Source organism: Leptonotus elevatus, chromosome 11, assembly GCF_054856555.1.
Source record: "Leptonotus elevatus isolate MCC_2025b chromosome 11, RoL_Lele_1.0, whole genome shotgun sequence".
In the NCBI taxonomy this organism is placed as follows: Eukaryota; Metazoa; Chordata; class Actinopteri; order Syngnathiformes; family Syngnathidae; genus Leptonotus; species Leptonotus elevatus.
Genome location: NC_141249.1, coordinates 13045184 through 13333541, shown reverse-complemented (window position 1 = coordinate 13333541; position 288358 = coordinate 13045184). Strand labels below are relative to the sequence as shown.

The 288358-nt window shown below is 39.7% G+C and overlaps 12 protein-coding genes, 2 long non-coding RNA genes and 7 other non-coding genes across 54 annotated transcripts; 2 read left to right on the top strand and 19 right to left on the bottom strand.

Annotated features, from left to right (window-relative positions):
• Nucleotides 1–36254: 36254 nt before the first annotated feature.
• Nucleotides 36255–40106, bottom strand: dmrta2 (DMRT-like family A2). Its single transcript, XM_086088999.1, has 2 exons — nt 39433–40106; nt 36255–38162 (listed from the first exon to the last, which is right to left on the bottom strand). Exons 1-2 carry the CDS (start codon nt 39905–39907, stop codon nt 37249–37251), a joined length of 1389 nt encoding a protein of 462 aa, XP_085945125.1. The 5' UTR covers nt 39908–40106; the 3' UTR covers nt 36255–37248.
• Nucleotides 40107–49637: 9531 nt separating this feature from the next.
• Nucleotides 49638–108618, bottom strand: faf1 (Fas (TNFRSF6) associated factor 1). 2 transcript variants are annotated; one of them, XM_086090044.1, is made up of 21 exons: nt 108518–108588; nt 108130–108181; nt 107403–107531; nt 106649–106717; nt 105442–105488; nt 102434–102699; nt 102256–102347; nt 101120–101211; nt 94015–94120; nt 87785–87871; nt 78867–78962; nt 78585–78708; nt 78414–78477; nt 78243–78324; nt 73697–73851; nt 69268–69404; nt 69022–69110; nt 64834–64914; nt 64594–64671; nt 59831–60046; nt 49638–51626 (listed from the first exon to the last, which is right to left on the bottom strand). In XM_086090044.1, exons 3-21 carry the CDS (start codon nt 107460–107462, stop codon nt 51543–51545), a joined length of 2025 nt encoding a protein of 674 aa, XP_085946170.1. In that variant the 5' UTR covers nt 107463–107531; nt 108130–108181; nt 108518–108588; the 3' UTR covers nt 49638–51542. The 2 variants fall into 2 exon arrangements, with proteins under 2 accessions (XP_085946170.1, XP_085946171.1); XM_086090045.1 differs by lacking the exon at nt 108130–108181 and having other exon boundaries at nt 108518–108618.
• Nucleotides 108619–109255: 637 nt separating this feature from the next.
• On the top strand, nt 109256–118085 carry cdkn2c (cyclin-dependent kinase inhibitor 2C (p18, inhibits CDK4)). Of its 3 annotated transcripts, none has more exons than XM_086089414.1 (4): nt 109256–109335; nt 110298–110641; nt 110941–111298; nt 116910–118085. In XM_086089414.1, the coding sequence occupies exons 2-4, from the start codon at nt 110507–110509 to the stop codon at nt 116921–116923; spliced, it is 507 nt and encodes a 168-aa protein (XP_085945540.1). In that variant the 5' UTR covers nt 109256–109335; nt 110298–110506; the 3' UTR covers nt 116924–118085. The 3 variants fall into 3 exon arrangements, with proteins under 3 accessions (XP_085945540.1, XP_085945542.1, XP_085945541.1); XM_086089415.1 differs by having other exon boundaries at nt 109259–109335; nt 110477–110641; XM_086089416.1 differs by lacking the exon at nt 116910–118085 and having other exon boundaries at nt 110941–111306.
• A 2491-nt stretch (nt 118086–120576) lies between these two features.
• rnf11b (ring finger protein 11b) lies at nt 120577–133737 on the bottom strand. 4 transcript variants are annotated; one of them, XR_015096494.1, is made up of 5 exons: nt 133144–133737; nt 126027–126196; nt 124007–124837; nt 123804–123931; nt 120577–121651 (listed from the first exon to the last, which is right to left on the bottom strand). XR_015096494.1 is itself a non-coding variant. In XM_086089417.1 (3 exons), the coding sequence occupies exons 1-3, from the start codon at nt 133264–133266 to the stop codon at nt 124666–124668; spliced, it is 465 nt and encodes a 154-aa protein (XP_085945543.1). In that variant the 5' UTR covers nt 133267–133737; the 3' UTR covers nt 120577–124665. The 4 variants fall into 4 exon arrangements, 1 of the variants encoding a protein (XP_085945543.1); XR_015096492.1 differs by having other exon boundaries at nt 123804–124837; XR_015096493.1 differs by having other exon boundaries at nt 120577–123931.
• Nucleotides 133738–134493: 756 nt separating this feature from the next.
• On the bottom strand, nt 134494–158016 carry ttc39a (tetratricopeptide repeat domain 39A). Of its 3 annotated transcripts, XM_086088208.1 has the most exons (21): nt 157836–158016; nt 156021–156074; nt 155854–155904; nt 155059–155112; nt 149207–149311; nt 144113–144244; nt 142192–142232; nt 142040–142107; nt 141902–141966; nt 141720–141819; nt 141485–141550; nt 141111–141219; nt 140950–141017; nt 140823–140882; nt 140211–140372; nt 139967–140058; nt 138749–138869; nt 138296–138407; nt 138066–138180; nt 137850–137966; nt 134494–136337 (listed from the first exon to the last, which is right to left on the bottom strand). In XM_086088208.1, exons 1-21 carry the CDS (start codon nt 157883–157885, stop codon nt 136223–136225), a joined length of 1857 nt encoding a protein of 618 aa, XP_085944334.1. In that variant the 5' UTR covers nt 157886–158016; the 3' UTR covers nt 134494–136222. The 3 variants fall into 3 exon arrangements, with proteins under 3 accessions (XP_085944334.1, XP_085944331.1, XP_085944332.1); XM_086088205.1 differs by having other exon boundaries at nt 142040–142232; XM_086088206.1 differs by lacking the exons at nt 155059–155112; nt 155854–155904; nt 156021–156074; nt 157836–158016 and adding an exon at nt 153358–155042.
• LOC147165918 (uncharacterized) lies at nt 157821–160440 on the top strand. The gene is made up of 2 exons (XR_015096402.1): nt 157821–158046; nt 160055–160440. It is a non-coding gene; the product is annotated as an uncharacterized LOC147165918 (long non-coding RNA).
• Nucleotides 159402–182139, bottom strand: eps15 (epidermal growth factor receptor pathway substrate 15). Of its 9 annotated transcripts, none has more exons than XM_086088197.1 (25): nt 182037–182139; nt 178228–178269; nt 177452–177541; nt 177323–177370; nt 177119–177214; nt 176938–177000; nt 176633–176758; nt 176321–176380; nt 175110–175340; nt 174738–174883; nt 174017–174173; nt 172791–172873; nt 171032–171104; nt 169093–169299; nt 168729–168926; nt 168253–168657; nt 168093–168173; nt 167687–167852; nt 167564–167608; nt 167006–167412; nt 166869–166935; nt 166720–166784; nt 165318–165453; nt 164201–164406; nt 159402–161074 (listed from the first exon to the last, which is right to left on the bottom strand). In XM_086088197.1, the coding sequence occupies exons 1-25, from the start codon at nt 182061–182063 to the stop codon at nt 160934–160936; spliced, it is 3366 nt and encodes a 1121-aa protein (XP_085944323.1). In that variant the 5' UTR covers nt 182064–182139; the 3' UTR covers nt 159402–160933. The 9 variants fall into 9 exon arrangements, with proteins under 9 accessions (XP_085944323.1, XP_085944324.1, XP_085944327.1 ...); XM_086088198.1 differs by having other exon boundaries at nt 166869–166938; nt 168259–168657; XM_086088201.1 differs by having other exon boundaries at nt 166869–166938; nt 168355–168657.
• A 1101-nt stretch (nt 182140–183240) lies between these two features.
• calr (calreticulin) lies at nt 183241–187236 on the bottom strand. The gene is made up of 9 exons (XM_086089379.1): nt 186975–187236; nt 186237–186338; nt 185800–186003; nt 185631–185725; nt 185311–185520; nt 185127–185240; nt 184692–184835; nt 183876–183968; nt 183241–183800 (listed from the first exon to the last, which is right to left on the bottom strand). The coding sequence occupies exons 1-9, from the start codon at nt 187066–187068 to the stop codon at nt 183570–183572; spliced, it is 1287 nt and encodes a 428-aa protein (XP_085945505.1). The 5' UTR covers nt 187069–187236; the 3' UTR covers nt 183241–183569.
• A 340-nt stretch (nt 187237–187576) lies between these two features.
• Nucleotides 187577–193315, bottom strand: tor3a (torsin family 3, member A). Its single transcript, XM_086090123.1, has 6 exons — nt 193031–193315; nt 192836–192958; nt 192230–192495; nt 191591–191766; nt 190244–190368; nt 187577–189468 (listed from the first exon to the last, which is right to left on the bottom strand). The coding sequence occupies exons 1-6, from the start codon at nt 193206–193208 to the stop codon at nt 189221–189223; spliced, it is 1116 nt and encodes a 371-aa protein (XP_085946249.1). The 5' UTR covers nt 193209–193315; the 3' UTR covers nt 187577–189220.
• Nucleotides 193316–193730: 415 nt separating this feature from the next.
• On the bottom strand, nt 193731–197708 carry LOC147165907 (uncharacterized). The gene is made up of 12 exons (XR_015096408.1): nt 197602–197708; nt 197107–197139; nt 196861–196940; nt 196651–196691; nt 196010–196051; nt 195810–195831; nt 195602–195627; nt 195380–195423; nt 194632–194683; nt 194412–194465; nt 194216–194236; nt 193731–194020 (listed from the first exon to the last, which is right to left on the bottom strand). It is a non-coding gene; the product is annotated as an uncharacterized LOC147165907 (long non-coding RNA).
• On the bottom strand, nt 195489–195565 carry LOC147165914 (small nucleolar RNA snR60/Z15/Z230/Z193/J17). Its single transcript, XR_015096604.1, has one exon. It is a non-coding gene; the product is annotated as a small nucleolar RNA snR60/Z15/Z230/Z193/J17 (small nucleolar RNA).
• LOC147165913 (small nucleolar RNA snR60/Z15/Z230/Z193/J17) lies at nt 195691–195766 on the bottom strand. Its single transcript, XR_015096605.1, has one exon. It is a non-coding gene; the product is annotated as a small nucleolar RNA snR60/Z15/Z230/Z193/J17 (small nucleolar RNA).
• On the bottom strand, nt 195898–195976 carry LOC147165912 (small nucleolar RNA SNORD79). Its single transcript, XR_015096574.1, has one exon. It is a non-coding gene; the product is annotated as a small nucleolar RNA SNORD79 (small nucleolar RNA).
• Nucleotides 196122–196200, bottom strand: LOC147165911 (small nucleolar RNA SNORD24). The gene has a single exon (XR_015096598.1). It is a non-coding gene; the product is annotated as a small nucleolar RNA SNORD24 (small nucleolar RNA).
• Nucleotides 196757–196826, bottom strand: LOC147165910 (small nucleolar RNA SNORD75). Its single transcript, XR_015096576.1, has one exon. It is a non-coding gene; the product is annotated as a small nucleolar RNA SNORD75 (small nucleolar RNA).
• LOC147165909 (small nucleolar RNA SNORD75) lies at nt 197006–197074 on the bottom strand. Its single transcript, XR_015096575.1, has one exon. It is a non-coding gene; the product is annotated as a small nucleolar RNA SNORD75 (small nucleolar RNA).
• LOC147165908 (small nucleolar RNA SNORD74) lies at nt 197260–197340 on the bottom strand. The gene has a single exon (XR_015096603.1). It is a non-coding gene; the product is annotated as a small nucleolar RNA SNORD74 (small nucleolar RNA).
• A 1303-nt stretch (nt 197709–199011) lies between the features above and the next one.
• On the bottom strand, nt 199012–228781 carry osbpl9 (oxysterol binding protein-like 9). Of its 7 annotated transcripts, none has more exons than XM_086089193.1 (24): nt 228661–228781; nt 227682–227732; nt 224506–224584; nt 219322–219398; nt 212376–212471; nt 211868–211915; nt 211408–211437; nt 211274–211324; nt 210894–210932; nt 207802–207895; nt 206485–206589; nt 206045–206204; nt 205834–205946; nt 205643–205761; nt 205435–205520; nt 204145–204325; nt 203965–204073; nt 203374–203484; nt 203238–203301; nt 202927–203067; nt 202765–202843; nt 201363–201454; nt 201127–201262; nt 199012–200206 (listed from the first exon to the last, which is right to left on the bottom strand). In XM_086089193.1, the coding sequence occupies exons 1-24, from the start codon at nt 228769–228771 to the stop codon at nt 200132–200134; spliced, it is 2247 nt and encodes a 748-aa protein (XP_085945319.1). In that variant the 5' UTR covers nt 228772–228781; the 3' UTR covers nt 199012–200131. The 7 variants fall into 7 exon arrangements, with proteins under 7 accessions (XP_085945319.1, XP_085945324.1, XP_085945320.1 ...); XM_086089198.1 differs by lacking the exons at nt 227682–227732; nt 228661–228781 and adding exons at nt 220241–220302; nt 224676–224799; XM_086089194.1 differs by lacking the exon at nt 210894–210932.
• A 388-nt stretch (nt 228782–229169) lies between these two features.
• On the bottom strand, nt 229170–259450 carry abl2 (c-abl oncogene 2, non-receptor tyrosine kinase). Of its 4 annotated transcripts, none has more exons than XM_086089070.1 (11): nt 258718–259450; nt 245317–245481; nt 241417–241712; nt 240160–240432; nt 239864–239948; nt 239611–239788; nt 239351–239535; nt 239112–239264; nt 238917–239006; nt 237747–237923; nt 229170–235743 (listed from the first exon to the last, which is right to left on the bottom strand). In XM_086089070.1, the coding sequence occupies exons 1-11, from the start codon at nt 258932–258934 to the stop codon at nt 233951–233953; spliced, it is 3612 nt and encodes a 1203-aa protein (XP_085945196.1). In that variant the 5' UTR covers nt 258935–259450; the 3' UTR covers nt 229170–233950. The 4 variants fall into 4 exon arrangements, with proteins under 4 accessions (XP_085945196.1, XP_085945197.1, XP_085945198.1 ...); XM_086089071.1 differs by having other exon boundaries at nt 245317–245478; XM_086089072.1 differs by lacking the exon at nt 258718–259450 and adding an exon at nt 245634–245771.
• An 841-nt stretch (nt 259451–260291) lies between these two features.
• Nucleotides 260292–267012, bottom strand: soat1 (sterol O-acyltransferase 1). Of its 2 annotated transcripts, none has more exons than XM_086089216.1 (16): nt 266871–267012; nt 266339–266508; nt 265524–265582; nt 265070–265218; nt 264924–264983; nt 264730–264837; nt 264348–264633; nt 264174–264252; nt 263222–263306; nt 263093–263138; nt 262890–263019; nt 262687–262784; nt 262506–262604; nt 261451–261586; nt 261203–261348; nt 260292–261101 (listed from the first exon to the last, which is right to left on the bottom strand). In XM_086089216.1, exons 2-16 carry the CDS (start codon nt 266505–266507, stop codon nt 261036–261038), a joined length of 1716 nt encoding a protein of 571 aa, XP_085945342.1. In that variant the 5' UTR covers nt 266508; nt 266871–267012; the 3' UTR covers nt 260292–261035. The 2 variants fall into 2 exon arrangements, with proteins under 2 accessions (XP_085945342.1, XP_085945343.1); XM_086089217.1 differs by having other exon boundaries at nt 266879–267000.
• Nucleotides 267013–268065: 1053 nt separating this feature from the next.
• LOC147165903 (uncharacterized) lies at nt 268066–283924 on the bottom strand. 8 transcript variants are annotated; one of them, XM_086089839.1, is made up of 60 exons: nt 283814–283924; nt 283673–283711; nt 283514–283567; nt 282724–282781; nt 282134–282241; nt 281972–282017; nt 281743–281796; nt 281627–281671; nt 281486–281539; nt 281358–281402; nt 281118–281171; nt 280989–281033; nt 280841–280894; nt 279566–279610; nt 279440–279493; nt 279314–279358; nt 279109–279162; nt 278906–279013; nt 278777–278830; nt 278640–278693; nt 278394–278438; nt 278245–278298; nt 277549–277593; nt 277412–277465; nt 277248–277301; nt 277093–277146; nt 276965–277018; nt 276824–276877; nt 276675–276719; nt 276549–276593; nt 275628–275735; nt 275260–275313; nt 275128–275181; nt 274886–274939; nt 274711–274818; nt 274438–274491; nt 274267–274374; nt 273995–274045; nt 272876–272929; nt 272754–272807; nt 272570–272623; nt 272364–272471; nt 272220–272273; nt 271844–271897; nt 271681–271734; nt 271554–271607; nt 271392–271445; nt 271167–271220; nt 271028–271081; nt 270829–270882; nt 270693–270746; nt 270577–270630; nt 270468–270485; nt 269644–269706; nt 269417–269554; nt 269176–269320; nt 268983–269089; nt 268835–268918; nt 268559–268756; nt 268066–268471 (listed from the first exon to the last, which is right to left on the bottom strand). In XM_086089839.1, the coding sequence occupies exons 2-60, from the start codon at nt 283677–283679 to the stop codon at nt 268319–268321; spliced, it is 3849 nt and encodes a 1282-aa protein (XP_085945965.1). In that variant the 5' UTR covers nt 283680–283711; nt 283814–283924; the 3' UTR covers nt 268066–268318. The 8 variants fall into 8 exon arrangements, 4 of the variants coding, with proteins under 4 accessions (XP_085945965.1, XP_085945966.1, XP_085945967.1 ...); XM_086089840.1 differs by having other exon boundaries at nt 277412–277446; nt 278253–278298; XR_015096525.1 differs by lacking the exons at nt 268066–268471; nt 268559–268756; nt 268835–268918 and having other exon boundaries at nt 269413–269554.
• Between the last annotated feature and the right edge of the window lie 4434 nt (nt 283925–288358).

The following is a 288358-nucleotide window of genomic DNA, read 5'->3' as shown; positions in this document are numbered from 1 at the left end:
ATTAAGTTATGTGATTTTTCAAAGATGCACCCTTTCTATGGAATGATCAAGACTTAAAAAAACATTTTTAAAAGATTCTATGTAGGGATGGGCGAGTACTGATGCCACGTATTGGTATTGGTGCCAATAACAGCCTTATTTTAAGGTGTCGGTACCCGTGACGCCCTCTTGTGGCTGTTTTTTGAACAGGAACTAGAAATTTGAAATTAGAGGAATAGAAAATTTCAATTATTTTTTTATGAAAAATACTATATTGAATATAAAGGTCTTTATTTAAAACTATCTGTCATTTTTGGGGGTAACTTTATATAATAGTGGTACCGGTATTTAGTATCGGTGTCGGTGACTACTCAATAGTTGGGTATCGGTATCTTTCTGAAAAAAATGGTATCGAACATCCCTAATTCTATTTATCCAACACTGTTTGTAAAATTTATTTAGTACAGATTGAAAAAAAGTTGAACTTGAACACCTTAAATGGGAAATAAAAGGAATTTATAAATATATTTTAAAATTAAAGACACTTCATGTAGCTAACAAATATTTCAAATATCAATAATCACTTTGCATAGGAATGAATAAGAATTGCATTGTTTAAAAATAAAACTTTTTTAAATTGGAAAATTATGAAAATATCAATGGTAATTAATCAGATTTAAATAAATAATACATTTCATCTAGCAAAGAAATATTTGGACTATTCAAACTACATGAACTTTTTTTTCATGAATGGAACAAAACAACATCAGTGCTGAACAAAATAAATGTACCCTTTCGTGCCCTGGAGTTTTTGTAAATTCCAAGTTTATTCCTGTAAATTCCTATATATTTTCCTACAACTACATAGAAATACTACCTTGCACCTTTTGAGAATTCTATTAATTTTGCAACCTGCAGCACTGCTCCATGTTGATCGCACCCTTTGTTGAGCTTCTGTCGCATCAGAAATCTTGATCTTTGAACAGAAGTCGTTTAAAATGAAGCTCACAAGCTCACTTTGTCGTCATTGTGTGTCGCATCCACATAATATCAGCACGTTTCAGTTTGAAAGAAAGAAACTGTGAGCTGTTGGGGTGAAATGAAACCGGATGACTCACCCGACAGCTTTTGTATACAAGCTCCCAGCACCTTCACAAACCCAATTTGCCTGCTAATTAATCCGTTTACACACTCCCACTTAAGGACGGCTGCCATGTCGATGACATGTTCCTGGCTTGGCTACCATAACATGTTTACAGTCACAAATGACACGTGGACAGTTAACGTCTATATTACGTTACTAGCAGGGCATTAGCGTATATCTGCAGCTTTTGCTTACAATGTCTGCGGCGTCATGTGTCCCACTGGCCACCAGGGGCAGTGTCACGTCTGCTAGGGGAGATCTCCGCACTCATCGCATGAGCTCAAATTCCTGAATGTCTGTACAGTATGTGTACGCTGCAGGGACTGCGGGGTTGTTAGTCCACTGATGGGGCCATGTAGTCACAAAACAAACATAAACTCCCCCCCCCTTATTGCTCATAATGAGGTCATGAAGACGGCGGTGTCATTCAGGCCGAGCAAGGGGCTGTAGGGAACGTGCCCGAGGTTGTGGGCTGACTCGCCATGACAGAAGGTCAATAACCTGCAGCCTCGTCTCGACCGCATATGAGAAACGATAACGATGCGCCTCCTCAGACATTATCATACCGTTGCCGTACAGAGAATCTTCAATGCAAAGTGAATACGATATGACTATAATGAGTTTTACGAATTCATAGCACCCTCAAACGAGATGAATTATTGATGAATTTCATTGCTTTTGTTGTGCTTGCTCGTATTTATTTTTATGGTCATTTTAGATGGCAGAAAACACTAAATATATAACATATTCCCGCAATTGTGTAAGCAACTATGTATGAACAATAAACAGAAATGCCTGAGGCTTGGAGCTAAATCTCTTTGTATTCAAACTGAGACTGTCAGTATTGAAATCACGATTAACGGAGCCTCAAGAGTAAACGTTCAATAAAGTTTGGGTGAAAAATTATTTTAAAATTACACTCAAAGATGGGTCAAAACTATGGCTTTTGTCATCCAACTGTTAGTAGCCTACAGAACACTCGCCTCAAGGATGTTTAGCAAGTTCTATTTGTGGGTTAAACGTGACACAATCTCACCTATTTCTGCTGGGAGAGCCGTGTTGGTGCCCAGTGGCAAATCTGTGATATCACACGCAGTCAAAAGCCTATTTTAGGCACCCTCGCATCACATTCAACATTACCACTCACAAGGCTGCAAGGCGGCCCTTCACGTGCAATCACGTTTGCCGACTGCAAGAATTGAACGTATGCGTCTCGTTTTCATTGAATGAACGTGACCTCGTATGCTTCACCTCAACGCTTTGGAGGTAGCGAGTTGACCAGCTGGTTTGCCTTTTTGATGCTCCTCTCCTCTTTCATACTTTCTCACTTTTTTCTCTTTCTCCATCAAACCCTTCTGGGTACCAATTAGAGCTCAAAGCTGCTACAGCAGCAGTGTGTGTGTGCGTGCGTGTGCTGTGTGTGTGCGCCGCGCGCGCCTGACTTCATGTGTGATACCGCCAACTCAGACAACAAGCTATAGGCTACCTGTCAACAAGCACTTCAATGCTCACCATCTGCTCATGCTGCAAAATCGTCCTAAAAAGGCTCGAATTTACAAGAATACAACACAAGAACCGAGGAAAATAGATAGATAAATAGATGGATCGATATATTTGGGCTGTGCATGATTCCGTGATGACTTGAATTGAGTTGCAAATTGGTTGCATTTTAACTACATAGTTACTACACAGTACCAATAATCATCTTTAATTAAACCAAGTTGTGGAGTCATGTTGTCATTCTGTCCAAGACTTTCAAAAGTTATGGGTTTTTTTTTTGTTTTTTTGTTTTTTTAGATGCACACTATTACCTGCTCGCAGCACTTTCTTTCATACAGTTCAAGCACTCAAGGGACACGACGTCCCCCCGCAAGAAGTGAAGCATTTTGGATGCGATGCTTTTATTCCTCCGATCACTTCCCCTTTTTTCCCCTCATGGCTCCATTTCCTGCCATTAACATGATGCGCTTTTGGATGGCGCAAAAGTAAGTGTCGTCTTACCCACTTTGGAGTAAACACCTCCGACAAAGAACATTGAGAGTACACGTTTTTATTTATTATTATTTTTTTTTTGCAATGAACTTTCTTTTATGTCTTTCTTCTGAGACTTAATGGACACTTCATAATGTAAAATGTAAAAAATTGACTTGGATTGTTTCTAGAAAAGTAATTTGTTCACTGGAGGTGCCTAGCCACTCATCAAGTCTGAAATTAAATAATTAAATAAATCTAATTTATTTGCTGGCTGGACCCAGAGGGATCCTCCAGAAGTCTCCAATAACACTATAAAAAGTTGCTCGAGTTGTTGTTCATCATTTTATGAAAAACAGAATCGGTAGAAGGTTTGGACAAGTTGCGCAATAAAACAACACAATTCTTTATATTTTTGTGCATTTTGACTGAAGAATGTCAGCTTCAATCAATCAAATCAATTTAGAAACAATGTTTGGTATTATGTACCGCTGCAAACTGCAACCGCAACAATAAACACATTGTTAAATTAATATAACTTCAAAATAGATTACTCCCATATTTTGGATACAGCTCTGGTATTGGAATCCGATATTGTGCATGTGTACCTAATGTAGTGGGCATTGAGTGTATACTAACCAGCAACTCTTCTCAAACGAATCTGTCAGCATTCCAACACTTGATTCACTCCAACGACTTTGGCTCTGTATCTTACTTTTTAGCTGCGCAGGCAAATTCACAGCAAATAGGCGACACTTCCTGTTGTCTTCCACGTCCCACTGCGGCCTCTCGTATTTGGTACGCGGCGCTCAAAGAATGCCCCTCCGTGCCCTTGTTATTGGAAACCCTCTCAGGATGAATAATGAGCGGCGTCGGGGTGCCAAATGTCCTGTGCAGGAGACCGTCGGCATTTCTCTGCTAACGGGAGGCGGACAACATCTGTTTGGCAGCGAAACACCATGCTGATTCATCAATCTGGATAAAACACCTTGGCTTAAAGTTGCAGTTGGCTATTTTTTGAGAATACAGGTGAACCTTGATTTAACAGACCACCGGGAGCAACTGACTCCGGACACAAAATGAAGTCCAATCCACTCAACGCGCCATTCTGTAATGTCGCTGTTAAAGTCAGTTCCTTCAGTTTCTGGACTTTGTGGCGGCCATTTTGGTGGTGAATACAAATCATTGTCAAATTATTTCACTATTAATACTTTTGTAATTTTCACTTAATTTTTCTTCCAATTTCCTTCATAAGAATTAGGCTTAGCATTTAGCTATTAGCATTCAGCTATTAGCATTCAGCTATTAGCATTCAGCTATTAGCATTCAGCTTTCAGCATTCCCACGCAATTTCTCCTGAAATTGCACTTAATCTAGTTTACAATTGTATTGTACAGTGCTGGTCATATTTAGGCCAATGAAAATGTACAAAACAATTTTGCACTGTATTGTGTTGGATGTTTTTAGGCCATGAAAAAAAGTACTTCAATGGCTGACCCATCCCCTATTTAGTCATTAATCAAAGTTCCACTGTATACAGTAGTTTTTATTTTGACTGGAAGGAAAATGGAGGGAAAATATTCAAATTTCTTGTTAGCAAAAGTGGAAAAAAATATTAAACTAATGGAAATAGTTCAAATGGATTTTCTGACGTCTATAGCCGTCAATGGCAGTGAATGAGTTAAGTGGAGTCATTCACTACTGAATATGTGGTCGGCGACTCAAAAATGGACGGCAGGTCATAAACGGCCCCCATTTGAGGGAAGAAAAATTGTAGTGCTTTCATTTGAGAGCCTCAACCCTCATCAAAAAGTTTGCAGTGGCACTAAGAGTCGAAGGGTAGAATGGAAGGCCTGCACGTGACCCAGTGTGGAAAAACTGTGACACGAAAGAGAAGCTGTCACCGTCTTAATGGCTTCACTGCCAGCCTCGTTTAGTCATTCTGTGGATTAATATGAGCCTCTTTGCTCCATCACTTTGTTTATCCGCATGTGTGACGGGTCAGGTCCAGTCGTGTGTGCAAAAGGCGGATGAAGTGTTTTTGCGTGCGGACAGACGTCTTCTCCTGACACCTCACACAGATGAAGCCTTACTTCCCACCAACACATTTAATGCAAATCTAAAGCGCAAGGGGATCATTATATGCTTTTGACTCAGTCTTCAGGGGCAGGATTTTGCGACTTGAATGGAGAGGAGAATGTGTAACAGTGTACGTTTGGAGGAAAGAATGTGAAGAGAAGTCGATGGGGGCTCGTGAAGGAATCAAATGCAAATGCGTCATTTGGAGTATTTTTTTCTAAAGAGCAATCTGTTCTATATTGCTAGCAGTGATGCGTTTAAGTGCCTTCTCATCAGACATGTACACGCACTCCGGTCGAGCTTTAGCATGAGCGTACTACCTGTTAATAATGTCGAAATGAGTGTAAACGCACTCCTTACTATAATAACTCACAGGCTTGCAAGGAAGAGGCGGAGTACGTGTAGCACATGGACGTGCGGGAGCCTTGATTTGCAAAAAGTGAGACTCAAATCAGCTTCTCGGCTGTCAGAATTGCTTTAGCTGGTAAATGTGCAAGAATCTGTTGAGCTGTAGAACGATTGTAGGGCAAGATGTGAACAGGAGTGCTTTGATATCATTCCATTCATCTTAGATCTGCCTTAATGACAATGCACATGTTGCTAGCCTCTATTCTAGGAAAGGACAATTTCTTCAAAAAAAGAAATTACATGCTTCTGCTATTTTTCTAACGTGAAGAGTACATCCTTCTTGTTTGTTTAGATTATTAAAAAAAAATACTATATATATATATATATATATATATATATATATATATATATATATATATATATAATAAGCTGTGGCTGTGTTCACGCCTAAAATGTTGAAAAAAAAAGGCTTGCTTTAAACTGCGCCAAGCTGTGTGCATATGTGAAAATACCTGTTTACATTTTTTTGACTCGATATAGGCATATCCATAGCTAACGCTAGCATTATTTTTGACAAATGCTGTGTATTCATATTCTAGCTTTGAATTGCGTTTTTGGCCACATAACAGAGACAGTTGTTTGTTGTCATTGCTATCAATAGCATTTTCGTGAACCGATTATCCTCACTAGGGTCGTAGGCGTGCCACTGGGCCGACCCAGTTGCCAACATAAGGCACAAATATACAAGCAAGATCTCATACTCACATTCTTCAGACATATAGACAATTTAGCATAGTCAAAGCTAAATATAGTGATTTTGTAGCAAAATGCAATGTATTCCCAAACTCATAATAGCAGTTGTTTGTAACCAAATGTTGCGTATTCAAAGCTAACTATAGCATTTGATGGGACTTAAGACCATATTTAGAGCTAACTACTTTATATTGTTTTGGAACGACAGCATAAAGGCTACTAGCTATATACACTGTAGTGGGGACCAAAGAATGCAGTCCAAGCTAAATACGGTGGTTTTGTAATAAAAACCCAGTGTATGCATAGCTTCTGAAGGCACATAGCATATTGCTAGCATTAGCATTTTTGTGACTAAATACGATATACTTGCTGCTAATGTTGGATTATTAACATTGTTTTTCTGTTTCAATTTATATTTTTCAAAGTGTTCCCCATATGTTAATTAATCTATAGTCTTTGTTCTCTTCCCTGTCATAGTAAGGTTTCTGATTTAATCTAAATGAAGGGATGTCTGTAGATGCAATCACAGGTCGGTCCATAAAAAAACCCTGGTGCCAGGAGGCGGTGGGGGCCAGGTGTTTGCCCACATCCTTGGGTTGATCAAGACAGGAACTGAGGAAAGATAAGACTGGGGGGGGTGTAGACTTGAAGACTCTTGTCTTGACAAAGAGTGCCACATGGGTTGCTCTATGTCTGTAGGGGGCAAAAAGGTACCTCTTTGTCAATGAAGGGGGAGGGAACTGTTTTATGTATAAATGAGTGAGTGTATTTTGAGAATGTTACATTTGTGGGACCAGGGCTATTTGAGCCGGGTTCTAGAGATGTCTTTCAGACTCTGAAATAAAGCTAGCAAAACTTCTCCACGAGACTTCAACTTTGAATTTTATTTGAACACGCAGAAATCAAAGAAATGATTTCCAACACTAAATACAAGTATGTTTTTGGACCAAAATGTAGCATAACATAGCTAAAGGCTGCTATGTTTTTGTATTCATAGTTAGCTATTATATAGCAGTTTGTGGGTATAGATATAATTTAGTCAGCTGACTATTGTGTTTTAGGACTAGTGTAGTCTTAGCTAAACATAGCATATTAGCCTAATAACCAAATATAGTATTTTTGGAACAAAATGTGGTATATTCATACCTAACTGTAGCATTTTTTGAACTCGACTATAAAAACATAGTAAATAAGCATTGCTGTGTGCCACTTTGCACCGGTTCAAGTCACTATAATGAAAAAAAATCCATGTATGTATGTATGTATGTAGTAGCAATATGTCCTTGTTGAGTGGTTAAGATTATGGTGGGTTTTTGTTTGTTTGTTTGTTTGTTTGTTTGTTTTTAGCAAAATAATACATTGCTCAGGTAATTAACGCTGGTTAGAGTTCCTCGTATTTTGGAGGAAAACACAGGTATCGTTCATGTCATGTAATCATTTTTCAGTGTCTGTTTGATAAACAACATGGCTTTTCTTTTGATTTGCTCAAATTAAGCTCTCTTGAGGATTGCCGAGTATCTTGTTTACCGTGCCCTTGCTCTTTTCATCACTGTAAACACTGACGGTGGACACATGATCTGCACTAAATTGAAACTCTTGTTTTCCTCCAATTTTCTGTTTGCCTTGATCATCCTCCGTGTCTTTCTCCATGACTGTTTACGTCTGCACCCATGCACCCAGCCATCCATCCACCCCCCCTTAGGCCAAGATGTCTAGGGAGCCGGCTGTTTATGAGCATCCCCGCTGGAAAGCCACTGATAAATGTCACTGTCTGCTGCGGAATGAAACATTTAGTGGTAATCCTTGGAAAGGGCTTGGAGATACCGGCACGACATTGCGCCGCTTGCTTTTATTTTTACTTGTAAATGATAGAGAGACAACGGATGTCCATCCTGTGCTGTTCATGTGTAAATGTGTTGATCATCGCTCAGGCTTTGGATTGTGAAGAATACAAGCCATACTGTCATGGCTGTGTTTCTTGGCTCCGGGCTGCAGATGCATCCCGGCACCCAGAGGAGTCGTTTAATGGCTCAGTCAGCGCCAAGCTTTTATGGGCTCACATTTTTAAAAGAGGGCTTTTTTTCTCCAGAATTACAGCACATCGAGGTGTGGCGGAGAGGCAGGTTGAGAGCTCTCCGGCGTTTTGGAGGGGGACAGGTGTTTTATGGTCGGATCCACCGAGGCGTGCATGTGTGTGTGTGTCCTGTGAATGCCTGACAGGGGTAATCGCTCAGCGCAATGGAGGGACGAAGCAGCTTTAAACGCCAACTCTGCGTTCGACTTCACTGCATATCCAAATAACACTTTTTGTGTGTGGAAGCGAAGCTAATAAGCCATATTCTTTCTCTGAACAATTTACGAGGGAAAATAGCCTTGAACTTTTGCTATGTACAGACTTTATTTGCCCCCCCAAGCTGACAAATAGTTTTCTTCTTTTTTTTGTGTGCATTCGAGAGTACTCGAGAGTAGAAATGTCACATTTCACTGCCCTCACAATGTCTTCATAGATGGCGATTTGTCAGCCGCGCTGACTTAATAATCCCACAGCGCTGATGTAATGCCTGCTTTATCCCAGGTCTCCTCCCTTTCTAGCCTTAAATCCACAGATTACTACACGAAATACATTATCTCCTATACTTGTTCTGCCAAATGAGCTCATTTAGTATCAAGGCCTGTTGGAGGAATTACAGATTTTCTTCATTTTGTACAGAATTCTGCTTCAGCATATGTTGTTCTCGACTTTCAGTTTTATATCAATCGGTTTCCTCTTCTTGCATAATGTTCCTGCTCTCGCTCACTGAACTTGAAGATGGAGATGAAACTGCTAATTTTATGATAAACGTTAATGCCAACCTTCAGGTTGATGCATGAAAGTGACCTACCGCTATCATTTTAGAAGATAGAGGCAGCAAAACTGTGAGATTGTAGGTATTACTCAAACACTGATGAAGTTAGAGCGGATGCTAATTCGAGATTACTAATAAAATATTTGGTACCATTGCTCTTAAATGGAGAGCAGACCAATTCTCTTTTGATGTTTTTATCATTTTTTGCGTGTACTTTGGCATACTCCTACATTCCAAAATCATTGTGTATACTGTAATTCATTCATGAATACATTATTTATTTATTTGCTTACTTTTAAATTTATTTATTCATTTAAATGAAAAATTGGCAATTTTCCCCAAAAAATATGTTTTGACATGTTTGTTAAAACTGTCCGTCTGTATTAGATCTGTAAAAATAAATAAATAAACAGCCATCTCTAGGCCCATCTTGTACCTCAAATGTTTTAAAGAGGAAGTCAAGCCAAAATGTTTATGCGCGCCCCCACAAGCCTAAACATGGCGTTCTGATTAATATTGTTTAATATTATGTTTGTTGAACATGAATGAAGCAGCACAATTGTTCTCATCTCAGGGAGCAGCCATTTTGCCATTTTCTGTCGACTGAAAACGGCATCAGTTTCTAAGGGCTCAGGTAACGAGCAGTCACGGCTCACCTGTTTTCTGAGTTTGGTCATGGAATGTTTGCAAGCTGAGCCATGATTGGTAAAAAACAAGTGTATTTTGCATCTTAATTCATATTCCACAAACGCAATATTAATCATAATACCGTGTCTAAATTAGAAACGTACCCTTTAATTGCATCGCTCATTTAGTATTGAACATTACGAACTCTGCCTGGCAACAAGCCGCTTCAACCAGAAAAAAAGTGATGTTCTACATTGTTGTTTGTTGTCGTTTTATCATGATCAATAAGTAGATGTTAATGACATTTTCTTCAACCTTCTAAACATTAACATGTTTTCCAACTAAAAACTCATGCCATTGTTCTAATGATCCATCGGTCGGGCTCGTCTGCCAGTATGCGTTTTGCATCGCATCCACATACGCTTGTTTGTTCGAGCATTTCTCCCCTATCAGTCTGGGAATGCATTTATCTGCCTTTTGGATGACTTGCATGCAGCAGCAAAACGCAACGGCTCGTTCCAGCAGGCCTTGTGGATGCATGATGGAGTGCTCCGTTCAGCAACCTGGCACCAATGTGAACACATTGATTTTTGTGACAGATTAAAAAACATCAAATGGACCATCAAAACAAGAAGGGAAGTGCTAAATGGACCATATGTGCTCAAGAACCTTTATATGAATTCTTTCCCCGCCATCTGTCTTATTCATACCTCGAGATCAAAGGCCGCAACCTTCACTTGGTTTTGTAAAAGACCACCAGACCATTCATAATTTGTCTTAATATTGTGTATGGCCTCCACATGTCTGTATGCTCTCTCGAGGACCTTCCAACATCCTGACAAGAAATAATGTGTATAGTCATAAATATCATTCGCTACAATTAGGAATGAGTGATCCCGTTAATGTACTGTATGTCATCACATAAACAGATTTCCTGACAACTTGTTTTAAATTGGGAACAGTTCATGAGGGTTTTAGTGACTTTGTAAAAGTTCAACAGATGTTTTACAATATGACAAGCGGATATCATTTCACTTTCTCACCCTGTATGCAATCCCAACAATGTCTGGGATGAAGTGGCTAAAGTCTTAACGGCTAGCGTTTGCCGTCCGTCAGCTCGGTCTTACACTATGACCTTTGTCGAAAGATGTAATTAGCCCAGGCTAGGATTTAAATTCCTTGATGACGCGCAGAGAGTTTAGCTTGACGAAGGGTTTCTGGAGTTCATTAGATGACAAAGAATCTGTGTACTTTTCAAAGCCATTACTTGTAAGTCCCCACTTTATCCATCCGTCAGACTCAAAAAACAGCACATGAAAGCACCTTCTGTCTCTCAGTTGGAGATTTATGCGGCTCGTTCTCTGATCTTTTCAACCTCTTGTCTGCCGTTGGGTTAAGAACGAACGAATGCAAATAGATGCAACTTCTTCACAATTGTGGTGTCAGTATTTTATCGGAGGATTTAGTGAAGGAACACACTGGACAAACAGCTATCTTGGCTATTTGCTGTAATTGGACCATCAAACATCAGAACCGCAGCCACACACACACACAACAGACTTTCTCAACAAGGCAAACTGAGAGCACAATGTGTGACTGGCTGCCTTGAAGCTTTACGGGCAATTTGCGAGAAAATTTCTGCTCCCAAAGTCGTTGAGTAGTTCTTACAAGCAGAACTTTAAAAAAAAAAAGTCTGAGAAGTGCATGCTGACAAAGTGGAGGAGGGCGTGTCCAGGTTATTGAATGTATGTTTTGGTGAACAGATGGTATGGGAAGCAGCATCAGACATTTTAATAGATAGAGTTGGAGGTGAGAATTTTGGTAGTGGGGTTCTGGACATACTAGAACCTTGCTAGCCCTTGTGCGGTAGTAAAAACGTACCCCTCTCGTGGTATTTTAGCCAAGAATTGGCTTACTCTTTGAAGTCTAATAACTAAGTCATTTATGAATATTTTAAGTCGAGCAGTGTGCGCTTCCACCACCCTGATTTTAATGGGAATGAGGGGAGCCACTTCGATTGGCCGCAAGTTAGCCGCATTCCACCTCACAATGGCGCACAAGACAAAATGTCCAACTCCACCCATGTGCAACCTTGCCAATCTTCCTGGACCACGATGACGAGCGACGATTCCAGCAGATTTTGTCAACCAGATTTTTACATCAATATTTCTCACATTGGAAACAATTTTTTTGGAGTTGAAATTTGCATATGATGTAAAAGACATGCAGAACAGGTCGCGGATTACATCCCATTCTCCATACATCCTGTAATATGTTGCACAAAAGAGAGAAGCAAAGAAGATTAGAACGCTTGAATGTGATCAACCGTCTGGCCAACGACCGGGCCAGCAGCCACATGACCATCGCAGAAAATGTGCATTTCAAACGCTCTGTAGCTTTTCATCGTTCTCTCGAGCCGGTGGATTCGCCCGACTCACTTGGCCATTCAGCGGCATCTCAACAGATGCCCTGGAAAGTACCACACAGCTACTGCGCGGAAGCCGGGTGACTTATGGGCAAAAACTCCCAACAGCAAACTGCCAAAGAATAAAACAAAGCGGGACACATTGTGTATTTTAGGCACTGACAGCGGCAGAATGTCACCATTTAATCCTTCCCAAGCTCCCATTTTCCCCTTTTATTTCTTTCTCTTCCACTTTTCAGTTTGATCAATCCTCCCATGCAAGCTTTCCGTTCCCTTTCAAGAGACGAAGCCGCCTGGCTTCCCAACAGACACCGAATCTGTGTTTGTTGCTTCAGCTTCTGTGTTTCTCCGCATCTCCCTCCAATTTGCCATCAGCTCTGGGCAAACACAACAAAGTGTGGCAGGGACCAAAATATTAGCGGCGAGGCAAGCGCATTGTGACAAGCGCAAGAGGCCGTTAGTGAAAATGCCTAAAAAAATTGCAGTCACCTCGGCTGCTAAGTGCTTGTTTTGTGCGCGGGTACAAAGAGTCCCGCTGTGTCACTGAGCATCTCGAGCAGGACGAGAGTGTCATCGCAGTGTGCGAGCGCCACACTCTGCCTCCTTGGCAAGCCGCCTATCAAAATGCAGCAGCCCACGCTTCCTGGTGTGATGGAATCCTGCCGGATTCTCCCTTTTTTTTTCTTTTTTTTTTTACAGTTTATTTTCATATTTCGGTAAAAAAAAAAATAACAGCAGCATCGTGGTCAAAATAAGTGGCGTTGTCTTTTTCTGACAGAAGACGCTAACGCTTCTAAACACCTTGGTGGCTATTGGCTCCGATGGATTAAGAGTCATTAGAACGTGGGCTTTTGTGCGTTGAGCTCATTTCTGGCGCACACATATCAAAACCTAATGGGATTTACAGACAAACAAATGCAAATCATAAATTGTTTTGCCTGTGAAGTGTTGATTAACACAAGTAAATAGAATTTACTATCAATGAATTTGTAAGAGTCCTAAACATGAGGACGAGTGTCCATTTGTCATGGAAAGCTGCTCCAAGTTATGAATTAAACAAATTAAATATTTTCCAAATATATGATCAGCCTAATGTGTAAAATGGCCGCGTTGGGCGGAATACTTGTACCTCCAAAATCAAAAGTTTTTTTGTTTGCCAGTTTCCGTAGAAAAGGCGGGTCAACAAGATGAATTATTATATTGACCATTTGCTAAGAGCTGCAACACTGTTTGCTAGCTAACTCTCTGTTTAGTACTAGAATCAATAAAAAATTAAAAAATAAAGTGATGGGCCTTTAAAGCATCCAGCACAGGTGGCAAATCGAGATCCATTAAGTAAAAACCCTGCTACAGTTTGGCTTTAGCTCCAGGTGCTATCTTGCTAGCTCCCTAGCTAGCTTCCCGCGTTCTTGTTTACCTGTGATGAGTTATTAACATTGTTTTTTAGTTTTAATTTATATTTTAGCCGTTTTGGATTTAGTTGACTCAGTGTAGGCTCAATGAATTGTATTCTTGTCTGTGTTACTTTCATGAGGAAGGGCAACGGGTTTGTCTATTCATTCGTTATCTAATGGGAGGGCCGGTCTCTGCTGTGTCGGAAGGGAGTCAGGCTTATTATTATTGTATTTTTTCTAATCTGATTTATACCCATGGGAACAGATTCTCTTGTATTCACTGTGTTGTAACCAAGTGTATTGTGGGCTGATGGGTGGAGACTTCGAGTCTCCCACTTTTCTGAATAAGTATTGATGCCCCACGTTGGACGAGACAGACAACCTGATAGAACACGGCTTCAGTGTCATCAGCCTTTTGTCCTCAGAAGCTTCTGATAATTATTTACCTTTGCAAAGGGACTTCTTCACCAGAATCTCACCATTCAGTTAATTGAACACGCAAAGAGTACAATACTTAATATTGTCTACTCTAACACCTGCTAGGGAGCTAGCTAGCTAGCATGAGGGGCTAAAGCCAAACTGTAGCAGAGTTTTTGCTTTCTGGACTTGGATTTGCCATCTCCGACATCCAGGAACACATGGTGTCGCTTAGCTAAGATAGCTGACTGTCACATTAGTAGCATCCTGGGCTAACAACAGCATAGGTTCATTCTTTAACTTTGACCATACATAACTATGTGTGCCTGTTTATTTGTGAAAATTTTCTGGACACTTCATATTGTATCCCTAACCGGGACCGTTAATTTGCATATTGATATATCAAACGTAACCACAAATTAGGTAGAACATAAACCTATGTAAGCCCTTTTCTAATTTGCTGTTTGGTGTTTTGGAGGATGACTTATACGTCTGTGATGGTTTGTTTGGACATGTTCCGTAAACACAGCGTGTAGAATAACACCATTTTTCAAAACTGGAAATATCCAACCCTTATTTCCATGCAAGGAGCTCTTTGTAAAGAATAAACATGACATATTGTTTTCAGTATTTAGTGGTACTTAGTTGCTAAATGATTGTCTTTCAGTTTTGTTACTTGTTATGGCGTTTGTTGATAAACTAACTTTATCTGAAACATGGATCTGAGGACAGTGGATGTAATGCACTGTTCATAGTGTTAAAGCTTTAAAGTAAATTGACGTGAAGTCAGCCATTGTCCAACGTCTAAACAAGTCTCCTTGAACATGGCCTTTACTCGGCCACTCCAGATAATAGCATCAGCTGCAATGCCTAAAATATAAAAGACAATTTGTCTCTGATGATTCCATTAATTTCTAAGTGCATGGGATTAAATTGAATCACGTTCCTGGACTTCAAGACAGGTGCTGGTTTTACTGTAAATGGACCCTGAAGGCAATAATGCCATTACTGGCTGATTCTGCTGGGACAAAATAGTGTTTGCCTTCACCCTGACTCGGCCCACAGGACCTCAAAAAAGGACACGCTCGTGTTGCTGTCCTTGACCCATCATATGTTTTATTCCTGGGTGCTCCATCAAAGACAATAAACAGGCACATTGAGGACACCCAGGGATCCATTTCCTGTCAGTGCACCAGTGACACTTACTGGAATACTATCTCTCTTTATAGTGAATCTATAACTTATTTTCGTCTCTGCTATTTTCAGTTTGTGCGGCATGTTGAGGATCTAGATACTGCTAATGGTGTTAGAACTATATATATATATATATATATATATATATATATATATATATATATATATATATATGCATTACTTCTTTATTTTATACTGGTAGGTAGATAGGTGTCCACTCCTAATTGACACTCCAGTATTCGTATTTCATTCACCAGACCTGTGCAGGACTCAAATTCATTTGCAGTTGTAAATTAGGGGATGTGCAACCAATTAAAAAATAAATTTAAAAAACTTTAATAAGCTTGGTGGTCATACTCCATCAGATGCATTTTAACGTGCTCCCGCGTGTGATTGGTAGATTATTTTACTCTTTGCATTTTCACAACCTTGGACTTTTTGTTTATGCTGAAGTGTATTCCAAGAAAACTACAATGCTTCCGCAATCCTCTTCCATGGCAACACTCACCTGAAGGCAGCCCCGGGCACTGCTTGCATAATTAGCTGTTGCCTCAAGGACAGAACCATCTTACAACTGGTAACATTTGGCTCGCGTTTGAAGTATTCTGCGCCACATGCTGTTTGCAGTTCATATTTGGGAGATAAATTCAAATATTATATAAAACCAGAAGACTGGTATTTTTGTAAACAGGATACATATACTGATAATCAGGCCAAATTGTATTATTTCCCTAACATCAAAAGGCCAAATTTTCAGATGTGTCGAAAATATAATCCTGGCTAATTATGATTTGACGCGTGGTGTGATGTTAACGACTTTTCCAACCCAATCTGCTCATAAAACGGTCCGGGTGGGGTGACAATCATAAATGTTAACTTGTTCAATATAGGACTAAGGATGGGAATTGATAAGATTTTGACGATTCCGATTCCGTTTTCGATTCTGTTTAACGATTCGATTCTTTATCAGTTCTCTTATCGATTCTTTTTGGGGGAAAAAGATGAATAAACATAGCCATTTAGTAAAGCGCCGTTTAGTGAGATACGGGTTTAACATTAACAGTTACAAACAGCACGTTTGACATAAAAGCAAACTGGAGAGAACGTGTGATGTAGCCGAGCAAAGACAGAGGAAGAACTGGTTGTCTTTCGTGTTTGTATACAGTAACAACGTGTCACTATTTAAAAGTTCATTGAAAATGACAAGAAGAGTTTGAAACTGCATAGTAGCTAGTTAGCAAATAAGCTAACAGTTAGCATGGCTTCTTCTATTTCTTCTTCTATCAATACTTATTTTTCTCATTATTTTTCAACAGTGTTGGTGCCCTATGGCATTATGCTGCCTCTCACAGGTCAGTTTTGGTACTGTATGACAGACATCTGGTTTGGAAGAGGACATCTTGAGTACTCCACACTTTGAGAGCAGTAAGCACACAATATTTCCTCGTCATGTGTGAGGGAAAAAAATCAGCTAAGGTGTTTAACATTAATATATGTGTAGCCCGCTTTATTGAATTTGATCTAGAAAAGAGGCTTGCGAATCGCAAGCGGCTGTTTGACTGCTGCAGTGTGCCAATTACTCATTTTTAACTCAGTCCTCAGGGATTCTGTGCTTTCAATATGCATCTCCATATTTAAAGCAAAAATACATTGCTGATAATTTGATTGACTCTGAAACTTTCAGGACGTATTGCGATCCTGTCAAAATGCAAACACGGATTGTTTGTCAGCCAGCTAGCACTACTGTAGAAATGTAGAAATCATAATGATAGATGGATGGATAGATGGACAAAAATACATTAATTGAAGGTAAATAAATAACATTTTAATGTCCAATGCCGTGAAATTGGATAATTTGTTATGGCAAACCTGATGATCTCATCGTCCTCATCGCTCTCTGACATCTTCAAGCTTATACAGTGGAACAAACTTAATTCCTTAACTGAAAGCAAAATGTTTGCAAAGCAAATGAATTGTTCCCATTCAAATTAATGGACATTGAATTAATCCATATTTGTTGGGAAATCTTGAACCGATTTTGTAACAGTTGATGTCTACCTGTAATTTTGTGTTTCACCAGTAGAAGGAGCTATTGTTCTCACTTATTCTAATTGATAGTTTAAAGTTGCAATATGGAACTTTTTTCCCCAAAATAACTTTACAATAAGCTTTTTATTTGACCGTTAATGACTGAAATGCCTTTTAGTTAGTAAATTAACACCTTAACTGTTCACACTGGGTACTCTGCAAGCCTCTGGCCAATATAGTTTTCAGACTGGATTCGGGTTCGAATTTCCCGCGCCCTCTCTGCGGCTGTGACGTAATGTGTGTGGTGTGTATGTGAAGAACGGTATGTGCAGTTTCATTTTTCGTCAGCAGGTGGCAGTAGCGATTGGAAATGGAATATTCTACATTCAGTAGCTTCAATATTATGTGCAACTAATTTTTTATGTGCATTGTTTTTATTTTCCTATTATCTTTGTGTCATTTGTAGGACTATATTGTTAGTAATAATTAGTTGCAAGTTAATTTAAAAGGGTAACATTTTACAATTTACACTTTTAGAGCACAATTTCCTGTTTTCCGCTAGTATAGCAAAACAGTATAAGTTGCAGACACTAAAGTAAAGCTAATTAAGTCAAGTAAGTACTCCTGTTTGTTCATAGCAGGCCAAAGTGGTATGTATATGTTTTATTCATATTTTATGTTTATGAATATTTTCTAACGCTGTTTATTTCATTGTACGCCATTTTGTTTGTCTACGGTGTGTCTGTGGTGTAAAAAGCTAAGTAAGCCCACAGCAAACATCAGTGCAGAGAACTCTTGTCTCCGGCATAGATTTATTCATGAACCGAGGTCCTGCCGTCTGGTCTTGGAAGGCCTTTTTTTTGCCCTCAGTTGTGCCTTGTCCCAACCTGCCAGTAATTTTGACACTTCCTAACCTTCGTTCCTGATGGCCCACTATGCATTGATCGTTATTGATGAATCAGGTCTTCCTATTTTGCTATACAAGGCTATTTTTCTTGAGGTGTGTCGCTTAAACAGAAATCCTTATGGCTTCCTGAGGGATCGCTACGCCGTTAGAAAGGACTGCCTGTTATCCTACCATCTGGCAAGCCAACTTCATACACACTGTAGGTATGAATTTATTTACACATTCACACACTGGCAGACATTCCGACACAAACGGAGCCACAAAAAATGCCCATAGAGAGTCAAGCACACATCCGCGCGCTCTCACGCCTCGCCTTCAGCAGTCACGCCTTTCTGTAGGAATCTCCTCTGGGTTCTGCGTCCAAGGTGAGCGCGCTGGCTGGCAGCTCCTGAGGAGTTGCTAGGAACAGATAGCTGAGCGAAGCTATTAAAATACGGGCAGGAATTTCCCTTATCTCGCCCACGGAGGCAGCTTGCGCCGCTTTGTGCCATTATGGAGATAAAATGCGCAGGGCTCGGAATAAGGGGGAGGCGGCGGGGAGGGCGAGGTTGGGTAGGGAAGGCGTTAGAACGTCAGATTTATGAAGCTAGGGAAGCTTAAGGTTATTAAATTGGAAGATTACTGGACTGCGAAATTGTTGAAGTTTTTACGAGAAGTTGGGGGATTTAACCCGTATTAAACAGCATAGCATGAGGAAACCCGTGATATACGTTATTCCTAATTCAGTTTTACCCCTTTGAAATGCTCTTTATTCCTTTTCTAAAGCTTCTCTGAAATCTTCGTTTCGAGGCCCAACCCCCCCACTCGTCCCCTTCTTAGCCGCATCCAAGCTAGCAGGCGTGCTAACATTCTCTGTAGCAATTAATGCTAATTTAACAACATGCTCAGAGGACTGATTCTATCATTTAGACATGCTCTGAATCAATGCAATGGTTTAATACAAGCACAAAATACTAAACAAAGCAGTAAATGCTCAGGTTAACAGATTATTTTAACAATTTATTTAGTTCTCGCTTCATTAAATTTGGCCACGGTGGATGGGCAGAAAAAGCTGACTTGGCCTAATTTTCATGTTAAGCTGTTCCACACGTTTGCATTTTACTAGCTTGACATATTAAGTTCATCGCACAACTTGCTTTTTTTGTGTGTGCTGAACAAACAAGTGAGTTGTCAGTTATACTTTGCACTTTTGTTAATTTATTACAAACAATCCTAACTCAGAGTGAGTTGTTTGCGTTTTGCTTTTATCTTAAATTCTGTCTTGCTTAGTGACTCTTCTGCCTTTTGTCAGAAAAAAACCCAAAACCTCTTTATTTAAATGTATATGGTTTCATAGAAAAGTTAGTGTTAAAGGTATAGCTATCGGCTACTTGGTGTCGGCATCAGTGAGTAAGTAAGAAAGCTTTATTTCGATAGCGCTTTTCACAGACAGAAATCACAAAGCGCTTCACAATGCCAAATAAATAAATGACAAAAAAAAAGAAAATGACGATAATCATTATAGACCTACTTTGATTTGAGTTTACATTACTGCATGACAGCAGAAAAAAAAAAAATCTGAGCTCTGACAAAAATGAAGTCAGACAACACAAGTTTACAAAAGTCATCAACAGATCAAGTTGCCACATAATCGTGTTTTGTTCCTACAAATGGATGCACAGATAACCTGAAGATATCAATGAAATTGACATTTGTGTTCCTGTGAGTTCTTTCCCTTCCCTTTTCCTATCACCGTACACATCAAACAAGTGCGAATTTGTCTCTCCCGTACACACAAACACACACAACACAGCGTACACTTTTCATCCCTCTGCAAAGGATTTAAAAGGGATGCATCACTTTCAGATCCACAACAACGCTTGTATGTACACATCTTCATTGTGATATATTTGAACGCTTTCTATTTCAGATGTTTACCCTTTTTCTTCCACTATTCGCAACACTAGACAGCACTTGACGCACGGTATCTCCTTTTTTCACAATACATTACAAGTGTTGCATAAGTCCAAGTTCCTTACAATGCTGCTTTTGATATTCCCCGACACGGGAGGCTCCAACCTCACTGCACTTCAATTCCCGCACTACAAACTAACGCGGCTCGGGATCTGCATTCTTAAAAAATTAATCAATTGGAGTTTCCTCGACTTCCAGTAATCATTTTTAAAACGCATAGTAGATCTTAAAAATAAATCTTTGTCACTAGTGACATTTTGATTTGAATTGGCTTTTATTGGCCCCTTCATGAAATACTAGTTTCACATCAGCAAAGTGTAGAATAGCAGCACACAAAACTGATCAAAGAATTAAAAATCAAACAAACAGGGACTAGGACTGAGCAGAATCCGTGTTACGTACATATCAACTTGTGTGTATTTTAAAGGGGGAAAAGTACGGATTGGAATACGGTGATACATAACAAAATATGGAAAAAGTACAGTATTGTGACTACTTTCTACTGTATGTGTGCTTTGACTGACGAGTGACCAGACCACGGTATAGTCTGCCTTTTGCCCAAAGTGGACCCTCAACAGGATTCGGCCGTAAAGAAAATGGATAGCTGGCTTGAGCCCGCATCACCCACTCGCAGTGGATGATAAATTTGATGGATGCGGCTTTAAAAAAGCTCTTTTAAAAAGTCTTCAATCTGGCTTCCTTGAAGCTGTAGATACCTTGCAAAAAGTTGTGGCAATTTATGAATGGCTACCTTCCTTTGCGTCGCAAAAGGAATTAAGACACTTCGTTCGTATGTCCTTTTAACAGTGACCTCTGATTAGAAACCTCCACAGAATAGTTTGTGCTTGAACTCTAGATTCTAAGAAATGCTGACTGTAGCACGCACAGGCTTGACTACCCTTTTTAAGTTTAAATATCAAATAACCATACAAAGTCAGAGAGACTTCTCAAGGAAATTGTCCCTGTGATCAAATGTCTTCACCGCATTTGTTTAGGGATTCCTGTTTCCATGTCGATAGGAAGTACATACTCATGCATGAACAGACTCGGAAAAGCTCACTTTTTCTTGTATTTCCTCCCCGCATCCAGTAAACAACGTAGAAATATCCTATTTATACATTAATGTATGTTGTTATAGCATTTATGGCACTTTAAACACACCTTTTAAAAAAGTATCCAAATATATTAAGAGAAAGGAAAAGTACTGGATAAGACCGGTGTAACAGTGTACCAAACCCTTTATTATTACAGTAAACAAATGTCGTTTTTCCAAAATAACAAATTTATCATCTCACAATATACAACAATCATCATGGCCAAAGATGTACATTATAAAATGAAACTACACCCACCACATTCTGTAGGATTAAAAAGCAGGATTACAGTGAATAACATAAAAATAAAAATAATAATAATAATGTTAAAAAAAATAATAATAATAGTAATAATAATAGTAATAATAATAGTAATAATAATAATACAAACAGCAAAAAATTGGCTTTGCTGAAATACAGTACTTCCGGTTTTGTTCTTCTTCTTTAAAATTTACACCGTCTCAAGCTACCGGTAAGTAATTGCCCCGCCATCTAATGGTTGAAAGTGGAACTGCATTGCACCCTGGCCCATTATATTCTGGTGGAGAGTTGCACCAAAATCGCTATTTTCTGTAAAATAAATAAATAAATAAATATGCAAACCTGGAATCTATAATGGTTCCCATCCCATTTAAACAGAAGACGTCTGCAACAATATCCGAAGTGTGTGTTTGCGCGCGTGCGCGTAAGCCAAGTCGATGCACAGCTGGCCGCCCTCTTTGAAAGATCAGGAGACCTTGAGCGTGTTTCACGCGTACTTTGTACTTGTATTCTGCTCACCCTCTTCTTCTCTTCACCTAATTTGCACAATTTCCCTCCATCCATCTTGGAGTGCGGTGAGAAGCAACACATACCCCCAGCTGTGATCTGAGGCTTGCGCAACTTTTTCCTCCGCCAGCCAGCAAACTTATTTGTCTGCATATATTTGTGTGTTTATGCATCTTCATTGATGTGGCCGCGCCGGTGAAAATATTTCACAAATGTTAATGTGTGGTTGTGTTTTACAGAGTGGCAATAATAAATTAGTTCACTGTGGTCATCGACTATTCAGTTTGTCGTGCTGCTCATGGAAGCACTTGAATGGAATCCTTTTAATGGCTGTAAAGAGTCAAGAGCTGCTTGACCAACGAGTTGAATGAGGCATGTACATTGGATAGTTATATCATCTCATACTTAGTGTGTTTTTGTGTGTATTAGTGGTGCTTTACAACTTAGTGACCCAACTTAGGTTTTTGTTTTTTAAGATACAATTGGCTTTTTTTTTTCACTGACTTGCGATCTAAAGCTTGATTCTTGCACTCTATGATGTCAGTAAACGTAAATGAACTCGTTTCACAATAAGCAGCATTTTGAGTGAACATTTCATCAAAAAAGAGGCTTCAAACAGCTCCATGCCACTCCTACTTATGTTCTCAAACTAAACATTAAAATTACACGTTGTGTTTTTTTAACCTACTAAACTCTTTTGCCATAAGATCAGCCCGCTAGCTAAATGCTAACATATAATAATTGTATTATTTATTCTGTTTGTCTCTTTTATGTTATTTTATGGACCTTCTTTGAGTCTGAAATAAAGATTGATTGATTAATACAAAATACCATTAGCATTGACAGTTGCTGTTTTAAAACTCTTTAAGCAATGGGCATATTTGAACATAAACATTACAGAACAATACTCACATGCATTTCTTTTATCCCTATGAAAAATGACTAATATTATCAAAAGTTGTTGAGGTAAAAGAAAAAAAGAAACTATTCTTCTTCATTTGTGTCTGCGTGACAGTACTGCCTCCCGGTGGCCAAGATGAGAACACCAATAGGAGGTTGAAGCATAAACTTTTAAAATCCTTTACCTTCTACTTAATGATATTAATATTCTATGTTGATATAAAGTATATTGTTGTAGTTATTTTTGTCCTTATTACTGTAAATTATTTGGGGGAAAGTGTGGCTGAAATGGATTAACGGGGGTGGGGGGGCTGGGCTGGGGGGTCCGTATACTGTATATCTGAAAACATATGGAAGCATCCCAAGAGGCGACTTGAAATGAACTCAAGGCGTCTTCATAACAAATTGTTGATGATAATTAACTGAAAGGCAGAATACAATCATTATGGCTAACTAATGACTTTGGTAGGACACCCAGGCAGGGATGGCGCCCGGCGTACGCTCTGTGCTGGGGAAGCTGCCTGCATGTCATTTATTTCCTGCAGTATCTGCTTCCAGCACACTCATGCGTGGCAGCCAACGGGCTCCTTCTGTTCCTTTATCATGCGCGCTGATATTCACGCAGTGGAGTGCAAAGGGAGTAAACATACACACACAATTTCACACAAAGAAGATGAGAGGTAAAAAAAATAAAAATAAATAAATAAAAACAAAAGAGGAGTGGGCTCGAAAATAAGTAGTGTGGAGATTGCAGTTTAACCTCTCGGCTCTCGTGTAGAGCAGCAGTGACTCTCCGGAGCTTCCCTGATATTGCTGAACGGTGGCCACCTTCATGTGTCTGGCGGCAGCTTCATTCAACGCATCAGCCAACTTCTACCTCACAAACACACTCATACTAATAAAAGCACTTTTTAGAGTGTGAGGACTGCTAACATCTCCGCTACTACTATTGAATGCATGTTAGCAGAAGGAATCTGTCCATTGATTACATCATAAAAATATTCCTAATTAGGGAACGTGCTATACATATCTCCGTCTGTCACTCTTTACATATGTGACAAATTCAGATTTGTTGAACATGGCCTGAAATCCTCTTTTCACAAAGCAGGAAACTCGTTGGCAGTTAGGTCAATAGCTCCCTCTTGAGGTGGCAGTTTAGCGGCGCCCACCTTCTGTCGCCACAGTGTCATCATTCAAGCCCACTTTTACAACATCAATTCCTTGAAATCCTCTCACTTCTGCACCTCTGCCTCCACCCACAGCCCTCTCCAGCCCTCAATCCATCACTGTCCCGCTGATCAATAATCAATCTGCAGGGGCCGAGGCCAGTGGCCCGGTGCCATCCGTCTCCATCGGCCAGCACGGGGGCGAGAGGCGGCGGGTGCGGCAGAAAGAGATGGGAGAGGAGGAGACAGAGTTCAATCCATCCCCAATCCGCGGTCAAGTCTGCTCTGCTGGTATGGATCATCATTTGGAGAGGTGTAATTGCTGGTCAAAAGGGTGAGGGGGGGGGGGGTGGATTCTACAGGGGGTACGAGGGGCTGCATCAATAATGTTTCCACAGGCAGCGCCGTCCCTTCATCCTAACCTCCACTCATACTCCTGCCTTGACCCACTTTACCTCCTTTTCTTCCTTGCCGCCGTATTGGCGTTTTCCGCATTCAATTTCATTTAAAGATCCACCCAGAAAAAGAGCAAAATTGATCACTCCTCCTGTAAAGTTGGATTTGTGTTTCAATTATGCACCAGAAAAATGATCACCATTAAGCTCGAATGCCCATGACGTCCATCCGTCTAAGCATTTTATATTATTGCTTGTCTTTAACTCATTCACTCCCAGCCATTTTCGCTGAAGCAACCCCCTTTGCTCCCGGCTGTTTTTTAGCAAGGTCCACAGAATGTTGTGTTCTATTGCTATAAAAACATGGAACCTACCAAAAGAAAGATTAGTCTCTTCTTTCATCAGGAAAAAAAATATTTGCATCTGTTTCTGTTAGCATTAGAATATAGCAAAATGTCATCATTGTTCACAAACCTGTTGAAAACAACAATTTGTTGCAACATGGCCCTGGTTGATCTCTTATACTTTGCTGCCACCTGCTAGCCATTTTTGTGATAGCTACTATTGCTTATAAATACGTTTTGGGAGTGCATGACAAAATATTTTTTTAATTATTTGAACAAGTTAAGACTGGAATTTATTTTATTAACTGTTTCACAATGTTAATTTATTTTATTTTTTTGCAGAGAGTTTCATTGAAAATTGATGATGCGTACTGTACATAAGCACAAGGAAGAAAAAAAATCACATTGTATAGGGATTGTTAAAAAGGTGTACCTACTTTAATTCCAGCATTGTAATCAGCAGTTTTATCTGCTGTATTCTGCCTACTTTCCATCACAACATGATCTCCAATTGGCTACCTTTAAATATTTCGCTCTGAAAACGTCTTGCATCGCTATTCCGAGTGGCAACGGAAACTAGCTACTGCCGCTAGCTCACTCACATGCTAGCTTCTCCCGATTTTGGGCCAATTTGGGTGTTTTACTGTATATTCCAGTGCTTGTTATACTCAATAAATGACGGTATATTGTTATAATGGGATGTACGGTATGCCAAAGATCGATTCAAATGAACAAATGCCAAAGCAACGAAGACGGTGGAACGTAGCCTAACGTTTGAATGACCGCCATAACTTTTGGCTGAATCTCTACTTAAACTCTTACACGCTGCCGTTAAGAAGACACACGGAGTTGGTGTTGCAGGTGAAAAGTAACGCTAACGTTAAAGTGTTGCTCCCCTCGGAGCTGAGCAACATTCACCGTTTGACCTGCCGCGGGGTGAACGTTCTCTCCCTCTTCCCGCTCCGTCAGGCTGTGCTAACTACGCTGTTAACCTATCCCATGCAACATCTTCAATTAAAACAGCCCTTGGAAAGGAGCTGCTAATTTTAGACTCTGACTCATTCCGCGCCATGTAAGCGTGTGTGTGTGTGTGTGTGTGTGTGGATGCAGCACACACACACACGTTCAGTATCTTTCCATCGCGCTGATAAGCCCAACAATAAATACAAGCCTAAAGATGAGGCATTATATCTTTTTTTTTTATCATCCCTCGGCGATCCCACGAGATCTACCGCTACTTGTGCAGGCATACAACATTGTGCAAGAGTTTGAAGGAAAGCGAGTGTCAGGAGCGGAGTTATTACGTACATACATTTCTGAAAGTAGCGGGAGCGTCTATGAATCTCCTCGGGGCGAGACTTTCATCACACGCGAGACGTTTGCGGAGCTGCTTATTGGAGTTTTCATGTTTTACGGCCAGTCATCAAACGTCGGCGCCGTGATGAAAGCTCACATTTTTCACCTTTAATGTTGCCCGTCAGGCTTGTATAAATGCTTCAAATTTGGGAGCAATCGGACAAAATCTCGAGCAGGACGGATGGAAATGCGATGAACAGTCGCTTATCTATCGCGGAGGATGCGTTCCAGACCAACCCACAATAGGTGATGTTAAAAAAAAAAAAAAATTATATGGACTCCTCCCGCACACGCTCAACTCATTCACTCCCAGCCATTTTCACAGAAGCAACCCCCTTCGCTCCCGGCTGTTTTATTGGATTTTGACTGATTTTGCAAGGTCCACAGAATATTGTGTTCTGTTGCTATAAAAACATGGAACCTACCAAAAGAAAAATTAGAGTAAAGTATATTTGTATCTGTTTCCATTTTGCAGCAATTAGTATTAGAATACAGCTTCAGTTTCATCAATATTCAAATTCCTTGTTGCAACATGGCCCTGGCTCTTATACTCTGCTGCCACTGCTTTAAGCCACCTCTTCATGTCAGAAGCTTCATAAAAGCCTTCTGTATGCTCTTGCATAATTAAAAAAAAAAAACACACCAAAAAATGTATACATATGTTTTTGGGAGTGAAGAACAAAGTATTAAAAAAAACATATTTACACGTCTTTGGGTTTGAATGAGTTAAAGAGGAAATTACCCCCCCCCCCTCCCAACAAAAAATAATAATAATACTAAATACAGTATTTTGGTTAATATAACAGTTCAGCAGGAAAATTGAGCAGTTTTTTTTTATCAATATCAGAAGGCGGCCATTTTGCCACTTGCTGTTGAGTGAAAATGACATTATAGTTGCTCAGTGGCTCAGGTAACAACCAATCACAGCTCAGCTTCAGAAAACAGGTGAGCTGTGATTGGTCATTGCCTGAGCTCTGAGCAACTGTGATGTCATCTTCAGTTGACAACAAGTGGCAAAATGGCCGCCCCCTGAGATGGATAAAAATGACTGGATTTTGCTTCATAACTCATATGCCACAAATGTAATATTAATCAGAATGTCATGTTTAGCCTAGAGAGGTCACATATAACGTTTTATTGTAAAGAAATGTTTACGGTTGACTTCCTTTTTAAGTTACACAAAACAATCGCATCACGCATACCTATTTCACTTGAGCACAGTGCTTAACAATAATTTTTTTGTTAAGCACCCCACACCCCAATTTTTTTTACATGACCCCTCCCCCAACTCTCACGACTATAAATAAAATGTAATAGTATCATTTCACATTGCCTCTGCAGATGTGCTAATTTGCTTTGCACACTCTCTGACAATGAGTGCACCACTGCCACCTACTGTAGTGGATGTGCAATTACACTTTATTCTGGTATGGCTAATAAAAAAATAAAAAATAAAACCGCACTCTACCCCTGACTTTGAGATGTAGTGGGGGGAACACTGTACACACAAAATGGCAGCCATCTTTCATCATTCAGACTTGGGTTTTTGAGACTTTTAATTTTTGTGGGTCTGTTCAGGATAGACGTGTCAAACAAATTTCATGTTGTTGAGTTTGGAACATCCCTAAAAATGACCATTAGAATTGTGTGTTCAAACTATCAACTCAAAACATTACTGGATTTTTTTTGTTTTCATTCAGTGTTCCATATACTGCATATGCCTTCTCAATGGGGCTTGTGAAAACAAGATATCTCACCTTGACACTAAATTGATAGATGAGGTTGTCACTCAAAAGTGAACTTTATTATGTTTGTCGAAATATACTAAAATCAGTGTGCACATCCAGTATGGTAATGCCAAAAAATTACCCAATTTGACATAGTACCGCATGTTGCCACCGACTGCATAAAACATATCATGCGTGTCTCTATCATGATTATTTTTTGCAGCAATACCGAGTGCAAATAAAAAAAAGCGACCTGTAATTTTGACCTTTAGTTACTGTATGGTAATATGCCCCCTTAATCCCCCTCCCCAATTCCAAGTACACTGAATATACATACATGATATATGAAATGCAAATGAGGTGTTCGCACGCATTAGACTCACTCCCCCGAAGCTCGCCGCTCCCAGTGTTCCTCATCAATGCTTTCTGCTGAAACATACAATTTGCAATATGCAGTTAATGAGTTGTTGAAGGCTGAGAAGGAATCCCATTCCAGACATAATTGTGCGAAGGTTTCCTGAGGGAGCGCGGCTGTGTGCACGTGCGCGTACGTGCACGCGCGCTCGTGAGTGAATGAGTGAGTGAGTGAGTGAAGGCTCTTTAATCTTCATTTGATGACTCTTGAGGAGGAGGGAGGAGGCTAAAAGCGCTGAGAGATGAGGAAAAATGGCAGCAGGAAAAGATGAAGGAAGAGATGGCGGTGGCGGGAAAAGGGGTGAGAACAACAGAAAAACGGCGTGGGAGGAGGTACCGAAGAGAGAGCGAAGGACGAGGTGAAGGGTGCGAGGTGGCTTGTGGCCAGGAACATTTTCATGTTGGCACCGTGTCACTGTTTAAGAGCACTTTACTGTTCCTCTACAAATAAACCAAAACATGTTTCAGCATGGGCAATGCAGCAGTGAGCACGGCTCAGGGTTAGAATAGTTTTGGACTTCCCATTATAGTTAGTTTTTATTTCATTTTGGCTTTTGTTTGTTAAATTCGGTTTGTTTCTTTAATTGTTTTATTTTTAGAGCGGGTTTGTTAGTCTTTATTTGGTCATAAAAGCTTTATTTTTGTTTCGTTTTTATTAGTTTTATTGTTTGAGTTTTTTAAATATGTGGAGTACTGGAAGTCAAGATTTAAAAAAGAAAATAATAAGGTCACTATAGTGTACTGTACATGTTTTGTTGAAAAAAGTCATTTAAAATAAACAAGCTACTGTTCGACCTTTTTACTGTTCGAAAAAGTAACCTCAAAAGCTAACGTATGAAATCAAACTGTAGTTTGTGTTCTTTTTATTAATGTAACATTTTTTTTTTTTATTTAAATTTTTTAATGTTATTTAAATTTGTATTTAACATTTTACTTAGCATTTCTTTAATTATATTTTACTTACGAAAAATTTGGCACGTCTACCAAATAGTATGGGGGGGCATGTGCCCCCAGTGCCCCACTGGTTTCGCCGCCTCTGGTAGTATCAATCCCATCATTGACAGACATCTTAGTCATTGTCGATACATCGCACGTTGTATTGCAAGTTACTAAACATCTGGTGATCATGGCATAATGTTGAGAAATGCGTTATCCTGCACTCCATGCGTTTGCTATTCCTCTTCCCTTGCAAGAAATAAACCAGATAACTTTTGAGTTTCACCCGATGATGATTACATAAATACAGAAAAGTCATTACCGACATGCGGCGGCATGATTCGGAGCAGGAGAAGTAGCACATGGCCTGGCAAGCTAATGTTTATTCACTGCTGTTTTTCTTATTTTTAGTTTGAGTGCAAACGGTTGAATAGAAAGGAAATAAGATGATTGGGCAACAAAGGATATTCTGGAAGTGCATATGAAGAGAATGGCAAATGAAAGGCTTTCAATAGTAACTTATCTCTTATTGTTTGACTTTGTTCAAGTTGACTGATGATTATTAGCGTTTATAATGTGTTGTTTTGGCATTGTTGTCTTCTTCAAGGCCAATGGCATACTTTACAATTCTGCAGTTTGTTTTGGTGCATCTCAAAAGTGACGCCGAAGTCATGGAACACATTTGAATTGATGGTTATATTGCCATCAAATTAATTCTAATTCAAATGCACAAAATGGACGGACGGACGGCTACATCTTTACATTTCTAAGTATTATTATTATTTTGTCATTTAAGTAATTCAAGTAATTTGTATGTTTTGTGCCAAAATAGGCAGCAGTTGTTTGAAGGTTTAGAATTGCTGTAGCATGTATGGTCATTTCTGTTAGCAGCCAGTTAGCCCATCTGCGGCGTTTTGCATTGTATGTTAGCATTAAGCTAGCAGACTTTTGTACAATTAAATTACACACTTTGGTTGAACATTTTGGTGTTTAAACATGCAGTGTGTCGTTAGTTCCCTTTTGTTTTATGTATCATTTTGACAGTAGTAAATTCTGTTGGCCCATTTACGGCGTTTTGCATTGTATGCTAGCGTTAAGCTAGCAGACCATTTAATACGAGGAAATGATATGCTTTAGGTTGAACATTTTGGTGTTTAAACATGCAGTGCGTAGTTCCCTTTTTGACAGACTTCAACTGCATGGGAGTTTGCCTCTTATTTGACAAATACAATTCAAAAAATAAAAATAGTACATTATTGAAAATAATGGGACAAATGTCCACCAATATCCAACATCTCGAAAGTCTTCGCAGAACAGCGAAGATGTTGTGACATTGCTGCACATTTACGTGCAGTGCCGACTTGTGCTTGAGGAGATGAAGCGTGCTCACGCTTCGTGTAGTATTCCATAAGACTCATGTGAAGCATATATTGTCACAGATTTCATTTTTATTTATTTATTTATTTTAAGTCAAATGTGGATGGATGAGAAAATGAAAGTCCCTTTTCATTGACCTTGGCCAACTTTTCCTGACCTAAACAGAACTCCGCAATCGCTGCGGCGATGATTCACATCGATGACAAGGGGCTGCATTAACATATGATGGCGAGGGGCTGACAGCGAGGGGGGGGCGATGATGGGTGGCGGTTAAAGAGAGGCTTGCTGGGGGAGGAAGCGCTTGGGTGAAGGGCGCTCCTGGACCAGAATGATGAAGGGAGCCTTCCAAGGACAGATGGGAATGAGATTGGCCAATCAATACCATCCAAGGGTGTTTTGTTATTAACGCATACAGCGAGGAGCCCCCATTTAACACTCCTCACCTGACTGCTCATGAACACACACTCACACAGTATTAATCAAAGACACACTAAAGTAACTCGGATGCATGTCTAAGTGACCTTTATAACGCGTGTGACTTGACCTTACTCTAACCTTTGATCTTCACCCTCAAACGTATTTATTTCCTGGGAGCCATTCAGATGACTTAAGCAAGAAAACACTTCACATAAAAATCATTGGGCCAAATTTCTCCCCCTTGTGTCCAAATTCATTATTGGATGTTTCTAAAAGATGATCCTTTATGCTTATCTTGCGTTGCAGGGTTTGTTTAGAGGGATTTGATCATCCCGGTTTGCTCAGAAAACAGTCACGCTGTCATCTTGTCTACTTCGCTCTCTTTTATATTTCCCGCCTGTATGGATGCCCTGTGGTAGCATGCCGCCTCTTACAGGTTAGTCTTGGTACTACAACTTTGTCTAATTTGAAGGAGCAAAATGGGGCCCCATGCGAGACCCCTCAATGGTGTCTCACCCGTACCCGCCACCCCCATTGATTAGCTTTTTTTCTCAACTTAACACATTGTATCATAATACAAAGTTAGTGGCATTTCTTGCCCCAAAAAATCTTAAAAATTTTGACTTTTTTTTTTTTTAACAATTAGGCAAAGACAAAGTAAAACAAAACAGTGAAATATTCTGCCTGTAATTAATTTCTAAATTGTTGTAAGTGTTAAGAGACCCAAAATGAAGTTATTTCATTCATTCTATTTTTGTATTAATTTAAAAATAAAAATATATATCAATTGATTGGTTATCGGAAATTTATTCTGTTGGCATCTGCCTAAAAAAATAATAATAAATTGTATCTGTAAGGCCCTAGTGCATACATTAATACCAAAAATAAAAGGTCATAAAATAAAAAGGGTTTTCTTTTTTTTTTCTTCGTTGTGTGTTGTTACATTTTAAGAATTAAGATGTTAGAAATCATGTTTACCGCACTTTTGACTTGACTGTTTGTCAGGAGAATTATTTTTTTCTCCCCCGGAGCTAAAGGGGGGCTTGAGAAAATAACTTGTATATTTTATACTTATTTTTTAATCAAGTGATACAATTTTCATCTTATTAATTTAAAATGTACTCTAAAGGAAGTGAGGACAGTTGTTGTTGAATGATGACAAGGATGAAGACGATTGGGGGGGGGTCATGTCATCGAGGGCCCTCGCCCAGGACATGATTCACGCTAGCGCCGCCACTGTCACGAGTCTTCTCCCCCGAATCAGGTTCCTATTGTAGTACCAAGACTGACCTGTGAGAGGCAGCATGTTGCAAAAGACACAAAAGAATGATTCAGTACAAGACTGACGTGTGACTTCCTGCAGTTGAGTACATAAACACCGCAAGTAACTATTTGAGGATAAACAAGACTTGATAAATGGATGTTTTCATTTGTGAAGATTAACGTTCATTTATCAGTGTTATATGTGTGCTAGTGTGCAATTTAGAACGTGAATGAATTAATCTGTTAATTAGTCCGTTGGAGACTTTCAAGCCCCTGAAGCGTTCCTATTCCAACAGGCGGGCTGTCACGTCGTGACGACGGCGACCGGTTCATTTCTATTCACGCGCCGCCGCCGCCGCCGCCTGCCTGCCTTTAAGTGAGACGCCGGAGCCAAGGCTCTAAATTCAGTCATTGTTTTCTTTTCACCCGCTATCTATTTATTATTCCGACCGTAAAGCAAACTGCGGCTGTGAAAATGAAAATGGGTTTTATGTATGGAGTCATAATCCAAATGGATTTCTCTGGCTCGGCCCGCGTTGCTCTGACAGCCTGTGGCTATTTATCTGTCCCCGCTCTAATTCTTCATCAGTGGACGTGTGCTTGTGCATTCACGGCTGCTATGTGTGCCAGCTTTCTGTCTTTTTTCACTCTTACTTTCTGCTCAAGTGGGTCAGCAGAGGTCAGAGGGTATTGTGGCGGCTGCCCAGTGCCTAACTTTGGAAATCATTTACCTTTTGGATGCGATTGGCCAGCAGTGGGCGCTTGTGAGCTTGCTTTCTCAACATATGCACAATTTTTTGTTCCAAACTAACTTTAAAAAGCGCTTTAACTCATTTGTTTGGACAGGAATTCCAGAAAGGCTAGACTGATTTTGAGTTGTTTTTATTTGTACAACTGTAAAATACTGTATCGTAAATTTTATATATCTATCACTGTATTTTTATGTGAAACACTTTGTGAGTCCCTCAATTAGCAATATAAATGAAAATTACACATACTTAAATAATTAATTACTTAATAATAATTCATTAACAGGTATTATATTATGGAGAGTAGTACTTTCATTATTGTTGTTATTATTATTATTTGTATTATTATAATAATCATTATTATTATTATTATTATTATTATTATTATTATTATTATTATTATTATATACTTAAAAAACAAAAAATAGTTGAACTTTTACCTTTTGCTTTCATTTGAATACATTTTAAAATGACTATAATCAGTTTTATTGTTATTAATTATTATTATAATTTATTTACATAATTTATTGGTATTAAAACACTTTGTGAGTCCCTCTGTTAAATTTGCAATATAAATGAAAATTACACTTACTTAAATAATTAATTACATAATATTAATTCATTAACAGTTATTATCTTATGAAAAGTAGTACTTTCTTTATTATTGTTGTTATTATTATCATTATTTTTATTATCATTATTATTAGTAGTAGTATTATTATATACTTAAAAAACAGCTGAACTTTTACCTGTTGCTTTCATTTGAATAAATCTAAAAAAGACTATAAACTGTTTTATTTTTATTAATTAACCGGCAAAGCATTTTTAATGTAATCCAGCTCATTGTATTTCCAGTCACTTAATTTGATTAATTTTGGTCATTTTTACAGAAATATTAAAATAAATAAGGCAATAAAATAATATAGCAATAATTTATATGTAAAAGTGTTTACCAGATTGTTAATTTCATTTATTTTTTTCCCAGCGATGTTCGATAGCACTTTGATAGCAAATGTATCTGTACAAGTATGATAGTGTCATAGCTTAGATTTCTATTCTGTTATGCTTACTCGTCATCGTTCTCTTTTTTATTAAAGTGAGGTAGTAACAATAGTTATTTGAATTCCTGCAGTTATTTGGGGTTTGTACAGCAAGGATGTTATTTGCTAGACAACACTACCCTCTACTGGATATTACATGCAACTTCTTGAAGATGCTGCATGAAAATACTGTCATTCTGGTCACTTTTCGCGTGTAGTGATTGGATGGGACACGACAGTTCAAACACTATACATTTAGTGGGGGTGGGGGGGCAATTTTGAATACGTGTTTGTAATAAAAAATATATATATTTTATGGTTTATATGGTTTATATTTGTGTACTGAGTTTGACCGGTGACCAGTGCACCTGGCCTCTTGTCCCAAAATCAGCTGAACGCTAATGAGATAAAGCGCTGTTTAAAAATAAGTGAATAAATAAATACATACATACATAAATAAATAAATAAATAAATAAATAGATGTACTCAATCTGTCAGTGTCAGTATTTTTGTTGTGCATATGAGCGACCCAATGGCCGAGTTCCGATATGCTGCCACTAGATGGCGACAACATCCACCCAGCTTCCAGTCCAGTCAAATGAAATCACTATGTGGCCAATGCAGTTTTTCCAAATCGCAAAACTGCAATGAAATACTACATAGCATGTTAGAATGAAACAACTGAATCAATACAGCATATATAATACACATAAACCTCTGGATGAGATAATTTGATGTCACGTATTTTGATATACAAGTATACTCAAATGCATCGTTTGGTGAAATAAGCAACGTGTCATTTTTTTCTGTTACGGTTTTGTTTGACCGTAAACTTCAACTGGGAGAGGCAACAAACATCTTGAAGTAAGTACCGAGCTTTTGTTTGAAGGTCACGACGTTAAAAGGAGTCACGTGATTTTCTAAGTGTGGTACACGGGCTCCCTCGATCGGTAAACATTTTGAAAATGTGTCCAGTTGTTTTAAACTTTTAAGTATACCACGGTTGCATTTCATCTTTAGAGCTATGTGTCCTTATACGTTTAGTATATATGCAAATAATTTTCATTTAACCTAATCAAGCCCTTATTGGAAAGTGGCACCATTTTCTTCCCTCTCATTTATTTTCTCACATGACGCCGTAAAGCGTGGAATGCATCTTCACCTTTCAACGTATTTCGCGTATCACGTAATTCATTTCGTTTCTTCCCTTATCCTCCTGCAATTTTGAAGGAGTGCTGACACAAGATGGTCAGCAGGTGGCGCAATTGTTCTTTGTAAAACTTTGACTTCTTGAAGTGATGAAGTTGAGCTGAGTCGTCCTCTTGTTCCTCGTCAACCAATGACAGCTCGTCAGCTTCCACTCGGACGTCTGTCGAATGAAATGTCCTTTAAAATATATACATATATTTTTTTCGTACAGCCTTCTTCGCGCTAAATTCCCTGTACATGTTTTTTTTGGTAAAGAAAAGCATTTTGTTTTGTAAAAGAACTACCGGTAATATGTTGGACGCTACAATGGCGTTTTTCCACACACACAGTACATTCATAGTTCATTTTTATTTCATAGTGTGAATTCAATTCCAATTTTATTCTAATCGAGTTGTAAAAGTAAGATTTTGACTTTAATATAATTTTTTTTTACGCTTTAAAAAGCCTCAAAGGATTCCTATACGTATTTTAATAGTTTTACTGAAAGTCCAGTTGGGCGTATAGAAACCAAGCAAGTCACGAAAAGCAAAACGGCATTACACGTAATAAAGTATATTATTAAACGTTCAAAGTAAGAACATGTTATAATAATGTGAAATGTGTATAAATGACATTCGAAATGAAATATTGTAATATTGAATAAAACCTTGAAAATATATATATCGTTTTGTTTTTTTGTTTTTAGTAAATCTAACGTGTTGTGCTTCTCGTTCGTTCGCATTATTTCAGGTTTATACATTTTTATTTACACAGATATTCATTTATTTATTTATTAAAAATGTAGCCTATAGCCTTTTCTAGTTTTATGGTGGGATTATTGTCTATACTTAATTTAAACATTAATGAAGGAGCCTACACACCTTCATCATCATTCATCATCATCACAATAATTTCTCGTATGCATTTCTTTAAAATAACATTTATTATTTCCAGCATATGCATACAATGTGACAGCACGTTTGAAGAGCAACAGACTTGATTTTTGCACTTTAATGTCACGAGAAAAGAAAAAAAAGAAACAAAGTCAAGTGAGAGCCTAGCATGTCCTCATACTATAAAGGCAATATATATTACAGGCAGGTGAACAGGAAAGAGATACAGAAAACAAAGTTAAACAATAATAATTATATATATAATAAAGACAGGATGTCCGTATTTTTTAACATGATATTAATTAGTTCATTAAGTTGTACAACAGGATTCTTTTTAGAAAGGGTTAATAACCGTCAGTTCGAATAACTTAAACTGCAGTTGAATTTGGAAAACGGTTTGTTGATTTACTCACCACTGTTAAAAAAAAAAATGCTTATTTGATTATGATTGAAAAATGATTCACTGGTTTTCTTTTCATTTGATATCCCGCAGAATTGTTTTGAAAATGAGGGAATAAAAATAAAAACTGTGTGACCTTTCTCTCTTTTTTAAAAGGCCTTTTTCATGCCAAACAGCCATCATAATCCAATAAGGTTTTTTTTTTCACGTTTGATGACTACAAGCCAGATTTTGTGTATTTACAATCGTCCACGGCCAAAACACGACACTTTTTTTTTGCCAACATTCAAACACTTGTGGCCACAAATACAAATGGAATGTGTGTGTATCATGGAAAGTCGTTTGAGCGTTTATTCAATATCTTTTGACATCCAACCTCATGACAACTTTAGCATAGCCTACAAGAAAAAAGAAAGAAAAAAAAAGTGTGACTCTTCTGGGTAATTCCTCACCCCCCACCATCAGTGAAATCGTGAATTGGCGTACATGTGCCTACAAGAATATTAAATGGAGTTTTATTAAGATGCATATCAAGAAATAAATCAGTGAATCCCCACAGGTGGTACGTGAAGTAATTGATCAAAACAATTTAAGTACATCACATTTGCATTTAATCTTTGTTTTAAAACGTTCAGTTTTATGTATAATATACTTGAACGGGGTCGTCAGGATATTTATTTATCTTGTGGCAGAAAATGTACTGAAATAAACGCTCAAACGACTTTCGCGTGCTTGCGTTCAGCCCGCCAGCAGGGGTCACTGTTTGTCCGGCGTGTTGTTGACCAGAGGCCCGTAGAGGCCTGCGGCGTAGCCCTGCTCCTTGTGCAACATGGTCCTGTCCCGAATGAGGTCGCTGAAGGCGTAGTCCATCGGGGGTCTGAAGCCCAGGGTGGGCATGAGGCCGGTGGCGGAGTACGGCGTCATGAAGGCCAGACCGCGGCTGTGCGCCGAGTAGGCCAGCCGCAGCGGGTTGAGTCCCAGGTGGGTCCCCAGCGGGTAGGCGCTCGTCTCGGCTCCGAAGTGGGGGGCGTTGGGCTGCAGGGGCGAGAAGGCCGAGCGGTTGCTGAGCGTCATGGCGCCGGGCAGCATGGGTCGAGTCAGGGCCGGAGCCGACGAAGACGACGAGGAGGAGGAGGAGGTGGAAGGAGGCGGCAGCGAGCTTTGCAGCATCCGATCGCCGCTCCACGTCTCCTCGGAGCCGGTTTTGTGCTGGGCGCCCTGGACCGGGTTGTTGAGGATCTGCTCGATGGCTTGCACCACGTCCTTGCCGCATCCCTGCAGGACCAGCTCCAACACGCTGCGCTTGTGGCTGGGGAACACCCGGGTGAGGATGTCGATGGCGTGCATGTGTCTGGAGGCCGCCGAGGAGGGCGACGGCGATGGCTCGCGCTCGTCCTTGTCGGTTTCGGAACCCGAGTCCGAGCCGAGGGAGCTGACGGACCTGCAGGGAGTCCCGCCGCCGTCTTTCGAAGGCTTGGCCACCGGCGAGTGGATGAACGACTCGCTGTCGCCGTTTTCCGAGCCGGAAGCTCCGCCTCCTCCGTGCCGGGCGTCGGGTGACGACATGCCCGGGCCGGAGTCGCTCTCGGCGGGCGTCAGCTTGCCGCCGGCCTGCTGAGGTGTGGACGCTTGGCCCTTTGGGAACAAGTCGAACTTCTGCACGTTTGAATCTGGCGACCAATCAGATAAATAAATAAAGCGGAAAATGTTGTCAGTGGTCACTTTATTAGGTACACCTGCAATAAAAGAAATGTTTGTAAAAAAGAAAAAAAAATCAACATCACAAAATGTCAACAACAAAATCTTAATTAAAGAACAAAAATCCTTTAATGATCAAGACATATGCTCGTCGCTTCATTATCATTATTATTTTATGCTAATAAAATACTTTAATCAATAATGCACAGTATATGCTCACTCGATATAATTAAATTAAATTAACATTTTAAAGGCTGTATTAAAAGTTAACCATTTACACCGATAGTAGTAGAGACGTGCTTATGGGGACAAAATATAGAAACAGCTATGTCATTTATTAATGTGCTTGTGGCTTGCTTGCATCACAATGAATATTTTGCTCATAAGGTGACCAAAATATTAGAACACGTATTGTTCAAACAATAATTTTCAGTAGGGCCTATAATGACGGTTTAATTTAAAAGTGACAATTGTTATTTCTGTAAAGGCAGATTTTTTTAACATTACAAATACATAATTCCACTATACTTGCCCTTCTGAGATTTTCAATGTTCAACTTGCTCAACGAAATTAAGAGAATCGACTGCATGTTGATTTTTCGTGACATGTAAATGAATGATAAAAGCTTTGCTTAAGAAAATGAAAACAAAGGCATATATAGTAATTTGACTCAAAACGTATACGAAAATATGATGTCATATTATAACCCAGGTTAATGATAAATAACACAGACCGTATACAAAACATTAACTAGTTATGATATAGAAAAATATGTTGCACTTACATGGGGGAAATATGAATGTACAATATATCGTTAATTGCCCATTATTAACTTATTGACATTTTTTTCCATGTATTTTTATAAATAAAAAAAATTTGCAAGTTGAATAAATTCCGTAACGTTAAAATAGGCCTACGACTCAAAGTACATTTATAACAATTAGTTCTGTGTGAATTATGGTACACCCTTAAAAATGATGGGTAAAAAAACCATACCTAAACATTGAGTTATTTTTAGCCCATATTGGGTTATTTTTAACTCGGTCAGTTTTAAGGGTCTATTTATTTCGATTGCACTTCTTAAGTTTAGCCAATGACGACGAGTTAGTTAGTCCTTCTCCTTTTCAGACCATATACTGACATGTTTTTTCACCAAAGTCAACCAATTCATTCACTGGGGTGAAAACGCAACTCGACGCAAACGTGCAATTTATCTTTAAGTCTGACTTGTGTGAGTCTCACCGGAGTTGCCGGCCTCGCCGGCCACCGAGGCGAAGACCTCGTAGCCGGGCCTGGGCGGGATGATGCCGTTGGCGGCGGCCAGGGCGAGCCCCTCAGCGGTGCCGTAGAGCAGCTGCAGCTCGCGGGCTTCATTCTCCTCCTGCGCCTGCTGCCGGCGCAGCGCCACCTGCGCCGCCATGACGCGCTGCCTCTCCGCGATCAGCGTGCACTTGGCGCACATGCAGTCCTTCCAGCGGCAGTAGCGCTTGTGGCCCTTGAGGGCCGACACCACGCCGTGGTTGCGGCAGCGTGCGCACTTGGGCGTGCGCGGGTACTTGTCGGCGGCGCGCAGCAGCAGCGGCGGCCCGCGCAGCAGGTTTCCCGCTATGGACACCGGGATGGAGGCCACCGCCGCCACCGCCGCCGGGTGCATTTGCGAGACGGAAGCGGAGGCCGACGACGACACGGCCGGCTGCATCTCCGCTCTGAGATCCATCGCTGGCTGAAGGAACGAGCGAGCGAGCGAGTCCGAGGAGCGCTTCTACCTCATCCGTCGGGTGCTAATCGTTGAAATCTCCCTGAAAAGAGGAGCTCTGTGCTGTGCTGTGTTGTGCCGTGCGTGCGTGTGCGTGCGTGCGTGCGCGCGCGAGACACTAACTTCCTCCAGAGAGCGTCAGTGGCTACAAGAGCGCTCTCTCCGCTCACTATTGTTGCGCGCACGTTTTCATTAGAGCAATTTGACAACAATGTGGCGCCTGCCATTGGCCAAAAGGGGAGGCGGCCTTCTGATTGGCTGCCTTCCTTTTTCAACTGTGTCCACCTGAGTTCTTCTTCAAATTCTTTTTTTTTTTTTTTATCCACCCCCACCCCACCATCACCAACTCCAAGATATCAAGTGTTAAGAATGTGAAGGGAGTTCCCACAAAGCTCAAGTTTGGATGCAGCCTGTTTCCAAAAAAGACATCATAATATCACTCCAGTTAATTTAAAATATATATATAGATACTATGGTTACCCTAATTAAAGATGATGGCGCTTCTGTCATCCGCCACGAGGTAAGACTTTTTATTTTCTCATCGATTTTCTGATTATGTCAAGGACACAACATTTTACTTTATTAAATTGTCATCTAGTTGAACACATTTCGTCCAATATTCAAAGATTACTTTGTTTTTTCTTTTTTTAAACGTGTTTTAGGGCATTACGCATTGAGACGCTAATAAATGCATTTATAGTACAAAATGGGGGACTTCAATTAATAGCAATTTATTGTTTAAAAGGTTGTTAGTTTTCCTTCGAATTATTATTATTATTGTTATTATTATTATTATTATTACCCTTTATTTGAATTTATTGCTTAGCCCAATATGAATTTATAGTAAATCCTTCCGGTACATTATTATTTGTTGTTGTTGTTGTGTTCTTATTGCAGCATGTCTCTTTTATTGTGTATATGATATTAATTTGAACAGTAGTGAATATTCGGCTTAAAGTTATTTGAGCTAATAAATGATGCCCTAATTGTATACATGCACACAAATGAACAAAAATGCATCTGTAGGCAAAATAAATAAGTTTACAATCGGTTTTTTTAGCAATAAGATAGGTCTGTTTAGGCTATTTTGAGCATTAATAAGATATTGTCATGATTGGTAATCGTTATTGTGTTTATAATAATAATTAAGATTGTTCCTCCTCTTTGTATTATTTTTTTATCATCATTATTATCATTATAATTATAATTATAATTTATAATATATATAATATGTAATAATAATAATAATTATCATCATGATTTGGGGTTAGTATTGCTGTTGTTTGAACTCAAGATATTAGGAAAATTGAAAGTGTATTGGTGATTTTTTTTTTTTTAATAGAGAAACATCCATCCATCATTTAATAAAACAGCGAGTGCATGAGCAGTCATGAAGTGTCTACAAGAACAATTTATAACCAAGTGTGCGCAGTGACAAACCCACGCGCGCGCGTGCACAAAGCGCTGCAAAAGGGTATAGCACAGCAACACCTGCTCCCTCACCTGTTCACTCCCTCATGCATGCACGCAGCTAAAGAAGCAGCCCGTGTCGAAGAGGACTACAAGTGAACAACAGCGAGGAGGTGCAGAAGAAGAAGAAGAAAACGGCGTCCCTCCTCCATCCGTCCCTGCCTCTCGTCTTTGTTTACTCGGTGAATCACTGTAAGCAAATGCCATCTGTTTCCTCATCTGCACCTTAATTACCAGCCAACAGGCTAATGGAGACGATATTAAAACGACATCTTTTTGACATTCAAAGTAATTATGTGCCCGGACCGCCGCTGCTTGACGGGAAGGAGGCGACTTGATGCCAAATCCGTGCAAGAAAAATAACCTGCATGCACTTTCTTTTATTTTATTTTTTATTTTTTTGCCACTGCAGGCTTCATGATGTCTTGCAACTTTACGAGTGACAATTAACGTGGCAGGGAGTCGGCCTATTTGCTCAGTATAAACAGACGCAGACAAGTCACAATATTAGGTACACCTGCACATTTTATTAATGGAGCCAGTAGTAACAACGCTCTTTTTTTTTTTACATTTACTTTAACCACTGTCCAATCAAGTAATTATTTATTAACGATTTCGATGTAGGCTTCTTTGTTCAAATAAAAGTCTAAACACGTGCGTGAATAGCATTAAGAGAGTGACCGTGAAGAGAAATGGTTGATGTATGCATCTTTTTTTTCCCCCATGCATAAAAATGTGACACCAATGACATTTATAAACTAATGAGCGTCAATTATTCATTGGTTTTCGATATAGCGGTCCACTGTATACGCTTCTCAACTCAGTCCAACATATCTTTGGCACATAAGATGTCGGCGAGGTGAAGCAATGCTTTTGATTGCTTTGCCCTGAGGCACAAAAGATGCAAAAGGTGAGTTTTCAGCCAATGACATAATAATTTTGAATGACAAAGTGCGATCGCTGGCGCAGGTGCATACCTAAAGAAGTGACCAGTGAGTGTATCAATCCCCACAATCGGCGAAACTCATCAAACAGTGGTCCAAGACGTGTAATCTTTTGATGAGCACCTTCCCAAAAAAACAAACAAAAAAAAAGGCATTACGATAGGGATTACCTCGTCCATTATTCCACCAGGCCAATTAAAAATGCCCCCCGCGCATTAAAAGTGACCGTGCAGCACCAATCGTCTTTGAAGCGCTTCATTAGGCCCATGCAGCCACCAAAGCGCGCTCGGGCTTTCATTGCATTGAGCGACGCTCCAGATGAGGAGTTTTTAACACCCTTTTAAGGGGGCAACAAAAGGCGCATGCTTGACCCGACATATGTAGCAGCATGTTTCCGCTGCTCCGCACCCCTGATGCGCGGCCGCCAGCCTTCCCGCTGACGCCGGCCCGGCCTGCCTGCACCCCGACCGGGCTGGCTTCCTGCTGCCAAGCCGCGCCGGCCGGTAGGCAGCCGGAGGTTAGAGTAGCACTTGGACAAAAAGAAGCTTACACGTTTTTGTGTTGTTCTACCGCAGGTAGCTCAAGTTTTACATGCGTAGAAGTTCGCCTATACTTGCGTAAAAATAACTGACAGTATGTCTGTACTGATTCGACTCATTCACAAAGGTTTACATTTGCTTTACTAAAAGTAACAATAAATAAGTAGGAACTTTGAAATGTAATATACTTAGGTACAAGTGAAAAGGGCATTTTTTTAACTGCCAACGACAATACTCGGGGTTGTGTCTCAAATTTAGCTTGCTAGCTATAGCTAGCTAACGCTGGCGCAGGTGCTAATACAATACGGTATTTCTCTTTCCAACGATACTGGTTGAGAATGGCCTAAAACATAATACATTTACTCATAAAAATGCCTGTTGTTTTTCTGACAAAAGGTTATTTTAACATTTTTTTTCTTATTATAAATGTATATTTTAATGGCAAATATGTTTTTTGACTGACATTGAGCAATTCTTAAAAAAAAAAGGAGAAAAAAAAGGCAAACATCTCTGATTAGGTTCTAAGGCTCCACTAGTCTAAACACAGTACAGTATTCTAATGAATATTGCGTTAGTAAAATCCTAATTAAGCAGAATAATTAATCCATCTCAGAGTACTACCCTCTGCCGTCAATTTAAATTGTCATTAAAAGTTTTTACTAGAAAGTCTGCAAATCAAGACATTTATGTATGATCTCATTTGGATCTTTGAATCCGTTGAATTATCTTATTGCTCCCTGGTTTACGTTGTGGTTTATTGGCCTACATTTCAGAGTCAATCAAGATCTCAACTCAACAATAATATCTCTCCGTTTATACGCATTTATTCGCAAAAGTAACGAGCGTAAAAAGGCGTATGATCTGTGTTAAAATAAGGAAAACAGGTAAAAAGCATGCAGTCAGAAAAATACAAGTTATTTCCGGGAAAATGCACAGCAATAGAAAATAAAGTCCATCATTATTAGAATATTGAGTTAACACATGCATAAGCATGGTGTATGAAGATTCAAGAAACCTCCCCAAATTGCTGGTCACAAATACACGCACCCGCACCCGCACACTCACACACACAATGGCGTTTTTGTGGCCTGGAGCTCGGTTGGCAGGGATTATCTTTGTTTAATGAATGGGCTACAAGTATTCATCAACACGGCCAGATTATTCGACTCTGCAGCTCTGCCTTCACTGCGGGCGCATAACTGCAGTGTGTGTGTAACCAATTAAAAGACGCGCGCACACACGCGCGCGCGCGCACTCTCTCTCCACATCTGCCTCCTTTTTCTGCGGCCAGGCGGTGAATAGCCGCTCATTGAGATCACAGATGGAGGATGTCTTTCTTTTTGCGGGAAATTTGAGAAACAGCATTGTCCCCAATCCAAACTCAATGTGTCGCCGCACAATGGCGCCGCCTTTGAGCGGGCCCGCTTCAATTGGCCTTGTTTTTGAAACTTCAAGTGTTCCGCACAAAGACTCGCCCTCCGAAATGACCACTGCATGCACGCACCGCGCGCGCGCGTTCCAAATGAATATGAAGCTATATATAACCCTTGCATGCACGCCACTGCACACATTCACAACCCCAAGCGGCCTATTTATTGCCTTATTAGGTTGTGATAAGACTTCTCCACAAGAGGAATTATTGCAAATTGATGGGCGTCTTTTCATTACAGAAGGAATTCATTATACAAAGTGCGATTTAATAAGCACTGCAGTTGATTCCAGCGTTGATATTTTATATAAAAATGTTTCCCCCTGTTTACTGGAGATAATACATTAAAAAATAAATGCAATTGTATTTTGTCAAATGACAAAAAAAGAACATTAATAGTAGCATAGGCCTAATTGTTGCTTCCTTACAATTGTTCAGTTTTAGTCCAGTGGCAAAGTCTAAATAAAAAATGGCAATAATACAGATCAAAATATTTTTGATCTACAATTAAAGTAGTTTGTTAAAAATAATAATCCCGAACTACTAAAAAAAGTGAGACATTTATAAGTGTCCATTTGGTCTCTCGTTTGGAAAATATATGTTGTGCAATTCGCTTTAATCAGCCAACCTCCAAACAAGAAAAAACGTTAAAACATATTTAGTAGTCTATTTCGTTTTGCTGAAAGAATAATAAAGAATAAAAAAAAAAGTAGATTTAAGTATTGTAACTTCTAAACAAGGATTTACATAAATTAATGTTTTTGAATTAGTCTCACTAGGGGGGAGGGGGGGACTATTCCACCTTCCAATAATTAACATGATTAAATATGAAATGTTTTTATAGTCTCTTTCAAGTATTTTTAATCCAGCCTTAAAACAAGCATAACAGCATTTATATGAAAACAATTAAAGATAATTTGAGGATTTTTTTTTCTAGTTGTTGACCTCACATTTCCTGTTAGTTTTGAAGTGATTTGAAAAAGGGGGGGAAAAGACATTCAAAACCACAGGTCTTGTGTGAGAAAGTTGCCCCTCCCGCCTCTTGTTAAATCATGAATTTACGGCGGCTAATCACATTTTCCAGTTCCTTTTCATTGATCACACCCAAGCCTGATTAGCTCCAGACATGTTCAAGACATCACTTAAATAGAACCTCTCTGACTAGGTCTAAAAAAAAAAGAAAAAAAAAAAAAGCTCAAAACAAAATGCCATGATGCAAGAAATTCAGTAATTGACATTTGTTACATCTCAAAATTTCAGAAAAAGAACATCATACCAACAATTAAATGTGTTGATGGTAGTGTGGTCTGGGGCTGCTTCATCACTCCAGGCCCTGGACGACTTGTGATTGATGGACCATGAATTCTGCTCTTTACCAGAAAATCCTGAGGGAAAATGTTCGTAACAGTTCATGACCTTGAGCTGAATCGCTTGAGTTCTGAAGCCATTGATATAGTTAAATAATTTTTAAATAATCAATTAGTACTTTGTATTGTAATTATATACACTTAAGACAAGTGGGCTTCATTGTAACAAACAAAAAACATACAGCGTTTGAGCGAGGTCACCGTAATAGAGTCTGCAATCAAATAAAAAAAGAAATGTTTAAGGTCGACAGTTAAATTCTTGCAAAAGTTGTAATCAGATTGGTTACAGGGCTACTAGTGCCGTGTGTGTGTTTGCGTGCATGTGCATTGTGTCTTTAACAAACAGACAGACAGAGAGAGGGCTGACCCTCCTTTTGTGCCCCCTCCCCAACAGTTTAAGCCTCACAGATTCAGTTTCTTTGGCCTGGCCCGCCATCGCTGAGAAAGTAAACTGAAGGGCTGACCCTCCAGCTTTCGGCCCGTCTGGATTCCAAAAGCCGAGATGCTGTGATTTCGACATCCCCACGCTTCCCACTTCAAAAGGAGGGAGGGGACGTCCGTCGCCTGTGTCAGGAATTTTGTTGCCTCGCCAGCCAGCTACATTCTTGACCCCGGCGGGGGCTGCTTAAACATCAGCGGCGCTTTTCCTCCTTTTCCATCTTCATGTGGCCCTTAAGGTCATCAGAGGGCGCGGACACTCGCGCCCGTTTCAAGAGCTGATGAAGACATCCAACTCAGATTTGACTCGTGTCAAAGAGCGGCTCGTCGTTCTAAGTTGGAGCAGCACCGTATTCATAGACACCCACTTTGTGCATACAGTGGATGTAAAAGTCTACACGCCCCTTCTTCCATGTCGTCAGAGGGTTCTCATCGTTCAAAGTAAAGATGTTTGATACCACTTTTTTCTTATATATATATATATACCAAATATAGCAAATGTCCTTAAAATCACATGAAATGAATGGTAATTATATTTTTGCCGCAGTTGCGCTTTAGGCCAGAGGTGGCAGTAGCGAGTAAAAAAGTGACAAACTGCACAAAGATCCTTTAAGAATTCCTCAAGCTGTTCAGTGTGTGATGTTTGATTATATCTTGTTTTGAAATCCATGCTTTTAATTTGGAAGGCTGCTCTGTATTTCCGTTTCCTGTTTCACGTTCTCCATTCGTCATTCATCTCATAGCAGTGCAGTAGTCAATGACGATATACTATATAATATACAAATATCTGTGTGTGCACTTCAGTGCTAATTAAATTGTTCAGTACAACTGCATATTTATAATACGAATATCCATATTTGCACAAAGTGACATAACAGATACAAGAAAAGTAAATTATCAGGGTGAATGATAGCAACATTGAAACAACTGCAGGAGTTTCTGGCAAGTACTGGCTCTTAGGTACACGTGACAACAATTTCCTGTCTTTCTCCTACACTGAAAAAAAATGGGAAGTGATATTTACTTGAAAAAAGGTATATTTTTTTCCACTCAGAAATTATAACAGATTTTTACGAGGATAGTTTAGTTAAAATTTCTTGAGTGAAAAAAATTAGTTTTTTTCAAGTAAATATCACTCATTTTTTTCAGTGTATGGCCATTGGGTTAGTGTGACAAGACGTACAGGCGTTAATTTTTGTAGTCATAATTTCTCAAGTTTTTTTTTTTTATTGCTACCACAACACCAAAAGATTAGCATACCCAAAGTGATGCATGAGAGTGGCAGCAGCATGCTTTAGAATTTATTATATTATATAATATTAACAATCCAAATATCTTCAGGGTTCCTTGCTATTTTCTCCTTATAAGACTTCAGTTTGTGTTTGAATTGAGTTGCACAGGTGACAGGTCACATCAAAAGAAGAATTTGTTTAGAAATGATTTATCTTGGGTCTTTTTTTTAATCTACATCAGAAAACCTGGCGTTTGAACAGGGTGTGTAGACTTTTTATAGCCACTGTATTTTTAAACGAGGGTTCAATTGAAGCCGGAATCATATCAAAATGAAATTTGCTTTAAAAAAAACACAAAACAGAGGGAGTGATTTTTACAGGATTATTTGGGTGCTTCAAAAATGAACTTGTCCCAATAATGTTGTATGTTTACTACACAAATGATAACCTAATTTACAAGATAGGTGATGTTTAATAGTCAAACATTTTACTTTTCATGTGCATGGTGGAGCATGTCGGCAATGTTGGATACCTCGCCCTCAAATACACTCAGTCACAGAAATCAACAAAAAAAATTATGAAAACATAAAACTTAAAAAATCAGCAAATACTTCACTTTAACTAAACCAAATAAAGCAATGCTTATGTCATCACTTTAAAGTCTATTGAATGGTGGATTCACAGACGTGTACAATTAACTTGAAAAATGTACTACAATCAAACGTGTTGAAAATAAATGCTTAAATAAACGACTCACAAAAAAATTTGCATTCTTCCTGCCTTCCATGAATCAACCTTCACATTTCCAGGGACGTCCACCTCGATACCTTTCTGTGACTCTTCCCGTCTCTATGTTGCAACCTGCTGAAGACACTCAAAAACATTGAAAGAAAAGCAAATTTAAGTTGGCCTGTAAAGGTTATAGTTAAAAAATAGGTTCAACCTCAATTATTACCCAAAAGCGTACATTTGGTGGGTACAACGCACTCCTTGCAGGAGGTAATAAACCTACATGGGAATAACCTTTCCAAGCAGTCGGTGACCTTTCGAACCTAAGGGACACGAACGGCTAACGTTAAAGATTGACGGGGAATATCATTATGTTTCCGAGGCATTTCCGAGTGTCAGCAGAGGAACATGCCCGAGCGCATCGAACGCATCACGCTGCGTGATAGCAACTGTAATCTTACACTTCACAGGAGACGCACTATGCACGCGCCGTCCCCCCGAGGAAGACTGACAGCGCATGCACCTGTCTGACGTTTGCGTAAGCAAACTACACCTTCGCCCTGAGCGCCACGTCCGACACGCACACACTCTATAAGCGTTTTCAATAATGAAATAACCATTTGCCCTCAAAAGGGAATTCCTCCACAGCAGGGGGAGAGAAAAAAACACATTGGACTCAATCTTCACTGACTTTCTATGTCAAATGTGAAAGCATTAGAACACATTTGATTTCAAGTGAAGATTAAATGAAACATCCTGGCCACGAGATTTTTGCCAGGGGAAGATTAATTGGCCACCGCAGTGATTAAAACGCTGATATTACCGTAAATGTGGCAATGAGAATAGAATTCACAGTAAATTACTGGCAAAAAAAAGCTGCCAGCAAATTATTGTAACGTCTCAGTTAATTACTGTAAAAATATATCACAGCATATAAAACAGCTATTTAAAGTAAATTCTACAGTCCATTTTTTACAATGTAAAGTGAAGGTCCATTAAGGGTTTGCGTTCTAGGCCCACACACACACACAATTTACTAAGACACTTAATTAGGACCATTTTTAGACTTCTATGACAAGTTACCCACTGAAGGTTTTATGATGGCCCCCATTCTGACTCTTAAATTTTTTTTTTTCTTTTGGTTGCTTTAGGAAAAGTTTCTAAATTCGAAGTGTTCCCAACTAGGGGTGTCAAAATTAGTGCGTTCATTTTGAGTTAATTTAAAGTTTCTATAACGCACGATTAATGACAGCCCCTTACTTAGAAAGCCTATACTGGGGAAATTCCAGTCGCAACGCAGCAGAAACGTCCACGTCAAAATTGAACTGAAATAAATTTAATAATAATGCATGTATTTGTGGAGACTGGGGTCAAGTTGTATTTTACATTTTTTAAAAGCCGCAGAAATTCACAAGTTACTTTATGCTAAAGATTAGAAAGCTCTTAATATGAAAAGAAAAATGCACTGAGCTCTCACCAATGTCTTACAAATGCAATCATGTAATCTAGTGGCAGAAAAAATGACCTCAACACAAATCAATCACACACTCGTTTTTTTACAGTACAATACATCTTTTTAAATTTGAACTAAATTTTATGAATTAATTACTGTATCAATGACTCAAAGAAGCAGCCATATTTCCAGTTAATCATTTTTTTCCCACCTTTATTTTAAAAGTATGAAAACTTAGGAAAAAATATTTGAATGTACATTTAGACCAGATAAAAATTTTTTTAATCGCCTGCCACCCCAATTCCCAACACAAGAAAAAAATAATAATTCCATTATAGTGCATTACGCAATATCCTACTACATTCTCACACGAACATGCTGCAAAATGTCATTCATATCTAACAAACGCATCATCCATCATCATTGTATCGCTCCTTCGTCACGCATGCTTACTCAGAAATAATGAACCAATCAAGCGTCACATGCGTGCCGATAAGCAGACAGTCAAGATTTGCCCGGCGGCTCTTCCTCCAGCCTCGCCCTGCCTTCAGCCAGACATCATGTTTGGCCCAAGCAGAGGAAGTGAGCACGTTAGCGCCACTCATTCCTCGCGTGAGAAAGCAGACAGGCGCGGATACGAGCCGACAACCCGCGCACGTGGCAGCAAGCAAAACACAGCCGTGACTGCGAATGACTACATGGATGGATGGATTGACCTTCTAAACATTCGGAGACACAACAGGATGTGATGACGGCGCTCAGCGAGATTTATCCGATAATTGTCTATTTCGCCCGCTTGGATTAAATTGAAGCCGCTAGAAATCATGTTTGAGACGCGACTAATTCGAAACAGCTTCCAGAAAAATAACTGCTTGCAAAAATCATCTGGATTAATTGACAGTATTTTTGTATTTTATTGTAATATTATCTCCTTAACTTGACATTGTGGATTTGGATTACATGGAAGGGTTGTTAAAAAGTAAATTATTAGACATTTTTCCATAAGGTACTATCTGCATTCCAATTTCAAGAAATATGAACACTCGCATAAAAGTTTACGTCTTAATACCCAATTCTTGTATTTTACATTTTTCAATTTGACAGTAAATGTAAAATTGTCTGCAATTACATTTACTGTATTTTTTCAATTTTACATTAAATGTCAACTGGGAGTGACCAACCAGCTTTGAGCAAGCACACTTGGACTCTTCATGTAAGCCAGAGTGAGAACAGTTGCTGAGGAAAAGAGTGTGTTTTTAAATGTGTTTAAAGCGTGTGAGATAGATGAAATCACTTTAAAACCTTTGTGGTCTCACTATATTCCAGACTTGCATCTAGAGCATAAATGTTGCCTAATCCAGAACTAGGCAACATTTCCAGGCCCTCGAAACTATTATGTGTGATATGTCAAAAATAAGGTTAATCCTGATTGGAACAGATTTTTGAACACGAGACATCTTGTCTCTTCTCGCTGGCTTTTATTGAATCTTTCAAACGCAAAAACCATGTGGTAACAAAGGAAAAGCAGCCTTGGTTGTGTCGAATGTGTTGAATGAGGAGGTCGGGAGGGGGGGGGGGGGGGGGGGGGTGGACGACAAGTGTTTTTGCTGTTGCAAAGGTCTGTCTAGTCGGACTCTCCATGCCGTCACTGTGATGTGCGTTTTGGGCAAGTGATGACACACACGATGTGAAAGTGTGAGAGAGACTTGGGGAGCAAGAGCAAAAGACAAGATTTCGGTTTGGGGGAGTTGTCGTTTTTTGGAAGGAGGTTGGCTGTGTGCTTGTGGTATCGTCTTTGCTCCTCTGTGCAACACGTGTACACCGGCGCAGTGGCGTACCGTGACCAGGACGAGGGCAGAGAAGCTTACTTGCGCATGTGTGTCACTGCATGTGCATGCCAGTGTGTCCGTGTAGGTGTGTGTAAGTGTGTGTACTGTGGAGACCCGGATGGTTTTGGGCCCATGCTCGTTTTCGGCCAGTTCAGTCAGTCACTTTCTATTCTTTGGCCTCCAGGAAGAGAGTCTCCTGTGGAAACAACTTGGCCTCCAGTAGAGTTGATCCCGGACCCAACTGCGTGATCTGTGGGGAGACGGGACAATGAGACAGGTCGTGGGTATACTGAAAAAGTAGTAGCTTGGCTGTACTTTGGGCGAGAATGAAACTCATTGTTCTGCTCCGAGGTAAACGAGTTTTAGTCACAAGCGGCGCAAGTTTTGGAAATCTGAGGAAGTAAGAGAGCGCTTGTTTTGTTGATGTTAACTCATTCATTGCCATTGACGGCTATAGATGTCAAAAATTCATTTCAATTTCAATTAGTTTACCTTTGTCAGTTAGTTAGTTCAATTAGTTACCACTTTTGTTAAGAGTATGAAAACCTAGAAAACAATATTGTACATTTAGAACAGATATATAAAATTTGTGATCAATTGTGAGGTAACTCATGCGATTAATTACGGGAAAAATTACACCCCTAATTTTTAATAATATTTTCTTTTTTTTTTTTAAAGAAGAGATTATTAAAAATTAGGGGTGTCAGGCGATTCAATTTTTGAATCATAATTAATCGCATGACTTCACTCGTTAACTCTTGATTAATCGCAAATTTTATATCTGTTCTCTAATGTACAATAAAAAAATGTCTAGGTTTTCATACTGTTGTTAACAAAAGTGAGAGAAAAAATGTAAACTAATAGAAATAGTTCAAATGAATTTTTCACGTCCATAGTCGTCAATGGCAGTGAATGAGTTAACGTCTGAAGGAGTCAGTGTGTAGCACAGGACGACGGACGGACTCATTTCAACAATGAAAAAGAGAGAGAAACATTTTTTCCGTTTGTCCTGTGCAGCGCCACCCACCACGGAGCTGATTGATTTAGCCGACGTGAAGGGGGTCCGACCTATGTTTTTTAAAACAATCCCACCCTCCCTGACACCCCGTGGGCCTCTTCGCTTATGTGAGCTAATCACCGGAGGGGTTGTGTTACATCGGGCCAATCTAACACCTGGGCTGAATGGGCTGTGTGGTGGGGAGGTGCTGTGACAATGAGATGTGTCCAGGGCTTATCTGATGACTGCTGCGCCAGCCCCTCTGATTAGGAACCCTATTCTAACCACATAGTAGGATAATTAAGCCGTTCCCTGTACCTGCTCTGGTAAGCCTCGCGCTGTAAAGGTTGACCTTACAACAAAAAAGAGTGACAGGTCGGAGACACTATTGTAGGGAATGAAACGTGAAATCTGACCATGAACGTGTCACCCCTTCGTCTGTCACTTTCCTCTCCATACGGAAGATATGACGAGCAGTGAAGTGGTAATTGTGCGATTCAAATCTGGCCGAACTTTTTGGGAACAATCGTGCTGAACGTCGTGGATGACATGGTGCTCGATTGTATGTTGCAAAAGCAGCCATCGATCCGCTTCAATGGTGCTCGCAGCTATTAACTACATATAATCTGCTTACGCACGCAATACAGATCACTGAGGTTTATTCGCATCAAGTCACTCACAGCATCACTTTTTACCTGAACTACACGGTTGAATTAATATAGGCTAGAAATATCTCTCGCCCTAAATCTCCTGTCAGAGAGGATTTTCAGTGTAGGGGTGACATGATTGTAAACAGGGCATGCCGTAGTCAGGCTTATTTACCTTGCTAAAAAAAAAAATATTATTAAGACTTGCCAACCTGCATGTCATGTAATTTGAGTGCTATATGAAACATGCCTTAATTTATTGGTGTTGAATTGTCGAACATTTAAAATGTGTTAAAGGCTGGCACATTGAATTTTTGTCATGTGCCTTTTCTTTTTATTGAAGGAGAAAAAAACTCTTAATAACACACAAAAGCCATGTTGTCACACAAGTGTGACTTCTTAAAAAAAAATTACGAGATGCCTGAGGCACCATTACAAGGCAACAACTTTTCACTATAAGTTTGATTGTGTTTATGATTGGGGGTTTACTAATTTTTGCAGTAGTATGATTTTGTTTGTTTGTTACTTTGCTTCATACAAGCCCCAAATCCAATGAAGGTGGGATGATGTGTAAAATGTCAACAAAAACAATATAAATAAAATGAATTTTCAAATCCTTTTCAACCTATATTCAACTGAATACAGTACAAAGACAAGACATTTAATGTTCAAATGTTTTTAATCCAACCCCCCCCCCCCCCCCCCCCGAATATTCTCTCATTTTAAATTAGATGCCGGCAAAAAAAATTCTAATAGGGGCAACAGAAGACTGGAAACATTAAGGAATGCTAACAAATCGAAACAAACATGCATGAACATGTTAAATGTAATTGACCTAAAATTAATTACGAGCAGAATTCCTTACCAGATTGGTCACAGCTGGTTGAAAAGGATTTAAAAATCATTGTCTTCTAATTTTATTTAGATTTTACACGTCACAACTTCATTGGATTTGCGTTTGTTTTATTTCTTGTGGGCAAATGTGTTATGAAAAAATTGTTGTATACTGTAGAAGTCCTATAGTACTGTATAGTCTTCGCACACACACATTTAATCTAAACTTCTCAATCTCAAAGCATCGGCTCACATTTGTAATTCTAATTTGGCTGGCTGTGCCAAGAAAAGAAAAAAAAACGTCTATAGATTTGGGCATGTGGTAGAGGGTAAGTAAAAAGAAGTCAAGTAAATTAGGTGAAGGTGAGGAGGACATATCAACATGAGGTAAACCTCCACATTCCCAAAGGTGTTTGGAAATGTCACACCAACGCGCACAGCGCCAGTCTTTACCTCCCCCGTCTTTTCTCTCTCTGCCCTCATTTCAACGTGCCATTTAGACACTTGACTTCTCAGCAGGGTTGCCAGGAAGCCTGGTGCGAGCAGGGATGGGTTGCCATATCACCTCAAGCCCCTCACCTCGTCAACTACCTCGCGGCGCTGCGGCAAGCGAATAGTGTGACGGGTGTGAGCTTACACTCGCTGCAATCATATAGCATCCCAACGGCATGCTGGAGCTGAAGCACCAACTGGGCTGCCGCGTTCCTTTTTCCCCACCTCGGGAGTGGGGCGTCGCAAATGGCTGACATGCTAATAAGAGCGGCAGGCTGTTGTGACAACACAGCATCAGGTAGGAGTAAATGAGGCTTTAGGGTGGGGCAGGTGCATGTGTGCGTGCATCTGTCTTTCAACTTCATACAACTTGTGTGTGTGTGTGTTTGCAGCAAAATTTGGATCAGAGTTTTGCGCCAGGGAACGACGACGAGGGGAAGCGCAGCATCTGACTCTAAAAAGGAAAGTAGGGAAACAAGATGCCACACTGACACAGGAGACGGGCGCCATCGGTGATTGTTTACATTGTTATCCAATTAACAGACCATAAGCATGGAGGCGTCTGTCAACAAACAAAGCTGTTGTTTTTCCGCCGCTCTGCCTAAGCCATACTCTCTCCTCCTGTGCCGCCGCAGCCTCACACGCCAGTTTGCATGCATACCACAGACACGGACAAGCTCCGACTTGCTGTTTGTTTCTCAATCTTGTGTCAATAAAGTTTTCAGGATCTCCAACTGAATCCATGACCTGAATCGGGCTATCTTTGTTTCTCAACCCTGTGTCAATAAAGTTTTCAAGATCGCCAAATGAATCCATGACCTGATACAAGCAATCTTTTTCCTCAACCCTGTATCAATAAAGTTTTCAGAAACTCCAACTGAATCCATGACCTGAAACGAGCGATCTTTGTTTCTCAACCCTGTTTCAATAAAGTTTTCAGGATCGGCAACTGAATCCATGACCTGATACAAGCAATCTTTTTTCCTCAAGCCGGTATCAATAAAGTTTTCAGGATCTCCAACTAAATTCATGACCTGAAACAAGCGATCATCTGAATCGAGCCAAAAAACACTTTTAGTCAGACAAGCAATTTCTTGCTAAATATTTGAAAATATTCCAAGAGAATTTAAGAGTTGTATCAAATATTTAGAGGTAATTTTCACGGGCGGCAAGGTGGACGATTAGTTAGCACATCCGCCACACAGTGCAGACTGAGGATAAGCGGTACAGAAAATGGATGCAGGGTTTCCCCCAGTGTTTTATATACCTGGCGGGCCGCCAGGCTTTCTTTTTCAAAGTCCGGGCCTGACCACCAGGTTTAGCAAGTTTTCTGAGGTAAACCGTGGGATGGATGAAGTACGTTATGAAAACCGTGTCTAATATTTTGGTGCAGCAAAGATTTTGCTCACACAAATATTTTTGTAAATGTTTTTTTTCCTTATATATTAATAATAAAGCTCTTGTATTGGGTGACAGTTTTTGCAAGTTGTCATAATTGTCAGGTTCGTCACGATGTGGAAAAAAAAAAAAAGTAATAAAATGTACACTGATTTCTTTCACTGTTAAAAGTGAAAACATGAATAACAAATACTTGATAATTGGTTTGATTTAATGTAAAACATTGAGGTGAACATGTCCACACGAGATGTCCAATCCCAATATAATTAAACGTGCAGCTGAAATAGCGCTTTTCTAAGAGGCCATTACAGGCCCTCGAACGTTAATTAAAACCAAATAGCTTGTCCGTTTTGAAACCAGTGTTGTGTAGTGTTTATTTGGCCAATTACAAAAGCAGTGGGAGATCATTATCGGCTGCCGGGAGCATTGACAGCATGTAGTGCCGGGGTGGGAACACAAAACAACAGGCGAGTGAGTATATAGAAGTTCAAAGGAAAGAGGAGATCATCGCAGAGACTTAAGGGGGGCCAAGTGGGGAAAGTGGAAATGTGGAAGAAGTGCACTGACTAAAGTTTCGTTTTTTTTTTTTTTAATGCAGTGATTTAATAAACTAAATATAATAAAGAAAAGGGAAGTAAGGGACTGCGTGGCGCAGAGGGGGAAGAGAAGGAGAGAGCAGGGAAGCTGAGACAAAAGGGAGAGAAAGCTGCAGGGATTCGGAGGTGAGGAGGCGGTCGAGGGTAAAACGCAAAGACTGCAGCTTTTAAAACAAAATGGCCAGTGAGATACGAGCCACAGACATGTATAGCTTTTGAGAAGGAACGGAACTCAGCCGTCATAAGCCTCACATTTTATTATTTAGAAAGAATGCGGCCACTTTGGATGAATTCAACTATTCTGAAAATAAACTGCTGTCGATGTTTTACAGAAATGTTCAAATAACGGGGGGGAGAAAAAAAACATCCGTGCGACAGATGTAAAATCGATTCCTAGGCGGTACACGGCTTCTTTTGTGCTGCTGTTTATTGTTTCAGAATCTCAGGTTTTGTCTGAGAAGCGTGCTGGAAGACTGCTTAGTAGAGTGGGAAATGGAGTACAGTATCAAGAACGAGGAAAATAATAGGCTAGTTTGACAGTGTTTGGCTGTCTGAAGACAACGGGATGGCTAGAGTAACAGTCTAAACATGTTCACATCATAATGAGGGACGTTGACCTCGGCGAGGCCTGTCAGCCGGGCATAAGAAAAAGCGGCAAAATTGTTGAATGGCGAGAAGTGAAACATTAAGTCCCCCCCCCCCCCTTCCTCTTCTTCAAACTTGCAGACAGTCGTAGAAAGGGTTAGTTTCCTGAGCACGGCTAAGCCCCGTACAAATGATGCCAGTGTAAGGCCTGCTGTAGTGCTGACGAGATAAGCCACTGGGACCAAATCCTGACGCCGAGTCCAAAAACTGGAGACGGATGGCCACTGATTGGCGCAGTTTTCGAGCGGCAGCTTAAGCGAGGAATTCCACACACTTGACTTGCCTGATGTATTGTAATGTATATATATATTTTTTTTTTTTACAGACAATTTACAATTATATTAAGCTAAAGAACAACAACATGCGTTTGCCGACAACACATTTTGAACACACGTTGCAAAAACACGCGGGCTGGATTATTTGAAATGTGGAAAGAGCAGATAAGGGGAAGAGGAGCACAAGCAAAGAAAAGAAAAGTAGAAAGAAGATGTCAACAGTCGCGTGGCATTATAAAAGCAATAGTGCTCGAGCCTCTGATCCTGGCAGAGCAATAGTGAGAGCGTCTGGACGGGATGGAGGCTTTCGATGCTCTCCCTCATTTAATTACAACACAGAGCTGCAGGATTAGACCAGGGCCTGTGTTCACAGCCTCATACTGGCGCTTGCACTCACCCCCCCCCCCCTGAAAATTTATCACTTTTCGCAATCATCATCTTTTCAATATCTACTCTGTGCGTCTTCTCCAACCAGTTCCCCATCAGGCAGCTCCTCTGATTAATTATTTTCTTTGTCCGCTTCTCTCCTCCCTCAAAATCTTGCCATTGCTTTCCCCCCCCCCCCCGTGATAATCATCTGTGATGCAGACATCTTTATCTCGGTCTATGACACGCTTACTCTTGATTATGATGAGAAAACTGTGAATTATTTTTAAGTTGCGCATGTATTTGCTTGACATGTGAAGTGTGCGATTGTGACAAAACGGGGTGCGAGCTGCGCGTTAATGTGGGTGCTGATTTGTGGTGTTTGTTCCGTACTGGTCTCTAAAGACCGTTGGTGCACATTGCCTGGGCAAGCCTACGCAGAGCATGACACACACGCACGCACGCACGCACGCGCACGCACGCACGCACGCACACCTCAACGCGGCCACCTCATCCACTCTTGATTAATGGAAATCTTTATTTTGTTTCCAGCGGCAGGGCTAATTAAAGCAGCAGTTAAAACAGTGCTCGTTAGATTGTTAGCGTAGAGCATGTGACCGAGCACTGTTAATGATTTGGTTTCAAGAGGATGATGCCTGCAGTCAGCAGAAGAACCACAGAGGCTACAACTATTGGTGCTGACAACTGCATCCTCACAGTCATCGTGTACGGCAGGGGTGTCCAAACTTTTTTCTTCGAGGGCTACAAACAGAAAAATCGGCGGATGCCATGGCCATGTTGACATTTTTAATTTATCAAGCACGCAAAATATCAGTCAATCAAGCAATTGCATATTGTTTAGTTATTACTTGGGCTAGGTTTAAAAAAAAAAAAATCAAATAATTGATATCGAATATATTTTCCTTTGAGCCCAAAATTGATTCAAAAAACATGAATCGATTATTTAAATATACCTCCCCCCCTCTCTTAAATTCTTAAGAAAATAAAAATTTATAGGACAATTTTTTTGTATCTTACTGTTTTCTTAAAATGTACTGTTCACATTAATTTAAAAGTATTTCCTTTAATTTATGACAGACCGGACTTATTACACTTTAAGACAATTCAAAATCTTTTAAGTTTATATTTACAATTATTAAATTTGAATTATGAAAATATTTTAATCTCACCCTTGCTGATGTAAATGTTTGTGTAACACTTAGGTGATTATAATAAGGGTTACTTTCATTAATAAACTAAATCATTTGACCAGTTACTGCTCCTGAAAAATTTACTTTGGAATGTAATATTTGTTTTCATGTCCTTGACATTCCAGAAGAATTGATGTTCCATAATTAATCAATATTGAATTGAACTGAAGTGGATTGAATCGGAGCCTGGGGAAAAACAACAACAACAACGAAACAAACTCGTGTAAATCGAAATTGAATCGATTGAATAAAAAAAATCTATGCCCATCCCTAGATATTAGTGTTTTTTGAAAAACTGATACTTAACACAGGGGTAGGTAAACCTGGTCCTCGAGAGCCGTTGTCCGGCCTGTTTTCCATGTCTCCCTCCTCCAACACAGCTGATTCATATTATCAGCTAATCAGCAAGCTCTGTAGAAGCCTGATAACGACCCTGTTCGTCAAATCAGCTTGTTGGTGGAGGGAAACATGGAAGACAGGCACGACAAAATAGTATATATAGTAAATAAAATAGTTAATAGGCGGAACCAATTTTTGATTGTAAAAATTATCTTTCTTCAGCACAGTTTTATGAAAAGAAATGTTACTTTTAAATCTAAACAGTTAATTTGCATCTTTGCATATTTAAAAATACTATACTAATAAAAAAACAAAAAACATTTATTAGTAGCAGATGTAATTTTTAGGATATGATGCGAGCCACAAATGGCCCCCAGGCCACGATTTTTGTGGAATTATGTAGAATGGAGTGTTTTTTTCTGGAACTACTTGTCTTTTTTTGGGGGAGAAAAAAATGCTACAGAAAATTCAGCTGGGGATTGATGTACTCCAGGAAAGAATGGTCTAATAATCTAAAGTAAAGTAAAAAAAAAAATTTTAAAATTTAAAAAAGGGCACACTAACTTTGCTGTAGAATAATCAACCTTAAACTTCCAATACATCTATTAATAAACTCCATTTAATTCTCACAAGAACCCAAACTACGCCACTCACATTTCTACGCGGGAAGGTGGTGAGGAGCTTGAACTCGTCGAAGGGGTATCCCTTGGAGGCCACAAAGTCGAAGAGGACCTGGAGCTTACAGCTGCCCAGGAAGCGCCTCTCCAGAAACTCGCCACTCGGCGTGCGGATTCGCAGCTTGCTGATCTGCTCCACCGACTCCTCGCCCGGCTCTGGTGGAAGGGTCTGCTCCAGTGACAAACGGATGGCCTGACAGAGAGCAAACAATGAGGTCAGTACAGGATAATTGCTAGTTGAAAAGCGGACTTTTTTTTGTTAGAATAAAACAGTAGGAAAAATCTTCCACGTTTTTGTGCCACAACACAACAATCTTTGTCTCCTCTAACAGCTGCATGTAAAACTAACCTAACTTAACATTTTCCTATATGTTAAATGCATGTTGACTGAAGGCAGGGGGGGGGGGGGGGTTGTTTTCATACAGGTGCTGATGAAATGCAGCTGTTGCACATGTCACCCTGTCAAGCAGTACAGGTTACCAAGTGTTTGTTTGATGGCGGACTATAATCAGCAAAGTAAATTGTGTACCAAAATGAATGTAAAACGAATTAAAAAAATACAAAAAATAAATACAAATGAAAATGAAAAACAACAAAAATATATATCCCTAAATAAATAAATAAAACTACAAATAAATAAATAAATAAAAAACGAGATGGATGTTTTAGAGGTTTCCTACGCTCAACACAGCTGATTCCTATCAGCTCATCAGCAAGCTCTGCAGGAGCCTGATAATTATCCTGATCATTGAATCAGGTGTGTTGGAGTAGAGAACCATCGAAAACATGCAGGAGTCAGGCCTTTGAGGACAGGATCTTGACACGTGCTCTCGGCAGTTTGCAACAGCGTAGCCCAACCCAAGACACGCTTAGGACCGCCCCCTCATTTGAATAACATTTCGGCCTGACAGAGCTTCTGCAGCATGAAATCAATCAATGTGAGAGCAGAGCGGTTTTATTTATTGATTGATATATTTATTTTTGTATTAATTTGGAAATTTCAGTTTATATTTATTTTTTGAATCTCGTTTTTTATTTAATTCATTTAGGGATATATATTTTTGTTTTTAGTATAACATTTTTGAATTCTATTTTTTATAACTTTTTATTTTCACTTCTATTTATTTATTTATTTATTTATTTATATAGTCATGTATTTATTTTTAATTTTGGCAGTTTTGGTCCTCCACAATTATCAAACTCCATAATTTTTAATATGGACTTCAGATCAAATTTTCTCATTTGTATGTGACCATTAACTTATGGATTCTACCTTCACTTTTTACATTAGAACATGAATGTGGCGTTGTTGGAACAAAAGGACACCATCACCTGTCAGATTTTGCAGCAGAGCTAATCAACTCTCGTGTTTGGGAGAAAGCATTTCAGCTGCTCCCAGGAGACTCCCACTTCGTTCTGCTTCTGCCCCTCAACACCCCCCCACCCCCCGCTTGTTGTTCCTGTTTGGCCAGCCGGGGAGCATATGCTGTGACAACACGCCCCGGCTTTATTTACACACCATAATGCAATTATATTTCATAAGAGTGTACAACAGTAGCTCATTAGCAGCTTCTGGTGTTGGGTGGGCAGGGTAGTGCGCGTGCTGCACCGTCGGCGGCTCCCTCAGGTACGAGAGAAGATGCTGACTGAGTTAAAGGGGCCCCCGGGGACAAACTAACACACACACAAATAACAGATTGAGGGTGTGTATGATGGTGGAGGTACAAATGGAGACAGGCAGTCAACCACAGACACAAGCATAAACAGCCACACATGTGAGAGGTAGCGTCCCTAAAGAAACCGCAGAACACGCGTCTGGTCGGATGCGGGGCTTGGGTTGCTCCAGACAAATAACCTGGAGCATCTACCTATTCATTCATCAGGCCAACCACAAAAAGCAAACAGACGACGAGTGGAGGTGCACCTGACAGCTACACGACTACATATGAAGATCCATCCAAAAGTCGTAAATAGTCAATCATGAGAAATGCAAACAGAGTGAACAACCTTCCACCTCCATCTTTTGTTCCAATGTAAAATATCAAAGATTTGGCTGAAGCTTCAAAAGGTTTGCAGAAACTAGGCTTCCCCCTTTAACAAATTTTCTCCCAAAAACGTATAAACACGTTCTATTTTTAAATGTCCCAAAGACATATTTGTATATTTAAAATATGGTTTTTTTTTAATGCCAGAGCATACAGAAGGCTTTGATGCAGCCTCTCAACTGCAAAGAAAGGTTGAAGAAATGGTAGTTATTACATAAACGGCCAGAAGGTGGAAGCAGAGCAAAGGAGAACAACAAGGGCCATGTAGAAACAAACTAATTTACTTACAATTCTAAATAGATTTGTGAATAATGATGAAACTTAGCTATATTCTAACGCTAATCGCTGCAAAACTGATACAAATGTACTTTTTTTCCTGTTGAAAGAAGAGACTTTAATCTTTCTTTTGGTAGGTTCCATGTTTTTATATTATATAATATTCTGTGGGCCTTGCAAAATCAGTCAAAATCCAGTAAAACAGCCGGGAGCAAAGGGAGTTGCTTCAGTGAAAATGGCTGCGAGTGAATGAGTTAAGTTGCTGGGTCAAAGTCAAAAGTCAGAACCTGAATAGACTGTAATGTACGCAAAAGTCAGATGCCACTGCTGATTGGATATACTTATATCGTCGCTGTCCTGTGAAAAACACTTACGTCCTTTTTAAAAAAACAAAAACGTTTTTGGGATATCTGCATTCAGTTTCATCTCATAAACATAAAAATGTAAAAAAATAAAATAAAATAAAAGACAAAAATGGACACAAGTGTTTTTCACAGGACAGCGACGTATACAAATTAGAAGAAATTGGTCATGTTTGTAAATGACAATTAGCTCTCAAACATTTTACATGGTTGAATAAAGGTTAAATAAAATAAAAAATAAAAATAATTTTCAATCATATAATGTAGTTACAAAGTTCCACAAATTATTCCTCCACTGTAAACACAGACACAGGCTTGCTGCAAGGGAGTGGTAATTCCGACAACTATAAGAAAAACATAACTGTTTCTGCTGTTATTTTACAGTAGTGATGCCTTTGGTCCATGCAGTGTTCATTATTTAGTTGAACTCAAGTATAATGCATGCTTTTTTTTTTTTCTTCCAAGTGAGCCAAAACCCACCTCTTCTCTTGCGCTAACCTGGGTTGAAATAGTAACCTTTAGACCCGAAGAAAGAAAGTGCGAGAATTCTGAATTGTCTGAGAATTCATACCAGGGTCCAGTTTAACTAACCAAACCCAATATACGTTCATTCTGTACAGTCAAATGTTTTTCAGAATTTCAATGAAAAAAAACCTAGACAGGTCTACAAAAAAAAAAAGGAGTATCATTTTCTAATTTCCTCAACAGTCATTTGAGACATAAATACTTCTAGAGTTCAAGAGTTGCCATCATCTACAAGCGTAAACCACTGATCATGATTAAGTGCAACACCACTTCATTAGCAGAGGACACAATGGGCGCCGTGAAGCTTGGGCATGGAAATGTGATATAAATTGGGCCATGGTGCCCATTGTTGTAAAAACACACTAGTGTGCACACACACAGGTCTGATAGTGATCTAATCAAGGTGGCCGACCAGAAACTCTTTTGTTGTTCTCTGTTTAACTTAAGTGACAAATCACCTGAGCGAGCTGGGTCACCCAATAGCACCCGGTGCCCTGAGGCGCTGTGCTGCTGAGCAAACAGCAATCAGCCAGCACTACGCTATGCGCATAACGGCATCGGTGCCGTCCTCGCAGAATTATTGTTTTTCCCATATGCGTGACAGTGTCTGCCTGTGTATGTGTGTCTTAGCCCCCACTTGGCATACAATTATTGTTTTCAAGTGAATATATGTGTTTGCGCACACGCCTGCGAGCAAGCCTCAGTCTTTTGTTAACTTTGGCTTCAATATGGGCTTGTGTGCCGTAACGATGCAAAGCAGCTAAACAGAACAATAACTGTATGTAAAGTTGGGTGATATCTGCAGGGAGAGGCCTCACTGTAATTAAACTGTGGTGCTCTTTTCAGTTTGATCACCTCGACTGACAGGCGGGCCACAAAACCACAATTTAATTGAGTCATTGTTAAGAACTGAGAAACACATAGTGCTGTGGAATATTTAAGTTGAATTTACTATTGAATATGTTTAGAATCGATTAATCTATAGATTTTTCAGTCGATTAATCAACTAATCTGATTCATTTTCATTTTGCATTAAAGTGTATTAGAGATAACCATACTGTTAAAAAGTTAGTGGCAGTGCCATTAAAGGTAACGGTCGGTTAAATCTACTTAACCAGTGGTTAAAGATATAACCGAGTTTTGAACCACCGGGCCCAGCATGGCAAGTCATCCTGCATCTATGAAGAATTACAATAAATGTACACAAGTTATCCCATATTTACTCTTATAGTATTGCAAAGCATAACTCATGCTTTGCAACAGCAGGAACTGTGCCCATATCGCAAGATAAGGACTGAAAGATTTTGTTGTTGGAACGCCCTGTAAAAAAATAAAAAGAGAGGGCTCGGGAGAGTGTGCCTCGGAACGGGTAGGAGATTGTAACTGTCCGTTCTCCTTGCGAGCAAAAATAATCAAAGTCTCTTGTCTTCCTTGCTTGTCTGTTGTTTGTTAAATGTTCTAAGTTGTTTGAACCTGAGACAACATGTGATCAAAACTGATAAATCACGCTATATGAATGTGATGCAAATCACCTCTTTCTCTTCCTCCTGCTCCTTTCTCATCTGCTCCAAGCGAACTTGCTCAGCCTCTTCTCGCTCTTGAGCTTCCCTCTGAAAAGGAAACAAAACATTTTATACACACAAAAACTAATTAATTAATCAATTAATCAAGTTCATTTCATGTTGCAATGTTGAGAAAATGAGTCGAATGTTATGGCACGTGGGTGTACATCTATTGCAGCATTCCCACGCCTATTGTCATTATTTTAATACCTTCTTTCGGTCAGCCTCCAGAGAGAGACGGTAGGCCTCGTCCTGTTCCCTCTTCACCATCTCTCTTGCTTCACGCTCGTCCTAGGTGGAGGACACACAAGACAAAACATCTGAGTGACGGTAGTGGGTGTGGAACCAAAAGAACCGAGTCAAAAGAAAGCGTGGTTACGTACAAACAGCAGGTATGAAAGAGTAGCAACAGAGGGCAATTCATTGTGACCAGACTGTCATTTATCAGACTCTGAACCGCTTTTATGTTTCCTCATCTTTTCTCTTTTATTCCCTCGGCTTCTCTTCCTGTTTGTACAGAGGGAAGGGGACAGGCGGCCTTTTTCTATGTACCTGCTGCGGCTGCAGAGTGCTTTAGAAAGAACGGGACTAAATACAAGAGTCTATTGTGTTAACAGCGCACAGCCATTACTTTTCTCTTTTCTGAGGGCCCATGCTGTGTGCCTGCCCGGATATGGCAAAGGAAGTTTATTGTGATGATCGGAGGGGGCCACTATGAAGTTCAGCAGTGGGCAAGCAAAAGGACAGTGTCTATTGTTGCTTAGAGTCAGCACATGCAAAAGATACATGTGTGTTCACATAATGAACTAACAGTGAAAGGAAACTGTAAAAGAGTGGTAGAAGGGCAAGCATCAAAAGACGATAGCGCCAATGCACTGGACATGACTCATGCAAAACAAAGCACACAGCTGTTTTTTCTGTTGATTTTTGTTGTGCGGATTTTCATGCAAGTAGGGTTAGGTTAGAGTTAGGACACATTGGAAACACCAGACCAGACACGTCTTTCTGCTCAAACGGCTCTTGGAGTCCACTAATTAGTCCTATGGGTGCATTAGTGCAGAATTGTGCCTAGCAGGACACAGATCAACTCCTTCTGTACTAAAGTTTTTGGCAGCATAGTTGTGTACAGCATCTGTTTTAATGTAAATTGATGTACCTCCATCATTATCGCCAATTATTATTAGGGATGTAACTATTGTTATTCTATTAAATCGATGGAATAATTGATTAAATAATCACAATACGATATCACGATATGAAGGTCATGATACGATAATTATCACGATATTGTGGGGAGGTTGGCGATATAAAAAAAGGTCACAATAGTGTAAAAAAAAAAAAAAAAGGAGCTCATACTAAAAAAAACTTTGGGCTTTTGTACATAATGCATATAAACAACCTACAATCTCTAATAACACTTAATATTGAGTCACACATGCACGCGAGTTCCTCCACATGTTGACTCGGTTTACAAGTATATTACCGGTATGTAATGTTCCCCTTCATCTGACCATTAGCATGGATTTTAAAACATAGAAGGGCCAAAACATGCCTTGTGAAAATTAAACTGCACTAAAAAAAAATGTCACCAGAGGGTGCTAGAACTGCACAAATGGAAATCAACCTGACTTTTTAAACAGATGTGCTGCCTTGAACATCGCGATATCACGATATTGCCGTTATCGTTACATCCCTTATTACTAAAGCATTATTACAGCTGACATTAGGGCTGTCATTATTGGAATAGTTTTAGAAACGATTATAATATAAATTATTCCATCAATTAATAGAATAATCTGATCAAACTTTATTTTGCATCAAAGTGTATTATTACAAAACAATTCACTGCTTATTAAATAAAATATTGTTGCTTATTTGGTATTGTTGACTGATTAAAACAATTCTCAGTTACACATGAGAGGTATGTTGTACTTACCAACCTTTCTGTAACTGATCCCCTTTTTTCGCTTCACATTTTCTTATCCCGCTTTCTGCCCTCCTGTCCCTCCAATTGAAGCAAACATCCACGCCACCCTGCCAAGTCTCCGTTCTGATCAATATTTCGTACATAGAATAGTTTCCCAACTTTTATTGAACCAAAGCAGCCAGTTTTACAAAAGGAAAAACCTCACATCACAAAACAAAAACAGTCGCAAAAAACATGAATAATGAAATAATGATTTTCTTGTCTCAATTAGCTCACAAATTGACATAGTCGCAGAAAGGTTTGGTGATGTCAATTGCACATCATTTGAAGAAAAATACTTATTTGAAATGTATGTTTTACATCTGTTACTTTTAAACTAAGATCACAATATAATGTTGCTTGTGTTTTTGCTCCTTTACAGTGTGTCAGCATAAATAATCCATCCAGACCGGACCGCAGCACCATCAAAACACCTTTGCCATAAACTAGAACAGAGACTGAGGATCCAGCAGCCCACTCACATTCAACATCGGTGACCTCTTAACTCACACTTGCTCTTCTGGGTGAAAGGATAAAAATTCAACACAAATCTTATAGATGGTTTTCTCAGGCGAGTGGAGGAATGGACAATGACAAATGGAGGCCACAAGACCTACAGTGAGTAGTCAGTTGATGATACTAAGATAAAAACGCAGACAACCACTGGAATGACTTTAAACTTGACTTTGGAACTGCTTTAGACACAAAGTGGCTATCCAGCTGCTCCATTTGTCAACATGGAATGTCTGAGTTGAGTGGACGTCTGTGTTTGTGGTGTGTCACGGGCCTCCGATGAAGTAAGAAAATATTGGAAAAAACAGATACTGCAAATAACCCCAAAAATGACCAAGACCAATGGGATAAAGTGAGGCTTAGAATTCGAGCAATGTCAAGGCTGACTTCACCCATTCGACCCTGGAGATGAGAATAGGTCCTGTCAGGAAGAGGATTGACTCAATTCCTGTGGTTATTGGGCCTAATTGATAAGCACACAGCTGCATTAGGCTTTCAAAACCATTCAAAATCTACGCTGTCTTCATGTGACATTTTTACAAGCAATTTCCTTCAGGCGGACTGCACCTGGGTAATTATCCAACGTAAATACCTCCTCAGTACAACTTAACTGTACATTTATGCCTGTTTCTTTACTGTCCGATGGAGCAAACGCCCGTAGATTCATTCAATATGAAGCAGGTCATAAGAAGCCCTTTATAGAACTGTTTAGTCTAATAATAAATAAGATAGAAAATCATGCGGATGTATTTAGCAATACATGGAAATATTGTTAATGGTGAAATGTTACTGGATAATAAATGTAAGATTATCAGTCCCGATAAACGTAGTAAACTATTCATTAAAATATTAGATTATAGATAAGATAAAGAGTGAAAACTACGTTTTCTTTTCTTGATTTGTACGCATGAGAAAGCTGACGGCCGTTGTTTTTAATACACTACAAGCTCACATATAATAAATGGAGTGCACTTATTTAGCACTTTATCTACACCATATGATGTCCAAAGAGCTTTACAAAGCCTCAGTTTTACTTGTCACTGTTGTGTTATTAATAACATGGAACTTTTCAAATACACAAGTACAGCTCTCAAAAGACAAAAAAAAAAACCTACTGTATGAATGAATACCAGTCGATATAGACACATTTACATACATTACTTGTTGTCACCTTATATTGATCAAGTGAGGTGTGACTAAAGTGGGAAACAAAAAAATGACGCCAATGCACTGTTGCAATTAAGATTACATGAATAGCTGTCACTCAAATAAGGCATTCATTATGAACAACCAAAGTCACTCCTTACCTGCGGTTCCCATAACTGACATGCAACGGCTTTTAAATTAACATTGCTGCTCACTGACTAATGGTTAAACTCCTAATACAGAGTGGCATCTGTCATTTATAGATACAGTAGTCCAAATAGAAGCAAAATGGCAAGTGTGGGAACGTGTTCCTAAATGCGAACAAAACAGGAATGAGCTGAAACAATGTTTGTGTGTTTTATTTCAGGTAACCATGCCTTGCGGTCTGCTCAAGCGTGTCGCTATTTACATACCAGGTACGGCACAGATAAGATAACACGCTTCCATAAAAATCTGATGTCTCTTATTATTAGGTACAAGGTGCCAAACCAGAAGATTTGTATAGAATTTTGTAGCTAGCACAAGCCTGCATAGTCGTGAAAATTACCAGTAATATAAAGTTAATCCATACTTTCCCTCAATAACTTTCTGCAACATTTCGCCTGTATGGTGTGTGTGTGTAAAATTTTGGTCCTTTGCTTTGACATTTTCTTCGACCTTCCAACCATGCCCTTTTATGGACCTGGCTCTGTATCCTGACAAATGTTTAGGGATAGGTATCCAAACAACGTCCAAAGAAGCCATTATGTTTCCAGAGCATGCGCCCTTTTTACCTCATCTTTGATGTCCTCTTGTTGCTGTGCTGTGAAGATTTCCATCGCTCCCATTAACCTCATCATTAGCTCGTCCACTGTCGTATTACCTGAGAGTTCAAATGCAGCCACAATTGAACATGTGATGAATCGCTTAAGAATGATTTGAAAAGATTGTTGTAAAAAAATAAAAATAAAAATAATTGACAGCAAAAAAAGAAAAAGAGAGTCTGTATTGAATTTATAAAAGAGTGCTATGTTATTTACCTTGAATAACATTTAGTACTTCATTGGAGGTGCGTTTTCCCATGACTATAAGAAGTAAAGGGAACTGGTCTGTTTTGTATGTGCGTATGGTCTGTGTCACCACACTGCCAAAATGTTTCGTGCACATGGTGAGTAGCCTGAAAGACAAACAAGAGTCATTATTTGCAATCAACAACACATAACCACATATGTGTTACATAAATATACAAATAAAAGTGAATAGAGAACAAAAATGTGCACGTCGTTCAGCATTCTGACCTCACGTAGTAAGAGAAATGCACACAACTGCCGGCATTAAGGACTTTAAAACCAATTCAGCTTTTTCTTATTCCATCAGAGTGACACGCTACCTCAATTGAGTGAATTAGTATGCCTCGCCAGACTCCCAGATTTGATAGGGTACGAGAGGATTTCTTATTCCATTACAAAGAGGGAAGTTTTTAAATTAACATTTCAAGCAGTGAAAAGGGTAGCAGGCAGCCCGAGTCTGCCGAGCTCCCTCTAAATGTCATAATATTAATGAATTGCTATAGACTGAATGCAAATATAGATTACCCCCCCCCCCCCCGCCTTTTAATAAGATCTACTTTAATAACTGGCTGGTAAAATAGAAGGAAGTAATGGAATGGAAGGCGAGACAATGGGTCAGATGAGGGTGATGAAGTTGAAGGATGCCGTCTGGGAGGGGCTGCAGCTCTTGAAAACAGCAAATCAAAACTGAGAGTTACTTGCAAGATTGTCAAATAGTGCTACACCACAAGCTTACAGTAGTGCAAATTGCACTCACGCATTATGTAAACATGATTATAGACTAATGGATTGGTGGGAAAAGGGGAAACAGTACAAAAGGTGGACTAAAGGAAATTACTTTTTTGTTTTGTTTTTTATAAATAGGGGATGGGATATAATTGCTGAACTCTGCGTGACCTGCATTTGGCAATAAAGAAGTTGGGTACCCTAAATCCTACTGATCCTTTTGCCCTGACACTTATCCCCGTATAGACCACGGACCAGGTAGATCACGACAATAGCCCGTGGAGAAACTCTAAACTGTAATGAAAGACCAGTGAACAATGGACACTAACTTGAAGGGTAACTCAATCCAAAATCTCCCATCAAACACAAGTAAAGCTGCTTTAGTCAGCCATCTCGAAGTCAAGATACTGAAATATCATTCTGAAAACGCAGGAAAATGGAAACGCAGTATTTCTGGAATTCTGTATAGTGTAGTTGATATAGTGTATGACTGATGACAGTAAGTCACGCTATCTCAAAACACTAGCTCAGTTTCCTTGACCCACAATGACATGGCGAACAAGTATGTAGCCTCGACTGCACCAGACCAGACCCTGGCATTTAAAAAGCTTCAGGGCGGAGGACACCTGCACTAAACTAATGGGAGTTTAAGCCTTTGCTCTACTGACAAACATGATTGGCAGCTTCCAATGTGTCACACATCTCCGCCTTTCGCTGAACACGCAGACAACTACAATAGTATAATAATGTAATAATGTTTCCCTGCAATGTCACCTTGCATTTCTTGCCATCAACTTGATGACCGATGATTTGAGTAGACCGGCCATATGCTTCAGTGAGCAAGTTGATGACTCAGGCTAGTACAGTAGTAGGTAGAGAGACCTGCAGGGAACATTTCTGACAGCCACTTGGTGCTGGAATTGGTATGAGAACGGGACGCTCTGACAGCTCACCGTGTCATAAGCACAGTGTTTCTGAAAGCAAACGGACATGTTTTGATTGGAAAGACAGTTTATTTTCTGTCTGTCTAGACAAGTCATGCTTTCAGGTAGAGGGATGTCAAGAGGAGAAGTCAGGCAAGAGGAAGATGTGTTGTGTTTAGGAAGCTCGCAAAAGAACAAGGCAATAAACTGCTAAATAAATCGGAATCTTGTAAGTGACTCACTGTGGTGACCCTTGACAGGACAAGCCGTAAGTCAACGATAGTTAAACCATTGACGTAAGATTCTGTGAATAACACGCACCGTGTATAATACGCCACCCCACAAATTTCTCTGTACTTGTGCATAATACAATCCCCCATTTTTTTATTATCAGAGTGAATAATAGGAATTAATAGTGATTTTTTTTTAAATGCAGAATAAAAATTATGCTATGATTAAGGTCTTTCAAAGTATTTTTAAAATTCTATTTTGGAAAATCCTGTTCTTGTACTCTATGCTTTTGGTAGTAGTTTTAGTAAGCTATTTTTATGTATTTACTTAAAGGGGAAGTCAACCCCCATTTTTTTGGGGACAATAATATGTTCTATGCAATCCCACTAGTCTATGGTATTCTGGTGAATACTGCGTTAGTGAATATGAGTTAAGCAGCAAAATCCTGCCGTTTTATCCATCTCACGGGGCGGCCATTTTGCCACTTGCTGGTGACTGAAGATGACGTCAATGTTGCTCAGGTCTCATGTAACAACCATTCCCAGCGCAGCTTCAGAAAACAAGTGAGCTGTGATTGGTCATTGCCTGAGCAACTGTGATGTCATCTTCAGTTGACAGCAAGTGGCAAAATGGCCGCCCCCTGAGATGGAATAAAAACAGCTGGATTTTGCCTCATAACTCATACTCCACAAATGTACTATTAATAAGAATGTCATATTTAGGACAGTAAGGTCACATAAAACATGTTAATGTCAAGAAATGTTTACGGTTGACTTCCACTTTAGCTTTTTAACTGCTAGCTGCTGAAACAACACAATGAAGTAAGATATTTACGGCAGCACTAATACACTAATAAGAATATTCTTATGTTGATCCACTGGTAATTATCAATATTTGCCAGGTGCCAGGACACCCATTGGCGACAGTTATGCTGGCATCCAAACGGCAAAACTGGCATCTAATTGGCAAAACTGCACTTGTGTATAATTAATCTCATAACTTGACGGCCTGAGAGAATACAGATTGAAGCAAAACGTATTCCAGTATCAGCAGGTTTGTCATACACATACATACACAGTGTTAACTGTGTGATTGACCCCAATCAGCAGTCACTCCGGATCAAGCCGGGAGCGTGAGAATGCGGAGACGTCGTGTTTGTGAGGTAGAGCTAGCGTGCATTTGTGCATGCATGCGTTAGCAGCAAAGCTGTGACTAGCTGTGTGCGATGAAAAGCTCCAGATGTTGTCTGCCTTTAATGTGCAATAAAAAAGCTCAGCTGGGGCAAAAAGCAAAGGAGGCTAACAGAAGAGAAAGGAGAGGGGAATGAAGGAAGGAGGGCATTTCCTTAAAAGAAATAATGGAGGGATGAGGTCAGGGTGTGAGTCTTTCTTAAACGGTTCCAACCAGAGGGCAGGCTTAACTCAGGGGGTTCTTGGGAGTGGGAAAACACTTGTGTAGTGGGATATTCAAAATGAAAATTAGCAAAGAGGGAAACATGAGTAATGAGAAATTAATGCAAGTCCACCTGCATCGCCTTCTGGACCGCTTAATTGCCATAGCAAATAATGTGAATTATGTTTTCCAGATTGAAACTGGCAATGTAATAAAACCTTTTTTAAACTGTTTACCTATTTTTAAGTGATATTTTAACATTCCAAAGGAGGGCTGAATGATATTGGAAAAACATGCAATATATATGTTGAATATCGCGAGATCGATATTATCGAGATATTTACCAAGTACTTAAAGAACTAACACTTTTATTATATGTATTATTTTATTATTATAAATACATAAATATTATTATTATAAAGAATAACTTTTTTTATGTGTTCCCTAGATGATGTTCAACTATTAGAGGATGAGGCACATTTATGTTTGTGTCTAACTGGTCAAATTCAGGTAAAAGCAAAAAAATTCCATATGAAAGTTATTGCATGTCTTTGTGATATGCATTTTTGCATGGCCCATTATCGCGATACCGATATTTTTTCGATATACTGACCAGCCCTATTCCAAACTGTCACACAAGTATACAGATACAAGTAAAACATACAATGCAACAAAAAGTACAATTTGTCACCCTTAAAAGACCACAAGCACATTTTCATCACAGTAATGTCGTTATGCTTTCAGCTAAAAGCTATTTACACAATCATCTATATGGTAAAAAGAAAAAGAAAAAAAGTGCTGTATGTAAATGTGCCTTTTGTGAGCTTTTAGATATGATAATCAAGAAAAAGCTCTCACACAGTCTCGCTTCTCATCTAGATAAACAATTCCCAATTTATTATAACACTTCAGTATTAATTCAAGCAGTGGACTGCACTAGGCTTGTCAGCATATTGATTAAACGCCAGTTACTGGATAAATCCTATTTGGGAAAGGTGGTCCCACGACTAGCTGTGAAATCATTACAGTTTGAAAGCTCATTTGAAAAATAAAAAAAATCAAAGCAGTCACCGAGGGGTAAAAGGCAGACAAAGAGGGGAAGACAATCACACAGGTGACTTTGCTACCTGGCTTTGTTGGCTTCTTTAGTAACGTCCCAAGCCCATGTGATGAAGTTCTGGCTCAGGTAGGAGACAATGGAGTCGGCACACATCATTTGGGAACAGAAGACATTGCTGAGGACACTGTCGTCGTTGTGGAGGTAGATGGCAAGCAGCTTTCTCTGCAAAGGAAAAATTAGTTAATTATTCAGAATGTGTTTCATATGAATTGATCAGTAGTAGAATCTGACTGGCAGAATCATAGATTGGCCAGCAGGTGAAGAGACTGCATAACTTCTATCGGCAAAGGCAAGGCCAGCATTGGCAAATACTACACGCAATCAAGTGGAGAGTGGTGTAAATAAAATCTCTCTCAGAGGCATCAAAGATATGAAGAAAACAAAACAGACAGATCACTCTATTTATTTTACACCAAATGCCAACAGCCTACTCAGGTTAGTAGCGGCAGGGGCAGACAATATTGACGAAGCTCCAAATCCAAAGATATTGACACCATGCTATATAAGTCCAGCATTCTCCCTGCTGACTATCTAATTAAAAAACAAACACACCCAACAAGCATAAAAGGTTCCAAAGGACAATGTTGGAAATAATGCGCTCTAAATTACATGTCACTTCTCTTGCAATGGAAAGAACAAATAGAAAAACTCTTGGTTCTTTTTTTTTTGTGACAGGGAGAGTCAGAAGGTCCCTTTCTCAGGAGTAGTAATCTAGGCTACGTACGACAAAAAGAAAAAAACTCTACACAGGGTGTTAAATGTGAGGGAGAGTGAAAGACCAAGTTGTGCTATACTGTGGCCTCTGTCGAATAGGAATGGGAGAGCACTGCTGTGTTTGCTCAACGATTAGAGCTTTAGAATAATCTCCAGGGCTCCTAGAGAGAAGGAGCCGGGGACTCATTCATCGGCCCGATTCAACGGCCTGAAAAGATTAAACACTCATGCTGAGAAGACAAGCAAATTCAGTCTTGAGTGAGGAATGAGTGAGAGGGGAGGGTGGATTTTTCAAACATGAAGAAAAAAAAAAGAAAAAAAAACCTGATACATGCTCAAACGCTGTCATCCCAACACATGCACAAAACCAAACTCTGTTGCACCCACCGGCGAAGTACTCACATTTGCACACATGCATGCTCAATTAGCGCAAGTGCAAAGACTAATCAACGTAGTCATTTGGGCCAACTGAACTCCTTCATCTTGGTTAAACTGTCCGTACCCCCTCTGTTCTCCCGCCGCTTTCAAGTTGGATCTTTTGTATTGCCTGTCTTAGCAGGGAGGAGCAAATCCCTGTTCAGCTAAATTACTAGGTCCAACCTGAGTTCGACAGTGACCCCATAGCCTTTCTTCACACCTGCTCACCTAAACCTGAGCTTGCTTTGTGTGTCTGCGTGCGCATGTGCGTGCGTGTTATCCACAGGTTCAACATAAGGAATTGATGTCCCACTTTCTCTCGATCTTGATAGTAACTGATGCAATTAGTGCATTTGGTGCAAAGTCCATCATTGTTTTCAAGAAAATGAATTGTGAAATACCTACCGGTACATATGAAAGTATTTATCCATCCATCCATGTTATAATCTAATAGATTGTATATTATATTATGAGCAGGGAGGAGCTAATCCTTCTTCAACTAAATTACTATGTCCAACGTCCTGAGCTCAAATCAAATATTCTAATCTATCTACAATATATTAGATTCCCTATGTTACATTAAGAACCGTTCCGATATTTTTTTGTAGTTGTAGAGTTGTAGTATAAAAGAACAAACCAAAGGTCAGTACAACCAAATTTAAAAGGTAACGACTACCGAATGATGCCAACATAATTAGGTGAACTACAAACGAGAAAGACTAAACCAAATAGAGAGAAAAAAAAACACTTTAATGCAAAGACAACACATATAGAAAGCATAATTAAAATGTCTACATGTCACACCAGATGATTGCACTGACATGGTTTGTCTAAAAGGAAAAGGTGGACAAATACTGCACTTTCTTTTAAGGCACTGATACAGGAATTTTGTGGGATCTCTGTGAGAAAGCCATTTATTTGTATGTGATTCAATAGCGGTATAAAAAAAATAAACTAATCATTGCATTTAAAATTGTCTTTGCCTTGTGACTTGACCACAAAAGTGAAAATGAAATCAGTATTAACAGTCGGAAAAGCTCTGACATGGCCGACAATTAGTGAAAAATAATGTGTGTTAATGATAACAGGTGGCCACTACATATCTAACAGCACGGGCTGGATTGGATTATCCTGCTAATCCCTATTGACACTTGCCAGACACAAAATATATATAGGAACAAATCATGCTCTACCATGTGGCAAGAACAGCAGCTTTTTAAAAATGTGGATGGTGTATAAATGGCAACAGATAAGAATCAGGTGTTTGGCATGTTTTTATGGGTATTTAATAACTTTTTAACCGACTGCCAGAACATGGTGCTGTATTTTTAAAGAACACTAAGGAAGAAGGGGAGTAAAGCAGATAGTGATTGTGATTGTAATACAGATGGCAGCTCAGTCTGGAAAAGCAAACACTTCAAAATGAAGAGCTCAAATGACTGATCTAATGACCTTGCAGACACTGTGGGAAAACACATGAGATCAATGAGCAGCCACACAGGAGGCTGGATGAAAACATCTTACGTCGTACAAACGGAAACATCGTCAACTTTTAATCTCTGCGACTTTACTAATCTTACTGCTTTGGATTTCATGCTTATAAGTGAGACGGCTTCTTTAAAACCTCTTTGTGGCTAATAAATAACAGGTAGTGTGACTCCTTACTCATTATTCAGTGCTGTGTTATTCTTACAGGTTCACTTATTGAACCAAGACAGAGTATCTTGTGATTCAGAGCTCTTCATCTTATGTATATATGCATTCATCAATATGCCAGATGCCATCTCGGTTGTGCTCTTTCCTCTTGACTCTGAAAGCCTATTGCCGGAGTCTAAAGCGGATGCTTGGCTGAGATAAATCTCTGAACTCCCCACTCCAGAGAGCTATGAATTTTGATGTGTCTTTGTGTGTGGCAGACAGCACAGGAGTGGCGAGCAGAGGAGAGAGGGGTTAGAGTGATTAACCGCTGCGTTGATGTGGATTTAGCAAGGATCGTGGTTAGTGATGGGTGGCCTATCTCTCTGTTCGCTCTGACTAACCGCTGATCCCCAAGAGGGCTCAGCTCAGCTCAGCTCAGCTCCGCGGCCCAAAGCATTTTCATTAAGGATGGATTGAGTGCATCTCAACAGTCATGCGCCGCCATCAAACGCACATCTTCAGAAACACTTCATCAAATGTCGTGTTTTGCTTAGTGATTAGCCTCCCGCAGGCTTTGAGAGAGTACCACTGATTCATCTGTGTATTTCCAGTTCAGTTCAATATGCCCTTAATGAAGGAGATCAGGAAGGACCAAAAAAAAATTCAAATGGAGGCAAACATTTGGGACGGACGGAAGGCGGAAGTGGCGATACAATCATGCACATATGGAAGCAAAGTGCCAGACAAGTTTTGTGGCCTGGAGGCTCGGATGGTGGCGACAAAATAGGACAAACAAGGAGCAGCTCAAAAAGCTTCTGTTCTCTTCCAAAATTCTTTGCACATATCCATCTTCTCCAAAGCCACACTAACCACAGCACAGTTGGCAGGCTAAATCAAGCTTCCCCCGGACTAAAACAAAAAACGGTGAAAATGTTTTTGCCCCAGTGTGTGGTGGTGAGTGCAGTACAGGGAGGGTGAACACCAGGGAGAAGGCGGCCATATTGCACTAGCTTAGGAGAAGGGATCGGCTGAGAAGGAGACGAAACGCTAAGATTCTCCTCAGTTGTTTCATCTCTATCCTCCGCTGTCACCATATTTACTTCTGTCCTCTCTGACTGACTCCTCCAACTCCAAGATTCTGTTTCTGCCCATCCCAAGCTTGCTCGCTGTGTACCCGGTGATCTGAACTCCCCTAACATCTTGCCGTGTCCTCGCAGTCTAATGAGAGTGTAATCCACACAAGCTGTCAGTTGATACGTGCTTCCTTAAAAGGACAAAAGCTGAAAAACACGAGGGGGTGACATGGGCCACTATAAATAAACCTCTGCAACCAGGGTGAACAGTTGAAGGCTTATGGTAAAAATTATTATCAATGTTGCTTCAAAGCCTTGGCCTCACAACATAATAATACAGGGTGAAGATGACTAAGAGTGCTTATTTTTTTTCAACTTTAAGTAGGACGGTCCGTCAATACTGACAGAATGCCCACCTTTGTTGGTCGGCCCTAAAATAAAGTGACGACAAAAGCGTGTGGATAACATAAAACGGCGTGCCAACAGGTTGGTTCGTCTTTAAAAAAATAAATGGTGGACTGACAATGACGGAAGGAGGCGCTAGACGCAGGCAAATGACTGGCAATCAAAAATATGTAATATACCCACCGCTGCTCATTAGGGTCGCAGGAGAGCAGGCGGGGTACACATTTTCAGGATTCTGAATATTGTTGTGATGTAAAGCCTTTACAAATGTCAAAATGTTCCTGAAAACACAGTTCACTGACTTACTTCTCTGGCTTTGCCATAGAATGACTCTTGAGACGCTGCCTCCAAAGTTCCAATGAAGAACATCGGGTGGTTTTCTCCATACCTGTAGGAAACACACATATAGTACTTAAACATATTGTTACATTCCAATAGTACATTGGGTTCATATGGCAAACACGTTAGTGAGCTCACCTTGAAGAAAATTCAGCAGTAAAGTGCAGTAAGGCATCACCTTCATTCTCACTATTCTCTGGCACTGCATGGGCAAAATCAATTGCATGGTTATGTGCTAGCAATAGCTCCAACTGTCATTAGGAACAACAGAATTGCGCTGAAACGGTAACATTGGTCCACTGTACTTACTCATTGGCGTTTTCCGACAGCTGGAGGAGCCCGTTCCGAACATCTCTGAATCATCCACACCAAACTCTGACGCGTCCTCAAAATCATCCCCCTCGCTGTCGCTAACCATGTGGACATCTGCGCACTGAGAATGTAAATGACTCATTTTAACAAATGTCAATAACAGACGCATCTCTTTACCATGCTTTTTCAGTTTGTATGTACACACAGCACAAACGAAGGAAGGAGAGTAACGCAAAGCACAGCTCTCATGGCTGCATTTGTGCGTGCCAATCTAAATACCTCTTCTGTGGGCTCCTGGGCATTGGCTGGTGAAGACCTTCGACAAACAGTGAGGTGATGGCAGGGATAGTTGATCCCAGAGGCAGCTAGCGTTATCTAAGATAGGAAATAAAATGCCATTCAGCGACACCTTAGAGTAGACCACATTTGATCTGACCGAAGTCAAAATAAAACACAAATGATGCACTTTTAAGTGAGCATGAGCAACAACTTGTGTCTTCAGTATTGCCAAACAACGCCTCTTGCAGCTATTCTTCACAAAAGTGACTAGCAACAATGCCAACAGTGGTCCTTCATGTAAGAAACTTTTATTTACTGCATAGTGGAAGGAAGAGGGGGATTTGGGCTGACAATTATTCCCACACTAGAAATTTCACGATTAATGCATTTATTTAACATTTTTATGTCCCAATTATAACGTTTATCAAGTAGCAGCTTATTATTATTGAAACCTTACAATTTAATGGATCATATCAGGGTTTCCCCCAGTGCTTAATAAGGCTGTTCATTTTATAAAAAATAAATAAAATTAAATAAAATTAAATAAAATAAAAAGGGGATGGTGGCTCACTCTTTACATTAGAACTTGGTGATGATCAGTTATCTAGTTTTTGTGAAAACTTGACAGATGGATCGAAAGTAGAAGTAGCAAATGTGCAAAAACAACCTCTTTTGATGAGTTAAAAATGGTAAGAAAAACCTAAACCTGTTTTACTGAAACGACTTTCACATTAAAATCTACAGACTAATGAGCTGCTTAATCCACAGTCAGGACTGAAAATGTCAGAATGCAGTAGGGACTCATTACAAATGGTGACTGCAGGCTTAGGCCCAAGGGACATCAACAATATGAGCTGTACAAAGCAGAGTGAAACAAAAGACACCTGCTTTTACAAAACGATGAGATCGGAGATGAATTGCCATCATATAACAATGTGGGACACAACAACAGAAAAAAATCTGAGTCAATATTTCCTCAACAAGATAGCATCTTAATTGCCGTCAACAAAACCCATTAAAGGCATGACTATCTTGCCATCTCTTGCACCCTGAATGACACCATTGTCCGAACGATACAACACTATATTCATTGACGTGCTAATTGTGAAAGAGAAAGTGAATACAGAAAGCCCAGATGCAGACTCTTTTTCTGGGAGAGTGAACTTCTAAAAAACAGGACTGAGTCGGGGCACGCAGGCTGGGCTGGTGAGGGGGAGAAAAGAGGCAGAGGAGTTGTTCGTCCCCTGCAGAGGTGCTGTGATCTGTTCGGATACACAAAGAGCAGCTGGACGTGGTTGAATCAGGACACGATTACATGCAACGGCAATTGAGTCTGAAAAGGCCTGCACAGACCGCAGGGAGCTTGTGTCTCTCTCTTAAGAAGAGAGTGGTTCTTCATGCAGGTCTACACTTCTATGGCACAATAGAACACAATGACCACTCGACCGTGTCAGCAACATTAAACTTTTGGTCTGTTTTGCGGTGTACCAGACAAGATAAGAAACATAGCTGATACAATTCCAACGTACACTACATCATCTTTGGATACCAACTACACAAGAGTTTGTAGTCAACAAAAATGTTCAGAAAAAGTATGATGACAAGAGCAGAGTATGCTTAAAAAACAAAACAAAACAAAAACAGTTACATGACAGGCATGTTAAACTATATAAAACAGGAATTTGATTGTAGCTAACAACACATTTAAACTCCATGACAAAAGTGCATGAAACACATAACCAATCTTTATATTACATTAAAACCATTCTAATGAGGCCATCATTACTTAAAGTGGAAGTCAACCATAAAAATGTCTTGACAATAATATGTTATATGTGACCTCACTAGTCTAAACATGACATTATGATTAACATTACACTTGTAGAATATGAGTTATGAAGTTTTCCATCTCAGGAGGCGGCCATTTGTTGACTAAAGATGACGACAGATGATCGGGGCTCAGGAAACGACCAATCACAGCTCACCTGTTTTCTGAAGCTGAGCTGTGATTGGTTGTTACCTAAGACCTGAGCAACTGTGATGTCATTTTCATTTAGACTAGTGGGGCTGCGTAGAATATATTATTGTCAAGAATTTTGGGGTGGGTTGACTTCCCTTTAAGAGGCTGTTTACTGTAAATAATATTTAACTATTCCTTCGGGTCACTTTTTATTCACAAGGGCATGTTGGGAGAGTAAAACCGCCAAATTTAAAAATAGAGGGAAAAAACCCCATCTATTTTATGATTCCAATTTAAACTCTCAGCAATCACAGATGTGTTTGGCACTCAAGACTGCTCTATTATGACCAATGTATTAAAAAAATACACTTATTATTACCAACAGGACAAATAAGTTGGTTCACTCACTGGATGTGTGGTCAAAAACTTTTGTCCGACAAAAAAACAAAAAACTCCCCATCGACTAACTTGCCGTGTAGTGTGTCAGGTGTAAAAAGAGGCTGATAAAAGACAAAACAGATTATGTTTCTTGTCTATTACCAATTTGTCATGAGCGTAAGCGTCACACCCCAGGAACACCAACGAAGAACACTTAACGGAATTGGCTCATATTTGCTCATGTAACTTAACTCCACCTTGGTTAGCAGTAGCACTCTTGGCCGAGGCCTTAAATAAACGTGTAATCCATATTTCTCAAAGCCTGAAGTGACAGAAAAGGATTTATTATCAGTCTATGAAGGTTTTAATCAACAAGAGGTCTAGCCACGAGTCTGATTTGAGAGGTGAACTAAAAGTGGTGGCAAGAGATGTTGTAGGTGTTGAGAGGGACGAACACATTGGGTCTGAGTCTTAATGATGTGAGGAGAAGGGCCCCGCCCAATTATTCTGCCAAGTTCCCCCATCGAGTGGCAATCAAACGTGAGAATCTTAACAGCGGCTGTCGAGAAGATCTCCATAAACCCTTTCCTCACACTCCTCACAATGAGGGGCTTTGGTCTGAGGGCCTCATAAGTGTATAAATAAAGTTGATCACTTCCCTTGTCAAAAACAGCCTGCAGGCTTCGGGGGCTGACATGGATGCAAGGAGGGAAGGGGGAAAAATTGGGAGTGGAGAGCCTCTCAATCCGCTTCCTTGCTTTGACCCCATGGCTTCTCCCGATGTTGAGGGACACAAGTGCAGCTCGAAGGCTCAGTGGTAAAATGTGGAAACAAGGCTGAAGCGCCGCAGGGCATGAGAGGATGGGGTGACTAGGTTAACCCCCCCATACCCACCCGACAAATTGGCCTCTCCCACATCTCCTCACAAAGGGACCTGGCTCCTCTTTTTTGGATTCTTTTAATTAACACTTGCATTGAGGGTCCAAGCATTCAGTGGCTGATACAGGAAAAAGAATGCCCCCCCCCCTCCCTTCCACTCCGCTGTTACCTCTACATTTGCACTCTTTCCCCCTTTTCTACCTTTTTTTTCCTTTCCATTCTTTCAGTTTTATTTTTTTTCTTGTGTACACAGTGTTTGGATTAGGAAGACTGGCAGTTGTGTGAGATAATGACTTAACAGCTGTGCTGACAGTTCTACCTTTTCCCGCTATTTCTTTGATAGGACAAATGAAGAACAGGGAGAGCATGATGAAATTTCATGTCGTGGTGTTACCTCCAATTCAAGTCGACCTGAAACATTTCTTGACAATAATATTACATGTGACCTCACAAGTCTCAACACAACATTCTGATTAATATTACATTTGTGGAATATGAGTTATGTAGCAAAATCCAGCCGTTTTTATTCCATCTCAGGTGGCGGCCATTTTGCCACTTGCTGTCGACTGAAGATGACATCACAGTTGCTCAGGGCTCAGGCAACGACCAATCACAGCTCACCTGTTTTCTGAATCTGCACTGTGATTGGTTGTTACCTGCCACCTGAGCAACTTTGATGTCATTTTCACTCGGCAGTAAGTGGCAATTTGGCCGTCTTTCTGATATTGATAAAAACTGCTGGATTTTGCTGCTTAACTCGTATTCCACTAACGCAATATTAACCAGAATAATATTTAGACTAGTGGGACTGCATATAACATATTATTGTCTAGACATTTTTGGGAGGTTGAGTTCCTCTTTAAAACTACAACTAACAATTGAAATTCTTTTTGACTACATGAGAAGGCTTTTTAATGAGGGAAGGAAAAAAAAAAGAAGAAGGAAAATGCAACAGACGGAACGTGAAGCTGAATGTCACCTGAAGGCAGACAATCGAACCAGGGAGTGGTCTCCTGAGCTTACAGCTCAGCCGTGTTGTTATGGAAACAGAAGCCCCCTCACCACCCCCAAACAATAAAAGTATGATTTCATAGGCCACTGTCAGGTAGAGAAGAATTCCATTAATGCCAGCTAGGAAAGGCGAGAGAGGGGATGGCCGACAAGGCGAGGCATCTCTCGGGCTCTGCAGCATTAATACATTAGCAAACACCATGAAACACTACATAAATGTCAGCAATTACAGCCCTGCTGGAAGGATGTGTTGTAGAGGGGGCTGAGGGCATGTAATAAAAGGATTCTGCCAATCACTCCTACAGGTATAGAGGAAGCAAACACTGCCAATCATAATGACTCATGAGGCCTGCATGGAAAGTCTCCACAAGGTAACTGGGGCAGAAAAGCGCACACAATAACACAGCAAACTGAATAAAGTGTTGTCCAGTGATACATGAGCATTATCCATCCTGATCTAATTTCAAGGTTCCTTGGGACCTTGAATGACTTGGGAGAACAATAAACAATGAAACACATTGAGTAGACAGTACCCAGGTGACGCAACACTTAACAAGCTTGTTCCTCCAAAATGTGAGAATTTCTCTCGGACAAAGTAATTTCATACACTTAAACAACACATGACACAATTACACACACAATAGCATGACTCCAAAGCCTCGTTATTTCCTCAGAAGAACAACTAAGTGAGAAGAGGGAGTTAAAAATACCAATGACCCAAGCAGGAGCATTGAAATTACTGATTAAACACAGGCGACAACACTGCTGTTTGCTGTGGTTAAAAATCTTTACACTAAATTACAATGAGACCTCCAAATTCTCATTGTAGTCCAATTTTGGTTTAAAAATATATATATATTTTAAAAAATAAAGACTTCAAAACAATATTATACATGATGCCACACAAGCCGTAAGAGCAAGTATTGTGAAATTTCTATTCACACTGTTGATTTTTTTTTATGCCGTCACAAAAAATATCAGTGATGGCAAACAATAAAAAAATAAAAAAAAGATGTGAGCATAGGCTACAGTCAGTACTATGCCAGTGATAACACAGAATTATTTATTTGTTTATCATTTTTGCAGTTCACATCGCATTGATGCTAGCAAAATTGGACGAGTAATAAATAATAATAATAATAAAAAGATTTGAATCTCCGGTGATTCATTTCGATTTCCCCGTTGAATATGATGACAAGTGTTGTTCGGAACGTGTCCTGTACTTAGCTTCTCCTGTGTTTATATCCTGATACAATGCTTGCTAGACAGTTGAGCCAACCCACTAAAGGAAACCCTAACACCAAAACCCCAACACCAGTGTGTTAACAGGTGTCTTTTGAGAATGCTTTTGAACACACCTAGCCTGACACTTAAACACAAGAAAATAACCTGCGCAGTGGGAGCATTTATAGCTCAAGATTTGTAGCCTTGACCCAACGTTACGTTTCAGCGACCTTACAAGTGCAACAACTGTGAGTCAATCTGACCTAAATGCAGAGTGAAATGTAGGCACAATTGACCCAGGTTTAATTAACCTAAGTAGTGCTTTTTTGTTTACATTATTGTATGTTTGTAAATCCTATAATGTGATTTTCAGGATTGTTTTCCCACATTCTGTCTCTCACACCTGAAGTGTACCTATGATGAAAGTTACAGAGCCCGGTCATCATTTCTAGTGGGAGAACTTGCACAATCGGTGGCTGACTAAATACTTTTTGGCCCCATTGTATCTGTTGTACAGATGGATTGGAGTTCAATATTCAACCCTAGACACAGTGTGCAATACGAATAATTGCAAAAACAAACACACACAAATGTAAATTCAAGCAGACAAACAGTAATATAACACAATTAAAGAGGGGAAGTGGACTTAAGTGGTAATCGATTCCAATGAAGGCGAACTGGTGTGTGGAGCGAAACGTAATCTTGGGCCTCTGGGCTGCCATGTTTATTGGCCCAAAACCCGGGAGATGAGACTGGGCTAATGAGCTAGACACTAACACTGGCTCCCTACCCACCTGCTTGGCCGGCCAAGTCCCAGGCTTTCTCTGTTAATACCTTCAGACGTTTCAATAAGGGAGCTGAGGCTGAAGCAGAGGCCATTATTACACTTCAGTCTCTCTGCTTTTTAATATCACCTCATCCAGGTGGTGAACAGGCCTGAGATGATTTGATAGGCCATCATAAAGTACCAATGGTGAACCGCTGATGATCAATATACAGAACTTCAAAAAAGGGGAATTCTAAAATATATGATGTGGGCTAGTGGTTAAAACACATCTGTTATTTATATTAAAAATATGTTCATTATTGTGGTTATCATTTAATAATGACAGCTATGTCAAACGTGTTCATGACTTTAATTGGTTAGTTACACGAGTCCGACTAGGAACAGCTTTCAGTATGCTCAGTGGCATAAGACGTACCGGTAATTGCTGGGAGCAGATTTTATGATTGCCTGCTCTTGGATGAAAACACACACACCAAAAAAATAATAATCGCCATTTAAATAACTTTAAAAGTCTAAGATATTTTTGTTGCTAATGTTTGTAGTAAGATTAGAAAGAGAATTATAGACTAGCATGATAATGGAAAAGGCTTTATATTCATGTAGACTACAGTTATTACTCAATTTTTGGTGAAAGAACTGGGTTTTATCCCGACCCCCAAGCAGCTTGATGTTCCTGTGACTATAGTAGCGTAACGCATATTAGTCAGAAACTGTAGCTGACAGAAATAAAAGAATTTGCTTGCGCGGTCTCATTCTTTAAGGGGTAAAATGTGATTATCTAGTCAAAGTCTGGATCACTGATTTAAATGTTTTTTTGGGGTTATTTATTTATTTATTTATTTTTGTTAAAACAACTTCAATCTAAACTGAAACTGTAGTTAAGTTGCCCGTGTGAATGCAGCTCCGGGTAAAAAAGAAAAAAGATGCCAATAACAATGCTTCGAACTTCAAACAACAATCACATAGATCTAAAAGGAAAACGCTAGCTCAGGGTGAACGTATGTGCACAGTGGCTCCACAGTGTAGCATGATAAACCATTCCTTACAATTAGCATGGGAACACATACGCTGTCAAAGACGGGGTGAGACAAAAGGGGTCAGAGGTTCCACAAGGTTCTACTTCTGATCAGCTTGACTGTGTGGAGGATGAATGGCCGGGATGAGCGACCTCGGGATGAGTAAGGTCAGTGGGACTCAATGATGTGAGCTACAATGTCCACAGAAAGAGGGCACAAGATGGGAGCGGTCTTTGACATCTTAATTAGCTTCTGACAGATGGCTTTGGCACGGCACAGTTCCGATGCATTTATTGCAAGTATTATAAACCATGGACTGCAAGCGTAATAGTACTTCAGACCACACTCTTGGATTCAAGCACTAGAGAGCATGCCCTATAGACAAATACTGTATGTGTTCAAATAAGGGAACAGTTATAGATTAACTTTTTGTAATAGACAGTCCAAACATAAATGGCCCTTCACAAATATACATTAGTTATGCACAAGAGTACTGACAAACTCTACTGAAAACACTCATGTATGCATCAGATTCAACTATGTCAGAGCGCTTTTGCGTACTAAGCATTTTGCACCTCAGTCAGCTTGACATCGGTCCTGTCAAAGTCAGTTGTCAATGACTGCTTCTGAGACAAAAAAATCTAAATAAAAGCCATTTAAAGCATTAATATTTATGCGCTTTTATTTTGACCCTGTTGCATAAAGTATAGTAGCCTATGGCAGATGGCTTGACTAAAGTAGCTCCCCTCAAAGGACTACACTCCGAGAGGATGTGCTGTGGCTTCGATGGTCTGTCAAAAAATGTCTTTACGCGAAAGCGGCCAGTAGTGCAAAAAAGACTGGCCAATGGACTTCTGCCCAAGAGAACTCTGCTAAATTAACCAGCTGATCATAGGGTCGCATACTCCAAGTCAAAGGTGGGCTATTCGTTTTTCAAAGGCCACGCGAGAAACTTAAATGCTAACTCAATTAATTGTGTTAAATATGAATTTAATGTCTTTATATAAAAGAGTATTGTTGCATTGTTTTAATAAACTGCCACTCCCTGATATGTTTTATTGTAATTAGGAGAAAAACAACAACTAAAAAGTGGTGAAAAAAAGTTCAGTTACATGAAAATTATATATTTACTCATATTAATAATAATTCACTATCTAATCAACTTGTCTAATGTCCTTATTTTTTTCTCTTTTTTTAAAGGGTGCTGACATGAGTATAACCCAGTATTAGTTGCTCGTCCCTCCACTATGAAGGAAATAAAATTGTTGGCTTGATGCAATTCTGTTTTTTTTGTTGAAATCTTTTTTGATTTTTTTAAATATTCCGTATTATTATTAGTTCTTTTTTTTCCTTTAAAAAAAAAAAAATATATACATTCATTATAATTATTCATTATTATTATTATTATTATTAGTTCTTTATTTTTTTATTCATCATTAATATTATTATTTTATTAATTGCTATAATAATCACCAAACAAAAACCATTGGTGCTTAATGTGCGCACCCCTGAATATAAAGTCTCTGACCACATGAAGCCATTCACAGCTAAATGCATGTCAAAGCAAACAGGTGGCTCTACTTGAAGCTGTAAGAAGTGCACAGTCCAACTATTACACGAAAGAGACAAATAAAACAATATGAAAAAGTCAACTGCTTCTTACAGAGTCGTCAGTGGCTGATGCTGGCCATCCTTCCCACTGTTGATGCCGTACTGGGATGTTGGTTAGGTCTGAAACGTTCCTCTTCACCTGCAAACACAAGCAATAGGTATCACTGTACATTCAGAGCCGACATATAAAAAGTTAGTAATGATAAAATATGCAATATTACATTTTTAAGAGTATTTAAATAGTAAATACAATGAAGGCCACCCTTTAGGATGCAGGAAAAAAGAATAGAGGCAGATAATAAAGCAGATGAACCAAAGGAGGAAGCCGCACCATGAAAAAAAAAAAAGAAGGGGGGCAGTGTTTTTAGCATTCCTCAGATGCCATAGCTAATGCCCTGTATCAACAGCCCCACGTTCTGAAATGAACAGTATTTCTCTCCCCCCATTCACGCGCGGATGCTGTATCTGCATCAATTAATAACATTCCATGCTTTTAAACAGTTAGCGGCCGGCAGCGCCTGGCCCAAAGGGTGCCGCGCTGCACCGTTCAGCACGGTGTTGGTTTAAAGGCCTAACGCCAGCCTGATGTGCGCCATCCGAAAGGTGATCAAAGTCCGCCAGGCGTCTGAGCGCTGGCAGCCATGGATTCGCCGGCGTTTGTTTAGCGAGAGCCACAGTTTTCGGGCCCGCGGGGCTGGACATTGATGCTGAGAAAACTGCCCATTGTAGGGGAGAGCCCACGGGTCAAATCCTGTCTTTGTAAAAAGTACTGAGGAGAGATAGATCCCTGAGCATATGAAGGGCTGCTGGTCATGCAAGTGGAAACTTAAAGAACACTACTAACACAACATCAATGTCAATGTCGAGCACATGCCTGAAACAGTGGATTGTAAAGACTATGGGGGCAACGCTTCTCCTAGAGGGGAGACACATCAGCCAGCAACATTATGACCACTTGAACGATCTAATGAAATACAATAAAAAAAATATTTTTTTTTATTATTACAACGATAGAAATGCTCAGTTTTTTGCTCAACAACGTTTACTAATGTCACTATAGTGGTGGACAACTACACTGCTTCAATGCTGAGAGCTGTGCAGTTAAGAGTTACACAATAATACATTTGAGAATGTCAGCCAAAAATGAGCATTAATAAAAGACAGCTTTTTTCATACTGCTAATGTTGCGGCTAATTTATTTTTGCAATGGGCCAGGTACCGTAGAGAATCAAAACAGTCCCTAAAAATAAAACTAGAGATAGACCGATATGGTTTTGTTATCGATTATTAGTAGTCAAGGACGCCAATAACCAATATTTGGAGCCGATATTCATTTTTACTAAAGGGAAATTTTGGCATCAAAATTTAAAAAAAATTGAAGCTCTAAATTATTTTGAATTCTTAAGCACATGTTTATTGAGCAACTTCTAGGGTTCATAAAACGTTGGAGTTAAGAAAAAAAAAACTTAGCCAATAGACATTTGTATCTTTGTTCAGGGATCTCCCAGGGGCAGTAGCATGTCTTCAAAAGTTACATAAAAACTTAAATAGCCCCCTATTGTTTTTTACAGTAAATACAATTTTCCAAAATATCTCAAAGTATTAAAATTTTACTTATCTTAGTTTTACTTTCAAACAAAAACAGAAAGTGCAGAGAGTTCCCAGGGTCAGCAGCATCTCTGAAAATTTTAATACCCGCTAACTAGTTCCCCAAGTTAACACTTTTTTTTTAATTGATCTATTATCAGCTGTATGATTCTTCAAAATGGCCGATGCCGATATTCGTCCAAATGCTGAACATACAATAATCGGTCTAAACCTAAATAAAACAAAAACAATAAATGAGTGGCACAATCCACCTTTTGTCTGTGAGTTGTAAAGCCCTCACCATACTGCTCCGAGCTGACCCTCATGATGAGAAGTCATAGCCAGGATGGAGGGCTGGGGGTCAGAGCGGGTGGCCAGTGTTATTACAGAGTGTAATATCTATGTTTGACCAGCCGCACTACAGGGATTTGCCTGACCGCCGAGCCCCTCAATGAGAAGAGGGGTAAAGGGAGGAAAGGAGAGGCATAAACACTAGTAATGAAGAGACTGCAGTCAGAGGTTAAAGCAGGCTGAGAGAAACAACAAACTAATGCCCACCACAGAGAGAGTGAAGGTGAGAGGTGGGGACAGACGAGAGTGGAGACAGAAATTGAAAGTAGAGGAGAAGCCGCTCCCTTTGTGGAAGGGGAACACGGCATCCCACCTGCATAAACTTTGCCAGTCGATGACATTTCAAGAGCAAAAATTACAACCTAATAAAACGCAAGACTACACAGTATGCTGTATACTTAACAACTCAAAGTGTTGAAGGTATGTTGCAGTGCCTTAGCAAGCTTTACTGACAGCATTTAGCCAGTGTCTGTCTAGCAATGTCCAACACAATATAGCAGCAATACTGTCTAATGCTGCCCCCTGTCTTCCATAACAGAAATCAAATTGGTCAAGATTTAAATAATTTTTTTCTTCTTGGTGGCAAGTCAAAATATGACAAAATAGAATAGAAAAAATAAAAATAGAATTTCCTTATATTGCAGGGCAGTTGCAGCCCATGATTCTGAATGACTAACAAACGTAGTCGTGAAAATACAAAAGCTAAACGCGGCATTTAAGGTAACACCATTTCAAATTGTGGAGTTCTGACTGTGGTGTTTGGTTGAGAAAGTCATCGAGAAATCTGGCCTGCCTGGCTCTGGTGCTGAACGACAAGGTGATGCTTCTCACAGCACAATTAATGATCCGATCATTGTAAATGCCAATTGCCTGTAATCCCCGCCTGGAAGCGAATCAAAGAGTTTCCATTAAACAGTCACAAGCTTTCTCCCTCGTGCTCCCTTTCTTCATCTCCCCATGGCACCAGATGTCTTCCATTCCTTTATTTTAGCCACCCTTCCTTTTCTCAGCTCAGTAGCCTTGTCATCTTTGGGTTCCTCAATGACTCCCAGCTGCGAAACACGGATGGGCCCCAGGCCCAACCCTGGAGGGGGCAGCAGAGGAGGGAAATCCCCAGGACAACGGGTCTGGTCACGGACAACTCAGAGCCCGGCAGCCATCTCTATTCTACCCGCTACTTCCCTGGCAAACATTTGCTCTACAGCTTAGCTCGCATGCTAGCCAGCTACTTACCCCCACACTCTTGTCTAGTAATGCCAATCAGAGTGTACCCAGCCCTGTGCTCGGGACACAGAGAAGAAAGAAGTTAGAGACGGGACACTGGGAGACACATGGAGAATGAAGGCGCAGAAAAGGAGGGGCAAGGGCAGATCCCTCAGAGCCACAAGGCAAAGCCAGAGCCTTGTGCAAAGACAAACAAGAAGACAGGACTGTCCCTATTGATATGCACAAGCAGGACCATCAGCTAGTTTTCAGTGGGACAAAAGAGTGTGCAGCGAGAGAAGGGTGCTCTGTAGTGGAGTCCATATGTCTGTGACTAGACACAGTATGAACAGAAAGGGGAGCCAGGCTGGTTGAATATGGTGTTACTTCTTTGTTGCACTCTCAAGTCCTAGTAGGAGCACAAATACACTCCACATGCTGGATGGCGGAGTCACTGATGGTGTAGCGTAGCGGTTCACTCGCCTGACTTCTGTGCAGGCAGAGAGGGTTCAGTTACCACTCACTGATCATGTCAATGTGAATGTAGGGATGGGCCAGCACCAATAGCAGGTCTTATTTCAAGGTATCAGTACTTGTGTCGGCCACCCTCTCGTGGCCATTTTATGATCAGGAACATGAAATTAGAAATTATAATAATAATAGAAAATTGCCATTAAGTTCATGCAATTTTAAGGTGAAATGCTATGTTGGGATATATAGGTCTTGGTTTAAAATTACCCGCAATTATTGTTGGAAATTTTATGTAAAATGTTAAGTATCAGTCGTATTTGTATTTGTATTTGGTATCGGTATTGGTGACAAGTTGTATTGAACATCCCTAGTGGATTTTCTCGATATGTGCCCTATGATTGACTGGCGACCATTAGTAGCAGAAATGTATTCCAATTTTTGCTCATGTCAGCTGGGACAAGTTCCAGTTCCTGGCAACCCTGAACAGTATGAACGGTATGGAAAATGGATGGATGGATCTTGGATGGCCATTTGATCACATTTATTGAAACCAATCAATAAATAAATAGACAATAAATGTGCATACTTTTTTTTTTTGTGTAATGTGATGGAAACATTTCTCTGGATGTTGTGAAATCCTTTTTTTAAAGATGATCGCATGACGTCCCACAGCTACATCCTGTTTCTCTGGCGAGCAAACTAGTAGAGACTTTATCAATTGCACCTGCTAGTTGCTGTCAGGTGGTGAGTTCTATTTTGACTTTGTTGATTTAAGACGCAACCAATCAACAATCTCTTCCACAGTTATTTGATTATTTTTCCCCATCTGTAGTTCTTATGTTAGCATAAATTTACCCCACAACATGATTTCTCTGTTATTGATAATTGCAGATGGATTTTGTCAATAAGTCCCACCGTAGTGTGACAACATTATTCAATTCATCATCAAGCTAACAAATAAATAAATAAATAACCAAGATCCCTTGCTAAAGAGTAAATATATAGAAGGGCATGGTCAACATGGGGTGTGCAGAATCCAGATCCATTCAGGTTAAAGTTCTGGGCCTCATTTTCTGTCCAGGGGGTCTCGAGATGCCTAAAGACAAGCATGCGTAAGGAAAAGCCCACAACATGGAGGCCCGTTAAAGTCCACATTGTCCCTGCGCGGTTCCCTACGGCCTCTTGCAGCACCCCCACCATGCCGCCAGTCCTTAGCCTACTTTCTGGAACTATGGTTTTCCCCCTCCCACACCACGGGGAACCCTCCCCAGTGTTTGTAATCCCAGTAGAAACACTTAAGGTTCACAGTGGGTGCTCATCAAAACCATCTGGCTGCGAAGAAGCGAAGAAGATGGCAGAGCAGGAGGAATAGGACAGCGCAAATAAGGAGGGAGCCAGGAAATCAGGGAGGCAAGAAGCCTCCTTACAGCTCTGATGCTGGTTATACTAATCTGGTCAATTAGCACCATTATAAACCCTGCGCGCAGCCTGATTATTATCAGTATGATCTTCACACTCACGGAGTTAGCAAGGCCCTGTAGTGGCAGCAGTGCAAGCAGTAAGTTCTCATTGCGGCTGGAGAGTTAATAATTGGGCTTTTTTTTCTTTTTCACTTGTCAAATGGGAAAACAGAAAGCTAAAGTCAATCCAATATTAAGACAGTTTAAGTACAATTGTACACCAGCACCAACAACCACAATATTAAACGTCCTGCAGAATAAAAACACATCTGACAATATTAATTAAAGCATTTTAGTGTTGGAGTTTCTTACGTTTTGCAATGGATTATCATTCTGTGGTTATATCTTGTCAAGGGTATAGCGAGAGTAATCAAGTACATACAGATTTCCATGTTCCACAGAAACTTTCTAAATTTGCCATGATGTGATAAATGCTTTCCACAGAGATGGACCATCTTAATACCCCAAAACTCCAATAACAGAAACCATAATTACAACACACGCATAAAACCAACAGTTTGGTCACAGGTTAAAAAACATTATTATTATTACTATTTATCTGTCTTCCTTGGTTATTTAATATTTATTGCTCTCTGGGTACTTGTTTATTATTGAGTCTTAAGGTTTAAGTAGCAGAGTAGCTTGACATTTTAAATAGGAGATGGGGGTGGGATTAAATAAATGTTCTTCTTCCCACTCCCTTTCGGGCAGAATTGGACGTTATCCTTTTGTTGTTTAGTTTTTTTTTTCTTTCGCTCTCTTTTTTTTTTTTTTTTTTTTTTGCTACATGTGGAACCTGGCACTGACCATGTGCTTTGTTGTTGCCTGAAACAAAAAATAAAAATGAAATGATGTCCAAATCAAACAACACTCAATCCTCCTCGAGTGCTACGACTTTTGAGAGTAAAAGTCACTTTACAGGGAGGGTCGGGGAGAAAAGGGGGTTGGACTGGGCCACAGCTGCGAGAGTAATTATGTACTTGGAAATGTGATCATTCGTGATGAATAATGGATCGATGGTTGAGATAGACTAGCAATGTTCAGCAAATGGAACGAAAGCTGCGTGATGGGAAACCAGAGCAGCAGAATATTACGTATGCAAGAGTCCATGCATGCGAGGGTGCATATTTAAAAGGGCCTCCTGATCTCTTGTGCACAAGTGCATGTTGGTGTGGATGTGCCCGAGTGCGTGTGCCTTATTTCCACCTACCTCTTGTATGGTTCTAGAGCCTGGAAAGTTGAGGCTGTAGTCCCTCTGGGCCTCATGGTGACTGATGACCAGCAGGAAGTTCTGGTTTAATGAGTCTGGGAGAGAACTTGACAAAGAGAGAGACAGAAAGAGAAATGGTGACAGGAACATTAACTACACATAAAAGAGTAATGGAGAAAAAAAATAATGATACATATAAAGCAGAAAAGCCAGATATTGACAGTTAAGTAAGTCGGAGGAAATTAAACTCCTCATTTAGCGAATCAGCGGGCAGCAGGATTCAGTCATGTGACTCAGTGGCACGTTGCAAGCAGAACACAACATTATTTCAAATAGACGACTCTCCTGTGTCATTGAATGATCTAATAGCAAGACGTGGGTCCAAGAACAGTAGCTAGCCTGGAAATGTTTCAGTTTTGACACAAAAATCGTCACCATGCAGAGCCAGTGTGCGCTGTAGCGACAAACATGTCTATTTTGATTTCTGTTTAAATTTTTGGGATCCAATTACACAAACCTGATTTGGGCATATTTTCCTGTAATTTATATACAGCCTGGACAACTTCAATGTGTTCATTGATAAAAAAAAATTGCCATAGAACATTGTTGTGCAGAAGATGTATGATGCACTTTAAAAAATAAATAAATAAATAAGAGCTATTGCTGGTCAAATGAGGTGATCAAAGATGAACACAAACAGAGCAACAAGTAAAAGGCAAGCTAAAACATGTTCATAATTGATACTGCTGCCTCTGGGGGCTCATCACCCACTTCACAGGTTATGTCCAAACAAGCCTGGCCAGAGCTTCACTCAGCACAGCAGGTTATTGCACCCACACAGTAACAGCATGGGTAGCAGCATGGGGTCCTTCAATCAGCTTATTTGATAACCATACAGCTATATATAATGAACCGAACCAAGGAAAGCAGTTATCACACCCTCAACCCACAAGTCTAAAAATGGACTTAAAATTGTTTACAAAACATGAACGGGGCACCAATTTGGCGCAATTGTTTCAAGTACAGTGGTGCCTTGACTGAGTTTAATTATTTTCCTGGACCACGCTCGTAACTTAAAAACACTCAAATCATCTTTCACCATTGAAATGAATGGAAATGTCATTAATCCGTTCTATCCTCACAAATCAAATTGTCACGTTTTTAATAATAACAAAACTTTGTGAACGCATGCAGCATTGTCTAAGGAAGAATCTTCTAATTTAAGTGGAGATCCAAATTTCTCTCTTTCTTTCTTTTTTTTTTTTTTAAGATTTCCTTCAACCATTACCAAAGCTCCACAGTAAAAAATAAATTTAAAAAATGCCTGCCTGGGACTAAGACCACATTCAGGACTATGTAAGAAGTGTTTACTACATGACGGAATACAATTTATTCAGCTCGGCCTTGGAGTACAATTTTGCAAGTGATTAACGAGGGCCTGAAGCAGTAGCCACAACGCAAAAGCGGACACTTTGTATGCCTCACGTGAAGGAAGAGGCGGTAAGGAATCAACTTTTGGAAGCTTCATTTACAATAAGCTGTGAGGTTAAGTAGCGTTTTGAGCAAACGCTGGGTCTGTGCGACTGAATATCAATGGGAGGCTTAAGGGCCGAGGCAGACACTTAATCAGGGCTCAGAACCCAAGGAGAGAGGAAGACTTGGGAGAAAGAGAAGGATGGGGAATTAATATGTAGCATACACATTAATTATGCAATCACACTCTTAATCTGAGCAGATCTGGACGAGCTTATGCTAACAGAAGCTCAAATTTACTGTAATGACAGCATATTTACATTGACTAAAACTACGTAATCAATATGTAAATGTAATGTTTGTTGTAGCTAACCAGGGAAGATTGGAAATGTGTGGAGTGGGAAGGATGGATGCATATGTAATTGGGTTGCGCAGAAGGATGAGAGAGAGTTGTGTGCCTAACAGCAAGAGCGGGAGCAAGTGAGTAAGCAGAACTGCTAGGGGTAGGGACACATAAATAAGGATCTCGCTAATATCATGATTATGTTTGGACACAATCCTGAGATACTGCTGGCAGGCAACCCGACTTCTAAATAGACAGAGATCGAGGGTAAACTGACTGGAAGTGTTACTCTGTCCTTCCAGCAAAGAGGGAACATCTTACCAAGCACCGATGGCAGACTGACGAGCCATTTGGTGTTTGCCCGGCTGGAGTTCTGTTCGAGATTTAGCTCGCGCATTGTGTTCTTTGGTACAAATATAGTCACTTCAAATATCAAACACATAAATGGAACACCATTTGCAGTGACTCATTTTTCCCATCTCTCTGCTGGGGCCAGCTGCTTGTCACACCAGGTGGGAACTTAAATATCAACATTGGGATGAATTAATTTTTTTCATCTTTGAGAAATTTGACTATCATGTAAAATTTGATTGAAATGGTATTTGTATTCATGACTTTATATTTCCTAGTTGCCAGGTCTTCAAGCAACGGACGCATTCACTACTCAGCAGCAACAGGCAGAAGGCACACTTAAATCAGGTCCAGCTAGTTCGATGCCCAAACAGATGTCAAAACATGAACAGAGGTCAAGGGTTTGTTGCGGCAACATTCTGAACTGAGTTCCTCAAGAATCAGTAGGTTAAGTTACTTTGTTTCGTAAAAGCTGGCGTGCGTATTTCAGGGACAGGAGGTTAAGGTTTATTGGGCCGATACCCGGCCTCATTTCAAGGTATCAGACTATCAGTACTCGTGACAGCGGCCGATCCCTCTCTTGTGGCCATTTTACGATCAGGAACTAGAAATTAAAGAATAGAACATTGACATTAATTCCACGTAATTTTAAGGAAAAATTTTATATTGGGATATAAAAGTCTTTAAAAGTATGCGGGGGGGTTTTCGGGAAAAGTACTACTGGTACTTGGCATCATATCGGTGACTACTTGTACAGGTGATGGTCTGAGAAAAAAAAGATACTATCCCTAGCACCAAGCCCGAGGCACTTGTTGGAATATATTTTCTTCTTGAATAAAACATTTAATTGTGAGGAACGCTCTGTAAACGTATGACCTTTGAAGTATTAAAAAATTATATATTTTTTTCAAATGCCCATTCCTAATCCCTGCTGCATCCCCCACAAGGTTGTAATATGGACGCCTAAATGTTTGCTTCTGCCTTCAGAGGTTTCATTCTTACTGAGCACATACACTCCCGTGACATTCTAGGTTGACTGGCGGCGTCTGAAGGTACTTGACATGGCATAAGGGTGCTGGGAGGAAAATGTCATTTAACTTTATAGACAGAGAAAATGGAGCAGTTAGCGGGGGGGGGGGGGGGGGGGGCTAAACAGATTGGTTTCATTCTGAGGTAAGCCCATCTCTGAAAGCTGCGAGTCCCCCATGGCACAGAGCAGACTCTAGACCTTATTAAACTTGCACTGCCAAACACATGCACGCACACAATGTGGCATGTGCATATAAAGTACAAATACCCATACACACAATGTGGCAAATGCATCCTTCCCAACCTCCACTGGCACGTGCAAACAATGCATTTGAGTTTTCCGGCAAAAGCAAAGCAAACCAAACTCCACTAATAGAGGAGGTCAGGAAGATTACACAAGATCTCCTTACCGCCTCCAATTTTTGCATCCGCAACACAGAAGCAGGTTGCGAGCCCATTCAGCCTCTGTTGTGTTTTGCTCGGCCATCGTGTCGCGACACAGCATGCTCACTGTTAAATATGTTCCTTCGGGCTTTTACCCGGCCTGCTAGCTGTCCCTCGAAAGCATCTGTGCATCAACTGCATGTGCAATAAAACCCCACAAATCCTAATTAATCACTTTTGCAATTTAAAATTTCTTTGCCAGGTCAAAACGAAAATAACCATTCGTTGGCAAACAGCCTCCAGGTGAGTTTGAGCTCAGAATAAACAGAGAGGAAAGCAAAGAGGCTCCACTTGAAATATTTATCAGGCCTTCATCATTTATGCAAGAGATGAGCTCCTCCTCGACACCCGCTCTTATTCACCGACATCGCCACGGAGAGCAGCCAACAGCTTATCATATCGCTAACTAAATAACTAGCGGAGATGGCTATGTGCTCACAGAATCTCCAAAAAGCCTTCAGATTTATTTCTAATCAAACAAAGAGAACTAAGAGTTTACTCAGCAGGATCGTAATGACACTGCAGCACTGTTTAATCAGCTCGTTTGGTTTCGACGCGTGCAGCGCGTGAGCCAAAGTCATTGCGTTGTGAAACTGAATTTCTAGTCAGCAAAAGACCACAAAAAAGAAAAAATGAAGCTACAATATGGTGGGTACATTATGGACCTAATTCAGAAAGAGAGCAAGATAAATATTTAACCAGATGAAATTAGTTACGATTTTAGAAAACAGCAACCTTTCGTCTAACAGACATCAATATATTAAAGTGGAAGTCACACTGTATTAAAAAGGGGAAGTCGACCCCCATTTTTGGGGGGGACAATATGTTATATGCAGCCCCACTAGTCTAAAAATGCGTTCTGGTTAATATTATTGCATCATTGGGATATGAGTTTAGCAGCAAAATCCAGCCGCTTTTATCCATCTTAGGGGGCGGCCATTTTGCCACTTGATGTCGACTGAAGATGACATCACAGTTGCTCAGGGCTCAGGCAACGGCTAATCACAGCTCACCTGTTTTCTGAAGTTGCGCTGTGATTGGTTGTTACCTGAGACCTGAACAACATTGATGTCATCTTCAGTCGACAGTAAGTGGCAAAATGGCCGCCCAGTGAGATGGATAAAAATGTCTGGTTTTGCTGCTAAACTCATACCCCAAAGACGCGATATTAACCAGAACACATTTTTAGACTAGTGAGGCTGCATATAACATATTGTCAAAAAAAAAAAGGGGGGGACGACTTCCCCTTTAATAACGAGTGTGCCTTAAATACATGTTTTTGCGCTATTTACCTTAATCCTATCGGGCCATCAGTGTGTGTATTTACTTTGACTACCATAGTGAAAAAGTTAATAATCTTAACGTGGTTCATGTATTTGCACAACGTGTGCAATTGAACTATATTATGCTGCCAAGTTGTTCTTGAAGTAATGAGGTGTACCGGTACTTACAAACTTTAGGTTGAGGCGCTCTCCAGTATTCACTATGCACACAAATTGTGTGTACTGGATATATAAATGTGTGAGTAGTTTATTTATTTTTTTATTGCGAGCCAACAGCTTGTCTGGTCCCGCAGCAGGGTAAGACCCCGCCCCTTCGCTGTAATCAGTCACCTATCCTCCTGCTATATGACAGAAGGGTCATTATATCAGTACAAATTTATACACAAACACGTGTGTGCTCAGAGGGGGTGCACCCTCTTATACTCTGCCCTGCACCAAAATAGCTGTCACAGGATAATGAGCTCCCGACACCTAAAATGATATCGATGGCACTTGGAGAAAAGGCAAGGGTGCTGCTAAAAAGACACGGTGGTTAGCAAAGGAGTGAGATGATGACGAGAGGCAGATGCACGCGAGGGTGAGGGACCACTGGGGTGATGACGGCCACTTAGCTTTAACTAGCAGTCAAAGCGTTAACTGTGAAATGGCGCTCTGGTAGCTGTCAATCTAAAGTAAATGTAGAGGTTTAAGAACTTTATTTTTGTTTTATAGCATTTGTGGTCAGTTTTAAAATGCTCAATATATCTTTATTGCACTTTACATTTGTGTTACTCTACATCAGGGGTGGCCAAATTCAGTCCTCGAGGGCCACTATCCAGCCTGTTTTCCATGTTTCTCTCCACTAACACACCTGAATCATGATCAGGATCGTGATCAGGCTTCTGCAAAGCTTGCTGATGAACGGATCATTAGATTCAGCTGTGCTGAAGGAGGGACAAATGGAAAACAGGCTGGAGAGTGGCTCTCGAGGACCAAACTTGGCCACCCCTGCACTACATTAATGAAATTGACATTGGCAGTATGTATTGATTTGTTTTGCTGGGTAAGAACCCCAAAATTGCCAAGACAATAAGACAGTAAGACATCAAAAAGTATAATCCACACAAAAAAAATAAAATAAAAATGAGCAGTACAGTGGAAGCTCCAAAGTCAATCAACCCCAAAATGAAACAATTCAGAATTCAACCAAAATGTTCTGGAAAATGTTGCAAGGGTTCATCAAACAACTTCAAATGAAACCATCAGCTTTTTCATTGGCAACTGTGTGATAAGTCTACTCTACTGCTATAACATTAATAAATAATTTTGATCGATCTAAACAAAACACACAAAGTTATTATCAATGCCAATGATCGGCTTCAAATATTAGACAATAAAAAAAGAACACTTCCAAAGTCATGCTTTCCAGAAATTGTCTTAGAACGTTTTACAATACAATAAAGCTCTTTTTATCCTTTAATTAGTGTGAACTAAAGGGTAGAGATTCTGCACAATATGTTGTTTACCTGACACTGATGAAAGGACAATCATGCGTTCAGCTGCCAACAGTGATTGTATTACTGGCTGTACGTGTATGTGGCTTTACAGCAAGGTGCGTGACATTTTCGAGGGAAAGGTTGGTAATGCTGCCAGGCGTTCAAGTGAGATGAACGGACCAGAGCTGGATTAATGGAGCAATCCCACTAAATCTCAAGCACCACAAGTGCTGTTAAAAAAATGGACTGGACTAATAATGTGAGATATCTTTTATATATATATATATATATATATATATATATATATATATATATATATATATATATATATATACACACTTTATATATATATATATATATATAAAGTGTGTATATATATATATATATATATATATACACACTTTATGAGAAGAAAGCCAGCAACAATGTCAGGTGGGAATATACAAAGAAAGGAAATAAAACTATTATTTACACAAGATATTGCAGCCGGAGACGTTCCTCTCAAAATGTCACAAGGAATGAGAGGAAATGAAAGGAACCGCTGGTCAAATATCTCTTTAATAGACTGGCTTGCTGAATCCCTCTACTGGTAGTCATAGACTGCCACCTGCTGCACGTTCTCTGCTACTACACTGCTCTATGTCATGCCGGATGTGTTCCGCAAGGATGATTGAAGGATTAATGAAAAGTCAATTGAAGTCAAATACCTGTTTTTGCTGGTGCTGGCGGTAGGGGCAATGTCGGGGGTCAGGACATACAGGCTGACGTTCCTTGGCAGGTGTAAACTTCGTAGCACCGTCTGAAGCAGAGAAACCACGTGTGCAGAACAGGGTTATTATAGTTTTGGAATGTTCATGACAGTTTGCATTGCGGTTCTGTTTTTATTAGTTTTAGTTATTTTAAAAATGCTAGTAGTTAGTATTAGGTTTAGTTTTCTGGGTTTTTTGGGGGGTTTTTTAAGTGTATTGTGTGCAAGACTTTTTTTGTTTTTTTAAACACCATGGTAGAATTAAAAGTTACTACTTCTTACCTAGCGTTGTGTTTCGGCTGAGTTAAATGAAAAAGCAGGCGTGGCTGGAGCCAAAAGTCAAACATGCAAAATTGCCACCTAGGAGTGATGTCGTCTGAAAGTGTTTTTCTATTGGCTGCTGCTAGATCGTGTTAATTCTGTGCAATACACTTTCAAACATCCTTATTTTGGTAAATATCGAAATTAAATCACGTTTAAAATCAACCCCAAGGCTCATGTATGAAATTACCAAAGACAAAAACAAAGGACATTTAGTTCGTTTTGTAAAAACAAAAATGTTTTGGGGAATTTTTATTTATTTATTTTGTTAGTTTTCGTTAACTACAATAACCTTGTGTAGCTATGTAAAATGTGGTCTGATTTGTTAAGATTTGAATTTGATCAAGCTTGCTTAGTGAACACAAACTGGCAGGAAGGGGAGCATACTTGGAAATTGTCATTTATGGTTTCAATTTAGTTTTTGAAGTGTATAATCAAGTCTCTTTTTTAAAAAGTAAAACACCTGGAAAAAAAAGCTAAAATAGTTGCCAATGACTTGCCATTTTGTTTAGATGTATTCAGCGCAGGGCAGTTGCAGTACGACCTTAAAATAAAATCTTTTCTCACTGTGTTTTCTCATGTGGAGTTGTACAAGTGGCCGGGAAAATGTGGTGACCAAATCACCAAGATGGCAAACCTGACTTTGCTTTTGCAAACTGGTGCTGTCCATAGCAATGTTCATACAGTGCATACTGTACATGCGTGAGTGAGAACTACATTTTGATTCGTGCCCAGGCCCTTAGTGTGTTTCTTCATTAAAAGGTCTAAACTTACACTATCGGACACATCGCCACTCTTCCATCCTTTCAGCTGTATTTTGGAGACAGGAATTCCAAGCTCAGTCTCAAGGATTTGTTTGATTTCACCTGTGGTTCAGGACAAAAAAAAAATGTCTGTCACATTCTCTCTTGCTCATAGAGCATGCAGTATACTAGTTAGTGCTGCTACTCACCGACTGTGCTACCTTCCTCCAGAACCAGCTCAACGGTGCGTTGCCGGTACTCCACCCGAAAGTTGAGCATCCGAGGCAGGCGCTCTATGATGTGTCGGGAGGAAGGTGCGCTGGGACAAAACGTGGAAGCCAAGGAAGACAACGGAGAAGGGGACGAAGACAAAGAGGACTGCGAAGGAACTGCGCTTTCAGCTACTACATCGGCAGCTTCTGATTGGCTGTGGGGTCCGTACATGCTGGCTGTGCTCGCATCACTTGGAAAGTTACTGTCACAGGGGTTAAGCAGACCATCATGAGATACAGAGGGGCAGGCGAACCTCAATACATATGGGTGACTCCATTAAATACAAAGGCTGAGCATCAATAATAATTATGAGTTTTATTACACTGGGGTTAATGTCCAAAATAGTGATAGACCGATATGGGTTTTCCAGGGCCGATACTGATACAGATTATTAGTGGTCAAGTAGACTGATAACCGATATTTCAAGCAAACATTCATTTGCAGTAAAAGAAAAAATATTGGCGTCAAAATTAAAAATAAATAAATAACCTTTTTCTTTTCATTTTAAACATATAAAGAATAGACCGCTTTGTTTAAAAATTACAACAAAACTTGCAGGGATTCTCCAAGGTCATCAGCATGCGTTAAACTAAATTAAAAACTAAGCAAGTAAATAGTTCTCTAAAGTTTTCTACAGTAAATAATGTTTTCCAAAATGTCTATTATTTCTTAATTGTATCTATTTTTTTTTATTAGATGAAACGAATAGGAAGTTCCCCTTGTCTGCATCAGCTTTTATTAAGTGGAAATTGAAATAAAAGCATGAATGAAAAGTTCCCTGTATCTCACTAAGCAAAAAATGCATGCGAAAGTGCCAACGTAGCTAATTTGGGGGTTTTGGCAGGGTTTGTAAAAGGTTTCAAAAGATCTTCGCAGGCAGTGAAAATTTATTTGAATATGTTCTAAACGACAAGTAAAAACTGTCTGTGAACATCTTACAAAACCTGATGAAAACAATGAATTCGCTACGTTGGCAAGCATTCACCGCTCAGTGAGATAAAAGCTTTATCGGCCTTCAGATTTGTAAAAAGGCCGATGCAAATATTTGTCAAAATGCCAAATAACCGATAATCGGCTATCCCTGATCCAAAAACAATGTTTGACGAATAATGTTTGGCGATAATAGCATGTGAAGCGTGTCTATCGCAGACAAACTCTCACAGCGAGGTTTTGTCAGCTTTTTTCCCAACCATCGTACGGAAGAGAATACATGGGAAAGGAAGTGTATTGTGAAACAGGAGCGCTTGTGTAGCCACCAACTGGCTCCACTTCAAGATACTTTGGAGGTTGTGAACTGGCCAATGGTTGTCGCGCTCCTTCCAGTGCCAGCCACTTAAGTAAATGTGCTGCTTGCTGGTCACGCTGCCAGCCAGCATCCATTCACGGCAGTTGAGTCCCTTTAGAAATAATCCCGTGGCCCGAGGGCCTGAACCACGCTGCAGCGCATGCATACACACTAGAGCTGTGAATGCAACACAATGCAACAGGACAAAGTGGGTTCAGATGGGCTTTGTGCTTTCATGAGTGTCAGCTAACCGTATATGGGAGTGTGAAGGGTACAAAAAAATATTTTTGGTTTGGAAACTGTGCGCAATGCCAATCTTAAGATTAAAGTGTCCTTGAAAAGGGTATTGTGCCTTACACATCAAGTTAATTTCAAAGTCACTGTGACAGGTAAAGGAAAGGGAAATCTATTTGGTAAATTCATACAGGGTTGTCCTAACAACTTTTATATTTTTATATATATATATATATATATATATATATATATATATATATATATATATATATATATATATATATATATATATATATAATTTCTAATTCTAATTTCTGGTTCCGGATCGTAAAACAGACATAAGATGGCTGTTGATAGTGTTATCGGCCACTGCCACGAGTACCGCTATCTTGAAATAAGGCCAGTTATCGGCCTGATACCGAGACCTGGCAATGATACTTGCCCATCCCTACTCAAAATTGAAATTACTATGCAGAAATAAACCTGAAAACCTCTTTGTTTGTTCAAATTTCACATTAATTATCCCACAGGAATTAAGACATTTTATTAGGGTTAATTAATCAATACGATTATTATTAAATAGAAATATATATATATATATATATATATATATATATTTCTATTTAATAATAATCGTATTGATTAATTAACCCTAATAAAATGTCTTAATTCCTGTGGGATAATTAATGTGAAATTTGAACAAACAAAGAGGTTTTCAGGTTTATTTCTGCATAGTAATTTCAATTTTGAGTAGGGATGGGCAAGTATCATTGCCAGGTCTCGGTATCAGGCCGATAACTGGCCTTATTTCAAGATAGCGGTACTCGTGGCAGTGGCCGATAACACTATCAACAGCCATCTTATGTCTGTTTTACGATCCGGAACCAGAAATTAGAAATAGAAAATTAAATGCTGTATTGGGATATAGAGGTCAGTCTTTAACATTATTTGTCTTTTTTTTGGTGGGGGGATTTGATGTATCAAAAGTAGAGTATTAAGAGTTGAGTACTCATACTGGTCTGAAAAAAAAGGGTATCGAACATACCTAAATTTGAGTACCATCTCATCATGGACACAGAAAAATTATACAAATCCATATTGAGGGTTATGATCATTAAAAAAATAAATTAAAAAAAAAGTCACCAAGTTGTACCAGTGAAGATTTACACCAAATTGCATCTACATTTTTTGTTGTTTTGAACCTTATTTCTTGAAAGATGTTTAGTTACTACTGCGTGACAGCGCGATGACGCATATTCACTTCATGTCGCTTATTATTCTTCCGTGCCGCCCACGCCCTGAGCAACTAATCTCTCCGTGACAACGCTGATTTCATGCTCAACTGTATGTGGCCAAGTGTGATGACATTGGACTATCAGATGCCGGTCTCTTTTGACAGTGACTATGTAGAATCTGGCTTCTTACCTTTGCAAGATGCCATTCTCCTGCGGTATCACTCCATTGATGGCTGCCTGTAATAACAAAAAAAAAAAAAGATATGACACTCAGTAAAAGCTGGGGTTTGTCACCACAGCTCTAATTAGTGCAACACTTTGTGCAATGTAATAAGAGAGATCAGAGTAACATAACAGATTTAGCTCGCTTAAATAAGCCTTTGTTTGAGAACAATTGAGCAGAATGGGCCCGAACACTCACTGTACATCACTTTGCAACAAAAGGCAAAATAAAAGCCAGCCCGTTGCTTGTTGGTGTTGCGTAACAAGTAACCAAATCAAGTCTGCTCACTTCATGAGTCATAGGATCATAGTTCAGGTCTACGTTCCAACGCAGTTTTGACAGGGCTTAAGGGGAAACGTTGGATTTAACCTCTAACATTCCTATTCCACAGATGTTTGGCATGGAGACAGTAGAGTGGGAAAATGCTGTTGTTTGGAAAGTAATAAATGAACTGGTTGATTTTTGCTGTGCCGTCTTGTGATTAAAGAAGAGAGACATCAGTGTCTATTGGCTATTGCAATGTCAGCTCTGCTTTTAAACGTCTGAATACAATAACGAAAATACATCCAGCCCTTCCCCCACTACATCTCACAAAAGCACATTTGTTTGGTCAAGTGTTTAAAAAAAAAAAAGTGCAAGTCATCACTTTCACAGGTGCAGCGCATGTGCAAGCTGGACTCAATGCTGCCCACTTTCAACTCCTGCCAGCTTTGGGATAAATACACACAGTGCGCTTCCTAAATGTTTTCCGTACTAATGTTTCTTTTTTTTATGACCTCCACCAAGGAAGTCATGTTTTAGGTCAGGATGACAACAGAGCCTGTGCTGGTGCATCAATAATCATAATAAACATCTTAGGTCCACAAGTATGGCTTTTCGATTTGTGACAAATTATTTAGAAACATCCAGGCTTGACAGTTTACCAATACCACTTTGTGGCATTTTTAGTACAGTCCTGGCATATATTCACTCCATTCTATCTCATACTGAGTTGTCCAAAACCTGGAAAGGCAGATGATTTCAGAACACCTCAAATGTCCGGATCCTTTATCAACTAAAATAATCATGACATAATAATCTTGTATCAAAGGTTATTCTGTAGTCGACTTTTTTTTGTCAAATGGTGATTGGGACCTGTGGGTCACACAGCCAAGCCTACGGATAATGAACTTACCACTAAATCCCAGTTATTAAGCTCTAACAGGGTGATTGCCTCTGCAATGTTGTCGATTCCGGTGCAGGCCTGTGAGTAGGGAAGAAAAAATAGGAGAATGAGTGACATTGTGCATGGGTTAATATATAGCCTACATTTTATAGCCCTGATATTCTATTTTAAGAGAGTAACACACTGTTTATTTGTGGCCCCTTTCTACCAATATTATGCAAATTAAAAGCGTCACATTTATACTTGTAAAACAGAAAGGTGATTTGAACAACCATGCTTTGAACGTTTTACAAAGAGCAGTTTGATGCATTGTTACTGTACTATTGTATTTGACTCGCGACATATGCGGCGACCCCAGTCTCCCTTCAAAGTGAATCATTCTGTAAGAACATATTCATCGTGATGTTCGGTGTGTGACGGGGGGTAAACATGGCAACAGTTAACAGCTATGAGGAGCAAAACAGCTCCACTTTCAGACCAAAGAAAATGACTGGCCAAGCTAACTAGTAAAAAGCCACATCAAAGTCACTTGATCAAAGTGTTTAGGCGAGCACATTTCGCTCGGTTGTTGTTGACGATCCAACGAGAGCTCCATGCTAATAACAGCCTTCAGTTAGCAAGCTGTCAGTTGGTTAGCTCGTTGTGTTAGCCGCAGAGAGAAAAGACCCCCGGCCCGAGAGAGCCGTCCATGAAGCCGCTCGGGTGGACAGCGCCGCACATTGACATAAACACACTCGGGCACGCGTCGTTTGTGTAGACAGACCTGAAAGTCGGCCAGGATCATCTCCCTGTCCAGGTTGCCGTCGCCGCTGTCGGAGGCCATGGCGATGACTGGCTAAAAGCAACGCTTCTTCCACGGGCTCTCGTCGCTTCCCCGCAGCGCAGGAGAATACTGAATGTGAATAAAATACTCGACTTAAACGTGACGACCCGTTTGGAGGCGTGCGACAAGAAAATATTGAGCTAAACTGGGATGGAACGGCTTCAGGCAGTCATTCTACAAAGTAGCGTTACAATTCGACGCTTTACGGCAACTGACGTAAACGAGTAACAAATGCTGCAAATACAGCAGAGAACGTGATACACTGCAGGGCTGTAAAGACACCAAAGTTATTGTTCGATTCTGAATCACTGATCGACACACGATTCACTTTAATAAATAATAATAAAGTACCTTACTGAAAATACTACTTGGCTTATAAACCACCATTATGACCAACGTGAAAATACAAAATAGTAAACAGTAGCATCGAAGTACTATCAAAGAACAAGGCTGAAGTTGTATTCCTTAAAGCATATTTAATATTATTGTGCAGCCATTATTTACCATGCACAAAATGAACATTTACAAAGCAAGAAGGGGAAGTTAAGCTAAAAAATAAATAAATAATCAGTATCTTCTATCTGCCCCCACTAGTCTAAACTGAGCTATTCATGGTATTATGATTAATATTGCGTTGGTACAATAAGAATTAATCAGAAAGATATACCCCTTTTCATCCAGCAAAAGGTGCACCAATTTTGACATTCTGCAGCCGCCTGCTGATGACAGAAATTCACATTAAAGATTGAGCGTCACGTGACCAAAAATCAAATTAGCTATCAGTTTTTCTAGCAACAACAATGTTTTGCGATATTATGAATCAGAGAAGACAATTATCCTAAATATCCCAAATATCCGAGAACATGCTGCACTGAATTTATGTGGTAAGTGGTTGAGAAGAATGAAGCCTGTGACCATATAGCTTGTTTTTCAAACCTAAGCACATAAGACTGGCGAAACCTTGAATCTACCTCCCCAGCAAGCATTTGTTAAATTAATCTTTCAAATTATGGCAAAATTATATTGTATTTTTTGTATTCAAATAGTTGGGTTACCTGTCAATGTTATTCATTTGAAACTGAACCTTCGATGAAGTGAAAGAAATTATAAACATCCCCAAATCATCCATCCCAATCATGTCAGTGCTAGCATAAAACCACATCGCAATTTGAAGGGGGTGGACACATTTGTGCTAGCACATTATTTTAGTTGCTTATGTCTTCCCATCTCGAGAGGGTGATTGGGCTATACAGATTATAGGACAGGAAACGTTTTGAAATGATCTTGGTTTTATTTATTTATAAAAAAAAAAAAAAATTCTTTTATCAAACCTGCTCAAGGTTGTGTCGTCTTTATAGCGACTGAAATTCAGTACCAGCCAAAACCAATAGAGGGAGGCAGACTACAAGGAAAACTAATCGACAGCACCACACTTGACACTTGCACGTTAAAAAGGGGAAAAAAGTTCCTGTATCGTCTTGATCGTGCGCATGTGTGGATGTGTTTTGTCTTGTCGTTTGTCAAGTCGGACAAACGGGGAAGTGTCCAAAGTATTGCGCTTTGTTTCTTTTAGAGGAAGCTACCGCCTACTTTGTCCTTGTAGAACTCATCCAATCATAACTTGTCTTTTTTTTTTGTAGATGTAAATGGAGGAAGCTGGGGAGATGCATAACCGCTGGACACACATGATCCATTGTATAGCTCCAAATTGCCCCCCCCCCCCTCTCTCGCTCTCTCTCTCTCTCTCTCTCTCTCTCAGCCATACTCTCAGTCAGCTCGTACGAGGCTTCAATTGTGCGTTCGTCATCGATTTGAGCGTGATATGTGGTCCGTAGCCGACGCCGCTTGTTTGAAAATGAGCGGGAAATAAACAGTGAGTTGCGTCACTTTTTTTTTTTTGCTTCAGGCCGTTCGCTGCAGCCGTTAGCTACTGTATTTGGCTTCCTTTTTCATTTTGGGTTGTATAAATTCTCATTTTTCTGATCTTTTTTTTTTTGCCGTTGGTGTTGTTATACCGGCACCTGCCTCTGAGAGGTTTGGATTTCGGTTTCTGAGGATGATGAGGATGATGAGGATTAGTATTATTATGATAAAAAAAAAAGGTAATATAAATAATAATCTAATTATTTTGTATTTATTTTTGCTATTGACACTTTTTATCCCCATTTGGAATTATTAATATTATTAGAACTAGTAGTCTCATTATATTATGACTATTATTATTATTATTATTAATTATTACGCATATTTATTACATTTAATTCATATATAATAAATAATACAAGTGAATTTTTACATATTATTGGTTTGTTTAATAAGGTTATATGTGTATTTATTTTGAAGTCAGTCGCAAAAATAGCCTGTTGCATACTGTATTGCCATAATATTGCTCCAATATTGCCAAAACACTACAATGACGTGCTGCTAATCATAGACTGACGCTTTATGCTTCTATGTAAACACATAACACCATGACTTAATGTTTAATACATCTTAAATATACAGTGGCCTAACTTGATGTCTACAAAAATACATAATATAAATATAACATAATACATTTATTTATTTCACATTATATAGTTATCTGGTCAATTATTGTATACATTCATCTGCTCATCCCCACTCGGGTCATGGGCGTGCTGGAGCCTGCAGTTGTCCTAATGGGTGAGAGGATTTATGTAAATGATCTTTTACACACTATATTTATAATAAAGTGACAAATAATAGCAACATGTTGTTTATGCTTATTCAATCCTGTTCATTTGATATGAAATGGCCTATAACTTTACCATTACATAACAAAACATTTGACACGATATCATTCATTCCCTTCAGGTTGGACATCCATTTCCTCATGAATATGAATATGTTAGCCCTGATACAGTAAGCACACCATGTCTGCTGCGACAGGCCGAGGGAAGGAGTCTTTCTCTTGCTCCCGCCCCAGACCCCACCTTTTTTTTTTTGCTTAGATCATTTCCCAGAACACGTGCCTCTGATCTGCTTCATCTTAGGCCTCCAAGCTGCCTTTTTCTCTCCCCCAAATGGCTGACATTTTGCCTCTTGCTGATCGTCTGTGCAGTGCCTCTGCCAACGGAAATCTACCAGAAGTTTTATTGTTACTGCAAAATGGAGCTGCTGTCAATGGATACAATACTTTTCAAAGGACTCCATTACAGGTTGGTCTGGCCTTTTTTTTTTCCCCTCGCATCATCACCTCCAAATAAGTTTGATTTATCAACCTTCCTGACTTATTGTAAAGGTCCACATACGTTAATCATTTTTTCATAATGTAAAAAAAAAAAAGGGAAGTAAAGTGTGTCGTTTTTTGTAGCTTATTTAGATTTTTTTTTTTTTAATCAAAATTTCCAATTCATCTTATTTTATTTTTTGCTCATATGTTATGATTAAATGATAAATGGCTATATTAGAATTAAAAGGCTTTCTATAATGCGAACGACTCTTACCTCTTCACAAGGTTGTCAAACTGGGCAGCGCTCTGCTCGTCGAGGCCCTCCTGGAGGCCGGAGCTGACCCCAACCTCCGCGATCCGGTGCTCGGCCTCACGGTCATCCACGACGCCGCCCGCGAAGGCTTCGCGGACACCGTGCAGACGCTGCTGGCTCACGGGGGAGACGCCAACCTCGCGGACGTGCGTGGGAACCTTCCGCTGCATTTGGCCGCCAAGTGGGGCCGCGTGGGGGTGATTCGGGTTCTACTGGGAGCCACCGCGGATCCCGTGAAGGTGAACAGTGACGGCGACACTGCGGAGCAGTTGGCGCTTCTCCACGAGAGGAATGAAACGGCCGCCTGCATCCACAGTTACCTGAGCTCAGGTGAGTAGGCTACGTTTGTTTGATTTTTCGGTACTTGTTAGGAAATAAAAGGGGGGGGGGGGGAGAAAGCAATGCAAAATATATATATATATATATTATTCTAAGAGTGAGCCCTGACTAAACAAAAAAAAAAAACGTGTTGACAATTATAAAGCTAATTTTGTATTACGTATTCGAACATGTCAACAACATACTATCGACTGTTACGATCAGCTTCAGCTCAACTGTACAATATGCTACAATATGCGTCTAAAACAAAGACAAGGATTAATATTTAAAGCAAAAAAAAACGTGAAAACCCATACTTGAATTTTATCAAACTGATTTTCGTGTTAGTCGTAGTTCTAATATTCACTATCCTTGGCTATAACAATAGCATTGCCTATATAGTTAATTTAATACTCAATAATAATAATAATAATAAATGAACATTTTATTCTGTCGTAAGTCAATTGCATTTTACCATTAGCTTTAGTTATATTACCTGATACTTCCACAATGTTGACACAAAATAACATTTTATTCTTGCTGAATAAAGTTTTGTAGGCCTACAGATATATTTTTTTTACATTTTGTTCTTCTAAATCCTACTTAGAGTCGATTTTATCAAGTTAATTTTGATATTAGCTGTTACTTTTATTCTCTAATGTCAACGGGATAGTGTGCTGGCTACAGTTAGTCAAACCATTGCCTGTTCATAATGTTGTATTTAGTCATGAATAAACTTTTACAATCCAGGCACAATTTTGTTCTTGCAAATCATTTCCTAGAATAAAAAAATATGCAAAAAGTGTTGCACTCTTTTATCAGGCAAATTTTAGCTAATATTCACTAATGTAATACTTTAGTTGATTTATTATACTTAATAAATTGCTGTTAAAACACTACTTTATTTCATTTCTTGAGCAAACAATAAAATAATATACAAATAATGTGCAACTATAACAACATTGTAATACAACATATACACTGTTTTGTCAAGTTCATAGGCTTATACTTCTGGTCCTATATGTAACTTTATTTTGCCCACAGTTCCTTCAGTCTGACTTACCAATAACATCCCAGTAAAGAAGCTTGTAGTAATATCATTATTACAGCATTTGTAGTTATCAAGACAATCAATACTATTCAATCACTCTATTCACTTCAATTGGACTACAAGGTTTGCGGAAAGTCACCCTGTATAACATTATTACTAGCCGTTTACAATTGTCAATATTGATATTAGCGAGCCTAATATCAACATTACAAGGACTGTGACAACCTTTTGTCTCTATAGCCTATATATTTTATATTTCCGCTTAGCTAAAACACAAGATTATTTTTTTACTATTGGCCATACAAGAAAAAGTACTTGAAATGGACTAATGTTATAAAATTAGCAATGACTGTAATGCAATCTTTTGGCAAAGTGCTGTAGCAATTTGAAATAGCAGCTAATTTCATTACAATACAGCTACAACTCAAGACATTTGACTATAGCTAATGTATATAACATTAGTAGTTTGCAAGCATCAACACATGTAACTATGATGAAATGTGTAGAATAATATAAACATTATTAGCTACACTCTAAAAGCAGTTGGGTCAAAAGTAACCCAATTATGGATCAAAAATGCAACGATCCACTTTATGGGTCAATTTGACCCAACTTTCTGGGTTGTTTTATACAAAATGACCCAATGTTTTGACCCAAGTAAATGATCTCACCAATATTTATGAGTTGTTTTACGCTGAAAGACACTTCTTTTTTTTTTTTTTACTCAAAGTTGGGTCAAATCGACCCAAGTAGAGAATCGGTCCATTTTTTACCCATAGTTGGGTTATTTTTTACCCAACTGTTTTTCGAGTGAACTGTATTAACTATAGTTGATAATATCAGCTATCAACAAATGTCACTATAACAATGTAATCTGCTAGCTAATATTAATGTTAGCTTTGACTGGATCCCAACTTTTTTAGCTGTGTTATAGCTACTTTATATTAGTAGCTAATACTCGTTAGGCACAACAGAGATTCTTTTGGTACAAATATGGTTTTATATCAGGCTAACACTAACATTAGTAATGGCTAGATTGTTATCTATATTGAAGTTATATTAGCAAATAGCTCATGTTAGCTAAATGGCAATGTTAAAAGCTGAAATCTAATGTTAACCATCGCTACCTTTTCAACATGACTGGCTGGCATTTCTAAAAAATAATCATAATATGAAGTATACATTGTATGCGTTTGTTTTTGTTTTTTTAAACGAGCCCCATCCTCTGTTTTGGTAAAGAATAAACAAACTCAGTACTTCAGTAAGTGAATTTGCATGTTTCTTAAGGGCACACTATGATTGAAATTAGGCTAAACAGTGTGATTAGATTACAAATTTGAACACAGCACTCAAGTCCCTTTTTTTTTGTGTGCCTAGCGCAATTCTAGCAAAGTGTGCATGGGAGAAGTTTTCTTTCTTTTAGCTATTATGCATGACTAGCGCCGATAGAATCGGGCATTTTGCCCTGTTGTGCGCCGTTGCGGGATGGAACGCAGCCGACTCCCAGCCAATCGAAGCGGCTCCCCTCATTCCCATTAAAATCAAGGTGGTTGAAGTGCACACGGTGCTCGATTTGCACCCGCGATCGAGTGTTGTATTGAGTGTTACATTGTTTCTAATGTAGACTGAAAGTTGACTTAACTGATATTAAGAATTGCTTAGTTTTATGATGGTGAATGGACTCTGTAACAAATGGGATTCTCAAATATATTTTGAATTCTAAATATAAATCGCAGACCGACCTGCGTCACATATTTGATTTTTTTTTCAACTTTGGAGGATCCACTGTATTTGCATGATAATGACAGTTTTTCACTATATTTTCAAAATGTCATAATAGCCATTGCTGTGGGGGTTAGCGGTTTGCCAAGGGACGGAACTGTGAATCCCTGGACTCAATAATTGCCATGCAACTGGGTGGTCTTGTTTCATTTTTTTTTTTTTTTTTTTAACTGTTTTGTTACTTCTACGTGCCAAAACAACATCAAAGGCGATTCATGTTGTTTGTACTCTCTTATTTGGAGCTGAGGGCGCAGTCAGAGCCATTACAGTTGTTCAGTTCTGATGTAGTCCAGAGTATGAGGTGGAACCAACGGCAAAAACAAAACAAAAAAACGTTTGCTATTCAATTAGCCCAAAATAATTAAACCCAAGACTACAGAAAATAGCCATACTTACAGCAGGACATTAAAAGATGCGCGCTTCAAAAAGAAAATCCAGTCGGTGCCCAGTCGACTGGTGAAATCACACTGGTGGAATGTCGAGGACAGCAGACACATGGGACACGCCTAGATTCCTCCGCGAGACATCCAGGAGGTCAGACGCAAGGAGATATTCTGGGCATTGTGCCATGGGAGAGAAGCCCGGGGGGTGGCTGTTGCTCACCTGGGACACGGACGGGCATATAGCGTGGGATTTTAGCACATGCACAAAGTTTAGCAAGCTCAGGCAGGAAGAGCAAAAAAGGTTTAGGCAGAAAATAGGGAAAATCCCAGTGGAGGCGGCAGGAACAAGCAGAGCATTCTAAGAGCTAGTATGCATATATATATATATATATATATATATATATATATATATAATATATATATATATATATATACACACATATATATATATATATATATAAATGAAGAGTATACCAATACCTGGTGAGAGGCCCATTGAAATAATTGAAAGTTAATTTTAAAAATCGTTTGATTAAAGTGATTGCCTAAAAAGGTTGTGCAACTAAATATTAAGGGTATACCATTTTTTTCTGGGATTGTTTCATGAGTTCGTTTTTTTAATAATTCTGTTGAACCACGATTCAAAAGCAATGTCTGATTTTCATTGGTTTATTTTCCATGACATATTTATCTATTATTATTTTTGGCCAGATTCAAGTTATTTGTGGGTCAGACAGACCTGGAATTTTTCTGACATAGGCACTACCTCGTTTTTTTTTCTTAGTACATTTTAACACAATGTCTTACAGTCTTAAGGCACTTTCAAGATATAATATTGTCAGTTTAACTCCAAATTTGGCATTGGGAAAAACATATTTTTAAGTCTGAGGCCTTCTTGTATAGTGTGGTCGGGCACACTTTGCGGCATAGGCAGCAGAGTTGATAAGTCAGAAGTTAAGCATGATTTAAAAAAAAAAGAAAAAAAAGAAGAAGAACAAAGAATAGAAGAAAAAAATACAGTTAGCTCTTGATCGCCGAAGCGAGTTTTGCGTTGATTAAAAGCTTGAAACCGTCCACCTGGTGGCGCTCCACCTACGCGCGTCGGAATCTGGACTGTTGACGTGTGGAAAAAGTTGCGAGGCGTGCGAGGTCAACACTTTCCACACTTGCTGTGTCACGTTAATGCTTTCATAAAATCTGTCTCAGGAAAAGTAACAACTCACAGTTTTCAACGACGACCAAAATGACGAAGGCCGCTCAGTGCGCGTCTGATGGTCTACATTTCGGCCTACCCACATTACGATGCATAAACACAACAGTTTGGACGGGGGATTATTTGTAATCATAAAAACATAATTTGTAAAGGTGGAACTTTAGTATAGAGCATGTTGTTTGTGCAAGTGTGCGAATATAATAGGATGTATAGAATAGGAGTGATTGGGCGTAAAAAAAAAGAAAGAAAGAAGTTTACAGCCAAAACGTGTATTTGCATTAAGTGCCAATTCGAATAAGAATTCACGACGAGGACATAGGCCTATATCTGCTAACAGGAGTTGCACCCAGACAGGCACGATTGGTCCTTCCTTATTATTTATTATACTATAGTTCCAAAGCGCGTTTACACACCGGCCGTTGGTTGTGTGTCAAAATATTTAAATCTACCATTGTCGTTTAAAACTAAATAAATAATAATAATAATGATAATAATTTAAAAAAACAGATGGTTCCAAGTTGCCACGCGTAGGCCTATATGCAATTCTGTTGTATATTAATACATGCGTTTTAGGTTCTCATATGTCACACAACATACGCTATCAAGCGCGTGTGGGTCTTTCAACCTTATTGTCGTCGCACCGCATCTTTTCGTTTATCTTGTTATTTTAGCAATACGATGTTGGCGTATAATATCAGGTGCAATGCTTGTTTTTGACATGTATTTAACACAATGCTTTGATTGCTTTTTAGCGCGGCTCCACAAGAGCTTTGACGTCCAACGAGGTCAATTGAAGAGTTGCTTTAAATGCCCAAAAAAAAAAAACACTCAGAAGTGACTGTCGGGTGTCTTGAAAAGTAGAAATGTTAGTTATGAGTGGATCTGTCTGTGGACAGTGCGGAGTCGAGGCAGCTGAAAGTTCGAGGAGCTGGTTGACAGGATGGCGCAAGAGGCCTAAAAAGGGGGCGGGGCGTGGATGTGACGTACACATCTAACGTTTGGATTGGCTGAAACGTAGCTCACGTGGAACGGGGCCAGCATGCATGACGCGGGCTTGAATGACTTTGCACTCTCGCTTCCATTTGTTTGCCCGGTGTTGTTGTCCACAGGCCACATATTATATAGCTCATTCATTTGCACAGATATGTATCCTTCCCCATGAACTCACCCGTTTCTTCTTCCTCTTTCACACAGCCCAGAAGACTTGATGAGATGTGGAGATCCGCAGCCCTCTTCTTCTGCTCGTTTTTTGCTAAAGTAATTCTATAGAGCATTTGCAATATTGTTAAAAAATGGCATTAATCAAGTAAGAAAAATGACAAGGTCAAAAATGTATTTTATTTGGACAATGTTACAAATATAGGGACGTCCAAAGTCGATTGACTAAATTGTGCGAATGTCAAACTTTTTCCAATCAGACATTATGTTAATAAGCTAGATTGTATAGTACGGTGTAAGAATATGTGAGAAGTCAGACACAAGAAGACAAGCTCAACTGGGCTAACGTACTGTTTTACATTTAGGCCTACATGCACATCACACAAAAAAAAAAAAGTAAAAGAAAAAATATTGAGGCTACGCTGCTTACTGTGAGTACTCTGATCTAAGTGTGGATATTCACCTTGAAGCTTGTTCTTCTGTTTCATGTCCTCCCATGATCAAGATGCTGCAAAAATATTTCAAACCTCTCGTTTGTTGCTGACTGCGGAAGGACAAACCCTATGTTATGCAGATATCACATAAGCATAAAAGCAACCTACACTAAAAACTAACGGGTCAAAAACAAACCACCCAATTTGGGTCAAAAATTGGACTGACCCGCTAACTTGCGTCAATTTGACCCCATTTACTGGATTGTTTTGTACGGAACACTTTTTGTTTTGTACAAAACAACCCAAAGTTGTCCAATTATTGACCCAGCAGTTGTAAAGAGGAAGTTAGCCCAAAGATTTTCTTTACAATAATATGTTGTATGTGCCCCCACTAGTCTAAACACAGCGTTGTGATTCATGTTGCATTCATGGAATATGAGTTAAGCAGCAAAATCCAGCAGTTTTGATCCATCTCAGGATACAAATTTTGCCACTGTTGACTGAAAATGACATCACATTTGCTCAGGAAACAACCAATCATGGCACAGCTTCAGAAAACAGGTGAGCTGTGATTGGTCATTAGCATAGCACTCTTTGGTGGTGTCAATGTGTGCATCATGATTTCATGCTTCACTACCAAACATTGCGCTGCTCCTTCTGTTGTGCACACCTTGGCCGCTAGGGGGCAGTATAACCACAATGCACAAAAAAAGATGTGTCTCTTTTAAGATCAGTAAACTGCAGTAACATTTATAAGTTTTCAGAGGATGAAGATGCCTGTGAGTACATTATATTGTCTGTCAACATGTTGCTGCACCATTTGTGTTCAAATATCTAACGCAAGTGACATTGATGCTAGTTAAGTTAGCCCAGGGGTGCTCAAGTTCGGTCCTCGAGAGCCCTATCCAGCCTGTTTTTCATGTTTCTCTCCACTAGCACACCTGATTCACGGTCGGGATCGTTATCAGGCTTCTGCAATGCTTGGTGATTAGCTGATCATTAGATTCAGCTGTGTTGCAGGAGGGAAACATGGAAAACAGGCCGGATAGGGGCTCTCGAGGACCGAACTTGAGCACCCCTGGGTTCGCCCATCTATGGTGTTTTGCATTGTGTATTAGCATGAAGCTAGCAGACCTTTGTAAGATTCGTTGTAAAGTGTAATTCTGGGAATGATAATAAACAGCTTGAAGCCAGCGATCGGGCTCTTTTTTTGTGTGTGAATAATAATAATAATTGTTCACTGTCTGCCAAGAAAAAAAATTCTGAGCTGAAAGACAGCGCCTATCTCGAGTCAGTAATGAGTCAAATCATATATGTTAGGTATGATTGTACTACCATCACGAGAGGAATTTTAAGCCTGCTGAGATACATTAAGAGAACATTTGGCAACCTGATTAAGGATGATACTTATTACAACTACAGAGTTGTACTCACCTTTAGTGATTAGTGTCTTGGCGTATCACATGGAGTATTTTCAAAGTTCTTCCGTTGGCCACTCTTCAATGAACCAATAGTATCAGACAGGTCGGGTCACACGACAGCGCACCGCAGTAAATGATCTGAACAGCAACTGTTGCACCACTTTTATTCTGCCAGGCGTGAAAAAGGGTCTGCGTTCAAGACGGTACATAATCTGACGTATGTGTGGAACGTGCTTGTTATGATCAGTGTAAGATTGTTCTATTAATTTGGACTGCACTTTGAAAAACATCATGAGTGTAGTTTTAAATCACAAAAAAAACTACACGTGTGGGCTACAGTCCCGTGGATCTTACATTTCTGAATAATATGTGCAACTGTAGTCACTGGAACATCAAGGTTTCACATTTAACATGTTTGTCTATAACTTACTTTCTAAATTACCCTCTGGTCCATGTTTATTGTGGTACACATCATATCACCAAACAGTGCAGTGCCTACCGGTCACTTAAAAAAAAAAAGGCAGACTTACTGATTACAATTTTGACGAACACCTGTGATGTTAATTAGAAATCACATCTTGGTTTTACATGTCACCTTGGTCAAATTATTTTCCATCTTTTGTAAGTGTGCCACCATTACTTTTGTCAATTTAAAGTAATACAAGACTTATGAAAAGCTAACCAGCTATTCTGTAAAAATTGTTAATTTAAACTCTTCCCTGAAGAAATTGTCAATTTATGTTGAGCGATTATGATTTCATAGCACTTTTTATGAATATTTTCGCATTAAGTCAGTATCTGCCATTTTGGACAGTCACGTGATCATCGTGACGTGACGCGTGCGTAAAACACGTATATATGACATGGTCGCTAATGACGACAGACACTCACAAACTCCCATTCAAGTGAACGACGGCAGCTGTCGTTTACGCACGGGTGACGTCATCACGGTCACGTGACCAGGATAATGGCGTTGTATACGGTATGTATTTTATTTTGATACTTAATCGGTTTAAAAGAAAATGCAGGGATTAAGATGCCAGAGATATTTGCACTTTTATTCTTTATACACAATATTATATTAATATTGCCTAATCCAATAAGGGAAATTAGTTATTAGTGGTGTGTTCTTTTAAGTTATTTCTGTGATCACTATGGGTTTTTCTTCCATTTTGTCTAGGTGTTTTTTTTTTTTTAAACTAATAACTCATGGACAATGTCAAGTAAAACTGGCAACTTTCCTTTTGAAAACATTTGAGGACAGATGTGCAAGTTAAAATAAAATAGGTTATTTTAATATCAAACCTAGCCTGAAACTGTATTTTGCCTTCGTGTCGTCCTCATACAATCCATGACATAATTAAATACTAATTTATGCAAATAAGCAAACATTTTGTATGAAAGATGAATACAATTTTAGGGAAAACTCTTAAATAAATGTAACAGATATTACAGGACTTGGGTTAATGTAAATGCTCGGTGGTCCGAATTAAATAAAGAAGCCAGCCAGCCATATGTGAATCCTCATAACACTACATATTGTGCTCACCCCTGGCATGAAGCGCTCTCAATCAAATCTTCAACTTCTCTACACTATGACAAGTGGTGATAGTAATATGACACCATTAGTTCCACTTAGCAGTCATATGGTTCTCCAATAAGAAACAATATCAAGTCACAATGACTCACATTCAGATTCCACATTCAAAATGATGACCACCATTTTGCTTGGTCTTTCTCACCACTTGAATATACTATTTACGGTACCTCTTTGCTTCAACACAGACAGATGGACACCCCCCCCCCCCCCCCCCAGGTGTTGATTAAATAAAAGTGAAAATAAGTAGCTTCTTTTCAGTTGCAGTGTCTATTTATTTGTCGTCTATAGCTCTGCATATTCATGTATATGCTCACATACAAGGAAATATCTAACAAGGATCCTTACACAAACATAAAACACACATCACCCATTCACATGAGCAAACAGAGATGACAGGGAGTTTGAACAGTTTGGGGTTTTTACAAAACTCCACCCACAATCAACACGTTGTGCCAGTGAACTCGGGCTTTTTAAATAAATTAATGTAGTGAGTGAGGCAACCACATGTACAGCTTCATTCATTGTCAGTGAAACATCCGGCCAACACAGTGCGCGCCCATGAGTCATTTTGTGGTCAAATACGAGCAGCACAGCTCAAGTTAGTTTGTCTTTAAATGATCTGCAAGCGTTTAAATTGTTCCACTTTTACCGGGATTGCAGTTTGAGAGCAGTTGTTACATGGCACATTCAGAGACAATACTGTGAAAAAAAGTTGTTTGTGGTTTTCGCAATCCCTTCATGACCGCAAACAGTAGAACTGGAATCTCCCTCAGAAGAGCGCAGATCTCCACATTTTGGAGATTTGTGTGTGTGTGTGTGTGTCTCCTTTTCCACTGCACGGCACGTACTCAGCACAACTCTACTTGCTATTTCTATTGGCAAAAGCAGATAATAGCAGATACAAATAGCAAAAATCCACGAGTAATTGATACTCCTTAAATAGGATTTTAATTGCCTATTATTGCCAAAAGATGGGCACAAAGCACCACTTATGTAAAAAAAAAAAAAAAAAAAAACGAATTTCCCTCCTTGACATCAAGATGCCACCGAATGGCACAGCACATAGGTGAGTTTTTCAGCAAATAGATGAAGTTTAAAAATAAAATCAGCGAACAGGCAAATTTATGAATGCCAAACCGCAAACGTGCCGACATTCATTGTACCTGCATAACATATGAGTAAAATTATACTGGTGGTAACGGATAAAAAATGTCCAACATAAAAAAAATTTTTTTTATGTCCCTTAGCTTTCGATGCCAATCCAGTTTGCTGCAGCGGTTCATTTTCTTGCTGCCCTCAGTCTCCACGTGAATAATCTCTTCGCTTGAAAGTAAACACAGGAGACACTTGTTCAAAATAGTTTTTAATTATTTATTAGTTACTTAGAATTTTAATTTGACTATTTTTTTTCCAGTTAGTTTTAATTAGTTTTTAGAGCAAGTTTGTTAGTTTTTATTAATGTTTATTTTGTTGGAAATGCTTCCTTCAGTTTATTATATTTTTTTTAAATATGGAGTATTTGTTGAGCGCAACAACAAAAAGGTCACTAATTATTGTGTGATAAGGTAAACAACCATTCCTAAACGGATGTTCGATCTTCCTTCTGTATGGACAGACAGCAATACCAAAATACATTCAAAATGAGCCCCAAAAGCTCATGTACAGTATAATGGTGAAAAACTTTCATCTTGAGTTATTGACAAAGATGAAAAACAGACATTTTCACTATACTGTAAATATTGTTACTTCTATACACATAAGATGTGTATAAGAATTTTGTTGTTATTAGCTTGCTCGTCTCATTATGACTGTTGTATTCAATGCAGCGTCGTTTTCAGTTTCCTGTTGCACTACTCAGAAGTGGAAAAGGGACTTCCCCAAAATGAAGCGAGCCAAGCTGGTGCAGTGCATCAGAAAAGTGACAAAGTGGTGTCAAAATTCCTTCGATGGGTTAGGCAGCATGGTGACTGCACCAAAACTGATATTTTTTTTTTCATGGCAATTAATTTAGTGTTTTACGGTCAACAGTATTCGTCCTATCTGCTGATGTCCAAGTGACTCGTGTGAAAACAACAAAGCTAATATTTGTCAACTGTGAGCCTGTGAATCGTCGTAAGACTCTTTTGTGATTGAGGGCTATATAAATAAATTTGACTTGACTAATGTGCACAGTACTGCACTTGTATTTGCACATCCATTACCTTGCCATTTGCAACAGTGCTTGATAAGATCCAGCTCAAGACCTGAACCTCGCATTGGATACCAAATAGTGACCGAAATCCAACCCCAATGCTACAAATGTTTGTTATGTTTGTTGTGTTTTTGCCAATTTAAGCCAACCTACTTCCTTGCTTCTTTCCCCTCAAAGCATTTGAACAACCTAAGGCCATGATACTTACGACGAAGAACATACAACATGACGTCTGTGCAAAAACTCGAAGCGAGGACTTTTGAAAGGATCGGTACATTATCATAAATGTTAAGACAAAAAGAAGTGAAACATTTGTGCTTTCGAAAGCCTCTTTCACGCAGAGATTCTGTCAAATCGGTGGGCCCTATAAAGTAGATTTGGCGTGTAGCCATCCACCCGTGCCTTTCACACAGAACCCTCTATATAAAGTGTTTTTTTGTACTTTTATTCATTTACTTTGACAGCTTTGTCCTCACTAGCAAGACTACTCAGTGCACTAGTAGAATGGCTAAGGCGCATTAGTAGAGAATGAGACTGTTACCAATCCATCCATTATCTGAACCTCTTACCCTCGTGAGGGTCACTGGCATGCTGGACCCTTTCCCAGCTGTCTTCAGGCAGTAGGCGAGGTACACCCTGAACTGGACACCAGCCAATCGCAGGGCACGCACAGACGATGAACCAGTCACAATCACATCTAGGGACACTATATAAGGTTTAATTAACCTACCATGCATGTTTTTGGTATAAGGGAGGAAACCCACGCAGGCACGGGGAGAACATGCAAACTCCACACAGGATGGCCGGAGCCCGGAATGTAACTCGCAACCTTCTGAACTGTGAGGCAGATGTGCTAACCTGTCATTCACCATGCCACTGACTGTTTTCCTACCAGCAAAACTATTTACTTTAATTATTTACTATTTCACTCTAAGTGCCACTTTTGGCCTGCTAATACACAAACGTTACTAGTTCAGCACTACTATGCCCAATTAGTAGAATAGGCACAATTGAAACAAATGTTACTAAAGACACACAGTCATTTGACTAGTATGCCCTAGCTGTTCTACTAGTGCTCTGGATTGTCTTAATAGAAAAGACGAAGCGCGTGCTACATTTCACCCTGCGAATTTGCTGGCTTGCCAGAGTGTAAAGTTTAACCAGCTGCTGACTCACCCTTTGTGTTTAAAGTCCCGTCGCTAACATCCAATTACCCAAATACGTAAAACCGAATGCCCACTTCATTGACATGTCTCCCTTTGGCGAGTTCTGTCTGAAAGATACCTGCAGATGAACGCCGGTTCTACTGTTTTGCCTCCGAAGCTGCCAGAAAGGCGGCATGAACGTGTCCAAGGGGCGGAGTGGGGTGTTATGGAAATGGAGGCCTCGGCTTGACTTACACGTCACATTTCCTTTTGCCATGTGGGAGAATCAAACAAAGCCCTTTACAAAAAAAAAAAAAACACCATCAAGTTGACATTTCTCACCGGCGATCAAGACTGAGACCGTCTGTTGTAATCTAATCACATATCTGCGCGGCTGGCAGCTCGGAGCGGCGGCTGTAAATCTCGAAGACTGCTACTTCTTCTACCTCCTTTTGGCAAGGATCCGAGGCAATCTGAGGAAAAACAGCATGGTGGGCAGATGGGCCATCTTGTGTGCCGTCACAGTCCACATCAAAGATACACTACTCCCAAAAAGTTTGGGATACCGGCCTTTGAAATTTCACGGTGAACCTAAAATGCATTACAACCTTTACAGGTGAACCATATTTGTCCTTCAACTTTTTGTGAGAAGTATAAGTATGCGAGAGTAAGAGTGTCTCCGTGACCTTCCCCCCCCAGATGTCTACTTCTTTCACTTTCCCAAGCACAATCCTGACCAGCAGGCCCACTCGTGTACTCTTGCTTCCATCTTTACTAATCCTGGATATGTCCACGAGTGTGCAGTCTTTGTATGCGTGTTTGTGTCAAAGCGTGGTCCATATGTATGTGTGTGAGTGTGAGTGTGAGTGTGAGTGTGAGTGTGTGTGAGTGTGTGTGTGTGTGTGTGTGTGTGTGTGTGTGTGTGTGTGTGTGTGTGTGTGTGTGTGTGTGTGTGTGTGTGTGTGTGTGTGCGCGCGCAGTCGGACATGTGCGAGTGTGTGTCAGTTGGTCTCGTAGGAGGAAAGCAACGCGGCGTCCACCGGCTCCATGCAGGACGGGCAGGTGAAGGACCTCATGAGCCAGTCATCGATGCAGTCCATGTGGTAGATGTGCATGCAGGGCAGGAACCTGATGGGGTCCCCGTACACAAAGTCCATCATGCAGATGACGCACCTGTGGACCCAAACGCACACATTTGACTATTTCCCTGACAATTGACCCAACTGCTAAAAATGAAAATCCACAACATAGTGAGACTATAAAAAAAAACTTTTTTAAAACAGTTTTACATGCTTTAAACACATGTATAACACTTGGTAAAAGTACTTTAAAACACAGAAAACTGCAAGTATAAAATATATAGAAAATACTATACATATAATTATAGTGTCTGTTTTATATGTGCCTTTAAGAGGTGAGGTAGCGTGTGACTACAGACGTCCAGAGCTGGACTGGCACACAGACACACAGACACACAGACACACAGACACACAGACACACACACACACACACACACACACACACACACACACACACACACACACACACACACACACACACACACACACACACACACACACACACACACACACACACACACACACACACACACACACACACACAAAAATCGGGCCCAGCCCAACATGTAGTTCTGTCACTGATTTTTACTGATGATATTTCAGTTTGCAATCTATATTAATTGATTAACGGACAGGTCCCTCTAAATTGTTGGCCAGTCTCTTGGGGTAAAGTGGAGGAAAATAACAATTAAAAAAGCACTGCATCGGCCCCAAAAGAGGACGGACGGCCCACCGGGCATCTGTTCTGTATGCCAGATGGCCAGTCCAGCCCTGCAGACGCCACAAGACAGAAGCAAAACACTTAAAACGAGAACGCTCAATAAACCCCATGCATCTAGCTAGCATGTACACAATTATGACCTCATGTTACATAAACTTCTGTATTCAGTAGTCAAACTATTTACACAAGCAAACCAACCGCCACATTAGGCTAACCAGTAGTATTAGTCAGCAGCATACTAGCCTGAATAACTGATGTGACATTACACAAAGGCAAACAAATCACCAGCACTTTACAAAAACAGCATTAAGTCAAACTTACCTTTCGGCACGCAGTACACACAGCAATCAATGTTAGGGAAGACCGCCAAATTGTAACAGCAAAGTAAGACTACATCGACTATTATTAGTAGCTGCATCAGGAGCGAAGCAAAAACATGCTTTGACTTTACTGCATTCAAGTGCTGCCAAGATTGCACCAGATGGCTCTGTTGTTTCGTATTACAAATTCCTTAAAAAAAAAAAAAAAAATCTTAAAATCAGACCAGAGTTTCACCACTTACTCTCGAATCTTTTTCTCAGATCCGTCCCGCCCGGGGTCGAAAACGCCCCTCGGAAGGTGCTGGATCAGTCCGATGCGCTGGGCGATGCGGACCTGCTCCTCTTCCGTCAGCTGGGTGGCTAGTCGGGCCTGGCTAGGTGTCGGGTGGTAGATGGGAACGTGAATCTGCTCCTGCACACAGACGAAGAGAAGATGGTTTCAGTCAACAGCAAAAAAGAAAAAAAAACTGCATCTAATGTTTATTTGGGCATAAGAATGCAGCATGTTCCCGGCAGTAGATGGGGATGTTTCCCCACAACAGCTAGCTAGTTTGGTACAACCTGTGTTAGTGAAAGAAAAAACAAGAGCAGCCGGTCACAGAATTTACTTGAATCTGACTGAAGTAACAATAAATGAAAGGTTATGAAAATTAACCAATGAAAATAAGACATTGCTTTTGAGTTGTGGTTCAACAAAATCATTAACAGTCTTGGACAAAAATAACTGTACCCTTAACCTAATATAATGTTGCCCAATTTTTTGAGGCACTGCAATCAAACAATTTTTGTAACTTTCAATGAGACTTGTGCACCTCTCAGGAGATGTTTTGGCCCACTCTTCACAAGCACACTGCTCCAGTTGTCTCAGGTTTGAATCGTGCTTTCTCTCTTAGCTCCTTCTACAGTTGTCCAATAGGAATTAGATCAGGGCTCATAGAAAACCACTTCAGAAAAGTCTAATGTTTTGCTCTTACCCATTTTTGGGTCATGCAAACTACCTCAATAGCCTTTATGTACACTACAACAAAATTAAATATTGAACGAAATTTCCAATTGTAATTATTTGTATGACTCGTTCAAATCAGGGTTAAATAGTAGTTAACACAGCATAGTAGTTAGTGTATCTGTCTCACTTTCTGAATATTTGGGTTTGAGTTGATGCGCCATAATGTCTGTGGCATTTTAGAGACTTTCAAAATAAGCTGCGTGTTTAAAGGATAATAAAAAAAAAATACTTTTCAGGAACCCTTGGAAACCCTGCATTCACTGTAAATTACTACTTTGAGGTGACATGGTGTTAGTGACATGCGTTTCAGTATGGAATTGTATGAGTCAGTCATATTTGAAAGCAACTAAAGGGCACAACTTGAAATAGCGATGACTGCAGATGTGGCAAAAATAAATAACAATCCTCAGTAAAAAAAAAAAAAGTCTTTAATTTACTTGGAGATTCATTTTCTGTGCAGTCTGAATAATACATTTGTATGGGGGCAGTAACACGAGCGAGCACCAAGAGTGGCCATGAGTCAGCAAAACTGGCTGGCAGGCAAGGCCGAACAGCTCCTTCTTTCACCCATGCCAACAAACAGGGATAAAAGCGACATCCACAAATCCTGGGAGGGGGTAGCTAGCTGCCACACTGTTTGTGTGTGTGTGTGTGTGTGTCAACTGTGCCATTGGTCAGCAGTCTAATTGTTATCATAGGCCTCCCTCTCTTCTCTCAAATATGGTGCGTCAGCTGGGTCGCGACACTATTCGTTACGTAACTTGGGCTCAACCGGGAGCACACGGTAGGCGCGGGTACGGACGGATGAGCGGGTTTAGCGAATTGGCCGGGGAGGAAAAGGCGAGTAGCGGCGAGTTGAGCCTGCACGGAGACCTTGAGTCTTCAGCCAGGCTGGGCTGCTGGATGAAGCGCAAAAGCATCAGACGGTGTCAGCTTGCCAGGCCTTGTAGCAGGAAGTAGACAAAAATCAGCTTAAAATGCTGAGAATGACATTTTAGGATGCAGTGACCCCTCCATTCATTTTTTAACCTGACCGTATGTCCAAACATTTTAGGCATGACTGGCAAATGGGAGTCCAGACAGGAAGCTAAATAAAAACGAATATTGCAATTCCTCAGGGGAAATGCAGTCACGCGACCAGCACGCGAACACTGAAGTCATGAATATTTCCGCTGTAACAATTTGGCCTTAGATTGTTTACACAGACAAAACCCGCATATAACGTCATCTAAAAGGCAGCCGGAGCACCTGTGGCAAGTAACGCCACAAACATAAACCACTGAGAGGGTCTTCAATTTTGGGCTACCGAGTAACAAAATCTCTAGACAACACCTGTACATGCGACAGACGTCCCACATCATCACACCACCCAACAACAATGGGAAGATAAGGACACAGGTTTCCATCCCAGGATGTGTTTGCTGATAACAGCAGCGGCTGATGACTCATGCTTTGTGTGTATGCACATTACATTATCAAGCTGGTGAAGCAGGAAGAGGATGACCTAATGGATAAAGCCAGTCGTACGCCCAGCAACACAGCTGAACTGCACAAAATGCTCAAAATTCCGATTTTGGAAATGCTTGGGAGTTTCTCCCAAAATAAATTGAAGCAGTTTATTTCTCAACGAGGATCTGAGGAAAAGATTGCTTAAAATTATTTAAGGTTGGCAGCTGATGCAAAATTTTAGCATTGCTATTTTTTCCTGATTTGAGTGGTCATGTAGCAACCACATACTTGACTAATGAGTTACAAATTTACGCCACAACAGCGCTAAAATGAAATCTGCTCATTTTCCAAGCCTTTCGCCATTTAAAGGCTATTGGATGCAAACAACCGATTGCATCATGTCAAATTTGAACCATGTGGGAACTTAAGGTGTTGGTTGTTTGGAAGCACATTCCTCAGGTCAAAACTAAAAGTTTCTAACATGCCGATGTATTTGGGAATATTCAGCGCAATTTACTGTATTTGTCTTCCACCGGGATCCTGTACTGTTTTATGGGGAAGAATGTGAAAATAATCATGCAGAATTAAAATCACTACTCACTTTTTGGAAAAATACTCACAACAAGGTTCTGAAAAGTCAGTAAATAAATGTCACCAAGTTGGCAACACTGATTGCCCTTTTGTCAACTAGCTCCTCTGTTTGCAGATATGTTTGTTCATGTGAACAGTGCATGGACGTTTGTATAACGGAAGCCACATAAAAACGTTTACACTGATTTATTTATTTATTTCTTTTAATCGCCATGACCCACTCACTGCCTTACTGCAGACCATTTCAACATCAAATGGAAAAAATGTTTCAGTCTATGCATGTAGCACAAAACGATGCCTTTAATTATGAAGCCATTGTGCTGAGTCACTGTTTTTTTTTATGGCTGACGGGTCCTCGTACGTAATCCTTGGCACTTAGCTAACTTAAATGCCCTTGGCAGTTAATGTAGGCCGTGTTAACAAATTAGGTTTAAAGGGCATTATACTGGGATAGTAAAAACACAAGTTCAACTGCATATAGGGAAGGAGCATGCATGCCATGTAAGTGTTGCTTCAGCTATGTTCTTATTCTCATATATAAGAAGATTCTGTTACCAAAATAAATTTAAGTCAAGATTTTTTTTTATTTTTTTTTTTACCTGTCATCCCTGGAGTTTTGTACAAGGTGCATTGCAGTTCACACGAATACAAACAACTTTATCTCCCGTCATCTGCTCTCAGAGAGTCAGCATTTTTCTCACTAGCTGCTTTCCAAATCACAAGAAATGATAGACTTAAGTCAGTCAAACACATAGTCAACATGAAAACTCAGATAAGCGGTGCAGCTATTCTCTGACACGAACCACGCTCTCGACTGAGCACTTGACATCATTATAAAGCAGACGCTAAATATTTCGCTTGCCTAAGTGGTCAGAGCCCATCCTATCCACTTAGCCTGGCTGGTTCCCACAAGAGAGGAAGTTTTAAACGCAGCTGCTCTTTATTCCCAAGAATTGGCAAATTCCAAAGAACTTTCTTGTGTTTGTTCAGGAAACTTAGTGAGAAGCACCAGACGCCCGCCCCCTTTGATGCATTGCTGACTGTGTGGATTTTTGTAAGACAAGGCCTAACAGGTGCAATCATCACAGAAAACCATAACAGAGAAAACAAGAGTACGTTTACAAACGAACGAGTGTGGTTTTACGAGTATAATACCAGTTAGCTGTGGGAGGTAGAACCAGATCCATAACTCGAGTAACACCCACCACCCTCACAAAAAAATAATTTTCTATATTAACAGTTTAAATCGTAACTACACCATTTGATTTTGAAGAGAGAAAAAAAGCGCAGTGGGCCATCATGAAAATTGACACAGGAAGGCCAAAGCCAGATTCAAACAGGCAGACGTGCTAACCACATAATGCTTCCTGATTTCATCTATTTTCCGGATATTAAAAATAAATACATTTTTATGTACTCTGACACACACTATTCACTTCCTGAAATTGCAATTTTTTGAATGTTTGTCATTCTTTTCAACGCCTGACCTGTCCAAAATTGCCTCCTGAGGGAATAAACCAACAATGAAACAGAGCCGCACACTTGAGGCCGGGAATATTTCTGGCACTAAAATGAGTCAATTCCGGATAACACGGGGAAGAGTCATCTGACTCACAGTGCAGGAATCTGTGTATGTTGGGGTTTTGGCCAAATGATACAAGGAATCACAAAAAATAGTTTAACTCATTCACTGCCATTGACGACTATAGATTCATGTGAACTATTTCTATTAGCTAAAATTTTTTTTTTTTTAAATTTTTTATGAAAACCTGGAAAACATTTTTTATTGTACATTTATAACAGACATAAAATTTGTGATTAATCGTGAGTCAACTATTGAAGTCATGCCATTAATTACAAATACAAATTTTAATCGTCTGACGGCCCTTGTTTTTAATTAAAAAAAATTAAGGGCGTCAGGCGATTATTTTTTAATTTTTTTTAAATTAATCACATGACTTCAATAGTTAACTAATGATTAATCACACATTTTATATCTGTTCTGAATGTACAATAAAAAAATCTAGGTTTTCATACTCTTGTTAGCAAAAGTGGAAAAAAATGTTAAACTAATAGAAATAGTTCTAATGAATTTTTGACGTCTATAGCCGTCAATGGCAGTGAATGAGTTAAGAATCTTAGAATTGTTGGCATTATTATTATTATTTTTTTTATTAGTGGACCAGGTCCAGAAATTGCTGTCTATATTACAGCATAAAAATATATTTCTGTCATTCATCACTACATTAGGCAGGGTTAACTAACTTTTCACTTAGACTTAGTAGCAGAATCTCTTTGTATATGAGGTTCTTGACAGCAGCGTGTTATGCTGAAGTGTGCAAGCACGCCAAAAATGTGTGCCGTGTTCTCAGCTTGGGGAAGGTTGTGCTTACTGTGGCCTACTGAGGGCCATTTGGGGGGGTTGGATCAGGCTGCTATGAAAGAGCCCTTTATAAATGTAGCTTTTAACTAGTTAGTTAAGCCTCTTGTGAAATTCTATCAGTGTAAACGAAGTGCACCGACACCACCGGCCTGCAAAAACTTGGTCAGACAGACCCCTTCCAGACAGCTAAATGTCCATATTTCTACGTTACGCACCCACTGGCCATTTCATTAGGTACACCGGTACCTGCATATCTCAGAAGTCTACCTTTACAAAGACTATAATGCTATTCGATCGAGAGGAATTAATCAGCCGATTAATCATTAATCTATATCTAATTTTGCCAAAAATAGGCATCGGCCTCAAAAGATCCATATCGGTTGGGTCCAAGTCTGAATGGCTGTTTGGTTACATAAAACCTGCGATTGACTGGCGACCAGTCCAGGGTGTCAGCTGGGCTAGTTCCAGCTCGATTGTGACCTTAATGAAGACAAGTGATACAGGAAACGGATGGGTTCATTTAATTACTCTTAGAAGTCTTACAAGCTATGCTGAGGTCACGCATGACGACAGTTTAAACTCCAAGTTTAGTTTGACATATAATATTAAAATAATAACAGGCATATGTTAATTAAATTGATCATTTCTCAACATATTTCCTTGACACTATTGTCTTGCATGCTACACAGGGAATCCCTTCTCTGATTGGCTGACTGACAACTTTCAGTTAACAAATATCCACTAAAATAACCACTAATAAGCTTGTACGAGCCTCGACTTAAATGGCTCAAATAGATTTATTTATTTTTACCGTAAGAAGAGCCGTATGGCAAATAAAACAGGCCATGTAATTTAATAATCTTTTTGTGTTTGTTTACTTGTTAGGAAGGATTTTAGAGGCATCTGAACTCTAAAGAGCTTATTCCATCCCCCCCCCCCCCCCCCCTGAAAATTCCATAAAGACGGCAGCCACCTGTCACAGTTACTTACTGAGTCCTTTACAGCAGTAATAGTGGAAGTATAGGGGTGTAAAGAAATCCTATTTAAAACCGAAAATTGGTTTTAATAGTGCATCGCAAACAAAGTAATGAATCCTTACTTCCATTTTCCATCCACTTGTTATGCGCTTCATGCATCAAGATATGTATCGAACCATCCATGCAGAGATGCAGACCCCATGTATTCTAATTTCAAGAGGAAGCCAACCCAAGCATTTCCTATAAAATAATATGTAGTATGTGCCAACGAAATTTCATATATAAACTGCAATGTTTTTATCCGTCTCTGTGGGCAGCCATTTTGCCACTTGCTGGCGACTGAAAATGACATCACGGTTGCTCAGCGCTTCGGTAACAACTAATCACGGCTCATCTGTTTACTAACTCTGGTCATGTGATGTTGGCAAACTGAGCCGTGATCGCTTGTTACCTGAGCCTTGAGAAACGGTGATGTCATTTTGAGTCGACAGCAAGTGGCACAATGGCCCTGAGGTGGATTTTTTAAATGCGTGCATTTTGCTGCTTTATTCGCATTCCACAATAATAGTGAGAATACTGCATTTAGAGTAGTGGGACTGCATAGATCATATTAAAATATATTTTTTTGTTTAACTACCCCTCTTAAAGTAGTGTATTTCATATTAATACATTTGATATGGTCCATTGCATTATAGATGTATGTATTGCTAGTGTTTACAAAAATACATGGCAAGAGGACAGTGGAAACATAATATTAAATCACAATATTAGAATACTTTTCAATATCGTTCAGACCTAAATCTATGGTGGATTACTGTATTCATAAATGGCAGACAGAACGCTGGGTTAATACAAAGCGGATTAACAACAAAGGGACGATGGCGAACCTGTCAACAGCTGAACTCCAGCCCCCTTTTACGACGGTACACCAGGTTGTCTCTTTAGAAAGTTACCTGGTAAGGGGGCGGCGGCTCCAGGTCGGGGTCGGCGCCTTCTCCGTAGCTGGCCCGGTCCGACTGGGATTCGTGGAGCAACGACATGTCGTCCGAAGTTGGCGACTTGAGACAGTTGCCCATTTTCGACCGAACTCCTTCCCTCTGTCTCGTTCGCTTTCTCTCGACGTCTCTTACGTAACACAGCGAATATTTCACAGGCCACCTTTTCCACTGTTTTTCTTTTTTATCTAGCGACGGCGGCGTGATTCCGACAAGCACGAACGGATGACGTCTGTCCTCCTCTCCCAGACGACGGGAGGGCTGCCGTGGGCTCAACAACACAACATCCCTCGAGCTAGCCGCTAGCCACACAAAGAGCTAACTCGCACCGATTAGCTAGCTGGAACAGTCGCTCTTGGGTTAAAAATAGACGCCAAACAGGCTCTTGTAATCCATGGAGGGAAGTCAAGTGAAGAAAGGCCCGACATTACTCATTTCAACTAATAGTAGTTCCTCCCGGAAACCCTCACTCGACTGTGAGGGACTTTCCAGTTTTCAGTCGCTCTCGACATCGACAAAAAGATGGGTGCTGTAGCAACACTAAGCACCGCCTACCGTAATATTTGCCAATCGGCGGCCGAGTACGTCCACGCAGCATTTGTTCGCAGCCAATCGGAGCGATCACAATGTAACTCTCTGTAAACATAAACAAGAGCTAGGAATCGTTACATTCGCTGTACATATGTGCGATTTGGCAGCATTGCCATTTTGTGTTTTAATAAGTTAGTATTCTATTCAATGAGATTTTACAAATGAGTAATAAGGTAAACATGACTAATAGAATGCAGGTAGCAGTTTTTTGGGGAAAACAATGTAATGTAATATATAAACAAAATAAATTGACTGATTTTGGTGTGCTTGATCTTGCATCCTTCAATTTTTTCTGTATGAGGCCCTCAGAGGAAAATGTTTGGACATGGTCTGGTTTAGGCCAATTAAAACCTCTAATATTATTGCATGAATAACGCCTTTTTTTAAACAAAAGAACAGAAATGAACAAAAACCTTACAATAAAACACACACCACAAATATGGAGAAAAACAGTGGTTCTCAAACTAAGGTCCCTAGACCACTGGGCATCCAGCAACTGTAGCATGGGGTGTCTGAAATATAGTTTGCAATAAACTATGTCATAGCGTTCACTCGTAAAAAAAAATGGTTATCATAAAATACTACAACTACTACTATAGTAAATTACCAACTTTTTCTACAAAATAGGCACATTTTTACTTCATTTAGGGGCATTGGTTAGGGGTCCCTGGACACAAAAAGTTTGAGAACCTCTGGCATAAAAGACAACACATTGGATATTTTTTTTTTTTTAAATGAGATCCTTCTCCGAGTTTCATTTTAAATTACAATAAAAACATTCAGTATATACAGGAATGTCATTATGCTCAGTGGTAGTCTTGCCCATTCTCATTTGCTAAATGCAAATATCACAATGCCACAAAGTTTCATGTTAAATTGTCCAGGTGGAAATTGATGGAACATGCAACATAATACAGTATGCATATTAGAAAATAAAATACAAGTTGTTATTGGAATATTAAGACACATGAGGAAAAAAAAAAGTGACCCCTCATCACCATCATGAACACCAAAACATGACAACATTTAACATGAATGAAATGAGAAGTTGAACTTGAAACATCATCTTCATTTTCTCACTTTTCAATCATGTTGCTCGGGCCCGGCCCATCAAGTCATTCAAACACATTTTCTCTCCTTTCACTAGATGCACTGTATTTTGTTCAGATACATCATTATTGTTTGACACTGCTTCTGAATACCATTCAAGCCCTTCTACAGGAGGTTGTCGTGGCTGATAGAGGAAGACAGCGGGTTGAGGTTCACACTGTAGCGCTTGTCGTTTCTTTGCCAAAGATGCAACAGGCGGACAAACACACGGTCCCCTCACTGCTGCGAGTGAATGGCCTGTTTGTTCAAGCTCGAGTGCTGCTGGAGTCGATCCCACTGATGTGGGGGACTGAAGAAAAAGAGGAGGCTGCTTTTCTAAAAGACACACGGTCATCTGTACTTTTACAACAGGCACATTTCAATAAAAGGTGCCATTTACAGTATATATATAAAGTCTACTGTGGATTCTGGAGTAAGGATGACAATAATCATCTACCATGTATTGTAAAGATTGGCTAAATAACTCAGTCTTGCCTGGTCAGGAGTTTTATGAATGACCCCCTTACAGGTAACTAATTAAATTGATGTTGTCGTGGTAGCTTTAGTCCTAAACTACAGGTGCATCTACATCAATTATTTTATTATTATTATTATTATTAAAGGTTCATTTTAGCAGCTCAATTCAGAAGTGAAATTAATTATCTAGATTCATTAAACACATAGCAAAATGCTTTTCAGAAAGTCAATTGCTACCAAAAATCTACATTAAAATCCTTGTGATCGTTTCCACATGGTGCATTTGGAGCTTTTGTTAGCTGTAAGTTATGGTTTAGACGTGTATAGTCGAAGTACCCGTGAGTATATTAAAAGGATTCTGAAAACGAAGCCACATGGTAGGAGTCAAAGCAGAGTACCAGAAATGAGAAGATGGTGATTGGAATGCAATTAGAAGCAGAACTGAACCTTTTTTTTTTTAAGATGCACCTGTTTACATGTATTTTTCTTCCACCTCAACCCTGCATAGACCAACATTTTAGTATCAGCAAGCTTTACACAGTCCCCCCCCCAAAAAAGCTTTGCTACTTTAGTGTGTAGTCATTTGAGGCACATGCCTGGACTTGCCTCAACTTCCACTTGATTGAAGCAGTGAAGGTCAGCCAGTGCACGTGTCCCACGCTTGATGATCGCCATCAGTGCCACGTGGGCACGCCATCAGCGGCGGATGCCAGTAAAGAAGACAAACACGCAAAGGAAAATAAAAAAAGATCACCCATCGCCCCAAAAAAAAAACACTTCCTGACAAAGAGACCGTTCCAACCCTGTGACGGGGCTGCTAAAGACGAGTGGAGGGAGAATGCAGACGTCGAATCTAAGCTCTCGAATGCCATCTTCGCTCTTATGGGCTTGAGGGCACGTAGACTCCATTTTCTCTCGCGCCCTTGGCTTTGTGCAGTGCGGCTTGAATACGGAATTGAGTCCGAGATTCCATGGAGTAGTTTTTGTAATTGTGCCTAGAAAAAAACAAAACAATGTTAAGTTAGTAAATCGCACTGAGGAAAATTGTCACAAAATGGCAGCATAGCACTTTTTCTATGAGACAAAGCTACTAAATATACATGAGAATGCAAATATATGATAAGTAGGAGTAAATAAGAATACGTTTTGATTCTTCCTACTCGTTTTGAAATGTGGACAATTTTACTCTATTTTTATTAGGGATTTTCAATACCACTTTTTTCAGACCAATACTAATAGAAAAGTAAAAACTCTTGAGTAGTCACTGATGCCAAGTACAGATACCACAAATACTTTTTATGCATAAAAAATGAAATAAAAAACATTTTTAAAGAAAGACCTACGTACTGTATCTCATTTCCCTTAAAACTGCATTAAATAATGGCAATTTCTAATTTCTAGTTCTCGATCGCAAAATGGCCACAGTAACAACAACAACTTGCCCAACCCTAATTTGATTCTCTTTTAATGTTGTGTGTTTTGGTGACCTTGTATAATTCTCACATGTTCTAACTAAATTATTCAATCAGCCAACATAGTTGCAAAATTTGTTCAGTAAATATTACTTTGGCCGAGCACATTTTCTCCCCGTTTTTTAAAATTCTTTTTTGTTGCAATTTAAATAAAGTTTTAAATTTAGTTTAAAAAAAAGGTGGGTTTAGTAAATATATGTCTTCGTTCTGGCTGCTCAGCATCAACAAGTTGGCAATAATAATTTAAAAAAGGACATAATGTACTCAATCATAATCATAATCTCTACACAATCATCATCTTGTGACTGAATAAGCAATTTAATTTTTTTTTTTTTTTTAAAGATTTGATAATCTGAAGTTGATGCCTTTTCACACTTTTATGACTATTAACTCATTTGTTCCCCAAAACATATAAATACGTTCTATTTTAAATGTTTTAAGTGTCCCAAAGACGCATTTATATGTTTTTTAATGTTTTATTTTATTTTATGCTAGAGCATACGTTGATGCAGCCTCTCAACTGCAAAGAACGGTTGAAGAAATGGTAGTCATTACACAAACGGCCAGCAGGTGGGAGCAGAGCAAAAGAGATCAACCAGGACCATGTTGAAATAAAGCTTACTCACATTTCTAAATAGATTTGTGAATAATGATGAAACTTAGCTATATTCTAATGTCAATTGCTGCAAAACAGATAGAAAAAAAAAGTATCCTGATTAAAGAAGAAACTCTAATCTTTCTTTTGGTAGGTTCTGTGGGCCTTGCAAAATCAGTCAAAATCCAGTAAAACAGCCGGGAGCGAAGGGGATTGCTTCAGTGAAAATGGCTGGGAGTGAATGAGTTCATAACATTAAGATTAGCAGTTAACACTGTACGTAAGATTTCATGATAGCGAAAGTTCAATCCGAGTTATTCCCCTGAATGGATTTTGTTTGAAGTTAAGAGGTTCCAATCTACAGGAGTAAGTCAAAAAAATCGAGGATTTATTACCCATTGAAGCCGGACTGAAATGTGTAAGAGTTGACTGTCACTTACTTTGCTGCTTCTAGTAGTTTTACAGCTTCATCATTGCGACCTTGTTCCAGACATAACAAGCTGTGCTCGAGCAACGCGTTAGGAACTAGGTAGTGGTCATACTTGATCTGGGTTTCACTGCGGAAGGGATGGGTGTGAATTATATTTAAACAGAGAGAGAGAAAGAGAGAGAGCATCTTCATATGATGCACGCGTCTGCGTCTGTGTGATGCTTACTTGCAGAGAACGAGAGTAAAGTAGTGTTCGGCCTCATCGTGATGTCCCAGGTGCTTGAGACACAGCCCCTTCAGCAAGCTCAGCAGACACTGGTCGTCAAACGAGAACTCGGACCCTGGCGGGGGAAAAAAAATGATTGCGAAACTAAGAAGGAACATCCTAGTTTAATGTAACGGAATCACAAACAATTAAAAGTGCAAATTCATCCTCGTCTCTAGGATTCTTCGTACTTTCCATGCTTTCAAGTTTCTCCTGCGCCTCGTCCAGCGTCTTCAGCATGTTTTCAGTCAGCTCTTTCTGCTTGCCGATGATCGTATAGCCGTTCCAAATGTACATCATCTCCTGGACAAGAAGTGGAGCCAATTTCTGTCAACACTCAATTCTGCAAGTACTCAACACGCCCGGTCAGCAGGTCATTTGATTGGCAGTGGCTATAAAAAGTCTACACATCCCTCTTCAAATGGCAGGTTTTATGTTCCACCAATAACGTAACCTAAAAATTGTACAATGCAATTTTAGGAATAAAGCTTTACAAGAGGGGAAGTAAAGAATAAAAGATACAGTACTGTTATTGTAAAAGTGAAAGAAACCCAAATTCATTTGACTGATAAAGAAATGTGTCTAAATGTATTTACTAAAATTGTCAAATGAAGGCTGCTTTTATGTTCAAGTGCAGCACTGACCAGCGGGGGGACAGGAAGAGGAATGGGTTTTTCTGTGAGGTAGCGACGAGCTTTCCTGATGGCAAACTTCTCCGTGGGTAAAGACTTGCCAGCAATTTTCTGCTTCAGTCCTTGCACCTGCCTGAAATATACATCATACATGAATATATAAAACACCTCATAATCTGCTCATCTTTATTCAATATGATTAAATATTAGTGATAGACCAATCAGTTTTTTTCAAGGCCGATACTGATACTGATACCGATTATTAGAAGGCAATGAGGCTGAAAACTGATATTATTTTGCGGTAAAATAAAAAATATTAGCATCAAAATAAAAATAAAAAATAAGAAAGTTTGTTAATACAACTTTTTTAATTGTCAACATGTTTGATGTTTTTCTTTTAATTTAAACATGCAGCAAATAGACGGCTTTCCCTTAAAATTCTAACAAAACAGTCAATACTTTTCTACAGTAAATGGTTTCCCCAAATTTTAACATAACTGAAATGTTAAACTTTCACTTATAATAGTTTTAATTTGAACAAAAGTAAAAAGCAGCATCTGTTATGAAATAAAGTGAACATTTAAATAAATACATACACAATTAAAAAGTGACACGAAATTGACCTCTTCAGCTGGTATCTCAGCTGGTGTTTGCGAACGTAGCAAATTTTAGGTTCTCGTCAGAGTTCGTCAAAGGTTTCAAAGGATGTTCGCAAACAGTGAAAATTTGTCAGAGCATGTTCAAACTTTCGTTGGGACAAGGAAAGCTTAAGTTTAAGACAAGTAAAAACTGCCTGTGAATATCTTTGCAACATTTTACGAACCCTGAAGAAAACACAAAATTCGCAAACGTTTACCGCTCAGAGAGATATCAGTTTTACCGGCCTTCATATTTGTAAAAATAGCTGATGCTGATATTCGTAAAAATATTAGCTATCGGCACGGATAATCGTCCCGGAAGATAATAATAAGAAGTCTATCCTTATTGAATATCCAACTGAATGATTTTGACAAATAATCTACTTCAACCTACTTCAATTTGAGACGTTCACTTAGCTACTGAACTTGCAGTCTTTTAAGCGTTCCCTTTGACAACTTCGCAAAAATCTACCAAACGTGACGTGGCGTGAACGCGAATGAGTAAGGTATAAGTCAGACGACAACAACTATATCCCAATTAATGATCACCGTTTCACTTGCTATGAGAAAAATGTAAAAACACTTTGATGACCTGAACAGAGCGTGCGCAGTCTCCCCGAAGGTTAGACAATCATCCTCCGTCAGCATGCTGAGGTAGGCTGCTTTCATATACGCATAGGTTGCCTGAGGGAGGAGAAGAATGGTTACTGCTGCAATCTCACATCAAGACGGAAGCAAAAAGAAGAATATACTAGCAGGGGCTTGCTTCCTCAGCAATGATAGAATTCCGTTTTTTGGGTGTGTTTCTGATTTCTATTTAGATTTTGACAGCCCACCTTGGACCAGGAGTTCTCCTTGCTGAGCAGGTCAGCGTAAAAGTAGGCCATCTTCCAGTGCCGCTGATATGTGAAACACCACATCAACTCCCAGTAGCACATGTGATGGAACTGTTTCCACTGCTGCTGAGCCTCGCAGCACTCCTCAAACCGCTTGATAGCCTGAGAGAGACACACGCATGAACATCACTGTGTTTTGTTTGTGTTGCGTTCAGGGTTCAACTTGAACGTTGATAACGATCCCCCGCAAATCCATTTCGTTGTACTTTCATCATTGCAAAATCACCATGGCAATCGAGCTTTGTTACTTTGTGTAAGTAAGTCTTTATCAAATGCAACAGTAGTGGAACGTCCGAAACCAAATGACGTAAAATTGGTACAATTTGGTGTTCAATCAAAAATGAATGGAAACATTTCAAACCAGCATTAATATGAGCTCAGTGAATCCAGTGAATCAAGAATCCTGTAATATTACCTGCAATCATTTAGACATATATTTTCACAATTTTTTTAAACCTGGCCACGCCCATCTACCTGTTTTAAAATGTTTATTTGGTCCTTGAGCAGAAAGTCACAACGGGGTCAATTCTTAACTATTTTCGGTTCACTTACAGCATCAAGATTGCCTTTGATCTCCTCGATTCGACCAGCGAAGAACAAGAAGATCGATCCCTACGGGATAAACAACCCTATTTTTAGGCATGTGACACAAAAGACAACACAACACAGCTTAACACACCTTTGGATATTTCTCGAGATACGGCTGCAGCAGTTTTTCTGCGTCTTCAACGTCTCCTTCTCCAGTGCCTGCAGGTCACACAACATGTGCAATGTCAACAAAATAAAAAAATAAAATAAAAAGATTTGCTGCCAGGTGTATCCACGTGTGTGTTTACTCGCCTAGTATAAAGCTCATGAAGGTGTGATAACAGAGCAGCAGCATGTTACATAAGAATGACCTGAATGTGCTTTCTGCACAGCCCTCCTGAAGCTGCTGGAGACCAAACTCCTGCATACAAATCACACACAATGTGAAGCACAATTACTTTTGCATTGTTTTATGGACAGTAAGCATGGAAAGATGAGTAGGGTCTGCGTATCAGAGCACCCCTTTTACAGTTATTAATAATAAGACAGTTGATTTCAAAATGAGAAAAGAAAACCTACAAAAGTGGGGTTTTTTTTATTCTGGGTAAGAATAAGTTAACTATACCTTCAAAACTCTTCAGACATTTGTCGTCTGAAATCTTTTAAGGCATGTCTAGGGAACTCACTTTATTACCCGAGAAGCCCACAAACTCCAACAGCTTGAGCATCCGTGTGGGCAACATGGAGATCATCTGCAGAAGGAAGAGCAGCAAAGCAAACGAAAAGCTCAGATTGTTACTTTGTCAGCAGTTATAAATGACAATTTTTGCATCAGAGCGCGCACGTGTACTCAGTGTTCAAATTTGCCATAGTGTTTGTCCAGTATGTTTGCATTTAACACTTTTTTTTTAACTCTCTTACAAGATTAAAGGCTCCAACCCCCAACTTGACTCCGCCCTCAAAATGACAATGATTGTTGCCGTGGTTGTACGCCGTGGACTCGAGCACTCTCTGGAGCTCTCTGTGGTTAAGATGAGACAGGAAAGTAAATTAGTGCCGAAAATGACATTTGCCAGAGCGACGAGGACGGTTCAGACACTCACTTGTACGTCTGGTAGCTATTCCTCACTTTGATTCCTCCTTTGATGAAACTGATCATATTTTCATCCTGAGGAAAGGCAGTCGAAAGATGACACAATGCAGTAATATCACCATCAGTTGGAGGAGGGTTCTTTACTGACCTGAAGGAAGGTGAGCGCTGCCCTCTGCAGGAGGCATTCAGCATAGCAGACTTCTGCATGAATCTCAACTGTGGGGAAAATGGGATTTTTGCTATGGTCAGTTACAGCTCTCTCTCTCTCACACACGCGCACGCACGCACACACACACAAACCTTCTGTGTATCCCTTGGAGAAGCTTGACTTCTTGCGGTGCCTGATAAGCAAAACAAAAAAAGTTTCATTTTCGGCCCTACACTTCTGTCCTTATCTGGTTGTATTTCCGCTTCACACTGAGCAACACGGTTGAATGCAAATTACTATTTATCGCGTAGCGTGCAGGGTTCTGCAACTGCCACTTTTTGCTGCAATATGAAATTTGCATCATGTGTACAGCGTCACAACATTGCAGCTGTAACAAAATAAAAAAATGTCATGTTGCATCAACTTGAGCTTTGGAAACGAGCCACATTCACTCGCCCATGTTTTATTAAAACACAGCTAAAGCAGCCAGGGCAATTCGCGTCTTTCCAAGCCATGTTGTTTGTGGTTCAATCAAAAAATAATACAGTAAAAAAAAAAAAAAAGCAGTATTGTTACATGAGAGAAGAAAGAACCGTGTAAATTACAATAATCTCTTATAACTCTTACAGTGTATGGTGTGCACCATGCACTATAATGGATTATGTTGTGGTTAACTCATTCACTGCCATTGACGTCTATAGACGTAAAAAATTCATTTGAACTATTTCTATTAGTGTAAATTTTATTTCCACTTTTGTTAACAAGAGTATGAAAACCTAAAAAAAAAATATATTGCACATTTAGAACAGATATAAAATTTGTGATTAATCGTGAGTTAACTAGTGAAGTCATGCGATTAATTACGAAAAAATTTAATCGCCTGCGCTCCTCATTTTTAATAATCTTTTCTTTTTTCAAAAAAAAAGTATTTATTTTTTATTTCTAATAATCTTTTCTTTTTAAAAAAGAAAAATAAAATATAAAAAATTTGGGGCGTCAGGCGATTAATTATTATTATTATTTTTATAAATTGTAATTTATCCCATGACTTCACTAGTTAACTCACCATTAATCACAAATGTTATATCTGTTCTAAATGTACAATAAAAACAATTCTAGGTTTTCATACTCTTGTTAACAAAAGTGGGAAAAAAATTTAAACTAATAGAAATAGTTCAAATGAATTTTTGACGTCTATAGCCGTCAATGGCAGTGAATGAGTTAATTGTAATCTCTTCTCCTTGACATTTTTATCGTGACGAATGACTTCTGAAACACATTAAACACTTTACCAGTTACTCTTCTATTCATGAATTCATGACTAGCTATTAACTCAAGATTCTGAACTGCAGTTGGATGAAATTGACTTTCCAATGCACAGTAAGAACCTAGTGTGGGGTGGGGGCTTACACCTTTGATGGCAGGTCAGTTTGGAGTGTTGGGTGCAACTTTTTCCAAACAGTGTTTTTGTGAGAGCCAGTTGTGAGACTCTTAAGACATAAAGTTAACGTCTAGATTATGTCAGCATGTTATAATCATATCATTTTAGAAAATGAAGTACTTACTGTCTTCTGTATTTAATGTATCTCAACAGCAATGGAGCAGTGCTACTTACGATCAGCAGATGGTGCCAAGGTAATATTTTTGGTTTCAAATACAGGATGTATTTCATACACATGTGAACAAACCCATAAATGGGTTATTTTCAAGGTTTCACTATACCAGCAACCATTTTGTTTTTTGTTTTTTAAATGTCCTATATTTAAGCGCAGTGCAAATGTTTACATTTTATACTAGTTGACAATAATATTAAATATAGGCTACTTCTGAGAAATAAAATCTCTGCTTCTCATTTGATGACCATTTAGGCCAACTACGCTACAGCATTTTAATGTAGGTCATGATGGTGTTTGTTTTTTAAACATTCTTAATTTACAAGTGACAACTTAGATAACTAAATGATTTTACTTTTGACTACGTCAACGCTGTTTGTAGTTAGCCACTGTGTGTACAGTAAATGCCAAAATGAACTGTTTGGCAACTGGCCTTCATCATGCAAAGGCAACGTCTCACCGCTGGCAAATAGCTTGGGCATCCTTCATGGTGTTTCCTGCCTCCAAAATGTGTTGGGGTTCAAAGGTCATCATGGCCTGCATTTCTAGGAAGGTGGCGTAGGTCAGGGCATGATACATGCTGTCTTTGATTCTGTGGAAGTAAAATGAAAGTGAATGACCAGGCAGGGGGGGAAAGATTAAGTGAATATTAAAGCCATTCGTCTGACGTGTGTGCGCACGTGTGAGACTGGTTAACGCCACACCCCCAACACAAACACACAAAAAAACTTGCCCATCTATTTATAACTGCAGGCTGCTGGTCTGTCAATGTCACACCCGGGAATGAACAACTTTACCCGCACAAGCTTAAGAGTGCTTGACGTCATCGCAGTTCTACTTGTTGTTCCAGTTGTAAACCATTACGGAATGATGATTACGGAGACAAGAATGTACTCAAACAAAAAAAAGGTACAAAAGAAACCTAAGGACAATGTTGTGCTATGTACACAGAAAATGATCTCCAGCCAAACATACCTACTGAGCTACGGAAGTGTGTGCAGTTGTTTATCACCGATACTTGCATAGACATGTTTTTGATAGCCACATCAGGCATCTTCAATTCAAAAGAAAATATCTTTAGGCCTAGGACTACACTATAATTCAGTCCCATATTTTTTGTCCTCACCAACTATCAAAATAAAAACATACAATTATATACTTCAATACTACAGCAATATGGATTGTTGATTTTCGCATTAAACTGGAAAAACTAACAGAGCATGTCTTAAATTTATGTTAATTCTGCATAAAAAGTGCTTTTGAACAAATAATAATTCCTTCCCAAAATAATTGCCCAAAGTCATGTTTTTCAGAAAACAAAAAACTGACCAGACACTGATTATATTAAATTGATAAAAATTGTATTTTCAGGGATAGAATTAAATGATCCGTTTAACTAAGGATGCAGCCAATTTGAGCATAGGTGGCTAGGATCATGAGGCAATGTTTATGTATTTACTTATTTGTCAAAATATGACTTAGGCTATTATTTTAATAGGGTATGACCTAGCCTGGCAAGCCACACACACTTTCTTGAAAGAGAAAGTGGGTCTGGACAGGCGTCCATAGACAACGATTTGGCTCCGGCCGAGCCAATCAAATTTGTCTATTTGTGTGACGTCGTCTTCGTGAGCAACGTCACTCTTCACTCTTCAAGTTTTTCCCGCAACAACGACATACAGTAAGTCATTCACTACTGTTTCTCTTTGGCTGGATGTTGGATTTTTACTCCATCTCCGAAAAAAGACATCAACGAGTCGCTTTTCTGATGTCACTCCGCTCTTCGCTCATTGGTTCATTCCACTCTCTGTTAACTCAGGTTTGCCCCGCCTCAGAAATGCGACTGATAGGACGGTTGACCCACTGATCTGAATCGGTTATATGCCACGGAGGAGGCGGGACTTCAGACTTCCTGGATTTCACACGTCAGCTTTGTTTCCGTTTCCTGTTTGCGACGTCGCAGTTCTTGCGCTTCCGCCTTCGTGCCCCTCAGTTGTGCGTTCCTGTCGACGGGTGCGAGTGTGAAGTCTGTCTGTCTCAGTTATCCGAAGCATTTTAGAGAGTTGAGATGTTGGGGGACGCAGGGTTGGGGGTGCGAGTGTTGGAACGCGGCCATCAGTGGCCGGAAACGACACTGATGTGTGAAACCCGGAAGTCGGAAGTCCGTGGCATCTACCGCATATATGACTGGATAGCCGATAGCCCATACACGCCCGTGCAAGCTGTTGAAGTCACAGGGCGGCCATCATGCTCCTCCCATCGCGCGAGCAGACTGCTGTATAAAATATACAGTATACGTACAGATTAGACATATACAGCTCATAGGCAGTTAGTATATGGATGGGGTTGGGGGAGTTGTGGCGGTTTGGTCACTATTTTTTAGTAAGTAAGTAAAAAAATTATAATAATAAGTGGATGATATGTGCTGCTTTTAAATGTTCATCCTGAAGTTTATTCCAACCAGTCACTTATACCGACACCACAAAATGTGAAACAAGGAGGTTAATCAGAATTAAGCTAAAAATAAAAATAAAAAAAGGAGAGGGGAGGGGCAATTTATTTACAAAAAAAAGGGGGTAAATCCAGACTCAAGGAAGTCCAAAAACAAAGCTCAAAGTGACAAAGAAACAGTGACTAAACTCATGACAAAGTGAAACATAACATGAAGGGGTTAAAATGACTCATCACACAAACAATAAAAGTGAACAGACGACAGAAAGCTGAGAACTAAAGATAAAGACACAGTAAGTGATGAGAAAACAAAGTACACCTGGACAAGACACGAGTTGCTAAAAGGATCTGATTGGTAGACACAAAGTACCTGGTTGACGAGAACAAATGGAAAACAAAAACCTCATGCACAAGACAAGACAACATAATGAACACAGGGTAAAAAAAAAGACAAACATGAAACAAAAATCAAATAATAACCATAACAAAATAACAAATCATTCCACCATGCTGCTAAATTCAAAGCATTATTTTGAGGAAATCTAAGATAGAGCTATGCCTCCTTATTAACTCATTCACTGCCATTGACGGCTTTAGACGTCAAAAATTCATTTTAACTATTTCTATTAGTTTAGCATTTGTTCCACTTTTGTTAACAAGAACCTAGAATTTTTTTATTGTACATTTAGAACAGATATAAAATGTGTGATTAATCATGAGTTAACTATTGAAGTCATGCGATTAATTACAATTAAAACTTTTAATCGCCTGATGACCTAATTTTATTTTTTGAAAAAAGATTATTTAAAAAAGAAAAGAAAAGATTATATAAAAAATTAGAGCATCAGGCGATAATTTTTTAAAATTGTAATTAATCACATGACTTCAATAGTTAACTCACGATTAATCACAAATGTTATATCTGGTCTAAATGTACAATATTTCCCCCCCTAAGTTTTCATACTCTTGTTATCAAAAGTGGAAAAAAATGTTAAAATAATAGAAATAGTTCAAATGAATTTTTGACGTCTATAGCCGTCAATGGCAGTGAATGAGTTAAAACCATTGTCTGAACAGGACGGGCTAATGTGACATTCACAGAAGGCAGAGGAATTAAGGCACTGACATGAAAGCTTTTAGGAGGGAGCTGTGATGCGAGTGGCATTGCTGGTGAGAAAGGGGGGGAATTCCAAACATTTCACAGCAGCGCTTCAAAGTTTTTCAAGGCTGAGTGATGCTTTACATGAGATGCTGCGATTGTGCCTGCCTCATTATAGTAACCGCAGCGCTGGATGTCTTAGCAACAGGTGTGCAGCCACTCACAGTTGAACTTCATAAATGCATTTAAATGGGTGACTTGGAGAACAATATTGTGGAAACAATACACATAGGTTACATCTCATTCATTGCACATGGAAAATTTCTCTAATGTTTGTGAATTGAAAGCAGCCACTGCTGCCATGGTGTATTCAGAGGACAGAACATTTCATTCAAACCTGACTTAGCCTTGAGAGAGATACCAAGATGGCACCATGTAATCAAATCTGGGCTCTGGTGAACAACCAATCACAGCTCAGTTTCAGAAAGCAGGTGAGCCGTGATTGGTCGCTACCTGAGCCCGAGCAACCATGATGTCATTTTCAGTCGACAGCAAGTGGCAAAATGGCCGCTCCTTGATATGGATAAAAGTGAGTGGATTTTGCTGACTCTATAAACGCAATATTAACCAGATTGTTAAGTGGGGGAACATATAACATATTATTGTAAAGAAAATGTTTGGGTTGACTTCCCTATTAATGATGAGGATATGTTTATGCATTCATTTTTATCTCATTTTAAGTCCTATAACATTCTAAAACTGTATAATTACAGAAAATAAAATCATGAAGTATTCTCTGGCATGTTAACTCATTCACAGCCATTGACGGCTATATACGTCAATAATTCTTTTGAACTATTTCTATTAGTTTAAATTTTTTTCCACTTTCGTTAACAAGAGTATGAAAACCTAGAATTTTTTTATTGTACACTTAGATCAGATATAAAATTTGTGATTAATCATGAGTTAACTATTGAAGTCATGCGATTAATTACAATTAAAAAATGTAATCGCCTGACGACCTAATTTTTAATAATCTTTTCTTTTTTTGAAAAAAAAAAAAGATTATTTAAAAAATTAGGGTGTTAGGGTAGGGTAGTTAACTCACGATTAATCACAAATGTTAGATCTGGTCTAAATGTACAATATTTTTATATTTTTAACAAAAGTGGAACAAATGTTAAACTAATAGAAAATTTGCTCCTAATTTTTATTAATCCTTTCTTTTCTTTTTTTTATCGCGTCAGGCGATTACATTTTTTAATTATAATTAATTGCATGACTTCAGTAGTTAACTCACGATTAATCACAAATTTTATATCTGTTCTAAATGTACAATCATTTTTTTCCTAGGTTTTCATACTCTTGTTAACAAAAGTGGGAAAAAAATGTTAAACTAATAGAAATAGTTCAAATGAATTTTTGACGTCTATAGCCGTCAATGGCAGTGAATGAGTTAAGAAATCACATATGCTGGTGAACATTCTCCCTGAGAAGTGGATGAATGGAATTATTTTGTGGGATACATTTGTTATTGTTGGTTGAATGATTTCTGAAAGATACCCATCGCATCCCATGCACATTTAATTAAGATTTTATGGTCACACATTGACCCTGGAACAGAATAATTACATTTCAAATCTGAAATAAAAAATCTAATTTGGAACAAATTTAAATTTAGCAAGAATCCATTCCACTATCTTCACGATATTAGCTTAGGTTCGAGGATGTGAGTGGAGCCCTTGAGCAAAGCATAGAACCCCAACCTCCACAGAGTGCTTGTTGATGTGTCTTATTGGAACATCTGCACCAAGAGGGGTACTGGTTGTGCATTTCTTTCTGACCACTGTGCGTGTAGCATGGACAATTAATAGAATTTCCCCAGGGACAAATAAAGGATGTCTTCTTTTTCAGTGAAGAACACGTGCTATCGAGCGTGTGGCTCGTCACGTGTGCTGAAAAGCTGCCGTTGCAGTTAAACTGTGCTGCAATGCGTACTCCTACCTGGGTCTGAGGCGGGCCTGCGCCTCCTCAAAGTCATTTTGGAGGAACAGATCCAAGGCGGCCATGCAGTCCTCCAGAGCCAGAGACAGGTCCGAGCTTGAGCACCTAGACGGACAAAAAGCAAATACAGGAAGTGGTGATTCACCAAGCTGTCCCTGCTATCACTTAAGTAAATATCCATTCTTCCTTTTCCCAAACGAGTTTAGTCTGGTGGCCGGTGATCAAAAGGACAACTTTTTTCATACATGCTGCCTTTTGTAATCTGCCTATCAATAATCATAACCGCTATTTTTGAAAGCAAAGAAACTCCCGAATGATCATGTCAGTGCATGCACATGGGCCTCACGTGAGGAGCATATGGCAGAGTCCACTTTATGCTCCCTTCCTCCATCCTGCCGCCTACACTGGATTCAATCACAAGGCGCATAATTGCATTTAAATGGGATTTTTATTTCTCCATTTCCGCATGCAGCGTGAACGCATCATCAACGTGAAGCCTCACGAGCCACGGAACGCTGAAGCGTGTTTATTTGTTGCCATTAACTAGATTTATTGTGTTCACTTGTTGCTTTCTTGTGATCATCGCACTTTGACTTCCATACGTTCAGTTGTTTTTTCATCCAGTTTATGCTTGTTTGTAATTAGGATGTTGTGCTCTGGAGTAACAAACCACAGAGTTGTGTGCTTTTTTTCTTTTAGACAACCGTACTGGTCACATGAGCTTGGAAAATTGTCCTGAATTTAAGGAAACTAGTCAAACACTCAAGAGTTGACATATCGGACCACTGGAGAAGAATAGAAGAGCACAGCCAGCATAAAGCACTAATCTGTGCAACAGCGATGACTAATACACAGCCTTCACTTTACATTCTTGCCTATTAGGAGACACAGAGGAACTCTCTCTCACACATACACACACCCAAGAGAGCATATGCTGGTGCAGGACTGACTAATGACATGCGGGTGACTACTGCGATCACCATATGACCAACAGAAGGTTGGACTGGCTGAATTAAAGGAAGGAAAAATATCATCAATGAGGGGTCTTTTCCACACATGACAATTGTATGAGGGGTCTCGTATTGATTTGCTAGGGAGTCATGTGCTCGCCTAAATGCATTTTAGACAATAAATGTGACAATGCTTGTAAACGAAGAACTACGCTGAACACTCTCAAGTCGCAAAGTTCCTAGAATTAATAAACAAATTTAAGAAGGGGAAAGATCTTAATTTTACAATGTTTGGACTGATCCCTCAAAAACAAAATGGTCAACACCAGACTAATATGAAGTTGGGGGAAAAAATCCTCAACAATAAATATAAACAGGTTCATCAAAATGACGTGGGGTATTTTGTCTAGAAAATAAAATAATACAATATTATTAGTAATATCTGTACTTTATTTGTAATTGTATGACTTAATTCTTGGAGAATTTTGTTTTCTTTTTAGTGTGGCCCAAATAATCCATTGTACTTGTCATTTCACTTGCCATTGACTGATTGAATAAACCTGAACTGGTCATTAAATTATTGGAACTTTTTTTTTCATTTTGTTTTTACAGCAACATACAAAGAAAACAGGCCAAATTGACATGTAACTCATTTTTCACGATTTTAAATTGATTAATTTATTATGCGCAATGTGACGTGCAGTGGTTGACCTGGTGTCGAAAGGCAGGTTCAATCAAACAAGCACATACTAGAAAGAATTGCCAGTGTAGCGCAGGTAAAATCAAACATTTTTGAAATGCTAATAAAAAAAGTTATCGTGCTGTATCGTCTATTAAGCAATTCCATTTTGGAGCTGATCCAAGGGTCAGTCACAAGGAGTCATGCCATATCACTGGCTCATTAAGCGATGTGTGACAATTGGTTTCTGCTTCAGTACAGTTTTAAACGCAATTTTAAGTTACACAGGATGGGCAGATACACACTCAAGGCGCGGTCCAGCAAACCAAAGCATGGCTAACATGCGGTTGCTGGCTTCCCAAAATGTATCGGAACGATTGATTTACTTTCTGTAACTCAAAAATATATTTGTTTGCTTTTTCCTGTAACTTCTTTATTCTACTTCATTCTTTATTTTACATCAACATTATACACATAATACCCCATTATGAGAATGTGTAAAAAGTGAATTTTTTACAAATGTATTTCAAATAAAAAACAATGAAATCACATGTACATAACTATTCACAGCCTAAAAATTTTTATAAAATATTCACCGAGCTAAAAATTGAGCTCAGGTGCATCATGTTTTCCACTGACCATCCTTGAGAGGTTCCTACAGCTTAATTGGAGTCCACCTGTGGTAAATTCGGTTGATTGGACATGATTTGGAAACCGCACCGGTCTACAGTCCCACAGGTAATATTCCATGTCAGAGCACAAACCAAGCATGAAGTCAGAGGAATTGTCTGGAGAGCTCCGAGACAAGAATGTCTCAAGGCACAAATCCAGGGAATGATACAAGAAAAAAAATCTGCTGCTTTGAAGGTTTCAATGAGCACAGTGGCCTCCATCATCCATAAATGGAAGAAATTCTGAACTAAAAGGACTTTTGCTACAGCTGGCCACCCGTCTAAACTGTCACAGCTGCAGAGAGGAGACTCTGCAGCAATCCACCAATCAGCTCTGTATGGTAGAGTGGCCGGACGCCGGATGGAAGCCAACATTTTAAAAATAATATTTATATATAATGTAATAATATTCAATATATTATCATTATTATTATTATTATATCGTCCCTGCTATGTGAATAATTTCCTTTGTTTTTTTAATTAATTTATTTTCTTTACATTTTTGGCACGTCTGCATTCAGTTTCATTCCAAATACATAAAAATGTTTAAAAAAGAAAAAAATGGACATAAGTGTTTTTCACATAGCAGCAACAATATAATTTAATTTATACATTATTTATATTAAATTTATAATTATAAATAAATATAAATTTATAATATTTATATGCACCTTGATTTCACAATTTAGCTCATTTTCCAGTGTCTGAAAGGTGCAAGTGTTTGGTGGCGGTCGGAGGGGCCGTAGGCGCACGCTGGCAGTGTGTCCCAGGGCAGCTGTGGCTACTTAAGTAGCTTACCGCCACCAGAGTGTGAACATGTGAATGCATGAATAATGTATCCATTGTAAAGTGTCTTTGAATGTCTAGAAAAGCGCTATATACATCTGATGTATTATTATTATTATTATTATTTTCAATGATTACATTTTTAACTCATTCACTGCCATTGACGCCTATAAACATAAAAAAATAATTTGAACTATTTCTATTAGTTTAACATTATTTCCACTTTTGTTAACAAGAGTGTGAAAACCTAGACTTTTTTTTTTATAATATTTTTTTTTGGGGGAAAGAAGTAATTATTAAAAATTTGAGGCGTTAGGCGATTAACATTTTTAATAGTAATTAATCGCATGACTAATAGTTAACTCACGATTAATCAAAAATGTTATATCTGTTCTAAATGTACAATATTTTTTTCCTAGGTTTTCATACTCTTGTTAACAAAAGTGGGAAAAAAATGTCAAACTAATAGAAATAGTTAAAATGATTTTTGACGTCTATAGCCGTCAAAGGCAGTGAATGAGTTAAAATGACGATGAATCAAATTAATTTGATGTATTGCCCAGTCCTAGAGGTCAGAGTAAAATAATATATTTAAAGATGGCAAACTAACTCAACTGGTGCTAACAGGAAGGAAGACAAGTGAGAAATCTGGAAAAACACATCATCCTCTTACTGCATTGAGAGAAAATAGACCACAAGGACAATGAACACAGCAGATCTAAGTGCTGATTCACAAACCATCACATTTGATATTGTATCAATATTTCTTGATTACCAAACACATAAAAAAAAAACACGGAGGGAGCACATTCACCCCTCTTGCGCAACGTCTCCACACTCTGCGGGTTAATAGCATTCCGTTATCGACCCTGCCTGGCCGCTGTCACTGCTGTCGCTATTAGGTGTTCCATGCTGCGACACAAGGCGTCTAGGAAAAACCATCCCAGCAAGTTTGTCCACATGCCTGAGCACTGGCACGCGCATTAGCCCCGTAATAGTGGGAACGGAAGAAAGCAAACTAACAGGCAGGCTATCCCGTCATGCCGCAGAAGTGACGTCTCTTACCCGTTTGACAGTGGCCGTTCTCCTGACATTTTCATGTGTGTGAGGAAACTAATGCGGATGAGTTCCGATGAGTAAAACGCACAGTGTGTCTTTCTCCAAGAGAAGCAGCTGGCGAGTGAGAGAGCAGGAGGAGGAGGAGGAGGGGAGGAGGGATGGTAGGAGGAGAAAGCACTCAGTAGCTCCAGCAAGCTTATAATAAGATTAGGATGACTATCACTGAAGGGGGCACAAATGCTATCCGTGCTATCTTCAGTCAAACACACCCACGCACACAACTCAATTTGTGCCAACATTCGTGAAATAATAAGAGGGCCATATATATGAACTATAAAATCAACCCTCAACCTTTAGAATATGTTCGTTTAATCCAGCTAATGCTACACACTGCAGTCTTCCTCTGATTGGTTGAGGCCAAATTGGGGGCTGGGCCTCATTCATAATAATTTGGTCGTCAGGAGTCATTTTGATACATCTTCAAGATGTAGAGGTAATACTTGTTGCTATTTATTACAGTATGTAACACAGAACACTTTTAACATCCCAACATCCAGTGCACAATTAGCACTCTTCATCTTCCTGCTCGTAAAAAAATGACAACACATCCGTCTATTATCTGTAGTGTATGTCCTCATTAGGGTTGCAGGTGAGCTGGAATTATCCCAGCCAGACTTGTTGCCAGACAATTGCAGAAAAACAGGTAATCACACTTCCATTCACATCAAGAGAGTTCGAGCCTTCTAACCTCTAACTTCAGAACTGGTTCAACAGCGATTTGTTTGAATTTTGCAACCAAATTGTTTGTTAGCTAGCTTCAGTGAGCTGTGTTGTGTTAACATCAATTCATTTGCTTATGTTAATTTTACTGTTACTGTTATGTGACAAACATGCAGAGATTTTTGGCCAGGCAGCAAGTGTAATGCGTTGTTGTCAGATTGACATTGTCATGTGTCATTCACAAGCAAATGCTGCATTCAAGGAAAGTGGGAAGTCGGACTTTTCAGACTTCAAACCAGGAAGTATGCACGGGAATCCCCAGACTTGCGAAGTTGGGGGAAAAAGGAACCTAAAGTCATTGACCAGCTTCAATCTGACATCACTCAAGAATGGCAACCCCATGGAGAGACATACCATAAATGGCAAAACATAATTTACAAGATTTTAAACAAATATTTATCTTTATTTATTGTTACTTTACATTAGTTATCTGACATTGGTTCATGTATCACACGGTGATTTGGAATGACTGCTTAGACAACAAACAATTTATTGGAATCGACCATCTTTGTTGTTTACATTCGCCTCAAACGCTTTGAGGACGGAACTGGGACGATACAAGTGGGATAACTACGAATTCCCACCATCCACGAATGCAGCATATGCCCTTAGGCGCTGTGATGTCATTTTCAGTCGAAAGCAAGTAGTAAAATGGCCGCCCCCCGAGATGCATAAATATGGGTGGTATAGGAGATACTGCAAAAGTAACACAACACTTTGCAGGTTTCACATCATAGCAAAAAAAACATAACAACCAAATAAAATCATTACCGCATAATTGACATTACTGACACAGCATGGAGGAGCTACAGCAATACCAATGAGCTTCTGCTTACCTTAAAGTGTCACAAGACACTTTAATTCACAGTCACATTGTTGTGAAATGGTCGCCATGGCGATACAGTAAAGTCCACTGTCTGGTCTTACCCATTGGAAGGATTTGCTTGTTGTGGGACATCTTTGTTGTCGTGTAACGGCAACCTAAACGAATGAACAACAGCAGAGGAAGAAGATCACCTCGAGGGATGAAATCCATCTGAGCAGCCAACAATTGTTGCAGCAATACGACCGTGGGACATGTTTAGCAGGTGGAATCTTACATTTCTGCTGAAATAAATGCTTGTAAGCTTTGGGAAACAGTTAATGAAATAAAGTCACATTCATTGGGGTGGCCAGGGTGATTTTAAAATAATAAAATAAAATATAATATAATAAATAAAAATAAAATAAAATATATAATAATAATAATAATAAAATAATAATAATAATTATATGTGGGGGTGGCCATAGAGTGACAAGTGACTAGCTCCGCCCCTGACATGCTAATTAGGCATGAGCCCCTGTGGCAATTAAATCCAGTGTTATAAATGCATATGTTAAGCGACAAAAAAAAAAAAAGAAGCCAAAACCTAGTCAAGAATGTACTGTTAGCGATGACGCTAACAGTAGTATAGCATAAAGTGACCTGGCTGGTAGTAATATTAGAAACCAATATCATCACACAGTTGTCCTGCCTGGTCCACCGGTAGTTAAAAGCCAGTGATACACCGTTGCTATGGCAATGACAGATATGCACACTGCCGGTGTACTATCATTTTTTAAAGATGCTACTGTATTTGAGCTTTTTTAGCTTTAAAAAGATAGTCCATTGCGAGAGCACATTTCATAAGAGTTAAAGAGCTTTTGTTTGAATTGGCTTCATATACCATTAAATTCACTCACCTGAAATTACTGAGGATAGGATCCAATGTTGGGGAGTTTATGACTGAGAGCCTATTGAAAAAAAAAAAAGAGAGAGAACAATAACAATGTTATTAAAGAGCACATTCTTAAGTCCCATGTGGGTTTTTTTTGTCTAGCTAAAATGTCAGGCATTAAATGGAAGGTACCTGCCCGTCGGGGAGTCCGGGCCATCAGGGACGTGTTGTGCCTCCGTGACATTCCTGTGAAGAGGTTAAAGTTCAACTTTATCTGTTGGATCTCTTGACTGCGAGAAGAAGACGACAGCAGAACTAATGTGACGATGCATGCGCCAGACTGACAGATGAAAACCATTTCAAGTATCGAAACCAATCGATGCGTTTGTCACATCGATGCCAAGACGAGTCAACAGGATGCGGCTGGGTCCATTGTGTTTTTTATTGACTGTATGAATTGGAACACTTACGACATTCAGGTCTTATTCAAATAAAAACTATTAATTTTCCACACTTCTTCGAGTGCCACCTTTTAGGGTGTTAAAGAGTTACTTTACTGTTAGCGCAGAGTAAGGATGAAATGGCTGACTGATTTAAAATTTGAAACGGTTAATACAGTTTTAAATTGTAACTATTAACTCATTCACTGCCATTGACGGCTCTTGACGTCAAAAATTAATTTGAACTATTTCTATTAATTTCACATTTTGTTAACAAGAGTATGAAAACCTAGAATTTTTTTTATTGTACATATAGAACAGATATAAAATTTGTGATTAATCTTGAGTGTAAATAATTAAGTAATCAAACAAAAAAGAAAATATTATGAAAAAATGATGGGCGTCAGACGATAATTTTTAAAAATTGTAATTAATCGCATGACTTCAATAGTTAACTCACAATTAATCACACATTTTATATCTGTTCTAAATGTACAATCGTTTTTTTCTAGGTTTGCATACTCTTGTTAACAAAAGTGGGGGGAAAAAAAGTTAAACTAATATAAATAGTTCAAATGTATTTTTGACGTATATAGCCGTCAATGGCAGCGAATGAGTTAATAATAATACTGTAGTCCATAGACTTCATATACCGTGGATATAAATATTCCTGTTCAAATGCCAGAATTTTGTGATCTAAAAAAAATTACACGCAGATAAATCATTACTAAACTTTTTTCCATCATTAATGTGACCTGTGACTGAAAATTGTGGGACAGAGATAACGTGGTTGCACTAGTGTAAACAGCTCCTTATAACTGGGTTCAACTCAATCAAACTCATGTTAAATAGGAGCCAGCACACGTTTGCCTGCCACCATTTAAAGTGCCTCTGATTAATCGCACATAAACTGCAGATGATCTAGTTGGCTTTCCCTGACATATTCCTATTTGTAGTCACAACATTGTAGTCATAAATGTCATTAACAGTTCAAATGGATTTAAGCGTCTTCTATTTTTCCCCTTTTACTTATATGTACAGTGCAGGAGTTAAATTAGTACTTCTATTTTTTAGCAGTCTTCTTTACACTACTGTACTTTTAGTGTGCGTACTTTTGCCACCTATAGGAGGATTTCATTAGATTGACTACTGAGTAGTGTGAGACGAATGTACTCGTGGGTGACAGGTTCACTTCCTGAACATACACTTAGCCACTAAAAACATATATCACCGTTGGAATTTTAAGGGAAAAAAATACAGAAATAAAATACGTATTGTGATGCTAACGTATGCGTTGTGTCAAATGATATATAACAGTATGGCTAACAAGCCTGCTTGACCACATCAGGCGGCGCAATGTCGTCCAACAGGCTGTCGACACACGAAACGAGTTCACAGAGTTCTTATGAAACATGTTACCATAACATAACATGTTCAGGTATATATATTTTTAAGTGCTTTAAATCAAATGCACGTTTGGGGGGAAAAAAAACGTGGGAACCGTTTGAAAGTGCGACATTGGCGACATTACCCCTCCCACCACCACCTCCACCTCCACCGAACTCACTTGCTGCTGTCGTTTCGCTTGACACTGCGTCTCCACTTGAGAAAACTCATTCCACGGCGGGCAGGGGCAGCTTCTTCACGGGAGGCGACACTTGGAAAGCTCCGCGGACGTGAGGATGAGAGTGACGAAAGAGCAGCGGCCAGGAATGGGGGAGGGAGGTACAGCTGCCTGGCTCCCTGCCTACTCCTCCGCCCGCGTGACGTGTGAAAAGGTGCATTTGCGAGCGGTAACGATGACGTCATTTCGACACCAATATCGATCATATTATTATTTACTATAACTATTGCTTCGTTCGGTTTCTTTCTTGGATGACTTGCTGTGATTTTGTCACAAATATTTCTTTGAACTCAATCTGTTGGGGTTCTTTCGTTGATTGTGCTGTCATAAAAACGTGTCGACGTGTTTTTGAGGAAGATAACAAACTTTCAGTTGGAATGTATCTCCTGACCAAAAATTCACAAATTAAACAAATAAGTAGGCATTAGTGTCTAACTCAAGGTCCAGGGGCCAGATGTGGCCCGCAACATCATTTTATGTTGCCCACAAAAGCAAATCAAGCACATCAACCAAAATTTCTAATTGTCATATAATTACGTTGATATACATTACAAGCATTGTGTTGTTGTCACGTTATTGCAGTAACTTGACTAACAATTCTTGACAATTCCAAACTAACAATCTGCCTGGTTTGTATGCTAGTCGCAGGCAAACGCAATACACTCTGTCGTAAGCATTTCATTGCAGAAATATCAGAAATGACCAGATGTTGGGAATTGTCAATTCTTGACTCCTGAGTTCAAAACTAGTAAGCCATCAATTTGTTGTGCACTATATATATATATATATATATATATATATATATATATATATATATATATATATATATATATATATATATATATATATGCATGTAATAATATGAGAAGTTAATTAAACATTTTATATGGTTTCACACTCATAACTATAATGTGGCCTGCGACAATGCGTTTGATCCAACACACAAAGACCAGTCAAGATTGAAACCCATAATATGAGAACATGGCAGATGTTGCTACCACTATACTTCTCAAAATATCATACTGTAAAATTACCACTACTGCTTTTTAAAAGCTGTGTTACGTCATATGGCTCCCCATACATGTAGAGTACATAAGTAATTTACACATTTATTCCGCTTCCGTTGAGTACATTACATATTTGTCAGCATGCCTGGTAAAATTAGTGGTTGTCGGTCTGTACAAATGCAGGCGTGACGGCCCGGCGCTGCTCTTTTTACAAAAATTACAAGTGAGCTGCAGCGTGGAGTCACCACACATAAAGAGGAAATTACAAGCGTCCTATCAGGCTACAAATAGCGAGAGGGCAAAGACAAAAAAAGAGGAAAAGATAAGGCTTCGTTTTGCTCTTCTCGTGCTGAAAATGATCCCCTAATCACACGTTTGGATAAATAATTCAAATAATATCGGTGATACCTGGGGGCGTTACATTTAACCTATTTAGCAACAATAGTTTGGAGGGGCTGAATACAAACTGTGTGGCTGCATATCTACTGGAGAGTAGTGGCAGTTTTATTTAAGAGTTGGCCTTTATTTAAAAAAAATAAAATAAATAAAAAAGCTCACAAAAAGGTGGAGTTGTAGGACTGTGAATGAGGCGTGGTTGAATTAGCCAGTGCACAATCGCCTTTCATTTGCAGTCTCAACACATTATAGAAAATTATGATAGAATTGTCAGCTAGCTTAATGCTAACAAACAACGCAAAACACCGTAGATGGGCTAACTGGTGTATATTCCTTATCCGGTGCAAAAAAAGACTATTACTGGAGCTTACTGACGAGCTAACTGCCTAGATGTTCTTATGTCTGTATTATACTGCCCCCAGGTGGCCAAAGCGCATGTAGCAGCAGGAGCAACACAATGTTCATTGAATGTAGGCAAAAACTGTTGTATTAGAATGCATTTTTCTTATTAAAAACACTTCTTTTTTTTATTATTATTATTATTATGTGTGCGTGTCAGGCTGGAATTGAAATAAGCAACGATGATTTGAGATACAAATGTTTTGAGTTTGAAGTCAACTTGCATATTAAGAAGGAAGACTACATGACGTAGGTGCTTATGCTGATCTATCAAAGCCACGAATAAGTGAATGTATAACTTGTAACAGTTGTGTACATTTATGATTTATGCGTTTAATTGTTCCATTTTGCTGTACAAAGTTAGGAAAGCAGTGTTCAAGTGGAGCCGTCGCTTCTGAACCAACGCAGACGCAGAGGGGCTTCGAGAGCACGACTCGACAGTCAACCACAGCGAACCTCCAAGGAGCACCCTTAACTGACATCTTTAAAAAATAATAATAAACCAAAATTCAAGTTATAACAGTACTTGAAAGATGCAGAAAAAAAAGATATAGTTACTCAAATGTTACATTTAGTTTACATCTGGAAGTATAGAGAGACTCGTGTTAAATCTTAATGCTCATTTCAAAACAATCATTACCTGGATGCAGTTTGTTTCATGCTTTTCTTATATAAACCATGCTGGGCATACCATGGTTGAATAATTCTTTTTTTTTTTTTTTTTAAATCAGAACGTGGCATGCACTTCACATCTGCTTGTTCTTGTCCGGTTTGGGCGAGGGGGGGAAGAATAAAATCGCATTCAGTCATAATGGCTGCTACATTCCAGTTGGATGACTTTTAGACGCATTTTGACTGCTAATATTCTTCACCCAAAAAAAAAAGGAAAAAAATAAGTGAGGGCTGCTCTGAAATGGACTGTTGTGGGTTAGGCTAGTGGATAAAACTCTAGAAGTGTGAGTGCAGGTTTAGAATAAGTTACATTCTGGAGTAAGTCATAAAGGGACATGAATCTCTGTTTTTCCCTGTTCATCCTCACAACAGGATAGAAAAGACAGTCTTGAGGACAACATTGCTTTAGTCCAAGAACGCGCTGAATTAGTCCAACAGGGTCCCCCCCACGACACTTTGGTGCTTGAACAGGCCACTGAGGGCTTAGTGGTGGCGGTTGTGCGGGCGGTGGGTGCGCCGGGTCGGGAGGTGGATGGGGGGGGTGACGGACGAGGTGGATGAAGCCCCTCATGAGAGTTCAGACTTGCTGAGAGCGATGGCCAACTCCAGGTCCTCTTGCTCCTGCTGGGTGAGCCTGGCCAGACGCTCTTTCTCTTCGCGCTCGCTCTCGCGCTTTGCCCACTCGATCATGTCTTCTTCCGTTGGGTACTGAAGAGAGAGAGAGAGAGAGAGAGAGAGAGAGAGAGAGAGAGAGAGAGAGAGAGAGAGAGAAAAAGACATTGAAAAACTTTGGTAATACATTTGATGCATGAGCCTTTGGGGATGATTTTAAATTTGATCTTAAGTAGATACATTTTGATATTAACCAGAATAGGGACATTTGAAAGTATGTCACACAAAAGCGACGTCATCTAGCAGCAGCTTATAGAAAAGCACCTTCAGATGACGTTGCTCCCATGGTGTTTTTTTTAAATATTGCGCACAAGTAATACACATAAAAAAAACTACAACTAATACTGAAACCAACTCAAACTTAGCATTTACGAAATAACTAAAACTAATAAAAAACTAACAGAACCACCTTGAAAACTAATTAAAATTAACAAAAAAAAAACAACTAAAAAACGAAATAAAAACTAACTAAAATGAAAAATTCCTAAACTACAATAACCCTGTGATCCACAGATTGATTTACAGGTTTATCATTCCGTGACTATGTGAATGTTTAAAGCTTAATCTGCTCCAGCCTCTTCCAAAAAACAAACATTTTCAAAATATGTTTATTAGCGAGGAAAAGAGCACTTTTTAATACTGTATTTAATAGCTAATATAGTAATAAATAGAATGTAGAGAATTCAAGTTTGTGCATCATGATTAAGTTATCTTAACTTCTTGTGGTGTACATGACTTGGCCACCAAGGGCAGTATAGTACACTCATAATAACACAATCGAAGAAGACTTTCACAACTACTGTAGATGACTCAAACTGCAGTAATATTTAAGCAAAAATCCGCCCATTTCTATTATTCATTTTTGTAGTCATTACCTTTTTTTTTTTTTAAACATATTATAAGTCAAATATAATGACACTGTGTTGTGGTGCTTTTAAAATGGGTCTTCTCCATGCTCCTTGTGAGTGCTTTCATTTTGCATTTGTGTGTTTGTCCTGTTCAATAGACGGCTGAAAATGTGTCAGCAAAGCTTCTCTCACGCCAAATCCACATTTACTGTACTGGTAGCATAGCCCTATTAGTACGTAAATTTATCATAGTTTCTGTTGAAACTTCTATTTTTGTTATATTTGCTGATGCACTCTTGAATTGGATCACATTCCAATGATGACGACTTCTACGCTTTTCTGTGACTCTTCCAGTTGCAGCCTGCCAATGATACTTTGAACAGTTATGTCATTGTATCATAATGTCAAAATGCTAGCAGTATGATTAAGAGGACTGCTTAATAGCAATTGTACTTGAACCTGTGACTGTATTGTTCCATTGAAGGAGCTAACGCCTGTTGCAAATTTTTGTTATAGAACAGCAAGTTGCGCAAAAAAATCCTGCAACATTGAACAGGCATTAATAAAATTTTGAGGCGGTCAAATTAGGCATACCTGTAATGGTCCCCAATTTTTTGGTGAGAAGCATCTTTATGCCTCGTCTTGAAAAGGTTGCGAAACACTATTCTAAAGAATGAAGTGATGGGGGGGTGGGTGAGTACGCAACGGAATAGGAGTTTAAAAAAAGTATTTGGGGTGAGGCATTTATTTAAATGGACTGTAATTGAGGCACGGTGTTTATTTTTACAATGGAGGCGACTTACAACTTAAGTGCTATCAAATGTGGTCAACCTCAAGTTCTGTATGAAAAAAAAACATTTGTTACAGCACATTTAAAATAAATTTCGGATCATTTGGCTCACAGTCAAATAGGAAAAGCTTATGCAGATGAAGCACAGAAATCAAAGCGGGCGCCCATTATTTAACGTCTTCAACAACAACGATTTAAGGACAGACGCACACACAGGGAAAGCACTAGCTACACAATGAAGGGCGTGCAGAGGTCATGCGGGTATGATCATGTAATGCGGTGGCAGTAATGAAATCATGCAATCCACATTGCACTGTTACAAAAGGACCTTCTTTTTTTTTTTTTTTTTTTTTGATTTAAAGCAGTGTCACCCAAACTTTGTAAAACACATCTGTGTGCACTGATGCAAATATGACATGTACTGTACCTGAGATACAAGTGGAATTAAAAGTTGCATTAAACGTCTCAGTTGGGCAAAAGCTGTTAATTAAAATGAACTTTGGATGAGATTTGGGATGGCAAATGAGAGCCAGATGAGCAGCCTCCTCCTCCTCCATCATCCCTCCATTCACTGACAAGCATTTGTGTGACTGTTTCTTTTGGGTGTAGAGTATGCTTCTTCTTTTTTTTTGCCCAATCAGATTTATTCATCTCTTCTTAATTAAGAATCAGTAGTGCCAGCAGATGCAACTACAGTGGTGCCTTTAAATAGGAGTGACCTGACGTGAGAGACACCAGAATGAGGAGCACAATGGATTGGATTGCAGCATTAAATCAAGAAGCACCAACTGTTTAATGCTGTACATTACTTTAATTATCTTATTACTCTGTTTTATTAAGTACAACATTGTAAAGTGCAATTTTTCCTTATTAAGAAACAAAAACAAAGATTTTTTGGGGGGAGCTGGAACAGATTAATGGCATTTCCATTAATTTCAATGGGGAAAGGTGATTTGAGAGACATGCGTTCCAAAAATGGTAACGGAAACAAATTAAAGTCATATTACAAGGCACCACTGTATTACCAATGGGACCGTTTCTTGAACCTATCAGATTTCAAATTTGCACAGGTTAATGTCATTATATTTCTTTCCAATGATTGGTCGGTCAGAACAAAACTAAAGCGAGTATGATGCATTATTTAAATGTTTTTGTCAAACTATTAGTTATATACCAACTCTGAATTCAGATGATGTACATAGCGTAGGTATTGCATTTGTTCTAGTATTAATGGTTTCGATAACCGTGATGTAAAAAAGCTGGTTTTAGGTTGTTTAAGTTGGGTACTAACGTCCATCCATTTTGTTTGTAGAGTGCCACATTCCTTCATACAAATGCATCCAAACACAACAGAAACTTTTGAATAAAATTGTCACGCATGAATCTTTAACAAAAAAAAAACACATCACAGTGTCGATTGGTTGGAAGCAAGAAGTAAGACGAGAGCAGAGGCGAGTGTGTGTGCGTGCGTGTCTACTGAGAGTCAGGTGGAGGTGAGGGAGATGGCGACGGGGTGGTGCTCACTTTGTCAAAGCTGGCAAATCGGTCAGCTTCCTGTACGTGTTGACGAGGAGGGGAGGAGGGGGCGAAGGGGTCAGCTACGGGATCCTTGGCAGGCAGGGAGGAGGAGGAGGAAGAGGAGGAGAACTCTCCCGAGGTCTGCGTAGGAAAGTGGCCGCGTCGGTGGAAGGAGTCCGAGGACTCGGTTCTGGAGAGGGAGGATCTCTTACCTGCGATGATGAAGCAAGTGCGTGTTTTAGAAGGAGTGACGACAAACAGTCACAATCACATTAAAACTGCTTTTCTATTAGGGGTGAACAATTTTGAAAAATAATCGAATTCCAATTTTTTCCCCCTCTTAATGTTGCATTATGTGCTCCCCCCCCCCCCCCAATCCTCTTCCCATGTACTTAAACACAACCAAAAATAGACTTATTAGGGATGTCCTTATTTGATCATGTGATTTTCTTGATTTCTTGAATTTTTAAAGATCACTTAAGGTCACCCAAAGCTGGAAAGAGCTTGCCAAACGGAACAGCAATAGGCTAGCTTAATTTAACTCATTCACTGCCATTGACGGCTATAGACGTCAAAAATCATTTTAACTATTTCAATTAGTTTGACATTTTTTTCCCACTTTTGTTAACAAGAGTATGAAAACCTAGAATTTTTTATTGTACATTTAGAACAGATATCAAATTTACGATTAATCGTGAATTAACTATTGAAGTCATGCGATTAATTACGATTAAAAAAATTAATCGCCCCTAATTTTTAATCATCTCGTCAGGCGATTGCATTTTTTAATTGTAATTAATCGCATGACTTCACTAGTTAACTCATGATTAATCACAAATTTTATATCTGTTCTAAATGTACAATATTTTGTTTCTAGTTTTCATACTCTTGTTAACAAAAGTGAGGGAAAAATATTAAACTAATAGAAGTAGTTCGAATGAATTTTTTTTACGTTTATAGCCGTCAATGGCAGTGAATAAGTTAATATTATATATTACACAATGTTAAAATTTTCATTTTACTACACTGCAATGTGGATTTGTCTTAGATTAATTGTTCAGTCCTAACAGCTCAGCCCTACTCACTTCTCATTGGTCTGCCTCCAAATTGACTCACTACTGACCTGGAGGGGGAGGTGGTGGTCTTGTCGGCGTACCCGTTTTGGGGGGCAGGGCTGGGGGGACATCTGTGTTGGCAGGTTGGCTGTCATCATGGAACAAGTTCTTATTGTTGATGCCAAACTGATCGGCGCCATTTGACTGAAATGCATACACAAAGGGCAAGTTACTCTCATACAGTGCAAAAATGTTTATGGGTGGTTTGCAAACGCGTAAAATTAAGAATATTTGGGCTATTACCATTAACTACAAAAAACCTTCCCTCACTGTTTTTTTTTTTTTTTGCCCTTTAGACCACACTTTCCTCACTTCCAACTGTAGGGTTCACAACAAAATCTAAGGCTCATGTTTTTCTGTGATTTGCACTTTAATCCAGTGGATATATTCACTTCTTCACTGCACACTCTTTCTCAAGACCCATAGTTAAAATAAATTTGGCATAATACCTGCACAAAAACATGAGGACATTACGAGCAAAAAGCAAAAGAATACTTGGACAGTCACTGTGAGGTAACCACATGAACAGAGTGGCCGGATAGCGTGAGGTTTGCTGCTGCCATCTAGTGGCGAAGTGTCTGAAGTTAAATTGTATGCCAAATTTTTGCTTGCAACTCAAAACAAACGTTGAAGCCCTTGTGAAGGTACCAATGTGGTAGGGTTGGGCAACTAATTAAAAATAAATTGAATGATTTTGATTTTGGGTTCTCATGATCATAAAATGATGTGACACATTGTAAAGCACTTTGAGCACCATATGGTGTAGAAAGCGAGCGCTATATAAGTTTGGTCCACTTACCATTTAAACACAAGACATACTTTACTTTACAAACATCACCAATGCTAATGCTAGCAGTCAATGTACAATCCCATTTACAGGCTAATAAAAAAATAGCATTGAGTTCCGGGAGTGATATTCTCTCAAGTAACAATACTAAAATGCTAAAGGCATAAACATATTCTTACTAATCTGTAAAAAACAAACAAGTTCTATTAATAAAGTTCTTCTTTGAATATTTTTTGCTTCAATGTGTGTATCTCCAAGCACGCATGGCACCACACTGCCCTTAAGAGGCCAATACAAGCACAGCAGGAAGAGCATGCATTTATTTGTATTTGGTTTTTTTTAACAAACATAGTAAAATAATAATAATAAATAATATATTAAAATAATAGCAATAATATATTAAAATAATAGCAATCTATTATTTATCATCCATCCTTATTATTCCAATTTTAAATATATAATTATTTTTATACTGTTACTATGGTGATTTATTTTCTGGTTGCTTTTTTGAGGTTCACTTTAAGCTAAGTTTTGGTAGTTTGAATATACTGTATATGCATCCCACTGGACATCCACTAAAGTTTCTCAAGAGGCACAATCACTATGCTGAAAATAAATATTACCTTGGTGAGAGCACTGAAATCAGCAAAGCCGAACGATTCATTCCCAAACACAGCAGCAAATGGATCTATAATGACAAAGAGCACACTAACATTAGCAACATAATGCTGTCAGATATACACATGGGATAGCTGCATATGAAAAGTCCGACCTGGGTCCGAGCTGGCGCTCACTGTGGTACCACCTGGCGCGAAAGGGTCATTGGTTGCTGCAGTATCCTTCTAAGAAGAATAAACGTTAAACTAAAGTAACACGAGTTAGACTATCAATGTCTTAGAGTGGACTTACCAATGCCAGAGCCGCGTTGGGCGGAGAGGTGCTAAATGGATCTGTCCCTGTGTACTGAGAACCAAATGGATCTTCCTCACCAGTGGCGTTCACCGTGTGAGGGAACGGCTCCGATTTAGCCGTGTCTTTTCCCGTAGAGCTGAACGGATCTGCAGCTATTGCGGCCGAATTTGTTGGCTGGCAGGCGAAAGGGTCCGGTTCTGCCGCCGCCGCCGCTGCTGCTGGTGCAGGATCGTTGCGCTTGGCCGCGAACAGGTCTGGCTCTGGCGCGTCAGCAGTGTTACCAAACGGGTCGGCGGAGCCAGCAAAAGGGTCGTCTGAGGAAAAATGGCTGCTGGAGGTTTGCGTGAAGAAATTGTCCGTTGTGAAAGGGTCTGACCCTTTGAAAGGATCTCCTCCAAAAGGGTCTGATGGGACAAAAAAGTTGACTTAGTTGTAGTGACTTAGTAATTAGTAGTAAAGTTTGGACAAAAATGTGGGAAAAAATACCTCAAACCATAATAATGCATGCCAGAGACTTAAGCTCAATTAAATTGGCGTTTGCTTTCTTAAACTTACCCGCAGCGTCCGCTTTTCCAAACAGGTCATCTTTAAACGGATCGTCTAGAAAACAAATGCACATTTTCAAACCAGCGGAATCAGAAAACAGCTGAAACGCGTTGTCGATCTGATGGGGCTCACGCTCTGTAAACGGGTCCGAGTGGAAGAAGTCCATCTCGGGCAGAGATGGCTGGCTGGTAGGAGCCGGTGCGGTGCGAGGAGGAAGCGCTTGTGCTGGTAATGAGGACGAGATGACTTCTGAGGAGGCTGCAGCTTCCTGTTTGACCTCGGGTTCTGGTGATGACACCTGTTGAAAAGTGTGAAAAGTGCTCACTCGGGTTGACAGCCAAATTCACAAATCATAACTTCAAGATATTGAGGCCGTTGTGTTCTCTTTTCATTTCTATATAACTTAAATGAGTCAATGACGCCCTCTGTTGGTTGCTACTGACATGGGCGATAAGTTACAAATCAATTGCACTATTAAACATTAAATTTAAGACACAATAAATGAATTTATAATCACTAATGAGTGAGCAGTCTTTACCTTTAGTGGGCTTGTTTTAGGTGACTCTGCTGCATCATCTTGGGCATCTGAGGAAACGTCAGGTGAAGGGCTATTGTGTTCCTGGACATGTCACAGAAGAAGGCAAGTTCATTAAAACCGATTAAATTCAGACCGTTCAATTATGCTTGATGTTTCATACATTTACAGTTTTCTCCTGTGTCTTGGGAAGCGTTGGCAGATTTGTGTACGTCTCAGAGGAGGCAAAGCTAGTGTAAAGGTCATCCAAAGCATCAGGCTTCACCTTTTCGTCTTCTGGAGTCTTGGGGCGCTCGTCCTCCTCCTCTTCCTTCACTCCTTTCTTTGTTTCTTCTGAGAGTTCTTTTTGAGGGTATGAGGCAGCAGCTGGTTCTTCTTCCGTTTTTTCTTTAAGTTGGTCCTCCTGGAAGAGGTCCTGCTGGAAAGGGTCCCTGTGATGGAGCTCTGGCGTGGCTCCTGACGATCCATTGACCATGACGGGAGAGTCGTCTTCCAAAGCTCTCTTCCAGCTCAGCTGGGCTGCCATCGACCTCTCCTCCACCTGAAGGTCGTTCAGTTTGTGTTGGACCTGAACAGCAGAATGGACAGAACGTTAAAAGCGAGTGTGAGAAAAGGCAGGTTGCGAAGTTTCAATCTGACCTGTGCAACTTGTGTGAAGGAGTCGCGCACAGACTCCTGCAGAGGTGTGAGTTGCTCCTGTGCCGCTTGAACCTTCTCCTGCAGCTTCCTGCTCTCCTCCTGCAGCGCTAGAAGCTCCTCTCGAGCCTGGACCAGCTCCTCCTCGTACTGACAGATCCTCTGCTCCTGCTCTTCATGCTCAGACTGCAGCGACGTAATCTGACAAAGTAAATGTGGGTGGGGTTTTCACGTTAATAGACATTGGGCATATCATAGCAATCAAAACCTCAACCAAAGTGCACATTTACCTTTGATCATCATTAAAATATGCTCAAAAACATACGTTACGCCAATGATTGCTAGGCTTGTAATAACATTTTGTAACCTGGTTGTTTTGAGGGGGGTGACAAAAGCCTTCTGCCAAACCCACCAGTTGGCTCTCTTGGCTGGTCTGCTGGCGTATGTGGGCCAGCTGCTCCTCCAGTGAACCCTTCTGTTGGTCCAGCTCTTCCAAAGCCTCCTGCACCTTCTGACGCTGAGTCTGAAGCTGCTGCAATGCCTCGCTTTCCCTTGCCACCTCACTCTGCAGGTCCTGTGGAAAACAACGTTTTCATTTTCAAGTATGTAACTATAGAGGCAACTCTGGCCCATATACGCCCACTGATCCCTGTATGTGTGTTTATAAGGAAATTAGGGCCACCATTAGACTTCACTAAATCACGCGTGTTTGGTGGTTACGTAAGAATTTCCAGGATCCGCATGGTGGGGGTGTCAAAAGTGTGGACAGGAGAATTGCTGCACCTTAAAAGTGAGTAAGCCAGGCGCATAAAGACATGAATTAAGTGCAAATGAGAGAATATGCCCCAAAGTGAACGTGACATTGTAAAAAGTATTTTGTGAAACTGACGACTAGACACAATTTATGTGGCCACGATAACTCTTTGATTATCAAATTAAATTATTTTGATAACTGATTAATTGTTAAGACATCTGTTTCCATTTAAACTTGTCTAAATTCTTGCAAATTAAGCCTTTCAACAGTTATTCTCAGATTTCTGTTGAATCGAAATTAAACTGCTTTTACTTGGAGAACATGCTCGCCTATTTTCTGAAATGTTACAGAACAAACCAATAACTGAATCTTAATTTGTTTGTGCACTTTCAGCACTGTCAATTTGAAATAATGTCCCGTTTTTAATATAGTGTTTGAATTTATTTTTTTGATTCATCAATTAACAAACAAATTTACCGGTATTATTAAAATAATCGACTAGCAATCGCAATACCACGGCTTACAAAACAGCTCAGTTAAACTTCAGTTGACACTTGTTGATGTGACTCATCTGCAGAGCGGAAGTGGCAACAGCGACTTTCACACCGACTTTCATCATATGACATTTTCATATGAATCAACTAATGGAAAGTGAAGCCATACACAGCTAAATGTATGTGTTTTTAAAAAAAAGGAAAAATCAGCTTTATGTAAGTGCTTCTCATTTCAAAATTATCTTTAGAAAAATAATGTTGTTTCAGTGCAAGTGAAAATAACACCCCTCTTTTCACAGGGATAGTGATTGAGCCCTGCGGTGAAAAGCAAAAATCTGCAAGTAACCAAAAAAGCTTTATACACTTCTATTTATTAGACATGTTTTATGGTCTGGCTGTAAGAAGCTCCTCCCCCTCAGTCCAAGATAGATGGCAAACCTCAGTGGATGGGTTACCCCAAATCAGCAAATTTGCTAATGCCGAACAACAAATATGTGGGGGTTCCGTATGTCTGATTCAACTGGTATGTTTCCAGAAATGACAATTTTAGCTAACCACGCATATTTTACAATTCAAATGCTGCTTCACCAGAAATATATTATCATGAGCTGTAAGTTATGTGGGTGTTATGTGCAGGCATCAGGTCATCAATGACTGTGTGGAAATAGAAAGAGTGCAGTGAAAAAAGCCAAACAAGCTATATAAGATCAACATCAATAGTGAAGTCCCTCGAGAAGACTTCCACATCTTGGACTGAAATAACCAACTGGCCCTTTAAGCCATTATCGCCCAAAATAGTGCTCACTTCTGAGGCATTCCGACACACCCACACAAGGACACCAGTCTCTTGGACTCCGTTGTTGTTCACAAAACATCTCAGGTAGCTCATGTGCTATTTCACTATTTATTATTTCAACAAAAGTAAAACGACACGGTCCACTGCCTAAAATGTTACCCTAAAATGGCACACGGCAGAAACAAGTATTGCAAGTTCCAACGGTTAGACTGTCAATATCACCATTTTAAACCTAAACAGTTAGCCACTAAATTGGTCTTACCTGGACCTCGTTGCTGCGCTCGCTGATGGCCACCTCCTTCTCCTTGATCTCTTCTTCCACCGTGGTTTTCTCCCTGGCGTTCCAGCACAACAGAAAGCAACATTTAACCACTGAGGACAAAGAAGGTATCATTCCAAGACCGCAAGGCCACAGCCAGTCGTCGGCTGATCTCCCGTCAGATCGGTCCTCAACCACAACCATTTTCGATTGGAATGAAATTGCGGATCAAGTCAGACTCAGACGCTGCGATAAAGCAGAGAAAGTGAGCTTGTGCTTGATCTGTCAAGTAAGTGGGAGAGGAGAGGTGAGAAGCAGATGGCTGGCGTGAGAGAGGAGGAGAGGAAGGACCAACCTACATCCTTCTCTTGCTGCTTGAACGCCTCGAACAGTGATTCATCAATGCATAATTACAGTAAAGTGAGAGTAGTACAGTGATTTCATATTCTAAAATGAGGACAATGTAGATGTTCATCCTCATACTGACAACTGTTTCTATTATTTCGCTATCTCATGTAGCCAACATTTACTGTACTGTACTCAAATTTAGAGATTTTCAATACCACTTTTTTTTCAGACAGATACCATAACGAATACATAACAATATATTCTTCTAATTTCTAGTTCCTGACTGTAAAATGACCACAAGAGGGCAGCCGATCGTGAGTACTGATACCTTTGGATAAGATCAGGTATTAGCCAGACACTTATACCTGGTATCGGTACTCGCCCATCCATACTCAAATTAATACAGCTTTGACAGATTCAATGAACTGAGTATTAACATCTTGGTAAGCAATTTTGAGTGATTGTACTGGATCCCTTTGAACTTTGATTTCTAGGGTATCTTTCATATCAGAATAGTTTCTACCGGCAGACCTACGGACACAATCATCTTCACCACAACACTGCTCCTAACTTTGCCAGCAAGCTGAATTCTCGCTGTCACAAATACTACAAGAATCCATCTTGTGCTGCTCCCGCTGATATGTTCGCAACCAACCGTTTTTAGGTTGGACCAATAAGGCGTTGTTTAGGGCGGGACAATGGGACATGCAGCTGTGACGAAACCAGGAAGCGCCGACGCCGGGGGAAACAAACAAACCTAACAGACGAATGGACGCTACAATTAATTCTGTTCTCGCAGAATTACTTACCGTTTCTTTGTTGAATGTTGAACAGCGAGAGGTGCTTCATGCATTTTTATCTAATAAAGATGTTCCTGTTTTCTTCCCCCCCTAAGACGAGACTGAAGACATTTTCATCCGTTGCCGTGATTGGTCAAAACAAACGTGCACAAGATGCCGCATCGTCCAATCAGCTCGAAGTATTGTACAAAATGTCCCGCCTTTCCCGAGCAAATCACCGTGGAGCTGTCCCAGATTGATAATGCAAAGAACTCCCTTGGGTGAATCACAATTATCAATCTGGCTATTGTCATGTTACACTGCTCCAAGAAATTGCAAAGTCAGTGCTTCTCAATAATTTTTTGTCACACCCCAAGGATGAAGAAAATATTTTACGCTCCCCATCTCTTTCCCACGACTACAAATACTGTCATTCACCTCTGCTTTCGCATTAGTAAGTCATTATTGTGGACAACACTGCACTCTGGTGGTCAGAGTAGATCATGCAGTCAGTGAAACACTACGGTTCCTATGGTAGGGGAGGCAACACATTTTCATTTTTGAAAGAAATAATTTGACAGCACTGAAATGTCTCAAAAACACAACCTGCATGACTTTTACCAAACAAATCGTACCTTTGTAGTTCGACAATTTCGTTACTGAGCGAGTCCAGCTCCTTGATGGCAGAGAAGTCGGCTGCCAGGTTGGCCATATTGTTCTGGAGCAAAGGAAGCACAGAGATGAGTTAGATGAATGAAGGCAAGGAGCCAACAAATGAGAACATGGACTCTAATATTACATAACAACGAGCAAGTCACATAACTCCACAAACAAACGAACAACAGTTACAGTGCACTGATGAGCTCACTGATGAAGAAAAGTTGCACAAGAAAAATCATGAGTGAATGGAGTGATTCTGTAATGTGTATCTAATCTAACCAGATATGGGGCCAAAAAACAAATACAAAGTATAAACTGCAATTTCCACATTTAAGCTAAATTTATATTGATTTCTGGGAACGACCATGTAGAAGGTGGGGGAAAAAAAGACAAAACGAAGTGGCTCATACAGAAGAATGAATGAGCGCAACTCACTCAGGGGGGGCGGTTCCATCCGCATGAGAAGGGGGCAGAGTAAAAAATGTGAAGTGCAGAAAGAGAGGGGTAAAAAAAAAAACGTTGCAATGACAGCAAAGAAAAGACAAGCCATAAATAAGTACAAGCAAAGCAGGAGAAATACTGAATAATGCACAGTTTTAGCAAATGTACCCAAATGGGAACATGCTGTATCATTGAGCAGCATACAGAGCCACTCGGTTCTGACTCTCAAAGGTTTTGATGTCATGGTTCGAAAGTGGGGGTCGTCAACCTTTTGCAATATATGCGTCCTGGGAAAGCTTTGCATAGAATTTTAATAATGATTAACACCTCAGAAGGAACTCACAAAGGCTCAGAATACTAAAGATACAAATGCATCATATATATTACGGCTGGAGGGAAAAAAGGCATCCAACTTGGTTAGGTCAACCACAAAAATTGGTCGAAACTAAAATTTCTATCATTTCAGAATTGTAAAACTATATTTGCGGCACCCCGGAACCATTGTTTGGCCAATTCTGTGTTTCTGCATGACATTTGTTGCCATGGACGCACTTTTCCCGACAACAAATGTCCATGAAGATGGCAATGCCTACAGTTTGGGGTCATTTAAAACTGTTAGAAAGGTACTGTGAAGCTGAAAGAACATTTTTTGGGCTATTAAACCTGTCAACAAAGGCATGTTTGCTATCTTTCAAAAAGGAATGGAGGGTTTTTAATTGTGGACACCAAAGAATCTTTGAGTGCACTGAGCAGATCTCACCTGTTTAATGTTCAGTCTGTCAGAGGGCGGGATCATCTCCGGTGAAAGGCTCTGCGGAGGGTCCAGACCTCTTGTCAACTTCTGATTGATCAGATGGAGCGCCAGGGCGAACTGCTCTCGGGTCAATTTTCCAATGTCGGCAATGTCACAAAGCTCCCTGAGGGGAGGACGGCACGCGGGTTACACAACAAACTAACGATCAACACCTCAGGGCGCGGCAGATCACAATCGTGTTTGCCGATTGCGACAGGAACCAACAGAGCAGACGCACAGCAGGACAGAAGCTAATTAGGGAAAATCGATAAGCCCTGTGTTTTTCCGGATCTCGACACACAACAGTGTCACTTTTCCATACAAATTAACTTCTTCTTTTTTTCTTTTTTTTTTTTTTGTTTAAAAGAAAAGGTAGGACCTTTTGATCATGACTCCTGTAAATTGGTTAATTTATCTCAGTTTTTTCCTCAAGATGGTGAATGAATGTGTTCATGCATTTTATTTACTTTTTAAAAATTAATTTATCTCATTAAACAATTTGTCACTCAAAGATGAATACAGTTTGTTGAATTTGGGGGACTTTTTGCCCACCTCTGGTCTCCATTAACATTTACAATAAGCTTCTCAATGTTATCGCGCTCTTCTTTAGACTGGTTGCAACTACACATTTTTAGGGGTAGTAAAACTGACAACAGATGAAGATCCAAATTCAAAACGAGTGTCTTACCAGATGCGCGCGAGCGTGGCAGAAGGCAGCCCCGTGGTGAGAAAGATATCTCTGACTTCGGGTCCAGACACCAGCCCGTCCATGTCTGCGTCCGTCTTGCTGAAGAGATCGTCATATTTGGCTTTGTCCGCCGGCGACACCGCCCACTGAGCAGATGCCAAAAAGTGCATTTAGGAAAGCAGCAACTCAAATGATAGAAGTCAGAGCTCAAACTAACTAATGCACACGCAAACGTTAACACCATTTACCTTCACATTCCCTTTGGTCTTGTTCTTTTGAAAAACACACTGCGCTATCCAGTTTGAAATCATTTTAAAGCGTTTGAAACAAAATTAAGCTGTAACGGCCAGGATGGACTGGTAGCGTACTCACAGGGGCGGCTGCTGGCGTCGGGGCAGGAGCTGGGGCGGGTTTGGGGGGGAGGGGCATGGTCTTAGAGCCAGCATGGGAGGCGCGACTCTCTTTGACGGAGGGGGGAGAGGGTAACAAGGGCATCCCGGGAGGCACCGAGGGTTTTTTCCTCTTGGAGGGTGGAACCAGGGGGGGCGGGAGAGACATGGGAACGATTTCTCCTTCCAGGGCTCTGTACACCAGATACATGGCCTGACAGGGCAATTTGGCAATAAAATACAGAAAAGATGGGGAGAATTATTGTTCGAACGTTTCACACATGCAGTCAAATAGTTTCACAACCTGCAAGCAGTTAAAAAGAAAAGCTTTGTTTTTGACGTTGTTGGAAATCACCACAAAATACATTTCTTGACAATAATATGTTCTTCTATGCAGCTCCAAATTGTCTAAATATGGTATTTTGGTTAATATTGCGTTAGTGGAATATAAATTAAGCGGCAAAATCCAGCAGTTTTTATCAATATCAAAAGGCGGCCATTTTGCCACTAGCTGTTGAGTGAAAATGACATCACAGTTGTTCAGGTCTCAGGTAACAACCAATCACAGCTCAGCTTCAGAAAACAAGTGAGCTGTGATTGGTCGTTGCGTGAGCCCTGAGCAACTGTGATGTCATCTTCGGTCGCCAGCAAGTGGCAAAATGGCCGCCCCATGAGATGGATGAAAACGGCCAGATTTTGCTTTATAACTCATATTCCACAAATGTAATATTATTCAGAAGGTCATGTTTAGACTAGTGAGGTCAAATATAACATATGACTGTCAAGAAATATTTAAGGTTGACTTTCCTTTTAAGTTTCTGTCAGTGGAATTGCGCAACCAGTTACCATGCAAACAAAATGCCGGTTTCAGTTCACACCAGAAGTAACGCCCATAGTTTGGTGGGAAATGTGAAAGTTGAGTCCAAGTCAATTAATCAATGAAGTCATTGATATTTTTTGACGCAGTAAACATTTAGTATTTTACCAAACAGGACAGGACAACAAATAAAACCAAAGGATTAAAAATACAGCTCGGGATTGAACCGTTGAACAGTGAAATCAACCGCACTCTCACGTTGTCCATCAAAACACAGCATTATTCTCTTTACAATTTCTCAAACTGCTCTTGTTTTGGATGTCTAATGCGACATTGACCAGATCTGCGGGAGTGTTCGATAAGTCTTCACTTCTTACCACTGAGAATTCATCTTTGTCCAACATGCCGTCCCTGTCGATGTCACTGAGCTCCCACACCTTCAAAACAAAGAAAGATCCATTTAAAATGACGCGTCACGACAAACTGTGTATTTTTTCACTTCCTCAAAAACCTCGTCTCACCAAACGCGAGTCAAGGCAACACATCCTTTTTACTCGCTGAATCGTGTTGGTTCGTTTGCTGATGTTTTGACCCATCAAATGACTAAATTGCTCTACTTCCAAAAGAACATTTCCCAAGTGGAGTTACTACAACAATACATGAAAACAGCGCGGCAGGCAGCTCATTACCCGGCCCAAAATGTCAAATGGCAGTTTGGAGTTGAGCAGGATAGGTTTGACTTTGTCTCCTGTCAGCATCGCCCCGACTGGGCCAAGGCTGTCAAAGATGCAGTCGAACTTCAACTTCTCTTCAGGCTAAAAGAACAACAAAAGAAAAAAATATATTTAAAAAAAGATATATGAATTGTATGACTAAATAGCTTAAAAAAATACTTTTTTTTTTTTTTTTATATATATATACCGTAATCTTATATAGGATCTCATTAGATTGTATTTTGTGGCTACTGAAATGACATCAGCTGAAAAGGCATCACCTTGACAACCCAGTGAAGATCATTGCTTAACCCCCCTGCTAACAGCGGGCTGCTTGTGTCCTGCTGGGGAAAAATACAACTCGTGTTATCATTTCACGTACGATGAATAATTATGAACGCGGCAACATGTTCTGGATCATATGGACGTGAATTTTTGACTGATGCAGAGCAGTTGGCTTACAAATTTGGGGGGCGGGACAGCCACATTAAGGCTCATGAGTGCCACCTCCAGGCCATTCTGAGCACAAGCCACCAAGCGCAGCGCTACAAAAAATTGCTGTGGAAGTAACGTACAACATACAGTCAACGATTTTGTAAAAAAAAATATATATACAAATGCAAAACCCACACAACTTATAATGCGCCTCTCACTATGCTTTTCTACCTGTTTGTTGAGAGAACCCTTCCGTTCTGAATCGGACAGATCCCAAATCTGTGGAGGACATTTCATGCGCCAACATCACACGGTTGTCAAATATCATAGGTGAACATGTTGATTTCAAGATGAACTTACCTTGCCCAGAACCAGGTCAGCCAGGCCCGACCGCTTCAGGAACAGAGCCGCGTCAGCTGCTGCCACTCTCCCGCTACTTCTGGGATCCACCTGCAGGCACACAAAGACGACGTAATCCATTATAAATAAATCATCAAATTCTGCCTGTGGTTTTAATTTTTAGCTAACTGGTTTGCTCCACAACAGTCATAAAAAAACAATATTGGAAATTAAATGTAGTTGTGTTGAAAAAAATGGTGATAACTTTGAGAATGCAACAGCCTAAGGCATTTAAATCAATATTGACAATAAAACCAAAGCTTTATATTCTCCGCAGCATCAGTAGGCAGCCCAATATGACCCATTGGGCAGAGCGCTGCATTATTAATTCATAGTCTGACTTCCTGTACGGGAAGCAATAACTGAAGAGAGGTCACTGCAACATGATCATAGTAAACGAAGCTGCAGTATTTCTGCAGCATGCGCCCACCAGTCACAACATTAGGTACACGTGCGCAATCTAATGAGTTCAATACGAGAGTTGTTAAAAAAAATAATACTTAAAAGAGATATTCTGTTATTTGGTTGTATTAGTGAAACTAACATAAATGTTAAATCAATACCTCAATCAAAATTTTGCAATATCATCAGAAAGACAGACTTTTTCATGAACATTATTAGATTGTGATGATGAGTGTAGAACATCTAATCATCACAATTCAATCATTACTTTATTTATTTTTATTTAGTGTTCTTAATAAAACAGGACTTTTACACTGACAATGAAATTTGCATACCTCTCGATAGTATTTGTCGTAAATGGGATTTCCACTGGAGAGCTGTTGAGGAAGAACAAAACAACATTTATTACAAAATAGATGATGAACTGCGCGAGGGCGGCAAACGGAGGCAGCAGTCAAGAAGCCGCGTCGGTAGAGACCAGCCACTGCCGCGCTCTGCCATCCGGCCCCGGAGGCTACCTGGTTGATCCTGCTGACACTGGCATAGCCACAAAGGTCAAGCCATGCAAGTCTGCGTACACACGGACTGCACAGTGCACACAGTGAAACTGCGAATGGCTCCGTAAATCAATGTTTCCTTTGAGCGCTCTGCCGTTATTTGAATGGAAACCTGTGGCAACTCTACTGTAACTAATACAATACACTCCTCTTAAAAAAAGACCCAGCTCCGCCTCCTCACTTTTTTTTCTTCTTTTTTTTATAAACAGAGTCCACAGAAAAAAGATGCAAGCGATGGTGTGATAATGAATCCATTTAGCTGTCTTGCCATGGTTTTATTTAAAATGAACATGCCATACAGGCTACATTTAATAGGGGTTGGAATCTTTGAATATCTCACGATTCGATTCGATTCCAATTTTTGGGTGTGCGATTCGATTCAGAATCGACTGGGAACGATTTTTGATTCAAAATGATTTGATTGACAAAGATTTTTGCTTCAATTTATAGATGTTCAAGGAATCAAAATGATCTACTCCAGTCGGACTCGCTAATGCTAATTAGTGCTCTACTCGCGGCACAAAAGAACGGCTCCACGCTGCAAAAAAACAACTTTTATTGGAATAACTCGATTGCGACTTTTCCCTTCTACTCTCTAATCATACAACTTAACAGTGTATCAGACCGCGTGGAACCACACTGTCCCTAAGTGGACAAATCAGGTACAACATGAACAGCGCTCCCAATAAAGGCACACACAAACAAAGGGAAGACGGTATAAAATAATTTAAATAAAATCGATTTTGGGACATTTAAAATAGATTCTAAATCGTACTAAATGAGAATCGAATTTTTGGGCACACCCCTAACATTTAAGTTAAACATGTGGCAAGACTGTTAGTAAGTGACTTTCAAAAATACAAAATGATGAAGTTGAGGTCAGGATATAGGCAGTACCATCCATTTTACACTTCACAGCAGATTTCACCTAAGACGTCATATCCTCTCTATACGTTCCCCTTTCAGTATAACTGACCGTCCACAGCTGGGCCCAAGAAGAGGAAGACAGTCAGCACTTCCTTTGTCTTATAGCCAATGTGTTGATGTTCTCTAAAAAGGAGCAGGTGCAGCGAGGAACAACATAACAGCTTGCGTAATGAACGCCTTACACAACTTGCCAAAATCACTCCATAATGGCAAAGATCTGCTGGATCTCTCAGTGCTGTTAGTTTGACCACTTAACATTTAACATTCGCAAGTAGCAACTGTCAATTGGCAGTTGGATAAGCGGGCGCACACACTTATCTCTCTATGGCAAAGCCTGTTTGTTTGTTTTTCACACAATAGTGTGCCTGGAACTAATTGTGGCTGCAAACACAGTAATCATTGTGCGTACACTTGATCTTGACTGAGCTGTCAATGATGTCCACAACTCCAGAATACTTCACAACACATTGTCAGAGGCGAACGATTTGAAATGATAGTAATAATAATATAATCACATTTCCCCCGCTCAATATTGTGATTATTTTTTTCAAGGTCCTCTTCCCTTGTATTTTTTTAAACAAACACAAGCGGTATCAGATTTATTATAGATCAATGTTTTGGTCTTTTAGGTTAGGCTTATGCTAAAGGAAAATGAACCGTGAAGATAGTTTTATTTATTGACTTCAATTACAGTTGTTATGAAACACTGAAAAATGCATTCATAAACAATAGGGGTGTTAGAAAAAATCGATTCGGCAATATATCGCGATATTACAGCGCGCAATTCTCGAATCGATTCAATATGCCGGCGAATCGATTTTTAAACATCAATATTCAACAAAACATCTTACTTAGGGTTAGGATTCGCACATTAAGCATGGATGAATGTTATATTAATGGAACATTAAGCCTTAATATTTTATTTCAGTGCTGTTCAAACATGAAACAGACTGCAACCTGAATTTTCAGATAAATGCATTTTCATACAAAACTTAACTTGTACATGTACACTGTAACTCATTAGTATTTTCTAAATTTGAGTAAAATAATAATACATTTTTAAAAAATCGCAATTATCAATTTATAGATTCGCATCGGGATTAATCTGTATCGAATCGAATCGTGACCTATGAATCGTGACACGAATCCAATCGCCAGGTACTAGGCAATTCACACCCCTAATAAACAATATCAGATTTATTATAAATCAATGATTTTGGTCTTTTTTACCCTTCTAAATTAGTCTTATGCTAAAGGAAAATTAACCATGAAGATAGTTTTATTTATCGATTTCAACTACTACTAAACATTCTTTGACAACTTCCCAAAATTCAACCAAACTAGTGGAACGAAAACAGTCAAATGCGATTAAAACGAGAATGTAAACAAATCTCTGGCTTTCACTTCAACTTTTCATGTTTTGTGAAACTATATGTAAACATTGTGGACTGCACTTTTTAGGTTGGATAAAAAGTAAAGTTATTAAGTAAAAGCAAAGCCTACTTACCGACCCATGTTGATATGAATTTGATTAATAGCTCAGCCCTACACATATAAAGATTATTTTGATTATAATTATTTGTTAGTGATATTTATTGGGCAATAACTTAAGTTGCACATTCATCAAAAATTTTTAATCAGAAGTTACTCACAGTACCCTAACCCAATTAGTGAGTACTTTTCTTCAAGTCCTTATTTGGATGATTACTAATTGAGAAATATTATTCTTACGTATCAATCAATGCACATTCCACAAAAATTAACGAATACAACAAACATATAAGAACATTTAATCATTACAAACCAAGTACAGTACGAGTACCTTCACTCAACCTTTTGTGAACATGACTGCAAACAGTCACAGATTGTTTTCTGGCGACCCAGACAACAAAATTGCTCGCAGCAATGAACCCACTCAAGTGGTCACACACCCAGCTCTTGAGTGTTGTTAGGGGCAACAGCGGCTCGGGTAACACCTCGTAGTGACACCTGCAACATAACTTTTTGACAGCTCAGGTGCTTTGCATTCAAAGCCCACTCAAATGTCAAAAGGCGCCAAATCGGGGATGTTGTGTTTACTCCCGATTGTAAGAAAAAAAAACGACGCTTTGCTAAAACAAAGCTCAAAAGTGGATCTTTATCAATTATCGCCTGACGTTGTCTCTCTTTGTACTTCTATAACGTCAGCGGACGTTGACTGTCCACTGTCCAGAAAAATGACAGGACAGGACAGCCCCAGCACAGCCACACATGTCACGTAAGCACAAGCAAGAAATATGCAATGAAAACAAGTCGCTAGTCTGCCACAAATGGGCCTTTTCAAACACAAGCTTCTCAAGATGATGCCGCGTATCGTAAACGTCGTAAAGCGGATCCAAAACGACCCGAAACACTGCACACAAACTAGCTGTTAGCTAGCAGGCTAGCTAGCTAGCTACGCCCTTACGCAGTCCCCAAAGAGATTAGGCACAAACTTTTCCCAGTCACAAGCAAAGCACTGTAAACTTCCCCTCGGAAAAAAAAGAGCAAAACAATCGATGCGAGGCTGCGGTTTCGTCCGCCAGAGTCCTCAACAGCTACCGGACGGTTTCCGAACGGAGGAGACGACGGACACGAAGCGCTGCCTGTCGTCACAAGAACAGTTTGGACGAGATTGTTACCTGAGTCAGAGTCAGAGAGGCGGCCATAGTCTTTCTGCTTCCCACTGCTGCCTTCACGCCGCGCTGTTGCCTACACACACGCACCGCACACGCGCACACGCACACACGCGGGCCGTCTGAAAACCTGGAAGTGGATTTTCGCTACGACTGGAATTTTTACACAAGCAACAACAAAAAGTAATATACAATTATATATTATATAATTGTATAATTTTTTGGGGGCATCCCTGGTTACGATATTTCCGTTAGCTTTGATATTTTTCCCTATATAATACAGGACCAAAGTTGTTGTTTTTTAAATGCAATCTTTAATTCAACTGCATTTCTTTTTAGGGGGAAATCACTCTTTTTTTTTTTCAATTAATCAATTATTAACACCCTTGATGTTGAAATATAACGTTGCACAACCTCCTTTGCCAACAAAACAGCATCTGATCTTCAAGAGGGATCTTTGACCGTTTCTTTTTGCACAATCTCTCTCATCCAGTGACCTGGGTTCTCCTCTGCACTCTAGTTCAGTCCACAGGTTTTCGATGGGGTAGAGGTTTGAGATGGCTATGGGAAGAGCTTGACCATTTCTGCAATTATTAAATTCACAAAAAACACCTTAACCTGGCGTGGCAATAAACTGCACTGTACAACAACAAGTTGATTTTCATAAAACTTGCTAGGCTGTAAATGAGTTTTAATATAAAAAAAAGAGGCTTGGAGTCATTTTTTTGTGGTTGTTTTTTTTTAATTGGACACAACACCTTTTATCTTCTTCACTCAAACGACAAATCGCCTTATTTAATTTACCAGCAGTATTAGTAAAAAATGTTGTCTTTTACAAAAAAGGATCAGCGCTTCGCCTCTGTGGGCATCCGGGATGAGGACAGTTGACTGCATACACACCAAATGACGGGCAAACAAAATGAACAGAAGCTTCCCTGCTGCTGGAGTGCTTCAGACAACTATTCAGAAACTACTGACATATGTGCACAAATGTGGAAATAACTGTACAGTGCAAACGTACGTAAGGGATTTCCTCACATTTAACATCCCAACCGGAACAACAATTCAAACTTTTGAGGTCACATCTTTGCTTGATGCGATGATCCTTTGAGCAGGTGCGTGAAGTTTGGGATTGACAAAAATAATTAAAATAAAGACAGCATTACCAGACAAACAAAACACATGAGGCAACACAAATATTTTTACAAAAACTAATTGTAGATTTGTCATGTGTCAACAATTTAACAACCCAGATTTTGGCAAATCAAATCACTTTTTTTGTATCGTATAAACTACAAATAAAAAATAAAATAAAAATGTGGTTTTCGAGTCGGACATTCACTGCGACGTCTTCATTTCTAGTTGTATTTCTATTATCACAGTTATCTATTATTGTCATATTGTTATGGTATAGTATTTTAATAATGATATTTTTAACCCTCTCTGTCTTTGTAAACAAACAAAACTCCTCCCACTGGGCGAGTTGTCTTCTGTGGTTTGACAGTCTGCTTATTAAACTGCTTCTTGCCTTTCAGCCGTTTATAATTCATCCTTCATGGGGGACTCGGTGTCATCCTCCTCTTCCTCCTCCTCCTCCTCCTCCTCCTCTTCCTCTTCGTTCTCCTCCTCGCCATCTTCCTCCTCCTCCTCGTCCTTTTCTTCCTCCTCTTCATCGTCGTCCTTTGCCTCGTCTCTCCTCTGCTTGTCCTCTTCCTCGCGAATCTTTCGCTCCTCCTCATCTTGACTTTCCTTCATCTTCTTCTCGGCATCCTAGGTTGGGAATTTTAGAATGAAGAATATTTAGGGTGGAAAAACTATAAAAAGGGCAAAGATGTGTTTACATACTTTGGTTTTGCCCCATGTATCGTCACCGACTTCCTCAGCCAGTTTTGGGTCATTTGTGATTAGGAAGTTGTCAAAGATGGTGCCCGACTTGACCTGCACAAAACAAAAGCAATGTTAAGGATAAATATTATTCAAAGCAGTAAGCATCATCACTTAAAAATGTAATCAAGATTAGAACAGTATTTTATTGCAACATTTTTGGAGAGAGTTGTTTTCTCTTATACTTGCGTGACAAAGAATCTTTACAAATTGAGAATTCATTGTTGTTTATTATCTAAATTCATATTAGATGTGGTTACGGTAACTTATAATTTTTGTAATTATTTTTAGAAAAAGAATGGCGCATGCTTTTCATTTGGCATGAGTTCATTTTTGTATTATTATTATTATTATTATTATACACCAAAAATATTTTATAAGACGCCAGGGGTTGCATTTTACGTTACTAACTTTTTACAATTATTATTGAGGTGACTGGATGTAAAAATTTTAAAAAAGTACATCGGAAATGTTTTTAATTAATAAACCAAAAAACTTTTATTTTACATTCAATATTTTTAGCTTGATCAAAATATTAAAAAAACTACTGATGTGCTTGCTAAAATGTTAGTTTTTTCTTGATCACTGTCAATTCTCAGTCTTCCAGGTCTTGGTAATCTGCAAACATTTTAATCAAGCAAACTAGAAACTTTTTTCTTATTTTATGAAAGCATTCAAAAATGAGTCAGGCAATAATGCCTAATGTGGATACTCTTCCATGCTTGTTTGCCACAACCTAAAAAAAAATAAAAAAAGGCATTATGCATCTCGCGTTACCTGCCACAGGTCCAGTCCAATCACGCCAATGCTGTCATATTTGTAGACCTCAGAATCGGCGGAGTACTCCGGGTTGTCAATCTCGGGATGGATCCACTTTCCCTTGTAGCCGGGGTTGCTGATCTCTTTGGGCTTCCATTCACCCTGTTGAACACAGCACACAAATATTTCTCCTCTTCTCTTGGTCCATTTGACACCCGAAGCACTGCAGCGACGACCGAGTATTTTTAAAACAGATTATTCTACTGTTTATCCTGTGTATATATTATTTTGGTCCACTTGACATTCTCACACGCCTTACTGTAATATTTTTTATTTTTAGTGCGTGGATTTAAAAGGGCGGGGCCTGGACCGGTGAGTGACGTGGGAGTCAGCGAGTGAGTGTAGTGATTTGATTCATCGTTCAAGCCCTAATTACTCCTGTCATTCTTGTACTTTGTATTCAGGGTTAGCAATCATAGGAGGCTCCCACTCTCCATCCATCTCATCGTCCCAATCATCTGGCTTCTTGGCATCAGGGTCCGGAATGTTCTCCGCCTTGTCCCAGTCCTGTCAAACAGACCCCGACGTTAGCCAAATTCAGCCTGGTGCTCATCCAAGTGGGCAGGCCAGCACTCGCCTCTGGTTTGGTAGCGTCGGGGTCGGGAATCTTCTCCCGGTCGTCCCAGTCCTCTGGTTTCTTGGCTTCGGGGTCTATAATCTTCTTTGGGGGCAAAAAGTCCCAGTCGTCCTCCAGGCTGCCAGATTCCACCTTCTTGTTGTCGATCTTCACCTCGTACGTGTTGTCGGGGTTGACGATCAACGTGTACAAGTGAGTAAATTCGTCATCCTTGAGGGGCAGGAAAACATTAATGTTAGTCAAATGTATGCCCTGCAAACAATAGGAATAGCTTTACAATTGAAACGTGTTGAGGATGTTACAAACCCTGGATGTCTCACCTTGCATCTGATGTCTTTGTTAACCAAGTGGTTTTTGCCTTTGTAGTTGAAGATCACGTGAACTTTCTTTGTGCCGGGGCCGCAAATATCAGGACCTGCACACAAGAGGTCTGAAGTTCAACACGGACATCGGCGAGGCACCCGGAACACCCTGATGAGTCCACCGTACCAAACATGAGGTTGTAGACCGAGTCCCCGTGCATGGCCTCCTGCTTGAGGTCTGAGGGGAAGACTTTGACGTAGCCGCCGCCGCAGTCGATGCTCTGTTCGTGCTTGACGGTGAACTGGATGACCAGGGCCTGGTCCTTGTTGCTGAAGTCGTCGAAGCGTGACGACAGCGCGTAGAAGCGGGCGTCCTGACTCGTCTGCAAACCTGTTTGAATTGGATTGCCAAAGTCATTTTTGGAAAACAAGAGAATACTTTTTAGGAAGCACATTGGTATTTGTTATTTATATTGTCACAACAAGTAAAAATGACTAAAGCAATTATGCTATTGGGCTAATGATAAAAGGCTGGACATTACACTCTTTAAACATTTAAAATTGATTTTCCCCCTTCACTTAGTTCTTCATGGATAAAAGCCATTCATCACCCAATCCACTCACCTTTGTCCTTTTCTGCATCACCGTAGAACTTGCCTGCGGTCAAGACAAAATTGCCGTAGTCCGTCTTGTGCTTGGATTCTTCCCAGCGACTCTTCCAGGCATCTACACACGCAAAAAGTTAACATTCAGGTATAACATAATGCCATTTTAAGTGCAGTCCATTTTAATAAAATCATTGCTAAAAATGAATGAATGAATTAAATAAATAAATAAATAAATAAATAAATAAATGGCAATTTTATTGTTTTAACTGTACAGGTTTACAATAATCCTAATATACTGAATACTTAATACAACGTGATGTATTGACATTTTGGTCATGATGCTGGTACTTTGATAGCTATGCATTTTATTATTTTTTTTAATTGTTTTTTTTTTAGGTTGGGGGGGGGGGGTTTACAGTCAATGACCAGGGAAGGGACGTACAGAAGGAGGGGGGAGGGGGAGCCGCACTGTGGTTTGACCATATGTGGGGGAGGGGGGTGTCAAATTTAGTGATGATGCACACTAAATGCTCGCAAAATTAAGTAATTCTTGTACAACTTGAGGCAAAAATCATAATTTGCAAATTACATTACATTAGAGGCTGGTGGAGTTCCCATATGTCCATGTACCGATATAACCCTATCAACACGATACAGTCAGATTGCACTCAATTGAGACTAATAACACAGAATTAAAATAAACAATAAACAATAATACACCAATGTAGTTGGAATTATCGGAAAATAAGCTTACCACCGTCTTCGAATTGCTCTCGAAAATAGACAGTGGACTCGGCCAGGACACAGGCGGCCGACACGGCCAAAAACAACAGCGACAAGGCGGTCATTGTGAGGAGAAACACCCCGTCAAACTATCTCTAAAATTAATACAATTATTAATATCAAATTTCTGCTATTGCTCGATGGCGTTCAGTGGCCACCAAACGTCCGTTAGTGCCGTTTCACTGAAATCATGCAGCCTTCGCCTCTCGGCTGGGAACAGATGTCTTAATCTGATTGGCTGTCGGCGCCGGAGCTCGGCCAGGAAGTTAGACTCCTCTCGGCCAATCAAAGGAGCGATTGCGTTGACGAGCTGGAGTTTAGCCAATGGACGAAGACCACGCGTTCGCTTGATACACACCCAAAGGAATAGTGATGCGTTTGATGCACATCATGAAGTCATAATCAAGAAAGACGAAATCTTAGTTCGTGTACTCACTGTATAACTATCAAAGTGTTTCTGGTCTCTCTAACAGTTATTTGGAAGGTGATTTAATTCTACAACGACTAAATCGTATATCAAAGTGTTTCAAGTCAGATATTTGGAATGTGAATAAATAAGGTACACAACGAAGCTACAGTTCACAATTCTTTTTTATTCGTTTGGTTTTGGCATATAACAGAAATAATGGGTGGGTTTTTTTCATATTCACTTAGATGTGAAATTTCAAACTTCCAAAAGCAAAATCACGTGACAATAAACATTCACCACTTAAAAAAATATAAAAACAATGACATGGTAGCAGTTGTCTTAACTTACAGTGATTAAAACATACTTTTAAATCATCAAAACAAAATTTGACACAATGTTACAGTACACAAATTATTTTTCAACACCATGTCCCTCATGTTTCCTTCTAACAATTCAGTTCTTTTTACATTTACGGGTCTTCTAACAACAGAGGCCGTTTAACACTGCACGGCCCTTGATCGGCTTCAATAACCGCAACCTGAATGTTAAATAAGTAGTCAAATCAAGTTGAATGTACAGTAATAACACTTAACACATTTCAAGATAATAAATAGTGCAACATAAAGATCGGTGGAGGGTGGTTAGACATAGCACGGTGCAAAGGTCTTGTGCATGTGCAGTATTAGTGACTCGAAGGCTGAAATGATAGTTTTTGTATCGATTCTATTATAAAATGTCACGACCACGGTGAAAAGGAGCACAAAACTAATTGTGTCCCAATACTTTTGCAGTCTATACAGTGGGGTGGAATTCTAAGCTTGAAAGCAATCTTACTGATGCACAACCACCAATAGATGGCAGCGACGCCATTTTAGATGAGATCGGCCCACTGTGCAAATGGATGCATTTTGTTAAACCTACCTTTGATTATAAAAGAACGGAAAAAGGCAGAAAAGACAGAAAACCTGGCTGGGAGTTTAACTCATTCACTGGCATAGACGTCAAAAATGCATTTGAACTATTTCTTTTAGTTTAACATATTTTCCCCCAGTTTTGTTAACAAGAGTATGAAAACCTAAAAAAAAAAAAATGTACATTTAGAACAGATATAAAATTTGTGATTAATCGTGAGTTAACTAGTGAAGTCATGCGATTAATTGCGATTACACATTTTAATTGCCTGATGCTCCTAATTTTTAATAATCTTTTCCTTTTCTTTTTTTAATATATATTTTTTTAATTTTTAATAATGTTTTTTTATATAAAGAAAAGATTATTAAAAATTAGGGGCGTCGGGCGATTACAATTTTTAATCATAATTAATCGCATGACTTCACTCACGATTAACCACAGATTTTATATCTGTTCTAATACAATTTTAAAAATCTAGGTTTCATACTCTTGTTAACAGAAGAGGGAAAAAATGTTAAACTAATAGAAATAGTTCAAATGAATTTTTGACGTCTATAGCCGTCAATGGCAGTGAATGAGTTAACTTGTATGCCAACCGCCATTTTTTGGTAACAGTTTAATACTGATTAGTTCAACATTTTTTTGCCACCTCTATGTAAATAAAACAGTTTCATCTTAATTAAGTGAGCAAAATTCCAATAAATATAATGATTTCCCCCAATGTAGTTCTCAAGTGACAACAAAGACGCACGTCCTCCTTCGCCGCCGCACGACCGATGTGCGACGGCACTTTGTTGACCCCCCTCACACAGGAAGTGCTCTTGTTGTCTAATCTTGCGTGAGTGACCTTGACAGACGCGTGTGCCGCACACCTCCTCCAGGTGGCAGTTTTTTTTCTAAGCGAGAAAGAAGTTAATGCGCTGGGGGATGGACTTGCACCCCTGGGCCGAGAACAGTCTCTCCTCCTTGGGGATGTACAGCATGGCCTTGGCCACCTCGTCCAGTGTGGCCTCGTGCGTCTCCAGGCCTCGGGCAGCGAAGGCGTCCTTCGCGCACAGCTTGACGTGACGGTACTCCAGAGGTAGGAAGGGCACGAAGAAGTCGATCAGGTGGCCGGACATCAGCTCGCTCTGGGAAAAACCGCCTGCAAGCAGACGGAATTAGGAGTGGAAAATGGCTGTGTCAGACCAAAATGGACGACTTCTTATTTCATTTTGGGCAACAATTTGGGGTTTTGCAGAGTTGGTGTTATAGCCGCTTAAGTTGCATTATAAAAAAAAATAGACCAAGATTAACAAATTCACTGCCATTGATGGCTATAGACGTCAAAAATTAATTTGAACTATTTCTATTAGTATAACGTTTTTTCCACTTTTGTTAACAAAAGTATGAAAACCTAGATTTTTTTTTTTATTGTACATTTAGAACAGATATAAAATGTGTGATTAATCATGAGTTAACTAGTGATGTCTTGTGATTAATTTAAATTTAAAAAATGTAATCGCCTGATGTAATTAAAATTAGGGGCGTCAGGCGATTACCATTTTTAATCGTAATTAATTGCATGACTTCAGTAGTTAACTCACAATTAATCACACATTTTATACCTGTTCTAAATGTACAATAAAAAAATTATAGGTTTTCATACTCTTGTTAACAAAAGTGGGGAATTTTTTTTAAACTAATATAAATAGTTCAAATGAATTTTTGACGTCTATAGCCGTCAATGGCAGTGAATGAGTAAACCAATTCAAACAGTGGTAGAAAAAAGTTTGAAAATTAATTATCATGGCCACATTTTTTTTTTTTTAATAGTCACAAAAACCTGCATTTGAACAGGATTGTGTAGACTTTTTCGATCATCTTGGAGAAATTCAGTGTTTTGCCTTTAGGCCCCCCAAAAAGCGACTTCTCCATACCTTGAGCTTCCATCGTTTCGGCTCGTAGTCGGTGTTCCAGATCCTCCATCCCGATGTCTTCTCGGTTCTGACCGGAGTGCCAAAAGTCCAACGCGACGTCGTTGATCATCGCCCCTCCAATATTACTGGGCAAAACATTGACAAAAACGTATATCGGATCTGGTTGACAATTAACCCAAAATCATCTAAATTAATCCAACAAACATTACAGGTTTCTTGTGGTAATGTAAATACAACAGGCCATACTTTGCCCATTTGCCTAAATCAGGGCTCAGCAACCTTTCTTGTCAAAAAAGCCATTTTAGGGCAAATAAATTACAAAAAATCTGTCTGTCTGGCCGCAAAACATTTTTCAACCAAAATAGAAAAATATGCAGCATCCAATGCTTTGAGATTCCTTTGATTACCTTTCATCCTTTGTTTATTATTATTTAAAATTGTCATGTTTTGGACATTCTGGGCAAATTTATGGACATAGTATGGTAATTTTCGGCCTCTTTTTCCTTTTTTGGACATGTTTATGACTATTTTATTTTTACTTTTTGTTTTCTTGCCTGTTTTGCAATCAATTTCAGACATTTTTGGCAACTTTGTGGACATTTTATGGCATTTTTCAGGATTTCTTCTTTAGTTTTTGGACATTTTATAGCTACTTTTTAAAAAAATTCATTTCTGCCTTTTTATTTATTTATTCAATTCTCTGACGTTTTTGGCAATTTTATGGGCATTTTATGGTACTTTTTCCCTTTTCGGATTTTTTGGGTCACTTTATTTTATTTTATACATTTTTATATTAAAACATCTACCTTTCATCTTTTTTCTGACAACTTAAAAATTTGAACTCTGACATTTTTGATTTTTTTTTTATCTAAAGGATTAATTCATTTAAAAAATATTTTATCTAAAAAATACGGAAGAGGATCAAGGCCAGCGAAGAGAGAAAAAAAAAAGTTTGGCAGGATTCTCATTTTATTATAAGAATTGTCACTTTAAAGTGAGAATTGTTTCTGACTTTATTCTCAGAATTCTGACTTTAAAGTGAGAATTGTCACAATTAATTCTGACTTTAAAGTAAGAATAATAGTAGCGCTAAAACAAAGTCAGATTTCTGACTTTAAAGTCAGACTGTCAAAATTAGCATGACAATTCTCAATTTAAAGTCAGAATTCTGAGAATAAAGTCAGAATCCTGCCAAACTTTGTTTTCTCTCTTCACTGGCCCACTTTTGGTAAAAAAAACAACAACAAAAAAAAAACTACAATGTATTTTTTTTTAGAGCTCCACAGGAAGCCGCAGCAGAGGGACTAAAGAGCCACGGCTTTGCAGGTTTCAAACCCCTGTCCCAACCTGAGAAAGAGGAAGATGGCCTTGCGGTAGTTGACTCCGTCCACGTTGTCATAGTGGGCCATGTACGGCTTGATGGCGTCGATGAGGCCCGGGTGGAGCTTTTCGGCTTCGTCGATGATGAACAGCGTCTGGGAGCATCGCAGGACCGTGTCCCGGATTGCCTCTCTCAGCTGAGCCTGGAGGAGAGGAGAGGTTAAACAACTTCAGGATTCTTGGGAGTCCAGTCGACTTTGATTCGTCGACGATATACATGACTGTAGGGTCACTACTTGTTAAAGTATGTAACAAAATACAAAACAAACTTGTTCAACTGTTACGGTTCTACTGCAATGAACTGATTAAAAAAGCTTGATTTGAATAAAAAGCTACAGAATCATGTCTTTTATGGGTGATAGTTCAATACAAAATACTCATCTGAATTTGGACTTTCTACTTCTTCTATGTAGTAATAGTGACCCAGTATCCTTCTGAAACGCAACATATTGTGTAACATTTGTGCACACTGGACGCCGATCACTATGTGTTTGATTTTGATGATACGGTCCATAGCGTTATCATTCAACGTAGATTAAAGATTGAACTGGGCAAGGACCTGACCGGCATGTTCTTGGCGGCGAGCCCTCACCTCCTGTGTCTCACCTTGTACGTGTCCACCATCCTGGCGTGGTGAAAGTGGAACGGGGCGATGAACAGGCGGACGCACTCGCTCTTCACCCCGTCGCGGTAAAGATTATCCGCAATCATCCGGGACACAAAGTTCTTCCCGGTGCCGGACCAGCCGTGGAAGGAGAGTGTCAGGGGTTTGTTGGACTCTGGATTGTTGATGAAACCCTGGATTGCCTTCAGAACCACCGACTGGGCCAGGTGCTGCCCGTGAAGCTTGATCTGAAGATCGTGAGCCAAACCTACCAAAGGCAACATGTTTAGGACAAACTGGAAGTAGCACAGATGTATTATATCATTTGAAGTATTTATGCAGAATATTAATTTGCACTTGTTGAGTTTGGGCTCTTGTCGAATTAATCTTTAAAAGCAAAATCATGACTAAACTCTTGAACGTAGGAATATATGCACAACCTGACTCAAAATTCTCAATTTCAATAACCCAATGCATTTTAAATGTGGATTTCTTAACTAAAATAATCATAAATCCACAACTATTTAAAGAAAAAAGCAGCATTGTATCGGGCCGGTAAACTATCACTGTCTTTTACATAAGACAGCGTAATTGTAGAGTTGTACTACCAGTGATGTTGTTGGTCACCCTGCAGTCTCCGGTCTCGCAGCACTGACCCAGATTGCAGTACCAGCGGTAAAGCAGGTTCGTGGAGTCCTGGAGGAAACCGGTCCAAGGGTCCCTGGTAGGAACTGTCCATGCTAATCGTCAAGTCATTTCTATTGAACAAAACCTTAATGGCTCTTCTTTCTCGCTGCACTTACCTTGCTGCGTCGCATCGTCCTGGTGGGGTTGACACTCGTCCTCCCAAACGTTGCAGTAAATGTAGTTAAAATAGTACGAGGACGCGTTGGACAGCGCGTCCAGCTGGAAGAAGTGAGCGTGTGCGGGTACGGCCAGCAGTAGAAGCGGCAGAAACGTTGAGCCAAAGCGGGGAAACATGAGGGAAGACGGCGAAGCACCGATTCTTGGGGTTGCTTCCAATGAGAATGTGTAGCAAGTTAGCGCGCTGCTAGGCTAATACTGGAGAGAGGGGTGTGTTCGATTTTGAGACCGGAAGTAGCGACGAAGACGAAGCCCCGCCCTCCTACAAGTTCTTGACGTCACCACAAATTGTACTTTCCAATAAAGTACATATTTGACGCACGCAGCTATACAGCTTTATAGCTCACTTTCACAGGAAGATTTTAGGGGGTGCTTAGCTGAAGCTAAGCTTTTGACATCTACGATTTTTTTTGTGTTAAGATTTAAATTCGTGCATTACCAGCAAGGGGCTCTGCACAAACCCATTTCCTGAACTCAATACCACTCATTTATGATTGGACAAAGTGATTAACCACGTGTGTCTGGCCATTGTTGTAGTTAATGAGGTCAGGCACAGAATTTGTGCAAAGAGACCATTATATGTATCAATGTCTTAAACATTGCAACACCAGTTTGTATACAAAATGAAATAGTCCAAAATACAATGTTTACTTATTTTATTAAGTACATATCACAAGACAACAAAAAAAAAGCCTCAATAGGCTAGCAGTTCAGCAAAACATTTTTTTTTCAATTTCAGTTCACAATGCACAACACTTGTCCAGGTCACCATAGACACAAATGCCTGAAAGTCATCTTCTTGAGCAAGCAGCCAACAACCTCATCTCAAGTGGCGTGGCACGCTGGAGCGAAAGGAATTTCATTCTCCTCTGTTACTTTTCACAAACAGTAACTGGTCTTTTGTCTATGAAGATTCTGGCAACAGCAACCTAGAGGAATACATCCAAACATGAATCACTGTGCATTAACCTTCACAAAAACCAAGCAGTTTGTTGGCCGCAAGATCAGACAAGATGGAACGGTTGTGGTTATAATCAGAGTTCATTTGGCAGAATCTTTTCATCATATACAGTGGGCCCATTTTTTTTTTTGCATTTCTTGATTAAGAGTAAACATCAACTTACCCTGTTCAGCCAGTAAGCATGCTGCAGACAAGGGGAGACAAAGAAAATGACTACGTGTGAGGTGCAGTTTTGCTCCGCACATAAAAGCAGAGTCACTCAGCAACAGATGTTATCCACATTGGAATTCAGATCAGACATTTGTTGAGACATCACTGAACACGTCACTGTGTGCTTTTACAAATAGTTTCTCTCTCACCTTCAACTTAACCATGTTTGGTGGCCGCGACTGCATGAGTGGTAGTTTCACCTCCTGAGGGACAGAACAACATTCAGTCAAAACACACCCAAGTATTCCAAACAACGATTAGTAAGCAGACCTTTCAGCTAGAGCTAATGATTACTCCATGATGTAATTGTCAGCAGCATCTTATCATCATAGGTCAGTCAAGGAGAAACACATCAAAATGTTAACTTACCCGACCGACACAGGGACTTCCACTGACTGCAGTCAAGCTCGTTCTTTGTAACCTGCATCAGAAGACTGAATTAGTTTGTTTCTTTAAATGAACATTTAACATGAAACCATCAACCGGGGTCAGAAATTTGTTTTATCTCCTCAACTGGATCAGCGACCTGATTCACATTCATCACACCCCAACAGATTAAGGCCCCATTCACAGCCAGCATTGCCTTTGGTTCACCAAAATAGCAACAATGGCAATCCATCTTTTGCGAAGATAGATTTTGTGACTACTTGTCCTCACGTCTAATTTAGGCCAAATTCAATTTACAATGTTGTATGCGCGCCCACTAGTTAAATCACTGCATTCCGATTATCAGATTTGCAGAAAATGCACTCTTTCTAAGCCATCTGAGGGGCAGCCATTTTGCCTTGCACTGCTGATAGAAAATGTCATGGTGCCAAAGGGCTCAGATAACAACCAATCACAGACCACCCGTCTTCTGGGTTTAGTCTTTGTGTTACCAAGATGAGCCCCGCGCAACTGATGTCATTTTCAGTCACCAGCAAGCGGCCACACTGAGATGATGGGTGGGCGTTTAAACTAACGGGAGGTGCAAAGATAATTTTTGGCTTGGCGGTTTTTGCAGATTATGCTAGACAGATGTATGAAATATATTTTTGCCTACATTTGCGCTCCGATAACCAAAATGTGTGCAATGTCTGGTTTGAACAGGGCCTTTACAAACTTTTATTTAACGTACCATAAAAATGATTGTGCCGTTCTTCCAACAAAGCTTCATCGAGCCTGGATGAGAGAAAGGGAACAATTTAAAAGAGCACTTCTACTACTAGATCTGAAAAAACACATTCATTCCACATGTCAGATAGGAGCGAAAGATTATTCATCACAGAGTATCTGATGAACTATGAAGTCATCATTGTAGTGAATTTAGCAGTTCTGATTACTATAAAAATCAACGTACCATCTTGTGCCACGCTGCCCTTTTGCCTAAAAGAAAAAGAAAAAAATTAAACGTGCCCTGTGAAGTTTGCGCCAGAGATGTTGCAAGGGCCAACATGTCAGATAGGAGCGAAAGAATATTCATCACAGAGTATCCGCTGAACTATGGGGTCATCACTTAAGTCAGCCTCTTTAAAATAAAATATGTATTGAAAAAAATGGAAGCTTACCTGCATATAAGCTAGGAAACACCTGCAATCAAATCACAAGACTTTTAAGCACTAGCAGACATCAGGCAGCAAAGTCAACAAACTAAAGCACTGTTTCAGATTAAATTAATCTTTCACTCTTATTCAGAGAGATTCCCAATTGTTTTTTTAAATCATCACTAACAGCTTCCTTACGCGAGGGTTCATTTATAGAGTTTTACCTTTTCCGCCAGTCATGTAGGCGATCCAAGTGCCAAGTGGACCTTCAGAAGAAAAACAAACACATTAGCGCGTTATATTTTCCATGAGCTCTTGAAAACAAACATTTGTTTGTGCCTCAGATGTCAACTTGGTGGTTGGGTTTCATCGTCATCCAGTTCGTCAAGAGTAGCAAATAAATGTCATCATGGCAACAAAAGGAACGCTTCTTATTGCGTGCCTGAAGCAGGGGTGGGCAAAGTCAGGACTAAAGGTCACATGGCTGTGTACCACTAAAATGTCATGAATATTATTAAATCTACAAACCCACAAAGTAGTAATATTTTCTGAAGGGCTTCAAACATAAGACAAAACATGACAATTAAAATTTTATTGTACAGTGCTAGTTCTGACGGGGCCACCACAACTTACTTGGCCTTTTGAAAACAAATATGCAGCCCTTGAGTCAGATGTTTGCCCACCCCTAATAAAGTACAGCGGACCCCCACAACTTGCAGGGAATTGGGCCGGCATGCAAACAATTTCCAAAAACAAAAAACAAACTCAACAAGGTGAATCTGCTGCGGTGCAGGGGTCCGCTGCAATTTGTATAGCACAGGCCACATTCGAGAAGCTTAAAACATCAAGATAATTCTGTACTGACCAACTTTAATGAGTCTATTCTTTGATGCGGACTCCAAAAACCTGCAAGTAAACCACATTTTAGCAAAGCGATTCCCACAAATTATTTAAATATAGATTTTACATTTAGTCTCAGATTAAAAGATAGTCAGAAATCACTTCTGTCCACTACTCTTATATTTAAGGGCATCACAGACAAACTGGTCCAACATGTTGGGGAAATGTCACTTACAATTCCATAGATTCCCACATCTTTGAGATTCGTCAAACTGGAAAAACTTTAAGCCATTATTTGATGCGGCCTCCAAAAACCTGAAAGTAAAGCCACATTTTAGCAAAAGGGATTCTCAGATGAGTTAAAAAAAACTTTTTTTTTTAGTCTCAGATAATAGATAGTCAGAAATCACTTCTGTCCACTACTCTTATATACAAATGCATCACAGACTAAAACAGGTCACGTTCGAGAAAAGTGACTTACAATTCAGTAGCTTCCCGCATCGTTGAGTCAAAACTGCAAAAGGGAACGAAAATTAACAGGGCGATTAATAACAAAGGAGACTTAGAACAAACGCTAGCTTGAAAAAAAAGAAGCTAACAGCAAGCTAAGTGCTAGCTTAACACGCGCGTGTCCCCCACGTTGTCAGGATAGTTGGCGTTTCTTCACATCCATTCAGATGTCCCTACCAACACTTTATCATCATATAGCAGTGGGGCGACATCAAATAAAGGCGTATTTACGATAAGCCGGTGAAAAATGCGCTATAAATAAGCAGCATTGTTAAATTTGCACAAGACACGCGGAGCAGGCCTTGTCAAGTGCGCCACGTTAAGGTTAAACAAACATTAGATAAATGTTACTCATTACAGTTTCAATTAGATTAACAAAAGAGCATCATTGAGTAACAATGATGAAAAAACTAGTAAATTGAACATTAACGTTTTTCCAAATGTGTAAATGACGAACTACACTCACCTAAAAGAAGCGCAGGAATGAGAGCGTTCAGAGGGTGGAGGGCCATTTTATACTAAGACACATTTCCCATCAGCCCGTGCGGCAGAACATGGGCTGATGGGAAAATTGCAACATTTCGCCCCTCCCGCAAAAATCAAGCACTGAATTTAACTTGCTGATGGGAAAATGGCAGGGGTAAAGAACATGGATGACAGCCAAGAAAATCTTTTATTTTTTTAACCACAAAAAACACACATCAGCAGATATATTATCTCAACTACTTCTTCAAACATTAAAGTGCCAATGGAAATATTTGTTTATTTTCTTTCATCTAAATACCTTCACTTGTGGAGATGGCGCCGAGCTCTTTTCATATGCGTTTTTTTTTTAAATTGCTTTATTTAACAAATTGAATTCAAAAGCCAAACAATGGCAAAAATTAAGGGAACAATATTCACTATCACCGTAAACTTACAATTTCATATGAGTTACATCACACTTTGACAGGTAAAATGACGTTGTCGGCAGGATTCGAACCAGCTCGGGGAGACCCCAATTAATCACTCGGTGCATAAACACTGCCAAGGAGTACTGCTGTCACTGTAGCAATGATTTTATTTATTTACAGTTTCAGATGTCAGTACAGCGTGGAAAAAAACGGTTTGGTCCATTGCTTTGTGTCAATGTCCAATTTGTGAACATCGTACAATTTGCATTATTGCTCATCAACCACTTTAAAATGGCCTGCTTACAACAAACTGCTTGTTTCAACGTTTTCGGATTCTAAACTTCGGAATTCAGCAGTGATTTGAACCGCACGGGCCTCTTGACAGTAAGACCGATAGTCAAAGTTATTGATTGGTCTATGATTAATCAGCAACGTGGAGATTCAATTTAGCATGATGATGCGCTCTACCACTGAACTACATACATTCCCTATTGTGAATTATGGCCATTATGAGGCAAAACGCTGACATGGCACGTGACAACGGAAAGCATTACGTTATCGGCAGGATTCGAACCTGCGCTGGGAGACCCCTATGGATTTCAAGTCCACTTTATGATGAACGCTTCGAAATTGCTCGTAAAACCGAACAATTATGGCAATGATGTGTATGCCACGTAATTGTGTAGATTCTAAAACAACCTGCTAGCGGACGTTAACGCCGTTATAAGTGTTAATATTTCTTGCCATTCATAAATCCTTTGACACTCTCCGCCAAACTTGAAAAGTTCTCTCAGCTCGTAAACTCGGGTATCAAAATAAATTCCCAGTTGTGGAGGCGTTCACGTGCAATTTTCTACTCGACATGTGGCATTTACTATTTACCATATAATTTCGATACCACATGAAGGCAGCATTACGTATTTTCCTCTTTAGAGGTTGTAAATGAGGTGGAAATAAAATAACTAGCCGTAGACAAAATTACATTAGATGTCCTTCAGCATTTTCAGTTGGAATTTATTTATTAATTATTGTATCATCCATTGCATTTTGATCCAGCGTCTATGTCACTGTAACTAAAGGGATGAAGAAAATTTTGGGAAAATAAAATTCGAGTCGAATAGAGTAGAATATCCTTCAGTGTTGTTCACAATTTGAGTGAAAACCCCCCCACATGAATTGTATGGTAGCACTACTACCAAAAAAAAACAAGTGTGTGTTTTTGTTTACAACTCCCTCTAACCCTTAAGCAAGGTGATGCGTACGGAAGAGAACATTGTCATCATGGAACAAAAAGCCACAAACGATCATTTGTTCAGGTTACACAGAAACACATTCATGAGATTGTTCAACGTTCTTTCAACTTCGACAAGCATTGTTGATAACCTTTAAATTGCATAAGTGGATTTCTATCAATGTGTTCAGATTCCATGGCTTCCGTAGCCCTTAACTGTATCCTACGATGACCAAAACAAACTTGAAATGAGAGCAGAATATCAAACGTGACCACAGGATGCTTTCTCAATCATTTCATTATGCTCAAATATTTTTGCACTATTGCCAGAAAGAAAAATACAAAAAAAAGAATATATGTATCATATGTATATCTATATTTATATATAAACAACAGTTGCAGGCAAGCAGAGAACATCTTCCCCGCCTCGTTAAGAAGGTTCATCCATTCCACCATCGTCATCATCATCATCATCATAAGGCTGCCAGACTCTTGGAGGGGGCTTTGCTTTCTTCGATCGCCAGATTCCCTGAGATGTCAAGCTCGGTTTTACATGTCAAAAGGTTATTTATTCCATTTCAGCACCCTGGATGAAGAATTGGGGCCTCGCTGCTAAGGAGTCAAGCGTTACGAATGGTCATCTTGGGTGCTTTCGGTTTAATATCATTCGTTTCCATCGTTATACAGTCAGATGCAAAGCAGCGTACGCGACGTCATCGGCGCTCAGTCAGTCCAAGGCTTGGACAACGAGTGGTCTTTGCTAAAGAGTTCTTATGAAGACTCTGCAGTGTGCGTTCAAACTTAATGCATGTAGTGCGAGTGGGGGGGGGGGCGGTGAGGGGGGAGGGGCGTCGATGTACACGTTTCGCTCCTCAGGGTCGAGGAGAGGCTAGTCTCTTTAATAGTGGCTCGTCATACACCCAGCACTCGCCGTCCTCGTGGAATAGCTGCACACAAGAGAAGCAACACTTAGTCAGATGACTGTTGCTAAAAATTCCACTAGGTCAGGGGTCGGAAACCTTTTCTGTCAAAATGGCCATTTTAGGCCAAATAAATAACCAAAAATGTGTCTGGAACTGCAAAACATTTGAAGATTGGGTTTGTTTTTGTAATTTTTCATACAACTTTGGCAACTTTTTTTCTGCCTTTTTCGCTATAAATGTTCTGACATTTTTAACAATTTTGTGTATGTATAGTAATTTTTAGGATTTATTTTGTTTTTGGACATTATGGTTACTTTTTGAACATTTTCTTTCCAGCCTTTTCTTCAATGAGTTTTCTGCCTTTGGGGCAATTTTGTGAACATTTTATGGTACATTTTGGGATTTTTTATTTAGTTTTTGGACATTATATAGTTTTTGAACGTTTTCTGACTTTTTTTGTGTGCAATTCCCAAGATAGTTTATGCTAATTTTTGCGATTTCTGTTTTTATCTGGGCATTTTATTATTTATTTATTTTTTACTTTTTGAACAGTTTCTTTTACGCCTTTCTTCTTCTTCCAATTTTCTGAAATTTTTTGGCAATTTCATGGACATTTTATGGTAATTCTCTGCTTTTCCTCTTCCCTTTTGGAAAATTTTAGGTAATTTTTGAAACTTTTTCCATCTACCTTTCATCGCTCTTTTTTTGTCAACTTAAATTGTACTCTTACATTTTTTGAATACTTAATTATTCATTTTTCAAACTAAATCATTAATTTATTTAAATATTTTATCAAAAAATAAAAATAAATATGTAAAAAAACATTAATTCTTATTTTTTATTTTTTTTAGATCCACAGGATCAAGACTAAAGAGCCACATGTGACTCCAGAGCCGCAGGCTGGCGATCCCTGAACTAGGTTAAAAAATGTCCGTCAGGCTCACCCTGGTCTCCCACTGCTGCTCGTTCTCCTTCCTCTCCCTTGCTTCCACTCTCTGCTTCTCCTCCAGCTGATGTTTGGCTTCCGTTGCGGCGTCGATGTCTTTGAGCTTCAGGTTGAGGGTCACGTCTCTCCAAAGTCTGTCGGGTGGGACGGGGAGGAGAGTCATTTGTTTTTTCCCCTCTCTTTTCCGGAGTTCTGCGACGTACAAGACCGGCAAAAAATGTTGAAATGTCTCACCTTCGAGACTCGTACGTTAGCTGGTCTTCCAACTTCCTCACTTTCTTCTTAATGATGCCCATCCTCTTAGTGTCAATGAACGACGTGTTCTCCTGCAATACATTCAATATTCAGGGATTCATTTTTGTTCTTCATTTGGATAGGACATATTAACTAATTTGCTCCCAAAAGCGTGTGTGTGTGTGTGTATATATACACACACACACACACACCCCCACACATATATATATATAAATATATATATAAATATATATATATAAATATATAAATATATATATATATATAAATATATAAATATATATATATAAATATCTATATATATCTATATATAAATATATATATATATATATATATAAATATCTATATATATATATATATATACACACACACACACATATATATATATATGTTCTATTTTAAATGTTTTAAGTGTCCTAAAGACATATTTATAAGTTTTTTATGCTAGAGCATACAGAAGGCTTTGATGCAGCCTCTCAACTGTAAAGAACGGTTGAAGAAATGGTAGTTATTACACAACCAGCCAGTAGGTGGCAGCAGAGCATAGGAAATGAACTAGGACCAAGTAGAAAAAAACTCAATTACTCAGAATTCTAAATAGATTTGTAAATGATGATGAAACTTAGCTATATTCTAATGCTAATTTCTGCAAAACGGAAACAGATAGAAGTATACTTTTTTTCCTGATGAAAGAAGAGACCATCTTTATTTTGGTAGGTTACATGTTTTTTTTTATAGCAATAGAACACAATATTCCGTGGGCCTGGCAAAATCAGTCAAACAGCCGGGAGTGAAGGGGGTTGCTTCTGTGAAAATGGCTGGGAGTGAATGAGATGAGCGACAATAGAATAGGCCATTGCCTGAGAAATTGTGTGCCAAAACTGATACGATTACTCCCCTGTATGTGTTCTGGACCCACCCGCAATAGACGGACACTCTTCATTTACTCCCAGCCATTTTCACTGAAGCAATCCCCTTCGCTCCCGGCTGTTTTACTGGATTTTGACTTGCAAGGCCCACAGAATATTGTGTTTTATTGCTACAAAAACATATAACCGACATCAGCAATTTAGAGAGCTCATATAAAATAGTAGTGATGGACGAGTACCGATACCAGGCTGATATCCAAACTTATATCAAAGTATCGGTACTTGCAACCCCTCTTGGGGCCATTTCATAATCAGGAACTAGAAATTAGAATTAGAAGAATAGAAAATTGCCATTAGATTCATACAATTTTAGGAAAAATGCTCTAATAGATTTTTTTGGCAGCCTCAAGGGTCAACTGAATGATTTACAAACATTAGCATAAGTGTGAAAACTTGTCTCTCAGCAGTAGCACAACACATTTATTTTTTCTTGTGAAGCCCGAGGGAAAACTCACTCCTGTGGCCCACTTGGCATACATCACTCCGTTCCATTCGCCTTCAATAGAGCAGAAAGACTTCTTATCATTTGGTGCACTGCAAAAGACAATCAACAAAGTCGTGATGTTATCAAAACTGCCAGGGGGGCTTTTGAAGTTATTGCGGATTTTCCTTCTTACAAAATCTCTGCGGTGATTCTGTGCTTCTTGCCTCCGTAGAAGGGTTTGGTGTGGAACACGATGTTGGCGCTGTAGCCCGATTTGGAGCAGGAGATGTTGCACTCCCCGCCCAGCTCAACCCACGGCACGGTCAAAATGGACCTGCACACACGGCTCAAGTCGTCAAGCGTGCGTCGGCGAGAGCGAGAGAGAGAGAGAGAGAGAGAGAGAGAGAGAGAGAGAGAGAGAGAGAGAGAGAGAGAGAGAGAGAGAGAGAGAGAGAGAGAGAGAGAGAGAGAGAGAGAGAGAGAGAGAGAGGGCAAAGCGCGCACCTGCCGTATCCGTTGGGGAAGTTGAGGATGTAATGTTCATCGTGCTCTAAACATGACACGCAACCTGCATGGAGAACCGCATCAAGTCAATACATGAACATGAGCTTTGTGTATGTGCGTGAAAAGTGTACTGTACCTTGCCCGATATTATAAACGCCTATAGACATGCCAAGGAACTTGGACTTGGTCCAAATGTGAGCATTGAATTGGATCTTCTTACTTAAACATTCTGCGTAGAATGCAGAAACTGCAAAAAGAGGAAACACAGATTAAGGATGGAAAAAAAAATTGTGCAAGTTTAAGATGTCAACAAGTAGGGCACTGAAAATTAAGAAGAATCTAACCATTTACTTTGACTTTGGTCTTGCAACAGAGAAAAAAAAAAGAGAAAATGTTGAAACTAAAGGTTGTTGTTTTTTTTACCATGAAAAATGTTGCAATCACTATGAGAACAAAGATGTATTTTACCAAGGTAAAAAGTCATAATCTTAGGAGAATTAAGACTAAAGTTATTATTATTATTTTTTTAAATAAGTCATAATATGATATAAAGTTTAGATAAAATTGTAATATAATGATAATTTACCAAGAGAAGAAAGTCATAGTTTAAAAAGTGAATAAAAAACAAAACAACAACCATTTTTTAGTCTAGAAATGATGCCTTTATTCTAGCATAAATAAATAAAATAAAACAAAAGAAAATGGACTAAGACTATTTTACACTCACTGGGTGGGTGATGCGAGACCTGCTCTGCCACAAAAGACACATTGTTGGGTGAAGACCATGGAACCGCATCATCTGATAGTGTATCCTGCACAGGAGCAGGAGTGGATGACTGGAAACAGAAAATTGCGTATTATATCGAAAGCATGCCGGGCTTAGGTCGAGAGGGGGGGGGGAGCTCACCACGTGCGTGGAGGGCTCCTCCGTCTTGCAAGGCAGATCCCAGTGACAGAAGAAGACCTCTCCCAGGATGGGGTTGTAAGGCTTCTTGGCCACCGAGCTTTTCCTTCCCGCGTGGAAGGCGGAGAGGTACCATTTGACCACATGAACCATGCGCTCACGAGGGTCCGGCTGCTCTGCGATACTGGAGGAAATTAAAGGATTGCGTCACATCGGCTGCGCATAAAATCCCTTTGACAACAAGAGGAGCAGTTCAGTTAAATTCAGCTCAGTTGGCACAATTGATGTTGTTGCCAGTCTACTCCTGTTTAGTGTTAGGTGTATTTCAACCAATGAGAATGACATGAGTCTTGTTCCTTGTTAAGTAAGTAAGTCTTTTTGGGGTGGGAAAGAGCGAGTACTGATACCGGCCATATTTCAAGGTATCAGTACTCGCCACGTCCGATATCAGTATCCCTTGTGGCCATTTTACAACCAGGAACTAGAAATGAGAAGAATATAAAATTGCCATTATTTTCATGCAATCTTAAGGTAAATGCTATATTGGGATATATAGGTTTTTCTTTAAAATTGTCTTTTTTTTGGGGGGGGGGCATTTTATGTAAAAATTACGAGTGGTATTAGTACTTGGTATTGGTCAGAGTCAAGTCAAGTCACAATTATTTATATGGCCCTTTATCACAAGTTTGCAAATATTAACGACATCGTTGAGCACTCGTACTGCTATCAGCCTGAAAAAGTGGTATCGAACATTAATAAAAAATTTTTTTTAATTGTCTTTCTTTTTGCTTTAAAAAGTGCATACCTTTCCTAAAATATTAGTTTTAAATGTTTAATTTTAGTCCTACTGTTAGTGGAATTTTTACAGTGTCCCAGAAAGAATTGACATAATTTGAAATACGAATATGTGAGTGATGTCCTCGACAAACTCTATTAAATAGGCTTCATGTTGAACAGTATTTATCTATCAACATTCCAACAACTCTTTCAAACGGATATAGATTTCAACAAGAAAGGGAAAAAAAGGTGAATACAATTTAAAATCATTTTTGATGATCTTTGGGTTATTTCAATAAAACGTCACTTAAGTGTTACTAAGACACCTGGGAACTGTTTTCAATGGTGAAAATGCATCTCTTTAAAATTTAAGAAAATATGTCGAATATTTTAAGACAGCCCGCATTTCGGAAACTGACACAAAATCTAAATTGCTCACTGAACTGAATTAAACTGCACTGTAGTGTTTAGATGAGAGTATCTGCGGAGCACGTGGGAGAGTTAAATGACAGTTACCTTACAAATAAGTCTGGATGTGCAAAGAAGTCAGCATACATTTCTAACAAAGATCTCCTTTCTAGGATGAAGGTAGGCAGGACCACCTGGAGATTAGGATTGAAACAAACTGCAACTCAGAACCAAATCCAGAACAGCCCACTGATGTTAGCGGTGAGTTAAAAAGCACACAGCACAGATTGGCACGGAGAGGAACCGGCGCCGTTACCTTGGTGAGATCCATTCCCAGACGGACTTGCGAGAGCAGATGCATGATGACGCTTTTGTGCTCTTCCACCGACTCGCCCTCGCCGTCATCGTCACGGTCGTCGTGGCTGTCAAACGGATCTAAAGCACGACACGCTCCGTAAAAGTGACGTCTAAAAATAAGAAACTCAAAACTGATTGTTTGCTTTTTACCTGGTTCCGTGGTGCCGTTTGACATGGTCGAGTTGAGCGATTCTGTTGTGTCTGGTCTCTTCAACGTTGTTTCTTCATTGTTGAGGGGCGAGGCAGCCGGGGGTCCTGAGGGACTGAGAGCATCAAGACGGTAACATTGGGAGGACTGTAAGTAGACTGTTCACTGAAGTGTGGGACATTGCCGTGACCTGAATCTGTAGCAGCCACTCACTTCATGCAATGTTTGGGGGAAGTGGTGCTCTGGTAGAACTCGTCCGCGTCGTAGAACTCATCCTCGCTGGAGGAATATGAGAAGTCCGGCACTGAATGCGAGGGGAGGGGGATGAGTGATGGGGAGGTGACGCCGCTGTTGGGGCCTGATGGGCCACTCCCTGACACGAGGGCGAGGTAACCGTGAGCACAGAGCAACGCAAGTTAGCATGTTAGTGCAAGCAGCCCACATCAGTGAGGATGCATTTTCAATTATGGAAACATAAAAAAACAAAAAACAAAAAAAACAAATAATAATAATTATTTTAAAAAAGTCGACCTGAGTAAAAAAAACTTGAGTAAAAAAATTCAATTTGATTAATATTTAAAAAATGTTTTTTTTTTTTTTAACAAGCCCAAAAGCAATGTAACTTCTTCACGGGCAAAAATAGGCAGTTTCACCTGTGCTATTGGGAGTTGGGGTCTGCAAACTGCCCATCACCGTGACGACAGGACCGACAGGTAAGGTCGAAGGTCGTTGGTCCGATTTACACACCTGAGAAGTATCTTTGGCACCAAAATAAAGAAATTAAATAAAGAGGAAGAGAAAAGTACACATTACAGCTTCCAAGAGGCTGCGATATGATGTAGAATGACTTGGTTATAAATAAAGGCATTGCAGTCTATTAGGAGACTGAAATTAGAATGGCCGACTTGGAGATTCACAGCATTTTTAACAGTCTGGCCACATTCATCTGACCAAAATAGACATCACGTTTAGATCTCAGCGGCGGCGTCCAGCGAGATGAAGACAAGAAAGAACTTCATTTATTAGCTGACAAGTCAGCCACATAAATCTGACTGAAATAGGTATCACGTTTTGTGTGGGTTTGAGCTCAAATTAAGAGAACGCACAAAACACCTATTGAAATCGCATGTTGGGCCTTGTTTCAGCTGCCATCTGACCTTGCTCATCACATAATAATGAATGACCATGCAATATAATAGTTTATATTCCGATGAGGCACTGGTTCCAACCGTAACATCCTCTGTGTTGTGGTAAGAGACAGCTGGCTGAACACATGGGGGCGTTGTTGTCTCATTTCAGAATATATGACTATTAGCATTGGAGTTAGTTACACCCTGATTTCAGAGAACTATACTACATATCTAGTAAGAGCTCATTTAATGTTTTCTTGTCTTTTATGGACGCGGGTGTTAAACTTGAAAAATACTGATTATGTTAGGTGCAGTGCGTAACTTTGTAAAAAAAGAAAAAAGAAGAAGTAATTTTCCCCCAAGCCACCATTAGAGATGACACTGTTGATTTAGCCTGTCAGCACATCTTGCTGTACTTTTAGTATTTGATCTTTCATATTTCGTATCGATGGAGATTTCCATGCTGGCTCACTGAAAAATGATGGACCGCACATTGCGCATTTTACCAAGCAATAGGTGGGAGCACAGCTTCTTGTATCATGTTTATAAAAAGCTAACTAAACATTTTTGGTGTCTCTGTAGTATAAAATAATAATGACCTCTTCTTTTTTTCCTTCTTCTCTGCACTGGCTGTCCTTCAAAATGGAATAAAAATGTTCTACAATCACATGGTTCGAAGTGACGGTTCAGTTTTTCTAATGCAGAATTATATATATATAGTTTTGACTTCATCTTTAACTTTTCAAGGATAAATCAGAGAACCATCATGAAATCTTCCAATCTCATGAATCCGCATGTGCATGGGAAGAAGGTGGATATGCAAGCATGTCCGGCAGCTACCTGTGGGGAGAGTGGTCTGTGTTGGCATCGTGGTGTTGGCTACAGGAGTGTCCAGAGGCGGCTGGTAGATCCCATCCACGGGGTTGATAGTGCTCTAAGGGGAAATAGACTGGCCGTCAATGTCATCAAGTATGGACATGTGCCTGACATCAGCAACAATCACTCATGGTGCCGCTGTTACTCAAAATGGTCCTGAACGTACTGCTACATTTAGAGGGTCGATACACCACATATCCTGGTGTACTCGTAACTGGTCGATATTATATTTATACCCACCTCAAACAATATTTTTCACCCGCAACTGGGCTTCAACTTCTGCTGTATTGACTAGGAGGTCAGCCCTAACGGTAGACCCAAGTAAGCAACAAAAAGCATGAAATAAAACATGACCCCCTGCAAGGGCGGATCAATCTCCTTTCGCTCCACTTCCCGGAATGACAAGACATGAACAGATTTCATGAATCTGATCAATGTGCAAACAGCAGCAGCAGTAGCTTTAGAACAATAATTGACAGTGCCTTTTGAACTCTGAACAACCTCCCGTATTAAAACAGTTAATTGACTAATGGCTAAAATCGGCTACACGTTGACATCCCTGTGGTGAGAACCCGCTGGGGCAATTGTCTCTCTTGCGCTGTCTCGCCATCAATTGGGATGTTATTTGGAAGATGTCAGAGCACTGAAAAGTTCCTGACACTTATGCAAAAAAGTTTAACCCCCCACCACCCCAAACTTATTAGCGGTGTATCAGTGTTTAGGAGTTTTTTTGGTTTGTTTTCTTCTAATGCATTTAGAATGGGCATCAATTATACATGAAAATACCATGGGTTCAACTAAACTATAATTTGACATCAGTAGAATATAGCACTTGCTAAAAAGCCAATAAAAAAAATTGGATGCTACATATAAAGCTCAGACTACGCAAAATCAATAAAAGCTGTCTAAAGGATTTGTGTCTGCTCCCATCACCTTCCTGTTGCGCAATGCCTCAATAACAGTGAGGCCATCACAACTAACAATAGGCAATTACAGAGAAATGGTCTGCCATGTCGGCACCAGCAGGACTTGGGAGAGGAGATGGAGAGCGCACAGTCTGCCTTCTAACATTGAATGGGAAAGTAACGTGAACGCAGAGGGCTGTTAAAGATAAACATAGAGGACAAGATCAACAAAACATTCTACTGGTATTTCCAGTCTTTTAAAAGGGGAAGTCAACGCACAAACGTTCTTTACAATCATATGTTCTATGTAGTCCCACTAGTCTAATATTGTGGAATATGAATTAAGTAGCAAAATCCACCCATTTCCTCCAGCTCAGGTGGCGGCCATTTTGCCACTTGCTGTCAACATAAAATGGCGTCACAGTTGCTCCGGGCTCAAGGTATAACTACCAATCACAGCTCACTCACTTTTTTTCTGAAGCCGAGCCATGATTGGTTGTTACCTGAGCAAATTAATGCCAATTTCAGTTAACAGTAGTGATGTAACAATAACAGCGATTTCGCGATATTAAAACTGCCACAATATCGTCATTGTCATGTCAGGATATTAAAAGCAGCACATCTGTTAAAAAAAGTCAGGTTGATTTCTATTTGTGCAGTTCTAGCACCCTCTGGTGGATAGTTTTTTTTTGTGTACTTTAATTTTCACATGGTATGTTTTGGCACATTTATGGTTAAAATCCACACTAATTGTCAGATAAAGAGGAACGTAAGATACTTGTGAAGTGAGTCAATATGTGGAGGAACTCAACGTGGGCGTGCATTAGCAATTACGTGCCTCAATATTAAGTGTTATTAAAGATTGTAGGTTGTTTATATGAATTGATGTTATGTTACAATTTTGTGCTTACTATTATGAGCTCATTTTTTTACAATATTGTGAGCTTTTTTTCTATTGCCAACCTCCCCACAATATCGTGATAATTATCGTATCTTGACCTTGATATCATGATAATATTGTATCGTGACGTTTGGCTAATGTTACATACCCAGTCAACAAGTGGCAAAATGGCCGCCCCCTGAGATGGAGAGAAACGGGTGGATTTTGCTGCCTAACTCATATTCCACAAGTAAAATATTAATCACAAGGCCGTGCTTAGACTAGTGGGGACACATATTACATTGTTGTAAAGAAAGTTTTTGACTTTCCCTTTAAATATACTGTGTAAGAAATGCAGATTTCACAGACGTTGAAATTATTTTAAAGCCGTAGAGTTATATCTAGTGCACAGTTTATGAAAAAAAAAAATGAAACACGCCCTTCTAGATTTTGAGAAAGAACACACTGTGCTATTTATCAGCAATACTGTACTGTACGTAATGTCTTGGAGATTAAGTGCAGCTATAAGAGCAATGCAGGCCTGTGGACTGTCAGCCCTTCTGGGACTCCAGCATTATACTGCGCAGCACACCAAGTACACTCAGCGATTTTTAAGTGCACGTGACCATGTTTTGCTTGGTAAAAAGTTTTTGGGTGGTGCTCCAGGAGCATCACACATCCCTAAGTTGTATTTGACATGCATGGGGGTGAATAAGTATTTTAGCTGCGTCTTCAATCACCGACATTAAAGCTTCACCTCCCTGACAATGTGTGAGTTAACGAAAATGATAAATGACATAATACACCAAGTGTGGATGACACCTGCATAGGCACTAAAGTGCTGGAAGGATGGCCGCCTAGCTATTAGCGCCGGATGGGTCAATAAGCCAGGCAGCGTGTGCAGGATAAATCAGTGTTGCATTTGTTGACTCCTGTGCAGTGCAGCATTCTCATACTGGCTTCCACACACAATGCATGCAAACACATCATGAACATACATACACAATGCACCCCCCCCCAATAGAGAATAGTTCCCAACCAGTATTGTAGTAGTAAATCACAGATGGAATCAGGAAATTATTTAAAAAGATCAAGAGGAAATAGTGGCAGATTTGAGGAAAGCGACTAAGATAGAAACAAATCTCCATAAGGATTGCATGCACTAAGAAATTCCATTGTATCCACTTGTGTGGTGAATTGAGTGGGAAAGGGAAAGTTAGCAGTCGGTTTGATTTCAATCCTAGTCATGGACAGAGAATGTCAAAACTTACTATAAGTCCGTTTGCGTGTTGCTGTTCGTTACTTTGGTCCTTAAAATTTTAAAAAGACATTGTTAGACTACTGATGTAGATGTCATGTCATTTAGCAACTTGCCACACGTAGCAATCCTTTCATCACATCATGAAATTTGTAGCTTTTTAGATGGAACCATTAGAGTTTATCTTGGCATTTTTTCAATTCAATTTAAAAAAAAAGTAGATGCGATGAAATGATCACTGGGTTACGTCCTCACTGACCGCTGACCCAAGCAGTAACACCTTAGCTGGGAACTACCCCAGAAATACACAATTGTGGTCACATGATGATTACAGGGAATTGTCACACCCAAGCAGCAACACAAACACCACCCGAGCAAAGATATCGCTCTTACCTTGGCAATTTGCAGCAGAACAATACAGTGCTTGATGGACTCTACCATACTCTGAAAAAAAAGGCAGCGGAGCAAGGAAATAAGTAAGCAGGAACTGAAATGCAGGAAGGAAAGTGTGTTAAGTTTGGACTTACACAAGTAGTCTCCTTCAAATTTTCAATTTTCTGAAAGACAATCCAACAAGAAGAAAATACAGTTGAAAAGAAAATAATTCACATTTGCTGACAGTAAAATGGACATTATCTCCTGTGACCTTGGGAGTCACGGGGGAGGATGTTGACTGTCGATGTGTTACGCTGACAGCTGCTGAAACTTGCTTGAATTTCACATAGCGAGCAATTCCGGTGATAACAGGCTTTAATTCATCAAACAAAACAAAGTATTTGTTTGAGGGATAGACCGTATCAAAGTGTGTAAACTCGACTGCATGCTGATTTTGTCCCTTTACTCTTTGTTCCTTTGGCTTTCTCAAATGAATTTTTTTTTGAAAAAACAAACAAACAACATCTCTCTTTTTGGTACATTACAGGTCAGATTGCTTTCAGTGATTTTCGCCAGGCTTCTGATGGCCCGGCCAGCATTGCTGGCACTCACCCTGCGAGATTCATCCTCTTTGCAGTCCTTGATCTTCTCATCAAACAGCTGTGTGAATGACAGAAATCGCAATGAGGAAAGGCTGACGAGTGACTGACTGCATTTTGTGATCATGCAACATACTGTGCAGGACAGGAGAAGATTGTGCTAATACTGTTTCATTTTAAACGGCTTTGCTATTGCAGACTTTGAAACCCGTAAAACACAAACAAACGTATCTTGATCGAGATTGTCATGCACAACTATGTCGTCATCAGTCAATCAGAACACTGTGTGAGACATCAGGTGAGCGAGCATCGATGTATTAACTCGCTCACATGGGTTCTGATTTTTGTTTTGTTTAAATGTAGCTCTTTTTTTTTTGCAAATAGCAGAAAACACTACAGGGCTTGTGCAAAGAATATTCAAATGTTAGGTGAAGTACATCGACATTCAAAGCAATTAAGACACCAGTGTCCGTATGTGCATTTTTACTTGACAAAAGTCTGTGTTCCAATAGCTGTCCTACCTTCAACTGGTCAATCAGAATCTGTAGATAGGCATCAGCTTCTGCAAGTTTTCTGTCGAAGTCTTGGACACTCGGTACAAATCCTGTCTCTGCCTCCTGTGATTGGAAAAAGAAAGTAAAAAAAGCAAAACAAAGTGCAGAAGATTAATCGTGCAGTCCAGCTAAATGTCTACCAATGCAGCATGCATTTGTACTTGGTATTTGCGTAGGAAAATTATACATACTATAATGTAAACAATGTGTGTCATGTCCTGGCCATGTACGCTTTGTAAATACATATCGTGGCATACAGAAACATCAACAGGTCAGGAAAAATCTTCCAGCAACACACTTCACTGGTCTTCATATGAGCACTCTTGTTTATAGCCTTGCCTATACAACAGGCCAGCAGGTCTGTCTGGGATCAGTGCACTTAGGTTTCCATAAACCGAATATAGGCAACAAAGACAGCAGAGTTGATAGTGTGTGCGCAAACTGACCATGCTGCACATAATTGTTGGTTGATTAAAAACAGACTTAATCCAGGCACGGAGCAATTAAGTTAGGGGACAATTTAATTACACAATGGCCATTAGAAGGTCATTACTAGACTAATGGCATAGAGGATGGAGTGGGACATCCGTCTGGCGTTCATCCAAGTATAGTGGAACTTCTGAGGTCCAATGCCAAAGTGGTAGAAATTTGCAGTGGAAACAAAATGTTCTGGGAAAATATGATGGAAAAACCAAAGGAGATTATTGTATATTTTTGACTAGGGGTGTTAGAAAAAAATAGATTCTGCAATATATCGCGATATTACAGCACGCAATTCTTGAATTGATTCAATATGCGGCCGAATCGATTTTTAAACATCAATTTTTTATGGAAATATTCAACAAAACGTCTTACTTAGTGTTAGGATTTACACATTAAGCATGGAAAAATGTTATATTAATGGACATTAAGCCTTAATATTTTATATCGGTGCTGTTCAAACATGAAACAGACTGCAACCTGTTTGTTAAATGCAGTGGCTCAGTTATAAGCCTGACTTTTCAGATAAATAAATACATTTTCATACAAATCTTACAGTGTACATGTACAAGTTTACTCATTTGTACTTTCTAAACTTGAGTTTAAAAAAATTGAAAAAAAAAATTCCCGCAATTATCAATTTATAGATTTGTATCGGGATTAATCTGTATCGAATCGAATTGTGACCTATGAATCGTGATACGAATCAAATCGCCAGATACTAGGCAATTCACGCCCCTATTTTTGACTATACGTCACTCTGGCAAAAAAGAAGGAAGAAAAAATATATATATCATGAAGATGATAAAAACCTAAATCACTCCGGAGCATAAATTAAAAAAATTGGGGAGAAAATGTATTTTACAATCATGTCGACTCAGAACAGTACAGCAAAAAAAAAAAAAAAAATAATAATAATAATCCCCGTACCCTAATCGTGGGTGCGTTCGGAAATAATGTACGGAACAAGCGCGCACGGCTTCACTCCAACCGTTCAGGAACTCTGAGCGTTGTTCAAATGTGCCGTTCGGTTATTCAGTGTCGAAAAATAGGAGTGCCAGAGCCTAGTGTGTCCGGCAGTTCACGGAAGGGAAACAGTTCAAGCACGAGCTGCTGATTAGCTATATAACATAGGCTGCGTTTGGAAACTAATGGAAGGGAGTGTGCTCTGCCTCTCCGAACACACACACACGGCCACAGTGTTGTTAGGGCAGAGTGAATTTCCCAACGCATCTCCTGCCTGACAGCAACAAGAGAGTTCTGGTTGGACCAAACTTCCGCTTCTTTCTAATTAAAAATGTCTTACCGTAACGAGACTCCTGTGTTGCATTGTGGCCAAATGTATAATCCTGCTGGTTTATGGCATATTTTAGTGCTGTAACTAGTAAATCCTTGTTGTGCTTGCTAATGGCGGTAGCAGAGTTACGCCACACAATAGTTGCCATGACTACAGTTCTTGTTCTTCTGCTTCCATTTTTTCTTCTACTTTCGTTTGGCGGTTGGCATATACATTTGGTGCATTACTGCCACCACAATAAGCATGACACAAAGAAGGTGGCCACTGGTGGTAATGCATTACTACACTCTAAAAAGAGAATTGTTGAACCAATTTAAGATTACAAATTGAATCGTTGATCAATAAAAATAAAAATAAAAAAATCACTTCAATTGCTAGCACACGATTAAATTAAGTTAGTCCAAAGTGAATACATTAAGTTTAATTAATGAGTTCATTAAACTTAATACTTTGGATTGGAGTTATTTTTGGATTAATTGAATTCAGGTGAATATATTATCTTAATTATAAACTCATAATTACATTTATAATTATTTGACTTAATATATTCACTTTAGACTAACTTAACCCCTTCAGACCCATAGATGGTCTCAGTGGACATAACATATTCGCGTCTAAACCAATAAAACGCATAATTTGGATGATGTCAACACTTCTGGTTCTTAACCGACCAATCACAATCGCAAGTTGATTTGCATGATGTTCACGCTAAAAAGGTTGCATTTAAGCTTGGTAATTTTACAACACGTTACAGCCATATTATCCTGGTGTCCACTATAACTAGTGTTGTTCTGATACCGATACTGGTATCGGCAGAGGCCCCGATACTGCATTAAAACAGTGGTATCGGTGAGTACTAACAAGTACCATGCCGATACCATTAATTCTGACACTAATATAGGACTTTGGATGCAGCATCTTGTGTCTTGCTCATGCACAACATTCATTGATGTGTGACATGTGCACTGCATGCCGAGCTAAGATATCCTATTGGCCCTTGAATGCTCTGAACTAATGGCAGGACAGCTTTTTCATGTTGACAAAAAAAACAACAACTTAAGTATCGGTATGGTATCGGCATTTTAATTATTATTATTATTTTAATTACAACAACTTATGGGTCAACCAACATCACAAAACAAATTGTGCTAGTAGCCACAACAACTGAACTGACACGAAAACAGGAAAAAGTGCAGATTTATGTGCACAGACGAGACTTCCCTAAAAAAAAATACGAAAGGGAAGAAAACAACAACTCAAACAACAGCGGAAAACATATTAACGCCAAGGCTAACAGGAAGAATAACACAACAGATGTTTTGAGTCTGCTGAGCAGCCGGCCGCACTTTGCACAGCAGCACTCACATGGAATCCAATCATGTCATCAAACCTTTGCAGCCGCTACGCTTGCGCTGATTTTGCTCCGTCGCTCAGTGCTGGTGCGTCGTAGACCTGCAGGGCTTTTTCTTTCGGCTAAAGTGCATCTCAAGGGGACGTGAAGAAAAGCCATGAGCAGCCAAACGCCGCCCTGTAATCTATTTAAAAGTAAAAAGTGAACTCTTTTATAGGGAACAAAGTCTGAGTTTGCTCAGCTTCCATCGAGCTAACTGGCCAAACTTCCTCAAAGGGGCAAAGGTGCTTTCACTGACATGACTCATGACGGGAGGATATAGGTCGCTATGTGGGAGCCTGAACAAAAATAAAAATAAATAAACACAAATGGGGTCAATTTAGGTGATTAAATGCATCAAACACAGTTTTAATATAAAGTGTTGTACATTATCATCATTTGTTTTCTTCTTAACACATTGTCTTAGTATCAGATTAGGACTTTGTATTATTAGCATGTTCTTTAAAAAAAAATGACATGGACTCAGAGGGAAAACCAAAAACATGACCGAGACTATTAGTATCGCTAGCCTATCTATTAGGGGTGTGCAAAAAAATAAATAAATTGATTCTCATAAGAAACGCAATTTTCATTTAGTACGATTCAGAATCGATTCGAAATGTCCTCAAATCGATTTTATTTAAATTATTTTATACTGTCTTGCTTTTTTGTGTGTGCCTTTGTTTAGAGCGCTGTTCATGTTGTACCTGATTTGGCCACTGAGGGGCAGTGTAGTTCCACGCGGTCTAATACACTGTTAAGTGAAGCCACATTAGAGAGTAGAAGGAAAAAGTCACGATCAAGTTATTCCAATGAGTAGCGCGCTAATTAGCATTAGCGAGTCAGACTGGAGTAGATCATTACAATTCCTTGCACATCTATAGATTGAAGCAAAAATCATTGTCAATCAAATCATTTTGAATCAAAAATCGATTCTGAATTGAATCGCAGGCCCAAAAATCGACACTCAAAGAATCCCACCCCTACTATCTATGCTGTTTTGCATTGTGCGTTTGCATTAAAGGCATACTTGACTCATTTAGCCATTTTCAGCAATAAAAAGTTAACTGAAAATGACATCACAGATGCTCAGCGCTCGGGTAACAACCAATCATGGCTCACCTGATTTCTAAGTTTCGTCATGTGACGTTAGCAAACTGAGCCATGATTAGTCATTACGTGAGCCCCAAGCATATGTGATGTCATTTTCAGCCGAACGCAAGTGGCAAAATGTCTCTTTTGAATTAATTGTACATGAAAAATAATGAAGTTATCAAAATCATTATAGACAAAATATTAACTTCTTACTGCTGAAAATGGCTAGATGAGTCAGGTATCCTTTTTAGGCCTTCTGTAAGAAAGTTTAGTGCTTTGGTAAAATACACAGTATAAATCCTCTTTGTTATATTGTATGTACGACTGTAAACTTAGACTGAGAATGGCAATTAAAAAAATAATAATTCACTGTCTGCATGTTGTGAAGTTTGCCGCCACCATTTAAGTAATTCACATTTTTGCTACAAAGCAGCTGTTTGACACTGTAAACAAGATCTTGCAGACACGCCAGATGCTCACATCTTCACGGTTTCTTAAAATACCAGCCTCTCCAGTGTGCCCCTGCACTCCCACTTATTCCCACAGTAGCTCGTCACATCTGAGTGCCGGTGCCACATTCACAGCGGGAATACATTAAAAAGGAGCTTAGCAGGCGTCACACAGAAACAGTCAAACCCTCACAACACCAGACTTGACAAACAACGCTGCTCTCACCCCCTCCCCCTTTTGTATTTATCTTTCCACGCCGTTTGTCCCAACACCGCACTGCAGCCGTTGAAGTTGTTTCTGTGATGCAGTGGCGCGTTTGTGTGCTTTACTTACAGGGTGGCGCCCTCCAATAGACATGCTGAACTAAACCACGCGCATCTTGTCCATCAGGGCATTTAATCCCGACACAGGATCTCTCCTCTGCCTCTTGTTGTGCTCCGTCATTTCTTCAAACGAGGCACCCAGCGCTGGTTCAAGTTAGCGTTCTTCCTCACTCTTGCCTCCTCCTCTTTCTTAAAGGAACAACAAACGCTACTCTTTTGCTCCACCGCAATACGACAATAACCACCGCAGCAACCTTCACGGAGAGTTAACCGGGCAGTTGATCCCGTCTTATCTTCTATCAGCAGGGCGTTTAGTATGAGACAGGCAGCCGAGTTAATCCAGGACCCTCCCCTGGCAGGAAAGGCACATTTCCTCTCACGCAGGCAGTGGAGAAAACACACCAAGCAGCAGCAAACCCTGACAGGGGCAAGCATCACAAACGGCTGCTCCTATTGGCTGAGGCAGCCGGGGCAGATGTTTGGTTGAACTAGCAAGCGGCTCTCGGATTGGGAAGAGTGGGTCACATGATGCGATGACAGCAGCGTGTTAAGTCTGCATGTGTGTGCGCGTGTCTGTGTACTGAGCAATGCTCTTAGCTCATCAGATGGATTTGCCTAAAAGGGTGGTGGTGGTAGTGAGCAAATAAAGTTAAAAGAAGCAAAAGGAGACATTAATATTGATGCTCTTCAACAATGATATAATGGGGGAAAAAGGGCAATCAAATTTGGTTTTTGAAAGGAGATCTTTTGAAAAATTGGATCACAATAGAGAGACATAAAAAAAAAAAATCACACGTGCTTTAAACATAAACACATTCAAACGTATTAAGCCACACTTAAAAGTATTTCTCACCGCCTGCCCTCACATTTATACAAATTTCCAAATGAAAAGCAAACAGTGCTTGCTTCAAGCTGTTTTTGATACTCACGGTTGAGGTTTACAGTAAAACTGACTCACAGAACAGAGAATTAAGAATTGTATATTCAAACATAAAAAAAATAAAAATATACCAAATCATGTTTTTTTTTTCTAACCGAAGTCTGATAGCTACAGCTTTTTTTTTTTTATGAGTTTTTATAGTATTCGAGGTGGCTCCCCTTTGCCCAAGAGAAAAATGATGGGCAGGGTGAACAAAAAGGTGAATCTTTGCCATCACGTGGCTTTTCCCATGTATTCTTATGATCTTTATCAGTAAGTGTAGCAAATTTGAGGCGGCTCCCCTTTGCCCAAGAAAAGTTACGGGGGGGCGGCGGGTACAAATTCTCACAGGAGCCCTGTGAGAATATGAACAACAAAACAAGGGGTTCACTATGTAAACAACGCTGCTGTAGATGAGTTGACATCATATGTCACATTGTTAAACATTCTAAACTGTCATTAAAGTGTTAGAAATAGGCCAGCTGCTTTACAATAAATTTCCTGTTCACCTCTATGAGTGATAACATCATCCAAAGTCTCTTCTGAAAAGATTTATAAATGAATATGTGACGAATGTTGCATGTCTATTAACTATCTTCTGCAGCTGTGAAGATAGTTCCACGTTTTATCCATAAGCTGTCAGAACAGTATGCGATCCTCATTAGTTGAGGGAAGGGAAAAATAAATAAAGTAAAATATCAATCTTACAAATGACATCGTGTCCATACAGATTAAACTATGACCCTCCCAGCACGTCTTAAATTGTCAAATGCCACAGCAGCACATTGACGTAGTTGAAAAGACCACTTTCGAGGATACGTACAAACAAGGAGAAATAAGGAATTTGCATTTGCAGGCATTAAAACAAAAAAGTCCCCCCAGCTAAACTGAAAGTATTAAAACACACACAGTCAAAGTCAAAAACGAATGTTTATACAAACACATGCATGGCTTCCTACCCGGAGTTGGTGGGTGTGCCGCAGGATCGTTCCCTCTAAGGCGTGGATCCACTTCTCTCGCTCGTCTGCATCTCTGGCTGAAGGCACAAGCATACAGACACGCCCAGTGAGCCGTATTTCTTACATAGGCGTACTCTATCAGCAGACATTACACACGTGGACATTGAAAACGGCAGTTGGTGATAAAGGCAAGCAAAAAAATATATATATATATATTCAGGAAATTCTGTACCAAGACATCAGCACTGATGTCACATGTCTGAAATGTTTACATTTGGGTGAAATAGAGCATGACAAAGCTGCACCCTCATTGCACACGCACACAGCAACACCCTCATTGAACAGTGACCCAAAACACAACACGGGCATAACATGTAACAGTGATTAACACATTATTTTAAATTCATTAGATGACCGAGACCATCCAACATTATCAAGTGCTTTAATGTGGACTATTTCAATTTTAAGAATGAAGAATTCCACACGGAATTGACCTTTTTAACACAAATTTGTGCCGTCTCACTGGGCCTCAAATGAGAATTAAGGAATGAATTAAGCAAGCCGTGGAATCACTAAATTATTATTTTTTCTGTTCCAGATGCCAAGTAAATAACCATAATTTGATATTAAAATTAAGAATAATAAATGTTTTTCTTTTTCTTTTTAAAGGAAAACATTAGAAAAATCTTCAACAACAGATAAAATATTATGCCTATTGTTGCACTAACCATTAGAAAAACTAGCGATGGGTGAATACAGATACCAGGTATTGCGTATCGGCCGCCATTTTACGACCAGGAACAAGACTTTAGAAATTACAAGAAAAAAAATTGCCATTCATTTTATGCAATTTTACGGAACAATCATATATTTGGATATATAGGTCTTTCTTTAAAATTAACTCTCATTGAATACATACTTGGGCCTGGCATCAGTATCGGTGACTGGTATCAGTCTGAAAAAAAGTGGTATCAAACATCCCTAACAAAAAAAAAGAAAAATAATTAGGTCATTTTTAATCATGTTAATGTAGGGATGCTGTGGCATGTACCTGACATTAGGTGGTAGTCTAATACAGTTCACATAAACAGCCACAACATTAAGATGGATGAGTTAAGTAAGACAGGCTGAGAAGTGCAGAGAAGCTTTCGAACAAACGAAAGAGACAGCCTCGGCTCAGGCCAACCCACTCAGACAGCCCCTCGCTTCGCCCTCAGCCTAATAGACTCTCCAGAGGAAGAGGTTACAGAGGCTAATGTTATTTAGCTCCATTCTTGATGGAAGTAGCGCTGCGGGCTTGACATAGATTTTGTCACAGAACAATACAAGCTCTGCCCAACACTTTTATGGATTTATTTTCTCCCTGAAGGAAGAGCAGGTACATTACAGTAGGAATATGTAATCCTTCAGTTCATCTGCACAGACACATTAAGTATTTAAAAACCAGATGTGTTAAGAGAGAGAAGCAACAGAGAAGCAAGAATGAAGTGGAAATAAAACCAAGAGCAATCAAACCACTGTAGAAATTCTGCTACTTTAAGTTATTATTTTATTTTTTACGGTAGTCAAAATTACGACTCAAAAAGTTCTGAATTGATAGGCTTTTTATAGGATTTTGTAAAAATAAAATAAAAAAGTAAAAAAATATTTTTAAATTTAAGAGGAAAAAAATCTACACTTCAGTTACATTTTAATCATTTTATTTTAAGGGGATAAAAAATGTCAAGCAAAATATATCTTGCCATAACTGCATGGGTGGCACTTCTATGTAAAGAGGTCATCTTAGCGGCAACATTTCCATTTAAAATGCTTAGCGTCCGCTGTCCCCTCTGTCCGTCCAAAATGCATCTGAATTATTCATCCCGCCCTTTTTCTTTCCTCACGCCTCCATCTCTCCACCAGCTGATGTTTTTGTGCATGCTCTAGGGGGACGGAAGACCTATCAACATTGCCAAGACACCACAGTGTGCTGCAATGACAATGCATCATTTTAGGGTGAACAGAAATGTGTTTGTTTGGGCTGAATGGGTCATGGGTTATCCTACTAAAACTACTAGTCAAAATGGATGGATGGGGGGCGGGGGGGGCGGGGGGGATCTATCGCCCAGGTGGGTCATATCAAAGCAAGGACCACAACAGTCAGGAGGAGTTCTCATGCTGCTGACAAAAGTGGATGGGGAAGACAGGAAGGATGGCGACGGTAGATAAGAGGAGGTGAATGAGAGTGGAGGAAAAGGGGATGCTAAAAGGCTCTCAGGTAACTCCGAGACACCGCCAGTAGAGATGGGCTGATTAATAATGGATGCTCCTCTAAATAAAAGCACAGTAGAGACGGAGACACAATCGAAGCTGGCACAGCAGCTGAATAACAACTACACTTCCGCTTATAAGACGGACCGTCCCGTAGGAGGCATCGTGTATTAATCCCAGAAAAAATAGTTAGCGCAACACAACACTTAAGACACTATGTGTGACTTCAAAAATGAGAAAAACCCATCCAGTGAGACGGACAATCCAGCATCCTCAGACTAAGATCATTTTACTGCAGTGGAATCCCCTCGGCACAACATCCCATCTCCGAGCTAAAAGCCTGTCTAATGTTCGGCACGTATCTCGTGCTCATTTTCCACTTTTTCCTCCAGCAGGACAAGGGATGGCTCAGTGTCAGTCTGGATAGAAGATACCTGTCATCATCCAAACTGGAAATACATGTTAGACTATTTGGAATTTGAGCGATCATTTAATAGCGTTGTCATTATTTGGGGAATATTATTCTAAAAACGGCACAGGAGATTATCTCTGAATGTTAGTCTTGTGTCACAACAAGGAGCTGAAATCATACTGCTTGTACGAGTTGTGCCATAGTGGAAGTCTGGCTGGAGATTGGCATTGCCTCAATTTCTTCTTAAGGCCACCAACGAGTGAGACTGAATCAACAGCATCTCTGCTCTTTTAAGCCAATCAATTACGATCAATTATAGAGTCCATGATGGGCGAAATGGTCATCTAATGGTGTTCAACTATTACAACAGTAAAGCAGTGTGAGCATAGCCTGTTTAGCTCATGTTTTAAGACACTGGTACCTTGACATTTACCCATTTAAATGTCATTAATCCATTCCAGTCTAAAAAAATAAAAAATACACACACAATTTTTTATTATCAACAAAGAACCGTGTTATATTAAATACTGGACAATGTAAAGAAATTAACACTTTTTTTTATTTTTATAAAGCACAATTACTGTACCAATCGCTGGTATTGGGCCGAACGATTCCTAACTCATATTTTGGTTAGTTTAATATTTTTTTTGGGGGTGGGGGGGGGGGGGGGTGGGGTCCCAAATTATTGACCAATTTATTTAAAATGGCTTGCTGTTTTTTATGATGCAATGTTAATGGTTGAACAAAGCTGCTGTTTTTGTAGTCTCATGAAACATGACTACTTTTGAGTATGGCTAGGCAATTGTGCTTAAAGGCCATAATTAATTAGTTGGTAGCTATTGTAAACCACCCATCCAGCATTCTGTCATTTGTGCAAAATTAAAACTCACAAAACATTTGGATGTAATAGAACATAAGAATAACGGCATTTCATTATCCAGAAGACAAAACTCGTTTTCACGATTTAGCAAATTTTCAAGGATTCGATTTTTACAACATCGATTTATCAAATTAATTTGATTTATTGCCCAGCCCTACGCAGGAGGTACAATGTTTCGGCCTGATGCCAGCGATATGTCGTTTTTTGTGATGCATGTGTGCCTCTAAGGGGCGTGGCCTACTGAGTGACACCAGGTTGAGTTCTACAGTGATCCTTGCGAGTGCTCACGTTTCATATGTTTGTCCTGTTCAATAAACTGCTGAATGTGGCTCTCCTTGCCCACATGTGAGGGCATTACTGTACAATAATGGTTACTTCTTTCTTTTTTTTCATCCGCATAACTCAAATTTTGGCCTGCAACACAGAGCAAACAAAAAGTCAAGGTACCACTGTAACTAACAAAAAAATGCACAGTGAGGTGCAGACTGTGTTAAGATACTGACAGGAGTTATCATTCCTTGACTTTAAACATAGTTGTGTGCGATTACTTCCGTCCTGAAAATGTCTCAACCTGATAAAACAAAACTGATAGCATAGTCATACTTCCACAGTGAGTCAACAATGGATGGACGTGCAAGACTGCACATAGCCCTTTCTCTATCACACCTGACTAAACAATCTACCTTGCATGGCTCAAAAATGCCCTTGAACCGCTGCAACAAAACCAATACACCCAATCGACACTGGACACGCCGCTCCGCCAACACCCTCTCCTCTCCGTCTTTTCGCCTGGGAGTTGACATGCATGTGGTTTTCTCCTTACCCTTCCGTTTGTAGAACCACAGCATACAGCTTCGGAACACAGACATGGGAGTGGGCATGGAGGAGGTGAGAGGGGCGGGGGGCCCATGGACAGTGGCTGCTGGTGATGAAATGGGAAGTGAGAGGAAAAATGTACACCAGTGGAGGGATGGGAACGACGGATGTAAAGGAAAACGGGACGGCTGCTAGCTCAAAACCTGGCGGGGTGATGTAAGAAAAAAGTGCCTGCGGTGTGCTGGCTTGAGAAGAGGGAAAGGTTGGCACGGCTGGGAGGTGGTGCTGCCGTTGCTGGGAGCCAATCCCGTCCCTACGGTCGGACGGACTGGTTGTTACGGAGCCAGCAGCGGCGGGCTTCTAGCAAAGGACAAAGCGGCGGCGGCCAGTAGGGACCTGAGCTCAGCTTCCAGCTCAGCAGTATTCCATTATTATTCCCACAGGCGCAGCTGCAACACACGCAAGCAGCAATCTTCGCGCTCAGGAGTGCTGAGGAAAACAGTTTCCTTCCTTGTTTACCGTTTCCGGAATCTATTCGGCAGGCAGCGGAAACAAATCGCATTTATCCAACTTGGTGAGGTTAGGAGATGTGGCGGACGGGAGAAAAGCTTCAAATTGCTCATCACACTTTGACTGTGCACGCTTCCTGGCATTGGACAAGACTGACCCAAGTCTTTAATAAGGCAGGAAGGGGAAGGGAGGGGGAGCGAGCGAGCGAGTGAGAGAGACTGATGTGGCAAGCGAGCAGCGGCTATGGAGGAGACCACAGAGAAAAATATCCAGGGATGGAAAAAGACGGAGCCAAATGAAAAGCGGGCCAGCTCACCTTGGAAATGGAAAGTCTTCTGGTCCACTGTGATGGTGAATGTGCTGTCGTCCTCGTCATCGATGCCGATCACAGCGCCCTGGGCAAGAGTGAAGAGAGCGTGCGAGTCAGACCGAGAGAGGGGGAGAGACGTCACACTTCACTTTCCTTCCCTCGCCTTTCAAAATTACCTCGACTCCAAACTAAAAAAAAGGTTCCTCTCCTCCTGACATATCTTTCTCGCTCACACACAAAATCTGCGTGGCACACACATGAGCGCAGCCCCTTTGAAGCGAAGGGGGAGGAGGTGGGGTTTGGGAAAGCAGAGGAGGAGAAAGGCAGGGAGGGGAGGAGAGAAATAGACACACAAGGGACAGGCAGCCAACAGATTAAAAGGACTGCAGAGGAACAAGACTGCTGGCAACATAACAGGGTGTGTGACTCACAGCTGCCTGCCTACTGCACAAACCAAGCAAGGGACCGTAAATCGACAACTTCTGAGAGATTGACATGAACTAAGACATTTAACATTTTATATTCATGTTAGTATGTATACTACTACCAAGTAAAAAAAAAAAAACTACACCAGATTTCCATAAAACTTAGAAGGTGTAGCATGGTCTATTGTTGAATCTTTTTATGCCTCAAGTCAAGTCTTTCCTTCTCGAGTCTTTTGGTTGTTTTGCAGTGAGCAAATGCTTATTAACGCACATTACCGCCACCTATAGATTTGGACTTGAATGTCAACAATGATAACTACAAGTCAAACGTTGTGGACAGTACAGGAGAATTTCTTTTCTAAGATGCTGGTTAAATAAATATAGTTGCTAGAGCCCAACTGATTCATCTTGAGCTCTTAAACACGGCTGATTTATTTATCTTGATCTTATCTGCAAATTAAAACTTTCAAAATTTTTGCCAATTTTTCTCACTGGTGTAAAGTGTGTGTGTGTGTGGGGGGGGGGGGTCACACCACTGTAAATCACATCTTTATTGTTATAACTTGTCAAGGGACAACAAAAGAAGTTATATAAAACTTAATTGGCATTCAGAAATGTGTGATTCCAAAAATCGGAACCAGCATTAGACAAAAAATAATAATTCATATTTGTTGGGCCTTTGTACTTACAACAGAGAGTATTAAAACAAAAAACACAAGAACCACAATGGCAACGGGTGAGTGAGTCAAGAATGTGAAGGTGTATTTTGTCACCTTGTGCAGTTCGCATAAGTGTAAAAATGCAATTCTGCGCACTCATTTCCTAGTTGACGTAGGCTACGGTCATCGTCCACGCGCACCCCTGTCAAGGGATACGTTTCGTCACACAATAATCTGTGTATAATTTAAATGCACTAGAAAGCAGCATTTATAGTCAGGTAGAAAAGAAATATGTTGCAAAAGATGAAAGAGAATTAACCCCACCATAGATGGTGCAAAATATTCATTATGTATTAGTAAAAATGTGTAGCTTTTCCTGTTACCCATGCAACGGAATGGAATCATATTTACTTACAATACGCTTGACCCAGTAAACAGTTCGGTGAAAGAAATCGGCACATAAGGAATGTTCCTAACCATAAAGGACCGAATCATACATTTTGATCAATGGATGACTGCAGGGCACAAATTGTTTGACTTTGTTAATCATTTATTGAAGGGCAATAATGTAGTACTCTGAACTGTGACCTCTTTCACATCAAAGGTTTGTTGATGTTGTTGATGTACGTGTGACTTGGGAGAGAGTGAGGCCGCCAAAAATAGCACATCTAACGTTCGTTCACGGCTGTGCGTTTCAACAAGTCCAGTGCAGCGATGAAAGCGATAACGCTGTTAAAAGATGAGACTGTCTTCTCCAAATTGGCAGAAAATATGCAGAGCGGCGCAAATTGCTTTAACAAAGAATTATCTGTTATAATCTTGTCAATGATAAGTGCCACACTGCCAGGACAAAACTGTTAACTCTCTCCACTCCAGCAAGTTGAGGGCAGTATTTCGCAATGACCGAACTGTAGTGAATTGGTGTAAACTATGCGCATATCAAGTTGAACATTTCCACTGGAATGCATGTTGAATCACTCCCTCAATGTGCTGAACTTGGACTGGTCCTTTTTTTATTAACATTACACAATGGATAGTTGGTACGCTGTAAACTACTGCCATCTGGTGGCAAAATATCAACAAGCACAACAAAATCTTAAGGCTGTCAAATTGGACAACGGGGAAAACAAGGCACATCTGTGTAGTACAAATATAAAACACGAAAATTATATACTAAGCATATATTTGTGGCTTAAAAGTGTTTTCCATATAAATATTTACTTCTGTTGTTACAACTGTGTTTGCATAGGTTAGTGATGGACTATGGCGTGTTCTGTCTTACTTACAATTTTAGCTTACGTTGCCATCATAGGAAGTAAGCAGAGGACACCTTTCATTACTGAGTTTATGGAAGGGTATATGCAAATGAATCCGGCGGCACAATGAAGGCCTGCTGTTTTAAAAGTATATAAGAAAGTAACACATTAATTTAACACATTAAGCTTGTGAGATGTGTCTGAAATGTTTTCAAAACAAAAACTTTTTTACGGTATTTGTTTACCAGAAACTGATGTCTTCATTTCCTTCAGAGTAAGTATTATTTTTTTTTAAAAAAATATTATTTAGTCAATTCTATGCAGATTTTCACTATTTGTGGGGCAGCCTGGTCCATATCCACTTCAAGGAGCAGGTCCACCATGCACAACAAATAGGTTGTACCTCCCATTTTATATATATTATAACAACGTGTAGTGCTTCTCCATTATTTCTTGTTACAACCCCCACCCCATAGATTTTTAAAGCTTGATGTCGCTTATCATATGTTTTTGGCATCTCATTTTCTTAATTGGCTAATTTACAGAGGACTCATGACTCGCCCGGCTGCTGTCGTCACTTGAATATAACCTCATGAAATGTTTGACAAACAGGCCACACAGTTTTCATACATCTTCCCGGGTCCGACAGCACAAAAGCAAGTTGGCTGTCAGTGCCAAATTAACAATATCTGTTATTAGGGTGGTTGTGTTGACTGCTTGTGTCTGTAGTATTTTTCTAGGAATACTACAACAATTTAATTGTCCTATTTTTGGATGATAATTCTTTGGTGTATGTTTTATGCAATGAGTGCAATTGATTACATTCACTTGGAGAAACTTACCCGAAGTCGCACACAGCCTCTTCTGGACCCTCGCATCATCTTATCCTTTGACTGAAACAAACAGAACAACACTGTATTTACAAAACAGGGCAACCATAATCCATGCGTAACCATTCCCTTAAATTTAAATCCAAGCTAAACTGTGTTTAAACGGTGATGATGCGTGCAAGAAGGTAGACCGCAAACAAACACCGGGACTACTCGGAACAATTTAAGGTCTTCATGACTTCCTCCTGCTTCTTGTCACGACAAAGCTAGTAGGGGGTATGGTTTCTGTCAAGGAACCACAAGGAAAAATTAAGTATTTTTGGTGGATTAGATGCAACATGTATCACTTGCAGACACAAACCAGGATTAGTTTGCACTCAGGTTAAATTTCATAAAGGAAGAGCATGCTTATGTGAGATTAATCCCTAAATACATTTACATACCAATGGTACCACACATATAGGCACTATCAGAGGTTGTTATTATATGGCAGGTTGTACTGTTTGCCAATGTGCGTATTCGTCATTGTCATGCTATTTATACTAAACTAACAAGTAACGTTAGCTAACGACTCCTCCCACTATCTCTCTCATCAACAGTCAAAACAACTGGTACGCTTAGTACGGTTACACATCAATAAATAGTCGTGACAATAAACACAATTTCGTCTCGTTGCCACACAAAACATTCAAATGTTCACTACTATGTCGCTTGTGTTAAATATGTTTCCCATTTGAGATTGTGCTAGCAATATTGCTAAGCGGAAGTATGGCGGAAATGTTGCCACTGGATTGGTCAGACGGACGTCACGGAGCATCGTGATTGGCCCATGTGACGACCGTCAACAAGCAGACTCGCCTGTTGGTGCCCAAGACTCCCTAACTCCTGACAAACACCGAAGGCCCTCACCACATCTAGCGACAACTTCTACCACATAACCGCCCACCCCAGTGGAACGCGTGAGTGTAACTAACCGCTGAGACCGACGTACCGTGTAGTAAGACAGCAGTCCGGCATTGTAGTCCAACACAAACCAGCGGTACTGCCAACCTTTCATGACGTTAGTCCACTTGCTCAGTGGCCCTTCCATGATAGACGCCATCTTTACAATGCCGACGACTGGGCGGAGTCCGATGTGCTGCGGAGTGACGTCACGAAAAACAGATGTTCCTATCAATAAAGTTAATTGAAACTTGGTTTTGTTTGTAGGTTAATGCATTTTTAATTAAAACGTGATACCAGAGAATGTTTATATAAAAAAGTGTTTATTAAAAAAAACGGTCGTTATTAAACTTTTTTTTTTGCCAGTTAAATTAATCTGTCTATATGTTGCTAAAATTGTATCAGTACCGAGCAACTAATATGAAAAAAAGACCAATAAAATAAACAGTGATACAATATTGACCAATATTTTTATTATTTACAATATACTTAACACTGATAAGCAAAACTTCACAGTAATATATGTGAGCTTTAAATAAAACAAACAAACAAAAAATATATGTGTACAAAAAAAATAATTTTATTTTTTTTAATCCATGTGTAGATTCACATATTCCATTATGGCGTGTCTGACTGTGAGCGTTGGCTTTCATTGCACTTGAAACACTTTGGTATAATGATGAGCTGCAGAGCACTTTCCAAAACAGGGAGTACAAGTGTAGAGAAGAAAAAAAAAAAACCTCACGAGAACAATTAAGGCAAGCGTAAGAAAAGCAATGCAGAGTAAGCACCACAAGGACACAATTGTGGTCAATTCAGCATTGTTTTAGATATGAAGAAAAACTTCAACTCAATTTATTCATAGACCCTGTTCCTCTAATATATTTGAAGGGTGGTGACAGTTTTATTCCTATCTTTGATGAGACTTTGTCAAAGAGATGCACTACACAAGAAAACGAATAAGGAAATGACACAAAGAACAAATAAGCAGCTCGAAAGAAGTCTTAAATGTGTAATGCAACAGAAATATGGCACATGAATATTTTTATGAGGCTGTAGATTCTTGAAAGAATTTTCCCTCACATAAAAGGCACCAAGAACCACAGAAAAACATTATTTCGCTTGCGTTATTTGAGACTCACAGTATGCGTAGATGTATGTGTTATGGACCTGCAGTGTTTCATATGCAAATGTTAGACTTGTACATACAACATGTGCCAACGATTTACTGTCTGAGGCCTTATCCAGTGTACATTAAGCTGTGAGCCCAAATAACATGATCTCTGTGCATGTGTGCATAAATGTACAATTCTTGCAGTTTGTGCTCAATAAAACAGAGCAGCTTGGACTACAAATGCGTGTCAGTGATCAATTGTGGAAAAAAATAAATAAACGTAATGGCACCTTGATGACTTCAGAACTGAAGAATACATTCAGAAAGCAGATGGATAGGCCTCAGTCTAAAACAGCGGCGGGGAACCTTTGTCCCATCACCGGCCATTTATTTTCTTCTTTTTAAGCCAACAGTCCTTTGAAGTTTTGTTTGTATAACTGCTAAGCGGGACTGGATCAAACGTTCTCACAAGCCATAGGTTCCCCACCCTTGCTGTAAAACACAACTCTTTATTCTGTGACTACACATAAATTGTTTTCTGGATAGGAAATAAAACAAAACAAATATTTAACACGAAAAAAGAAAATAATAGTTCTGTGCTTTTAATTAAAAAAAGAGAATAATTTAAAATTCAAGTTTATACATAGACATTCTAGAAATCATTCTTTAAATCAAATAATGTACAAATCGTTCATGTGCTGAAGACAGACTGCAGATTAGTCTTTAAAGAGTTAGTACTGTGTAATTCGTGTGATGAGCACTCAGTGTGTTTGAACCGTGTTTCATAAATTGCAGGCATGTGAGGCACTGCGACCACAACAGCTACAGGGAGTCCTGCACAGTCCATAACATGCAAGGAAAGCTGTCCCAATTGGCATACTGCGCTACCCTGTGCTCCTCTCAAGGATGAAATGTGATGCAAAAGGACATCCAGAGATCAATATTGAGACGCTTTTGAGGACATGGCCGGGGTGAAATTCATTCATGTCATAGGCAGAAAACCCCCCACATTCATTTTCTTTTAAATATTGTGGGGAAGGTAAAATCTTTTACTCCAAATTACTACTTATTTTCATTTTGGGCTTTCCTACCAAAACCACTAAAAAGGCCCTCGTGTACTGTATACCACCACAATGTATACACACTACTGTTCAAATGTTTGGGGTCACCCAGACAATTCTGTGTTTCTCGGCAATTTCTCGCATGGAATAGTCTGTGCTAACATCATTGCACAAAAGTTTTCTAATAACCATTAGCCTTCTGACGCAATGAGCAAACATCTTAAATCTTCAGAACACTGCTAGTTGCTGGAAATGGGTCTCTATACAACTACTGTATGTCGACATTGCACCCCCCCCCCCCCGAAACGACCATTTACCACATCAACAATATATAGTGTATTTTCATTGGAATAACATGTTTATTTGTTTTGTTTTTAAAAATAAGAAACTTTCTTAGTGACCCCAAACTTTTGAACGGTAGTGTATAGATACCCCCCCCTCCCCCCATGGTCTATATACCCATTAGTGTAACGTTGGTAAATCACAGCGGAGGAGATATTTATGGCCATACTAAAATCTCACCTACTGCACTGTTCTAAAATAGGGATAGGCACAATCATTGATTTAAATTTAAAATTAGGGATGTACGATACCACTTTTTTCAGACAAATACCATTATGAATACTCAACTCTTGAGTGATCACCGATACTAATACCAAGTACCACTAGTACTTTTGATACATGCAAAAAAATATATATATATTATTAATTTTAAACAAATACCTATATACTCATTAAAAGCACTTTTCCTTAAAACTGTATGAAATTAATGGCAATTTTCTATTCTTCTCATTTCTAGTTCTGATCATAAATAAGGCTGGGTATCAGCCCGATACTGATACCTAGTATTGGTACTCGACCATCGCTAATTAAAATGCGTCCGATAAATTTGACACTACACAGAGAGGTGTTGATAACAACCCTGCCAAAATTGAATGATTACATTCGCTTTAAATTAGCAAGTATATGAAATGAGCCTTCAAAATTGTGAAAAATCAAGCCATTGTCTCTGTATTCTTCTTGAAAAATGATAGCACACGAGTTAATTGATCCCATAATCAAGGAAATTAAAGCAGTCAACCCAAAAATGTTCTTTACAGTATGTGTTGTATGTGCCCTCACTAGTCTAAACACAGCATTCAGATTAATATTGCGTTTGTGGAATAGGCAGCAAAATCCACTTGTTTTTATCCATCTCAGGGGGCGGCCATTTTGCCAATTGACAATTCTGAACATCCGGGCATTTATATTTCAGCAATGCAATGCAGTAATTCATTTCCACGGCGTTATGAATTGCTTTTGCCTGTGACTAACATACAAACCAGGCATATTGCTATAGTAGTCAAACAACATTTGATCACATTTTCAGATCAAAATAATCCTCACAAATCTAATTACAACGATCCATAGTCCGATGCTTTTCAATGAGCGGAGAGCGTCCTTTCACAGGGGATAAATGCTGCATTCAAGGTAAGTGGGAAATCGGAGTCATCCCACTCGGATTGTGTCAGTTCCGACCTCAAAGCGGATGAGGCAAATGTAAATACAAGCCATATATGTTAATCACGCGACACACCGTTATTTGGAATGACGGCATTAAATTCGCACTAAGGAACTTTTCAACCTTAATCAAATATTTTCATAACTTTTCTGATGAAACATCGACTTAAAACTAGTTGAATGGTACCTTTGCCATGGCCTGAAAGGGTCTGTATCATTTTTACTGGCACTAAGCAACTTTGAGGAGGATGGTAGGAACACTGCCAGAAAAAAATTACAAATGTGCTGACTGCCCCATTCGTTACAAAGACGGAAGTCAATTTGAATGTCGACGGACCATTACTGCTTTCCTGGCAGAAGCTGCAAAACAACTAAAAAGTTTTGTCTGAGGAGGCAAAAAAGAAACATGAAAAAGGGAAGCTACCCGGATAAAAGGACAGTCAAGGATCAATATTTGCCCGAACTTCACTTGCTGGCGTGAGCTAAAAAGATTCAATGCGCTTGTCCTCATGGGAAATGTGGTCTTCCTTCAAGCATAACATTACCTCTTTTGTCCATATGGCGGTGCCATAATCAACGTAAACTGAAAGTTCCTTAGTGTTGGTTTAAACTGAACAACAAGCAATTTATCGGAATCAGCCATCTTTGCTATTTACATTTGCCTCGAACGCTTTGAGGGCAGAACTGGGAAAACTCGGAGTGGGATAAAAACAAACCTCAAGCCTTCCTTGAAGGTAGCATAAAACCACCATTTTGACTTGTAACGTGAGATCAGAATTGTCAACTGCCAATCACAGTTGCTAAAGGGCCAGGAAACAACCAATCACGGCTCAGGTTCAGAAAACATGATTGGTTGTTACCTGAGCCCTGAAGAACTGTGATGTCATTTTCAGTCGACAGCATGGAAAATGGCCGCCCCCTGTAATGGATAAAAAATTAAATATATATTTTTAAAAAGAAGTACATTTTGCTACTTAAATAATATTCTTACAAATGCAATATAAATCAGAAGACCATGTTTAGACTAGTCGGGCTTCATTGAACATATTTTTGTTAAGAAACCGTTTGGGTTGACTTCATCTTAAAGTAAAATGCCCATCCCTATTATAAAACAGTTAACATGTTTTAAAAAAAGAACACACAAAAAACATTTCCTCTTTGCCGGCTAAAACGGCTTTCGAGAATTAGTTATGGTCCCTCAGTTGCTAGACATCGTGCAAAATGCTCCAAGAAACACAGTGCGCCCGACCGATGAGTCACACATTCATGAAACGTTGAGCTTGACTGTCTGCTAGTCAGTAAGGCTGAGCACATTCGACAGACTGACACACAAGCAGGGTGAGCTTGGACTTCAGCGCCAATCTGTGCTGGCGATACACGCTTGACATTCATTTCACGATTTATGGCCGGCGCGAGGCAAACATTGCACACCTTGTGGACGTGGGCCGCGTTTAGTTTGGACTACGCGGCCGTCGGTATATGTACAGGTCAGACGGAGCAAAATAAGTGTTAGCATTTGATGAAACGACTGTTTGTAAACAAAAAGATGACATTTTGTAGCGATTCCTCTGAGGTACTTTACACGTTGTTCTCATGTCCAAACGAACGGTGGAAGGAATCTGAAAAGAGAACTTTGCTGCGGGTGTGATGACGGTTAGTGTCGGCTACCTCTGGACTACATCGCTAATCTCTTTAATGCAGCTGTGCAGGTTGTCTAGTACGCTGTTGGAGCCCACGCAGCTCAGCCCTCCGCCACCTGAAGACGACGCCCTCAGCTCCTGGAGACTTAGCTCCAGCTTGCCCACCGCCTCGCGGAAGGCAAACTTGTTCCTCATCTGGGGGATGCAGTCCACGTAACCTGAGCAGTAGTCCAGCAGCTGGTGTCCGGCGTCCAGCACTTGGCTGCTGGAGGGGCTTTCGGAACTGGTGTGGAGGACGCTGCTCAGGCACTCGGCGCACTCGAGCAGAGCCTCGCGGCTGACCCGCTCGGGCGGGACCCTCTCCGATGGCTGTCGGGTTCGCCGCAGTGCCACTTTGGAGCCAGCTGTGGAGTGTGAGGAGGAGGAGGAGGTGCTTGGTGCCCCGTTGGCCATTTTAGTGGGAGTTGCGGAGGAAGCAGGAGGCACTTGTGGTGGTGGCACTGACGGTCTGCTCGTGGTCACTCCTCCTGACGACCGCCCCGACTTGTGGCCTTTTAATGTCTCTCCGTTGACTTCGACCGGTGTGGCTCCTACCTGCTCTTCTCCCTCGCCGCTGTAGGAGTGTTGCATGCCGCGTAAGGTCGGCGGAGGAGGTGGCGCGCACTTGGGTTTGACCAGCCGCGGCCTGTCCCGGTCGGCCTGGTGCTCGGACAGCAGTTTGAAGCGGTTACCCTGAGAGTCCAGCCCGACGAGGTGCACGTCGCCCGGGTTGTTCTTCAACGTGGGGGAGATGAGAACTGGAACTTTGTGGTTGTGAGTTTGCGCACCTGCCGCGCACGAAGACGCCGCTGAACTAGAAGTCTTAGAGGGGGACGACCAGCTCTGCTGTCTTTCCAGTCCGTCCTCTCTACCCTCCCTCACCCGGGACCCACTGTCCGATTCACCTGCTTCCACTCCGACCCCGGGCACCCTCCCTCCTGTGGCAGTGCTCCGGGGTAGCAGCTTGGCTTTGGGCCTTTCCCTGATCTGTGCAGTCCCCTCATCCATCCTCCTGAGCAAAGTTTCGGGGGGACGTGAAGCCCCGTTTTCTGGCTGGGAGGTGGTTGAAGCTGTTCTCTCCAAAGGGGTTTTAGCGCTGCGGTTCCTGGGTAAAGTCAAAGCAATACGCTCCAAGTCTGGCAACCCGGCTGACATTGAGGAGGTAGAATTGGACCTAGGTAAAGGTTTAGGCCCCCCAACCATGTTTCCACCATCCCCTGAGCAGACTGCCTTTCCTGTCCGCAGCCCGAGGGTCTTTTTGATAAGTCTGGGGGTAAAAAATCCGGCGAGTCCTCCCCAGCTGGTGCCGCTTGTTACCTGTGAAACGAGTCCCCCGCCAGAAGGCTTCTGTCCAAATGTTGCCCCACAGCAGCGTGACTGAATCTGGGCGGGCTCGCCATGGGAATGTGAGGGGGACGCAGAGAAGCCCCCTAAACTGTCAGACTGCGGTAGCGGAGGTGGGGGGGTGAAATCAGCAGTGGGCTCGTATTTTTTGTGCGGCTGCGTTTCCATCTCCCGAAAGGAGCTGCTCCTCTTGGGAGGCGTCGGGAGGTTCTGTTGGTGTTGGGAGGACGGCGAGGAGGAGGCGGAAGACGATGACGACGACTTCTTCTTGATGAAGGAGCTGAAGAAGCTCGTCTTGCGATCTCGTGTGAATGCGCCCGTGTCCAGTGCGTCCTCCAGAAGGCTGCCAGGAGATTTATCACGGGGCTGCTGTTTTCTGGGCAGTGCTGGGGAGCTTCCTGCACGTCCATCGCCTCCTAATAAAGAAGTCCAGCCTGTCAAGGAAAAAAAAAGAAGAATCAACATAAAAAAAAGAACTATTTAAAGAACAATTACCACAGAGCAGGGTTACCCAATTAAAAATGCTGTATGTTCCCAGGACTAATGTACACGGTGGACTGATTCATACATCTACAAACAACCACTCACATTCACATTTACAATCTGGAGTCTTTAATGACCCTAACATGCGTGTTTTTAGCATGGGGAGAACTTGCAAACCCCATACATGCTAGCCACTAGGCAAGGAAATTCTATGTCTAATGAGCCATAAAAAAGCAGACCCAATAAAAATGTACACTCAGTTCAGACACTGTTAAAGACTTTGACCCTTTAAAGACTGTTTTTCCAACTTGACCCAAAATAATTAAAAAATGGCACACTAATTTGAATCCATGCAGGTCATGCACATGCACATTCGAACCATTTAACTGGATTAGTCCTGAAGTTACACATGTGCAAGATGGCGTGATTAATAAGATTATCAACTCACACACTATAACTGCCTTACAAGGCTTTACACTAAAAAAGGCAGAACCAGTCAAGTTTGGAGATAACTTCTTTATAGCATGGGAATGTGTGTCTATAACATTTGGACTGGTAGAGTCAAACGACACACAAACCTTTCCTAGACATTAGTGTCAAATGTATATTATAAAGCATAAAATGTTAGCGTTTTGATTTGTGACTTTATTAAATGTAGCACGTGCTCACAGGAAGATATGGGATTTGAGAGCAGCTTGGTTTTCATTTGGTGTTTTAGTATGATTCATAATGCTTAGTGCTTGGATGAACTGAAAGGGGGTCAATGACAGAATGACAACCACACACTTATTTGCGTCACGGACAAGCGCACGAGAATCATTTTATTATCAACAATGAAAGGGGAAAAAAACTCAATTGAAAGGAGAAAACATTTGTGAATATGTTGATTTGTGCTCATTAACTTGATTTGGAAATAGCAGAATTACAAAAACAGAATATAATTATACCGTACCACAGAACAACAATGGTTAAGAGTGAAAATGAAAATGAAAATACTCTGAGGCAATTTGGAGCTAAATTGGTCACATGAAAGCAGATTTACCAAATAGAAAAATGTGTGGAGGAGTTCAATCATTGAGGATTTGTGCTAAAATGTTTTGTAGTATTTTTTTGAAAAATGATGAGCCAATAAAAGTAAATTGCATTCGGGTCAGTATAATTATTCACAGGAGACGCTTAACTATTCAGAATAAAGGCGCTATCTGGTATTGGTTCCTGGGAAATATTGACTTTTATGGTGGGCAGATGCATTTCTCACTCACATTAAACCCCAGTACCACATGGGGCGCCATAAAACGTTTCCCTTCGACAAGTTTTGTTAGGGTAGCATGGCGGCTAATTGTTAGCATGTATATCTCACGATCGAGAGGTTATGGGTTAGAATCTCGGCTCATGATTTTGTGTGTGGATGTTGCATGTTCTCTCATATTAAATGAAGACAGAGTGCAAATCATTGCATGTGTGCACCCTATGACTGCTGGTGACCAGTCCAGGGTGTACCCAGCCTTTCGCTGAAAGTCAGCTGGCACACGTTGCAGCTCACCCGAGACTCATGTGGACAAGCACCATATAAAACGGATGGATGGATGTTTTGTTTGTTACGCATTTGCGAGAGTTACATTTTTGTTTTTAGACATGATTTCATTCATGTGAATATGTTTACTTGGAAGTTTGACAGTAATGCAAGAACCAGTGTCTCATAACTAAATAGACTCTTTACACTTTTATTTGCACTACGCAACATGTGACCTGCCTAAAACGCACAGACATGAGAATGGGGGGGACAGTTGCACAGGTGGTCAATCGGGGAGAAAAATGACCGCCCTTCTTCTCAGGCGACGGGCTTGGCGGCGCTGCAGTTGGCTCTTGGTATCAAGGTGGCCTGGGACACCTGCGGGCTTGTAATGTGATGCACCCGATTGCTTGGCAACGAGGTAAGCGTGTCGAGCTGTACCTGAGGGACCATGCGTGCCGTGATCTGGCCGCCCGTCGAGCCCACCCTCGATGTTTTCCTTGTTTTCCGTGTGCTTGAGGATTGTGCGGGATTTGGAGGGCAACAGGGGCGTGTCGAAAGAGTGCAGGGGACCGCCGTGACCGGAGGATGCCGTCTTACAGAGCTCCTCCGCCACCTCTGCAAAACAAATACAAAAATAATTGTATCAATTTAACATAATTTTATATGGCCCATAAAAGCTTGCCACAATTTTCTTTGAAAAAAATTGTTAAAATGATAATAGCCAAATGCTGGGGAAATTATCTAACAGAACACTCAACTTTAACTAAGCAGATGTTGTTGTTTTTTAACTCATTCACTGCCATTGATGGCTAAAAACGTCAAAAATTAATTTGAACCATTTCCATTTTTTTCCCCTTTTGTTAACACGAGTATGAAAAGCTAGATTTTTTTTATTGTACATTTAGAACAGTTATGAAATTTGTGATTAATCGTGAGTTAACTAGTGAAGTCATGCGATTAATTACGATTTAAATTTTAATCACCTGACACCCCAAATTTGTAATAATCTTTTTTATTTTTTTTTATTCATACACTGCACACTCCACATTGACGGCTATAAATGTCAACATTTTTTAAAAACTATTTCTATTAGATTACATTTTTTTCTCCCACTTTTGTTAACAAGAGTATGAAAACCTAGATTTTTTTCCCCATTGTAAATTTAGAACAGATATCAAATTTGCGATTACTCGTGAGTTAACAAGTGAAGTCATACGATTAAATACAATTATACATTTTAATTGCCTGTCGCCCCTAATTTTTTAATAATCTTTTCTTTTTTTTATGAATTTATGGGAGTGAATGAGTTAAATAAGCTTGGTGCAAATTCATCTTCTAGCAACATTTAAACAGGCTATTGAGATGAGCCCAAAGCAATAACAAATGCTAAGATGAGCATTTTTATAGCATAATTATTCTGTGAATGTTGCACTTGTTCATTCATTTCCTAAAAAGAAGAAAAAGAAACCCAACTAGTGATGTTGCACTTTCCATTGTTTCAAAAAAGTGCTTTCATTATTTCCGAAAGGAACGTTTCTAAATTGGAAAACATCTGAGGCTGACCTTACTTTACTAGCCTACAAAATGTATTTTTTAATGCTATGCTACCTTCTGAGATGCTGGAGTCATGGAACATTGTTTCAAAGGCTTGGTGGATCTCTGCAAATGATGGCCGGTCAAATGGACTCCACTGCCAGCCTAGCAGAAACATAATTCATGAAAGTGAGTTCAGGTTCATGTTCAAGTATTGATCACGATGACATCATCATCTGAAGGACTTGTGTTGTAAACAAATCAACTTACATGCCCTCATGAGTTCATAGACCTTTGGCGGGCATCCCTCAGGTTGTTCCATGCGGTATCCCTTCTCTAGGAGATCATAAACCTGAGACAGATCAATGCCTGGGTATGGGGACATGCCATAGGTGGCAATTTCCCATAGCAGGACCCCAAACGCTGCAGGAAAAACACAACGTGGATCATCAGCCTTGTGAGCAGGACGGCAGTGGGAATATGGGATTGAATGAGAGCATGCTACTCACCCCATACATCTGACTTGATGGAGAAGGTGTTGTATGCGAGGCTCTCCGGCGCAGTCCACTTGATTGGGAACTTGGCCCCAGCGTGTGCAGTGTAAGTGTCGCCGGTCATCAACCTGCTCAGACCGAAGTCTGCCACCTTCACCACGTGATTCTCTCCGACCAGGCAGTTCCTCGCCGCGAGATCCCTGATTGAAGAAACGTGTGAGAATTGATATTTCATTTAAACGTATACAGAATGGCATCTGGAGCTTTCTTCTCACCTGTGGATGAAGTTCTTTTTCTCCAAGTATTCCATAGCCGAGGAGATCTGTGTGGCCATGTAGAGCAGAACCACAGCATTCACTTCCTCCTTGTCGCAGTCTCTCAAGTAGTCCAGAAGGTTGCCGTGTGGCATGTACTCTGTCACAATGTAAAAGGGAGGCTCCAAGGTGCACACGCCTGTGGGAGGGATCGTTTTATAAATATTTTTAAGAGAGGGGAAATTAAAATGGTAAAAATGGACAAGATACTGACCCAGAAGCTGAACTAGGTTTGGATGTTTAACCTCCTTCATGACAGCAGCCTCTTTCAAAAACTCCTCAACTTCCATGGTGTCCTCCTGCCAAAGAAGTTAGACAGCAATGTAAGAGTAGTGAAAATGTAAAATGTCTAAGTGATTGGAATAAGCTAAGTGAGAAAATCTACATGTAGTACCACAGTCAACCTGCAGGTGGCAACCTGCAACCATAGTTCTTCTTAACGTCCCCTCATTGCCAGATAAAGATCAAAAATAAAATCAAGCTATACTATCTTATAAGGAGACATCACACCTTGAGTGTTTTGACAGCAACTGTGAGGTTGTACTTCTTCCACATTCCCACATACACCTCGCCATACTGGCCCCCTCCCAGTTTGTGCTTCATGGTGATGTCGGTGCGCTCCATTTCCCACTTGTCATGGATGGGCGACACGCCGTACACGGTGGGCTTGTTGCACTTGGGTGCCGGATAGTGCAGTGTGGTGACCAGGCCGTCGGCTACAGTGGAGTGGTGGTGGACCAGCTCAGCTAAGGTGGCGAAGCGGCTCTCGGATGTCACATACACCTTGAAAGAGGAGGAGAAAGAGTGAAACAAATAAGTGTTTTGTCCTTTTTTTCTTTTTTCGTTTTTAGACTCAACTGCATGTTTGTTTTGGTAATGCAGTTACTGGCTTGTTTTTCATAATAAATAAGACATCACAATGCCAATGCTGGTATAAGTACTCGCCCATCCCTACTAAAATATGTAAAACAATACACAATACCTTGAGGTCTACACAGGGTTAATTCTATTATCATTATTGAAAAAATAAAATACAAATCTGAACAAATCACTTTTAAGACACTATTACATGTGTAAAGTAGATACAATAATGTATGTGTGAATTATTATTATTATTTTTTTTGATGAATTGCTCACTATCTGTCAAACTGCTTCTTGTTGTGAAGTCAGTTGAGTTCACTGCTAACATATCATGTCTGAAATGTTTTACTTGCAAGCCAAAGAAGAAAAATAAGGCAGAACGACGGCTTGTATCTAAAAATAACCTCAAGCAGTCGGGTCACTTGTATCTTCTCAACATACCATGGCATTTAAGTGGTAATCACTAGCGCGCTAATGCTAATCGCGATTGCTAACCATTTCGCATTGGCTAATATTTGTTTACTCATGGAATAATGTTGAAGCATTGTTTGTAAGTGACTTTGAAGACACTATTACATGTGTAATATAGACATGATGTGAGTGTGAACTAAATGGTGGTGTTTGTTTTATTGTTTATCTTAAATGGTAAACACTAGCGCGCTAATGCTAATCTTGAGTGCTAAACGTTTCTCAAAGGCTAACTTTGTTGGTGTTTAATAATGCATATGTATAGAAGATAATAAATTCTAAGTACTTATATCCACTTAATTCAACTTACTTCCAACCTTAGTGGTTTAAGAAAAAGAAAAACTTATTTGGGGCATTACTTGATTATTCGATGGAATAATCAACAAGATAATTAAAAGATTTGACAGTGACAGCACTACACCTGTTGTCTAATTCTACCTTTCCATCCGAGGACGTGTTGATCCGGTAGTGGTAGACTCTCCCCTCATAGCGGAGAGAAATGGACAGCTGTCCCGGACTGCTCTCGCTCTCTCGGACAAGAAAACTGCCGTTGATGAGGGATGAGAGCAGGTACTCGGCGGCGCTGCGTGACACCGGCCCGTGGTACCAGCTGTGCTTCTCCAGGCTGTTGACAGGTGTGATGTAGTTGGAAGGGACCCAACCCTGGCCGTTCTTGGAGCGAACTTCGCTCCACTCTCCATTTTGGTTGTAACCCAGCACACGTAGCTTCTCCCCTAGACACACGGGAAGAAATGCTCAAACGTGTCGCCTGCCATGTAAATGAGTGATCAGTTTTGACAGGATTTTTTTTTAATGTTTGCAAATACACACCTTTAGAATGGTGCAAAATTGTCAGGCGTTACGAATACTGTCTTGCCAATTGCCACTTTTTTTTTTTTTAATTTATTTATTAAATGTAATTTCCAGAAAGTAGCTAATCGTTCAACAATAAAAATAACACTCGAAATTTGGCCACTCTATGAAATATTTTGGGCTTTTCTGAAAGAAACGTGAAACAGAAGGTGAACAAACAAATAAAAGCACCCAAAATGAAAACATAACCTAATAAAGTAATAACGGTGGGAAAAAATGGGTCAACATGACTTTGAATCCACCAGTCTAATCCTTTAACTGCCCCCTTAAGATACTCAAGATGAGGAGTCGGGATTAGAAAGCCATTAGACTAAATCGAATTACAAAAATAATAATAATAATATTGAAAAGGTGGGTCTCAGAGACTCAGCATAGAGTCTTGTCATCAGGCAAGAATGTTGGTGAGGATGCCTTGGCGACACAACACAAACAAAACGGGAGGCATGGACAGATTGTGAGTCTTACTGAACTACATCAAAAGCTGTGCAACAATAATAAGAGCGTAGCTGCCATGCGAGCGCGCTGGGCAAAAGCAGACATGTATTGACTTGGCGTCTCGTCGCTGTCTGTCTCTTGACGTCAGAGCGGGGAGACGCACGATTTTCTCGAAACCAGATGAGTGAGTGATTCAATAATGCATGTTACCGCTTCACTGGGCATTATTGTGCAATTAAATTGCAGTTGGTTAGCAGAAAATAAACAACCTATACAGCTCAGCCTATATATGCAGCTAATAATTTGACATTCCTAAGAGCCAGAGTGTAAAGATAAGTTCATTGTAAGAATGAATACATTAATAAATACATTAAAAATACTATTAACCGGTGTTTCTACAGTGTAATTGTGTAAAAACTGTAATATATTAATTAGGACTTGGCACTAATAGTCAGCAACTATTAAGACTTTTTTCCCCAGAATGTTTTGGTCGAATTCCAAATTTCACCACCCTTTGGCTTTGGGCCATTTGAATTTTATAGTACCAAATTATTTTCCACTCTCACGTTACTAAGGTAGTCAAAATGTAAGAAATACCTCCCCACCCCACTGTATGATGCAGTGCAGCTCATCACCACGACAAGTATGTCAGTCAAGTTCATCCCCTATGAGAGTTCCTCCAATTATTAAACAGTAGCTCAGCGTCCGGGCCGGGCCGGGCCGGGCCTCGCTCCACTGTCCAGTGAGTCACAGTGAAAATGACACATCATTTACACACACTAAAGCTAGGCGTCCGGGAAATGGCGATTGCAGCTAATAAACCATTAAGGTTCTGATGATCAGTGGAAAAACAGCTGAACAGACTTGCCGGGAAGCCGTTCTTATTCAGGTGCAGTAAACAACCTAACGACTTTGTAAACTATACGCACTAAACTACTTTGAACAGACGGCTAACCAGTCAGTCTGCTATCCTCTATTTTCCTCTGCACGACTGGAAATAGTGACTAGCTCCCTGCCTTTGGACTGGCTAAGAGGAGATAATGACTGTGAGCAGCTAATTCCTGCTTGTGGTCAACTATTGCCTGCACCTGATGATGTCAAATTCCACATCGTCACAGCATTTGAGGCACGATGCAGTGGTTTCTCCAGGAAAGAAATGTCGATTGTTGCTTCGAGACCAAAATCCAACCAAAATCTTTTCCAAAGTTTCCCCACAATAATGGATCTGTTATAGCTGAAAATCAAGAACCAACTCCATATTTTCTTCTATTTTTTGCTTCCTGTAGGTGTGTCATGGACCAGGTGTCCCAACTATTCTTACCGCCTATAGCTTTATTGACACGCAACATTCCAATGGGATAACTGTAAAGCTGTGCATGAAACCGTTTCTTCCCCCCCAGGGTTTCATGACCTGCCAATCAGAGGCATTGCCTGAAGTGTTTTCTACTGAAGGAAATCACTACGCACTTCTGTTGCAACACACGCGCTTCCATGGAAGGTGTGGGCGGCATGTGTTCACGTCGCAAATACTTTTTTCATAATGCAGACACGAATATATGTTCTCATTAAGCATGTTATGGCCGAATGTTGCAGCCGTAATGGATATCCAAAACATAAATTCTGACTTTAAAAATATAATGCTCAGAAATTTGTCAGTGGGGTATTCATTCAACAATTATTGTATTGTTTTGTACTATATTCAATTGTTATTGTGGCTGCAGTTTTTGGTGATGTCGAACTCGACTTACATCACACTGAGATGTATAGATGCGAACTATTACAAAAATAAAAAGGGTGCCCAGATCTGATATTGATCTCAGATATTGGTCTGATATCAGCCCCCCCCCCAAAAAAAACTTAATTTTTATTTCTCAGTATGTTTTTTTTTTTTTCATTTATTTTGTCTTTATTTTATTCAAATGAAGTATGTTCCTTAAGTTTGAGGTAGAATTTACTGTATGTAACCCAAATGTTTAGAATAAGTAGGTGGGTCATCAGTGTTTCCCACACCATGTTAATACTTGGGCGGGCCACCCAAGTAAATTGGCCACAACCCAATACATTTTCAAGACAATTTATTAATAATATATTTTAAAAGGGAAAAAAAACGTGCCGCAATAGGATATACCACATGTGACGTTAGTTCACCGTCACTCACTTGTGGATCGTGAGGCTAGAGGAGACGTAGTAACAGGACTTAGACCCACTCCCCATCCAACCAACCCCCCTCGCTTCTGTGGGAAACACTAGTCATATTTTTATATTTAGAGAATGTATCATTCTTGCTGATACCGTATCGGATCGGTATCGGACAGCTGTATCGGGACACCTAACAAAAAATAAATACATTCTAGTTAAATTACACAGGGCGCCCCCAAAAAAGTTGTATACTTTCTAACGGTAATAACATACCAAATTCTTGCTCAAAAGATCTCAAATGTTAATGAACTAAAGCTTAAAGGATCATTTTTTCCACTAAACAGTTTTCACTTATCTTAGTAACATTTCTGCAACATGCTTTATTCAAAGTAATAATTATATTAATAATTATCTATAAAATCAATATCCATTCGAATACTCATCTATCCATTTTCTATACTGCTTATCCTCACTAGTGTCAGGTGTGCTGAAGCCTATCCCAGCTGACTGAGTCAGAGTAAGGGTACACCTTGGACCGGCGGTCAGCTTTAACCACAGAGTACATTTAGACAAACAACCATTCACACGGTGAGACAATTTAAAGTCTACAATTACGCTAAGAAGCATGTTTTAGGGTTGTGCGCGCAGGGTGAGCGTGCAAATTCCACAAGGGAAGGCCAGAGCCTGATTCGAACCGCCGACCTTGTAATTGCGAAGCGCATGTGCTCACCACTTGTCACTCCTGTTTTATTATGTTGATGGCATTTTGATGACTGTTATAACTGAGTACTGTAATCTAAACTGGACCTAATAAAATCGTACCCCTCGAACCATACAAATTGCATTCTCATTATTAGATTAATACAAATGACATTTAAAAAGTGTGTATACCTTTAGTGATGCTGAGCGTGTTGTCGCCACTGGCCACAAAGTCATAAAGTGCAACAAACAGGTTGGGGTCGCTCTCGGCCGCCCCCAATAGGTTCTCCTTGGAGCTCCAGCGTACCGCTTCTGTCAGGGCCGCAGAGTCCAGCCCAAATGGCCTGTGGAGAGCTTCTGGAGAAAAACGAGGTCCAGAGAGATAGAGAGACAAAAACAAGGGGAATAATGAGTCAAGAGAAATGAACATCAAGCACTGAAAGCATGAAGGCTGACTGTTGCAAGCAATGATTCTAAGCCTTCCTGATCAAACTACCCTTGTGGTCTACCTGGTTGTCCAGGCTCAGGACTCTGCCTAAAGCCAGTGTGGAGTTTCTGGCCACTGAGGGCCAGCCATTCTTCGTCAAAACTGTTTGCCTGCAGGCACCTCAAAACCATTTCTTGTAGTGTACACCTCTAAGGTCAGGTATAATCTGAGATAGTAGCACTGTGTGCGTATTTAAAGAGTGCAAAGAGGGAGGGGCTCCAGAGTCAGGATGAGTGACGCTACCTGCCCAGGACGCAGTGATAACATGTACCGGTAGTTAAAAAAACACACACCCACAGCGGCTGACTTGCGATTGATGAAGCAGAACATGAGTAGAAGGGATGAACAAAACTGAGCAGCTGCTGCCAAAGTCACTACGTGTCTGGACAGCTGCTGCGCGAGTGGGAGAGGAGGGTGACGGAATTGGGCGATTGATGACTAAGCAGTGAGCACCTATGTACTGTATATTATGACGACGAATTGTCTAAGTCATTTGATTTTAGGCAGTTTTTGTGTGTGTTAATTTTGGCAGGGATTTGTTCAGTTATTGCATTTAAAGCAACACATCAATATCCATAATCAAATTAATCGGACGATTAAATAAAAAAATTAATGAAAATACTTTTTGGGGCCCTCTTGTTCTTCAGTATTGGTTTAACTACAAATCAGAAAAATTGGCAAAGATCGACGTTTTTTTTGGGGGGGGGGGTAGTTTTTATGTTATTTGTTTTATATTGTAATGTGTTAAAATAAATTTATAAAAGGAAAAAATTGGCCAAAAAAAAGAAGAAAAGAAACGTCTCATTTTAAAATAAAATAATAAAACAAAATAAATAACTCTAAAAGAACGAGAACAAAAAACTTTTACATCTTTAAGGGCGGACTCAAACAAGGTCAAACAATTGAAAACTTTTTCGCGTTTCACAACCATTACTGAGAGGCACTGTCACGGGTTCATTGAAAAAAAAAATGATGGCGCAGTCGAACAACTTCGGTGAGGTGTATTTAATTTACAACAACACAGCACCAAAAATGTGAAAAATATTTATAGTGCAAATCCAGCGCAAAAACAATCGTTTGTCATTTCTGCAATTGACTTTGGTAGCCAGTCACTCACCATCCCAACTGGCTAAGCACTCCCCACTAATGAATTTAGGCTCCCTTAAATACCCCTTAGCCCCTCCCTCCGGGCAAACCATTTAGCACTTAAACAGGTTTAATACAAAAAAAATAACCAAAAAGCAACTAAAGCATGTAAATAAACAATATCTGCAACATATATTAATCATAACAAAAATCCTTCATTCAGAACCAGTAATTCACTAAAAAAGAACAAACTCATTAAATAATAAACCAACTGCACTATTTTTGTGGTATAGTCCATAGTCATGTGACACCTGAAAAAACGCTATTTAAATTGGAATGAGGAAGTGCTACGGTTTGGTCCAGTGTCCGACGAAACAGCAGAATGCAGGTGAGCGTTTGCAGTGCGCGTCATGCGTTGTGCGTCGGCGTCGAGTGTGCACCCTCCGCACCAACTACGGGGGAAACAAGTTAGGCGGAGCTCGTCTCCGCGGCAACGAAGAGCGAGCAGCACGCGCTCGTGTTGGGAGTGGCGGACAGTTACAGTCGCTCCGTCACAGGCACAAAACAAACAAAACAAACTCGAGGCACAACACCAAACAAAAACATCACAAAAAGTAAATGCACACTGTTTCGCATCCATGCCTGTAACTCAACACGCATATCTGAAATCATTTTACCCCATTGAAATGAATGGAAATTTTATTAATCCAGCCCCACATTGTGCTCCTTCGAGCATGCACTTTTAAATTTTAATAAGTCAGTAAACTACCGTAATATTAGTTGTGTTTTGCAGGGAATAAAGAATATATCTGTGAGCACTGTCGTCTGTCGACATGTATTGCCACTGTTTGTGTTCAAATTGCTTGCACAGGGTCATAATCGACCAATATTAACCCCCACAAAACATCTGGCCAAAAATAATGTTTTTGCTCATTTTAAAAGAGCCAATTAAATGAAAGATTATTTTTTATCCAAAACAATACTTTAACTTCAAATCCACTATAGATTTGTTTCCCTTTTCTTTAACCAACCAACCGAAACTGTTTCACACTCCTAAAGCAGGATAAAGTACAAAACAATTATCAAGCAAACTTTTTAACATTTAAATCTTTTTTTATACAAAAGGCCAACACAATCGTTGCTATGTGATGCTCCAAATGATATAGAAACTTTGATAATTGCGTATAATAACATACACGTTTTGATTGTTCATCCAGAATTGACACATTGTGGAGGGCACATGCTGCATCAATAGCGGCTGGACAAAGGACCCAAAAATGAACCAAATATTTCTCTCGCCTACACATCGCAATGAATCATCTTGTATGTCCACTATGCCAAAACACACACACACAATATGCCCACCTTTGTTCTGGACCAGCGTGCACTTCAGTGCGGCACTGGCCGTGACCTGGCTCAGCCACAGTTCCCAGTACATCCTCTCGCCCCGGTATGGTTCCCTACCACACTGCGGGCTTCTTGATGTGGCCCCAAGTAGCTTATCCAAGCAGAGAAACGCTAAGGCGTTGAAAAAACTAATCCAGCATCTCAAAGAGAGACCCCCACGTCGTTTATCCACCAAAACGTCAGAAGTGAGAATCCAATACACGTTTTGATACATGTGGATGACTGATGCTTTCTGCGATGGATCACATAGTGAGGGATGGGATAAATGGCACGTGGGAGGATCCTAGACATATGCTTCAGTGCAGGTCTGGGGATAAAGGCAGTGTGTATCGTGAAGTAGGAAAGATGAGATCTGTGTGAGGCCTGGACGAGAGCTGCAGTCAACAGCAGATGGCTGGTCTTGTCCTCCTGGGAATGAGTGAGTGAGAGTGTGTGGGGCCAACTGTCATAGCTGCTCCTCTTACATAGCTGAATATCGCACTCTCTTTAAGGATGTAAAAAATTAATAAATAATGAAATTAATGATGCACACATTTGGAGTAATGGTCCTAAATATGATGCATTTCAGTGTGGAAAAAGGAGACTGATTAATCTCAATGCACCACCCAAGCTATCCAATTACATTTAATCTTTAATTTACATAAATATAGTACAACAGGTTGCTTTTCCGTACGGTGCAAACTCAAGCCCCAAACACGGTGACATCTAATTGAATGAGCAGTTGGTCGTCATGCTTTACGTTGCGTGCTGTGTTGACGTAGCACATGTGTGCTCTGAAGGAACGCTTTGTGTCCATCTTACCAGAGGGGGTCTTTGGAAGTCATACGGGCGGGGGCACACAAGGCCAGCACAACCCCAACTGACACAGCCGGGACAGAGGTGACCCCGATCCGGTGGCGCGCGCACGTGCTACTGATATGACACATTTTGTGACACAATCTACTTGGCAGTCCGAGGACCAGACCTCTCCATAGCAGCTGCTTGTATGACCGATTACTTTTTTGTGCGTGATCATCAGTATATAGGAGGTGTGCAATATGGACAAAAATGTACCCCCCCCCATAAAGGTAAATTGATATACTAACCTTATATATCCTGACATAGTATTTTTCCTGAAGATTAGCCCACACTGGCTACTCCCATGTCGCCATAATGCATCTTCTGTGAGCATGAAGACGCGCGCATTATGATGTCACAAATATGCGACACTACCATAGGAGAGGGGAGGGGTTGAGGAGTTGGGCACAATTTGAGCCACAACCACAAGAGATGGACCAACGCGGCAAGTTTATTATTATCGTCGGATTTCTTTCATATCTGGTTTATCTGTAGGACGTCAAATTGGTTGATAATTTTCGGTCACCGATATTATCGCGCATCCCTACAACCTATATATCCCAATATTCATTTTTTCCTTAAAATTCCATAAAATTAATAGCAATTTAAAATGTTCTTATTTTCCTCATTTCTAGTTCCTGATCGACCACAAGGTGGACGACACCAGTATCGGCCGTCGCGAGTACCTATACTTAAAATAAGGCTGGTATCGGCACCGATACTACTCGCTCATCCCTAATACAAATAATAAACCGAATGAACTGAGCTCTCCGGGAAAGAAAAAAACAAAAAACAAATAATAAATCAATTGACTGAACAAATAATTGACCGTTGTGGGTTCTGCTCATAGATTTATCCAGAGCTGTAACACATTTTAATGGTTTCTGACTTTGCCTGTTGAGTGATTTTTGCAAAATCCTGAAGAGTAATCATCAGCAAACAGTAGTCACAACACCGAGTATACCTCTTGCTACACATTTTTTTCAAGGGAATAACATTCACACCCTCAAAGAACAAAAATGTAATAGAACGTATCCGAAGCCCATGGCTATGTGGGTAACTGATTATTTTTAGCCACAAGTGAACAAAACACAGCAGCATGACACCAGGAATAACTCCGCAGTGCAGAGCGATACTGGTGGAGACAAAAGATGGCTGCCCGCATGCAGGAAGCCCATAGACAAACCTGATACAATGATCCCCACACGCGCAAGACATTACATAAGCTAGATTTGGCTCCATGAGACTCTGTGGCAGACAAAGACATTATGTATACATGAAAATGCAGAATTTGAATTAAACAATAAATCGGAGTCTTTCTACCTCTTTTAAAAGGAAACATTTACCTTTCACGCTTAAATACAGTAACTGGAATCTGCCATTATAATTTTTACAGTTAGGTTTATATCATGACACGAACCCTTAGTGAGAAGGGATTCTATTTATAAAATGATATGAATTTAGGCCGCAAATTGAAGCAAATTACTTTATGATGACAAAACAATTTACATAAGACCCTACATTTATGTATTATGAACATGTAAATTTGCGTTATTTTTTTTTAAAATACCGGTACACAATAGTTGTTACTTTATCAAACCAGTTAAAAAAATATTAATAAATTGAAAAAACAGCCTCTTTAATGTCTTTTTCCATTTTTAGTACAGTAATAGCGTGACGGAATCTTCTGTCGTATTTGTAAATGCTATGTCCAGTATCATTAATGTGTGAATATTGCCCCCAAATTAATTTTTTCGGGGCGAGTACATCAAATTAAAACATCTTCAAGAAAAATCGCAATTCAATCTTTCTAGTGCACAGTCAAATCAATTCAGCAGAAATTTTGAACTTTTCCATAAGCTTTTACAAGTGTCCATGCATGCACTTGCCTTGTGTCCACAATTGAGTCATTTCCATGGAGTTCCGCACGTCTCCCTCAACCAGACTTCCACCTTTTACACATCCTGGTGTCGAAACACATTTTGAGCAATTGGTCTTGGCTGGAAACACCTAGGAGTGTTGTCTGATCCGTTTTCTACTCCCCAGTCATCATGTCATTAGGGAGTGGACAACCCCTAGTGCGATGGGCAAAAGGGTTTTCCAGGAATTAAACTCTAATCCACACCGCTTCCTTTTATACAGAATGTTCACAAAAAGCAAGTAGTTTCCTCTAATTGTGCTGGCAATAAATATGTAAAAAGTACTGCTACTTGAGATGACAGCAGACATAACAATAATTACTTGAAACGCCCCTTTTAAACAGACAGTCAGACCACTTGTCCCTCCGTCAATGGATAATCATGTGACATGATGCAAGTGTGCCAAAGGGCAACAATGAAAAAGAGCTTGACATCAATACTCACACTTAAAGAAGAGTCGACTTATCCGGAGCTGAACAGAGGTCTGGTGAGGTACACTGCAAGTTTTGTTACTGCAGACATATTTCTACCAAAATGTGATGGAATTCAAAATTATATGGCCTTGGAAGTGTTCCACATTAGAACATCCACTGTAGAAATAATTATAGACATAATAAAGGGTGTGAAATGCCTAGTACCTGGCGATTCGATTCGTATCACGATTCATAGGTCACGATTCGATGCAATACCAATTAATCCTGGTACGAATCTATAAATTGATTATTGCGATTTTTTTTTAACTCACATTTAGAAAATACTAATCAGTAAACTTGTACATGTACACTGTAAGAGTTGTATGAAAATGTATTTATTTATCTGAAAATTCAGGTTGCAGCCTGTTTCATGTTTGAACAGCCTTGAAATCAAATATTAAGTCTTAATGTTCCATTATTATAACATTCTTCTATCTTAATGTGTAAATCCTAACCCTAAGTAAGACGTTTTGTTGACTATTCCCATAAAAAAAAAATGTATGTTCAAAAATTGATTTGGCCGCATATTGAATCGATTCGAGAATTGCGCGCTGTTAATATTGCGATATATTGCCGAATCGATTTTTCCTAACACCCCTATAATATAGCACTCAATTTTCCATACTAATGCAACTGAACTCAAGAGAACACATTACATGGCAAGGGGTTTGCTGGAAACTCTCCCAAAAGACACACACAACTTCAATATCTGGGCTGAAAAACGAAGCGTCTCTGTCTGAATGTGGATATGGACGAGCACACATGTTCGGAGTAAGTGCGCGTGTCAATTCCAAGCCAACTCTCTAGCCTGCAACCCAGAAGATAAGCAGCAACGATAATGCCAGCAACAGAGGACTGATCCTGGAAGCCCATCAATGCTTAACAGGCTTGGCAGCAGGACTTCCTCTCCGGCACTATTTTTTTCCCCCCGCAGCACCATCACAGCTAAGCCTTGTAGTGAAACTGCTACTTAACCACGAGCCACTGCAGCAATTTGGCTGGACCTCGTCCCCAAGTTGAAAACATTTTGTGTTCTTAGGATGACAGATGCATGGAATGGTTTCGCCATCTGCGACAGCCAACCACGCGCTGTTCTAATTAATCCCCTCTCTTTAATGATATAAGCTGTGAGAGAGTCGAGGCCAAGGACTAAAAGACTGTGGTTTTTGGGGAACTAAAGAAGCTTGGCTGGTAGCCGACGGAAAAGCGTAGGGCAGTAAATGCAGTAAAGCAGCATGCTGTGACAAGAACATTCCATAAAAATAAAAAAAACACGACATAACTAATGACTTTTTAAATAATCTATATGCAAAATAATGGTAATTTCTGCAAGGAGCTACGGCCTATCCTGTAGAGTTTTACATAACACTTGGCACATTTATGATTTAACAACAACAAACTTAGGTTTCATTGCAATTGTGTTGTGACTTTTTGGGGGGCAGTACACCCATCAGAGTTGAAACAAACTGATAACCAATCTAATCACAAGATATATTGTCTATCTAAATAACTAGTTTATTTACTGTATGTTTGGGACTGTTTACTGATCAGCAACAGACACATTTATCAAGCATTTCTGTTTAGAAATATTTGCCATGCCCCAAGGAAGTAGAGGAAAGGGGGGGGGGGGGGGGGGGCAAGGAAAAGGATTTGAAAACAAAACATTTGTTCATTAACTCTTTGACTGCCAGACGTTTTGAGAAAAGGGATGCTGTGAGTGCCAGCTGATTTAAGCATTTTGACTGATCTTTCAAGGTCCACAGAAAATGTTGTGTTTGGACTATGGAAACACACATACTACCAAATGAAAGATTGAACTCTCATCTTTCATCAGAAAAAAAAGTTTGTTTCTACCTTATTCTGTTCTTCAGTAATCAACAATAGAAAATGGTTAGTTTCACCCAAATGCTCTTGTTTTGGACCAAAATACGGAGAAATCAAGCTTTTAGTGAAACAATATTATTTCATGCACTCTAGTGAATTTGACACCTTTTTTTTTTCATGAATGATGCCACAAACATCTAAACAGTGCTTTACTTATGTAAAACACTATCACCAACAATGAAAAAGTGTTTTTTGATAGCAAAATACGTTTATTTACATTCAACAGTGTAACAATTTGACAACAATTTGGCAAACTATTTACAAATGTGTGCAACTGTGGTACTATTTACAAATATGTGGATGTTTCAACGATAGTTTTTCTTTTTGTGAAACACTCCCCTGCGTGCAAGGAGACACAGCAGGATTTGCACAACAGATTCGTTTCACTGCGATTGCCCCTTCGCGTGCAGACGCTACACTTTCTTGCCGGCCGCTTCCAACTTCGGCGTCAACCTCGGGAGTCACCATCATCATCATCGTCATCATCAATGTGCATTGGTCGATGCTTTTCGACAACTCTTCATCGTCCGATTGAACGTCCGCCTGTGTTCGGTTGTGCTCCGCGTTTTCCGGCGTTAGCATCGCTAGCCGGTGAGGCTTTACTACATGATCATAGCGGCCGCGTCAACGCTTCCAACTTCGGCGTCAAGCTCGGAGTCACCATCATCATCATCGTCGTCGACATCAATGCGCTTTTTAGCATTGATCTATGCTTTAAGTCTTTGGAAAAAAAATGCTCAAGCGTGAGCTGCTTGCAACCGGTCGCCATTGTTGCTTCATCAGCCATTGTCCCCTCAACACTCTAGGTCCGCCTCACGTCTTCTACTGACGCCCACCTAATCTTGTCCAAAGAGAGTCATCACTGCCATCTAGGGGCCAAAACGAGTCATTATACTAACTAGATCTGATTGATACTTTCAGCACAGCTGCCCAAGGCTTTCCTCCACCCGTTTCCAAAAACAAAACAAAACAAAAAACATAGTGAACATCTTTTAACGTCTAAGGTTTTTACTAAACGTTATTTAACGTTTTTGGCAGTAAAAGAGTTAAAAGGGGAAGCCAACCCAATGCTTTTCTTGACAATATGCAGCTCGACTACTAGCCTAAAAACGATATTCTGTATTGCGTTTCTGGAATATGAATTAAGCAGCAAAATTCACCCATTTTTATCCATCTTGGGGGTCGGCCATTTTTCCACTTGCTGTCGACTGAAAATGACATCATAGACTCAAAAAGCGGCTCAAACCAACAGTGTGACCACTGCTCCCAAATATGATCGTCCAATTTCCTTTTATTTAATCCGCTCTCTATTAATTTTTGTATTTCATGTACAGTACTTAATGCTTTCTATCTTATTAGATCGTTGTAATGAATGTTTGATTTTCTTAAACGGCACTCACTAGTATAGTGACCTGGAAGAGATCAACAGGAGAGCCATGGGGAAATTATGCAATTTACATGATTACTATATGTATTTACGAGAAATGTGCCTTTGCTGACCTAAATGCCAGAGACGTGTCATGACGGGCAGAACAATGAAATGCTTTTCAATTGCACGGAAGAATGTATAGCCTGTAATTAACTTATGTATCCATTTTATGTGATTTTGTTTGGTGGTGTTCTGTGAGAGTTATATAATGTAATAATATGTGCCTTGGCTTAATAAAGACCGAGAAACACTGCACTAGTAGAGAACCCCAGCCATGCACTTAACAAACTGGCACTTTAGTTCTGGCACTCTGAATTGTACAGACCCATTTGCTGCTATGTACTCTATGAACGTAAAATTGCCCGACTTTTACTTGTGACTCCATGTTGCGCATTGATTGTCAGCTGCCAAGGGGCTACGAGTATATTATGAATGACCATCATGTAAGAAAGCCATTAGAAGAGGTGTGGCCATGGCTCCTCCTGGTGGATAACGGCAGTCACCGGGCTTAACTGACCAATCAGTTTTGGACAAATCTGGTTTATAAAGGCCTTATCATGTTGCAGTGGCTAAATATAGGATATCTCACACATTGTGTTGTGGCTGCTGTGTGACTTGCTCTGGTTGTTAAGGCTTTAGCACACAGTCAAAGGAAAAGTGGATTTGTCTCTAATCCAATTTCACCCTTGATGCAAATCAGCTTAAGTCCATGGATCCTGGATCCAGGCTTTCTCGTCTGGGCAGGACATCTAGACATTCTATACATCTGCCTCAAATTCTATGCTCAAGTTATAGAGAACAATAGACTATAAGAAATTATGATTTACTAAGTGACTTTATAATTGCTTGTATACAAATGTATGGGAGCATTCCAACCCCTAAAAATTCCAAAAATGTGTCTGTAAGTGATTAAATTTTGGCTCAACTGTGATGTCACAGATCACATGACAAATATAAACAACATCCCTAAACATAAGATAGTTTCTGCACCCATTTCTCCACGCCATCCATCCATCCAACCATCTGCCGTTTTCAAGCGCCTGCTGGCCTAGCCAGAAACTCAATCACCAGAAGATACCAGTACATCAAAATCGGCATATTCCTTTCAATAAACCTAATTCTGAAAAGCACCCAAGCTAGCTAAATATTTAAACAATACAAAAAAAAAAAAAACAGGCCTCAGCAAACCTCCACAAGTTTGGGATACAAATGAGGTATCGCGTGATAATTGGTTTGACAAGACCTAAAAAAAATTGGCAGGGCTAAACTAAACAGGAAGAGGTGTCAATACAGCCACTGATCCAGTAATATTGCACTTCAAGCGGTACAATTAAAGGTGACAGTCCCTTTGAATCAGCACTTTGGTGTCCCATCCCATTACGCTCTCTCTCTCTCTCTCTCTCTCTCTCTTTCTATCTGCGGTTTGTGCTCTTTCTGCCTGGCGAGGTAGAGGAAGTCTTGTTGGGAAGCAGAGCTGCTGAATTAATAATGTTCTGAGAGGGAGTGCTGCACACCTGAGTTACAAACAGGAAATGACTCACCTTGTCATGAATGGATGGATTAAGAGGGAGAAAAACAACCCAAATCGCGACCACAGCAGCGTATAAGAGGCGATGCATACCAAAGCTTGCCTGTTTCTTATCTGACCATGAGACCGTTTTGGAGTGCGAGCGAGCAAGATGGCCCCCGCGGCATTCACGGAAGGCACAGGCAGCGGCATAAAGGCATGACCTCAACAGGCAACCATGCATTACCCGAAGACTGGCACCGTTCAATTATGACCTATGAAGGCGTCGTTTGATTTAAGATGGGTTTTCACTGGCAAACCCTAGAAAATCACAGGATGGGTTTGAAGAAACTGTCAATTAACTGTCGTATTATCTCATTGCGCAGGTTCCCTAGTTTTCATCTTGAACTTCTTTGCTTCTGTCTACTTAGGGATATGGCCATGATGAAATCAAGTCAACAAATGAGAATGTACAGTTAGCAGGCCAAACATTAGACCCACCGGTGTTGAGTGGCGGTGTCAGTTGAGGCCATCGTCAGTTTGTCTAAGAACGTGCCAGTGTTGACTAGATTTTGTTACTGAATCTCACAAAATCACCGGAGGGATCAAATAACATTTGCATAATTTACTTTAATTATGCTGCCTGAAAAGAGTAGTGATTTAAAAACAAACAAACAAACCCAGCTTCTGTCACAAAGACTAACAATTCTCAAGTGAAAGACTTTAGCCCTCATTCTCTCTTAAGACCCTTTGTTTTATTATTGTGAGCTTGGAAGACAAAAAATCCTTCTCTGCAGAGTGGCAGGCAGTAGGACTGCTATAAAAACGACACTCTTGTCTCAGCATGAGAAAGCAGAAACACTTGAATGCGAGTGCGTCCTGCACGCAAAAAGTCTGTGCTTCTTGGGCTCAGTTTTGACACAGCCACGGACGGGAAATCCTATCCATTCCCCAAAGTCCCCATTGTCTCTGTGTCCTTGTCCACTGTAGAGCTGGTAGCAACTTTGGTGTAGAAATGTGGCATGCCTTGCCTGTATTGTCATACCAAAACAAAGCAAAAGCTTAAATATAAGATGACAACATCCAAACTAGCATCCTGCCATCTCCATTACATAAGCCTAAACTACGACAGGCTCATATAGTAGGGGATAGCGAGCATCAAGCATTGGTGTTGTTATTCTCATGTACGATGATAAATATTGTCAAAAGTTCCATCGACATTACTCAACACATTCCAAGTCAATCAAAGAAGAAACTATGCCCCCGTTCGAGGATGAGATAACACAATCTGTTATTCAACCCCTAAGAAAATATGCCTCCAAAGTCACAAAAAAAACGTCACCGTCATGCATGCCATACAAGACCTCAGCATGTTAAAACCTCAGTTCAGCAATCATCCAACAATTAAAGTGGAAGTCAAGCCAACACATTCCTTTACAATATGTTCTATGCGCCCCACTATTCTAATTAATAATGTGTTTGTGAAATATAAATCAGGCAGCAAAATCCACCCATTTTTATCCATCTTGGCGGCAGCCATTTTGTACTTGCTTGACTGAAAACATCATCATAGTTGCCCAGGTAAAGACCAATCACGGCTCATCATGCGGACATAACATGACTGAAACAGGTGAGCCGTGATTGGTCGTTACTTGAGCAACTGTGATGTCATTTTACGCCGACTGCATGAATGACCGCCCCCTGAGATGGACAAACAAACAAAAATGCCAAAATGTAACAATATATATATATATTTTTTAAAGCTAATATGAGAGTACTACCGTACACACACGCCTGTTCGCTACTTAACTGCAGTAAATCCAGCCCACAAACATTTTTTTTTTAATTCATGGCATCAAGGAAAGCAGTGATCCCACTAATCTCCCGCAAAATGAGGACAGACGTTAAGATATTGCAAAAACAATTACTTGGGAGTAATCTTGAGTGCATGAGCGTAATCTTGTAACGACAGAAGGTGACCTAAATTATTCAAGCACCGGATCAAACGATGTATTCAGCTTGCTGAGTGTGCTGTAACAGTAGACGCGAAGAGACAGGATGCAAGTGAGCATGACAAAACCACTCGTTATTGTAGCGCCACCCTCGCGGTGGCTCCTATATGGAGTTAATGGGGTGGAATCGCTCCTAAACCTCCGGAGGCAAGGATCACTGTTTAGCAAAGCGACTATCAGATGAAGGCATCTACGAGGGAAATCACAACCCTGATAAACAATCGAAGCCGAAGGCTACGAAAATTGGGCTTCCTCTAATATTGTCCCTCCTTTTGGCATCGCCAGGTCACATGCAGCATATGCACAAGACAAATCCGGTCCACGGCGTTTTAATCACACATCGATGCGAGGTCATCTCCAGAAATCATACTCTAAAATCGGAGCAAACAATAGGAAAAGTAACATGAACGAGTAAAAAGAACGCGGGCTTGACTCGGATTATTTCCGCTAACGTCAAACTAGCACGACCCGCTTAGCCAATGCTAATAAACTGCAACAATTATTAAACCAACGACACGCACCGCTTACAACAAACACTTGTTAGGCATTTACCTGAATGTTTAGTGAATATATTGATCGACGGGTCAGGCACGTTGATCGCAGCGGTCCTGCCCGGCGGTGTGCCGGTGTTGCTGCCGGGTTCTCGGGGTCTCCTCCCGGCGACGCTTCCCCGGTTCCCCTTTCCTTGGTGTACTTGGGACGCGTGGGGCTGTGGCGGTTGGAGTCCGGTCGATGTGCCCTCACCGACGCGGCCTACCTGCTGTCCCATCCCGGTAGATTGTCGTAAGGACGTTCGGGACGAAGCGAGCAAACCCCCAGTGCGCCTCCGGCTCACATTCCCCTGCGCTGGAGGAGCCTGCGTGCCGAATAGCGTTCCTCAATCCCCCTCCTCCTCCTCCTCCTCCTCGCGCTTCTCACCGCTAACTATCCCCGTATTAGCTCGCTTGGCTAAACAGCTAGCTGGCGTTAGCAGCAATCACAGAAATCCACAACTCCCCTGGTTTTAAACACACAACAACGACCCCCGCAGCGTGACAGCGACCGTCTTTGCTCCGGAGAAACGCACGTCGTCCAGGCAGAAGATGAGCGAGCGAGGGTTGCTCAAATATGGAGCTTTTTTCAAAATGCTGTCGCCGTGGTCCGGCTGCTGCGCGCCCCCTCTGACGCCGCCATCTTTACCGCAGAACAGAGGATGTGTTGCACACAAGGCGGCGGGGGGTTGGCTGGGTTGGCTCTTCCCCCGGCCCTTGCCGTCCAACACATCTCCGGTACATCTAGCGTGGACCGGCTGGCTCAAACCACCCCCCAAGGAACCCGGTTCTGAAAGACCCCAGGCCTTAAAACTTTGCCCACATGGTGGCACAATATGTTCTATTGCATTTGTATCTCTGTAATGTTTACCTTTAAATTTTTAATATTTTTAACAGGTCACTATGTAAAAATTTAACAATTCCTGAGAGGTGCTTAGGATATTCAAATTCTAACTAAAATGTTACAAATTACATCCCGAGTCGGAAAATGTGATTATAAAGCAAACTATTTTTTGTTGAACATCTTACAATTATAAAATATTCGCTATTATTTTCACTAACTGTTGAGTAAAATGTTCTGGTTCTGTGCCCCCCAACTTTCATTGAACCAAGCTCCCATATTAGAAAAATCTCACAGCATCCCTCCCCCCCAAAAAAGCCACAAAAAGTATCAATACCGGAAGAAAACGACATACTCTAATAAACACTCCTAAACTGGAACATGAGGATCAAGAATGGGATGTCATTTGCGAGTCAAAGGTGCGAGTACTTAGCAATTGTGCAAAACGGTCACATAGCACAAGTTTCCAATAAAGGCTATAGGAAAATTTATGTCATTTTGTAAACAAAAGTAATGTCGATCCTATCAAAAATGTCTGCGCCTTGGCTTTTACTGAAATTAATAATTAGTATACTTTTGGAGTAAATTAGAAAATGTTCAGAGTTCAATGTGGACATCTAAAATATAGTTACGATAAGTGAAATACTTGGTAACAAATGTTCACTGTCTGTTACATGTACATTCTGTAAACTTTAGTATTCATAAACAAACGCCCCAGCTGAGATACAAACATCAACTTTTATTACAGTGCCACCTTGTGTTCAAATAATGCTCAGCAAGACTTACATTGCTCTTTTTCAAACTTAAAAGATGAATACTTGTAGATCACCTCACTCTGCGTTGGAATTCCTTACAATTAACAACATTAAACGTGCAATGAATGATTGCATCATGTCAATGAGACATGTCACCTCTGATTGTAAATTATCAAGTGAAAGCACACAGAACATCATACACCATTACATTCAAAAGGACTCATTCTGTAAACTAGCCCTTAGTACTATTATTATTCAAGCGTATAAATATTTTGACAGACCGCAGACACATAGACATGGCCCAAGTGCATATAATTAGACAAAGAACATGTTAAGGATAAAACCTCATTTTGGTCCCAAAGAATGTCTGGCCAAGCCAGTTCAAGTTATAAAGAATACATAGTTGACACCGAATATATCACTCTTTATAATATACCTCAGAATGTTGAATGCCAAACAAACACAACGACCTTTATGATGGGGATGCAATCGCTGTTTTTGTTAAATATTAACTTTTAATGCATGTGCGAATGATTTGTGCATAATGACTGTATTCAGCTGCTACACTGATGATTGGCCCTCTCATATTGGCACAAGGAGTAACCTTACAGTAGATACTGTAAGTAAGGCATCAGTTTGAGCTGGCAATAAATACATTTTGGCTTATTGAATTGCTTTTATACATTCTTATTACAAATCAGTAGTGCAATAAACTTAAGAAAAACATGTGATGTCAAAAGTTGGTTAATTGGTCATCATACTTCTCTCACAGGTCCATGACCGAGGCTGCAGTAACTCTACGAAGGAGGGCTGGAACAAATATAATAATAACAACAACAATAAGCATTTTTTAGCAATAAAAGAGAAGGATTAAAAAAAAAAAATCACATTATTAGTCAGGTGATAGATACCTCTTTTAGGGGGCAGTACCGCTGGGCATACCACTCCTGAGAGTACAAACATATGATTACACCGTGACCCAGAAAGAGGGAAGTCCACATGATTATATTCCAGATGGGACCTTTCCTTTGGTCATGGAGGATGAAGTTAAACATCACTGTTAGAGAGTGAAGAGAATTGATAATTAAAAAATAAATAAAATACTTCGAGGAAAGGCAGGGAAAAAAACAGCAAGCTGAAAGGTGTGCTGTCGTCTTACTTCCAAAGCACATGAACAGAAAAAAGAGGACTGGATAGAAGAAGCCGAAGCAGATTGCAAGGATGTACTCGTGGACGACGGCGGACAACGTAAACACAAACAGCATGGCTGCTGTTCGGAAGCGTTTCTGGGAGATCTGGAATCAGAAGAGTTAAGTCAGAATTTCAGAAACATTATGAACAGTTCCAAATAGCAGTCAGTGTTATCAAAGTTGATGTTTCAGTATTAACTCATTTACTGCCATAAATTCATAAAAAAAAAAAGATTATTAAAAATTAGGGGCAAGAGGCGATTACATTTTTTTATTGTAATTAATCGCATTGACTTTACTAACTCACGATTAATCACAAATTTTGCATCTGTTCTAAATGTACAATAAAAAAAATCTAGGTTTTCATAGTCTTGTTAACAAAAGTGGGGAATAAATGTTAAACTAATAGAAATAGTTAAAATTAATTTTTGACGTTTATAGCCGTCAATGGCAGTGAATCAATTAAAAAAAAAAGATTATTACAAAATTCGGGGTGTCAGGCGATTAAAGTTTTTAATCGTAATTAATCGCATGACTTCACTAGTTAACTCGCAAGTATTCACAAATTTCGTATCTGTTCTAAATGAACAATATTTTATTTAAATAGGTTTTCATACTATTGTTAACAAAAGTGGGAAAAATGTTTAACTAATACAAATAGTTTAATGAATTTTTGACGTTTATAGCCGTCAATGGCAGCGAATGAGTTAACCACCTGTTTTTACAATTGCGTGACTACTAAGATGTTTAAATGTTACAGACAAATTGCCTGCAGAGTTGAGAACGGTTTAATGGTGGTCAATTTCTATTTACAAAATTTTACATGGAGGAACAATGCAGGTTGACCAGCACCCAAAGTATTACTGTACAATCTAAAAATGAAATAAAATAACAATAATAAAAAAAAATCTTTTTTTTTTTATTTTAAATAATAATAAAATACAACAATTTTAAGAGAAAGATGTTTTTTTGTATTTTTTTTTTTTTTTAACCACTGAAGTGCATTAAAGGCAGACCCACTTACCCAAAGGAAGTCCCTATACACGTAGTGAAACAGCCAGTCATGAACGACTACATTCCACGTTCGGTAATAGTTGGCAAAAGATGTTGAGTTCCACCAATCCTATGAGGTGAAATTAAAAAGAATGAGCTTGAACACATCCACACAGGAACTTTATTTTAAGAGTGAGCGGAAGGTGCGGCACCTTATAGAACATCCTATCCCCAAAACGAAGCATCTCTGCAAATGCATTCAGCCAACAGTGGAGGAAGGCAAAAAAAAACAGGAAAAGAAACAATACTCCTGCAAAAATCAACAAGAAAAAAAGGAAACGTAATTGCTGTAAACGGCATAGTGGAGACTGGAGAAGCATTTGATGATTGCTGAATTATGAGTGGCTGATCTTACCAGGCAGGATGGAGTTAAAGACGCCCAGGACCATGACCCTCAGGTCATAAAACTGAAGACTGATGCTGCGGAATTGAGGGATGCAGAGCCGCACAAACACATAATACGTATAAAACAGACATCCTAGTACCTATGAGGAGAAAACAATTTGGAATGGTAAGAAAATCAAGCAGGCATGTATTATTTGAGTCAGTCAGTGGTACCTGCAGTAATTTTGTGGCCACATAGCTCCATCTGATCATTGGGCTCCTGCGTTAAAATATAAAAGACGGTTAATTCGGAACCACCATCTCCAAGTCTTCAGATTTTTCAAAAATTGATGCTGTGCTTACCTTGGATATTTATCTCTGTAGATAAGTGTAGGTGCAAACAAAAAGTAGAAATACTGAGAAACACGAGGGACTACTGGGCCTGGGCCTAGACATAACAGAGGAGACTAATTAAAATAGGGGAAAAATGAAAAAAAAATGGTTCTGCTTTGTGCTGATTTATTAACGTAAAAAAAGACAGAGCGAGACGGAATTAGTTGGAGCAGCTAACAAGAGCGGCTAGCTACAGTTAGTCGGAGCCATAGGCCCTTTAACTCATTTGCTCCCAAAAACTCTCAAAATTGCTTATTTCTACTTAATTAAAATGTGATCAGATCTCAGAACTTAATATACAGTAGTGGTGGAAATCTTTGAATGTCTCACGGTTCGATTTGATTCCGATTTTTGGGTGTGCGATTCGATACAGAATCGACTTTCGATTAAGAACGATTTTTGATTCAAAATTATTTGATTGACAATGATTTTTGCTTAAATTGATAGATTTTCAAGGAATTGTAACGATCTACTCCAGTCTGACTTGTTAATGCTAATTTGTGCTCTACTCGCGGCACTTTTATCACTCAAAAGAACGGCTCCACGCTGCAAAAAAAAACTATTTTTATTGGAATAATTTGATCTCTACTCTCTAATGTGGCTACAACTTAACATTGTATCAGACCGCGTGGAACCACACTGCCCCTAAGTGGCCAAATCATGAACAGCGCTCCCAATAAAAGCACACACAAACAGGGACAAGGAAAGACAGTATAAAATAATTGAAATAAAATCGATTTTGAGACATTTAAAATCGATTCTGAATCTTACTAAATGAGAATCGCGATTCTTATGCGAATCGATTTTTTGGCACACCCCTAATAGACAGCGTCTCCCAATATCATCAAAACTGAGCATGATCAAAGTTTTTTAACCCGGCTCACGTATTGGATTCCAGTAATACTGTGAGGAGGGGACTTACTAGACTTGTCCTTAGTCCAGGCCAGAACTCTTGGTACATTCTCTCTTATAAAAGAGTGGGCTTTCATCATGAGTCTCACCTGGAATGCGCAATGAACACAGCAATTTCTGTCATTCTGTTCCAACTAACAATACATTTCCAAAAGCTATACATTTGTAATGTTATGGAAAATACCTGCTCCAAGATGATGATGAAGCACGAGGCCGGGGGCAAACTGTTGACCACTACCACGTATGTGGGTAAAAAACCAAGGCCCAAAGCTTGGTAAAGAAGGAACAAGGAGCCAAACAGAAAACTGTAAAGCTTGTGGTGACTGGAGGAGACAGTCTGGGTCTGTGTCCACAGTTTGAAGAGGGGATATGGAACCATTAAAACTGAAAGGAACATAAAGACCCACGTGCACACCACTAGGGGGAACTGTCCAAATGCGTAGACCAGTAGGTCAAAATCTAACACCAGTCTGAAGAGGTAAAGCAGACAGGACAACATAGTTCAGAACAGAAGGACATTTAAAAACTGCTGTTGTGTGACCTGACAAACAAATCTCGCATATTACCTGCCTTCGTCTATGAAATCAACCACCAGAGTGCTGAGGATGAAGAGAACGAGCAGGGCGATAAACATATGGTAGATAGTCCGGATGTGGTTCACCTCAAAGAGCTCACTGTGGGAAAATAAATAACAGCATGGTGACTGGAAACACTTGATAGCAAGGCGCAATTGTCAGGCAGTGAAGATTTTTAAGCTTACTCAAGGAGCGACCTGCGACTGACAAACTGTTTGCCGTTCCCGTGAGGAGGTCGGAAATGCCTGGAGGAACACATGGCCAAGCTAGTAACACTTTTTTTTTGTGTGTGTAGATGCAAGAGAGTAAACTTCCCACCGCGGGTGCCTACCCGAGTCTGCTTTTCTCCGTGTCCGACACGGGGGGCGAGAAGGCAGCGGGCAGGGGCGTGGGCTCCAGGCTAGCAGACTCCTCAATAAGACTGTCCATGAAGTCACTGACCTGGTTGTCAAACTCCTGCATCAGGTCCTTCTTCATGTACTGAGGAGAGTGAAAAGCACACAACAAGTCTCACTATAAATATCAATATTACTGAAGTTGTTGCTTACAATTCTCTCAAAATTAGACATTTCAAGAAAAACAATAAAGTAATGCAGAATCATAATGCAGATAAATAACATACAAAATTAGGAGTGGTCAAATCTAAAAATTGTTTTGAGAGACATGAAGCTGCTTGCTGAGGACGGAATCATGACTCACATTGAAGAAACTTGACCTCCCTTTTTGGTTTCCTGCGCAACTCATTCAAATGATGAACCTTCCGCAAAAACAAATGAACTTCTAACCTCTGCTTTCCTCTTCAGTTGTAGCTTCTTGCTGATCATATGCTCCACTTCAATTTCCCCTGAAATTATAAAAGACAACATTCAGTGCCAAGGTTGTTTGATACATTAGGAGGGATAACAAGCGTTTTGAGGAGTGGTAATGAGCCAAGCTGCCAGCAGATGGCAGAAGTGCACCGTTTTAGATAAAAAATGCCGTTTGCCAACTGTTGACAGAGGAGTCCAGGCAGGCTGAATTCACTTTCATGGTGGCTACAGCACAGTCAACAGATATTTAGTCAGACAATCTAAAACATACATTCGAACAGGGAGCAAATATGTATATCACAAAGTATAGTCTATGATAGCATAAATATGTGCGTGTCATAAATTAAAAAGAGTACGGGTAGTCACGTGAACCAGCCACTTAACAGTTGTGCCGTCCTGGTGAGTTGGTGTCACTCCAGAGCTTATATTTTACCAAATAGACAATTATTTTATAATCAAAATCAGTTCTAAATGTTGACTTAGCTGATTTTATAGAATGAAACCACAGTTAGAGGCGTAATGGAAGAAAAAAAAATTATTAGCATCAAAGTCACTGTTTTGCTGGGTTATGATTGTTTATACAAAAAGCTGTTTTTCTTAGAATTTTCAAGAAAGCGGCTGAATGTTTTTTTTATTTAACTTATCTATGTTCTACTGCAAATTACTAGAGAACGGGAAAAGGTAGAATGAAACAAGCTAATAGATCACAGACCACACAAACACGGACACATTCTATTTCTTTTGTAAGTCAACCAACACAGAAATCCGACAGGAGATCAAATAATGATTACCTCCACTGTGTTTCCTACCAATACTTCTGAAGTGGCTGTCTCCAGTGGACTGATTGTCTTCTCCTCGACTACACTCGCCATTCACTGGGCTATCCGGGTCAGAGAAGGTGGACATTCTGGCTAAGTTTCGGTGACGGACACTGTTGTCATCCCCGTTCACGTTCTCCATCCTAGAGAGCAAAACAATACATACGAAGTTGTTGTTGTTTTTTTTAACTTACATCTCAAAACGATTGACAAGAATTTGAAGGATTTTAAGTGACACACAACACGAGCCCAGTAAAACAAGTGAATCAGTTTCTCATGACTCCGGACCGACAGCTAGCAGTTCACAGTTAGAACACGTAAATCCAGTGAGCTACCAGCTGTCTCACAGATATCAAAACACAATTCGCCACCTTTACGGCTCTGTAAGCTCTTTATCGTGGTACCGCAAGTGGGAGCTAGTTAACTTAGCCAAACTATTATAGCCCAACAACAGGTTTAAACTTGGTATTTGGTTTACAAACAAACAAACAGATAAAACGCTCACGTAAAAACCTCTCGGGAAGATAACACTCCACTCGCACGACTCCACGGAGCGTCCAGTTTGCAGTGCAAGTCTTTATGAATGACAACAAAGTGAAAGTGGGCACTCAGCGACTGTGTGCACCTTCTCCATTGCGTCAACTGAGAGGAGAGGATGACCAGTCAGCTCGACGCCCATTGGCTGAACGTCTCTCCTCCTGATACGTCATCAGGAACCGCGTGGCTTTCATCTGGGGCGACGTTCAACTATCGCGTTATATTGCGATCTTAAATATTTTCGTGATATCCCCTGCCGGGCTCCGTAGTACGTAAAAGATGTAAAGATGTACTTAATACTTCGTGAATGTACCAAATTCGATTTTTCAGATATCAGTATTTTTACGTGAATATTTGTGTTGTCAGGTTTTTACTATTGCTCCATACCATGCATGCGATACCACTTGTAAAATGCGGCTACTTTCACAGCATAACCCCAGTCTAAAACCCTAATTTGAAGCCCTAACTATGATTTGAAACAACATTTTGATGGTCGCAACCATTATTCAAATCTTAACCTGCCACTGACATAAATTGTGACTCCACTTTGAAATTCTATTCCTAGTCTAAAAGACTACTTTGGAACCCTAACTGTAGTTTAAAAGCCTTAGGCCTAAAATAATAATAATTGAGAAGCACTGCTGTCAATAAACAATCGGGGTGCTGTGGATGTTGATCTTTTTTCAGAATTCAATTCACTCATTGCACATGTGAAAATTGGTCAGTTTTATTTTTTCCCCAAATCCTGTATCTGCTAGTGCATTTTATGTTCGTTTCAGGGATAGCTAGTTTCAGTTCCTGTCATGAGCTTTTCAGTTCCTGTCATGACCTTTAAGACAAGTTTGAGTGATATATGAAAAGAAGCATTGCAGTTTTACAAAAGTTGGTCTTATGAGCAGAGCATGTCAAACATGATTAGCTACAAAGACACAAGAGCACATTTATGACACTATGAGCATCGCTGTTAGTTTTTTGAGTCAAAAGTTCCCGTGCGGCAGTTTTGTGGTCGGTGATGATCAAGGAGGATGTTGCATATGAAATTATACAATGAGCATGTCCCTTCACGCAACAAATTGGGAACCCATGTAACTAAAAACTCATCATCCTTCCAAACATGTTCTGTGAATGATATCAGTATTAATAATGCATCAGAATAAATCATATACATCTTTGCGAGTTGATTTAATGTTTAAGCATCTGATATTCCATATAAAAAATACATACAGTACTTTCTGACCATCCGACGCTATGCGAACATTTTGTACGAGCTTTAACATAGCCACTTCTATCAACGTTACTTCAATAAATATACACAGAATAAGAAAGCAGCGCAAATGTACATGATCAAGAATCCATACATCCCTATTATAGTTATTTACAGGTGGCATCATACATACACACATACAAAGTCATTCATCACAAGAAGCAGAGGGGCCCCAAGTCAGCACTGATCTCAGGGCTGTGCGCCCAATGTGATGCCAACTCGATCCCCAGATCTCTGATCGGAAGTAACTCCATATCACCTCGATGCAGTTCCGTACTGCCCCAAACCTTCACAACCAGCTCCACCTGCAATCCGACATGAGACAGCATGACACACGCATGCGTTTCTTTCTTTTTTTTTAGTAGAGAGTGCTGTCGGGATGTACTCGATACCTCACGTCCTTGTGCGGACACTGCGGTGTAGTTTGAATGTATGTTTTTGCTGGAGTCTCCAAGTAAGTGGACAAAGTCGCTTGTGCCATTCATCGCAAAGTTGTCGGATGCCCATCTGAGTGTCACACGCTGGAAAGATGTATGGCTGTGTAACCGTAGGAACCTCAGCTGAACGACATCCACGCCAGGGTAACCAAACTATGGAGCATTTAACACATTCATATTTACTGTGGGAATGTTTAAGTTCCTTTTTCAGTCCACAAAGATCAGCCTTACCTTGTCGCCAGCATGTTGCTGACTAAACCACTGGACTGATGATGTTTTCGATTGATGCTTTTCTAAATCCCACCTGAATGTCATCTACACAGCAAAACATATTGCTAATCTCTATTTCCAGACGTTGGTGACATCATGAAAACCTTACCCGCGACGGAAGTGAGTCGACGCAGGTGCTCCCCCCTGCTGTGAAGTTACAAAACACTCTCAAAGCGTCGTAGGGACAACCTTGGTTGGGGTCCATGTAATAGTAACCTGAAAAATAATGGACTTGAAAGTTTGCCCATCGCTAACCGGCAGCCTGGCATGAAATATGATCAGAAGCCTGCTTGAGGCCTCACCGTCATTGAAATGTGGATGTATGAGACGCAGCTCATAGCAAGAGGTGCCAGGGTCGTCTTTTGTGCCTTGGGGCCAGCTGAAAGATTCATCATCTGGCTCATCTTGGAGATACGATTTTGCGTCAGGCTTCACTGGGCTTGGCTCCTACGTAGGAATTCATTATTTTGTCAAGTGAAATGATGATAAACATTCAGTCAGACAGTAGTGTAGCAACAAAGGGACACTAAATCTTATACCTACTTTTTTGTGTCCTTCCTGTATGTTCAGGAGTGTTGACTTCAATTCTTTGCGGGATTTTGTTAAGGCTTTGACTCTTTTAGCTGGTCTAACTTCAGATTTGGAATTAGGCCTGCTTTTGCCTTGTAAACCTGCATTTCCCTGAGGAGGAAGTGATAGTAAAAACCCTAGATTTGCAAAGGACCGTTCACAGCTCCTCATTTTTTATTGGTGTTATCTTAAAGCCTTACTGGGGGTCCTTGCTTGCCCTTAACTCCCTTAGTTCCACTGGTGCCTTGGATACCTTTCATTCCCTGGAAAGGGCCAAAAAAAAGTCAATCAATACGCAGGGGCAAAACTATAGAGAAAATCAAACAAAGTAATACATTTAATAAGACTAGATCAACATAAAGTCCAAAATGTTCTTTAGAATAATATGTTGTATGCACCACCACACGGCATTCTGATTAATATTGCGTCTGTGGAATATTAATTTAGGAGCAAAATCCACCCGTTTTTATCCATCTCAGGGGGCGGCCATTTTGACACTTGCTGTCTACTGAACATGACATCACAGTTGTTCAGGGCTAAGTTAACGACCAATCACGGCTCAACTTGTGAATGACCAAACTCAGAAAACAGGTGAGCCGTGATTGGTCGTTAACTTAGCCCTGAACAACTGTGATGTCATTTTCAGTTTACACTACAGCAAGTGGCAAAATGGCCGCCCCCCTGGGATGGATATAAAACGTTTTGATTGTGCTGCTTAATTCATTTTCCACAAATGTAGTATTATTCAGAATACTGTGTTTAGACTAGTGAGGCTGCATAGAACATATTATTGGAAAGAAAAATAATGGGTTGACTCCCTCTTCAGTTAAATGACGGGTAATTGTACCGGCTGCCCACTTAACATTAGCTCAATTGACACAACTGCTAATCTAATGTTGCATTACATTAGCCAAACAAGTCATATAACAAAAATATAGTTTTGTCGATGACTCTCAACTAAAACCTATAATAAACTTGTTCGACATGAATCGAAACAGGCCAATTCAACTTAACAATCAATCACCTTCATTCCGAGCAAGCCCTGTAAAAAGAAAGAACAGGAGTAAATACAAATATTTCAAGTGGCAATTTCCAAGAGAAAAAAAATATCACTTTTTGGAAACAAAACCTACAGAGTGTCCAGGGTGTCCTTTTTGTCCAGGTGGACCACGAGGCCCAGTATCCCCCTGTGAAAACCAACCAGCTCATGAGTCATAGAAAACCAACGTGGAACTTAATAAAAACGTACCTGCTTTCCTTTATGCCCTTTGACACCTTCTGCACCTTGCAGTCCAAAATTCCCCTAAAATGATGACAGATCACATCAACATCATTACTCCATTCAATCTTAAAGTTGATGTTATGTTTAAAATTACTCAGACCACCTTTATCCCTGCTGGACCAACTGGAGCCTGTAACCCTCTTTCACCCTGGAGACCCTGTTAATGAGCATAAAAATGGATGAAAGTGGCTGAAAATGTAAAATTTGTTTTTCATGTGTCTTGAACAGGTTGTGCCTTTTAAGTCAATTTCACTGCTCTGCACTTGTGTACGTGCAATGACAATAACGATCCATTCATCTACCTTTAGACCTCTTGTTCCCGTGTCACCATTCCCTCCTGTCAATCCTCGCATACCCTAGATCAAAATGTTTTTGTCCAGATCACGTATTGTGTTATGGTAATATTGACATCAACATCAGAGTTTAAAATAACTTCTGTACCTTCGGCCCCATTGGTGCAGGAGGTCCTGTCTCTCCTACTGGTCCAGTTTCACCCTAAAATAGTGAATTAGACACAAAATACAATACATGATGGTGGTATCCATCCATTAAATCTATTTTCACCTGTCGTCATCAGGGCCACAGGTGAGCTGCAAGAAGTGGTGATTTGTTAACAGGGAATGAGATCATTTAGAGCATCTAGAAACTCCACTGTTGACTGAATACCTTAATGCCTTGTTTCCCAGTGTTTCCTCTAAGACCAGATGGTCCAGGTGCTCCCTAAGTATCCAAAATGCAATTGATATTATTCACAAAAACGGTTAGCCATACAAAACAAAAAGTCATATCTAGTGTATGTAATGCTATCTCGTGTCCACTCTATTTTACCTGTTTACCAGCCCTGCCCGGTGCTCCAGGTGCTCCCGTGTGGCCAGTATTTCCCTTTGGAGATACAATTCTCATTTTAGGAAAATGATTCAATATTACATTTTTACAGAGTAACATATTTTCCTACCGGATATCCTTCATTACCCCGAACCCCGTGTAATCCGTCCAAACCATCCAAACCCTGAAGATAAGACAGTCACCAGCAGTGCAGATCCGTTTATTTGCTTGGATTTGTGCATAATGTTTGTGATATATTGTATTTACTGTAATGGATCAATGGGGGTACTTGCAGGTATTCCACGTCCCCCGACAGGTCCTCGGCTGCCTGGTGGGCCTTCAGCTCCCTAGTAAAGACATCTCATGAGATGATGCATTCAAGTACAGCAGAACATAGGTAGTTTAATCCGGCTTTCATTGTCATTAAATATTTTTTTCTAGAGTTGGATGGACCTGAAGGACAGACATTTTAAGATGTTTTCATAAAAACAGGAGAAACTGCAAATTGCTTTGACTGCTATGTCTATTGTTTACATTAGCACATGAGTTATGATTATTGGTTTATATTTCTAAGATGAGCTTTTAGATATTATCGAATATATAATAAAATACAATTGCATGGAGCACATTTCTAACAAGATTTCTTGATTAGTATGCTGTCTGACTCACAGTTTTTCCCGGCGCTCCTTTGTTCCCCTTATTACCAGGTTGACCTGACAATCCCTTTATAAAGAAAACATCTACATTACGGCACATCACATTTAAACAATTAACTTCAATGTACTGTAATATTAGCAATTGTAATTTTCTTACAGTTGCCCCATGAACTCCTTTATGTCCAAGAAGACTAGGAGGACCAGCAGGTCCAGGCCGACCTTTAGAACCAGAAGGGCCGATAAAGCCTTTCCTTCCCAGTTTACCCTGGAAAAACACACACACGCACGCACACACGTAAAAAAAGACAGATGTCCTCTTTGTACAATATATGTATAGTATGATTCTCAAGTTAAATATTTCACCATTGTGCCGTGAGTTCCGAGCTCTCCTTTTGCGCCTTTTGCGCCCATTATTCCCTGCGTAATTCACAAGGTTATTTACAAAAATACACACACACAAGTGCGTCACTGTGGTCATAGTAAGTAAATGATACATCAATAAGGTATGCTTGTCGAGACTGATGTGCGTCACAAAATGAAAGCTCACCATATCTCCTTTAACGCCTGGAGGCCCAAGCTCGCCCTCCTTTCCACTGATACCCTGATTAGCATAAAAAAACATTCAAAACAAATCACACACAGTATTTTGCAACACATTTAGTATTTTACCTTAGGTCCGGTAGTCCCAGGTTTGCCATTGGGTCCCCTTTTGCCTGAAAACCCCTAAAAATAAAAAAATAAATTTTAAAGTAAAAAAGTATTGATAATCAATCAGCAACAAGGAGAAAGGATACATCAGAGTCTATTGGAACGCTAATCGTTATCAAAGATGCCATCTTCATATAATGTTAAATCATATTTTAATACAGCACAGGAAGCATGTATACAACATGACGTGCCTCGGTGCTGCTGTTTGTGTTAGCAGTGTAGATCAAAGATTATTGAATTGAAATTAGAATGCAAACCAAATTACCATCAAGTACAATCAGTCTCATATTGCACAATACTGTAGTCTAGTGTATATGTTCAAGCAGAATTTGACATAGTGGTCTTTTTTTTTTCTTTTTCTTTTTTAATCAATGTATGTGTAAAATAAGGTATGTTTCTCTTATGAATTTACACATCTTCAACTTTGACAAAACCCTAAAAGAAGAAATCCATTTGACTGAGGTCTATTGATCATTATGGTAAAAAATCATGTATAACCTTTACAACTGTATACCCATCTATTTAGCTATAATATTATTAACAGTACACATATTAATAATAATAAATCATATTTTAATTAGAAATAACGTATTACTGATGTAAAAATGTATTTGCAAAAATTAAGACCTGTCTAATAATCAACTTTCCCCTAATAAGATGCCTGCTATACCACTACAGTTGAGCAAATAAACATCCCCAGGCAATAAAGTATCTCAGGAAATATGTGACCTTAACTTTCTCTCAGGAATAAAAACATTGCTAACTTTATGAATAGATATTGGCTGTTGCATGACAACATATTTGATAATAATGTGCCTTAAAGAAAAAGAAAACTGAACAGCTTCTAGTGTGCATTTGTATATTTGGACATGAAAAACCACAGTGTGTGAGGGACAGTTTACAATAGTTCAACAAAGACCAAAGAGCATGTCAAACTCAGTTCATAGGATGCGATCCAAAACCAGCCAACCCCCCCCCCCCCGCCCGCCCCCTAAAAAAAGAAAAAAAAAAGAAGGTGAAATGCCGATCAATTCTGGGCAGTCACACAGAGTGAAACATTAAAACTGATCGAATTCTTACTGGTGTTGATGGGCCAATAAGACCTGGAGGTCCGATGCGACCGGATGAGCCCTGAAATGACAGAATGTAAAGTTGATGTCGAAAAAGTCTATAATAAAAAGTCTAATCTAACATATAAATTGTGAATATAATTCTATTAAAAAAAAGTGATTCGTCATGTGCAAAGTACACTTAAATAGGCAAAAAAAAAAAAGGCAGAATTTTGTTGATTTTTCTTTCTATTTTCAGTGAAACAAATAACACAATATTGTAAAACAGTACACAATACTAACTGTGTGTCCCAGAAGACCCTTCTGCCCTTTGTTTCCGGGTTTCCCAGTGTCTCCCCCTGGCCCAAACTGTCCAAGCATACCATGGAGACCCCTTTGGCCTGGCGGACCCTGGAAAAAGCACTCACGTTAAAAACATCATATCCTTAACCAAAATCCAAAGACTGTACTAACCTTGAGTCCAGGCGATCCCTGTATGCCTCTGCCCCCCTGTGTTCCTGTATGCCCCTATGAGATGGGAGACATAACAGAGCAGAGAGAATGTGTGGCAGGTGGGGCACTGCCCCTTGGCACAATAGTTATTATAGTTTGTATAAACATATTTTCATTTGTCCATGGGCTGTAATGACTGAGCCCTATTAATTTCTTCTTTCACACAAAACATTGGTGGCAGCTTTTTAACTCCCACTAAAGAGGCATTGAGCATTTGAGGTACGTATTAATAACCTGTTTCCCTGGGCGGCCCTTGACTCCTTGGGGACCTCGGACACCTTGGTCACCTGCAGCTCCCTTTGGACCTCTCTGACCAGGAGGGCCTTTGCTTCCTTCATCACCCTAAAATAAATGTTATCAACATATTAGCATAGGATTTATCGACACGCATCTATTTACATGAACTCACTGATGTGCCGTTTTGTCCAGGTGGTCCCTCAGCCCCTCTTTGTCCGGGTGGACCCTAAGAGGAAGGTTCAGATTTACAACACGTTTGTCTAACAAAGGTACAGGACACTCAAACCTATATTGCCAGCTAAACGTTATAGAGTGGAACAGCATAAATGTGAGTAACCTTGCATTAAAGGGCAAGAGTGCTTTGAGGAGGTAATTATTGTCATTATTGAAACAACACAGTCTTAATCTATCTACCTCCTCACCATCGAGACCTGCAGGTCCCTCCTCTCCGATAACCGCTTTAGTTCCCTAAAGACATACAATAATAGCACAGTTAATGCACCATAAATAGTATATAATGCAAAATATATATACAGGAAAGCTCACCTTGTCACCTTTGACTCCAGGTGGCCCAGTTGATCCTTGAGGTCCATCTTTACCCTTAACATGAAAGAACAGAACATTATATGCTTCTTGCGTCCTACATTTTTACTGTTGTTCTTTGTTTGACTTTCGGCTTTGTTCTTGTCAATCAGGGGCATGCTTGTAATAAAATGCTTCAACTAATGATTTCAACATTTTTTGGGTGGCATTTTTTTTTTTTTTTTTTTTACATTGATGTTAATTGCAAGGCCACGATTCAATATACAATACACAAATGATACTATTGTGAATGGACCATTGGTTTTAATATATATATATATTTTTGAAACATTAAAAAAAAAAAAATGCAATAGTTATAAAAACGGACTTACAGGATAACCTATAATTCCAGTGGGGCCAACAATTCCTCTCGACCCCTGTTCACCTGGATGGCCTCTTGGTCCAACCTCACCCCACGGTCCTATGTTACCCTGTGTACCCTACAAAGAGAGGAAAATCCAAGGCATTTATTATTATTATGTTACAGAGCATGTGATTGCTGACATAATAATAGTGGTAACTACTGTATTTGATTGATGTCTGCCAAATTTGAATGAATAAAAAAAATCGGCAAGCATATGAAATCAGGCTTTAAAAAGCTAAAAAATGAAGATGTTTTCTCAGATATCAGATGATGAGGGTGACATAACATGGCTGGCAATACGATTCATAAACAAATTAACTTTACAACATTGATGAAAATGGTCAGAAAGGAAGAACATAAAAATATATAACCTAATACAGTTTAGCCAAAATATAGACAATGAGACCTGGAGTGGGCTAAACCATTTTCTCCCATTTTTAAGTTAAGCGCAGAAATTAATAGAGAGAGAAAAGAGCAAATACCGGTCTAAAGGTTTAATTCTAATTTTGACATATTGGTAAATTAAATTAACCAGCATTTGTTTATTTTACAGCTGGCAGTGCATCTTCATGTTAAAATGAGTAAATGTTATTGATCGTTTTTAATGAATTATTGACAGACTTGACTAATGTTTGGTCTTAGACCAGTACTTCACTAAACATTTAGCCACAGTCATTGGGGGCAGCCATAAATCTTTAAATGAGTCTCCTGCAAAATGCCAAAAATGGAATTAGTCCACTCGAGAGGTCAGTGTCTCAAATGCATTTTGTAAGCCTCGTCAATGGTGACTTTCTCAAGAACTCATTCAAAAATGTTTCCGTAATGCAAAGTAGATAATAAAACGCATGAAATAGCGTACGAGGTGAATGAATCATTGTAAATATCATACTGAAGGTCCTGTGTGCCCTTGTGGTCCAACCATGCCTGTCTTGCCCTGAAGGATGTTGAGAAGGGATGTTAATAAACAAAGTTGAAAGTGTACATAGTCAAATTACATTATATTATAGTTGCTTACTGGGGGACCTGGTTTCCCCCTTGGCCCCTTTTCACCTCTCTTGCCCTTCCCAATAAAAGAAAAAAAACCTTCAAATGAAACTGTATTGTAAACTCAATCATGATACGAACAAAATAACATTTAAATGCAGTGAATTTGTCTTTAATTACCTTTACTCCTTCCATCCCTGCTCGTCCCTTAGGTCCTTGTTTTCCTTTTGCCCCCTAGAAAAATATTTTTGATAGAATGTTTCATCTTCTCCCCTTCAAACCAATTTGCAATATAGCATCCCAAGTGGTGTAGTTCTTCACCTCCATTCCCATTTTTCCTGGTATTCCATTCATTCCTGTACTTCCAGCTTCTCCCTGGAAATAAGCATCACATGCTTATATAGTAGGGGCTAATGCGAAAATTGTATTTTACCATATCAAACACTCACATTTGGCCCTACCGGTCCCTGTAGGCCACTTGCTCCTGTCTTCCCTGAAAATCCCTGTCAAATGTTAGCATGGATCAAGACTATTGCCACTCTAGTTGTGAACATTGATTACATAGTTTAGTACAGTTGTGTTAATCTCAGTAGAATAAACTCACTTTTGGACCTGGAGGTCCAGTGTCTCCAGATATTCCGTTTGCACCCACAGGTCCCTAAAGGAGATGCAGTATATTTCTATTGTTGCGATTACATAATCTGTCTTGTAATTGACCATTGTAATAACAATCCCAATGGAAAGCAATCTGCATGCAAATGGTCTTACCATGGCACCATCAATTCCATCTCGTCCTCCAGCTCCTGAATAACCTCGTAAACCCTAAAATAGTAACCTGATCATTTTCTTACGAGGAGGAATTAACATCTTAATCAGAGACCGTTATTAATAGTCAACAGCATTACCTTGAGGCCTTTTGGTCCACTTGAGGCTGGGACTCCAGGCCTTCCCTGTATAAAAACGTTACACAGTATATGTTTTAATAACAAATAAACAACATTCATGCCATACATAATACATTGGTTTTGTTAATATATAAATCACTAATAATTATGAAATGCATTCTGTGTATAATGTAAATTTACATTTACCTACTTTAACATCATATAATAATAAAGCCCAAAGAGGACGTCAACGACAGTAATATATTGAATTTTCAGCATGTGGCTGTTTGTAAGGAAATCATTTTAATTCAAAAAGCGAGGAAGGACAGCCAGATAATAGAACACTGCACTGCAGCATCCAGTTGGGAGTTGAAAAACCTTTTTGTAGTCAACACTAATGTCATAAAATATGAGTAAAAGTTGAATAGTCAATGACATAATTGATATTTTTCAGTATAGTACAGTGCTCCCCAACCATTTTTATAACACAGGTTAAGTAATTTCACATAAAGCCGGACAAGTAATAATAAAGCCGTCATTAGCACAGAGTTGGTAGCTAATCGCAGGACAAAGAATCCATATGCACATGAACACCTGTGGACAATTTAGCGTGCATGTTTTTTTTTTTTATAATAGCACTGCGTTGTCACAAAATATTATGTTTTACTGTATATGTGCCAGAAGAGATCGTAATAAGAAGTTTAGACACATAAGAACCTTAATACCAGGTTCTCCTTCATGCCCTGGCTCTCCAGATTTTCCCATCTGTCCCTTCAAGAAGAACACAAAACAACTGATGACAATTTATAGTTGACAATAAAGAAATGGCTTCAGAAAAATAATGCCCTGCAGTGTGTTGTACTCACAAAAGGGCCAGGCATCCCTGAAAATCCTGAGCGACCCTCTCGACCCTTTGTGAAACATTGGCATGATTTATTATACAATATTTATATACAAGTTCAAGTGTTTCACTTTTGTGACCTGAAAAAAAAAAAAGAAATGATGGGACCAACGCAAAAGAGAGGTATCAATTCAATGTTGATGTTACAAAATAGCTAGGAGCCATTATATGAACATGATCAATATTTCACTTGACATATTCCCTGTCCAACCTTGTCTCCTCGTAGTCCAGGAGTTCCCTGAATGCCTGTAGTCCCCCTATCTCCCTACAAACACACACATTAGCTTAGTTAAGGTCATGCAAAACATGTCCACGCAGTCACGAGTTCCACAACTTCCTTCAACAGACCTTCAGCCCATCTTTGCCTTGTTTGCTTTGCTCTCCCATGGTACCGTCCATTCCCTGAAGGTGAAACCTGATTGTTTTTTATGTTATTAATTCAAGCATGCGCATTTTTATCTGTCAATTTATACCCACGCTGGGTCCAGCAAGTCCTGCTGGTCCTGTTGGCCCTCCAAGTCCCTCGAGTCCCATTGGGCCACGACGTCCCTTATATCCCGGTTCACCTGGAGGCCCTGGGGGCCCCTGCGCAAAAGCAGAACAAGGTGTTGGACTTTTATCGAGCTTGACAGTCAATTATGGAATTGCTAGAACTGTATAACACTATTGCTGAAACCTACCATGTCTCCCTTAAATCCTGGATCACCTCTTTGACCACGCATGGCTTTAGGCCCCTGAGTAATTAACAAAACAGAAACACACAAGACCAAAAAATATATAAATAAATAAAGAGAGAGAGAGAGTTGTCCTTTTAGCAACTACAATATAAAAATATATGACTGTAAACATTCGAGTCAATAGTAAAATTGCTTTAAATAATCTTACGGGATCACCTGAGGGTCCAGGCAATCCTGGATTCCCATTGGCTCCCTGAAATAAATGACAATAAAAACCACATTGGGTTTCAAGTGTCTCAAAATGAATGCGTACGTATCTGTCTTGTTATCTTACATAAAGGCCATCAGGTCCAGGTTCTCCTATGTCTCCTTCATCTCCTGGACCACCCTAATGAAGGCATAGTGGCACATATTGTATATGATGGCTTGAAATTATTCAATTAAAAATCATCTTACTCACAGGGTCACCCTTTGGACCTGGAGGTCCAACAAATCCGGGGCTCCCCTGGGGAAAAAAAAAATCAAGTTATTATTTTTTTTATACAAATACTGATGAATAAAAAGGGTGTACTTAAAATAAAGACACATTCCATAGATACAATGTATTACAAAATACCAATGTTACAAACAAAATATCCCCTTAAATATTCTGTTGATGTACATTGGAACCTTTAATATCAAAAGTTTCCCGAATCTGATAAAAATTCTCAGGAAAAAAAAAGAAGAAGCCTCTAAAAGCAAGGGTGGGCCCCATTTGTGCAGATGGGACAGATGGGTCAGGTCATTTGAAGATGAGGTTAAGCGTTAAAATAATGTAAAATTAGTTGATCAATTCACAAAATTAGGGAAGTGTAGAACTGTCAATGAGCAATTAACAATCTTGCCTGGGCTGTGTTGATTAATGTCTTATATCACTAAAGGTATATCATGTCGCGTGACTAACAGACAAAAGTAAACATGAAATGCCTAAAATCACTGTTTTAGCCAGTACACTGCCAATGCTGTAAGAACGTCAGCGATTTTTGTTAGTATGTAAAAAGCCATGGAAAATGGCTACATATCAGCTTAAATTAAATTGAGGACTCTAGTCACATACGCTGTTCAAATTTCGTGTGAGGCGCAGTCTAAATCTGCGCAGGGGCAGGCTAGACTATGTTTTGGTATTTTCACAGATGCACAAAGCTCGGCACAGTAAAAAAAAAGAGTATTTTGCACTGTGCTTCTCTCATTCTGTTTAAAATCGGCAAGAGGCGAAGTCCTTGACATAGCTGAAGAACAAAATGATGAGACAAAGTATGTTTACAAGGACTGCAAGCAGACCTCCACAGGCGGACGATGTAACGTTGACCAGGGAGATTGCACATCTGGCTGGTGTAATGATATTTTCCATTACTGTACATTACTGTATATTCCAACTTCCTCACAGATTCCATAGATCCAGTTTCCGAAAACATGCATGTTAAGTTCACTGTGTCCATATATGCTCATCTAGAATATTTCTCTCTTTTTTTTAAGGCAGTTTACCTCCTTTTTTTCTTATATGACAGTTAAGAGCGCTACTTAAAATATTGGCTGAACAGTAGTTAATAAAGATTTAATATTGGTGACACTTTGACCCTTTCCTCCAGAATTCCGCCAAAATTGGAGCTTCCTGGAACAGACCCTTGTCATTCTTAGAGGTTCCCTTGTAAATCCAAAATAACGTACAGAATAAGCGTCTATAGATTAGTTTTACCTGAGGACCACGCACTCCTTGAAATCCAACAGTCCCGTTGAGACCAGGCTCTCCCTAAAAACAATACAGTGAGCTATAGGTTAGTATCATGTGTTGTTTCATTATTTATTAATCATCCATTAATAAAATGTTCATTGTGGTTCATCACCTGTAGTCCAACTGCTCCTCTCGCACCAATTTCACCTTGTTGACCCTGACAACAAACAGTCAACTCATGATTATCTTACCATTAATGTAATATCATGAATAATAATTTAAATTCTGGTTGTTTACTTACAGGAGGCCCCTTTATTCCTGGGACACCCTTTCCTCCTCTTGGGCCCATTTTGCCCTAAGAAATCACATTCAACACATAAAGTGGACCTTTGCATTTAAAACAAAACAAAATGGCCAATGAATCATGACCAAATTAAACATTGAAAATCTTTCAGGAACAGAATTTTTTTTTTCAGAGGACAGCCTATTTAACACATTTTAAATCCAGAAGAAGAACTTAGCTTTACTATTCCATACTTACATGTGAACCTGGTGGTCCGCCAAAGCCTATGGCACCAGCTGGTCCCTGAAAACATTCAACAGCATATAAAAAACAAAAGTTAATTTAATCATTTATTAAATGTTCCCGTCATCTATAGCAGCACTGACCCGTGGTCCTGATGTTCCGTGAAAACCTGGAGGACCCCTTGCTCCTGCTGCTCCCTTCAAACAAAAGAGAGTTCAATTCAAATGTGTCCTTGTGTTTAACTATTTGTGTTCATTCACATTTCAGTAGCAAAGTCGTCTTACCAAGTAACCAGGAAGCCCAACGATGCCTCTGACGCCTTTATTCCCCTGGGAACGATAAACGAAACATTAACCAAACAACTACAATACACAAGTGTGTGGTGGATATTCTTTTCAACCTTGTCTCCTTTTCCACCTCTATTGCCTTGTGGTCCAGGTTCCCCCTCATAACCCTGAAGGTAATGAAAGCACACCATTCATCATCAAAATATAGTCAAATGTATTATTTCTGCTGTATCATGATACGCATCTCTTCGGAAGTAACAGTTCTCAGGTTAATCAGGAGGTTGATCCTTATTGTAAGGCCTCTTTGGACATTGGAAGTTCAAGACATTCTTACCCACTCACCCAGCTCCCCTTTGCTGCCTTTATCTCCAGTGTAGCCTTGGGGTCCCTAAAGAGCCAAGCACGCAATACGTTTAGAACAAAAATGACAAATTTAACATCATAAATGAAATAACTTGCCTAATTTCACAACAATAATCTTATCTAATAGTTCAGGAAAGGTACCTGTTCTCCAGGTAAGCCTGGGAGTCCTGGTTCGGCATTCTCACCAGGAGTCCCATCATTTCCTGGTCGGCCCTGTGGCCCTGGGATACCTTGTGGCCCGGGGACACCCTGAAGTACAAAAGAGCAAATATGAGCGGGATTGTGAATATAATACCCTTTTATTTTAAAAGGTAAAGTCAAGTAAATTATTTTGTTTTCTTTACAATAATGTGTTCTATATGCCCGTGTTAGTCAAAATATGGTATTCTAATTAATATTGCATTAGTGAAATAAGAATTAAGCAAAAAAAAATTTAACCATCTCTGGGCCATTTTGCCCTGTAGAGCCACTTCCTGTCGACAAAAAATTACATTACGTTGCCTAAGAGGTCAGGTAACGACCGTCAAGGCTCATCTGTTTTTAGTCGACAGCATGTGTCAGTACAAGGCAAAATGGCCGCCCCAAGATGGATAAAAACAGTTGAATTCTCCCGGCCTAATTGTTCCACAGGATAGAATACAGTGTTAAAACTGGGGGCGCGAAGAACATATTATTGTGTGAAGAACATTTTTAAATTGACTTTTAAATGATTATTTCATCGAAAGCGCTACCTACGATTTTTCCTTGAATTCCTTTCCGGCCTTGCTTCCCAGTATTTCCAGGCACTCCCTTAAAGAGACAATTTGAAACATTCTTCAATTTTTTATATGGTCGAATATCTGAAGGAAAACTCATCCAAGTAGCCTCTAGCCTTTGGGGAACAGAAGCGTTTGTTCCTCGAACATTTCTCACAACGTTGGAGACCTAATTGGCCAAAGGTTCTTGTGAAGATGGTGATATATTCATTTGGATGCGTTTCTAAAGACTTGTTGGTTAGAATAAAAATAATAATTGTGTGTTATTTTTATCATTTTGTTTTGTCTGCATGAGCATCACTCAATGTCTAGTTTTGTGCGCATGCGTGTCATTTCACGGATACATTCCATTCACATTTGTTTTTAGCCATTAACTTAATTGCTACACATATAAACAGACAATATTGTGTAAACAATACTCACAGGCATACTGTATATTCTTTATCCTCTGGGAAAACCGACAAATATTACTATCATTGCGGCTTACTGAGCCAGTTGTGAAACTCGTCTTTTTGTGTGTGCTTATGTCTGTATTATACTGCCTCCCAGTGGCCAAAGCACATACACCAGAAGAAGCACAAGGGCTGGAACAGATTCATAGCATTGCTATTCATTTAAATGGTGAGAGTTTATCATAAATACGAGTAATAATAATCATAATAATAATAATAATAAAATGCAATGCACCACAGTTTTCAATTATTCATTACAAAAATAAAATAAATAAAATAAAATAAAACCTTCTTATATAGCTACCAGTACTGACAATTGGTCCCACGTTTCCACGAGGTCCAGGCAGTCCTGGAGGCCCCTTCACCTTCTGTTGTTTAAAAAAAAAAATATATATATATATATATATATATATAATTAAGACAAACAAATAATAATTAACATGTTGGCTCAGTTTCTTAAATCAAACACAAACCGGCCATGAAGAAATCAGCTTAATGTAGAATTTGGTTTTCTACGAGGAAATGAGACAAAAGAACTGTTATTCTTCCAGGTAAGATTTAATTAAGTTGATAACATTAATATCCAGAGCAAGATCAACAGAAGCAGTCTTAACCTTGAATGCCTCCCACTCCTCCTCTGATGTTTTAAATACAACAATAGTGGGCATCCCAAGTGGACCAATTGGGCCCATATATCCAGTCTGTCCAGTTCTTCCCATCACGCCTTGATAACCCTAAGAGGGGTGGAAAAATGCCATTGTTTGGACTTTTTTGCATGACAGAGCACGTCTAGTTTGTAAATTGTAAGCTATTACCACATTTAGTAAATGCAAAGGGTTGCATGGAGCTGCAGCCTATATAACATCTCACTGAGGGCAAATGTACTGGTCACCAGCCAATAACAGCTTACATATGTTACCAGAAAACATTCACTATCACGTTCACGTCATCAATAAGTCAGATGCGTGAATCATTTCCCCATGAGTAATTATAAAACATAATTCAAAATTATTTTTGACTGATGTTTAATCCATCACCTACTTTGTCTCCTTTTGCTCCTGGAAGTCCTGGTAGACCGGGTGGACCCTGCAGGCCCTGAGGAAGATTTTTTTTTAAATAATACAGTTAATAGATGTAAAAATTGATATTATTAGTAATTGCAATAGAATCATAATTAATACAAATAAAAATGTGTTAATTTGATTATCTTAATACAGTACATAATATGATCATGTTATTATTAAATAGAAGTTAATACAATAGACAGAAAAATAACAGTAACAGTAATATTTCTTTCTTTCCTTTCTTTCTTTAAAAAAAAAGTTTAGTTATTACAATTCCTCAAGGGGAAATTCAACTTACGCTATGACTATATACTGTAGTTTGTTGCAGACCATGCAAGGAAGCACAAGGGCTTGTAAATAATAATAAAAATAACAACAATAATAATATTATTTATTATCATATTATGATTTGAGTTGATATAATGTAGATTAAGATAATATATAATAAGTATAGTTGAATTAAATAAATCAATACTGTACTACTTACAGTAAACAAACACCATTTTTTATTTAAATTACATAGTGTATATTTATCATTTTATATGTCGTTGGCATCGGGCCGAAACCTCATAAGTTACAATTTGGCAAAACTTCAAATTTTTTCAAAAATCTATACCTTTGGTCACTTCACAAGTGTGGGTGTCATTTTTTTTTTTTTTTTTTTTACAAATTATTGACCAATCTAAAATGTGGAAAATGGCTTGATGATGCTTTGAAGATGCAACGTTAATAGTTGAACAAACATGCCGTTTTTGGGGTCTCCTGGAAATTTGTGACCACTTGTGACATATGTAACCCAGTTTGTCAACGTATCACCAGAGAAAAGTGCGGGGAACGGCACATTCCTTTTTTCTTTTTTTAAATCAAAGGTTACTTATTTTTATTTATTTACTTTTAAATCAAAGTTTAAATACCACCATTTGGCCATGTGAGGGAGCCATTTACCACCTCCCTCTCTCTCTCTCTCTCACTCTCACAGTGCACACACACTCACACACATGAAGTATAGTACAGCATTGCAGCATCCAAAATTACAGTAAAACCATAAACCATATAATTACCATTTGACCTTGGGGCCCAGGTCTCAGTTGTTGTCCATCAGGTGGACGCTGGTCAATTGTTGTAGGAGCATTTAATGGCCATTCTTGCTCTAGTTGGAGGAATTCTCCAGGGCTCAGCGTAGTATTGTCAGTTGATGGTGACTCGAGTTCCTCAAGGAGCTCATTGTTATTGCCGGCTTCTTCATTCTCCTTCTCTACTCTCAAGTCTTCCCCATCTTCATCACTTTCTGTTCCAGGAAGTTCTTGTGGTCTTTGTTCCACTTCTTTTTCCAGCTTGTCTCTCACTTTGTCATCGGGCTCTTCCTCAGCTGCTGCTTCTCCGCTGGGAGGAGTAGACACACTGAGGTTTGGATCTTGTGTGCCAAAATGATCCTCTGCTTTTGTCTCAAGAGACGTCTCTCCTTTTGCTCTGAAAACCGGAGCAGTGGAGACTGGCAGTTCCTCAGTTGAAGGTGACGATTCTACATCTTCGGCTGTTAAATGGCTGTTGGTAGCCACATTCCCAAAGTTCATGGTGGCGTCTCTCACTTGTGAAGAGCTCTCTGAGCTTGTTGATTCGACTGAGGGACCTGCCACTGTAGGCCCCTCCGGCTCAATGTGGGGACTTGAAATAGCTGTTTCGAGATTTTCCAAGAGTGATGGCTCCTTCTCAAGTTCACCAGATGAAAAATGAGCTTGACTTAAATCCTGATTGGGTGAAAATGTTGGTATTCCACTCCATTGGGGATACCTCACTAAAGCATGTCCGCCTTGCTTTTGCTCTCTACTCTGTTTCTGTTTGATGGTTCCGAGATCCACTGGAGTCCTCTCTGTGGATTTTGCATCTAGGCTTTCAGAGCTTTGAGGTCCAGATGATAGCTGGATGATGTGCGATGACGAAGTAGTCACCTCATTGAAGATGTCATCCTCCTGAAAAATGAGCAAGAAACACCTGGTTTGTTAAAAATGAAAGAAATGCAGCTGTCAGGTTGTCAGATTTGTTTTGACTTTTGATAAGTATTCCGCTAGTTGTCACATGACTAAATTACTACTGTATGATCAAAAGTAACCTCACTTTCGAGAAAGCAACTGAGAAGAAAATGAAGATGTTTGCAGAGCAACACTGTCACCTAGTGGTGGTTTATAGGCATTGCTGGAATTAAAATACTGCCTTGTATGTCATAGTTTTCCAGGTACCATCTTGGGTGTATTCGACAGAGCATGATTGCCGAATGATTATACTCTACATGTAAAACGTACAGTATGTAAAATAGATGTGTCTAAACACAATAAAGGTTGTTAAACACTGACTTCCCATACTTGCACTGAGAGATCAATTTGAGACATTTCTCATAATTTCATTGTCCAGTATAACATCACTTTACACTACCCCCCAAAAAAATAAAAATCATATTCACAAATTAGCAAGGACAACTTTGTGAATATACCAAGCCATACAGCGGGTCTTTTCATAAACCGCGAAAAAGAAAAAAAAACACTTCCTGACGGGCTTGCATGCACATATGAGGTCCAGTGACAGTCCAAAACAAATGTCGAATCTGCCAGAGATAAACTATTTCCAGACAGACAAACAGACAGGAGCTCTGCCATCTCAAACACATGCAGACACGTCTGGGCGAGTATTATGAAGTAATGTCCCTCTGCACTAACATGTCATGAATAAACAGCACGACCTACTGTACAAACACAAATGCATGCACAGACCATTTTAAAACACACACGTCTTATATTTCTGCCCACAAATGGACGTTATAGTGCCCAACGTGTGCGTAAATGTGACAGTTTGTATCTCCAAGCGTTTTCATGGCTCACCTGAATGCCTGTCAAAGGAGAGCAGCGGTGGTCGTCATGGAGACAGTCCTGTTTGACGAGTTTAGGACCTCCCAGCGTGTGAATCATCTGCTGAACGGTCCCCTGAACGCATCATAAAACACACAGCAGGACACAAATGAACTAAAAAGCCCTTCTGTATAGTTAGCTTCATGCCAAAAATCACTTTGTTTGTTGCAGAATAGCTTACAAATTAAATCTTTCCATCACATACGTTAACTGGCCAAAAATTAGTTACACATACTGAATTTAATGACTGTTCATAAAATCGTTTTGTATACGTGTTACTCGCCAACAAACTACTTACTGTTAGAAAAATGCAGTTGTTTACATTATCTATTATGCATATCAATTATTCTTATTCTTATTATGATCATCATCATAATTTTTTTTTAAATGATTGTCTACATATAATACAGATGTATTTACAGCTGCAGTCGTTAAAAGACCAAAAGTTGAGTTGGTCTATTTTAATTTGATATCACTAAAAGTTGGCATTTAAAAAGGGGTGTGTAGACTTTTTACATCCACTCTGTATTCTGTGCCTATGATCTGTATTCTAAAATAAATGAAATCATACTGAGAAGTGTTTATAATACTTAAGTAGATTTACATTACAATTTTTTTTTTCATCTACCAATAATTTTTTTTTTAATTACACATTATTATCATCACATTTGTCATATTATTATCTTGATATTTGTAGATATCACTTTATACTTGTGTTGTCTTTAATACCTCTCTGAAACCAGCAAGGTTAATGTGAAAAAAAAGCTACCTAAATGTTTAATACAAACATAACAAAGTCAATATTAGTACTATGGTTTTATTTGATAAAAACAATAAGGCTGGGAAATATTTTCCGTAAAAAAAAAAAGAGATAAAAATGAAAAATTACACAAAATACAGCTAATCCCAGTTCATTCACTGGTTAAAAGTAAACACAAAAAGATGATGTAATTTTACATTATTATCCTTGTCTACGGTAGAAAAGCAAGTACTTTTAGTGATAGTATTTGGAAACAGCCATCCATACAAAATTGTCAGTGGAATTATTCAAACTAGTTTTATCCTTATTTACCGTTTCTCCTTCATTTCATTATTAAAATACAGTCACTACATAAAAAAGATGACTAGTCTACATGAGGCTATGAAACCATTTTTCAAATAAGGAAAAAAGTTAATAATGCACACATATTCTTTG

Bases quoted from the DNA above. Each gene is read 5' to 3' on its own strand.
- dmrta2 (XM_086088999.1), bottom strand. From the start codon at position 39,907: ATGGATCTCAGAGCGGAGATGCAGCCGGCCGTGTCGTCGTCGGCCTCC. The intron at 38,163-39,432 runs GTGAGACTCACA...ATTGGTCGCCAG, and splicing joins CGGCGAGGCCGGCAACTCCG to ATTCAAACGTGCAGAAGTTC.
- faf1 (XM_086090045.1), bottom strand. From the start codon at position 107,462: ATGGCCTCCGACAGCGGCGACGGCAACCTGGACAGGGAGATGATCCTG. The intron at 78,709-78,866 runs GTATTTAGATTG...TTACATTCTCAG, and splicing joins CCCAGGAGCCCACAGAAGAG to TGCGCAGATGTCCACATGGT. The intron at 78,325-78,413 runs GTGAGCTCACTA...TGTTTCCTACAG, and splicing joins ACTGCTGAATTTTCTTCAAG to GTATGGAGAAAACCACCCGA.
- cdkn2c (XM_086089414.1), top strand. From the start codon at position 110,507: ATGGCTGACATTTTGCCTCTTGCTGATCGTCTGTGCAGTGCCTCTGCC. The intron at 110,642-110,940 runs GTTGGTCTGGCC...CCTCTTCACAAG, and splicing joins TTCAAAGGACTCCATTACAG to GTTGTCAAACTGGGCAGCGC.
- rnf11b (XM_086089417.1), bottom strand. From the start codon at position 133,266: ATGGGCAACTGTCTCAAGTCGCCAACTTCGGACGACATGTCGTTGCTC. The intron at 126,197-133,143 runs GTAACTTTCTAA...GTCTGTGTGCAG, and splicing joins AGCCGCCGCCCCCTTACCAG to GAGCAGATTCACGTTCCCAT. The intron at 124,838-126,026 runs GTAAGTGGTGAA...TTGGGTCCACAG, and splicing joins TCTGAGAAAAAGATTCGAGA to GTGCGTCATCTGCATGATGG.
- ttc39a (XM_086088205.1), bottom strand. From the start codon at position 157,885: ATGAGTTTTCTCAAGTGGAGACGCAGTGTCAAGCGAAACGACAGCAGC. The intron at 149,312-155,058 runs GTAAGACCAGAC...TTGTCCGTCTAG, and splicing joins CAAGCAAATCCTTCCAATGG to GTGCTCAAGCTCGGACCTGT. The intron at 141,820-141,901 runs GTGAGTGTCTGA...TCTTAACCACAG, and splicing joins AATAGCTACCAGACGTACAA to AGAGCTCCAGAGAGTGCTCG.
- eps15 (XM_086088204.1), bottom strand. From the start codon at position 182,063: ATGGCCGCCTCTCTGACTCTGACTCAG. The intron at 177,215-177,322 runs GTAGAAAAGCAT...TTACTTCCACAG, and splicing joins AGGGTTCTCTCAACAAACAG to CAATTTTTTGTAGCGCTGCG. The intron at 166,785-166,868 runs GTCGGACTTTTC...TTGTCATTATAG, and splicing joins GAGCGCCAGCTCGGACCCAG to ATCCATTTGCTGCTGTGTTT.
- calr (XM_086089379.1), bottom strand. From the start codon at position 187,068: ATGACCGCCTTGTCGCTGTTGTTTTTGGCCGTGTCGGCCGCCTGTGTC. The intron at 185,726-185,799 runs GTACGGTGGACT...TCTTGTGTGCAG, and splicing joins GGTCTACAACCTCATGTTTG to GTCCTGATATTTGCGGCCCC. The intron at 183,969-184,691 runs GTAACGCGAGAT...TGTTTTGTGCAG, and splicing joins TTGGACTGGACCTGTGGCAG to GTCAAGTCGGGCACCATCTT.
- tor3a (XM_086090123.1), bottom strand. From the start codon at position 193,208: ATGTTTCCCCGCTTTGGCTCAACGTTTCTGCCGCTTCTACTGCTGGCC. The intron at 191,767-192,229 runs GTGAGACACAGG...CCTCTCCTCCAG, and splicing joins GGATGGTGGACACGTACAAG to GCTCAGCTGAGAGAGGCAAT. The intron at 189,469-190,243 runs GTATGGAGAAGT...GTCTGCTTGCAG, and splicing joins CGAAACGATGGAAGCTCAAG to GCGGTTTTTCCCAGAGCGAG.
- osbpl9 (XM_086089193.1), bottom strand. From the start codon at position 228,771: ATGGCGTCTATCATGGAAGGGCCACTGAGCAAGTGGACTAACGTCATG. The intron at 211,438-211,867 runs GTGAGTGCCAGC...ATTGTCTTTCAG, and splicing joins AAGAGGATGAATCTCGCAGG to AAAATTGAAAATTTGAAGGA. The intron at 206,590-207,801 runs GTAGCTGCCGGA...TTGGTGCCAAAG, and splicing joins ACAGACCACTCTCCCCACAG to ATACTTCTCAGGTGTGTAAA.
- abl2 (XM_086089070.1), bottom strand. From the start codon at position 258,934: ATGGGACAGCAGGTAGGCCGCGTCGGTGAGGGCACATCGACCGGACTC. The intron at 239,789-239,863 runs GTCAGTATCTTG...TCCCTCCCACAG, and splicing joins AAACCTAGTTCAGCTTCTGG to GCGTGTGCACCTTGGAGCCT. The intron at 239,007-239,111 runs GTAAGTTGATTT...TGTTTCTGCTAG, and splicing joins CTATGAACTCATGAGGGCAT to GCTGGCAGTGGAGTCCATTT.
- soat1 (XM_086089216.1), bottom strand. From the start codon at position 266,507: ATGGAGAACGTGAACGGGGATGACAACAGTGTCCGTCACCGAAACTTA. The intron at 264,984-265,069 runs GTAGGCACCCGC...GTGTTCCTCCAG, and splicing joins ACGGAGAAAAGCAGACTCGG to GCATTTCCGACCTCCTCACG. The intron at 263,020-263,092 runs GTACCACTGACT...TTCTCCTCATAG, and splicing joins TGGCCACAAAATTACTGCAG to GTACTAGGATGTCTGTTTTA.
- LOC147165903 (XM_086089839.1), bottom strand. The intron at 278,694-278,776 runs GTCTGTTGAAGG...GTGTGTTTGTAG, and splicing joins AAGGCAAAGATGGGCTGAAG to GGAGATAGGGGGACTACAGG. The intron at 276,594-276,674 runs GTAAGCAACTAT...AACATCCTTCAG, and splicing joins GGGGGAAACCAGGTCCCCCA to GGCAAGACAGGCATGGTTGG.